At 50.6% G+C, this 288,358-nt stretch overlaps 1 protein-coding gene and 1 non-coding gene across 2 annotated transcripts; both read right to left on the bottom strand.

Annotated features, from left to right (window-relative positions):
- Positions 1-50,206: 50,206 nt before the first annotated feature.
- TRABD2B (TraB domain containing 2B) lies at positions 50,207-272,824 on the bottom strand. Its single transcript, XM_070368096.1, is given in 8 exon segments — positions 50,207-55,532; positions 64,540-64,808; positions 68,291-68,388; positions 81,517-81,691; positions 88,272-88,351; positions 88,354-88,417; positions 268,772-269,332; positions 271,373-272,824. Coding segments are annotated over 8 exon segments (2,343 nt in total). The 5' UTR covers positions 272,249-272,824; the 3' UTR covers positions 50,207-55,312.
- Positions 272,825-285,892: 13,068 nt separating this feature from the next.
- LOC138987379 (U6 spliceosomal RNA) lies at positions 285,893-285,999 on the bottom strand. Its single transcript, XR_011463854.1, has one exon. It is a non-coding gene; the product is annotated as a U6 spliceosomal RNA (small nuclear RNA).
- Between the last annotated feature and the right edge of the window lie 2,359 nt (positions 286,000-288,358).

Raw genomic sequence — 288,358 nt, 5'->3', positions numbered from 1 at the left:
GGTTAAGGAAGAGTTAGATCTGGGTTGGAATTTCATTCTTGTACTGGCTGTGAGATTGCAGTCAAACCACAGAACTTCTCTGGGCATCAGTTCTGAACCTGTACACTGGGATGAGGGTGAGCCTCAGACTGTTGGGGGAGGGGTGAGTTAATGAGACAGGGGTCAAAGCTTGCAGAGCATGGAGTCAGGCAGCTGGTTCTGGAACAGTAGGGAAGATGGCAGCTGCTGTGACTACCCCACTGGGAAGGAGGAGGGGTGGAGGACTGTGCCCCTCCTGGGGTGGACGGTAAGCCTGGCACCTCAGGGGTCTGACCACTTGCTGGGACTTGAGGAGCAGTGTTTGTGGCCTACTGCCCACGGCCTTGCAATCCACTGACCTTGTCCAGGACCTTAGGCAGGTTCTGGGAGGGCTTCTCCTCCTTATGAGAGGGCACACGCAAGCCCTGAGAAGGAAGAAGCCACTTCCCTAGAGCCACACAAGGAAAGATTTAGGGCTTGCCCCAGACACGTGGAGGGTGAGGAGGCCAGGTGAGTGAGGGCTGGGTCTTGGTGGGGAAGTGAGCAAAGGAAGAGGCGGCAGGTAGGGTCCCTGCTCTATCGAAGACCCAAGAGGCTTCCAGGGGGGCAGTCTCAAGGGCATCAAGGGGTGACACGGTAGAAAGGCAGGAGACATATTTGAGGCAGGTGATAGGACCTGAAAGGGCGGTAGAGCTGTTAGCCCCGCCCTCTCTGGGGAGATACTGAGTCTTGGGGGCAGGAACCCTCCTCAGGGTGAACCAAAGCCAGTGTGGGGAATGTGGGGCTTCCTGAGCTTGCTGGGGGACAGGTGTCTGAGTGTGGATGCGAGGAATTAGCATCGTTGAGCCCAGTGGTTCATGATCTTCTGAAGCATCAGGATCACAGGAGGATTGCTCCCGCTCCTCCAGAGTGTCTCATGCAGGTCTGGTGTTAGAGTTGACATTTCTAACAAGTTCCTGGGTGATGCTGCTGGTCTGGGGCCAATTCTGAGACTCAGAGAACTTACCCTGAGGCTCCAAAGCTCACCAGCTCCGCAGTCACAGCACATGAGTAACTCTTACTCTGATTGGTTTCAGAGAGCACATCCTGGTATGGGGTCTCACAGAGTTGGACACGACTGAAGCGACTTAGCAGCAGCAGCAGCAGCAGCAGAGGTACAATGTGGCTGGGCCTCCAAGCCCCTTCCTTCTCCCAGTTCCAACGCTGCAATGGCTCAACAAAGAATAACTTCTTCATCTGCCAGATAGGGCAGTCTGGCAGGCTTCCTGGAAGAAGTGGATTGAACTTGCAGGACTAATAGACGGGAATTAGGGCAACAGCTGGCTAGTGGCTGAAAGGTGGAGACTGAGACAGAGGAAGACCCTCCAGTGATTATGGGTGGTATGGCAGGGACTTGGGGGTCCTGCTCCAGTCTGCCCCTGAAACACACACAGCCCAGGACTGGGAATGGGGACCAGGGCGACTACAATAAACACTAAAATGAAGGAGCCATTGCCAGCTGGTCTGACTGGGACAGGCCAGGCTGGCTGTAGGGTCCTTCTGATGGTACTTCCAACAGAGTCCAGGCAGGACTGGCTTCAGCAGCTGCCCTTCCTGCCTTGGTTTCTCCATCTGAGGAATAAGAGTCATGTGTTTGCTGTTTCCCTGACCTTCCCAAGCTGCCAGCAGGATAATATATGGAAATTGCTTTGACCTCCTGAGAAAAGAGGGTCTCCAGGAATAGAAAGTTCAGCCACTAATCCTGTCCCCCCAGACTTCCCACTAATTCCTGCTTCCGATGTCAGCCTGGCAGGTTGAGTTTAGCAAAAGAAAGAACAACTTAGAGGGCTGATGGTTTTTCTAATGGCCCCAGTTCTCCAAGCACATCCACACGCAATCAACGTGCACACATAGCCTGGTCACAGGCCCACCCTCACCACATCCTTCCCCCATGCTCACTCACACACAGGCCTCCCGCGGAGCAGTCATAATTGTGGAGAATAATTAGAACTAACATTTGCACAGTGCCCTGCCGTTGACAGAGCAGTTCCACCCTGTACTTTTGTTTAATCCTCACAACAACCGGAGAGGCAGGGATCATTGCTATTATTAACTGAGGCTCAGAGAGGTTAAGTGACTTGCCCAAGGTTGCTCAGCTAGTAAATGATAGGCACGGCTCCAACTTGGGTCTGCTGACTCTAAACGCTCTCCTCTTTCCGCTGCGCCATGCTCCTTGCTCCATGCTTTCATGCACTTTCCCTTTGTTTGCTCATGGATTCACTCATTCACTCCACAAATATTTATCATCAGTCATGCACCAGACTCTGTACTGCATGCTATCTGCTTTCCTACATCTTCTCACTTAATCCCACAACAGACTACTCAGCTGGGCACTTACGCCGTCCTGGGTTTACGGTAGAGGAAATGAGTACAGAGAGACTGAGCAAGGAGCAGAGTTGAGATCTGAGCCCACAGTGTGACTCGAGAGCTTGGGCCCCTGTGCCCTGCTCCTGTGCTCCTGCTCACGCACACTCACACCCGGAACCACACACACCCACATACCCAGTCCCTATTCTCCTACGCAGGGGCTGGGGCAGCAAGCGATCTGTCCAGCCCCACATAGCAGAGCCTCCAGCCTGTCCCTGTCACCCAGACATTTCAACTAAACCAGCCCAGAAAATCAAGGATGGGATTTTCTCCAAAATGCCAGTGGCATCTCTGGGGACACAGTCACATTTTCCTACTGATTACACAACACCGTAGCATTTACAATAGTCACTTGGTCCGTCAATACCAGTCGGAGGCAGCAAGAAATGTCCCCCCACCCCCCTACTCTGTGCTGACCCAGGCTGAGTGCAGAGGCAGGATGCAGGGAAGAGGGGACGTGGCCCCTCTGCCCTTCACAGGCCCTGGGATGAAGGAGAGATGTACCCCCTCAGGGGGGGCCTGGGGTTACTGTCACTAATGCCTATGGATTTCAGAGTGACACAGACTTCGATTCTGATCTAGACCCTGCACTCTCTCGTCAGTGACCTTGGAAAGTTCAGTTACTTTCTTTCTAGGAGCCTCAGTTTCTTTGTGTGCAAAATGGGGACGAGGACACATCCATCCCAAGATGGTCTGTGCAAACTGGATGGGGACCCAGTTCTGAGCACTGGGTGAGCGGGCAGACTTGCAGGCTGGTCCAATTGAGCTGAGACAAAGTCTGAGACCTCTATCCTGTCCTCTCTTGGAAGGGCAAGGCGAACTGCCAAATGGAACTGCCCGGGGTCTCCTCTGCTCTGTACCAAAGAGAGTCTCAGTGAAGCCTGGTGATAAAGGAGGGGGTGACATGTGTCCATGCACTGGTCATGCCAGATCACGTGGGGCATTTTGGAGTTCTGAGTCCAGATGTTTCTCTTCCTGATCCAGTGGGTCAGGAAGTGCATGAATTTGTGACCTGATCCAGGCAACATCAGTGAGCAAAGATGGGATAAGACTTTAAAAACATGGGACAAAGGGCCCATGTCACAAAGACCATATGTGTGCATACCCAGGCGTGTGTGTGTTTGTCACTATGAAAACAACATGGGTTTCTGAGCCTTGAGTTTCTCATTTATTTAGTAATGTATGTGTATGCTGAGTAAGTATATATTGAACACCTACTATGTGCTAGGACTGTTCTAGATGCTGGGATTACAACCATGAGCAAGATGGGCAAAACTTCAAACCTCTTGGAGGCTGGAGTCTAGTCCAGGAGATAGACAATGTTCACATAAACACAAACGCATGAATCCTCACTTTGCTGTGTGTCTTTGAGCAGTCCGCTTAGGCTCTCTGAGCATGAATGTCTCCATCTGGGATATGACATAAGACTCCTGCCTCACAGAGCAATTCTGAGAGAAGGTACAGATACTGAAAGTGTGTTGCAAACCAGAAAGCCCTGTGCTCACACGCATGACTCTGGGTGTGTGTAACTGTGTGTGCTTGCCAGCACCCGTTTTCCTTGGCTCCGTGAACAGAGCACCTGTGGGACTCCGGAAATAGTCCCAGATTCCATAAAATCCACAACCCCTCCCCCCAGAAATGTAGGGAGGAAACCATATGGCTCTGATATCCTGATTTGGGGTTTGGTTTTGCCCCAAGACAACACATCCTGCAGGTTTCTCTGTTTGAAACTCATTCCTCAAGCCTCTTGCTCTAACTGGCTTCATTTTAAGGAGGGCAAAGGAGGTTGAACTGAACACTGGACATGTCTTAAGCCTGGGGATAGGGCCAATTTGCATGAAGTGGGGATAAGCCTGGTCCCAGGTAGTGGAGCGGATGCCCAGTGAGGATGCACTGATAGAGGTGTCATTCTCAGCAACACAGCCATCCTCCAAGTCCTTCTTTCCTACCTCCCAGTGAGCATAACTCTCACTCCACTGGATGCAAAGAGCTCGACACCAGTGTTCAAGTGTCAACCCCAGAGCTGCTCCCAGACCAAACCACCCATCACAATCCAACCGCTCCAGTACCTCCCAGCCCAGTTCCATTTGGCTCAGCCACACACATCGCACACCTTCCAATTCAACTCAGTCCAACTTGCCCCAATCAGGTAACCTGGTCCGTCCCCACTTATTCCAACCACTCCCCACTTAGCTCGGTGGTGGTAGATAGTATGGAGTAACTCATTCAGTCTCTATTCCTCTCTCCTTAGACTGTGCCTTTTTATCCTGCAGAAGCTGAAAAGCTAGAAACTACATTTTCCAGACTGCCCTAAAATTAGAGTTTAAGATGTGATGTAGTTTTCACCAGGTGTCATGAACTCCTGCAAGGCAGTTCATTCAGAAGTGTATCAAATGGACAGACAGGCAGGGCATGAGATACCCATCCATATTTGCAATAATACTAGCAATTTTCAAAAACATACAAAATTAGAAAAAGCAGTATGGTGTACAATTATGAACATTTCTTCTACTTTTGTGTTATCTAGCCAAAGAATTTCCTTGTCATACTTCTTTTTCCTCTGAAGATAGACCTTGTCCTGCTTTCATACTGAGCTGTACATTTCTGCTGGTGTAGACATACAGAGGAGCATGTTTCTGGAGCCAGAAGCTTGACTAGTGGCTTCCTGATTTGGCAGATGTCTTCCTGATGGTTGCAAAAGAAGCGACTGCCTTGGTGGTCCAAGCCTGCAGGGCAGTTTTGGGAGTTGGTCTTGAAGATACAGCCTAGAATCTGCTTCTTCAGCTCTTCAACCATTACTGTAAGCCATTAAAAACCCATTCACACATTTATTTTGGCTTAAGCAATCCAGGGCTTCCCTGGTGGCTCAGATAGCAAAGGATCCGCCTGCAATGTGGGAGACCTGGGTTTGATCCCTGGGTTACAAAGATCCCCTGGAGGAGGGCATGGCAACCTACTCCAGTATTCTTGCCTGGCGAATCCTCGTGGACAGAGGAGCCTGGCAGGCTACAGTCCATGGGGTCACAATGAGTTGGACATGACTGAGTGACTAAGCATACCACACAAGCTATCCAGAGTGGATTCTGTCTCTGCAACTAAATACCAATCCCCAGCTAACCCAACCCATAAGTAGGTCTGCTGCTGCTGCTAAGTCGCTTCAGTCGTGTCCAACTCTGTGCGACCCCATAGACAGCAGCCCACCAGGCTCCCCCGTCCCTGGGATTCTCCAGGCAAGAACACTGGAGTGGGTTGCCATTTCCTTCTCCAGTGCATGAAAGTGAAAAGTGAGTGAAGTCGCTCAGTCGTGTCTGACTCTTAGCAACCCCATGGACTGCAGCCTACCAGGCTCCTCCATCCATGGGATTTTCCAGGCAAGAGTACTGGAGTGGGTTGCCATTGCCTTCTCCCAAGTGGATCTAACCTGCTCCAAACCTTTCCAATCCATCCAAGCCTGTTTAGTCCAGCCTGACCCTAATCAACGTAGCCCGGCAAAACCCAGCCCCAACCAAGCTACCCCCTGCTCACGTCTTTCTATCTCGGTCGATCTAAACTCCATGCAACTCATTCCAATTGAGCCCACACCAACACTCTGTCTAAATAAGCTGCTTATTTCCAATTCGACCTGTATGATCCCATCCAACTCATTCCAACTCAGCTCTAATCCCAATCTACCCAATGACTCTCAACCCAGCCCATTCCATGTGAACTGAGCAGCACAGTCTGTTCACTACCACATATTTTATTTATCTGGAGACGGTAATGGCACCCCACTCCAGTACTCTGGCCTGGAAGATCCCATGGACAGAAGAGCCTGGTAGGCTGCAGTCCATGGGGTTGCTAAGAGTCGGACATGACTGAGCGACTTCACTTGGAAACCCACTCCAGTGTTCTTGCCTGGAGAATCCCAGGGAAGAGATTCTTGGACAGGGGAGCCTGGTGGGCTGCCGTCTATGGGGTTGCACAGAGTTGGACATGACCGGAACAACTTAGCAGCAGCAGGAGCAGCATTTTGTTTATCGGGCATCTTTTAGGAACCCTCACAAGGAAGCAGAGCCAACTTGAACTTCTCTATAGATGTAAAGCCTATTCATTTGTTAACACTTCTTTCTACCTCTCTCTTTCTTGTCATCCCCACCCTCACCCTAGAAACCCTGCCTCCTTGCCCAGGACCATTCCTGTTAGCCCCCACAGTAATTTCTTGGTGTTCAAGGCCCCCGAGGGGAAGCCCATCTCCATCACAGTCTGACCTTCCTAGAAGTTCCCCTTAGAACCTCCACTCTACAAAGCCTACCCATTGCAGTGGGCAGAACCTCTAAAACAGCTTCCCAGAGATGTCCTGTCTTAATCCTGGAACTTGTGAATGTAAGGCATCACTCCTGTGATTACACTATATTTTATGGTCCAGGTGACTTTAAGATGGGGCATACCTATCATTAGCCTACCCAATCACTACCCAGATTAGCTGGGTAGCCCCACTGTAATCACATGAGCACTTAAAAGCAGTGGACTTTCTCCAACTGGGGGAAAAGGGGGAGTTAGAGGTACTGGAAGCACAAGAAGGACTTGCCTCGCTGTTGCTGGCTTAGGAGATGGGGGTGACCACGTGAAAAAGAATGTGTGTGACCTTGAGAAGCTGAATTATTCCAGAGCCTCCCCTGCAAGACCTTCACTGGCTGACACCTTGATTTCAGCCTTATGAGACACTGAGCAGAGGACCCAGGTGAGCCCACCTGGATTCCTGGTTTACAGACTGTGAGATACTGAATGAGAGTTGCCTTTTTTTTTTTTTTAATTTATTTGGCTGCATTGGGTCTTACCTGTGGCATTACTACATGCAGCATCTTCACTGTGGCATGTGAACTCCTAGTTGCAGCATGCGGAATCTAGTTCCTGACCAGACAACAAACCTGGGCCCCCTGCATTGGGAATACGGAGTCTTAGCCACTGGATCACCAGGGAAGTCCCGGGTGTTGCTTTCAGTTGCTAAATTTGTGATGATTTATTACAAAGGAATAGGAAAGTAGTATGCCCCCCCGAGGTCCACTCTCTCAGAATTATCTTGATTTTTATTGTAATCAAGAGGAGCAATTAAATATTATAGAATATTGAACACAGATACACCTGGGTTCCAATCCTGGCTCAGTCACCCACTAGCCATGTCGCTTCACCCAGCTTATGCCACCTTTCTAAGCAGAACTCCATTCATCAGTAAATATGCAGACAATAACTTTTCTGGTCACTTTGCTTGGAAGATTATATATAATACACATTATTACATTCCTGACACACAGCAGGGTCTTAACTATTTCTTTTGTCTGGGATAGCACTGAGCTAATACTAAGTAATCTGTTCATAGATATTAGAGTAAATGAAACTCTTGTTTTTGACTACCATTGCTAATGGTAGGGTAATTTTAATAGAAGGCCCCAGGTTTAAGCCAGAGGAAGAGCTAACTGTGGAAGGTAGGGCTCTGATGAGGAGGGGCTCTGCAGGGATCGCTGGCTCCGCCTGTGTTTGAGTCCAGGTCTTGGACTGGTGAGCTGAGAGCACTACGGGACTAGGCCACGGGGGGAAGGAAACAAGCCATGAAAAGGAACCAGTGTTAGATATATAAATGAATAAATGCAGTGCTTACGAAATGAACCTACCTGGTGGTCTTGTCTGGATCAAGGGAGTAGGCGAGCCCAGCCAAGGCCATTTGTCCTTCAGTCCCTCAGAAATGCAAAGGAAGCAGATATTGTAGTATCTTACTGATCACCCAGGAGGCTCCCATCCCGCCTCCCGCCCCTCAAAGTCTGACCTTTACAAGTCATGGGACAGTACACAGAATGAGCAACTTGGGCTCCCAGAGAAGGATAGGTAGGCCGACGCCCAAGCCATGCTGTGCTGGAAAAAACTGTGATGACCTGAGCATGTGGAGCAGAAAGGCCTTTTTAACCTCAGAGGTCTCCCGGGTTCCACATTGTCTGGCCCTTGTTCCTTCCTGTGCCTCTGGGGCAGGGACCAGCTGGAGGTCTCCAGGCTGTCGTGGCTGTGCTGTAGTCGGCCATGTCCTAGAGCTGTCCATCACATCTCTGTCTAGCTCTGCTCTTCCGTGACCTGCCTGTAGTAGCTTGAAGTTGGCCATGAGGGGTCTTTACTCCACAAAGGTGGCAAAGGCTACAGTCCAGGCTTTATCCCCTCTGGCAGCTGGTGTTAGACAATCAACAACACCGAAGCTTCCTACTTGGGTGGACTGCGGGGAGGAGCTTCCTGCTCTTTTCTGGGCCTCACTTTCCTCCTTAGTCAAAGTGTGTGGGCTCTTTGGCTACTTCTAAAGGATTTTTTCTCTCATCCCGCCTTGATGGTTTTGTTTCTCTTTTTTTAGTTCATTAGATACCAAGGAAAAGAGAGGGGGTACTAATAACAAAATAACTATCTTCCTGGTCATACTTAAACAATAAAATTAGTGCTCATAATACTCCTCTTTGAATTTTCTCTTTGCCTAGCCCCATGCTACGTGCTTCATCTCAGTCTTCTGTCTTATTCTGACCATGCTGCTGCTAAGTCGCTTCAGTTGTGTCCGACTCTGTGCGACCCCATAGATGGCAGCCCACCAGGCTCCCCCATCCCTGGGATTCTCCAGGCAAGAACACTGGAGTGGGTTGCCATTTCCTTCTCCAATGCATGAAAGTGAAAAGTGAAAGTGAAGTTGCTCAGTCGTGTCTGACTCTTAGGGACCCCATGGACTGCAGCCCACCAGGCTCCCCCATCCATGGGATTTTCCAGGCAAGAGTACTGGATTCTGACCATGCACACCCCTTATTCAATCATTCAGTGAGTTCCTTGGTGCAAAACACATGTTCCCTCTTGGCTCTGAAATTTGTGCATTTGGTTATAAATCTGGGTGTTACCTGTTTCTAAGTTACTTTGACTAAGGAATTTAATTTCTATCTCTGTTTCCTGACCTTTAAAATGGGAATGATAATAATAGCTTCTACTTCTTGGAGCTATGTTAAGTGAGAAAATCATGTCAAATGCTTAGGATAGTGCTAGTCACATAGTAGCGCTCATTCAATATCACCATCCTTGCACCTGTCCGTGGTAGGCACCCAATAGATGTTTGTATAGGAAAAGAAGGAAGGACTGTAGATAAAAGATGATCAAGAGCATATTAATTATCTATGATTAATTACATTAATTGCTTATACTAATAACTAAATGAATCCTTCACATTTACTTTCCTCTGTCTTCCTGTTTATTTTTACTTATTTATCTTGCTATCTTGCACCCTTAGAGATGGATGTTTTAGAAAGAGTTGGGAATTCATTCATTTAGTCACTCAACAAACCTTCTGGTGCCAGGCTCTGGCTAGGAGCTTGGGAATGAGTTCTGGGTTCTGCTTGTGAGTCACTGAGCCCTCTGGACTTTCAGTGAGGGGCTCAGTGAGCTGCCAGGCCTGCCAGAGGCCAGGAGCTTTGCTGGTAGAAGGACTAGTGCCAGGGTGCCCAACTTCTGGAATAGGGCTATGTTCCCACTGGAACCTGCCACTGTGAACCCAAGGTCAGGTGGCCCTTGGTTTGAACCCTGGCTCTGCTACCTTTGAAGCCATGGTTTCCTCACAGGTAAAATGGGAGTAAAAATCTGCCATGCTGTGCTTAAAGTCTGAGTCTCTCTGTGGGAGGAAGCAAGGGTGCTGCAGGCTTCTGCAGGCGGGTGCAGCCAGTGCCCACTTTTCCTGCCCCTAGTCTGAGGACAGGGAAGGAAGCTGACACTTGTTAAGTTGTTAAGCACCTTCTATGAGCTATGTATTTTAATTACAGGCTTCCCTGATAGCTCAGTTGGTAAAGAATCTACCTGCAATGCAGGAGACCCTGGTTCGATTCCTGGGTCAGGAAGATCCCCTGGAGAAGGGATAGGCTAACCAGTCCAGTGTTCTCAGGCTTCCCTTGTGGCTCAGCTGGTAAAGAATCCAACTGCAATGTGGGAGACCTGGGTTTGATCCCTGGGTTGGGAAGATCCCCTGGAGAAGGCAAAGGCTACCCACTCCAGTATACTGGCCTGGAGAATTCCATGGACTGTATAGTCCATGGGGTCGCAAAGAGTTGGACACCACTGAGCGACTTTCACTTTCACTTTAATTACATGAGAATTTAATTCTTACAATGACCTACCTGATACGCCCCCCACTTTGTAGATAAAGCGAGACCCAGAGAGTGGAGAAACTTCCCAAGTTTCCCACACTTCCCCACTGTGTGTAGTGGGGAGCAACATTCCTACCCAGCTCTGGAGTCCAAGTTCTGCCCACAGTGTGGGGGCCCCTGCCCAGGTTGGAAGAGAAGCCTCCAGGGACCCGGGGCTGGAGGAAGCCACTAGCTCTGCTTGGCCCAGGCAGGCAAGGGGCAGGGAGGCCAGGCCTGGGGGGGGCGGGGCGGGCCTGGGGTTCACTGGGAACTGCTCTGACGCAGGTCTTGAGTTTCACTTTTCACCAACTCAGCCCCAGGGTTGGGGCTGCCTGAAATTCAGAGAGAATATGTGACTCAGAGGTTGAAATTCAGCTGAGAAGTTATCCCCAGGCCCCTCGGCTGGGAGAAACGTGTTCAAGCTGTTGCCTCCTCCCCGGGGCCCTCTCCCTCTCCCATCCCCTGGTCTTCCCACTGCATTGCTTTATAGTGGGGGTGGGGCGGGGGGGTGCTGGCTTCAGCCCCTCCTCCTGTAGGAAGTCTACCCTGAACACTTCTGTTCCCACCAAACGCCCTTCACTCTGATTACAATGAGTACAAGGTACATGCCAGGCTCTGGGCCAGACACTGGGGATGCTGAGATGGATACAACTCTATCAGGTAAAGAGAGCTTGTGGGCTGAGCTGGAGAAGAGACAAAAGCAGATGTCTGTACTACACGTGATAAGAACTAAGAAAACTGCAGCTTCTACTTACTGAGTCTTGTTAGGAAGTATAGGTTTTCTATACTTTCTATCATTTGATCTTCAGGATAAATAGAATCCCCGCAGAGCAGTAATTCCATTTGACAGTTGAGGAGACCGAGACGTCTGGAAAGCAGCTTGTCCAGCTCCAAAGCTCTGCTCTCTCCACCACCTGCTTCTGCCCAGGGGGTGTGGGAAGCCCAAGAACCTCATCTGGCTCCGGGGAGGTAGCAGTGCTGAGGAATGCCTCCTGGAGGACATTGGACCTGTGCTGTGCTTTGAAAGATCAGGAGTGGGCTGGTTGGAAAAGGATGGATTTCAGACAGAAAGAGGAGTTTGTGCAAAGGCCTGGAGAGTTAGCGCTCATCGCGTCTTGGAGTCAGGCTCTGTTGCTCTCAGCTGATTTCTCTCGGGTCTTTTGCTGGCTTGTCCTCTTGTCCTGGGCCTTTACCTTTATCCTGCTTCTCATCTCACCCCATCCTCCTTCCCTACACGACCTCATCACGCCCTTGACTTCAGCTCTCTTTGTGAATGACATGTCTCTCTCCTCTCAGCTAAGAACCACACAGGCTATTGCCTACTCGAGCTCTTCCCTTCTTAAAGGGACTTGAAACACAAACAGACCCCAAACAGAACACCCATGCCAGGGTCCTGTTGGTCTCTGTGCCTGGCACCACAGCCAGCAGTCCATCCTCAGCTCAATCAGCCTGATACTTCCTGCTCCCTCACCTCCCCAGTGGGACCATCACCAGGGTCTGTCCGCTCACCCTCCATCCATGCCACCCATGCATACCTCTGCCACATCTGAGCTGTCATCTGCGCTTGGATTGTACCATCAACCCCCGTCACTGGGCACCCCTTGTTACTCTCGCCTAACTGTGTTGCCAACGGGACCCTTTGAAAATACAGACCTTCTTGCTGCTTATGTCCACGGCTTGCTAATGATTTTTGGATAAGACTGCAACTCCTCCGTGGCTCCCAGGGGCTGCTGACTTGTCTGTAGTAGTACCATCAGGCTGCTGTAGTACCATCAGGCTTCCCTGGTGGCACTAGTGGTAAGCTCTGGGTTGGGAAGATCCCCCTCTCCAGGAGGGCATAGCAACCCACCCGCTCCAGTATTCTTGCCTGGAGGATCCCAAGGACATAGGGTCGAAAGAGTTGGACCCGACTGAAGTGACTTAGCACACACACAGGTAGTACCACCACACCACCCATAGTGGAAGCTTCCTAGTTCTCTGAATGTTCCAGGCTGCCTCCCACCCAAGGGCCTCCCAATGCAGATTCCACCCCTAGGAATGCCACTCTCACCCTCAGGCCAGCCCCAGTCTAGTTAATTCCTCTGTTGATGCTAGTTACCTCCTTAGGAAGCTTCCCGGGCCCTCAGAATAACCACCCTCGCCGGGGAGCTGGGGGCTGGGGAGAGTGGAAGGAAGGCATCCCACCCCCAAAGGCCACCCATTTCCCTGGCTCCTCAAAACCTCTGCTCAGGTCCTCCTGGGCTCAGCTGGCATTTCGGTAACAGCATCTAAGGGCCACCCACTGTGACAAAATGTCCCCACACATTCCCTAATGGCCCTGGGGGTAGATGCCAATCCCTCTGGCCCACTCCATCACCTCTTCTGCTGGGAGCCCATGAGTCCAACTGCTTTGGTGTGCTGACTGGGGGTGGGGCCATGAGAGGGCCAGAGTCTTGTCCCAGGAGAGAACAAGGCACACATATCCCAGTGGGGAGACTGCCTGGGTTTCCCCTCCAAACCCTCACGCGGGTCACATTCACGTTCTGATGGCTGCCATCCACAACCAGAGCCCCTCCCTCAGCAGAGTCACAGCAGGCAGCCAGGACCTAGGCAAGCAGCACACTAGCGGGGCCCAGCCGCCAGGGGTTTCGTCCCTGCTCCGATGCTGAACAAGCTTAGGCAACGGCCTTTCCCCCTCTGAGCCTGTTTGCTCAGCTAAACGTGGGAGATAAACCGATCTCGAAAGAGACCAGAGAACACTACCTAAGCACCCAGGTGGGTGCACACAGCATTTTGCTTACATCCTTCCTGCTGAGGACACCTGTCCCTGGGGTTGCCAGCAGAAGCAGCAGGGTGTGGAGGGAGAACACAGTTTGCATCCCTGCTCCTCCAGTTCCTGGCTTTGGTGGTTCTGGGAAAGTTGTTCTTTCCCCACTCTGTGCCTCAGTTTCCTTATTTGTGAAAAGTGGAGAAAAGAATAGGTGTGAGAATTGAAGGCACTGCCGTGCTGGGCCCTTCTGGGCATCAGTAGACATGAGCTCGGACAAGTGTCCTCATGCTCACAGGTGGAGCTGACAGAAGAAATAGCCAGGAGGTGCGGGTCTGCTGGGGGAGGGGGGAGGTGCGAGGCTGCCGCCCTGATGCAGAGCAACAGGCCCCAGTGGATTCCCAGCAAAGTAGGACAACCCTGACCTGCTCAGATCTGCTGTCGCCCCTGGTCCAGCATTGTAGTCACAGCAGGGGCACAGCCTCACCCATGTTCATGCACACAGCCCACCTGTGTCCATACACTGCCCAGCTCCCCTCAAACGCAACGTGAACACTTCCCTGGGGCTTCGGGAACAGGCTCCCCAGTCCCAGCTGTTTCTGGGTTGAGTCTGAGGCTGAGAAGGGAAAGGGCCTGGCCCAGGAAACAAGGTGATGGCAGACTCGGAACTGCACCAGGCTCCTGCTCCCCACACTGGCCGGCTCCTGGCTTACAGGAGTGAGTGAGGCAGTATCCAGGCACTCTGGCGCCCTCGCCAGCAGATCAAGCATTCAAGCGGGGACCCCGACATCACACACACACCACATCACCGGGCTCGGAGCACCTAGAAGCCTGGCAGGGGACACGGACCCAGACCAGGGCACTCAGGGGCCCAAAGACACCCCCCCCACACACACCTCCAGGGCCGCCCTACTTCTCCCCCGCGCGCCAGTGCGTCGGCCTCCGCTTAACCTGGGCGCACCGGGCAGGCTGGGCCGGGGCCATTATGCGAGCGCATGGCCGGCCGCGCCGGGGCGCAGAGCAAACTTAACCTTCATTTGGGAGCGCCCAGCGGCCGGAGCGCGCGGCGCGGCCATCGATCGCCGCTAATGGCCTCGTCTAAATGCGGAGCCGCTGCCTCCGCCCCCCGGGTCAGCGCGCCCCCGCCCTCGCCTCGCGCTCTGTGCAAAATGGTGTTTACCAAAGTCAATATTGGCCGCCCGCACCACCCAGGGCCCCCGGCAGGCAGCCCCCGCTGGCCTCCCCGAGCCCGGGCCGCATCCGGGCTGCCCAGGCCTCGTCCTTGCTGTCGCAACGGACCCCGCCCCGAGGAGATGCCTGCGAGCCTGACCCTTGGGCCTCACCCAAGGTCGCCCAGGGCCCCGAGTCTCTGGACCCTCCAGGCAGCGCCCACTGTGGAAAGAGGGAGCAGGTGGTTTGGCCCTGGGAGACTTCGGGTTGACTCCTGGCTGGTATGTCTGTATAATTTGGGCAGGTCCCTTCACCTCGAACACTCAGGGCTGGCATTTTTAAACGCCTCCCCCAAAGGGTTAGTGAAAGGATCACATTAGAGATAGTGCAGGGCAGGTGCCCAGACAGAATCCGACAGGCGGGGTGGGGGCGGGGCGGGGGCGGGGGTGGGGGTTGGGGTTGGGGTTGGGGTGGAGTGCGGGGAATGGGGTGTGTTTTGGCGAGTGGCGGCTGTAACTTCTGAAGTAAGGAGATGTCTGCATTCATTTGTGTCCTTGTCTCCACTCCCCACACACCCCCCACTCCCCACCTACGCCCCACACCCTAAGCCACACCCCGTGTCACACACCAGTGCCGGCCTCAGCTCGTGGACAGAGCACACTCTAGAAGGTTCTCTGTCTGACTCCTGGCCTCACCACGGAAGAATCTGAGGCAAAACCTTGACCCCTTAGACCCTCTGCTTTCTAATCTGTAAACATGGTGATGATTCCAGCCCTCCCAGAGGAATGGGTGTCTGAGCTGGGGGTGGGGGTGGGGCACAGAGGACCACGCGGCTCCCAGACACCGGGGCAAGCAGCAGATAACCTTCGTGAGAATCTCTGAGCCTGCTGAAGCCCTGGGGTATGGCTCCCCGCTCCAGTTACCTTTCCAGGCCGAGCCATGAAGTGTTTACGTGGCATCATGTTAAGCTCATTTGACAATAAAACCACCTCCCAGCTCGGGTCCCCTTTAATTCCTGCATTGTTGATCTTTGGATTGATAAGAAAAACATAGTAATTGCAGTTTCCCTCCCGCCTCCTTTACTCTGTTCCCATCAGAGAAAGGAACTTTTCAATGAGAGCCCCAGAGAAGACTTGGGGGCTGGCTCCATAACTGAGTTAGGGAAGGACCTGTAACCCGAGCCCGCCATCTGGTGGCCACGGCTATGCTGACATTCCTGCAGCTAGCATGGGATCGAGGCGTCCTGTGCTGCGCTGTTCAGTTGCTCAGTGGTCTCCGACGCTTTGCGGCCCCATGGACTGTAGCCCGTCAGGCATCTCTGTGCATGGCGATTCTCCAGGCAAGAATACTGGAGTGCATTGCCATGCCCCACTCCAGGGGATCTTCCCAAGGCAGGGATTGAACCCAGGTCTCCTGCATTGCAGGCAGATTCTTTACCGACTGAGCCACCAGACCCATGGGTGACATCGGAAGAGTTACAGATTCTTAGAATCACAAGGAAGTTTGCTCTTAAAATCGGGGAATTTTAGATGCTTGAGACACTGTGGGTATGGAACTCTAGAAGAGTAAAAATTACCAGAGGATGAGATGGCTGGATGGCTCACTGACTCCATGGACATACGTTTGAGCAAACTCTGGGAGATGGTGAAGGACTGGGAAGCCTGGAGTGCTGCAGTTCATGGGGTTGCAAAGAGTTGGACATGACTTAATGACTGAACAACAACAATAATAACTACAAGAGAGGTTTCTCAGTGCCAGGAACTATAGTAAGTATTTTGTAAAGGCAGTTTCTTTTCATCCTCTTCACATCATCAGTTTTAGCTCTATTGTATAGGTGAGAAAGCTGAGATTCTTGTTAAGCAATTCATCCAGAATTGCACTCTGATAAGCAGGGAGATTGAAATGTTAACCCCAAATCTCAGGACTCCAGACTTGTGCTATGAGCCACAATACCTTGCTATAGAATCTTAGGAGAGTACAATCTAAGACTTCAAAATGTTGGTATTATAGAATCGTAGAGTATTAGAATCTTAGAATCAGAGAATCTAAAGATTTTTAGAATCATGAAATACCAGAAAGAGAGTATCTTAGACCTGCAGCCTCAAGAACCCCACATGGTTAGGGCTGGGAGGCTCCTTGGGGGTCCCTGGTTTTGCACATGAGGTCAGACAGGACAAGCACCTGCCTAGATGGTGTGGGACAGGGTGGGAAGTCTGGGCTTCCTGTCTCCTGACCCAGAGTTCTTTCCGCTGTGGGTTTCTCAATCAAGGCTTTTCCAATCATGTTCTTTTATAGCCACTGCAATAAAGCTGTGGACTTTTGCTCCAGAGCAGCACATAAAATATCCCATTATTTGCCTCTTAACCTGAGCTTCTGTTTTACATCTTAAGTCTAAAGTGTAAGCCTCATAAAAGGTAATCATCTAAGGCCTGTTCAAAGCGAAGTCATAAATTGGCCATTTAGCCCAATCAGTCTTTATTGCGCTCCTACAGGCACCCAACCAGTACAAGCCTGTACCCGTGGAGAGGACGGGGGAGTGTACACCCCGAGGACTATGAGCTGCTTAACCCCGCTTTGGGAAGGACCACAGAGATGCTGAGTCATTCCAAGGAGCATAAATGACAGGGCATGTCACTCCATGGTTACATACAAAGACGGGAGAGGCCAGTGTGTGCTGGGAAAGAGTAAAAGCAGACGTGGGAATTTTTGTTTGTTTATTTTCCTTGCTACTAAATGGTAAGTAATTACTGTGCACTAGACACGGTGCCAAGTATGTGATATACATTATCACAGAGTCCTCACAATAATTGTATGAGGTGGATATATGGGCAAATCAAGGCTCAGAGAGGTTAAGTGGTTCACCCGAATTCGCTGGGCTTCCCTGGTGGCTCAGTGGTAAAGAATCCACCTGTTAAGCAGAAGGTGTGGGTTCCATCCCTGGGTCAGGAAGATCCCCTGGAGAAGGAAATGGCAGCCCACTCCAGTATTCTTGCCTGGGAAATCCTATGGACAGAGGAGACTGGTGGGCTGCAGTCTACAGGGTCACAAAGAGTCAGATACAACTTAGCGACTAAACAGCAACAACAATAATGACTTCTGGATTTAAGATTTGGACCTGGGTCTATCTGATTTCAAAGCCTTTGCTTTTCGTCACATTGTCACACTGCTTTGGAGTTGAGCCTTGAATGACCACAGTGGTCATTTGAAGAATGGAGGTCACATGGGATCTGTGGATGAGTGAGGCTGGTCAGTGGGATGAAGGCTGGCTTTTCTAGAAAACACCTCCTCCACACCAGCTGGCCCTGCTCACTCCAGTCTCATTCCTTGCTTCATTGCCTCTGAGTTGATCAAGAAAATAAGTCTTCTCCTAGGCCTGGGAACTCAGAATCCATTCTATCCTGAGGCTGTCTTGGCAGGGCGTGGGCAGCCAGGCTCCCGTGGGCCATCGCTCAGGGAGTACTCCAGTCCCTGTTCCAAACCCCCTCAGTAGAGGGGCCTCCTCGGCTGCCTCCTGTCTCTCCCCTCAACCCCCAGCTCTCTCCCTAAGGCCCATAAAGGTAGGGCCCACTGTCCCCCCAATAGGGGGGATGTGCACGGGGAGAGTTTTGTCAGCATTTCATCTCCCTGAAAGCATCTGCCATGGGCTCTGCTTGTGACTGGGGGGACTCTGGCCCCTGAGGCTGCCCCTGTCTCCACTCTCTCCCTCACACCCAAAGGGCACCAGATCCTGCCCACCTTCCTCCTGAGTTGCATGCCAGTCCTCTTCCCCCTTACCTATTCCGCTAAGTCTCAGCCTTGATTCAGGCCCCATCATTTCACACCTAGAATAGCGCAGGCATCTTCACTGTCACCTGTTTTATTGTCTGCACACAAATGTGCCTCCCCCATGGAGAGCCCTCCCACTGCCCTCAGGATGTCCTCCAGCTCCTCTGGGGTTCAGAGTCTCGTCACCATCTACATCTGTTGATCTCTGTATGCTTTCCTCTCTTTTGGCTCTTTTGTGTACAGGGTGTAGCCCTGGATTAGAATCTTAGCCTCACTAATAAGGGCAGAATGATGTGGATCAAGTTACCCAACCTGTAAGTCTATAAACTGGGGATAATAATAGAACCTTCTTCATAGGGTTGCTGCAAAGATTCAATAATACAAGAAAATGTAAAGTGCGTATAATGTTGCCTGGCACCTAGCAAGCACTCAATAATACTCAGGGTTATCCATCATCATGGACATCATCCTCATCAACTTACACTGTCGTCCTTCTATATCAAACTACCTGCTATTCTCTTAGCTCACTCAGCTATTTCACACTCTCCTGGCTATTTTATGGTCGAGGCAGATTCAGAATGGGCTCCTTGATCCTGTTTCCTTAAAGAGATGGAGTCAGTGTCCTCTCTTCTTAAATGTGGTCTGGCATGTGACTGCTTGGCCGATAGAATATGGCACAAGTAACACTATTCCAGTGCTGAGCCTGACTTTCAAAGGACAGACAAGTATTGCTTTGGTCTCTAGGAACCTCGACCTGCCATGTAATAAGTCTGACTTACCCTATAGGAGAAATCATGTAGAGAGAGACTCTGAGACTTCATAGACAGTGTCCAGTTAAGTCCAGCTCTCCAGCCACCCCCACTTAAGACACCAAGCATCTGAGTGGATGTGTCTTGAATCCTCCATCGCAGCCTAGTCACTAGGGGAAAACTGCATGACCCCAGTTGACCCACTGTGGAGCAAAGGAACTGCCCTGTTTCTGACATCTGAAATCAAAAGATATAATAAAATGTTGGTTTAAACCACTAAGCTTTGGGATAATCTGTACACTGTAGTAGGTAACCAAATCCATAACCAAGGGGCTTGCAAAGGAAGTCCCACCACTATTGGTATTAATGTTTTAAAAAAATACATCATTAAATACCTAATAATAAGATGTTAAAACAAAATTTTATTGAATATTTAAATATGTGATAAACTAAGCATATTTCTTAGTTAAGAACGTGCTTTTAGTTAACTAACTATATATCTTTTCTTAAACTGTAATTACAAATTTTGTAATATATTTTTGAATCCTCCAAACTCATGAAACAGATAAAATATACACAAAACAGAATTATTAAAACTTAATGACTATGTTGATATTTATCCTTATCCTAAAGCTTCTGTTCCATGGGTTAATATATTTCTTCATGATTTCTATACTCAATTTTATACCTACCTAGTTTCTAAGATAATTTATTTTGACAGGTAGCGAGGGTTACAATAACTTTATAAATTGAAAAGTAATACTGACTCAGACCAGAATCTGGGTTTCCAAACATTTTGGTTCCTGACTGGGCATGGAGTATGAGTACTTCTCCCAAAGGCTTTGAACAAGAGTCGCCAGTCAGCAGATTGGGCTGTTTCTTTCCTTTTGATTTAATCTTCACTTGTCATATCAGGAGGATTTGTACAATCAGGCCTTTCACATAGCCTTCAGTTTTCTTGTGATTCGGTGTCTCTCCTCTAAATTGTGTACGTTGCAAAACTTACTTGGTCAGCATCACATAACTCATTGTCCTGTTAATTGTGACCTGTGGCTCTGATCCATGAACGTTATTTAGGAATTCTTTATTATCTTATAGTTAGTGGGGTCATACAGAGATTTCACAGGCGGTGAGGGATTGGGTCTGCATGTTTTTTCTCCTCTATAAAAGGTTTAACTAATCCATCGCCGTGGACACCTGGCAGAATGCTCCCACTGCTCTGTTATGGGGTTCGCACACTGGGGGGCCAGCTCAGCTTGCAGTGTCTTCTATCTGGTTGTTAGTGAGGCCACTGTCTGGGTTCTCAACACAGTTCATACCTTTTCCATGGCTTCTTAACTTACTCATGACTCCCTGTGATTTTTCTATCTTGTTTGTGTAGAGCTAGAAATGGATACATGAGAAAGCTTTAAAAAGACATATGTTTACTAGAAAAATAAAATAGGTAAATATTCTCCAACTTATTGAAATAATAAAAATCTTATCACATTTGAATTACAGCCACCTTTTTATATTGCTTTTATATTGACTTTTTAAAAAGTGTCATGAATTCACAGGCTTTCATTAACTTACCTTGCTCTCTCTCTCTCTCTCTCTCTATATATATATGTTAGTCGCTTAGTTGTGTCCAACTCTTTGCTACCCCATGGTCTGTAGCCTGCCAGGCTTCTCTGTCCATGGAATTCTCCAGTCAAGAATATTGGAGTGGGTTGCCATTTCCTTCTCCAGGGGATCTTCTCAACTCAGGGACTGAACCCAGGTCTCCCACATTGCAGGCAGATTCTTTACCATCTGAGCCAACAGAGAAGTCCCTTACCTTGCTCTAATGAACTCTTTTTCTTCCTCTCCTCTTCCTTGTCTCCCTTGTCTTTGATGTTCAGATGATCAGTTTTGCCAGTGGAAGGATCTTGAAGCTGACCCCTTATCTTTTTAATACTCCACGGATGTCCTTTAAGGCAATCCTGCTTTCTGGCAACAGCAGGATGCTGCATATCCATCCGTACTGTTCCTCTTTTTCTCCAGGATATAGAACTATCTGTCCTCTAAAACACACTGATTCTTTCTAGTGGGCAGTAGTGTTAGCGACCAGGATGTGGGCACCACATGGACAGATGTAGTCTTGGTGCTGCTGTGACCCCAGCTCTTCTGTTTGGGACTCATGGGATGCTACCACATGGAGACCAGAGGCAATCATGCCTCAGACCCACAGTTCTCTGTTAGGATGTCCTGTTGGCTCTGGGAAGTGATGGACATGCTCTTCCCTTTACCATGTTGTCTTAACCTTCCCTAATCTCTTATGGAAATCCAAGATTGTCTATAACTTTTGATTGAAGGCTCAGGAGGGGCAGTCACTGGAGAATTACATAATCTCTACTACTTGTGGCTTCTCTTAGCGCCCTAAGACCTGTATCCATTCTAAGATCATTTTCAAAGCGTCCCTGCCTTGTCCCAGTCTGTCTCTGCAGAGGAGAGGCTCGCTCACACCCTGCCAGTCCCTGCTTCTAAGCAGGAATCCACTGACATGTCTTCGTTAGAATTTTGGACCAAGCATCAAAAGGCCTGATGAGTATAGGATGCCAGTATCAGATTCGATGGCTGCCTAGATGATTGGCAATAGGAATGTCCACTTCCTAGCCTTATTCACAAGGGTGAGTTCTGGTCCTAAGTGCTACAAAGACAATCACAGGAGAAAGCAACAACTGAACAGCAATCAGTACGTTTCTCAGATTCTGGATCATTTAGCTTAAGTAGCCTGTGGAGGAAGTTTCCCGGGTGGCTCAGATGGTAAAGAATCTGCCTGCAGTGCAGGAGACCCAGGTTCGATCCCTGGGTTGGGAAGATGCCCTGGAGGAGAATGGCTACCCACTCCAGTATTCTTGCCTGGAAAACTAGGTGGCGCTAGAGGTAAAAAACCCACCAGCCAATGAAGGAGACAGAAGAGACAGGGCTTGACCCACGGCTTGATCCCTGGGTCAAGAAGATCCCCTGAAGGGGGCAGGGGAACCTGCTCTAGTATTCTTGCCTGGAGAATCCCAAGAACAGAGGAACCTGGCAGGTTATGATTCATAGTGTTGCAAAGAGTCAGACACTACCGAAGCGACTTAGCATGTATGCAGCCTGTGGAGAAATCTGTAATTAGTTCAGTTTGAGCTCTAAGTCAGCCTGGCTAATTGTTACCACTGGTCCTGCAAATACCACATCTGGACATCTCTGTTTTCAGCTTAGACTGTCTGGTGAATTATTAAATAAGATTACACACACACACACACATACAGGCACAATGAAGTCTAATTCATAGAAAGCAAATAAATATTTATTTTTTCGATCTTTTTGTTTTGATAAAAGAACAATAAAATCTACAGAAACACAGCACTTACCATACCGCTTGTGACAACTGACATGACTACCTACTTCAAGCTAATTAATTAGACATTCCCTATGAAAGGATTTCAGGCAGATTCTTTACCGTCTGAGTCACCAGGGAAGCCCACAGAAGGAATTGGGATTATTTGCTTTATAAGATGCTACTAAATGGCCAGTTCTTGTGTTTTCCCCAAATAATTGAATATTTTGCCCCAGAATGATATAGAGAATTTAAAAATGTAATGCATGCCCATGATGCCAACTTCAGAAGTTACAAAGGATACACAGTGAAACATTTCCATCCCATCCGTGTCTCCAGCCACTCAGCCACCTCCACCCAGAGAATGTCACCAGTTTCTTATCCCTTTTCCCAGAGATATTTTATGCATTTTCGAACGTATAATTTTGCAACACACAAAATTTCTACACTATCTTCTGCATCTCACCCTTTTCACCTAACAATGTATCTTGCAGATGATTCCACGGTATCTCCTAACGAACATTCTTTATTCTTTTCCACGTCAAAGTGTAGCATTGATGAATATACCTCAGTGTATTTAACTATCTCCTGCTGCTGCTAAGCTGCTAAGTTACTTCAGTCGTGTCCTATTGATTAACATTTAGGGCTTCCCTGGTGGCTCAGTGGTAAAGAATCCACCTGCAATACAGGAGACTCGAGATGTGGGTTCGATCCCTGGATTAGGAAGATCCCCTGGAGAAGGAAATGGCAACCCACTCCAGTATTCTTGCCTGGGAAGTCCCATGGACAGAGGAGCCTGGGGGGCTACAGTCCATGGGGTTGCAAAGAGTTGGACATGACTTAGTGACGGAGTCCAGGACACACAATACTATTCCAGTCAAAGCGACAATGAATAATTTCTGTGCACACACACTTGTATATGATCTATCTGCAGAATAAACCCTAGAGGTGGAGTTGCTGGGACGTAGGATATATGCAGATGTACCTTGATGCTGCCAAACAGCCATCTAAGGGAACTGAATGAGTTAGCATTCCTTGCCACCCCGGCCCCAGCCCCCAGCAATGTGGGCTGTTGGGTTACCTATATCTTTTCGAACAGTGTATCTATCAAACTGTTTAATCATGACCGGTCTGATAGGTGAAAAAATCTTAGAGAAGTCTCAATTAGTATTAATTTAATTATTATCATGAATATCTTTTTACATGTTTAAAAGAAATCTATGTAGTATTTCCGTTTCTAGGAATTATTTGGTTTATCCTTTGCTCATTTTGGGGGTGGGGTGAGGTGTTGATCTCTATAATTGATTTTCTGTGCTTATATTTTAAAGGAAATTTCCTTTTGCCTAAGATCTGAGTTGAAAGTGTGTCCCCCAGCTCATTATTTGCCCTTCAATATTATATTATGAATATTTTTGCATACTTACTTTTCCACATGAACTTTAGAATTTGTGGAGTTAAAAAATATCCTATTGATATTTCTGGGGAGTCTTTTGGCCATGAATAAAATTTATATTTTTGTGTAGTCAAATTTATCAACCATCTTCATTGTGGCTTCTCAGTTTTATCGTATTTAGAAAAGTCATCCCTGTTCTGAGACTATAATAAAATCATTCTCCTTCTGTGCTTCTTATAGTACTTTTAGGTTTTACATTCAAGCTTTTGATCCTTCTGGAATTTTTCCTGGGGTAACAGCTTCCACACTATTGTCTCCTGGGTCTGCCTTGCTCCTCTCAGGCACCGTGGCTGAGATATGATGTCTGTTGCTAAGAGCCAACCATATTGCTAAACACCCAGGAGATGCTGGCTGAGTCCATGGCAGGAGGCAGATTGACCCAGGTTTCTTGACCTTAAATCTGGTAGATCTTAGAGAGTTCGGAGCCCTGTCTATTGAGAAGAAATAGTTCAGAGACTCCCAATCTCTGAAGAGAGCTTTTGTAAACTATTCAGAGACTATTTTAACCCACATTTATTCTTTTTTCCCACTTTTCTTTAAGATTAGTCTGGTAAATTGGGGGTGGGGAGGTTGTTCCAAATAGTAAGTAAATAAATAATAAACCAAACTCTTTACAAAAGTTTTAGGAAAGAAAAGGGGGAAAGGAATCTCCCAGAACAACCCACTAGGAATATTTCAGTCTTCTCTCATAATCTTTCCCCATATATATCTTTATTCTATATAATTCAATAATACTTCCTATACATCTCATCTGTTTTTTCTACCACAAAATGGCTTATAAGTATGTCCTCACATTATCCTAAAGCATTGATCTGCATTATTTTTCCTGCTGCATGCTATTCAGACAAAGGAATGTGCCATGGCTTACGTATCCAGTTTCCTATTGTTGGGGAGGTAGGGTGTTTTTACCTATTTGTCATTACACATAATGATGCGCAAAGAATCTTTGTGCCTAAAGTTCTGTACACATGATGAGATGTTGGAATGCTTTTTAAAGGACTTGGTCCAAACTTCCAAAACAAAGCTAGTATTTTTAGAGACAGAGAAATGGCAACTGAGTCAAGTGAAAGACTTGCTTCCATTCACATCATTTCCCCAGTAGCTCTACAAGTTCCCCTGGAGGAGGAACCCTGCATTGGTTCCTAAATATTGTTGTTGCTCATGAACTATTTACTGTATTTTAAACTGAAATTATAATGTTAAGTAGAGAGGACTAGAGCTAGAGAGGGGAAAGAAAAGATAGACTGAAGTTTAGAGGAAGATATCGCTTTGAACCACATCCCCTGCCCTCCTGTTTGCTGTGATTTTCTATCTTAAAGTCCCCACTTGGCACTTAGGGGGTTGGACAGATGACATTGTCTCAAAGCAAGGAAAATGATGTGTGAGAACTCAAAATGTCCCAGAATACTTGGGGAGCTGGCGGTGGCAGTACTGGGCTGGGCTGGACAGCGGTCAGCTCCCCTAGAATTGGCCCATCTCACAGATGGACTCTAGGTGGTGCTGTGGCTGCAAAAGTTTGGGGTGGAGGAATTTTTGGCAAAGCTGTTAGGACTCTGAGAGGAAGGCAAAGGAGAGAAGCAAAGGAAGAGGAACAGTGGACTAGAGAGAAGGAGGATGAGGGAGGGATAGAGAGAGAGAGTAATAGAGAGAGACACAGAGACACAGACATAGAGATGAACAGAGACAGAGAGAAGAGAACCAGTAGAGAACCAAAGAGACAGAGAAACCGGACAAAGATGCTCCAGCATGTGCTTGGTCTAGAAGAAATGAAATAAGCTGAGGGTACATTCCATTCATTCACTCAACAAGCATTCACCAAGGCTCGCCCTCTGCCTGTCACTGTGGTAGCCAACTGGGATAAAATGCTGGGCTGAAAGGCTCATCTCCGGGGTCACGTTGCATAGGAAAAGTGAGAGTGACCAACATTAATCAGCCCACACTAAAGCGAGTAGTGGACACCGTTGAGATGGGCTGTGAAGGAACGAATAAGGACCTATGAAGGCCATGACTAAGGAGATGAGCTGGTATGGGAGGAAGGGAAGGATTGTCAGAGGTGATAGCCCAGTGGAAAGTTCTCGAGGTGAGATCTGAAGGCAGTCAAGAGTGAAGGAGTGGGGAGGGGAAGAGGGCCATCCAGACAGGACAACAACGTGTGCAGAGCTGGTGGTGAGAGGTGACAGCAGTGAGAGGAGACGGGGTGTATCTGAGGAAGTGAAAGGAGATCTTGGCCGAACCAGAGACAGGGAAGGAGGAGAGAAGGCTGCAGGAAGGGTGAGTCCAGTCCTTACGGCAAGCACCTCATTCACACCAGAGGCTTTGATCTCTGTCCTAAGAGCATGGAAAGGGGTGGAGGGTGACATGTTCAGAGTTGCTTTTAGAGGTCACTCTGGTTAAAGTATGGAGACAGAGTGCAGGACTTGACTAGGCACAGGGAGACTGGTTGGGAGGCAATGCAGTAACCAAATGAGTTGCTTCAGCTAAACAGTGACTGTGGAAATAAAGGAGACTTGATGCGCCTGAAATACTGAGGGGTAAAGTTGGAAAAACACAGTCAGCAAATAAGATGATCCCACTGCTGACTCCTGGCATGGGCACCTGGAGGGTTACCTACGCCATGACTGATAGTGGATCTTGGAAAGATGGCCATATTTGGGGAAAAGATCATGAGTTGGACTATGGACACATTTGTAGGGACAACCAACCTCTCTTCCCAGTGTTCCTACATCATGGAGTGGGTGCCCCCATGCTTTTGGAAGAACCAGGAAGAAAATCTTCCTCCTTTTCTGCCTCCTCCTTCAGAAGGAAGTAAAAGTGAAAGTCGCTCAGTCATGTCTGACTCTTTGTGACCCCATGGACCAACTATACAGTTCATGGAATTCTCCAGGCCAGAATACAAGAGTGGGTAGCCTTTCCCTTCTCCAGGGGATCTTCCCAACCCAGGGATTGAACCCAGGTCTCCGGCACTGCCAGGTCTCCCGCATTGCAGGCAGATTCTTTACCAGCTGAGCCACCAGGAAAGCCCAAGAATACTGGAGTGGGTAGCCTATCCCTTCTAGGGATCCTGCATTGCAGGGAGATTCTTTACCAGCTGAGCCACCAGGAAAGCCCAAGAATACTGGAATGGGTAGCCTATCCCTTCTCTAGCGGATCTTCCCAATCCAGGAATTGAACCAGGGTCTCCTGCATTGCAGGCAGATTCTTTACCTACTGAGCTATCAGGGAAGCCCTTCAGAAGGCAGTAGATAGGGACTTACCTGTTGGTGAGATGACAACAGTCAGGCGTGACCCTGCCACCTCTCTTTCTCGTCAGGCTCCGCCTGCAGGATGGTTGAGCTCTGCTCTGCTCCCTCTTTCATGTGTACAGCACATGGGACAGAGGCCCACATGCTTCTAGAGGTTATCTGGAGGCCAGACCCACTTTGGCTCCATTTTCCTGGCTCAGTGTAAAGATGTGATTCTGCAGAATTGTGTTTGCTCAGCTGATCCAAATTCCCCCCAGGTGGGTCACCCTAAGGACTGGAGTTGAGGTAAGTTTTAGGGAGCAGGGTTGTGGCTACGTATTCAAGCATCACGTCCCATCCAGATTCACCGGCACTAGAGCTGCCATGTTTATCATCACCTCCATGATTCTGGTGTCTTTTTCTCAGTTGATTCAGAATGGAAGAGACGGTGTGCCTTATTGCCTGTGAGACATCCAAGTGCAGATGTCAAACAGGTCTGAAGCTCGGAGAAGAGGTCTGGGCCAGAGAGATAAATGTGAATCATCAGCAACAAGGTCAGAATGGAGGAGGGAAGAGGCCTTTAGGCTGAGTCTTGAGGAGCTCCAGCATTTCAAGTTTGGATAGAGGCGGGTGATCTTACAAAGCAGACAATACAGGAGCAGTAGAAGGAGAGTCAGGTGGCACTGAGGAGGGAGCCTTGTCCCTCCAAAAAGGAGGGAGTGGCCAACAAGGGATGTGTCTGTTAGATTGTGACAGGGTGGCCACCAGTGACCTTTGTAATCCATGTTTGGAGAATGATGGGGACCAAAAGGGGGTGGGAGGCTGGTGTAGTCCACTCTTTGGAGAAGATTGTATGAGCTGTAAATGTCGACACCTGTCAATCCTGTTGGTTGCCCAGTAGCCGTCTCACCTCCCATTATTTGGAGAATTCCCTACTTATGAATCTTGCTGAGAAACAGGGCCTTCCTCCCACTGGAGATTAGGAAGGTGCCATATACTTGTCTTTCCAACTGGCTTTGAGCTGGGTTGAGCCAAGGACTGGACTTCCAAAGGCCTTGCCAACCAGAAGCATAACTTGGAATCAGGAGTTAGTGAAACACAAGGGCAAAGACACAGAGGAGTGTTTTCTGAGAGCAGTGGTGGTTATGAAAGGAAGAGTTCCTGAGCTAGTGAACCAGCAGGACTGGTTGGTGACAAAGGAGTGAGTGCGGCTAGCCGTGGCACCAAAAGAAAGGGCTATGGTGGTGATGGTGGTTATAGAAGCAGACCCGAGCAAGTCTATCTTCCCTGCAATTCTGTAAGCTTCAACCAAATATCTACCTGCCTATTATCTATCTATTATCATCCAGCTATGTATCCGTGGTAAAGAATCCGCTTGCCACTGCCACAGGTTCGACCCCTGGGTGGGGAAGATCCCCTGGAGAAGGAAATGGCAACCCACTCCAGTATTCTTTCCTGGAGAATCACCATGGACAGAGGAACCTGGCAGGCTACAGTCCATGGGTTCGCAAAGAGTGGACATGACTGAGTATACACGTACCTCAACGTGTATCTATAACTTTTAAAATCAACTTTAGTTATGGCAGTTTATGTACTCAAAATCAACTTGAGGCATAGTTCAATGAGTTTTTAAAAATGTATATGCCTGTGTAACCACTACACTAATCAAGATTTAGAATGCTTCCATTAGCCCCCGAAAGTTTTCTGTGGCCCTTTATGGTCAACTGCTTTCCCCACCTCTGGTCCCAGAGATGTTTCTATATCTATATAGCTTTACCTGTGTTAGAATTGTACACAAATTCAAGCAGTGTTTTGTGTCTGGATTATTTTCTTAACCTTAATGTTTTTAAATATTTTTCTGTGTTGCTGTATGTTTGCCAGTAGTTCATTTCTTTTTGTTGCTGCGTAGTATGCTACTCATTAACACACCACACTCACATATTTGTGCACTCACCTGTTGGTGACTATTGAAGTTGTACCCAGTTTTTGACTACTATCAATAAGGCTGCTGTGAACATTTGTGTACTAGTCTTTTTGTGGACGTGTGTTTCAATATCCATTTAATCAGTTCCATTTTTTTTTGTTTGTTTAAATCAGCAACAGTTGGCTTCTGTTACTTGTAGCCAAGAAATATGACTGCAACAGAAGGAGAGATGAGAAATGAGCTGGTAGCTAGAAGGGGATGTTGAGTCAAGGAGAGGCTTTTATTTTCAAGATGCAAAAGACTTAAACATACTTAAACATTAACCCTCATGATCTGCTTGAGAGGGAACTATTGAGACAAAAGAAATTGGTCACATGAATCTATGAAGGTGGGAAGGGAGCAGCTCTGAAGTCCAGTAGCTGGAATGGCTTGGATGGGGGGAATAGAGCCTCAAATGGAGCAAGGGGTATACCCAGAAAATGGGGTAGGTGGGTTTGTAGGTAAGGTAGTTGGGAATTCAGGGAAGTTTCATCTGAGAGCTTCAACTTTTACCATAAACTAGGAGTCAAGGTTACATACCAAGAATAAGGGAAGAGTTAGGGTGTCAGAGGTTAAAGGATGGGGCGATAGGAAATGATCGTTGTAAGGAGAGTAAGAGGGCGGTGATCAGAGGAATGAAGGGACATACTGGACAGCACTGAGAGCCTGGCTAAGACTAGTGATGATGACCTCAGAGCAACACCAACCGGTCCCACTGATGACTCCCCCAGCCACCTCTACACAGGGGCCCAGAGGCAAGCCTATAGGGAAGGGGCTGAGTGCAAGGAAGACTTTTCAAGAAGTTAGGAGGCTGTGTTGAACATCCTAACCCTACACCCAGGATCTAACACGGCACCCTGCATGTGGCAAGTTAAATATTTGTTGAATGGATGGACGAGTTTAGAGGGCAGGAGAAATTAGAGCTTAGCACCGGTCTGGCCCAACTTCCTCACTGTATAGAGGAAAAACCTGAAGTACAGAGAAAGGAAGGGACTTGACCAAGGTCAAACAGCAAGCCTGTGGCAGAGACAGGAGTTTTCCCTCGGGTCTGTCTGATCTCAAGTCCAGTGTTCTTTCCACTTGTCTTTAGTCACTTTGATTGAATGGACAAAGGTCTGCTTTCAGTTCATGTCTCTGGCACTGGCTCGCTGTGTGACTTTTATAAGACACTAACAATAGGATTAAATAGCCATTCTCTTTGCCATGTACTTTTAAATTTTATTTATTTTTCTAATTGTGGTGAAATATACATAACATAAAATTAACCATCTTAACCACTGTTAAGTGTCCAATTCAGTGGCACAGTGTGCATTCACATCGTTATGTAGGTATTGTCACCCCCCTCCACCCCGAGAACTCTTTTCATCTTGCAAAATAAAAACTCTGTAATCATTAAATAATGACTCCCTATCTGCACCCGCCCTCCCCCCTACCCCGCCGCTTCCCTAGCTCCTGGTAACTATCATTCTGTTTTCTAAGAACGTGACTACTCTAGGTAACATAAAAATGAAACCATATAATCTTTGTCCCTTTATGACTGATGTATTTCACTTAACATATTGACCTCAAGCGTTATCCACGATGTCTTCTGTGTCGGGATTTTCTTCCTTGTTAATGCCGAGTAACATCCCACTGTATGTATGTACCGCGTTTGCTTATCCCTTCATCTGTTGATGCCCATGATGAACATTTGGGATGCTACCAGCTTTGGACTATTGTGAATATGTTACTATGAACATAGGTGTGCAAATATCCGTTTGAGTTCCTGTTTTCAATTCTTTTGGGCCCATACCCAGAAGTAGAATTGCTGGATCACGTGGTAGTTCTTAGTGTATAGAAATACAACTAATTTTTGCATATTGTTTTATATTCTACAACTTCATTTAATTTATTAGTTCTAACAGTTGTTGTTTTTGTTTTTCATTTTGGTTGAGTCTTCAGGATTTTCTATGTGTTGAGTGCTTTATCACAAATGGTGTTGATTTTTGTAAAATGTTTTTCTGCATCAATCAACATGATGTGTTTTTCTCCTTTTATTCTGTTAATGTGGCATATTACCTTGATTAATTTTCTTATGTTGAGCCATCCTTGCATTCCAGGAACATCCCATTTGGTCATGGCATGTAATCTGTTTGATATGCTGTTGATTCTGTTTGTTAGTATTTTTTTTGAGGATTTTTGCATCAACATTCCTCAAAGATATTGGTCTGTAATTTTTTTCAGTGTCTTTGTCTGGTTTTGGTATTGGAGTAGAATGAGTTTTGAAGGATTTCCTCCTCTTCAATTTTTGGGAAGAACTTTAGGGGGATTGGTGTTAATTTTTATTTATGCCATGTACTTTTGCAGTGAGGAGCATATACTTCTTTTCATTGACACTGGGTGTGGCTGTGTGACTTGATTTGGCCAATGGAAAGCTGGTGAATTGACATAGGCCAAAGACTTAAAGGAGCTTGGCTTCTGGTGATTGCCATGAGAAGAGCAGCTGTAGAAAGCCCTGTACCTTCAGCCTACCACACATAGATCAGACCTGAACCCAAGCTGCACCCTGAAACTCACCCCGATGACCTTCATCTTGAGCAGATCTACCCAGACTAAACAGTCAATCTGGAGTTCACCTGCAGTCTCATTAGCAGGGGAATAAATGCCTGCTATTTTAAACCACAAAATTTTGGGCAGTTTGTTTATATTATTATTGTGGTAATTACTAATTGATACAAGACCAGATCCTTTGCTAAGTGCAGACTTGGGTTCCAGAAATGAATCAGCTATCAGTTCTCTGGAGCTCACAATTTAGTGAAGATGAGGATGGGATAACTCAAAATAATTTTTAATATAATTCTAATTTCTAAAATTCATCTTTAAATCAAAGAAGCCTATACAAATTTTCTTAATACTTCTTTTATGGACAGCCTTTGAATATACTTGGAAGATACAGTCAACAAATTGTAAAAATACTATCCCGTGCACAAATGGCAGAATCTGGTTTGTGATCACAAGAGGCATCCAAGCTGGCAAGTACCTTTCTTGAATAGCACATTGAATAGCACGTTTAATGAGCCTGAAGGCAAACACCTGATTTAATGATTATGGTTAACTTGACTTTCACCCTTGAGTTGTATGAAAACATAGATGCTAATTGCTTGGCCATTTTTATTTGTTTTTGTTGTTTTATTTTTACTCAATGTTTAATGATGATGTATGTGAAATCATGTTAGTTTGCAAAATGCTTGTAGCAATTTCCAACAAAACATGAGTTTTGGGGTGAAGGTCGAGTCCACTGGGTGAATACATGGCTATATGTGAGCAGGGATAGGTGGGGAGGGAGGGCTTGCATTTAGGCCACTGCATGTGCTCATTTGCTGAGGATACCTTACCTCTGTGGGTCTGCCTCCCAGTATTAATGGTATCTTGCAAAGGAGCCCAAAGGATGGATTTTATTAAAATATGCGAGTAGTGATTTTAATGTTTATCTCTTAGAGTAAATTTTAATAAGATTAGAATTGATTCTGAAAGCACAGATGCTCTTTGGAAAACCTCATAAGAAGATGCTTGTTGATGTCTTTCATCTTAAGGTCAAGTTGTTTTATTTGTTATTCCCTTGATGGTTTGAAGAAGTGGTGTGCTAAGATGGAAGGCACTTGAGACCAATTTTACACAAAAGAGAGGAGTTGAAGAAGAGGGAGAGGCTGAGGATGGAGGAGAGGGAGAGATTGACGGGTCAAGGCCCTGAAGGAGATGAGGTGAGAGTGTTCAAGAGAAGGGACCAGCCTTGAAAAGGAAGATTGATTCCCCCATTAGTTGAGACTGAGGCTAATGACATGGAAGTAGTTAGTTTGACATATCTGGGTTGGGTTGGAGCAGGGAAGAAAGTTGAAGAATTCCAAACCAAAGGCCTCAGAGAATTAGGAGGCAAAGATCTCCCCTTGTGAGTGAAGGCCGTGGGAGAAGGGGAAAAAAGTAAAGGAAGTGGTAACAGAATGAGAGGATTGTCTAGGGACCAGGGGCTGACAGAGGTGCAGCGGGGGTGGTGGGTATCCTGATGAGGCTGCCTGAGTTTCTACCTTCTTGTCTGCTCAGCTGTGTAAATTTGTTTTTTTTCAGAAGTGCTTATTCTTAATGATTCAGGTCCTGCAGTGCCTCCTCCAGGAAGCCTTCCATAATGTCATTCCTGTGTATACACACACACACACACACACAAACACAAACGCACACACATACTGGGTAGGCTCCCTCTGGGATGCCCTGGAAGCCCCAAGGATTTCTTTCTATTAGTATCCTTCCCAAAGTTTGCAAGCTCCCTTCAGCTTTTTGTTCCAGCCTGTGGAGGACACAGATGTGAGCCAGTGCTGGGTGCTGCTAAGTCGCTTCAGTCGTGTCCGACTCTGTGCGACCCCATGGACGGCAGCCCACCAGGCTCCGCCGTCCCTGGGATTCTCCAGGCAAGAACACTGGAGTGGGTTGCCATTTCCTTCTCCAGTGCATGAGAGTGAAAAGTGAAAGTGAAGTTGCTCAGTCGTGTCCGACTCTTAGCGACCCCATGGACTGCAGCGCATCAGGCTCCTCCATCCATGGGATTTTCCGGCAAGAGTACTGGAGTGGGGTGCCATTGCCTTCTCCTGCTAGGCTGGAAGGGGAGGCCAATGCAGCACAATCCTGCCTTCCCTCAGTCAGACCCAGGCTGAATGGCTGATGCAGGGCGAGCCTGCTTTTCCTATCCTTCCCCGCCACCTTTCCCACCTCACCTTTCCCAGCCTCCTGCTTTCTCTTCTTACTTTGACTCTCCCCTTAGCCCTCGTATGAGGTGAGTCCCATCATTCCTGCGAGGAGCCCACATGCTTGTCCTCAGGGACTTAGTTTTCCCATCTATAAAATGGGGGGTAATAAATGCATCCTGTTTGGGGTTGTGGGGAGATGAAAATGAGACTTCAAGTGAAGCACAGAGCCTGGCACAGTGAAAGGGGGTCCCACTCCCCTCAGCTGCCCCTCACCCCCCTACCCCTTCTCTCTGGTACCGTCACTAACTTGCATGACCTTTCCCTTTCTGGGCCTCAGATTTTACGTGATGATAATCTGTAATCTGTAAATCACCACCCTCGATATGTTTATTTTTTTTTTAGAAGGAAATTTTTTTTGAATTTCAAATTATTTTAAAAATTATTTTTGGCTGTCCTGGGTCTTCATCGCTGCACACAGGCTTTTCTCCAGTTGTGGTGAGTGGGGGCTACTCTCCGGTTGCGATGCACAGGCTTCCCATTGCGGTGGCTTCTCTTGCTGTGGAGCATGGGCTCTAGGCACGCTGGTTCAGTAGCTGTTGCACAAGAGCTTAGTTACCTTTCAGAAGGTGGCATCTTCCTAGACCAGGGATCGAACCTGCATTGGCAGGTGGATTCTCAACCACTGGACCATGAGGGAAGTCCAACATATTTATTTATGCTTCAGTAGACTGGGAACCCCTTGAGGGCAGAAGAAACCCTGCTGTTAACTGGTGATCCCCTCACATGGGGCCAGAAGGAAAGTTCTTTACTTCAGAGTCCAGTCATCCTGTGGCGCGTGTATGGATTACCTGTGGGTCCTCAGGGTCTGGCCAAGGACTGACACAGGGCATGCATCTGAGAGCTGGCCAATGGGTCAGTTCCTGAATTAGGGCCAGGGAGCCAGGCCTTTGAATAGCCTATAATGACACACATCTCTTTAAAAACGTAGCCCTAGTTTTACTATAGACAGAACTTTCAAAACTCACACCATAAACACTTTTTGAGAGTGGGCTTTGAGCCAGACAGTGGACATAGAGCAGAGAATGTGCAGGGAAGGTGTGAAACCCGGGGGCTGACATTCTAGTTCTCATGGGGCTGGTGCATGGGGGCATTGGGCTCAGGAAGAAGTCTGTCATGTAAGGTCAGGGAATGAATGAGATATGAAGAAACACACATGGAGTTGGGCTGGGAGGCCAAGAGAGTGGCTTGAATTCTGGGCTCCAAAAGGCAGGGACTGAGGTTGGGCCAGGCTCTGACTTAGGGTAGTTGAAAAGGCATGGATTAGCATCTTAGGGACCTTAATGCTGGTTTTTGCAGCCACTCCCTATCTGTGAGGGCTTCCCAGATATCTCAGTTGGTAAACAATCCGCCTGCAATGCAGGAGACCCCGGGTCGATTTCTGGGTCAGGAAGATCCCCTGGAGAAGGGATAGGCTACCCAGTATTCTTGGGCTTCCCTTGTGGCTCAGCTGGTAAAGAATCCTCCTGCAATGCGAGAGACGTGGGTTTGATTCCTGGGTTGAGGCCCCCCTCAAAGTCCCTCATCTTTCCAAACCTCGGTGTCTGTGGTTATACAACAGGGCAGGTGGTGCTGATTCCTCAGGGCTGTTGGCAATGTGGGTGAGAGGATGACACCCAATGCCCTGCCTGAGAACTCCAGGAGAGCAAGGGCACTGGGAGTAGGTGTCGACTGGCAGTTGATATGGGTCTCTTTAATGCAAGACTTGAACTTGGGTGCTAAGTTTGTGATTCAAGGTCTTACTTTAAGACCAAGAAAGCCATTTTCAACGGTTTCATATGTAGAGTCCTTTGATTAAATGTTTTACCATGCCGGCTAGACGATGACTCTGTTCTCTCTGGACTCCAGAATCTGGACTTCTAATGGTTACCCCAGTTCAGATGTATCCACACAACAAAACTGCAGGTGTTTTTTGTTTTGGGTTTTTTTTTTTTAAACTTGGACTTTCATTTTGGGAATGAAAATCATACACAGCTTACTACATAGCACAATGCTAATTGGATTTAATGGTTCTGAAGTGCTACATCAGTGACTTTTGAGATGGGACTTCTGTGTGTCCTTACTAATGAACTGGTAAGAATAATTATCAGAGCAGCCAAAGGCAGAACCCCCGCCATGGTCTGGTTTGGTTTCTTTTTCACCTTGTCCTGCCTGACGCTGCTTGTGTGGCTGACTCCACTGGCCTGATTTCCTAATGTAAACTTCTGATTTATCTGGTTGGACCCAGTGGGGTGCAAAGAGGAAACAAATTTATTATTTTCCCCCAACCATTCCCTGCAACTGGCTCTGTGCTCCCTCTTCATCCTTGAATGAGTTTTTATGTAATGTTTTTTTTGACGGGGGCCATTTTTTTTTTAAGTTTTTATTGAATTTGTTCCAATATTGTTTCTGTTTTATGTTTTGCTTTTTGGCTATGAGGCATAGGGGATCTAAGCTCCCTGACCAGGGGTTGAACCCCCACTCCCTGCATTGGAAGGTGAAATCTTAACTGCTGGACAGCCAAGGAAGTCCCACCCCTGGATGACCTTTTGTGCAGACCCGTTCAATAACTTTCCTGTCACTATCAGCTATTAGAAGAGTCTTCTTTTCACATATTGAAGACTCCAACCTGATGAAAATCAATCTAAATTTCCCATCAAATTCATAGTGTTCATTTTTCCCCATTCCCCTGTCAGCACAGAGTAAGCCCCATAACTTCTTCCCTTCAGTGGAGGCTGCAATGGCTCCTGCAAGGCTGGACACAGAGGCGAGATGAAGGGAGGAGAGACACTCGTGCTCTCTGTGTGGCAGATGGCCAAGTGCTGGCTCTTTCTCTGGTTGGGGGCATATGAGTGGATTTCTTCAGAACCACGGAGCTCGTCCCTGATGTGGGCCAAGCCCTCCCTGGCTAGCATCTTCCAGTTCCTCTGAGGTTTCTGCTCTGAAAGTGCAGCTCACTGCCTCCATATCTCCCATCCCTGCTCCGAGGGTCCTCTGGCCTCAACGCTACCCATGAATAGGTTGGTGGGGCAGGGGTGGTCTATGAGTGCTGGGCTAGTTTTGTTTTCCCTCAGCAAGTCCTGCAGGAGCGGTCTGGCTTCTTTTTTCTGAATTGGAACACATCAGTCTTTAGCTCTGAGGCCTCAGCTTTGAGGCCTCAAACTTTTCCTAGGCACCAGGATAAGTTACAAGTGACAGTGTATTATATTTTAGTTTCTTTGTCTCAAATGCTCAACTTTTAAGTGTAGAAGAGTGGTTAACTGTGTGGGTTTTGGAGTCTGACATTGGCTAGGTGACCATGAGTAAATCACCTAACTTCTTGGAACCTCAGTTTCCTTATCTGTAAAGCAGGGACAATGGCCTTTACTCTCCGGGACAGTGTGAAGATTGAAGTGTACTTTGCCTGTCGGGTGGACCATAGCAAGCCCTCAATGTGTGCTGTGCTTAGTCACTCCAGTCGTGTCCATCTCTTTTTGACCCCATGGATCGCAGCCCTTCAGGCTCCTCTGTCCATGGGATTCTCCTGGCAAGAATACTGGAGTGGGTTCCACACCCTCCTCTAGGGGAGTCTTTCTGACCTGGGGATCAAACCTGCATCTCCTACATTGCAGGTAGATTCTTTACCACTGAGCCACTGGGGAAGCCCCATAAGCCCTCAATAAATAGAAGCAAGTATCTTTGCATTTCTGAGGTGTTCTCACTTCATCCAACCCAGACTGGATGTCAGTTCTTCTTGCTAATGCAGAGGTGGCTCCCTCCTGCCATCTGCCTGGTCTGCAGATCTCTCTTTGATAAAAAAACTTAGCATATCTTGAGCATCATTATCTCCTTTACATCTCATAGTAAAACTGCAGGATAGATATTACTATCATTCCCATTGACAAGTAACAAAACTCAGGCTCAGAGAGATCGAATCCCTTGCACAAAGTCAAATAGCTTGCAAATAGCAGAACCGGGATTCTGATTCTAAACCCTGCATGTGGTCTACTATTTATTTAACTTTCCTAACCTCCTCGTTCTTCATCTTGTCTTCTCATTCCCTCTGCCAAGAGCTCTCTTTTGCTCTATGGCAAATAGATGGGGAAAAATGGAAACAGTGACAGACCTGATTTTCTTGGGCTCCAAAATCACTGTGGACGGTGACTGCAGTTATGAAATTAAAAGGCACTTGGAAGAAAAGCTATGACAAACCTAGACAGCATATTAAAAAACAGAAACGTTACTTTGCCGACAAAGTTCCATCTAGTCAAACCTATGGTTGTTCCAGTAGTCGTGTATGGATATGAGAGTTGGATCATAAATAAGGCTGAATGCTGAAAATTTGATGCTTTTGAACTGTGGTGTTGGAGAAGACTCTTGAGAGTCCCTTGGACTGCAAGGAGACCAATCCAGTCCATCCTAAAGGAAATCAGTCCTGAATATTATTGTAAGGACTGATGCTGAAGCTCTAATACTTTGGCCACCTGAGGAAAAGAGTTGACTCATTGGAAAAGACCCTGATGCTGAGAAAGATTGAGGGCAGGAGGAGAAGGGGACGACAGAGGATGAGATGGTTGGATGGCATCATTGACTCAGTGGACATAAGTTTGAGCGAACTCTGGGAGATGGTGAACAGGGAAGCTTGGCATGCTGCAGTCCATGAGGTTGCAAAGAGTCCGACACAACTGAGCAACTGAAAAACAACAACAACAATGTAACAAGTCATCTTTCTCAGTGAGGACACTTCCTGCCTGGAGTGTACCCTGGAAATGGGTCCCTCACTGCTCAGTACAATGACACTTCCTGTGTTGCATCATAACAAATCCCTGTGGCAGCTGCTTAGAGGTGATATTGACATCATCCACTTCCTGTCCACTATTACTGAAGTTATATAAAGTTGCTTTTTCATGAAAAGCATCTATGTAGCATTGATTGTGAGAAGGCAACGGCACCCCACTCCAGTACTTTTGGCTGGAAAATCCCATGGACGGAGGAGCCTGGTGGGCTGCAGTCCATGGGGTTGCTAGAGTCAGACACGACTGAGCGACTTCACTTTCACGCATTGGAGAAGGAAATGGCAACCCACTCCAGTGTTCTTGCCTGGAGAATCCCAAGGACAGGGGAGCCTGGTGGGCTGCTGTCTATGGGGTCACACAGAGTCGGACACGACTGAAGCGACTTAGCAGCAGCAGCAGCAGCAGCATTGATTCAGCATCAATCTCTTGTCCAACACTGGATTAATCACAAAGGGGAAGGTGTTTTTGGATATTATGCCTAGAATATATTTTGAAAGATTATTTAATGTAAAAAAGCTGCCAGCCATGTAGGTGGTAGATCTCTGTGAAGGGGTGTGGGAAGTCATAACCCCAGGAGCTCAAAGGTAGAGTAGTCTGGTAGCCACGTGGGTGGGGAGGTATAAGGTCTGGGAAAGGAAGTCACAGAAGGCTGCCTGGGAACTCTGGGGCTGGTCTGAGCCTTGAAAACAAGTAGGATTTGGATGGGTGAGAAGGAGGCATGGTTGGTCTGTTTGCAGCAAAGAAAGAGCAGGGGCTCACAGAGGCAGGAACCCAGCATGGGCGCTGGTATCATACTTCCAAAGGAGCCTTCTTTTATAACCACGAGCCTCTTTGCTCCCTGCTTGGGGGATTTTTATGACCCCATCCATCTGTTTGCAGTCAGCCTCAGGTTTACTTTGAAATTCAAAAGCTGAAAGCGAAGAGCTGTGTCGAAGCCAGAGCAGCGGGCCGGGCAGCTGTCCTCTGAGAAGGGAGCGGCCTCATGGAGCATAAACCACAGCAGGCAAAGCACCTTTTCTGGTTGGCCTGAGTCCCCGGGAAGCTTGGGACCAAGTGCTTGGAGGAACGCTGGAAGATTCGTCCCCTGGAGGGACTTCTAACATGGGCCTGAGCTGGCAGCCCGTGTGCCCACCCATGAGGGTACTGAGGCCAAGTGTGGACACTGGTCAGGACTTTGCGTCTGACGGGGATCTGCCAGCCTGTGTTTGTTCCTCTGGCCAGCACAGGCAGATGGGCCCGGGCCCACTGTGAGAGTTGGCTCAGCTCTCTGTGCCTCCTGAATTCCCTGGCCCACTGCACCCTCTGCATTCCTCAGGAGCCTCAGTATCCCAGAGAGACACGACTTATTTTCCCATCTTCTCAAATAAAAGACTTTTAATTGCAGTCAGTGATCAAATCCAAAATCCACAGCAGGGACTTCCAAGTCATGCTCCAGACCCCTTACTTCCCTGAGCCCCACATCCCCTAAGACCACCTCCTAGCTCAAATCCTTTGCCTGGGACCCCACACCCCCAAACCATGTGTCTCTGTGCCCTCATTCCCTGTTATTTACACAGCCAACCACTGGGAGTTCATGCTCAGCTCTTGGGGAAAAATCCTTCCGAGTGGCTTCTCTTACCAGTCCAGTCCACATCCCACACTCCCATGGCTGCTCTGCCTGTCTCCCGTTCCAAAGGCTCCCTGAGCCTCCTCTCCACACCACAACCAACCATGGTTGCTGGATGTGCCTTTGGGCCTGTTTAAAGATGGGCTCTGCTGGAATGTGGTTGGAGCGCTTCTAACATGGAGCTGGAGCTTTTCACCAAGCTCTAAAGAAGTGCAACATCCCTTTAAAAGCCAGTCAAGCTGCTGGACTTGGAAATGCTAAAGGTGGCAGCAAGTTGGTGAACTTTAGCATTTGATGCAAACCAATGTTTTAGAGGGGGTGCTTCCAAAGCCTGGGAGCTGAGCTGAGAGGTTGGAGCTGAGCTGAGAAAGCTCCTGCCATAGCTAGAAGGCTTTCTAAGGCTCATCTGCTCTAATTCCTGCCGTCTTCAAGTAGGAAAACTGAACTTCAGAAAGGGGATGCCGCTGGCCTGGTGTTGTTTATGAAATCAGTGGCAAGGCAGGCCCGGAACCCAGTCTGGGGCTTGAGTTAACCATCATCTCCCACTTACACAGCTTGGGGTTCCTGATTGGAGGTTGGAGGGATGGTGAAAATTCAGCACACCTATTTCTTTTCTCTTCTGACAACTGTAATAAACTGCATTGATGTGGGCTTTACATATGAAGCAGTTCTCATCTGTTGTCTCAGTCACAATTCCAAGCTATAAAGTAAGTTATCTTTGTCCCCATTTCCCAGATGAGGCAAATAAGTCGAGGATTAAGTCACACTCTCAAGGCAAGATAACCAGTAACTAGCAGAAGAGTCTTCAGCCCAGGCCTGTTGCTCTTTGCCATAGATCATACCAGCTCCCTATCCTTTGAAAGGCACCAATGTCTTGGCAAATCATTCAGAAAAGTCTAGTGTAATTTAGGATAAAAGATCATTAGCTTCAGATTCTAGGGACTAGTCCAGCATCACAGTTCTTTTCACTTCTTAGACTTGAAAGACACATGTAGAACAGGGGTTTTCAACCAATGTCCTCTTTTATTACAAGTACTTTATAATGCTCCTTTCTATGCTAAAATCAAATATCTGGATAATACAAAACACCTACACATACAATTTTAAAATTTAATATGATGCCCTAACTATAGGGAAAAAGAGAAATAAAAGGAAAGTAGTTGATAATAAAACAATATGTAATTTGGTCTGTTAATGTTGGGCATAAGAATGCTAGCAGACATAATGCAGTGGTCAAAGTCTTGCACCTGTCGACTGGGAAAAAAAAAGCTGCACAACCTAAAAACTGAGAATTACACTTTATTTGGTAAACTGAGGACTTAAACCCAGAGACAGGCATCCAACAGCGTTGCTCTGATGCCTCAAATGCGCTAGCAGTGATGTCCTAAGGTGACCTTCAGGAGGTCTGAGGGACTGTTCTGAAGAGGGAAGTGGAGAGCCAGGATATATAGGAGTCTTTCAATTAAAAAAAGGTAGTTGGAACATCAAGAGATTACTGTTAATTAAAGAAAAACTAGACATCACAAGTTAATGAATTTAGCACTTCTCTCTGTATGGGAAGATACAAGAGTCTGGACACATTCCTTTGATGGGCACCTTAACATGATTTTGAGCAAGCTCTGGGAGTTGGTGATGGACAGGAAAGCTTGGCATGCTGCAGTCCTTGGGGTCTCAAAGAGTTGGACACGACTGAGCGACTGAACTGAACTGAACCATCTAGGGCTGGTATCCTGTTTTTCTCCAACCTGAATCCCCACAGGGTGCACTGTCGGATGGCTACAGTGACTGATGGCTTGAGGGCTGAAATATCCTGTTTACTGATATGGCACATTCATTACTGATATGCCTTATCAGTAATGAATGTGACTGCTAAAATACAGCGGGATTCAGGTGTGTTGTTCTGATGCTTCAAATGCACAAGCAGGGCTGTCCTTAAGGTGGCCTTCAGAAGTGGTGAGTAGCTCTTGGTCAGGTTTGGAACAAAACAATGTACATTTGTCTTTCAGTGTGCAGGGCAATTGCATTCCTGTAAGATGCAGTATATATATATATATGAAAACTTTGTGAAAACCCCCACAATTTTGTGTTTATGTAAAATGGTTTTAGGCTCAGATAATACAAATGGCTTTTTCTCTCCTGACGAATGTCTGGCAAGATGTGCAAACATTGTGCAGGATAGGGAATAATTCTCTTTGTGGAACTCCTTACAGGACACCAGGCATCTCTGACCCATGATCACAAAGCCCCTCCCAACAAATATATGAAAGCCCAAATCCCTCTGCAGAGTTTCAAAACACCCTGTGGGTGGTGATATTATCCCTATTGCTAAACACTGACTGGGAGGATTTCTCTTAGAAACCATGCATACAAGAGGGAAGACAGACCTGTGTGGTATCCAGAGGTTTGCATTGCTTTCTGTTTTGCTTCTGATAAAATAAATTCAGTACTAATCTTGAATGGTACTTAATCTTTAGCTATAAAGTTAATGAACTAGATATCAGTCACATGTCCTCTATTTTAAAGACTTCACTCAGGGAATACAAGGATGAGTAAGGTCTCTGCACCATGGGCTTTGCCTTTTTTTTTTTTTTTTAAGAGCAATAAGACATAAGAAAACCATAATCTAAGCTTGCTCATATGAAGCCCATGCTTCAGAAGAGGTGTAAATTGTGAGGCTGGTAGGCCAGGGAAATGTCTATGAGGAGGTAGAATGAAATGAGGTCTTGGAGAACAAGAGGGAAATTTCAGGTAAACATAGGGGGACTGGGAAATTATCTATGCAAGGGACAGTGAGGGCTGGTAACTGGAGCTCTGTTCAGGGAACCTTGAGGAGTTCTATGTGGCGGGAGTGTGGATTTGTTGGGGGAGGGAAGGGGACATGTGGCTGGAGAGATTGGGTGGGAGAACTGGGAAGCAGGATTAATGGGGATGGAGAAGGGAAGGAGGCTTGAGGTCAGTGTGCTTCCAGATCAACTCTAAGTCCTGAGGCTGGCCCTGCCCTCCGGGTAACCATCACCTGTTGTAGTGTTACTCCTGGCGCCTGCACAACCCGAAGCTGTGGACTCTGGGAGACAGGGAGGACCAGTTCTCTAGCTGGGAGCTCAATGCACAGCATAGTGCAGTCGCTCAATAATGCTTCACTGAGAGTGTTAGTTGCCCAGTCGTGTCCAACTCTTTAGGACCCCGTGGGCTGTAGCCTGTCAGCCTCCTCTGTCCATGGAATTCTCCAGGCAAGAACACTGGGGTGGGTTGCCATTTCCTCCTTCAGGGGATCTTCCCGACCCAAGGTTTGAACCCAGGTCTCCTGTGTTGCAGGCAGATTCTTTACTGTCTGAGCCACCATGGAAGCCCATTGCGTGCATGAATATTTCTGAACAAGTTCCAAACATAGGGCCTGCCCTCCCTGCAGATTCAAGCTCACTGGGGGGCAGGTGTTGGAAGCTGAGATGAACCGGATGCTGGCCCACTGCCCTACATCGAGGTGAGGCACAGTGTGCTGAGGCCGGGAGGGCACCTGGGAGTCTGGAAATCTAGACTCAGCTTCCACCTTGAATGTGCCAACAGGACTTGGGCAAGTCTGGTGGTCTTGGGCGAGTCTGCTCCTGGTGGTCTTCTTATCTGTTCCCCAAACCAAAGGCAAGCCTGATCCTTTCCAGGTCCCAAGCTGAAGCCTTGCTCCTCCAGGTCCCCTGTTTGGAGCCCGAGGTCACAGCCCAGGCAACACTGCCTCCTGGTGGCAGTCACCAGACGGCAGGCGAGCCTTCACCAACCAGCACGATCCAAGTTCAAATCCCAGCTGAGGTTGCCCTGGGAGGCTTCTGGTTCTGCACCTTTGGGTCTGGCCCAGGGGGCCTGCTCCTCAGAGAGTGGGGAAAGAGAGCTTCACAGTCAGTCGTTGTCAGGGTTCTTCCAATATAGAGCAGCCCATGCCCTCCCACCCTGCTCCGCCGTCATGGAGGAGAGTCCCTGGGACCATGAGACTTCCTATGTCATTGTGTCCCTGCGAGCTGTCATGGCCTGGGGGGAGGCGGGGCTCAGTAAATGCCCTCCTCCTTTGTCATCTTCACTACCTTCTTTCATCACCACCACAAAGCACTCAGAGCACTTGGGTTCTATAAGCACAGGCACATCCGCTTGACCCTGAGTCCTCATGGGAGCTCTTCTAGTTTGCTGATGGGAACAGAGACTCAGAGGGAGGAGAGATAGGGCCCAGGCCATCAGGCTTTTACACGACATTGCACTGCCTTGTTCTAAAGCTGCCTGTGGCTTCTGCTGCCCACAGGGCAAAGTCCCAGGGCCTTGCAGGTTGCAGCTGCTCACACCAGACCCCAGGCCTCACCCAAGCCCAGCCTCCTGCTGCAACCTTTCCTGCATCCTCCAGGTCCAAAGCAGTCAGGTGTCCTCAGCCCCACAAGGGCACAGGTCCCTGTGAGAGTGGGCACATCTCACTCACCCCACATCCGAGAGGGTGGGGTCAGAACCAGGCTCAGGCACAGATTCCTCGGGGGTGAAAATAAGGGCCAGCCTTATCCCTCCTCCAAACTCCCCCTTCCTGCCCTAAGCCAGGGTCCACCCACCCTAAAGCTCCTCCACAGGACAGAAGCTTAGTCGTTTTTAGTCGCTAAGTCATGTCTGACTCTTTGTGACCCCATAGACTACAGCACCCTAGCCCTCCCTGTCCTTCACTATCTCCTGGAGTTTGCTCAGACTCATGTCCACCGAATCAGTGATGCCATCCAACCATCTCATCCTCTGTCGTCCCCTTCTCATCCTGCCTTCAATCTTTCCCAGCACCATGGTCTTCTCCACTGAGTCAGTTCTTCGCATCAGGTGGCCAAAGTATTGGAGTTTCAGCTTTAGCATCAGTCCTTCCAAAGATTATTCAGGGTTGACTTCCTTTAAGATTGACTGGTTTGATCTCCTTGCAGTCCAAGGGACTCTCAAGAGTCTTCTCCAACATCACAGTTCAAAAGCATCAATTCTTCAGCATGCAGCCTTCTTTATGGTCCAACTCTCACATCCATACATGACTACTGGAAAAACCATAGCTTTGACTAGACGGACCTTTGTTGGCAAAATAATGTCTCTGCTTTATAATATGCTGTCTAGGTTTGTTATAGCTTTTCTTCCAAGAAGCCTTTTAATTTCATGGCTGCACTCACCATCTGCAGTGATTTTGGAGCCAGGGTGATTGCAGAATCAAATACCATAATGCCAGGGGAACAGAAAACTTGGATGACGTGCTCTGGCCACACAACTGACCCGTTGGCTCCAGTTACCTACCTGATAAAGCACCAGCTTCTAAATGTGTGCAGTGAAGTAGTCCAGGTCTGCACCTGCTCACCACTCAGGCCACTGCCGTTGGCTGTGCCTGGACCTCACCCTCCAGGGCTGAAACACTTGCGGGCCTCCAGGGGCAGCAGCCGCTTCCCGACCCTGCACCTGGCTGCTGGTCTCTGCAGCCTGCAGGGACAGCAATAACAACAAACCATGTATTGGGGCTTGGTTTCCATCCACTATCTCATTGCAACCTTATTGTAACCTGTACCAGAACTATGTTTATTATGCCCATTATAGAGATGAGGGAAATGAGGCTGAGAGAGGGACTCCTTGGGAGTGGGGGCAAGGTCAGGGCCAGGCCCCAGGACCCCTGAAGACCAACCCGTGACTGGTGCTGAGCCTGAAGATTCTTTGTTGGAGGATGAAGGGTGAGGGGGCTGCTCTACTGAACTGGGGGACTCAAGCAGGGAACTTGTGTTTTTCCAGTTTCCCTGTAGGGAGGAGGCTGCTTGCTCCCAGGAGTGTCTCTAGAGACCTGTGTGTCTTGGCCCCTCATCCTAGGCAGCAGTCTGTGCTGGCAACCCGTGCTGTGGCTACCTTGCTTTCACCGAGACCCTGCTGTGTTCCAACTCTAGATGGTCTGGTCCCTCCCCCTGGATTCTCCCTCGTCCGCGTTTTTCTTTCTCTCCACCCGAGCCTCTTCTGACTGCGTTTTCCTTCTCCTCTTCCTCTCTCTGCAGCATGGTCTGTCTGTCTCCCCCTCTTCTGTCTCTGTCTCTCTTCTGCTGACCCCTCACTCCTGGATCCTCACTCCATCTTCTGTCAGTTTTCTCTCTTGTCCGCCTGTCTCCTGTGTTCCTCTCCTCTCTCCCTATTACCATCCTGCTCCGTCCTCTTTCCATGCTTCCTGAGTCTCGGGGAATAGGAGGCAGGTGAAAACTAGGGAGGGATCATCTGGGAAGCCTGTGACTCTCCAATCCTTGTCTGGGGACTTGTGTCTCCAGGCTGGAAATTTTATCATTCTTTTTTTGTGACTGATCAGGGAGGAAGAAATGGAAACTACAAAGAGAGAAAGCATAGGAACTGGTTTGCAAGCCCAGAACTGACATAAAACAGGGTTTTATGAATATTTTCTGAAAAATAATTTCTTTTTATGGTGCCATTTAACAGTGGCTGGCCTGCCTTGCCTGGCTTCCTGGCTGCAGTGAGTTGCAGATGGAGGCCCCCAACTCTTCTCACACTTCCCAGCCCCACCCTGCCAGGAATCGGCCAGGCCAGGGTGCTGCCTCTGCTGCAGCAGTCCGGTGGGTGATGATGAGGTAGGGAGAGGGGAGACTAATTCCTGGACCATTCAGTGAGCCCTGGAGGTCCCCAAACCCTCAACTCATGGGAGCCCAAGGTGGGCAGATCTAAGCTTGTGATTTGTGTCCACTCATAATCCAGACATGGCCAGAACATTCTGGCTCCAACCTCCCTGATTAAGATCGTCCTGGACACAGCTCCACGGCTGACGTTGAGACCCTCCCAGAGTCAGTGGATTCCCTGGGGCTTATACTCAGGGAAGTGGCCCTCCTGGCTTCCAGTTCCCTGTTGTTTGACCGCACCACCTCTGCTTCACTCCATGCCAACTGTCAGCGAAAAGCCCCTCCCGTGGTCCCCTCATCCCAAATCTCAAGCCATGGAGACTATACTTAGGATCGGCAGAGCAGATGGAGTTGGGGTTCTTGCTGCATCCAGGAAATGACTGTTACCTGCACGTTTTCTCTCTGCCTAGGAGATGCTGTGCCTACTTCCCTCAGTTTCTCTGTCTTCCCAGCTCCTCATTCCTCTTCCCTCCTCTTGCCTCCCTTTCAGAAGCACCATGACAGGATTGCTCCCCTGGTCATAAAGATCATTTTCCCCTTTGCCTCCTTTGAGGTGGGGGATGGTGGTAGTTTTCCTTCCTACCTCAGGCACCCACAGAGGAATATCTCCACATGAAAATGGAGGTTGCTGTTTCTCAAAGGAATTTTATTGACTACAGTCGGCTCCACCTCCTTTCGTGTAAATAAGGAGACAGGTCCAGAGAGGGGCGGAGCTTGCCCGCGGCCACAGTGCTGGCCGCAGCAGAGATTGCAGCAGCGCAGGGCCTGCGGTCCCCAGTACAGGTTCCATTGCAGTGGACGCTGTGCCGCTGCAGGGTTGGCTACAGGGTCCCAGATGCTCAGGGCCAGGAAGGAAGGGCCTCGGGGGACACAGAAAGATGGAGGCGGAGCAAGGGCCCAGAGGGGAAGAGATCAAAAAGAAGAGTCAGAGTCAGAGGGAGCTAGAGATGGCCAACTAGCCCGCCTTTATCCTGGGGTAGGGATCACTTCTCCATGGAGACTTCCCGGCCCCTCGCACACACCTCCCAGAGTCAGAGAGCCCTCCTCTACCTCCTCAGCGTTGTGTCCTGGTTCTGAAGCTCTTCCCCACCCTCTGTAGTTTCCTCCCTGGACCCAGCTCTGATCTTTGTAGCTGAATGAAGAAAGCCTCATATCTGGGGCCACTCTACAGAGAGGTGGGGCTGAGATGGGGTTCTCCCGAATCTAATGATCTGTTATCAGGAGAATCTGGTTTCTCCCAGGAAAAGCATGTCAACAGGAGCCTGCCCAGAGCTCAGGGCAGGAGAGGTGGGCAAGGCTCCCAGGAAAGGAGGTGCAAACACGTGAGTGTACCAGGTATAAACACTGGGTCTCCCCTCTTGCCACCTGCTGCCATATGGAGAGCAAGGTGTCAGGGGCTCTGATGAGTCCCTGGTCCCCTTGGTCACTCAGTCCATAGTGTCTGAGACCCCATTCCTAGGCCATAGCTTCTTGAACTGAGGACTACATCCCCCAAGGAGGGACAAGGGCTCACTTTCCCACTGAGTGTCTAGGCAGGTAGATGATGGCTTCCTTTCCTGAGTACAACCAGAGCTCGAGGGGTAGAGAACACGGGGTCACAGGCTACAGCTGTGATATTTACACTATTGATGCCAACTCTAAAGACCATCACAGTGGGGCAGGGGGTGGGTGGGGAGCAGGAGGCTTCCTATCCGGAACTCTGTCCAGAGTCAGTGGGTGGGAGAGAGGTCTGGGCTGGCTCCAGGACACAGAAGAGGCATTGGGCCTTGGATGGGACCTAACCTCACCCACTGCCCTGTGAAATGGGGGAGGCAGAGGCCTCCTTGCTCACCTCACAGGCTGTAGCCAGCACAGCAGAGCTTGAGTAAAGGTTAAGAAAGCAGTCCGGGAGCTTAACTACTTGGGTTGCAATCCTGGCTGTAGCATTTATAAGCTGTGTGATTGTGAACAAGTTACTTAATCTCTCTCTCAGTTATTTCATCTATAAAATAGAGATAAGAGTTGTGAGAATAAAATAAGACAGAAATGCTTGGAACACTGTCTGATGCATAATAGATGTTCAATAAGCATTTGCTCACCGTTGCATTGTCAGCTTTGTCTTGCGGACGGGCCGCCCAAGTGCAGTCCACATTATTCTTCATAGGAGCCAGCAAGTACTCATTAACATGGTCAATGAATTGGCTCTGGTGAAGGCTCTGGGATTTCAAAACTAGAAACTTTGCCCACTCCAAACCTCTTGGTGACCTGCCCCCTTCTGCCACCGAGTCCCAGGGGCCACGCTTCTTTCCTGGTGGACCCTTACAGCATGGTCACCTTGTGCAGATCCTAGCCAGCTAACACTGTGATATCTGATATAAAAGCTCTATCATTTACCTGAAGTCTTGCCTCCCGTTCTTCTTCCTCCCCTCCTTCACTGACTGTGTCTTTCTTCCATGAGCACTCACTAGATGTCAAATCCTGGGCCTTGACAATATAGAGATGACCAACCACGGCGCCGGCCTCAGGAAGTCAAGGGGAAGGATAGCCACATGCAGGTCGTTTCTGCACAACCCAGGTGCATGGGAAATGGGGTGCTGTGGGGCCAGAGGGACAGAAGGGCTGATGTGGCTTGAGGATTAAGGGAAGCCTTGTGGAGCAGATCTTGCTGGAGCTGGGCTGTGCAGGATGTATAAGAGCAATGAATGAGGGGGAGAGATGCAGAAAGACAAGGAGCACCAGGGGAAAGTGTGTGCAAAGGCAGAGGATGGAGACAATTAGGGTGAGTTGAAAAAACACAGAGACAACCAGCAACCCTGCAGTGCTAGAAACCAGGAGGGGAATGGGTAAGATGTGAAGTTCATGCTGGGGACACGGGCAGGTTGAGGTTATCAGAGGCCTTGTGTGACCTTGACTTGTGTACTGGGAACAGTAAAGCCATGGATGAATTTGAAAAAGCCAGGGAGGTTTGTGGTCGTTGTTGTGGTTTATAGAGCTCAGTTGGGCTGCCGGGGTTGTAGGGGGTGGTGGGTGGAGAATGGGCCAGAGAGCACACAGCCCTAGTTGGCAGGGGAGAGTGAGGACACCTGGGCTAGGCTGGCGCCGGGGGAGGGAGAGAGGTGAGAGTGTGAATAAAGTTGAGTCAGTAGGTGCTGATGAGTGAGAAGTGAGCAAGGGGGCCCCACGGGTGAAGCCAGGTTCCAGGTTGATTGTTCAGATGAACAAAGCTGGAGAGGGCTCCGAGGACCCCACTTGGTGTGAAGTCTCTCAAGCCGCTGGGCCCCTGCCCAAACACCCTCCCAGAACCTGCCTGCATTTTTACATGGAAAATGGGCCCATGCCAGGCCCTCTGCACCACCGCCTCAGGTCCTGGCCCTCTGAGCAAAGGTGACTCCCCACACAGTCCCCCGCAGGAGGAGGGGGAGCCGTCGGCATGCAGAGACACCGTCACGTGGAAGTCATGATATCTTTTATTAATATATTATGCTACAAAAATATTCTTGGCAAAATAACATTAATAGCATCTTTCTTTGTCTTCTATTATATTCTTAAAGAACTCTTCAGGATAATTCACAGAGGTGAGAGGAAGAGGTGATTAAAAGCACAACATCAGGAATACCTTTCCAATACATTAAGATCTGAAGCTGTGTCACACAGTGAGAGTCGGGCCGGGATGTCCTGCAATCTCTCTGAGGCCCAGGAATGGGACAGGGGCTCTGGCTTCCCTTGCTCTGGGCTAGAACATCCCTTGACCAAGAGTCAGCCCCTGCCGCCCCAGCCACTAGGGGCCCAAGATGGCTGACAGCCCCGCCAGAAACTTCTTAGACTGAGAGTCTTATTCAAAAGTCCACTTTCCCGCAGTGGGACTTGGGATGGAGTGGCCCTTCAAGGCGCGCTACTCTGTCACCTTCCTTGCCTGCCACGTGCTCCTGATCCCACGGCAGCCCTCAGGTGCTGGGAGGAAAGCTGAGCACAGGGCTGCGGAGCGGGGAATGCCTCACCTTTGTGGAGCCCCAAGATTGCACATGGCATCTCCCAAGCAGGAAACAAAGTCTCCATTTGACAGATAAGGAGATGGAGGCTCAGAGAGGGGCGGGGACTTGCCCAAGGTCACTCAGCAAAGTGAAGGAGTATCTAGGCTATCTCTGGCAAGGAAAAGCCTACACTTGGAGAAAGAGCAGGGAGAGCTGAGAGGCTTCCTCAGTGGCTCATCAGTAAAGAGTCTGCCAGTAATGCAGGAGACTCAGGGGACGTGGGTTCGATCTCTGGGTCAGGAAGAGCCCCTGGAGGAGGAAATGGCAACCCACTCCAGTATTCCTGCCTGGAAAATCTCAGGGACAGACGAACCTGGCGGGCCACAGTCCAAAGGGTTGCAAAGAGCCAGACACGACTGAACACACACACACGAGGGAGAGCTTGGGGTGTGCTGATGCTCCTGGGAAAGGGCCAGGCAAGGCTCAGGCAGTTCTCAGGCCTCCCCTTTTCTCTCCCCCAGTGTTGGGGTGGGGGCAGGGAGGGAAGGAGTTCTGGGCTGGGAGCAGGGGCCTGGGTTCCGGTTCAGCCTTGCCCCACTGCCCAGAAGTCCCCCTGCCCCAGGGCAGCAGGCGAGCGTGCCAATTTGCGTCAGGCCTGGCTGGGCTGTTGAAGAATGGGGGTGGAGGGTTGGGGGAGTGAGGCTGGACTGATTTCTGAAACTTACTGGTTTAGAGAGCCAGCCCGGGTGATTGTTTTGGCTGCTTAGATGAATTTTTGGAAAAATAACAATGTTCAAAGAACCTGAGTATTAAAGAGCCAGGAGGGACCCTACCCCACTGCCTTGCCAAGACTTCCACTCTCCTACCACATCTCCAGCCAGTGGGCCCACTGCCCCTGCGCACACACCGCTCCTGACGGGACACTCACCGCTTCTAGGGACACCTGCCATCTCATGACAGCTTTGGCTTTGCGGAGACCCTTCCACCAGCACAACTCAGGTCTGCCTCTCTCCTTCCCTTCCTTCATTCACTCCTTTCTTCCTCCGTCCTTCTCTACACATCTCTTGGGTGGCATTTTTGTGTCCAGTGAGGACACAGGGATGAATTCACAAGACCTTGCCATTGAGGAGCTCACAGTATGATAGGGGAGCAGAGACACAGTCAGTGCAGAGGGCTTCCTGGAGGACGTGCTATCTGAGTTGCTCCTCAAAGGATGAGCAGTTAGGGGTAAAAGAAAGGCATTTCCAGGCCTGGGAAACAGCATGTGTGAAACAGCCTGTCCTGGGAAGGACAAATATGCTTCAGTCTGGCTACGCTTCATGGACTCCAGATCTTTGACTCTCAGAGCTGGTGGGGCCCTTGGTGGCCCTTTGCAGCTTCCTGCAGCTTCACTTGTACACACCTTCATGGTCCCTGCCTTCACAGGATTGCTGGTGCTCAGAACAGCCTGGAGGGAGATCAGGAGACAGGGCCATGCTGACCTGACCTAGAAAGCCCCTTGGTCATTCAGTCAGCTGTTCTGGCGGACAGGACCCAGGGCCACCAGGAACATGCTGGCTCTCAGTCCTTGATCTCCTCCACCTGCCTAAAAGTCAAAGTGAGAGTCCTAAGCCAAGGATTTAGGATCTTAACAATGCTCTCAGAGAAACAGGGGCATTTTGTGAGGAGAGGCACATATCATATGCCGGAAAAAAAATGTCAGCAGTGGTGGGTGGATTATTCTAAATCATGTGAGTGACTGCAGACGGAATGATGGTTCCCTGGCCTGGGAAGAGAGAATTCAAACGCTCCAGCTGTGCAGATTTCTGTCCATATGGCTCTGGTCTTTGGGGGTATAAGTCAGCAAGTTCTCTACTGCTTGCGGGGACTTGAGGGATGTAAGTTTCAAATCCTGGCCAGTGGGTGGTTCCTCAGGGACCAGTGGATGTGGGCTGCAGATGTCTAACTCACACTGGCTCCGGCTGTCCCGTCAGCATGTGTCTACCTGATCAGGCGGCCCATCCGTCTGCTGCCCATGTGGCTTTCTTTAAACACTTGAGTACTTGGTGGAGGGAGAGCTTGGGATCTCCCAACCTGCTCAGAGGAGGGATCTGGGGAAACTGCCTGTGGTCAGGGGCCTGGACAGAATGACCTGTAAAGTTCCTTCTAAGAACCTGGGATTGGGCTGCTTGTTGCCTCTTGACGATGAACTTCTCTAGGCCAAGAAAGGCAGCTAGATTTGGCCCCGGCGCAGAGCCTGGCACTGTGCGTGTTTGATAATCACACACTGCGTTAATTTACCTCTTTGGCCCCACGCCTGGCACAGATCTGGGCATGCGGTCAGGTGCTTGGACTATTTACCAAATGCTTCATCTTTAATTAACCTCGGGCTCCATCTCAATACATCTCATGCCACACTCTGCCCTGAACAGAGGGAAATCTGGCCTCTGTGTTTCTAATTCCTTTACACTTATCTCATCCAAATAGCACTCCGCGCCATCTATTTGATGTCCTACAGGCCTTCTGAGCCTGCTTAAAAGTCAGCTAAGCCCCTTCCGGCTCAGAAATAGGAAGTCACATTTCTGCCAAGGATAAATGGACTCCAGCCTTGGCCGGGGTCAAGTTCAGTTTACAGTGTGGTACCCACAGGGCTGGCTGGACCCTGTGAAGCAGAGCTCAGGGCTCCTGCCAGGTCTCAAGTTCAAACATATTCATTTGGGTCAGAACTGAAAAGAATTCAGCTGCCTGCCAAGACGCCCCTGGGACTTCTGACCATCCAATGAGTTGCCCAGAATTCTACTGTTTCAGACAGGAGGCAGCTGCCAAGCTGGGCACAATGGCACTGATGCTAATCAGGCCTGCTAGGGAAGCCCATGGTGTGGCGTCGCTGAGGAGCACTGAGCCAGCTAGGGGTCAGCAGACCTGCCCAGTTGTGCAGCCTTGGGAAAGTACCTCACCTCTCTGGGCCTATCTTCTCACTGTTCTTTTCTGTCAAATGAGGGCCCTTTACGCTCTTGCATTCCAGGACTCTGTAACTAATGAGCTGCCAGCCCAGTGAGGGTTCAGGGCTGGGATGTAGCCAACCTGGGCCCTCTGTCTTCTTGGCTGTCACCCTGGGGACAGAGGAGCTGGTCAGTTTCTCTGAGTCTCGGCGACCTGCCTTCCCCCGTTTGGCTGCTCTGTCTCTTCAGGCCTATCACAACTATCCTCCAGCCTCTCTGATTTGGCAGGAAAGCCTCTCATTGGCTCCAGGATAAGACAAGCTGGGGCATGGGACATGTGGCAGAGCCTGCTGCCAGAGCAGGCCAGGCTGGAGGGACCAATGATGACTGTAGCCAAGCGGTCTCTTTGGCTGCAGTAAGAAGCGTGTGCTGGCCCATTTGGGTGAGATCTGCCTCCCTTGGAACTTTCCTCTGCACAGAGAACCTGACAGACATGGTCTGAGAGACAAGCGTTGCTTCTGAGTCACCCTGATCTAGGGCCAGGTGCTGGCTGGGGCACACTGAACAAGTCTCTTTATCTCGAACAGGGGCTCAGTTTCCTCATCTGTGAAATGGGGACAATCACATCTCACAGAACTGGCGTGAGGATCCGTGATAAAGTGAGTGTGCAAAATGCCTGCCAGACTTTGAACTAATGGCAGCTCTCATTACGAGTATCATTACCATGGAATTCCTAGAGGCCCCGTCTCTAAAACTGCCCTTCTGTGCTCCTGTCCTTTGGCTCAGCTCACTCCATTTGGTCATGACTTCAGCAGCCTCTCCTGTAAGCCGAGATGGATTAATGATACCAGCCAGAACAGGGGGGTCTAGACTGACACCCCGGATCTCCCACTTGCTTTGTGACCTTGGGCAACCACCTTCTTCTCTTTGGTGAGTTTAACCATCTCAGTTTAACCATCTGTCACTTGGAGCTGGGGGGACCACCTCCCTCAGCACCAACAGCCCTTCCCCCACCCCAGTGCTTTGGTCGGAACACTTACCAAGAGTTCTGGAGGGCCAGTTCACAGACACTCAGGGTTTTCAAAATAGCAGCATTCTCTTTCCTAAAGTACCTTCCCAGCCCCAGGATGCATCCAGGGGAAGGAAGGACCGTCAGCATTCACATCTCTGGCTCCCAAGTCCAGTTTCACAAAAGCTAAGCCTGTCTGCCTGCCTCTCCCTCTGAGGACCCCACGGCGGGAGAAGCCAAACCAGCACGCTGGAGGACTCCACTGATCCAGAAGCTAGCCAGTTCAAAGCCACGGTCCCTGCAAGGTCGCAGTTGTCCTGGCAACCTGGGTTCACCTCCTGGGTTGGCGATGGGGCTAGTTATTAACATCGGCCACATAAAAATAGTTTTATCAGTAGAATAAATACATTTTTCTTTTTTAATATGGACACATATTTTACAAAAGAGCCCCATAGCACTATGGGAAATTAAGATCCTTCTACAAAAAAGAAGATGTAAGTCAGGTACAATAAAGCTCTAGTGTTTTAACGGATCCCATCTGGACTGCCCGAGAGGTGTTGAGCACCCCTGGAGGGTGGCAGGGGCAGTGGATGCGGCTGCAGACCTTCCCGTCGGTTTCTCTGGCTTCTTTTTCTGCTCCGGGCAGGCATGCGGCCGAGGTCAGGAGGGTCCGAGGGTGTGCAGCAGGAAGGAGGCTACTATGCTGGCAGCAATGGTGAGGAGTAGGCCCAGGGCAGCCGGGGAGCAGCTGGGCGCTGAGCTACTGGCGGGTGCTGGCTCTTCCTGCTGCTGGAGTGGGTCGGAGAGCTGGAAGAGGGGCTTGGCGGTCCCGGAGCTGTGCATGGTCTGGAAGGGCTGTGGGGGTGGCGAGGCTGTGGTGCTGGAGGGAGAAAGAGACATGGAATGTGGCACGGCCACTCAGTAGTCTTGTCCTGCGCTGTGATCTTAGAGTGCAGATCCAACATTTTGTTGAATCTGGGTTTTCTTCCCTCGTAAAATGGAGAAGGAAACAGAGGGCTCAGACGTGGAAAGTGAGCAGCCCAGAGCCACACAGCTAGCCTCCAGTGTGACCACTCAAGAGAACTGAGTCCCGGGCAGAAAGCAGTGAAGTGTTTTGGGGGAGATCCATCTGGAGTCACACTGTGGCAGGCAGTCCTCACACCTACGTACGCAGGGGGCCCCGGCTTCCTGCTGCCCTCCCCTCCCCAGTCTGAAGTAAACAGAAAAGAAATACACAAACAGCCGCCACGTACCACAGCCACTGCTAACTGAGCATCTACCGGGAGTCTGCACTTTACTACCAGCAGTATCTCTGGTCCTCAAAACAAATGTTCATCGGGTCTCACCGCCCCCCTTTCACCAGATGAGAAAACTGAGGCTCCACAAGGCCAGCTCAGAGGGAGTGGGGTGGCGCCTCTGGGGGCAGGAGCCCTGGTGACCTCACTCTGCATAGGTGATCCCTCATAAACTGATCAAAATAGAAGCCAGTTGGGGAGGTCACAGGTGAGGTTCCAGGCTCAAGAGAGCCCATGTGAAAGAGACATGGAAGGGCAGAGACAAGAGAGTGAGACAGAGAAATAAAAAGAGGTGAAGTACAGAAGGAATTGGCGGGCCAAGGCCAGCACTTGGTGGAATTGGGAAGTGGAGCGGAGGGCGGGGGGCCAGGACCAGGTTACTGGCTCAGGTCCTGGGGAGATAGGAAATTATGAAGAAAGAGAGGGGCAGAGAGCAAGGCAGGGACTTGGGAGGACACAGGACAAGGATGGAGGCATAACAAAGAGAGACCAAGAGGGAGAGGGTTCCGGATAAAGGAAAGGACTGGACCCCACAGGTGAGGGACCTACCCCTGCCCTGTGCAGCCCCAGGCAGCGGAAGGCAGATGGAGATGCAGGGGGAGGATCTGACAAGCTCCATCACCCCAGAAGGTCAAGGCTGGGAGGGAAAGGCCAGGGACATGCAGAGAGGCCCCAGCCTAGTGTGGAGCCAGGATGGCCTCGCAGAAGAGGTGACACTGTGAAGGCAGCGAGACCAGCTTGCTTATGGCTGAGGGCATCTCCAGTGGTGAGAAGAGTACTTACAAACTAAGGGCCCTGCTACAGTTGTGCCAGCATGCTGTTGTTATTTAGTCACCCAGTCGCATCCAGCTCTTTGCCACCCCATGGACTGTAGCACACCAGGCCTCCCTGTCCCTCACTATCTCCCAAAGTTTGCCCAAGTTCATGTCCATTGCATCAGTGATGCCATCCAGCCATCTCATCTTCTGACGCCCTCTTTTCCTTCTGCCCTCAATGTTTCCCAGCATCATTAGGACACTGCTAATCCTCAAGACAGCACTACGAAGCAGGCAAGACCATTATCCCGTTTTACTTGTGAAGAAACAGAGTCACAAAGAGGGTAAGCATTAATAACTCATTCCAGGACACACAGCAGGGACGGGATCTGAACTGGGCACCCAGTGGGTGCTCACTAGCAGCTGACAGCTCAGCAGGGAGCCTGCCCCTCTCTGGCTATCTGCAGAACAGGAAGCCTCCTCCCTGTAGAACACTGCCCACTCTCCAGTGCTTACCTGCTCTCCCTGATGGGCTGCTCATGCCCCAGATAAGCCAGGAGTCCCTGTGCCATCTTGGCTGTGTTCTCACATGCTGGGCATGAGACCCCAGCCACTGGCCACATCACTGTGGTGAGCCCTGTAACCATTACTGCTGCAGCCCAGCCTCATCTCTGTCCCAGCCTGACCCTCTCACCCACGCTGGCTTAGCCTCATTGGGGGGTGGGGGATGGGCAGAGGAGCCCAGGGGTTATAAGCACATCCTTGTCTGTACATGGATCGGGACTTCTGATCAGTGTGTGTACTCGGCAGTGAAGGGGCTTGTCACTCTCTGCCCTAACCCTCCATCTCAGCTCTACTCCCAGTCATGCTGTGGCTGCAGGAATCCACCACATCTTCTCACCCTGGACTCTACAGTTGTTACCTGTGTGCTCCTGTCTTTAGAAATTCCCAGAGACCTAATCAGGAGAGGAGGGTGCAAATGCTTGTTATGCACCATGGATGGCAGGAAGGTGTTTCTAGACAGAGACTCTGTGGGTGGCACAAGAAAGGGGGGGCAGATGGCTTCGAATGCCCCTTATGACCACCCCCCAAATCTGGCCTGTCCTGCCTCCCACCCCGTGCCAGCCTTCAGAGCACCTGAGACCTTTCGCATGATTTGGTGTGGGCTGACCTCACCTTCCCGGGCTCTCTCAGGAGTACTACCCTCCCCAGTCACATCTAACGTCACTGCCATTTTCTGACTCACCTTTGAAGGCCTGAGTCAATGTCCCCTCACCTGGAGACCTCTTTGATCTGTCCTCCAAGCCCCAAGACCCCTGGAAGAGTTGAAGCTCCTACGAAGCCTTTCATATTTCTCACTATTCACTGCCATTGGCACCTATTTCTGCACATGAGGCTTGAGTGGGTTTTGTACATGAGGCATTATGTACAAAGCAATGCCTGGTACCCTGGGACTGCCATATGGCATTGGCCGTTTTTAGCATGATTATGACGTTTGTGTCTTCATCTCTCTCACTGATAGCGTCCTCCACATATGGAGCACTTCCTGTATGCTGGCTGACCCTGTGCTCAATGCTGTACATGAATCATCTCATTATCCCCATTTCCAAGATGGGGAAACTGAGCCTGAAGATGTGCAATGGACTGTCTGCCTCCCCAGCCTCAGGTGGGCTGAGGTGCCATCCCTAAATGTGGAGATGGAGAGCCTGGGAGTAAGCATGGTGCTTCCTGTCGAGACCTCACATACCTGCGGATGGAGGCTTGCCAGGGTCAGAGAGGACGCCCCTGTGGTCTCAGCCCTGGGAGGGGATCTTGCCCATACCCAGGAGGGCCACTACCACAGCCCCTTCCCTCCCTTTCTTTTCTAGGGAAAAGTCCCTCCCAGCTGTTGCCCTATCTTTTCAGCTCAAGCAGCCAGGAAGGCTGGCCTCAGAAGGGAGGCTGAGCTGCTACCTGGGATGCCCAGAATGGGAACCAAGGCTGGCTGCAGCCAGCCCCAATGTAAGAAGGGAGACAAATAGAGATCTTGAAAACTATGTCTCACAAGGTGCCCAAAGGCATTTGCTTTCACACTTTGAAAACCAAAGATGCAAGCTCCCCCTTTGAGCCTGAGTAGGGGTTTTATATGTTTGGAAGGAGTCCCAGGGAAATGGAGTGAGGTTGCTGCGGGGGTCGCGGTGGACAGAAATCCTCTCCAGATGCCCCCACATCTTGGGCCCCCTCTAGAAAGCCCAGGCCCCAGTCCAGATCCCAGCCCTGCCCCAGGCTCATGCTGGGGAAAATCGTCTCATGGCAAAGCGGCCTCAAAGCCAAACCAAACACCCCGAGTGTTCCCAGGCTCTGCAGACGGCTGGCTCCAAGGCCTGGGTGTGCTCAGAGCTGACAGGGACCCCAGTGTGGGCAAGGACCCTCTGTCTGGGTTAAGAGCCCGAGGTCCCTGTCCCCTGCATGACTTTGGGCAAGTCCTGCCCTCGAGGCCTCAGTTTCCCTGTGTACAATGAAGGAGCAGAAACAGACCCTTGGCTTTAAAGTGTTTTCGAGCTGCAGAAGCCAGAAGTGGGATCACAGGCAGAAGCTGAAGGTATAATGCACAGGAACGCAGGGCTGGTGGCTGAGATGCGGCAGCTGGCTTCCCTGAGGCCCCACTGCGGGGCTTCCTGGAGTAGGGCCCCCATCCTGGCACTAGACGGTCCCTAAGAACCACCCAGGACTGGGTCTGGGGAGTCCTGGGGCTGTGGCTTTCTTGCAGTACAAGCAGATGGGCTCCTCAGAGGGCTCCAAGGAGACAAAATGGAGATGGAACTGGAGGCATGAGGGCCTGGCTGATGGGTGGCCCTGCTGGCTGGTGTGGCCCTCGCGATGTGGTCAGGCTGGAACCATCTGGGCAGACCGGGCAAATGCAGGCAGAGATCTAAAGTGACCGGTATGACCACAGCTCCCTGTCCTGATATCTAAGGCCCCTGCCAGCCTCCAGGCCCTTGGCCACAGGGCCTTCTCTGTCAGGACTGCCTTCACCTTCCTCTCAGCTTCCCTGGGTCACTTCACCCCTCAGCATCCCCGACCTTCCTCCCCTCACTGACTGGATTCCCTGCCAGGCACAGGCAGGCTGGCTGTGGCTGCAGGGCTCTTTCAGCTGCACCATAGCTGGGAGCAGCCCCTGCCTGGCTATGATCCAAGGCTCTTCCTGCTCTAGTTCCCACCAGCACTGGACGTGGGCTGGGCACCCTGCATGTGGCCATCACATTCTTGTTTAATTGTGTGCTGCTCACCCAGGGGCTCATTTAAGCCTGAGGTGCGCTGACGGCCCAGGAGCCATTTCCCACTGGGGGACAGGGCGGGTGGTGCCCTAGACCTGACTCTGAGAGTCAGCCACTGACCGGGGGACAGATGTTCCTGAGTGTCACCAGTGGCCTGATGCCAGCTCACCACTGTATAAGCACCATCTTTTTACTCTAAGCCTCAGAGCAAGGACGAGGAGGGTCTGGGGATGCTGCCCAAATTTATCTGTCCTCCCATCCACTGAGTGGTCTTGTTCTCTGATCAGATGGGGTCCTGGCATCATGAAGAGACGCTGAGCACCCCGTCTAGTCCCGGGAGACAGCCTGGCTATACTGTGAGAAAGCTGAGCTGGAGAACCTCAGGGCAGGCCGGCAGGCCAGTGGGAAGTGTGCAGAGCCCTCCCAGGGGCCCAGGGCAAGAGGACATAGTTCTCTCCTCCTCTGCGGGGCCTTGGGCCATCTGCTCAAACCTCGGGGGGAAACCGAGGCCCACGAGGCCAATGACCCCCTGCTTATGCGTGTCCTGCACCCCCACTCCTGTGTGGAGGCACCTGCAGGGCTCTGCGTCCACCACATACAGATGCCCACCTCTGTGCTTGGCTTCCGGCCATGCGCAGAGCTCGGGAAACGCTCTCTCCCCTGCACCTGCTCCCTCATGACTGTCCCAGCACCCTGCTCCTTCATTTATCCAACTCCCTGCCTCCCCCAACGCCCAAGCACACACACACACACCTGCGGCCCAGCGGTGGACTGGGGAACAGCAGAGCTGGTGTGACCTACAGAGGACAGCCAAGGCACTAACTGTGCAAAAGGAGAGACCTAGCACTGTCCCAGATCTGACCGACTGGGGCAGTGGCCTGCACAGAGCCTGCGTGGGAATCGACTCCGCCCTGACCTGCCCCCCTGCTGGTCATGCCACTGCCCTGCTGCCCCCGATCCGGCTGACAGACGCGGGGGGGTTCCCTGACAGCGCTCCACCATGGCTGCTCAACCATCTGCGGACATATGCCCCACCCCTTCCTCGGGTCCCCATAAATCATCCTGCCACGAGCCGCTGCTTCTCTAAACTTCCTTCATCGTGTTTACATCTGGGGTAATGAGGGGCGAGGGGAGGCCAGCCTGCTCCAGGTGGCGTCCTGGTCGGGCTCTTCAGCCCCCTCCTCACTCTTTCCCTGCTTCTCTGACTCATGCATGCGGTCAACAAACACTCCACGAGGCCTCTGGTGACCCGGAAAAGTCCAACCCAGCTCTGATCCCCAGGGCCTCCCAGCCTAGACGCAAGTGAGGAACTGCTGTCTGTGTGAGAGCATGCCAGGACAGGGGCACCCGAGGCACTCACGGTCGGTGCGGGTGGGGTGAGGAGGGGGGCTGTGAGAGCCAGGGCAGGGGGAAGCACAGGGAACACGATGTGGGGAGGAAGGGGAGGAAGAGGGAGACGCTTGCCAGGCAAGGACACAGGGGCGTCTGCGTGGTGCTGGACGACTGTGACTCTCAGCATCTGACAGACCTGGCTGCAGCTTCTGACTCCCTACCTGGCTTGAATCTTGAATATTCATTGGAAGGACTGAAGCTAAAACTCCAATACTTTGGCCACTTGATGTGAAGAGCCGACTTCATTAGAAAAGACCCTGATGCTGGGAAAGATTGAGGGCAGGAGGAGAAGGGGACGACAGAGGATGAGATGATTGGATGGCATCACTGACCCAATGGACATGAGTTTGAGCAATCTCCGGGAGATGGTGAAGTAGAGGGAAGCCTGGTGTTCTGCAGTCCATGGGATCACAAAGAGTCGGACATGATTGACCGACTTAACAACAACAACAGCAACGACAACCTGATTTGACACACGGTCTTGGGCAAGTTACCTGAGCTCACTGAGTCTCAGTTTCCTCCTTAGTCAAGTGAAGCTGACTTCTGGGACTCTTGACAGGACTGGGGGTCATGATGGATGTAAGCAGCTGGCACAGCAGGAGCTCAGCTCCACCTCAGAGGTCCACTCACACCCATCCCCCCTCAGAGAGCAAAGCAGGGACAAAGGTGGGGGTGGGCCATGCACAGTCTGCTGGGGGGCAGCACACAGCTCAGCCAGGACCGGGCCTCTGGGGTCCCACAGGAGGAGGGCAAAAGCTCTGCATCCAAGTGTACCCGGTGAGAGGTGGGGCGGCAAGGGAAAGCTCTGAGAATCTCAGACTGAGGAGGGCGCTGTGCTGGGGCGTGACTGGGGGCCAGAGACTCGGGAGGACCTCACTTCAGGATCATGGGTGGAAGATGAGGTCAGGGAGAGGGAACGGAGAGCAGAGGATGGAGCCAGTGGGGTTGACAACTGTTTTGTGCTCAGTCGTGTCTGACTGTGAGACCCCATGGACTGTAGCCCGCCAGGCTCCTCTATCCGTGGAATTCTCCAGGCAAGACTGGAGTGGGTTGCCATGCCCTCCTCCAGGGGATCTTCCCGACCCAGGAATCGAACCTGGGCCTCCTGCATTGCAGGCAGAGGGGGAAGCAAATTGAGAAAACCCTGAATGGAATGAACGCTCCAAGGAAAACAGTACTGTCAGAAGGGCTGCAATGGACTCCAGATCCCCTCCAGAAAGGTCTCCTCTGCTTCCTCCTGGAGAGTGGGAAATTTGGAAGCTCTACAAGGATGGGTAGGGTGAGACCTGGGCGTGGCGGGAGCTGGGCCCTTGCATCTAGGTCCTCGGGGACCTCAGCGCTGGCTTCCCTGTGATGCAGAGAAACTTGCAACACACAGGCTGCCGGTTGGTGGAACCCTCCTTCTCTAATCCAACCAGATGGAAGAAAGTTATCCAACCACAGTTTATCTATTGGGACTGAGAAGGGATCCCTCTAGTCAAAGAAAAGCTGTTTTCTTCTCCTGAAACCAGGCTCTGTATTCCAGAGAGACATTTTGTGGAAAGGAAACCGTTTGGAGTCATTTGCTGAAATTTACCTTTCAGACGTGTTTAGGAGCTGGGGGTCTGTGGCTGGAGTTGACAGTCCAGCCTCCCTGCTGTCACCCCAAGGGCCAGACCCACTGCTGGCCATGTCTGGTCACCTGGCAGGTTGATCGGGGCCCAGGGTGAATGGCCTGACTGGGGGGTTTCATGGGCTGCCAGCAGCTCCCTGGTGGCTTGCGAGCCCTCTCCAGGGCTGAGGAGCAGCTCTTGGTAACGCTGTGCTCTTGTTCCTGGTTTGAAGGAGGCAGGCCATGGCAGCACAGGAGCCAAATCTGTCGAGGCCAATATAGCTACAGCAGTGACCCCGCCTTGGGCAGGGCGGGCCTGTGGGACCCCTGAAGAAGCATGTTTCCCAGTAACCCAAGGCAGGCGCTCGGAAACCAATGTAGGCCCAAATGAGCAATGGACTCGACTCTTACTGGCTGGAAGGCTCTTTAAGACATTGCACAGGCTGCATATTAAGACTGTAGACTGGACTATGTCAGCTTTTTGTCTATGACTCAGAGACCTGGCTGAGGGAGGACCTTGAAGGGAATTCCTGTGCAACCCTGGACAAGCCCCCGCCCCAGGCCTTGGTTCACCATCGGTAAACTCAGAGTTGGATCCATGTTTCCCAAAGCTGCTCAGAAGACTCTGGTACATGTTCAACAAGCAGCTTTCCTGGTCCCTGTGCAGCATGTCCCCATAGATCAATCAGGTCCACAGTGGGGCCTGGGATATCATTTAACAAGTACCCAAGGAGATTCTATCTAGGGATGCTGAGGAAAACCCCAGGTAATGAACTTAGGGTCCGGGTGGAGACTCTGAGTCTCCAAGGGCCTGGTGCTGGGCACAACGTCCAGTGCTGGGCTACCACGGTGGGCAGGACTCTGCCCTCCCTGGCGGTCACTCCCTGGGACGTCCTGGCTGCTCTGGTGACACTGTTCACCAGATGTGGACATTTCTGCCCCCAAGTGGAATCTAGGGAGACCACTCAGTGCTGGGCCTGCTGGTGGAGGTTGGAAAGCAGTGCCTTGGTTACAGCAGGAGCTGTGAGCACAGACAGGCCAAGGGAGTGCTGCAGGGAGACACGGGCAGAGGACAGAGAAGGACGATTGCAGCACCCGCCAGCCCTGAACAAGGATATCACAAATCCCTCAGCCCCTCCTCAGAAGGAGCCTACGGCCATCACCTGCCATCTCTCTGACCTGCTGCAGAGGTGCTGGCCGCTCAGACCATTCAGAAGGCTCACAGCCTTCTGATGTTCCCAGCCTGTTCCATTTTCTCCTACTTTCACCTTCTGGCCCCTGGGACAAATGGAGTCTGCTGTGCACCCCAGGTGCCTCCAGGAAAGCTAAGGGCAAAGCAGAGTTTTGTCCACTGCACCTGAAGGGAGCTTCTATTCACTCACCTTTAACTGTGGGAAACTGACAAGTCAGGTGTGAGCATGCTCCACAAACCCTGCAGGATGAACAGGGGACGAGCCTATTCCGATCGAGCACCCACCCGCCACACTTCCTCAGAGCCGGCCTTGTGGATGACAGAGCGCGTCCGACCCTGGGTGGCTCTGAGGTAGGCTGGCCAGAGAGAGGCCCAGCTCCCGGCAGCCCCGCCCTCGAAGCTCACCTGTCCTCGATGCGCACCCAGAGGTCACTAAACTGCCGCGGCCGCTGGTGTTTGTTCTGCCGCTTGAGCCACTTTTTCTGCCGCCCAAACTCCTCCAGCTGGCTGAGGCTGTCGGGGAGCAGCAGGTGTGGGGACAGCGCTGGGTCCTCCTCCTCCGGTGGGGCGGTGGGGGGCGCCGAGGGGGCCGCGGGCACTGCAGCAGCTGGGGTCGCTGGGGCGGGGCTCGCCGAGGTCCCCGCGGGTGGAGGTGCAGGGCTCCGGCGACAGGGCTGGAAAGGGGCAATGGCAGGTGAGGCATGAGCGTTGGAGCCTGTCACTCACGTGTGACAGGGCACACAACTCAGTGGGCGGGTTGTCATGGCAGGAGAAGGTGCCAGGGTGCCCCGCTGAGAGGCACCCAGAAAACCATTGCCTGGTGTGAAGACAGAGAGCTTTGATTCCTTCTTTCATTTATTGACTCAATGTGTGAAAGTGAAAATTGCTCAGTCGTGTCCAACTCTTTGTGACCCCATGGACTATACAGTCCATGGAATTCTCCAGGCCAGAATCCTGGAGCGGGGTAGCTTTTTCCTTCTCCAGGGGATCTTCCCAACCTAGGGATCGAAGCCAGGTCTCCTGCATTGCAGGCAGATTCTTTACCAGCTGAGCCACAAGGGAAGCCCAATATTGATTCAACAAATGTTTATTAAGCATCTACTCTGCACCAGGAGCTTTCTAGGCAGTGTCAGTCTATTTACCAAAATAGGCAAAGGCTTTGCCTTCTTCGCGCTAATATTCCAAAGCAGGAGACAGAGAGGAAAACGTGCATGATGTCAGACAGTGACAATTGCTGAGGAGACAAATAAAGCAGTCACGAGGGACCGCGTGGGCCATGGGGAGGGGGCTGGCAGGGAGGACAGTTTGGTCCCCGTTGGTGACATTTGAGCCCAGACTAGTAGGAGTGAGCCCTGAGTGGGTATCTGGTTCCTTATCTGATCTTGGTCAAGGTCTTGTTCATTCAGCAGCTCTGGCTGAGGGGCCTGAGGCGAGCTGCCTAAATGTAATGTGCTGCACCTCAGTCTCCTGCTCTGAAAAATGGGGATATTACAGCCAGTGCCTCATAGCTGCATCACAATGATTTTGTGAGTTAATAAAGGCAAAGCACTCAGAAATGGTGCCTGGCAAATAGCGGCTGAAACATTCTAGTAATTAACATCCTTAAATATGAAATATTCACATTGCTGCTGTGTCATTTGTCTAACACGCGTCTCCTGAGCACCTTTTCAGGGTAGGCAGGACAGCTTGGAGCAGGTTAGAGCTCAAGCTGTCCTGGGCTCTAACGTGGGTTCACTCCCCGGCTCTGCACTGTCCAGACTCTGTGGCTAAGGGCAGGGACACAAGCGTCCAAGCAGCTGCTGGCTATAAGCGGAAGTTAGTACTACTCACTTCATAGGGTTGTCATGAGGATGAGAGAGATGAGGTCTTAACACAGTGCCCGGCACAGATCTGGCCTCTCTTTAATGTCACCCACAAGTGAATGGAGCTGGCTGCCGCAGGCACTGACGTGCAATTAAGCGTGTGGTGTGGAATCTATATTCCATACAGTGGAGCACAGATACCCTTTAGCCTGGAAACACCCTCCACTCCGCTCCCTTTTACTCTTTCCTCCCTGTGGTCTACATGGAATTCCTGCTGGGGACATCTGACCGTGGGGATGTCGGGCATGGTCCCAAGAATTGTAAAGGCGAGGTGGTGCCCAAGGGAGTCTGTCCCCCAACTCCATTCCCGCATGCATGAAAGGGGTGAGGGATTTCTCTCTCCTTGAAGGACAGAAGGCCATCAGCTCAGCCTGTCCTACCCCAGCCCCCACAGCAACCCCAGATTCCCAGGGTCCAGGAGATGCCGCAGCTGCTGGGGAGATAATTCAAAACAGGCAGACAAAAAGATGGATCCAGGAAGCACCTGTGGTCGATGATGGCTTTTATTGTTGGGGCCTCCTCGGCATCCCTGCCCCCTCACCCCACCCGCAGGATTTCAGCAGAGACTCAGGCTGAGAGCGGGCCAGGGTCCATGGGGGCATCCCCCCACTACTGCCTGGGCTCTGAGATGAATAAGAGCCGAGGCAGCATTGCTCAGCTGCCCTCACCCCTGCCCTGTTGGGACAGACACAATGAGCTTTGAGGTGAAGGTCCTTGGGGCCTGTGGGGAGGGGGAGCTTGAGGAGGGCCTTGTCCCTGAGGCTACCTTGGGTTCCTTACCCTTCAAGCACACGCCTACCCTTGACCCAGTACAGACTGATTTGTACTGGGCTCAAATAGTCAGGAAGAGCAATCTGGTCAGGCTGACTCAGAAGATAGAAAGGGGAGGAGTCCAAGGTTTGTAAGTTCCTCCAGAAGTGTCATGGAGACAGGAGGGCATTGGCCTGGAGCTGGGAGACCAGATGTTCCAGGCTCCAGGCCCATCTTTGCAGAGTGAAGAGCAAGGCTACAGTCATTTCCGAGCACCTCCCACCCCTGAGCCTCACCCCCAGCCCTTGAGGGAGTACAGGTTGTGGTGAAGACCTCAGGAAGTCCCTAGAGCCAGACTCCCATTGAAAGGAGCTCTGTGTCCTTCTGTAAGCGGCTTCACCTCTCTGGGCCTCAGGTGCCTCAATTTTAAGGTGGGGATGCTCATCGTTCCTGCCTCACGGGGTTGTCGTTAGGATTTGATAAGCTAAAAGCACTTAGAACCCAGTACACAGTGGGTAGTCAATAAATATTAGCAATGATTATTCAGGGTTTCCCAGATGGCACTAGTGGTAAAGAGCTGACCTGCCAATGCAGGAGACATAAGAGATGCGGGTTCGATCCCTGAGTCGGGAAGCTCCCCTGGAGGAGGGCATGGCAACCCACTCCAGTATTCTTGCCTGGAGAATCCCATGGACAGAGGAGCCTGGTTACAGTCCATTGGGTCTCAGAGAATCGGACACAACTGAAGCGACTTGGCACACACGCACACATGATTATTCAAGCTTCTTTTGGACTCTGGGTTCATCAGGCACAAGGGCCTAAATTGCTTGGTGAGGTGAGGAAGGCTCCTGCTCAGGTTGGCCTGGTTTGGGATTCTGTCATTGTCTTCCAGGGCCGCCCAGCATGCGCTGACACCTCTCCATGCCCAGCCTGTTGCTGGCACTGGGGACCACAGGTAAACCCAGCTGGCCTCTTCCCTTCGTTGGCTTCCAGCTTAGAGGGAGAAAGGAAACCCCACAGGAAGAGAGGATGGCCTCTATCTGGCTCTTTGGGCTGAGTGAGTGTGCCCTGGCAGGAAAGTCAGGGGTGAGAGACCTGGCCAAGAGACAGCAACAAGCAGGTATGTCAGAGGAGGTGATGAAGACAAGGTTTGGGTGGGGCTGAGACTCAGGGAAGAGGCCTGGCCACTGCCTGTTGTCACTACGGCCCCATCTCGATTCAAGGCCTGGGCATCCACCAGGTCTTCTATTCAAGAAGCCTGGGCATCCACTCAAGTCTTCTCAAGGCACCTCCACTCTTCCCTGCCATCCTGACCTCCTGCCAGATTAGACACCAGCCTCCTCCCGGTCTCCCCACCTCCAGCCTGGCCCCTACTCTTGGGTGCCTGGTGAAGGCTGGTCCCTAGGAGGCCCCAGAGGGAGACTCTGCCCTCCAGGCCTGAGCAGGAAGGCAGGGTATGGCCCTCCGTGCAGCACGTGGTCAGGCATGGCCTTCTGGACCAGCAGCAGTGGGCCAGCCAGTCCCCCGCCCCCAGAGGCCCTGGCTGCTTACCTATGGATGGTCTGCCCTGCGGGCGTGTGCTCCACCTCCAGCCCTGCCTGCCGAAGGACATCGATGACTGTGTTGTTCCCCAGAAAGTGACCTGGAACACAAGAGACAAAGTGGGCTCAGCCACATACCAGGTCACCGGTGATTGGAGAGAGCCCCAGGCCGACGGCCTAGGCCAAAGCCAAGGGCCAGACTCCCTGAAAGGCAGTGTGGTGTAGCTGGAAGATGGGCCAGTGCCACCCTGCCTGGATCCAAACCCCGGCTCTGTTGCTCATCCGTTGTACCGCCCTGTGCCTCAGTTTTCCCATCTGTAAAGTGGTAACGATTGTACTAGCAGCCTCGAGTGTTGTTGTAAGGACTCCAGGAACACTGGTTGGCATGCAGTAAAGGCTCACTGTGTTTCCTGTTTCATCACTGTCCCCCACACCATCGAGCTGACCCCAGCTGTGGACTGTCCAGGCAGGGACAGCTTCCAGGAGTCACACAGGGACCAGCTCTGAGAAAACATCCTCCAATAGGCCTCAAGGTCCAACAGGTTTACGGCTCATCTTTGTCAGGTCCACCAGCAACTCAAGTCTCCCTCCCTAGCAGGGAGATGGAGGCGGGGTTCTGTGTGTGCATGTCTGTCTCCTCACTAGACTCCAAGAGGCAAGGACCACGTGGCCACTGCCCCACACATGCTCAGCACGCGTTGTCTGGATCTAAGACTTTGAAGATTCGTTTGTTCACCATCTATCCAATATTTATGGATCACACACTGTGACCCAGGCCCTGGGGTGGTCCCTGAAGACTCACTGAGGTGTAAGATTCTGGGGAAGGAGAAAGTAGTAGGATTCTGTGTGTTGGGAGACAGGCTTCCCAGGTGGCAATAGTGGAAAGGAACCCACCTCCCGGTGCAGGAGACGGCAGAGAGATGGGTTCAATCCCTGGGTCAGGAAGACTCCCTTAAGGAGGGCATGGCAACCCACTCCAGTATTCTTGCCTGGAGAATTCCATGGACAGAGGAGCCTGGTGGGCTACGGTCCATAAGGTCTCAAAGAGTTGGACATGACTGAGGCGACTTAGCACTCACTCGTGTGTTGGAAGGGGAGGGGGCTGGTCTCCATCTCACCTGCACCCCCTAACCATTCATCCGACAGACTTTTATGACACCCTTGCTGTGACCAGCCCCGGAGCAGACCCTGAGAACACAGAAGTGAATCATTTGACCCACCGCCCCAGATGAGACCAGGTTTGGCCCTCGGGCGGGATGCAGGTTTGAGATCCGGGAATACGGTGGAGGCTCTCCCAGGTTCCAGTTAGGGAGGCCCCTCGAGAGGCCAGTCCCTGCTGGGAGTTGGCCCCTCCTCCGAGCTGGTCCTCAGTCTCCCCACTGTTCAATGTAGGCAGAGAGGTGGTGGCCCTGCAGCCTCCCAGCCCGAGTCCTGCCTGCAGCCCCTCACCCGTGGGTACTTCGCTCCTCTCCTGCTCATCATTCACCCCAGAACCTGAGGGGAAATTCTTGCACTCTCACTCTAATTGCCTGTGATGGATGGTGACAGGTGGGAAGCTGGGAGGTCAGCATGTTGACAGCCCCAGGGAGATCCAGGGAGCAAGCACAGGAGGTGGACAGGCTGCTGGGAAACGGAGGGAGGGAGGTTGGGACTGCATAGTAGCTGGATGGGGAAGTGGGGCGGTGAACCCAGAAGCACCCCCACCAGCCAGGCCTATACACCTCTGGGCTGGCTTCAAGATGCCCCAGCAAGCCCCCCACCTGACAGTCTCCCTCTCTGTGACCTGCCACAGTCCCTGACATCCCACCTCTGGGTCACTGTGAACCACAGGTCTGGGAATGACCTGTGTCTTTGATGGAACCCCCCACACTTACTCTGGGGCCCTGGGCAAGCCCCTTACACCTGGACACTCTCAGGGTCTCTGTGGACAGGGAGGGACTGGGCTGCACCACATGCTCCCCTGGCTGCCACGCTCACGGGGACTCCAGAGACCCTTATGAAATTGTGCTCTCCCTCCCTCCTCCTCTCCCTCCTCTTCTCTACTTATTCATTGCATTTATCTGACAAACACCGAGTGAGTGCATATCCAGAGCTGGATGGTGGTGAACAGGTAGGGACCTGTTCAAGGCACTCATGGTCTTGAGAATCAAGGTCTTTTGATCCAGGGTATGCATGATGCTAAGGGAAGCACAGGAGGTGGTGCGGGCACTCAGGAGGCCTCTAATTCAACCTGGGGGCAGGGCAGACTTCCTGGAGGAGGCATCGCTAGCTGAGGGATGGGATCAGAGTTAGCTAGGTGAGGATGAGAGTGGGGCAGCGGCAGGCAGGGGTAAGGGCATGTGCAAAGGCTAGGAGGTCAGTGAGGCTCATCTGACCCAGTGAGCCCTGACCCAGTGTTAGGGTGGAACACAGAGGATTCTGCCAAGGCTGTGAGTCTCCCCTATGTGATCCCAGGCAATCGGCTGCCACCTGCCTCAGTTTCCCTGTATGTCAGATGGGCCTGGGTCCCTGTGGCTGCCTTCTAAGGGAGGCTATAATAAAGTCCTAAGAGGCAGGAGGAGTGAACATCCTTTGGAAAAGCCCAGCGTGCACCTTTGAGCAAGGGACTGAGCCAGTCCTGGGCTGGGGCCACCGAGTTGACACCACCCTTGCCTGCCCCCACTCGTGATTGGGCTGGAGGGGCACCCGGTGCGGCAGCCTCCAGCGCATAGGCTGTAGGAACTCCCTACCCGCAGCTCTCGGAATCCACTCTTGGCAGCAAAGGCCATTCCTTCCCTGCGTCCATGGAGACCCATTAAAGACAGGGGCCTCTGGGCCCCGCAGTGGTCCACACAGAAGACGCCAAGAGCCACAGGGAAAACAGGGCACCCCAGGCTGCATCGGAGCAGGTGGCCGTGTGGCCGCTCTGAAAGGAGCATTCCTGGAGCTGATGGAGGGGGCATTCAGAGGGGCCCAAGCCTTGTGGGACACTGGCTGGGTCCTGAGCACTGCCTGGCAACATTTCAGTGTCTGGTCTGTGTCCTGTCTGCTCCCTCAGCCTCAGTAGCTCCAGACCCTTACTGTGCATGGTGAGACCCCAAACAGAAGACTTCAGATACTTTGAGAAGTAGGAAGCAATCAGCAATTTTTTTTTCGAATTCCTATAAGCCTTATGGGCCTTCATCTCCTTCCCTCCAGGGCGGGGGGTGTCTGCCCCCTGCAAGGGGCAGCTCCTGCAGGAGGCCCCCTCCTATGGGGTTCCTGCCCCAGGACTGTCCAGCGGAAGCCCTCACTTCTGACCCCGGGTTCCCATCGCCACTCCCTTCCTCGCCCTCTTTGAGGCTTGGTGTCGCAGGACACCACAGCACTGTTCTGTCCTGTTTTCTTCATAGCTCTCACTGCTTCCTCTCTGTCCCCTTAGTGGGTTCCTCTTTCCCTTGCCTGATAAATGTGGGTGCCCCTGTGAACGCCGTCCACGGCCTTCTTTTCTTCTCACTCTATTCACAATCCAGGGAATGTGAATCCATCCATTCATATGGTTTCAGTGACCACAGTGCTGTCACTGAGATGTCCCTGACCACAGCTGCTATTCAGGACCCGCTGTCCTAGCCCGGACCCATTTGTCCAGTGGCCTCCTGAGCATCTCCCACCCAACTTCCCCAGAGCCTCACCCTCCCCTCCTGGGTGTGTCTCAGCTGAGCTCTGCTACCCTTGTCAGATGGATGCATCTTTGCTCTTCCTTCTCTCTCCTCATCCTCATACCATCAGTCACCAGAGTTCCCCAAATCCCTCTGAACCGTGCTCAACCCTGGCCCAGGTCACCACCAAATTCTGCCAGAATCACTGCATGTAGCATCCTCCCCACTCTCTCCAGTTCACTCTCTTCACCGCGGCTGGAATGAGCTCCCCACACCTCAGAGCTGCCTCTGTCAGAACGAGTTCCCAACAAGCCCCTGGAGTGGAGACCAAGAGCTTTGAGAAGGCGAGGGACCGTGCCTGATCTATCTTTGTCCCCAAGGCTAAGATCAAATCTGGCACATGGTGGTGGCTTCATGAATGTCTGCTGAATGAATGAATAACAGGATCTGTTAGTCCATATCCTTTCCATGATCTCATCTTATCTCCAGGAGACCTGAGCTCGAGGATCCCCTCCCCTTGTAACCCTGCCCCGACCCCTTGGTGATGCTCCCCACAGAGCCTGGGAGCTTGGCTCAGAACAGCCCCAGCCAGGTCCTGGGGCATGCTGTCCCAGGGGTTGGCAGACAGGGTTTGGGCTTGCCTCCAAGGTCACAAATCCTGAAAAAGGCACCACACCCATTCTGGAACCTGTAGGGAAGGTGTGGAAAGTTTCCAAAAGGGCCCCTCGGTGTCGGAACTTAGCCTGCTCAGCTTGCCCAGGCTCCCGGGGTCTCCTGGCCACCGCTCAGCAGCTCCTTCCAGCACTGACAGCTGCTCTCTGGCCAGCTCTCTGCAGGAAGGCACATCCCATTTCATTTACTGAGGCTGCGTGAACCAGAAGAGGAGGGCGGAGAGGGAGTGGGACACACAGAGCCACTGAGGCAGAGTGAGGGAGAGGGACACACGGAGAGAGGCAGAGAAAGGAGAAACACTCAAGACAGACAGGGGAGGGGGAGAGCTCCAGAACACAAGGAGACAGAGAGGAGAAGAGATGAGGTGACAGGGGCTGGGATGCAGGCTACACCTGAGACCCAGAGACCACAGTAGGGAGAGAAGGAAAAGCAGAGATGCCATGACAGCAAGAAAGATATACAAAGAGGGAGAGAAGGGAGAAAGAGATGAGAAGCAAAGGAGAATCCAGCAATGAAAACAAAGGGCATGAAGGAGAGACTGACACTGAGGGCATCAGGGAAGGCTTCCTGGAGGAAGAGCCCTGGAAGGGGAGGATTCAAACAGATATACGGGCTTGGGCAGGAGGGACAGGCAAGAGAAGGAACAAGGGCCTGGAGGAGGATTATAGGTTTGACAAACGGTGGGCTGGCTTGGTGCGTATGTCCCCTGACCCCACAAGCCAGAGCATCACTTAAAAGACATCATATACAGTCAGGGAAGGGGTTTGGCTCTGAATAGGCAGAGCTCCACAACATTTTAGTGCAGAGACAGTTTCCCCTTCTTCCAGGCATAAGCAGGCCTACGCCAGGGCACAAAGCTCAGTGAACGGAGCATAGGCTGGGCTGAGTCCCTATCCCGGGTTTCCCTGGTGGCTCAGTGGCAAAGAACCCTCCTGCCAATGAGGGGGAGACTCGGGTTCGATCCCTGGGTCAGGAAGATCCCCTGGAGAAGGAACTGGCAACTCAGTCTAGCATTCTTGCCTGGAAGAGTCCCAGGGACAGAGGAGCCTGGTAGGCTACAGTCCATGGGGTTGCAAAGAGTGGGACAAGACTTAGTGACTAAACAACAAGTCCCTACCCATCAGCTGGGCAGTCTGACAGCTCCCATTAGTCCTCTGAGACAAAAGAAAGGGTAGGACAGAGCTAATAATCCTGTCCGGAGGTTAGGACAGACCACCTGGCTCAACGGTCAACCAGCTCTGTGATCTCAGACAGTTGCCTTCCCTTCTCTAAGTCTCAGTTTTCCTGCAAAGGAATCTCCCATGATAGAATCTTCATGATTCTATCTTGTGATTACTTGAACATAACCTCCTCCTCAGTGAGTCTCTTGGGCCACAATAATTTTCAAACATTAATTCATTTCACCTTTGCAGCAGCCTTTCCAGGTACCCCCAGTTTACAGATGAGGGAACTGGACCTCAGCGAGTAGACAAGGCCTGCTCAAGATCACACAGCCAGCAAAGGCAAAGCTTGGACTTCCATCCAGAGATGTCCTAGCTCGCTGCATGGGCTGTACACCCACTCTGAAGTGCCGGTGGCTACAAGGGATCCCGAGCTCATGTTTTGGGGGCAGGGCATCATCAGAAACATGTGTCCCTTGCTGGGATCACCAGATCGGAGAGGAAAGTGTGTGAGTGTTCAGTGCAAAGAATATTCCAATTAACAGGGTAATTTTAAGACAGTGTTGGGGGGCCCGGCGGAGGGGAAGAGGGGGAACCAGATGTTCCCACAAAGGCTCCAGAGTAACATGGGCTCCCCTCGGCCAGCACATGTTTTCTCTCCAGTGAGTCCAACGGGTTTCCAATTTTCTCTTCCTAGAAGAGGGAGTCCAAGCCCATATTTATGTTCTGTCTGAAATTAATGCAAGGGGAACTTTTAAGTGCTAATCTCGCTGCCAGGATCAGTTGCTGGGTATCAAGCAATGGCAGTGTTTGTTTTCCTGAGGAAGTGTGGCAGGAGGGCTAGACGGATGAACCTGGGGGTGGACGGACGATGAGGGATACCCTGGGGCTTCGAATCTCCGAAGGAGGGTCCACCTGAGAAACTGGCAGCGCTGAGCTTTCCTTCTCCAGCTCTACTGGCCAGGAAGGGCTGGACTGGGGCCTTGTCAGTTCTGTGAGGACGGAGATGATGTCTCCCTGCACCCAGTTTTGTGCCAGGAGCTGAGGCACACGGTCCCCACCCTGGAGGGCATCACAGTGCAGAGGGGAGACGGGCGCACAAACAATTGCAGGACAGAGTGAGCCAGGCGGCGGCGGAGGGGTGCCAGGGGCTACGGGGCTGAAGAGGAAGGGACAGGATGCAGCCTGGGGGAGGGGCCGGCCTCCTCCTTGGGCCCCCCTCTCGTCCCATGGTGAGGATGCAAGCCTGGGGTTTTCTGACGAACCTGTACCCTAAGGGCCTGAAGCCTCAGGGGTACCTAAAGGAAACCCTGTTCTCCTAGAATGCACCCCAGGAGAGCACCCTGTTGGCCAACACGTGGGCAGGGACACTTCCTGAGCTTCACTGTCTCTTGGAGCTGAGACTGGCCATGGGGGTCTCTCTCCAGGGTCCCTGCTGGGTCCTCAGGGGCCACCGAGCACTTCTGCCCTTGGATAGCCCTGCACTCCCCTGGAGGGAGTCCTGTTCCTGGGGGCTCTGGGCTTTGAAATAATACTGATGAGGCAAGAGCTCATGTGTGCTGAGTGATGGCACTGCACCATGTTTTGAGACACACACGTGCTGCCCAGTGATGCCAGGCTCCTCTTAGATGGACTCTGAGGGTCAAGAGAAGCCAAGTACCTGGTCTATCCAGGCTCCTTCCTGTGAGGAGAGGCACTGGGCTCCTCATGCAGGCAGTCTGAGTCTGAAGCCCAGACACTCTCTTCTCTTCCTGCCTTCCCCACATGTCCAGCAGGAGTGCTGAGCCCGAAGCTGACATCTGGGCCCCCTGGCTCACAGACAGAGCTCCAGCCTAGTCCAGAGTACAGGGTTGGCTCCAGTTAGGGACGAGCTAGCAGATGGGATGTTCGAACTGGCTGGATGCTCTGGGCTGAAACAGGAAGGGTGACTCTGGCCAAGGACTGCAGCCCAGAGCAAGCGTGCCAGCTGCCAGATGTGTATATGGTGGGGCGGCAGGGCCCTTTGAAACACCGTTGGAAATTCTGAAACACTTCTGGATGCTGTGTGGCCTCACGTTCCAAGGTGGAGTATGGCAGGTGATCGGCGTTTGCCCGGGAGAGGAGAAAAGTGGCTGGGCGTGTGCTGTTTGCTGGGCCCCTTGTTTCCAAGGTCTCCAGGGCCCCGCGTGAGCTGTGTGTGCTCTTCTGTGCTTGGCTATGAGCGCTGAGGGGTTTTGTTCTGGAGGCACCCAAGTGGACAACCAGTGGGGGAAGGAGGTGGGTATGGGCCTTGTCCTGAGGACTGTGGGGATGAACTGGAAGAGGAACTGGAAGGCAGCTGAACCTGCATCAGGGAAATTTCAACCAGCCAGTTCTCACCTCCTCCAGGAAGCCTTCTCTGACTTATCTTCCCTCCTAGAAGAGTAGATGACAAATGTGCTAAGCATGAACAGAGTTGTATTAGGAAATCCTGTGGGACTGGGGGAATCCCAAAGAGGAGGTCCAGGCAGGAGAAGGAAAGGGCATTCTCAGGTGAACAGAGTAGCAGCTAAATGACTTTTTGGTGGAGACTGCCTGTCAGGAAGAACGGCCTAGTCATTGTTGACCACTGTTTCACTCAGTTCTAAGATTCTTGCTCTACTTATCTGTACCTCAATTTATCCACCCACCAAAGGGAATAATCAATATCATTTTGTCTCCCTCCAAGAGGCACTGAGGACATGAGAGCCACATGAACTGATGGATATGGGTATTCTTCAAGCAGGATGGTGCCCACTCTCCAAGGAGCAATGGCTGCTGTTATTAATTTTTAAATGTTACTGGTGTTCAGTGTGTTGGGTTTCTGTCTCTCCCTTCCTCAAGCCCAAGTCTTCATCATGAATCAACTTCTGTGTCTTGGCCCCATCGGTGTGTTTCTGGTTATGGGTCTGCTTCAGCTGGGGTGTGAGAGAGGCTGGCCTGGTGCTCGGGGTAACAGGTACAGCACCTCTGTGTCTGGTGCTCCCACAACCTGGCTTTAGACTCTTCAAACCCTGCTTTAGATTTGAAGAAGCAGATTAGGTTTGAAGAAGCAGAAGCTTGGACTTCCGCTTCCTTGGTAGGGGGCAGGTGGCAACAGTCCCACGTGGAGGGATTTCCAGGCCCTGAGGGCTCTTAGCTCCATCCTCCTTCCAAAGAATTCAAGAGTGATTGACGAAAACTCTGTGAGAGGGTTAGAATGCTACGATGATGGAAGGCTGGGATATCAGAACCACATAATCTTGGAACAACAGGCTGTTAGGGTCCAAGGAATTTGGAAAGTCAGAAGTTAGAATTATATTCAGATTGTTGCATGCTAGGGTTACAGGATATATGATAACCACTGGCTGTCAGAATTCAAAATGAACAGGCCCTGCAGGTTAACTGGTCTACCCTTGATTTTGGCTCGTGTCTCCAGCCCAGCTCTGCCAGCCAGCCCCTACATTATGCACTCTGTTCCAGATTCTATCTTAAGAAATGGTGGGTGAGGGGGAAACAATACAGTTACCAACTTTCCACTTTCCCAAGGGCCTTTGAAAGCCCCATTTGTCTCATATCACCATCATTTTTTTTTTTTAAAGCAAAAGATGTTTATCTTCAAACACAGTAGAAAGAAGATGATTTCAGAATATAAGATAAGCTTATAGACTGAATGTTTCATTAATAAAAAATTCACCACCTTGTACTTATTTTTCTCAGTTATGTGGAGACCAGAGGAAATCCAGGGACACACTTGGCTCTTTGAGGACCCTCAGGCTCACTTGCCAAACTGCATGGGCCCGGCATTTGGGAATCAGCCCTTCTTTCTCCCAACCCCAGGCCAATATACCCTTCCAAGGCAGGGGCCTGGATCCTTTCAGAACATCTGAGGTTGCACCCTGGCCACAGCCACCTCACAGGGAGGCAGGACTTCCATCTGGGCCTGTTTAGAGTTGTCACACATGTGCACACCCTTACTGCCCCTGAACCTGCTGAATAACCTCCAGAAGAGGTCAAACAGCGCCTGGATACAGAAACATCACAGACACCAAGGACAGTACTCTTCTATGGGATGTGCCAGATAGAAAGACACTTTCCCACAATATTGTCAACCTTTCTGGAAGTACACAGCAAGGGCACCATGTCTGGAAGGTGGGGAATGGCCTGGAAGAAGACCCAAGAGGCCAGGATTCAGGTTGAAGGTCTGCCTGCCTGTGGCCTTGAGGAAGCCATTCATCCTCCCTGGGCCTTATTTCTACCTACAAAATGAGTATAATAGCTCCCATCTCCTGGGATTATTGCACAGAGCAGGGGTGATGCCATCTAAGAGCCTGTAATGGTGGGGCTGGCCCTCAGTAGAGCCTTTCGGATAAGGGTCCATCCACCGCAGTAGAGAGTTTAATGCTGCTACCTAAAGCACGTCTGGCACAGTCCAATGAGGCAGGTGTGTTATCCCCATTTTACAGATGAGAGACTGAGGTCTTGGAGGTGAAATGGCTTATAATTATGTTTCTGTATCCTAAGCTATTTCCTAGGGACATCCATGAAACTGGATTGAGAAAACTTTGCATGAGCAGACGCCTGTTGGGGGATAGAGAATCATATTTCCAGGGGTACAGACCCTCCCTCCCACAGCCTCAGGGGCCCTGTACCTCCTTTGAGGGCTGGACAGGGCATGGGCCGTGAGTGAGGCTGACTCAGGTCCCCAGTGCCTGGGGGTTGGGGAAGGCCTGAAATGGAACAGGCACCCGGGGGGTGCCGTGGAGCGGGGGAACCTGTAGTTTGCAGACCATCGACAAGCGCTTAGCCTGTCCCTGCATGTACATTCTCAGCCTGCCAAAGGACATGGGACTCAGGAGCTACATGGACATAAGGACACAGCGAGGCAGGCATGGATTTTTGTCACCACGAGTTACGTAGGATGGGTCCCATGCCATCACACTGACTGTCACAGGTCCACTCAGCTGGCTCCCTGCCTGCCTGTGAGAGCAGAGCCCCTGACCACAGCTCCAGAACCAGGCACTCGTCCTGGCTCTACCCCCAACTCGCCATGAGCTTCACCCATGTCCTGGCCTCTGTGGAACTCAGCCTGCCCATGGCTGCGATGAGGTGGGCAAGCTTGAGCTGGAGGCTGAGTCCAGCTTTGAAATTCTTAGGATAAGGGTAAAAGTGCAGCACTGAACAGGACTTCTGCTCCAGGTATGGCTGAGCCAGAACTGGCAAGATTGGCCCACAACCTGGGCCCGCTGCTACAGGGCAGAGGGTCTCTGAGAGCCAGGGTGGGGCTCCCACTGCCCTGGCTTTACTGCTGGCCTAGCCCAGGAGACCAGGACTGGAGGATCTGGTCAACATTCGTCCATCTATTCCTCCCTTCACTCATACATTCCTCCATATATTCATCGAGCTTAAAACTGTTAGGTGCTACTAAAAACACAGGGATGATTAAGTGGAGTCTGCCTTCCCGGAGTTCAGGGCACGGGTGGGAGACAGACCCAGCACCGCTCACCCACTCCACTGTGGGAAGCAGACTGGAAGCAGGGAGAGGACCAGGAGGCTGGAGCTGATGGAACTGACTGGGCCAGGACAGTGGTCGGGAGGATGGACACAGTAGACAGGTGTGAGGTCTTTTGGGTGGTCTGTCAAAAGAACTGATCATGAATCAGCGAGATTTCAGAGACAGGGAAGAACCTGAAGGCCGGCAGGAGGCGTGCATGCTGGCCTGTGCCTGAGTGGACACTTGTGCCCTTTGGGCTCGGGGTTTCAGTGTCAGGGGCTGCCCAGGCCATTGTGATTTTTCAGCTCTAGGCTCTCCTATTTCTACACTCACAGAAAGGAGCTGCTGTTAGCCACCTCCAGCCCATGGGTGCCTGGTCCTGAGCCTGGGGGAAGGTGGGGCAGCATTCGTGCAGGATGCTGGTCCCTAACTGGCCTCCCTCAATGACTGGGACCTCTAGGGGCTTCTCTTAGGCCAGGGGAGGAGCCTGGGGGCTAGCTGAGTTCCGAGTGGTTCCTCTTTCATGGTCAGCTGTGGGCCTTTCCAGCCCAGGGACTCTGCCTATATGCCCATGGGGGGAGGGCTGGGATGGTGAGTGAGGGAGGGGTGAGCTAGGGAGCTGGGCCAGGTCCCCAGCAGGTGCCCTGCAGTCAAAGTCCTGCTTCTCCTGCTTCCTTCAGGAAGCCTCTCCCACTGCTACAGGAATCCCTCCCGATCCTCAGAAGTCTGTTTTATAGCTCCTGGAATCACAGATGGCCCAAGTGAATCCTGGCTCTCTGTACTTAGATGAGTAAACTGTGGTTGCCCAAGTGGGGGGCAGAGGCCACATCAGGCCATGGAACAGCCTCAATGCGAGCCCAGAAGTCTCTGTCCAGTTGCAGGTGTGGCCCTAAAGAGGCCATCACAGAAGTCCTGTGTTTCTGAGGCCCTCCCGTGTGCCTCTCCTGTGCTGGGGGCTGCAGGGAGGGGAGACCACTGGAGATGCACGAACCCTGGCTCTTGCCCTTTAGCTATTCGGAGTTGAATGAGTGAGGATGGGGAAGACTTCCAGTAATGAATCAGGATGTCCATAAAAGCCCTTCTGTGTTAGATAGACTGCTTGGCTTGATCCAACTCAGCCTGATGTAGGCAGGCAGCGTGTGGGTATTCAGCCAGGGTAGGGAGGAGAGAGAGGGCAGCCAACCACCTTGTTTAATTCTCACAAAACAGGAGGTGAATTCATTCAGCCCAAACTGCCAGTAACATGAATAAGAAGAAATAACGTTTGTCTTGCAGCTCTGGAGCAAAAGCTGACAAGGAGGTAAATGCGGTATCCTGGTCCCAATGTGGACAGCGCTGTCCTCAGCAGACAGCCATGGAGAAGAAGGAAAGAAAGAGTGAGAGAAAAGAAGCAGGAGACAGAGAAGAGAGGAACAGGGAGAGCGAGGCTGAGCAGGTCCCGCAGCTGAGAATCCGGTGATGATAAAACTTGTATTTATCGTCATCATCATAATGATGCCGACAACTGTGGCTGCCCCTGAGTTACTCCGCCATGGTACTGATCTTTATGACTCTTCTACAAGGTGTTTGTGGGTGCTACGTTGCTTCAGTCACGTCTGAGTCTTTGTGATTCTAGGAACTGTAGCCCATCAGGCTACTCTGTTCATGGGATTTTCCAGGCAAGAATACTGCAGTGGGTTGCCATTCCCTTCTCCAGGGGGTCTTCCTGACCCAGGGATTGAACCTCTGTCTCCCTGTGTCTCCTGCATTGGCAGGCAGGTTCTTTACCACTAGAGTCATCTGGGAAGGTAGGTCTTTTCAACTCATCACATAATTATTGCCATCACTGCCCACTCATAGAAGAGAGACTTGAGCCTCTGAGAAGTCCTAGAGCCTGCTGAGGCCATGCCACCCAGAGGGGGCTGGGATCTGAAGCCAGGGCTGTGGGATGCCAGAGCTGCCCTCTCCCCGACTGGGCCACATGGCCCTCACCATCTTGGCCTTTGCTCCGCAGGGTGGGCCCAAGGCTGGGCTGGACACTGGGAGCTGGCATCAGTTCTGGCCTCTCAACATGGCCTCCGGGGTATAAAGCTGCCACAGAAGTCGCCCTGCTCTTGGCAGCAGTCACTGCCCTTGCCCATGGGGACTGTTACAACAGAACCCTAGACCAGAGTTAGAGGACTTGCTTTGGATCCCAGCTCTGCTGAACACTAGGTGGCTTTTCCTGCTCTTTCTGGGCCTCAACTTTTCCTTTTATAAAGTAGACAGCCCAGCAAATTTCTCAGCCCTGAAGGATTTTGCAGACAATCCCTTCCCCACTCCGGCCCAAACCTGCTCCGAAGGCAAAGAAGCAGATCTTGTCTTCGTTCTCCTGCAGAAGCGTCATGACCCTCTTCCCCATGCGCTCATTCCTCTTGTAGATGAGCTCCTGGCGGAAGTAGCTGTCAATCTCCTGGGCTGTGACCTGCTCGTGCGGCGGGAGGGTGGTGTTGATAAAGTTGGGCAGCTGTAAAGGCAAGACAGAGGCTGCCTTCAGTTCTTTCTGGAGCAAGGAGGGCTTCTAATAAGCACACACAGCCCAGTGTGGGGCCAGGTTGAAGTGAAAAGCAAAGTGTTAGTCTCTTTAACTCGTGTCTGACTCTTTGAGACCCCATGGACTGTAGCCCGCCAGGCTCCTCTGTTCATGGAATTCTCCAGGCAAGAATACTGGAGTGGGTTGCCATGCCCTTCTCCAGGAGATCTTCCTGACCCAGGGATCGAACCTGGGTCTCCTGCTTTGCAGGCAGATTCTTGACTGTCTGGGCTACTTACCTTTATTAAGGTAACTGATGTTTTTCATCAATTCCAAGATGCTTTGAGATGACTGTTGTTATCCCAGTTTTATGAACAAAGGAAGAAAAGCAAAAGGTCCAGAGACAGGTGGAGAGTCACACAGCTAACGGAATAACAGAGTCAGGCTGGGGGCCCCGGAGGCCGCCCTCACTCAGCGTATCACTCCTGCCTTGTTGAACTTCAGCCTCTAGACACTGAGGTCATGAGGCTCTCCCTGTGGCACTGAGCCTGTCACTGGCATGAACAGCGAATCTGGTTCAGCAGATTTTCAGGTGTAGCGGGTCAGCTGAGCTGCCTGCCTGGTATAACAGAAAGGCTGACCTGGGCTTTGGCCCTGTTCTGATGCTGTGGGACTTTGGCCAAGTTACTAAACTTTTCTGAGTCCCAGTTTCCTCATTTACAAGGTGGGACTGACGATACTGCAGCAGATTGCATGACATGATGGGTGCTGTCATGGACACCTTTTAGCCCATCCCCCTCCAGAGAGGTTAGAGGAGGGGTCATAGCCTTTGGTTTTCCCAGTGTATGAGCACTAGCTGACTACTTTCCGTTGCCACCACTATCTTCCCATCCCCAGCTCTGCCACTTCCCAGGGTGTAACCCAAACCCTCCATCCCTCCTTGAAAACTTCAGCTCCAGGACTAAGGCCTCCTCCCATAATGATGGCTTGTTCAACAATCTGGCTTGGAACTATCCATATTTCCTGGCTCTCAGTCCCATGTCCACACCCAGCCACGTGGTCCAAGGCCAGCATCTCTGACATGTTCTTGAACGAGGCACAGAGCTCCTTGAGTTCAGGGACAGCACGTGTGTCATTCCTAGGCCCTCAATGCCCGGCACAAAGTCGGTGACCAGCACAGGTTTCTGGAGCCTTGAATATACAGATGTGCCGTCCTTCCCCACTCCCACTGTGTTGCCTCTCTAACCTGGATGGTGGATCCAGTGCTCCAGGACTGTGTCCTTCAGCGTGTGGGTGGGGCAGGAGAGGAAGCCATGGACCGAGGAACCTGAGGCCATGAATCAGAATGAACTCTCTTTCCCCACAACCCACTGGTGCCACTCTAACCTTCAAGCCCTTGCTCACAGAATGTCTTCCACCTGGAGTCCCCCCTTTCATCACTCTGTCTCCACCAACCCAGGCCCAAAGCACAGCCCCAAGGCCTAGATGACTGGTGGACCAGCAGATGGAGCGTGTGGCATGGGAAGACTAATTTCCTGCAGGTTTCAGCCCAGTCACATGGCTTCTAGAGTCGCTGATGAGTTTTCAACCCTTTTTCTGAGGAAAATGGTGGTATCCATGGAGGCTGAACCCAGAAGGACTCAGGGGAGGCTGGGACCTCTGCCTCTGCTGTCTGCTGGCCAAGGATGAGTACATTCCCCAAGAGAGAGGGGAGGGTGTTCTCTGTCAGAAAGGCCTGGTATGCTGATCTAGGAGGAACAAGACAATGATGTGACAGGTGTTCCCTACACTTGAGCAGTGCGCAACCTGGTGAGCTGTATGCAGCAGCTCTCCGAGCGCCCATCAGGGCCAGCAAAGAGTCGGTGCTTGCAGACTGTTTGGTAAATGGATACATGAAGGAACAAAGTTCTTACTCCCTCCCCTAATCATGGAAGAGATGCTTGGCAGCCCTGACAAACTGGGCCACGCCTGGACTTCATGCTACTATAAGAAACTCTGCAGACTTCTGAGTGGGGCTGGAGCACAAGAGAGACTGACTCAGAGGGGTTATTTCTGGAAACATGGCTCTCACAGGCTCCTCTCCATTCCCTGTGTATGGAAGAGAATGTGGGACAATGTTGTACCAAACGATAACTATTTTTCAATGGGTGAATGTGTGGATGAATGACTAGGCTTGCAGGCAACAGCTCTGGAGATAGTGAATGCAAGTCCTGAGGTCAGACAGCCCAGTCAGCTCGGGCTGGAACCCCTCTTTTGCCATTTACCAGTTGGGTGGCTACTGTAACTTATAAGTTACTTGGCCTCTCCGAGACTCAGTTTCCAAACTGGTCACATGAGTGCTATTTACATTGTCATGGTAGAAAGGATATCTTGACTAGACATCAGTACAACTAGCTCAGGATGGAGCTGGCTCCCTCATCTTTCCCCTCTGATGGCAGAGGCTACAGCAAAGGGTGGCCTTGCACAGAGATGGAGATGACAGAAAGATGGCCTTCAGAATCATCGGAGAGCATGAAGGCAGCGTTCTGCTTCCCTTCCCTTCTTCCAAGGGTCCAGGCATATGCCTTCTTCCTGGGACCTGCGATGTGTCCAGCCCTCTCTCCTTGGCTCCCTAAACATGAGTGTGCATCTGTGAAAGCTGAATCTCCATCCATTCCTTATGGAGATTTACTTTTTAAAAAAGAACAAGAACCAGAAAGTCCAGTGTCAAAGTTGTGAAAAGGCTGGGTTAGCCATTTGGTTCCCTGAGCTGCCCAGCAGCTGGCTGATATTCTCTGCGTGTTTCATGCTGATGGGCCCTGGCTCCATGCCAAGGATGAGGCCTGGCTGGATGGAAGCAAATTAATGATGTCATTAGGTTTGTTGGGAGCCTTAAATCTCTTGCAACAAGTTCAAGTGCAGGACGTACGAAAAAATTTTAAAGAGGATGTGCCAGGTCCCCAGGGCCCTAGAATGATGGATCCAAGGTGGAGTGATGAGTAGATGGGCCTGGCAGAACTGGAACAGGGTTGTGAGACTCCCCTGACCCTCAGCCAGGACGGGGTGGTTTAGAGGTAAGTGCTCAGGTCTGCTAATGTCACAACCTCATCCCTTCTCTTTATCTTGTCCATCCATAGACACCTTCTAAGACCTTCCATGGGTCCAGTTCTCGGTCCACTTAGGAGGCCAGAGAAACCTCGGTCCAGAGAAACCTCAGACTGGGTCTGCTGCCCTGGATGAGTCTCATGGCCAGTGGGGGGATCAGAAGATTGGGGAATGTGTGCTTTCAGAGGACAGTGAGTGATGTGGGAGCATGGACGAGGCCCCTAATAGGGTGGCCATGTGTCTTGGTTTGCCCAGGACAGTCCTGGTTAATGGCGAGGGTAGATTGCTGCATGCTAATTAATTATTCTGACTCAATTATATTTGACCTTTCACTCTCAAAAGTATCTGAATATGAATTTTATATATATATATATATATATATATATATTTATTCTACACCTAATGCAAGCTAGGGGGCTCAGAGAAGGCTTCCCAGTGGATTGCCCTGCTGATCTGGGACACTGACAACGCTAATGATAGGAGAGCGGCGGGAGGCCAGGGCCTCAGCCATTTCTGAAGGTGGGATGTGGGGTTAGGGGGATGAGGTGAAGCAGATCAAGAAGCAGACCAAGCGTGAGGTGTGCCTGGTCCCTGTCTGCCAGAGTTACCATCCTGGGCCCTGCATCAGTCCAGCCCCGGCCTCCAGAGGCTGCTCCAGCAACCTCAGCACTGCAGCCAGAGGCAACTTTCTGACCACATTTCTGTCTGGCTTAAACACCCCAGGAAGTTGGCCCCTCAGTGAGCATTCTCACTCCTACATGGTCTGCCCTCTGCTTTCTGGTCATTCCTCAGGACCTCCCACCATCCTGAGCACTGGCCACGCAGCTGGCTCTGCTTGCCAGTCCCTGCCTTCATCTGCATCTGGCAGACTCTACTCTCAAGCCTGGTACTCAAGACTCTACTCTCACATCACCTTCTCCCTGAAGCCCTGCCCAACTGCAGGTGATGACCGCTCCCCTCCAGCCCCTGGGTCCTGCAAGGCCTCCATCTGCAGAGCCCTTCTCTGTTAGCACATGGGCCCTGGATTTAGTGTGGATACCCTGACGTCAGGCTTGTCTGTGTCTGGGGGCAGGGCTGCCTAGTCCCTTCCGTGAGGGCTAGACTCTGTCTGTGCACCCTGGGTTGCTGTTCTAATCTGGGTGGGCGAATCTACCTGTGCCCTCTCACCCACTTCAAGTATAGGCACTGCGAAGAGACCCTCCAAGGCAGTTCACCTGCCAGAGATGTGTCAGTGGTTCTGGGCACAGGCGCAAAGAAAATCTGAGCTTGTCAGGCCTGGGGGTCACCCCACTCTTCCCTGTCTCAGTTGAATGTTATGCTGTCTGTGGCCACAGCTCTGTCTTGCACATCCCTTGCCCCAGGTTCCCCTCAAGCATACAGCTCCCTGGCTGCCCAGGGCTCATCAGCCTCTGCCCAGCAGAGAATGCAGGGTCAGGCTCTATCATGGGGTGAGTGGCTGGTGATGCAACTGTGAGCCTTATGCTGCCAAGGTTCTCCTCCTTCTCTCCTCCAGGAGTGAGAGTCAGAGCACCCGGAATCCCAGCCTCCTGTGCAGGGCCTCCGGATCCTCCCTCCTGCACTCTGCACCAAGCACAGCACACACCTGCGTTTGCCCTTGTGGCATTGCTCACTAATATTTGCTCTGTGCCACACCCTGTGCAGGGCAGCCTGACGAGAGTGGGCCAGACGCCCTTGCTCTAGTGGGGTCCCTGGTTATGCCTCTAGCCTAAACTCTCACCTCTCCTCCCACTCTCTCTTGCCTCCAGCTCACCAGGATGGTTTCCTCCACTGGCACATTCTTCTGCCTCCTGTCTGTGGCCAAGGCAGGTTTCTTCTCTGACCTTTCATCTTGCAAGAATGTTTCCATCTCTGCCCAGCCCTGCTCCACCCCTACCTCCAAGCCCACCTAAATCCCTGCTCCTGCTATGGGCTCCAAGGTCATCCTCCACTCTCCCCTGTAGCAAGGGTCATGCTTTGTGCCATTGCTTGTTGAATCTCCCCTTTTCTCTTAAGAGACTCCCAGCCCTCTGAAGGCAGCTGTCTCTGGCTCCCTGCCACATCCCTTTCCATATCCCTGTGACTGGCATTTATAAATTATTTCTTTCATTCATCCAATATTTACTGAGTACTGTTCTGTGCCAGGCTTATTATCAGTGAATAAAACAGACCCCAATTCTTGCTCTCAGGGAGTTTATGCTGTAGTGGGAATGGACAGACAACAAATAATCACTGATCAATGAATCGAGATATGTAAGTGTGCGAGAAGATGATAAAAAGCCATGAAGGAAAAGTGGAGCAGGAGAAAGGCGACAGGTGGGGAGGTGGGAGGTAGGCTGCAATTCTAGACCAGGAAGTTGGGCTTCCTCACTGAGACGACAACATGTGAGTTTCTATCTTGAAGGTAGAGAGGTGGTGAGCCATGGTGATAGCTGGGGAAAGGCCTTTCCGGCACAGCAAATAGCCAGTACAAAGACGAAGTGTGCAAGTGGGCTCATGGGTCAGCGGGGAGGTCCATGTAGATGGGGGAGGCGGAGGACATGGGGTGAGAGACACCTGGTCCATCACGTGAAAGGTCACGGAGCCGTGCAGGTCCTCACAGAGATTCTAGCTTTACCCTGAGAAAAATGGGGAGCAATTGCAGTGTCCTGAGCAGAGAGATGGCCTGTTCTGACTACTACAGCTGCCTCTTGAATGAATGGATTACTGAGCACCAGATGCAGAAAGCACAGGGGACCTCGAGGTGCCCAGGAGAATATCTAAATCCTTCTGGGGCATCAGAGTGGTTTGGAAGAGATGACCCTAGACCACGGCCACGCGGGAGGAAACCCAGAGGGAGGAGGCTGAACAAAGGCACAGCAGTGGGCAAGGGCAAGGTGCGGGGAGGGCTACAAGTGGCAGAGACCCTCAGAATGAGGCCTGTGTGGCAGGGTCCTGGGCTGTGATGAGGTCCATGGCGGGTAGGGTACGGACGGGGGCCCTGACTGCCTACGAAGTATCTCAGAATTATCCCAAGGGAACAGACCTGGTGGAGCCATGCTCCGCTCCTTGACTCCCTCCTACCGTCTGGCCAGCCTGGGGTTAATCTTTGCTCTAGGACTCGAATCGAGGCAGAGCACCCTGGACTGGACTCAAGCCCAAGCTCTGAGCACCTGTGAGCTTTCCCTTCCCTGGACTTTAATCTCCCCAGGTGCTGCATGGAGCCTGGATGAGGGTTCCCTATCCTTAGGTAAGCTTCCAGGGTCTAGGTCCCAGAGCCACACACACCAGGCTCAAGTGGGGCTCTTGACAACATGACAACTAAGCGGTGTGGCCTTGAGCAAGTCTCTTCCCCTCCCTGAGCCTCAGTTTCCCCATCTGTAGCAGGGATGCCAACAGCTCCTGCTTACCAGCTGCATCTGGCACACAGTAGGTGTCTAATAAACGCCTTCCTAGAAGCCTTGGTTATACTGGCGCCCTGGAAGCTGCCTGGGCCCGGGGAGAGGAGCCTCACCTGGGAGGTGTCGTGGTTGAAGATGACGGCGTTGAGGTCCCCGCAGTTGTAGTGCTTGATGAGGTCTTCGGTGGTGTAGGCGCCTGCAGGCTCCCAGCCCGCACGCTCTCGTGCTGCAGCAGAGTCTGGTTCAGGGCGAACAGCACCTGAGCAGAGGAGGACAGGAGTCAGGGCTGCACTCAAGGCCCCTGGCTGAGTCCCCGACCCCTCAAGGGAGGGCCCTCCACCCGCTGGACTTTGGGGCCACAGGCCTGCAACAGGGTGTGTGAGAATGAGGGGAGCCTGACGTGAGCTGGTGCTGCTCGAATGCTCCACGGCCTTCGCTCTTCACTCCCTGGCCTCTCACCACACTCGGCCTGCTCCCGTCCCCAGCCCTTTGCCCTCACTGGTCCGACTCCTGCTCTGGGCATCAACTTAGCGAAGAAGGTGGCAAAGGGAATCCTAGTTGCATCAGGGTTTTGGAGTGATGGGTGAATTTTTTCCTGACTCTTTTCTTCTGTGCTTAGAAAAGTTCTAGAAGAAGCACAAACTCATTTTGGAATCAAAAAGCACCCCAAACACAGCAAAACAAACAAATGAACCAGAAACCAGAAAGCCCATTAGATATCAAGGCCCAACCCAAATGCTACCTCCTTCAGGAGCCATCCTTAAACCGGGCAGAGGGCTTAGGAGCCGGGGCCTGAGTCAGATCCGTGTTGCCACTCAGCACGTGTTTCCTCCAGCCCCTCTGTGCTCTGGGCCACCATGCCAGGCCCTGGGGCACAGCTGTGCCCAGCCAGACCGGATGGCATCAGGATCACTTGGAGGTATAGCCAGGCTGTGGATTTCTAACAGGCTTCCTGGGAACTTCTTTAGCAGTCTTATGGCTTCTGGCATTTGAGCCCCATGGCTCTAAAAGAACATGGTCTGCCCAAGGCGTAAGGCCCTGAGACATGATCTAAAATGTCTCATTTTAGGTGGGGAAATTGAGGCTCAGGAGGGGAAGGGGCATGCCCAGTTCTGTATGTCTGGGACTAGAGCCAGCTCCACATATCTGTGCACCCAGACTCCTTTGGTCAAAAAAGGGAGGAGCTTGACCATAAAGCGGGTTATTTAATACAATGAGAGGGAAAAACAAATTGCAAATCCTGTGTAAAGCATCAGGAGGTAATCTCAGGCTTCCTGTCTTTGTTGTTTTTCCAGCTCCAGTCTACCTGGCAGGGCTCAGGCCCAGCTCATCCTGTCTGGAAACAGGGTCCACCCCAGCCTCTTGGTCCACGTTGATTCAGGCCCAGGCATCTCTCACTGCAACCCATGCTTTTTTGCAGAACCCCCTCCCTTCCCATTGATACCATATTCTTCTGCCACAGCTATCTTTTAAAAACAAATCTGATTGACTTTAGTTTTCTCTTTTTTTGCTCAAAGTTTTCATGGATGCCTCCTGCCCTGAAGATAAAAGCCTAGCTCTTCACTGGAGCATGCACGGCAGTGACTTGGCCCCTGCTGTGGTCAATGACCTTATTTCCAGCCCTTGTGTCTCCCAATGCTCAGCTACTTAGCAATCTTCTGACTCTGTGCTTCGTACATGCTGTTCCCTGAGTATGAGAAACCTCCCACCTCTACTCTCCACTACTTACAGATCCAGACTTGATCTTTCAGGCTCTGCTTAGATGTCTCCTCCATGAAGATTCTCTGACCACCTGGGGGCTGGGTGAAGGCCTCCCCCTATAGCTCTCATAGTCTCCCTGCATGGTAGAATGACACAGTCATGGCCTCAAATCTTAACCTCTCCCTATATACATATAGTGGGCACGTTTGGTTGTGAGAGCTGGACTGTAAAGAAGGCAGAATGCCAAAGAATTGATGCCTTCCAACTGTGGTGCTGGAGAAGACTCCTGAAAGTCCCCTGGACAGCAAGGAGATCAAACCAGTCAATCTTAAGGGAAGTCAACCCTGAGTATTCACTGGGAGGACTGATGCTGAAGCTGAAGCTCTAGTATTTGGTCATCTGATGTGAACAGATGACTCATTGTTAAAGTACCTGATGCTGGGAAAGATTGAGGGTGTCAAGAAGGAGAAGAGGGTGTCAGAGGATGAGATGGCTGGATGGCATCACTGATGCAATGAACATGAAGTTGGGCAAACTCCAGGAGATGGTGAGGGACAGGGAAGCCTGGCGTGCTGCCGTCCATGGGGTCGCAGAGTCAGACATGACCAGGTGACTGAATAACAACAATATACATACACCTGGCCAGCGACCTCGGTAGCTCGCTCACATTCTGACTCTGGACTTGCTACGTGACAGGTGGAGGCCAGCATCACAAGCCTCCACAGACGAATGGAGAAAACATTACGCACGCCCTGCTGCCGCTGCCTCACACATGCCCACATTGTTTTGAGAACAGTCCACACTGGCCTGCTGGAGGGTGAGAGGCGTGCAGGGCAGAGCCCAACTGCTTCCATCATTGTCCCATCAAGGTCGTCTTGGTCTGGCCAGCCAGCTCCCAGGCAAGCAAGTGAGCCCAGCTGAGCCCACGTGCCTGCAGCTGGGCCCAGACATCTGAGCGAAGGCTTCACAGCACAGCTGTGCTGAGAGATGAGCGACCCACCCTGCTTCCTCCAGCAGGGTGTGAACATCGGATTGTAACTACTATTTCACTACCTCTCTCCCCACTGAGGTTATGAGCCGCTTGAAGATAGGAATTACATCTTATGTATTTTTGCATCGGCAGCACTCAGCACTGTGTCTGGTAAAGGGAGGGTGTCACCCATCCTTTCTTTAGCACTTTGACACCTGCTGTGGTCAATTCATCATTCAAGGTTGCTCCGTAAATCCTTCACACTAGCCCCTAGAACTCTGGCATTCCATCAGCACGGGGCACGCTGCCACCACGTGGTTCCAGAACACCTAATCTGAACAGAAAACTCAGGCCATAAGTACACAAAGTCTGGGGAAAATACTGTCTTGGGCAACGGGACCAAGCTTGTGCTTGTGAGATCACCTCCGCCCATCCCCTCCGGCTTTTGTTTCCAGCGGGGCAGGGGAGCTGGAGTGCATGGAGCTTGACAGCACAGGCTACTCCCTCTAATAAGCCAGCTGGAGATGAGGTCAGGCCCCACCAGCCTACCTCTGGGCCTTCTCCGGGCCGCCAGGTTCTGGCTGTTCCCCTTGAAATCTGATCTGCAGCCACCTGGTGTGGGGTGTCGATGGCGGCTGGGTGGCTGGGGATGGATCACAGGAGGCAGTGGCCCTGTTGGCCTGGACATCGCTAAAGCAACAGGCACTTCCTCCCGCCCAGCACATGCCTGGGACGAAAGCGTCCATGTCGTGCTGGAGCGTGCTGCTCCTCTGTGGGGCTGGGACACACAGACTTCCTGTGGCCACACCCTGTGCTGCGCACACCTGCCCCTGATTCTCAGTGCCGGCACCTCCTGGCCTGTGCTGAGGTCATTGGCTCAGGCGCTCAGAAGACCTGGCTGGGGGGCAAATGGTCTCCCTGGACCCTCTTCGACACATGGAGTCACTTCTGCAGACATGTGGCCTTCGTGGAGCTGGGAGGCGTTCTAGTGAATGAAGCACATCACAGTCTGTAGGGTACTGAGAACAGTCCTGGCATGCAGTAAGTGTGGAATAAATGCTTGTCAAATACAACTTGGAATAAAACAGTTAGGCCTAAATATTCTTGGATTGGAGCTGGAAGGTCCCTTAGGGTCCAGTGGTTTCTCAAACCTTTTGTAGCCATGGAATCCTTTCCTATAGTTCTTGTTTTCCAAAGAAACCTTGCCTGGAACTCAAAATGTGCAGTGGATAGGAATGAAAACTTCCCTGATTGATGTAAAGGAAGCAGACTAGTGGCTGCTTGAAGTCTCACTGGCTCAGTGACCCCTGTGACAAGCACCTAGTGCTTCTCTGTGGAACCCGCAGGTGCCCTGGAGCCTCGTTTGAGAACCACTGATCTCTTCCTATGCCCTCTTCATATGGAAGAGGAGAAAGGACAGGGGTGCAGAGCAGGCAGGGTGAAGCTTGCCCAAGGCCACACGGTGAGCTGGGGGCACAGTGGGCCCACTATTCCTCAACCCCCAACGGAGGACCCTTTGCTGTGCCCCAGACCATGTCCGGGGCTGGATTTCCAGCTGGCTACTGGCACAGTCCACATTCATCCCATGCACCTTGCCAGATCCATTTTCTTTCAGAGCCTTGAAAAATTACCAGAAACAGGCAGGGAGTGTTTGTTATTAACATATTAGAGATAAATCACTGCAATCAGACCATTCAAGAAGCACCCCTAGGGTGGCACAGTTGAGGAGTGATGAGACTGGGGCTGAAACCCAAGCCTGTCATTCCAGACTCCCCTCAACCCCCACCACAGACCCCCGAGCTCCCCTTGGTCTTGGCACTTATCCCACTGAAGTGTCCATTTCAGGTAATTCCCTGTTCCCTGTCTAGACTGAGAGCTTGGGGTGGGTGGGGACCCTGCCTCTTTGGTCACAGCTGAAGAGCAGACAGTCAAGAACTACTTCAGAGAGTAGGATGCTGACCCGAATCCCACGCATGACCTTCCCCACCATTCCCTGTCTTGTACCCATCCTCTGCAGTTTGAAACTCAGTCCTCATCTATTTATCACGGGATAAGTACATGTATTGAGCACTTATCATGTGTCAGGAACCCTCTAAGCCCATATTAACTTATCTAACCTTTACAACAACTCTGAGACAGGTCTAGTATTAACTCCATTTAATAGATTGGAAAAAAAAAATGAAGCAAAGAGATAGCGAGTAACTCAATGAAGGTGACAAAGCTGGAGAAGGCATGGCAGATGCACTGGGGCCCAGCCCTGGACCCCGTCACCTCAATGCACCACTGCCCTTGGGGCTTCCCCCTGTTCTCCCTGGGAAAGAGCTAGCAGGGGCAGTCCTTAATCACAGATGGGAAACCAAAGAAGCAGAGGGGAAGGGGACACAAGGCCACTTGTCTTGTAAAGGACAGATGTGGGCTATGAAATTTACTTTTGTCTGGCTCCCACAGGTTCCCACAACCAGGGCTTCAAAGTAATACGTGCTTCTTCATGAACAATCCTGGCACTTCCAACAGACATAGGGAAGCTACACTCATTCGGTCATTCAACAAGCATTTACTTTCTGATTTTCTGCAGGCATCTGGGATGGTTGGATTAATTGGACTTGGTTACCACCCACAGGGAGCTCCTTTTAGAGGCAGATAACACCCACTGGCCATTACCATGGAGCATAGCTGGTAAGTGGGGCCTACAAGGCCCAGCGCACGGGCATGAATCAGTGCCCTGCCCTGCTTCCTGCTTCCTTGTCATTCATCCCAAATCCCCAAGCCTGGCCCAGCTCAGACCCCCAGGCTTCGATGCCTTCTGCTCCCGGCCACTTTAGAATAACAAACCCTCCTCGCCTGTAGCCCTGGTGGCCAACTCTAGGATAATGTTTATGATAAGCCTTTGACATGAAATAACAAACATGGGGTGAAGGCAAGAGCCACCTCACTCCCTTGGATTGCCGGGTGTGGAGGCCTGGCCACCAAGAGCCCCGAGGGTCCCAGCACCCCCCTCAGTGGTGCCTGCAGGCCACGAGCTGGTCCACAGCGTCTGCTGAGCGTAGGCCTGGAATTTAAACACATCTTCAAACACGGGCTTCAGATGGAGGGAGGGAGGCAGGCGCCAGGAGGGTGGGGACAGGTTTATTGTTGCAGATTAGTCTAGTAAACAGTCCTAGAGGGGCTGGAAGGGTGAACACCACCACCTGTGTTCGCTTGTTGGCCCTGCAGCGTCATGGTGAAGAGAAGGAAGGACCCGCTTTGTTAGGAAGGTGTTTGAGACAGGCCTGGCTCTCAGGCTGCGGCTGCCACTTCTCACCCACCCCGAAGCACAGGGAAATCACAGCCAAGGCCCCAACCCGCTCAGTGGTGCTGACGGAGCAGCCAGCATGGGCCACACACTGTTCTAGGTCGGGGGATTTAGTCAGGGACAAAACAGACCTAAATCCTGCTCTCTCTGCTGGGGAGGAAAAGGAGAAAAATAAAATAACTGGCAAAATGTTAATATTTAGTGAGTTAAAGACACAACAATGGTTCCATTTAACTGAAAGTTCAGACCCACTGCCCCCTGTCATTTTGGGCTCCTCGTGTGTCTTAATCAACAGGCAAAGAAGGGAGTTACTGTGTGGGCTGGGGGACTGGTCCTGACGACCGGGGGAATCGGACTGCTTTTCCACAACAGAGGTGAGGATGAGCATGTCCCCAGGCAGGAGATCCCTTAGGGCATCCAGGCCCTGTGGGTAACTAATGTTGATGGGAAACGACAATGACCCAATGCAGGCAGGACGTCTAATGGCCCAGACCCTCCACGAATGAAGGTTTGGGTTATCCCACCAAGTAAAGAACCACGACCAGCTGAGAAGCTTGCAGAAGGCAAAGGGAATGGGTAGTGGTGGTGCTAACAGATGAAGGCAGTTATGAATGCCAGCTTCGACCACATGACCAGTTACAGAAACAAGGACTGTCCTGGAGTATTTCATTAATTTGTTAAGAATGTGTGTGTGTGTATAAAATCTTTGTTTTCTTCTCTCTCTTCTTTTTCTTTTCTTCTCTCCCATCATGGTAACAGAAGACGTTGACTTTGTGGTTAAATATTGTTAACTCAAGTACTTTAAGTATCAACTCAAGTTATGGTACATCAAGAAGAGTAAATAACTTCCACGCAAAGATTTTGCATCCTCTTTGGGGGAAGGCATGAGTGTGCTTTGGTTGTATGTAGAATTGTTGTATCATATTAGGATAAATGAGGCTTCGTTATTATTTATTTGGAGATTAGGAACCCTTTTAAGGAGATACTGTATGAATGCCAACTTGACAAGGGGGTACTTGTGATGGTTAATTTTGCCAACTTGATTTAAATTGATTGGCATGACGGGTTCCACGGGCCGTGATAAGGATGTTGAGAAACTATCCTACACCATAATCCTTCCAGAGAATGGATTGTTATTCCCATATGACACTTGAAGAAGCCAAGGCCTTGAGGCTGGTGAAAGCACTAGCCTGAGGTCTTGCACTGAAGAACTGGAGCTGGTATTCAAACTCAGCTCCGGCTGACAGGTCCTGGGCCTGACTCCCAGGCTGCTTCCAGCTAACCAGACAGACGAGTAGGGACCAGCCTGTGAAGCCCAAATTCTGAGCAGTCAGCTGGGAAGGAAGAGGTCTGCTAGGACCTCAGCCATGGGGCCCGCTCAGAGCTGGCACATGAGGAGAGGAAAGAGGTCACCTGGCCCAGGAACCCCACCTGGAACGTGGCCTCCTGTTCTGTTTCTGCTCTTTGCCCCGCCTGATGGAAACTTACTCGACTCCTCTCTCATACTGAACTCTTCTTCTCAGCCTCAGGGCCTGCCCCTTGCTCCCGCTTCTGCCTGGAACCCTCTTTCACCCAGCAGCTCCCAGTCCCCTTTCACTTGGTTGCAGAGGCTCCTGTCTCAGGAGGACTGTCCTGGGCAGGGCCAGGTGAGTTCCCTGCTTAGTGCCCCCGAAGCACTGGCACTTTCTGAACCATTGCACTCCCCCTGCTTCATTGCTTTGTTTTTTTAGTTTGTTTATTAATTTTTGGCTGCACTGGGTCTTCATTGCTGTGTGCGGGCTTTCTCTAGATGCAGAGAGTGGGGGCTACTCACTAGTTGCAGCGCATGGACTTCTCAGTGCGGTGGTCTCTGTGTAGAGAGCAGGCTCTAGGTACATGGGCTTCAGTATGCAGCATGGGCTCAGTAGTTGTGGCCTGCTCACTCTAGGGGGCACGGGTTTTAGTAGTTGCAGCGCAGGGGATCATTAGCTGTGGTTCGCAGGCCTTAGAGCGTGCAGGCTTCAGTAGTTGTGGCTCTTGGGCTCTAGAGCACAGGCTCAGCAGTTGTGCACACAGGCTCGGTGTGCACAGGCCTTGTGCAGTGTGCTCTGCGGCCTGTGGAATCTTTCCAGACCAGGGATTGAACCTGTGTCCCCTGCATTGGCAGGCGGATTCTTTGTGCTACCACGGAAGTCCTGTCATTGCTATTTAATGCTCGTTCTTCCTGCTCGGTGGTGAATGCTCCAAGGACAGGCAAATCGCCTTTCTTGGTCTTGGCTATTTCCCCAGCAAAGCGCACAGAGCCTGACGCTTACATAGTAGATGCTTGAGAAATACTTGTAGAAAGAGTGAATGGATGCGTGCATGAAAAGCTGGACCACTCATCCCAGGACCCCACCCTGAGCAGCTCCCTGCTGGGACCCCATACCCTCAGGGCACAGAGGTGGCACCGAGCCCCTGGACTCTGGGCCACGTGTCTGTCAGCACCGATGTGGGTTGGGGTGAAGGGCAGCTCTGCCTTGCAGGAAGGTTTCTCCAGCCTGGGGGAGATTTCCTCAAAGGTTAGAGCTTGCCCGACTCTGACTGAGATTTATTTATTTATTCTCCTTGCTCCATCGGCAGGACCAAAGCAGCGCTGACAACTTCCCTGCTTCCTTCTCAGTACATTGAGTCCCCTGGCCCCCGGCACAGAATCCTGTCTCCTGACACTGTGCCACTGAGCAGCAGGCCTCCAAATAAACACAGGGCTTTCTGGAGCCGGGGACTGGCTCTGGGCTGCCAGGTAGGACCAGAGCTCCCATCGTCATCTGAATCTCCACTATAAAGCCCTGAGTAAGTCATTTTCCTTCCCTGGGCCTTGGTTTACCCACCTGCAAAAAGGACCCATTCACACATTCACTGAATAAATATTTATTGCGCACTTAAGTACCAGATGCTGTTCCACACCCTGGAGGGAAAACAGTAAACAGCAAATAGAGATCCTTGTCCTAATGGAACTTTCATTCCAGTAGCAGGAAGCTGACAATATACAAAAACAACTAGTAAATATCTATGTTAGGGAGTGAATGTAGCTAACAAGAAAATAAGGCAAGGAAGATAGTGTGTGTGTATGTGTTTGTGTGTTGGGGGATGACATTTTACATGAGATGCCCAGGAAAGGCACAATGAGAAGTGACATTTGAGAAGAGGTCTGAAGGAGAGGAGGGGACTATCAGGTCATGGGAGTATCTGAGAGATGGAAGGGTTTTCTGGGCAGAGGGAAGAACAAGGACAAAGGCCCTGAGGCAGAAATGAGACTGATGGGTGTGAGGAACAGGAAGAGGCCAGCATGGCTGGACAGGAGGGGGCAAGGGGGAGCTAGTCGATGAGATCTGTCTCAGGCAGAGACCCCACAGAAAACAGATGGTGCACTGCCAGTGAAGTGAGCTCCAATGAAGTAAGTTCAACTGATTGGGTAACTGAAGAGCATTGCATGATGGGAATATCCACAGAGGTATGACTGGGGATGGTGGAGCACTGAGGAGCAGCAGCAATGGGAAGTTTTCCTGCCCTTGAGCCCTAATGGGAAAGGGGGGGTCAGAGACCTGAAACCAGCCAGAGCCACAGCTGTCAAAGGGGACGACAGCTGTTGTTCCATAGTCTGGACCATGGTGGCTGGTAGGAAGGAGGAAGTGGGTGGCGGCAAGAAATATCCCAACTTTCTTCCCCTCCTGCCAGTTCATCCTCTGCCTATGCTTCTTATTGAAACCAGGATAAGACAGGCCCAGTGTCAGCTCCGGGCTCAGAGCATGCAGAGCAGAGGGTTGATCTGGAGAGGCAAGGGGATTCCCAGCACATGGGCAGAAAGGTGGGGAGCACATCCTGTGGGGTCTGTGGGCCCTGAAGGCCTCTGGCTTTCCCCAAGGGGAATGGAAAGTCCCGGAGAGGCCGAGCAGAGGTAGCTGCATGGAATCTGGGGAGACGGTGTGAAGCAAGGAGATGAGGCTGAAGATGAAGGCGGAAGTGCTGAGCACGCTCCTTCCTCCCCTCCCCACACATACCCTGTCCCCAACCCCAGCCACAGCCCAAGAACTTGGACTTGTCTTCTAGTGCAGGCGTTCTCCGCTCTGTGGACGCCCACCGGTTAGACCTCGGTGGAGCGGCCACATCCTCTGTCTGCCCTGCAGTGTGGGCTGGCGGGCTCTCTGCGCTTTTCTGGGCCGGCCGCGGAGGCTGACTCACCCTCGCTTTCTTTCCTTCTTTTCTCTGAATGCCTCATTTCTCCACCCAAAGACCACCCTTCAAGATCCCAGCATTCCTCTTCTGTCCTTCAAGTCATGCCAGGAAATGCTCATAAATCCGGAGCCACCCACAGGAGGAGATTAGCATTCTGCTGGTAGGGAGGCTGATAGCTAGGCTGTGGATCAGGCTGAGGTGGGCGGTGGGGACAGGCCCGGAGGCTTGGGGTCTTCAGGAAGGGAGTTTGCATGGGAGTCTGCTCTGATGGACGGCAGAGGGGTCCCTTGGTTTCTGGTTTTAGGCACAAGTAAGCCCAAGGGAGGCTGAAGACCTAGATTCTGTTGCTGCAGGCTCTGAACCCAGAGTAGGCGTTGGCCCACTTTCTGGTCACAGGGTTTCCCTCTGAAACACGAGGGTGTGGGAGTATCCACCTCTGCCTGCCATGTTCTATGAAGCCAACATTTTAGGACAGTGACACTCCACTATCTTATGACTTAAACTGTCTATGGTTCTAGGCACTTGGCATAAGAAAGTTCATTTATTCTTTGTAACAGTCCTGTGAGGCCAACATTATTGACTCCATTTTACAGACGGGGAAACCAAGGCGCAGAGAAATAAGTAACATCACAGGCAACCCCACTGTTAGGGTTACATGACCCCAGTGACCCCAGCCTCAGCTGTGCCTAGGCTCAGCACTCCCTGACCCCAGCATTGACTGTCTGTCATGAACTATTTTTGCTCCCCAGTAACTACTTCAGATCTCCTAAGGTGAATACACACCATGACTGGAGGGAAAAAATAAAAATGTATCAGGATCCTCTAGGCCTGCCTATTTTCAGTTATAAACTTTTGAGGAACTTCAAGGTGGTGGAGGAGGTGGACAGAGAAACAGGTAATTATAAAACACAGGGATAAGTTAGTGATAAAAAGAAAACAGGGACCTTTGGGTCTCAGAGAGGGTTTGTGATACACCCTGGGAGTTGGTGAAGGAATCAGGCTTTACGCTGGACTGTCCAGGATAAGTAGGGTTTGGAGAAAAGTGTATTCAAGGTAGAGGGGCTGGGAAATGCATGACATGTTTTAAGACGTGTCAAGAGTTAGGCCAGGAGGGGACACAGTGGTGAAAAGCCTTTAGTCTCAGGCCAAGGGCTCTGAGCTCCACCCAGCCCTTCCCTGCTGGATGTTCAGACAGTGGGCTGGTCACCTGTGGAGGAAAAAATGGGTGGGGAACCACAGACGGGAAGATTGAGACCCTTAGAGGGACAACGGCCTATGCGGCAGGCAATCAGTTTGCGGTGGCCATGGTTACCACCATCATCATTATTATTGTGAAGCAGCTGCATCCATTGGTTGGCAGCATGTCATTTTTATTTTTCCTGCTGTCTCAGACCTGCCTGCTGACACAGCTGCCTAGACTTCAAAAGGCAAGTCTCCATTTTCATTTGCAAAATCAGTATGAAATTCCTAGAGGGCTTGTCTAATTCCTTCTGGTCTGACCACACAGCAATTACCAATTTGCAAGGAGGAGGGGGGGAGCCTCCGGGGCCCGCCAGCAGGGAGGGGACCTTTGTTCTGCCTTGGGCCTGGGCAGCGGCCAGGGAGGACGGGTTAGGGGTGGGCAGTTCCAGGTGGCCTGGGGTGGGAGGTGGGGGGCTGGCTCCGTGAGCACTCGGTGCTGATGAGTGAAATCGTTTCTCTGCTAAGTCACAGGCTACAAGTGTTCAGAGACCAACCACACAGAGCAGCAGAAGGGGCAGGGCTCTGACACTGACTCAAATCTGGGTCCTGGTGCATTCAGGCTGTGTGAAGTTGCCGTTCTTTGGGTGGTGTACTGCCATAAGAACATGGGCCAGACCCTTTTCCTCTCCAGGTCTCAGCTGACCCATCTGCCAAGTGGGGAGAATAATATTTGTTCTCCCTGCCTAGGGAGCTAGCACCCTAAAAACCTTGGAAAACATTACTGTTCTTTAGGGCATTTTAAGAAGCTTCTGCTCCCTTAGGAGCAGTGGGGTGGCTCTGGGTGCAGGGGGAAGGGAGGAGCCAATGTACATGGATTGATTCCTATTCAACCATCAGTGATCACTATGGATTTGTACCAGGCCTGGTGATGGGGCCATGGAACCATATCAGCACCATTTCTATCCTCAAGGAGCTCAGGGTCAAGGATGGGGTAGAGTAAGGCTGGAGGTACCCAAGGAAGGCTTGCAACCCTAATGTCACTCGTGAAGCTGGGCACAGGGATGGACACAATGCTGTGGGAGCCCAGCTGGAAGGTGGGGTGGGGGTGCTTATCCAGCCAGGGGAGGACTGCAAACGGGACTCATAAAAGAGGTGCTTCGTGGTAGGAGCACACATCTGCCACACAGAGGAGAAAGAAGAGGAATTCCAGGCAGTGTCAATGTCCATGCAAAGGCTGGGTGAGGCTGGCAAGTGCAGGGGAGTGCCGATGATCTCCTGGGCTGAGTATAGCATGTGTGGCTGGTGAAGGGCATGAGCTGGGACCAGAGCAGGAAGACAGGATGAGATCTGAAACTCAGACTTTATCTGAAGGACCACAGGAAGCCCTGGAAGTTATAAAGCAGGGAACGACCACTCAGATTTTTAATTTAGAAGCTGTTCTCTGGCTGCTTCACTGAGAAAGGATCCGAGGAGCCCAGGCCACATGCAGGAGACAGTCTTAGACCTCTTTGGGCTGGGAGAGGTGAGAAGGCCCCACCTGGGCTAGGGGGCTTTGGGGATGAACTGAGGAAATGAAGGCAGGCTAGAATTCCATGCTTTCCTGGCTTGGATGATCTAGAAGCCTACAACTTAGGGCCTGGAGTCTCTCCCCTTGCTTACCACTGGTACCTCTCCCCTGCCCCAAATTTGGGGCCGGGTCCTTACCTTCTCTTCCATTTCAGGAAGCCTTAGTCACACTTGGGGAAGCAGTTGGATGAAGAGGAGCAGGCTCAGAATGGCAAGAAGGAAAGAAGACAGCGTGGGACTGGCATGGGTCCTGCAGCCTTGATGGCCCAGGGGATTAACAATCTTGCTAGGATACATCAAAGGTGACAGCTACATAGGACTTGGCCTCACAGACAAAACTGAAATACTGTCCCCAATTCTCCTGCTTTTTGCTGGTTTAGTCACAGGGGACACTTCTTGGCAGCAAGACATCGGGGGACTCTAGCTCTACCAAGAGAATGGCAGGTGGGGGAGGATCCTTAGTTCCTCCATGGGATCTCATTGTCGAAAGAGGACGTTGTGGCCCAGAGATGGCAGGAAGGTGCCCAAGGCCACACAGCAATCAGAAGGATGAAAACTAAGACAGGAATGAGGCTTTACTTGGGCAGCTCGGGTCTCCTAGGCCCCCTTATCCTTTTCTTCTCCCCACCACAGAAAAGGAAAATGTTTTTTAGACCCAGGCAAAAGAATGTGAAGCTGAAATCCGAGCCTTGGGTTTTGGGAAAAGAATACAGAGAAGTCAGACATATTCTAAAGGAGCAGAGATCTGCTTACCCTGCAGACAGGAAATACTCAGGGCTGTCCAAGGCCTCCTTCTGTGCAGGTCAGACTTGGGAGGGCAGGCCGAGTGTGAGCTGATGGGAACAGGAAAGTGCTGGGTAAAGGGCTAGTCCACCATGGGCAGTTAAGTTACTAACTTAACTAGTTAGTACTAGTTAAGCTAGTACACCTTAGCTGTAACCTTCTCTTGGGGCCTCAGGCCCAGGCTGGCATAGTCCACTGTCTAGCCTGGATCTGTTGCCAGGGCCCTGCCAGATCAGGGGCAGCGGTTCTTGCTGGCTCCCACCTGTCCACACTCACACCCTTCCTGCCCCATCTGGAAGCTTACCACCTTTAAGAAGGAATCCCTTCAACTCCAGTCTTTGTTTGTCTTCTGTTTTGGGTGCTTCTGCAATTGAGAAGGGCAGCAAAGGACCAGAGTTTCTTTCTGCCTTGCAGGGTCTGGGGCTCTAAGAGTCTGTGGGTTCTGTAAGGATATGCGTGTGCACGTGTGTGTGAAAGAGATGGAGACAGAGATAGATAGACAGCTGAGAGATTCCGGACAGGAGCATGGACTGTCCTGTGTACTATCCACACCATTAAAAGCCTAACCACAGACTTACGTTCACCCATGTATCAAACAACAAACATCCCATCTAGGCCAGGTGCTGTGCAGGAGACCCAGAAAGACTCAAATAAAAAGACTGGCTCCTTGCTGACACCAAGGGGCCCCATCAACCATTCTCCGTGGTCAGTCTTAGGCTGGTGCGCCGAGGTTCTCTGTGGTCTGGCCCCTACCATGTTTGGGTCTGCGCCCTCATTCCCCTTCACTCTCTTCTTTTAGTTTTACTTCCATTTGCTGTCAGAGGGCACTGCACAGGAAGACCTTGAGCTCGAGCCTCAAGGTCTGGACTGTTCCTGGTACCCTGAGTATCCCTAACCTGATGCATGCCCACTGGGTCTAACAGGAAAGGGGATGCTATGTATGGTCATGATCTTTAAAAAACCTAAATGAGGCCAGGGCACTCCTGGGCTTAAATCCTCATGGCTCTCTTCTGCTCGAGGAATAACCATGGACTTATTCAACATGCCTCTCAGCTCTGCTTGGCAGGCCCTGCCTGCCTCCTCAGATTTACCATGCTTCCTGCCCTCCTTGCTCTGTGTTTTCAGCATGCTGCCTTGACAGGTTTTATTTGAATGTGTTCTTTTGTTCCCACCTCAGCCCCTTTGCACACGCTGGTCCTTCTGTCATGCGTGCCATTCCCATCTCTGCTCTCCTTTTTGCCCCATTAACTCCTATTTATATTTGTTAGTGGTTTAAGCATCACCTCCTGAAAACATCTTCCCTGATGCCCAGATCAGTTCAGGGTCCCCATTCAAGTCTTTGCTATACCCGGCATCTTTCTTCAGTATGCTCATAATAGTCTGCCTTCATATACTGACATATATAATCATTTAATGTCTGCTTGGAAGTGAACGTGTTAGTCACTCAGTCACATCCTACTCTGTTACCCCATGGACTGTAACCTCTGTCCATGAGATTCTCCAGGCAAGAGTATTGGAATGGGTGGCCAGTCCCTTCTCCAAGGGATCTTCCCAACCCAGGGATCAAACCCAGGTCTCCTGCATTACAAGTAGATTCTTTACCATCTGAGCCACCAGGGAAGCATAATTTTGACTTCCTTTGATTAACCATTTGTTCATTGCCTGACACTGTACAAAGTTCTTTCATTTAAGCTCCCAACAACCCTCTGAAGTAGTTACCATTTTTATCACATTTTACGGATGATACAAAGGAGGCACAGAGCTGCTAAGCGATTTGCCTGAGGTCATACAACCAGAAAGCAGTGGATGAATCAAGACAATCTGGCCATTTTAGCCACGGGCCAATCCTCTGCCTATTGCTGTGGAGACACAACGGGGGTGGGGACCGTGTCTGCTACACTCATCCTCACATCCTCATACCTAGTCTTGGGCCTACCGCTGGCAGCCACACCATTAAAGGGAAGGATGGAAGGACAGACTGGAATGCCCACCGTTGGAAAGATCTCCAGGAACAACCTTCAGAGGCCACATCTGCCCTGCCTCCTGGCTCCTGACTGGGGAGAGCAGTGTTCAAAACCAGTAAGTGTGAATGCTCTGTGGTGACTTAAATGGGAACAAGACCCAGGAGAGAGGGGATATATGTAAACATATAGCTGATTCACTTTGCTGTACAGCAGAAACTAAACCCAACATTGTAAAGCAACTATACGCCAATAAAAACTACTTAAAAAAAAAAAAAAAAAATCCTATTGATTGTTCAAAAGTTGATATTTTACAGGTTTCTATGTCTAGTCACAATCCAATAAAATTAGGAATAAATAATAAAAGTTGATCTAGAAAAAAAAAAAAACATAGTAAGTATACTTTTGTAAAAAAGATGGAGCATGCAGAGAATGCAGACATGGAGCCAGAGCTGGGCAAAAGCCCAAATGTGGACCAGAGCCTCAGGGTTTTCTGAGGGGCCTCAGAAATTGTGCAGTCCAGGGCTTCTCAGCTGCAGGGTTTCTTTTCAAAGTTGGTTCAGCCCAGGCGCCTGCCACATCTTCCCAGGGACACATTGCAGGTCCAGGCTTGTCTGTGTAGTGGCAGAGGCTTGTCTCTGCCTGCAGGCAAGGCTATTGCAGGGCTGAGATGTGGACCGTGGAAAGGGCACTCCTTCTGCAGTCCTGGTGTCTGCCTCCTGAAAGCTTTGCCTCCTGTTGGAGGAGCCAACCTGCTTCTGAGACTGGCATCTGTTCTGGAGATGAGGTTCCAATCCCTTTACTGGACACGAAGAGGGCCCCTCACCGCCCTCTCCCTCAGCCGCACCCAGGCTCCAACATCAGGAACAGGCCTGGGCGGTCAGTAAGCCTGGGAGGCTTCCCTTCAGCTCCCCGGCCCCCCTTTGAAGGGGATCAGGTTCCCCCACAAACATAATTGAACAAAAATATGAGAGAGAAAAGGTCTTTGTTCTCCCATTTACAGCGTCAGAAAATATGTAACAAATTAGCCGTTTATGAGGCAAGAGAACGGGGCCATGCGCTGCGGCCAGGAGGTGCGGCCGCCACACAAGGGGGCCTTTCAGCACGCCGAGCGCTGGGGGCAGCCAAACCAGGAAGGACGGCTCACTGGGTCTGGCACTGGAGGGGCAGATGGAGGCCCCACCTGACCCCTAGCTCGGACTGGGTGAAGCCTGGCGAGTGGACACAGGGCGCCAACCAGGCAATGAAGAATGGGGCCCTAGGAAGGACTGGGCAGTGGTGAGAGGAAGTGGGGACCTCAGGAAGCCTGGCTTCCTCACCCACCTCTGACTGGCTCCCCAGACTGACCCTGATGACCTCCTCGGTGCTGGGGACTTGCTTCTCCATCCCTAACAGGGGAGCCTGGGCTATGCTCTCGCGGCTCATGTCTACCTACAGAAAAGCCTGGTGATGGCTTCCCTGCTGGTTCCTCTGAACCTCAGAACTGGGGAGGTGGCTCTTGGCATTACGTAGGATTTTTCTCTCAACTATTTTTGATTTTTCTTTTAGGGTATGATCAAAAATTCCAGCTGAAACACCGACAGAGGATATCACTAAGGTCAAGAGGAACCAGTGAGGGGATGGTTGGCTGAGCAGGAAGCTGCCCCCTCAGAGGGAAGATGGGGAGAGCGTTTCTTCTTCTTTTTGAGTATTTATTTATTTTATTTGTCTGCTCTGGGTTTTAGTTGCAGCACGTGGGATATTTCAACTGCGGCACAAGAACTCACAGTTATGGTGTGTGGGATCTAAGTTTCCTGACCAGGGATTGAACTTGGATTCCCTGCATTGGGAGCATGGAGTCTTAGCCACTGGAGCACCACAGAAATCTTAAGAGAGCACATCTTTCTTCAACCTTGTCCTGGCCATTATTTGCTTTACCAGCATGTCCAGAGGAGCAAGGGGTGGGCTGAGAGCATTTGGAAGGGGCTCGTTGGGGCTATCCTGCTTGGTGATTCTCAGAGCTCAAGATTTCACACGGTCTACTTGTCCCTCTGTGGTCCCGAAGCCCTGCGACCTCAGCAGTTCACTTGTGTTCTATGGTGCTGGCAACTCATGGCTTGGTATTACTGATTCTGCAGTGACCGTGTGTTCCTGGGGCTTCTGTTTGCCCATGCCCTTCACGCTGCTGCAGGGCTAGCACGTGGCAGGCCAGTAAATGTCCTGCAGTCACTCAGGGCTGGGGTCTCCCCTGCGGCAGCCGGGTCATGGATTCATGGAGTCACGGTGTCTGTGCTCACACTGGCACGCACTTTCCTCTCGTCGCACAGGGGCAGGAGGCCCACGACAGCCCCAAGCCTCTGAGAGTACAAGCTAGTGAGATCATGGGTCCATGCCAGTCTGGGGTAAGGAATTCCCGCGGAAAGCAGGGTGCTGGGCTTCGGCATGAATATCCTGAGTGTTTCGTTTGCAGTCACAAACACATCGCTTTCCTGGACCTGATTTTATTTATTTTGATTGGATCTTAACAGTTCTTTACAAGGTTGAAACCGAAGCCGCCTGAGGTCCCTGGGAGACTTGCTAAAACTTCAACTGCACCCAGTTTAGCAGAGCAACTTGAAAGTCAATCAGCGGTGAGGGACAATTTGCCTCATTATTTCCAGCCCTGGAATTTGGCAGCAGACGGAATTCTAGGCCTGGCGTGGACGCGGCGCAGGGCGATGAACACAGCAGGGTCTGTCGCCCCTGGCTGTGTCTGAGTAGGGTCTGGGGCCAGTTGGGCTGATATTCCCTCTGAGGGTGGGTGGTGCCAGGAAGGATCTCCTACTTGGGGAAACAAGGGCAAGAAGCCCTTCAGACCCCAGGTTCAAGGTTGCTGCTCCAAACCTGTGTGGATCAGTCCTGTAGGTACAGGATTCTGAACACCCATGTGGGCTGAGCCCTGGCTGGGCTCTGAAGAAGCACAGATGGAACCGGACACAGTTGCTATTCTCCGTAAAGCAGCCAGGAGACACTGGGGCAAAATCTTACAGAAGAGAGCAAAGGGCCCTGGGAATTCCCAGGAAGGAACACCAGGGGCTGTTTCTCCATTAGGCCTCCCTTTCTCTGTGAGGTCCACGATGACCCCAACATCTGTGTGGTCCCCACCCCTCTCCCCACCCCTGCTTCGTAAGCACTATCATTTTCTTCATTCGCTACTTTCTAACACATGATGCTAGTCACTCACTTATCATATGTCCTCCCACTAGAAGGTAAAACTCTCAGTAAATGTTCGGCATGTGAATGAATGAGTAAACCTGGTGGCTTTTTAATACCAGTGACCATTCCCGGGACCTCCATTGCAAGTCCAGTGCCCCAAGCCTCCATCCCTTCAGCAGCAGGGTGCCAGTGCCGGGGAGAAGGGAAAGTGGGGCTCACATACCATCACACCCAACTGCTCAGAGAGGAGCAGGGGTCTGTCCAGGGTCACACAGTGCAGGAGACCTCAGGATGTGCTGGTGGATCCTTCTGCTCCCTGGTCGACCAGGGAGGGCCTGGCCCACTACAAGCTCACCAGGAAAGAGCCTGTGTAAGAAAGGACCAGAAGCCCTTGGCAAGGCCAGCAGCAGTGGACCCCACCTTGCTTCCAGCCATCCTGCCCTCCCTCCTGGCATGAGAATAACAGCAGTCAATGGATACCATTTATCAGGTACTGAGAAATTTGTACATGTACACACTTTATAAAATCTCAAGTCTCTTGTCAATCCTAGAATAATGAATATTTCACTTTGAAAAAACAACAAAACTAAGGCTCAGGGAGGGCGAACACCTTGTCAAGGTCACACAGGGTATGCTCTTTCCTTGCTCTGGGTGCTTATGGTGCCTCGTCTGGCCTCTCTTCCCCATCTCTCCTCTTCTCCTGCAGGAGGTCCCCAGATGAGCCCAGGTTCTCCCCCTCCGCTGACAGGGGTCAGTGTGTGAGAAGATCCAGGGCAGCCCTTTCACACGACGGTGCTAATTGCTAATCGCAGGCAGTAAGGGAGTCGGGAGGCTCCCGGCAAGTGCCGTTCTGTGTAAGGCTGTGCTGCGGAGCCTCCAGAGGCTGGCAGGGGAGGAGGCTCTGCGTTTGAGTTACGGCAAATCAGGTCACCTCTCTGAGTCATCATCCCTGTCCTCCTCTGGAAAGGCGAAAGAAGAAAGCCCAGGGCTGTTGGAGGAGTCGTGGGGGACCCGTGGGAACCTGATTGTGCAGAGGACTCAGCTCTGGGAGCAGGAACCATGGCCCTGACTCTCAGAACTGGAAGGACCCCGCCTGTCTCCCCGGCCTGGGGATCCTTGCAGTGTCACTGTCTGGCAGGCACAAGGTGGGGTGGGTGGGGTGGGTACCATGCCTCTGCGTAAGACTGGGGGTTCTGGAGCAGCTGTACCCCATCCCAGGCCACTACAACTTCTAGAAAGTGCTTTTCCCACTGAACCAGACCCTGCCCACCATCTCAGTCCAGCCTGCCGGCCCCCAGAACCAGTCTGTGCTCTGTGACCTGGGGAAGGCCGCAGAGGTTTGAGGCAGCAAACACCCCACATGCATGCAACCCGCATTCTCCATGGAGACGCCCAGCTCGAGAGCCCGTCTCCTCTGGGCCAGCATGAACTCCAGACCCCCAACCCAGGCACTTGCTCTGTACACCCTCCAGGCTGTCAGCATCTCATCCAGAAGCAGACATTTGAGGAAGAAGACATTCTACATAGGTTGGAACAGTGAGGTGCCTCGATTAACTCTCAGCCTACCAGAAAATGTCATTAACCTCACTGCCCAACCCCAGTGTGGGGCAATCTGGTCTCTCTCAGACCATCACACAGAGACGTGCTCAGGCGAGCACATACACACACATGTGCGTGTGTACATTCCCACTCACATACATACTCCACAACACACCAGGAAATCCTGCACAAATTCTCCCGTAGACACACACCTACATGTACACAGCTCCCCAGACATAGATACAGACACACACACAGTCACACTTAATTATACACACACTCACTGTCACAGTCTCACACACATGGTCACAACACACACCTACACACTTAAACACAATCATACACACATTCATACTCACTGTCTCACACATACACACAGTCAGACACATATTCATACTGTCTCTCACAGACACAGTTACACACACACACACACACACGGTCAGGCACACACACTCCTCAGGGGAGATCCTGCTTGACCCTAGGCCCGACTCACCTGCTATACTCTTCCTGCCCCCCACACACCTGTGGGCTTGCCCTGGGATAAAATCTCTCTGCTCTGGGGATCTATGATCCCAGAATAAGACCACTGCTCAGGCAAAGTGAAACATGTGGACCTCAGCTCAGCTATCTCCAGCTCTAATAGACCCCTTCCGGTACACCCCCCCACTGACATCCTCATCGCAGTCAAGGATGCAGGGAGGGAACATTCACCCTACTGTAGAAGTAGGACAAACTCCTACTCACTCAGTGACCTTGGGCAGGTGCCTGGATCTCTCCAGGGCATTTCCTCATCTGTAAAATGGGGACATCTTTCTTGCAGGGTTGCTGTGAAAGTTAGAGACAATGTACATACCACACTTTTTGTTTAATTCTTTTAATTTCCTTAACAACCTTATGAGATGGGTGCTATTATTACCCCCATTTTAAGATAAGGAAATTGAGGCACATGGAATTTAAATAGCAGGCATACTTGTGATCATTGGGCTTCCCAGGTGGCTCAGTGGTAAGGAATCCACCTGCAATGCAGGAGATGTGAGTTCCATCCCTGGTTTAGGAAGATCCCTTGAAGAAGGAAATGGCAACCCACTCCAGTATTCTTGCCCAGGAAATCCCATGGACAGAGGAGCTTGGCGGGTTACAGTCCATGGAGTTGCAAAAGAATCGGACATGACTCTTTCTTGGACTAAAGGCACTGAAAATCTCATCTCTGACTTCAATTCCAAGTGGGAATGTTTGCTGCCTCCGTAGGGTAAGGTCAGGGTCACTGCCTGGGGCAGGAGATTTTGGACTATAGGGAGAGGCCTCAGATGCCCTGCCTGACCGCCCTGACCCGGAGCATGGGCCTCTGCTTGCATTCCCCTTGTGACAGGGGGCTCACTAAAGCCTAGGGCTTCAGGGAGGACGGGTCTCTGGTGGGCATGCTTGGTCCTAGGGTGTGTGTTTGCTGGTACAGGGGAGCAGGGGTGCTGCTGGTCTGGGAGGAGAGAACAGTGTGACAGGTGAGGCCTCCAGCCCAGGTGAAGCAGCATCAAAGCTGCAGAGACCAGTGAAGGTCTTCCCTCTAGCTGAATCCTCTGGGTTTTCACTGGGTTGAATGGAGGCCTAGAACCAAAGCCGCTGAGTTCCTGTTCAGAATTTCTTCTGGGAAGCCATGTAAAGGGTGAGATCGGAGGGGCTCCAGGAGTCACCCCACTTGCAGGAGGGCTCCCCAGAGCTGAACGAAACAGCACGCTGCTCCCTCTTGGGACGGTGGCTAGTGTCATGTGGGCAGCTCCCTGGGTGGCCCCCGGGTGGGTAAGTCCTGTCCTGGGGCCTGGTTCCTGCTGCTGGCCCTGGGAAGGTTACTGGCAACTCTCTCGTCCTTCCTGTGCCTGCATTTCCTCATCTGTAAAGTGGAGGCTGTTAAACTGACTCCCAGAGTCACTATGAGGGTCAGTGACACACAGGAAATCAGCCGGCACAGGGCTTAGGAGAGGACCCTGGTCAAGGACCGTGAGGAAGAGGCTTGCCCACAGGGTCTGCTGTAACTGGGAGAAACAGGGTTCCGGGACTGGTCATTCTTGGTCCTCTTCCCTCACTCCTTCTGTCCATCTGCCCAGGCAGGCAGCCTCCTTAGGCAACACAGATCTGTTAGGTCTAAATCCTGCCAACACCACAGAGGCAGGGCTGGTGGGGGGCCTCTAGTGATAAGGGTTATCAGCTCCCCCTCAACATTCTGCAAATTCAGTCCTAGACTGAACCTACTGACCATCCCCATTGGTGGGGGCTGGGGGGCAATGTGCTCTCTAGTCCATGATCTCAGTCATTACAGGATCCTATGTGTGGACAGGGTTGTCTCCCCATTTCACAGGTGAGGAAACTGAGGCCCAAAGAAATGCAGCCACTCACCCAGGCATACAGCTCACCTAGTAGGTGGGGGAAGTGGCACTTAAACTCTTATCCAAAACTCAAGTCCAAAGTCCATGTCCTATCTGCTCCACCCTCAAACTTGCTGGAAACAAGGATGACAGCAAAGGGCTGTGTGGCAGAGGGGTCCCTGACACTAAGAGGGCTGGAACAACATTTGAGACTCCCGAACCTTTAATAATTTCTCCCCTTCTACTCTGTTCCATCGTCCCCAGGCCCCGGCGTTGCCTGCAGAGTGGCTAATCGTGGGCAGTTACCGCAACAGCACGTCATAAACAGTCTGTAAAAGGCCCGGTAGCTCAGCTCACACCACACAAATCCAGAGAGCACCCCACCCCCACACGCATACACATGGTTGCCCATGGGAGGGGGCCAGCCTGGCCAGCTCAGGCCCCGGACCTGCTGGGTACTCACCTCAGAACAAGGTGCCATGACGGAGACAGAGAGCCAGCCCAATTTTTCCAGCAGCGGGTCTAGGGCTCAGAGAAAAGGGCACCTTTTCCAAGGTCACAGAGTGGGCTATGGGCAGAGCAGGACTAGGCGTCTTGGTTTCAAAAACACATGAGCAAGAATAAAGGTTGACGCCACTGGTAATTTCCAAAGTACTTCCAAACCTGGGTTCTCACAAGTTCCCACAATAGCTGTCTTGGAAAGGTAGAAAGTGAGTCTCAGAGAAGGAAAGCCATAGTCCATTCCTAGCCCAGGCCCTGGAGTGACCTTCCCACAGCACGAGTCCAACCACACCGCCTCACTCCCAAGCCCCTGTGGCTCCCCACGGCCCCTGATGCACATACCCAACATCGCCTTCCTTAGACGCACCTCCCACTCACCCGAATTACGGTTCTGAAGGGGGGACTAACTACTCATGAGTCGCCAAGACACCAGTCTCTTTTAGTCATCCACACTTTTGCTTAAGTTCTGACCTTTGCAGGGACAGTTCTCCTGCCATGCCTCTACCTGGCTGACCCCACCTGGACTGAGCATCTATTCCTTATGGGTTTCCACTGAAGAATCCCCGGCTCTCTGGGGCTGGATGCTGAGCTGTACAAGGGCGGGAACACACAGCCTGGTATGGAGTAGGTGCCTAGGAAGGCTCTCATTTCTGGGAGTGCTGTCTCTCCTCCCAGGAAGCACCTAGCCCCTTAGCCACTACTAAAGGACTCCCTACGGGCTCAGGGAACCCTCTAGGGGAATGGAATGGGAAGAAGCTGCTGAGTTCCCGGCATGTAGTGCCACCCCTTCAAGGGAAGCCCACTCTCTGAAGTGGGCCCTTGGGCTGGGAGTCAGGAACCTAGTTCACGTTCTGCCTCCAGCACTGACTTGCTGTGTGGCAATGGGCCTTGTTTTCTTGTCTGTTCCATGGGGAGAGGTCTGAGGCTCCAAGAGAACAGAGAGGATATCTGTGTGCCCCTTAGACTATGCTCAGTGCCCTGCAGGTGGCAGAACGCGGCGAACAACCTCATAACCCACCAGCTGGGATTCTCAGTGGGCTGGCTGCAGTGTCAGACTCTTGCTGGGGGTTGGGTGAAAGCTCGCACATACTTAGAGAGTCACGCAGCCCACCTGGCTTCAGGTGGCCTCCAGTGGGCTCCATCTCTCACACCTGGGTCAGAGCAGAAGGGTGGCCAGCGCTGAGCCCACAGACATAACTATGGTTGATGGAGAAATGTCTGTCTTCCCATATGAAAAGCCATTCTTAATTTTACCACTGCTTTTGGTTTGTGGTTGAACTCATGATATATAATTTAAAATCTATTTAACTTATGATATAGAATGTATTTTACATCTGACATTTATTTCAAAAGATATATTTATTTTGAATAAGTAAAAGAGGGTCTGAGATGTTCATGTTGAGTGAGAAGGGACCATGTTGTTAAAACACAAAGAGTGGGGAGACACTGTCTTGGTTAAAGGGATGCTTCATGGGTCCAAGCTTCATGCAAAACCAGGCAGGATGGGTGGGTGACTGTTGGGTGGGGAGGAAGGGGGTGGGGCTGTCCAGGGTGCCACCCAGGCTTCTTATTCCCCTTTAACACCATGTATTGCAGCAGGCTCCCCAAAGTCAGCTGCTGACATCTGAGAACTGGAAGGCATGTGATGCGGGTAGGTAGCCAGTGAATTCCTCAGCCTACTAGCTAGGGACTCTGGAAATATGAATGGATCAGGGAAGTCTGCAAGCGGGTTGCCTGATTCCTCAAATCAGCAGGCGTAGTTAGAGCATCCACACATGCTCTGCAGCGAAAGCCTTGGCTTCAAATGCCCATGTCACCTCCTCTGTGTGGCCTGTGGTGAGTCCCTTGGCCTCCCTGCTCTGCACACATCACCCTTAAATTGTCACAACAAGAAACACAGCGAGGTGGAAATGGCTGAGGGCACTCCTGGAGGGTTCGGAGCCCGGAAGAAGCATTTCCCTCCCGCAGATTCCTGTGATGGGGAGGTCAAGGCCTCTCAGGGCCCAGAGGAGACACAGGGTGGATGCAGAAGGGGCCTTTGAGGGAGGAATCATCCCAACAGCGCAGAACGGGAGTGAGGCCCCAGTAGGTGGGCAGCCATCAGCACTTTGGCCCATAGAGTTGTCCCTCCTTTTTTAATAGGAGGAATTTAAATAAACAATTTACTCAAGCTGGGGCCATCGCTACCTTGGGTCAGCCACCTCAAAGGTGCCACTTGGGGGCTTGGTCAGGAGAGCTGGGGCACTTGGGCTTCAGGAGGTGGAGTCCCAGGAGCTCAGATAGGCTGGGACCTCAGGCCAGGGACTCGGCTAGGAGCCTCGGTTTTTGCGTGTTAACTCAGGGAGGGTGAGCCCTTCCTCACAGGCTTGTGTCTCACAGCAGGTGCCCCAAAGGGCAGATGCTCCCTCCGAGGCTCAGCTCCCATCCGCTGTGTTCCTACCCCAATGGGGTGGCACTTTCCCTCTTGCTGGCTGGTCCCCTGGAACTCTGAAGGCTTCCAAACTTTATCTGCCAAACAGGCCCCTGAGTTGAAAATCCCTCCCCCAGGCCAGATGGGGGTCTCTTATTCTCTGATTTGGCCCCCACAGCGAGGGAGGGAGGGGCTGGGCACACAGGAGGAGTTTGTCACGCCCCTTTCACCCAGCTTCTGTTCGGAAGAGGGTGGTTGTGAGTGGAAGGTGCACTCAGGCCACTTGGCCAGCAGCAGCTGCAGCCTTTGAGGGGACACACGGGCTCAATTCAGAGGAGCAACAAAGAAGAAAGAATAGTTGGCGAATGGTGCCCTTTAGTGGCTGAGCTCACAGAGGCCGGAGGCGTGAGCCTGCTTCACCAGGGCCTCTGTCTGAGCCGCTCCTTGCCAGGGTGTGGGCTTCCAGAGGAGCTCCCTGTGCTCAGGCTGCTCGCCAAAGCCGCCTGTGGTCTGTAGATGAATTGAATATAACCCAATGACAAAGTGAGCCCCAATGCCAAGAACCTACATTGAGAAAGGAGGGTCTTTGAAGGTCAGGGGGCTGCAGCCGCTCAGGGCACAGGTGCCCCCTATAGGGGCATGTCAACAAGTGAGGTGGGGCAGCAGAGGTGGGGTCAGAACCCAGCCCCTTTCCTCCCTGGGCCCTCAGTGACAAGAGGCTGCTCCTGTCCCACACCTGCCTGCCGAGGTCTTGTCAGGTGACAGGCATTAGGCAAGACAGCAGTCCTGGCGGGGACTGTGATGGGAATACCACGCTTTCATCTGATCCAATGCCACCCTGAGTCTGCGACATGGGCAGGGCAGGGAGGGTCATTACTGCCAAGGAAGCTGGGGCCTGGAGAGAGAATGACCAGCCCAACGTGACCCAGAGAGTCCCTGTGCCGGCCTGTTCCCTTTTGCTCAGACATCAGGACTGGCCTGGCCTCGATTTTCCAAATTCTTACAAGAAGCTAATTTTAAATATCCCCCCCGCCGGGTGACAGGACACAAGGAATGTGCTGGCTTCTCAGATCTCGAGGCTGCCCACAGCCCTCTTTGGCCTCAACAAGAAGTGTCCAGTTCCTGGGGGAGCCCTAGGCGTCACTCACGCCCTCCCCATTAGAGGTGCTCAGCTTGGGCAGGGTGGGAGAAGAGTGGGAGGAACCTGGGTTGCAGCTCCAGGGACTGGGGGCTGCAGCTCAGCTCCTGCCCTGGCTCACAGGGGCATGCTGATGTGCAGCTCCCCTGTGCCCCAGTGTCTTCAGTGGTCATATGGGGCTCACAGCCCAAATCCACCTGCAGGGGTAGATACCTGGCCTAGGGGTCACCCGGGTCACCATTCCCCGCTGGATCCTCAAGTCCACCTTCCAACTCTTCACCCCACCACTCCTGTTCGCCCCTGCTCCCACGTTCAGGCCACCTCTTGGGCCCTCCCTCCCTCATCCCTGTCCCCTCCACCTCTTTCTCCATCAGTTCTAAGATCCGAATCAGAACACAAACACAAGCATACAGTCAATGAACCTTGCATGAATGAATCCCTACAGGACACTTAAGATCCTCCTAAAACACACTGACAATTTTTTTGCTGTACCCCATCCTTCTTAGGACTGGAGAAGGAAATGACAACCCACTTCAGTATTCTTGCCTGAAAAACCCATGGAAGGGGAGCCTGGTGGGCCACAGTCCATGGGATCGCAAAAGTCAGACACGACTTAGTGACTGAACCACCACCGTCCTTCTTAGCACAAGGTCAAGTCATCATCTACCATCAGGGACCCGGCCTCTCCCTCCTCCTCGCTCACTACTGCATACCCCACGTTATGCTTCACTGCTTTTTTAAAACCTCAGGCCTGCTCCAGCCTCTGGCTCATGAACCTGCTTTTCTCTTCTATGCCTTCTGCCAAACATCTGACCATCCTTAGAAAGCCCAGCTGAGGCCCTTTCTCAAGGCCCTTTCTCACCAGGTTGGAAGTCCTCCTACATGCTCAGCACTTCAGCTGATCTTTTCAGGGTCTCACTGCCCTGCCCCAGGCAGGACCTCTTCTTGGACTGGACCTCTTGAGAACAACCCAACATGACCCAGAGAGTCCCTGTGCCGGCCTGTTCCCTTATCCTCGGACATCAGGACTGGCCTGGCTTTGACTTTCCAAATTCTTACAAGAAGCTAATTTTAAATATCTACCCCCACCCGGGGGGGCAGGACTCATGCCTCCCTTATTCACCCCTGGTCTAGTTCCCAGACCCAGGGACAGACCTGGCCCACAGGATGCCCTCAGTGCATCTTAGAGGAACAAACGAAAGACTGATCTCTTGCAATGACATCAAATACAACAATCCTGATGGGCAGTCGGGCAAGGGAGTGCAGGGGTTCACACAAACCAGGCATTTGCTTTGCTACTGAGAAATGAAGTGACTTAATACACTCTTTCGGATGGGAAAACCCTCCAGGCTGGTGATCAGAAGGAACTGGGTTCAAGCCCCAGATCTGCCTCAAAGCCAAATTGCCTCCCTTCTCCAGGGCCTCAGTTTCCCCTCCTAACAAAAAGGACATGACCCCACTTTGCACTTTTTAAAGGATCAGACAAGATAATGGTGGTGAAAGGCGCTTTGACAAGTACAAAGCTCTAGTTAGACGTATAGGGTGACGGATATTATTCAGGCACAAAGAGAGGTTTCTCTAAAGCCTGTTATCTCGTCTTTATTTTCTTTCAAGGAAATCAGACCAGCCCGCCTGCATTATTGTTGGCACTGTGCACCAGGGGGAGAGGGAGGCAGAGAAGGAATCTTTAAGAGAGACTCTCTGGGGGACACTAATATTTTTAATAGTTTGTGGGTTATGAAGCAAATCTCTGTTCTCCGTATTATATATCTCGGCCGAGCCTGAAGAATGTTTCCAGAGTCTTTAATGAAACTGAAGCAGTAACCCAGCAGAGAGAGAGAAAGGAAGAAAGAGGAGATTTATTTGCAGAGATGTTTGCTCAGAGAGAGGAGAAAGCAGTCAGAAGCAGGGGTTCTGACTCGGCCACATTCCCCTGCCACCGAGAGCCCTGATCCTGGCTCTGGTCACTGCCAGACCACCTGTCCTCACCTTTGAAGAGCATAGGTGGTGGCCGCGTCCACGGCCTCTTCTCTCCAGGGCCGGGGTTGGTGTGTGTGGGGGGGTTGCTGCTTTCCCATCTAATGGTCTGGAGAGGAGGGTGAGCTCGCCAGCAGCGGGGAGACTGGCTTTTACGGCACGTAAGAGAGCCGGCTGCAGCCCAGGGCCTCGGTGGGAGAGCGGAATTATTAATAGATCCTACCGAGGCCTCGGGAAAAATGCAGGACTACGTGGAGTTTAAAAGGTCAGCGTGAATAACAAAAACAGACTTTCTGGGGAGTCAGAATGGGTTTAAAATACACTCAGAGGGGCCTGGGGCTCCTTTGCCACGGCGGGCGCAGCAGGACTGGCTTTGTGTGTTTGCGGGCGTGCGTACACACCTCTGGGTTCTGGAGACGTTTGTCAGCTCCCAGGGCGCCGGCTGGAGACTTCAGCCTCACAGGGTGTGTGCTCTGGGCAACTTTTGAGTGCCAAGAATGGCAGCTCAGGGGCTCAGCTGCTGTGCGCTGGGGGGACCACTCATCTCTCTCTCTCTATAAAGCGGGGAGAGTGGATTAGCTGGGCCTAAGATCATTCCCCACGTGGATAGTTGAAGTGCTGGAGGATGGGAAGACCTGGCCCTGGCACTGCACGGACCTGGGTTCATGTCCTCAGCCATCACTCAACTGGTGAGGGGACTCTGGGCAAGTTAGGTTTTTGCTTTCAGCCTCTCTGTGTCCTTCCCACCTACAGGGTTACTGTAGGGATGAAGCAAGCAGAACGTTCAAGACACGTGGTTCTGTGGTTCTTTCTCCTCATGCCAGGCTTCTTCTTTCAGTCCATCATCTCCTCTCCTCTCTCTGCATTTTAGAAGGTTCATTCATTTGATTAGACCAATATTTACTGAACACCTACTATGCTCTCGGTGCTGTCTGAGGCCCTGGGATATGGTTAAAACCTCTTGTCCTCTGGAGCTCACATTTTATGCTCACTGGTATCCCCCTGTTCTGGGCTGACAGAATCAGACTCTTAAAGAGGGGGCTGGAGGTCAGAACAGAGACTGGGAGCCCCGGGGCTCTGGTCCAGTCAGATTTACATCACCATGATCCCAGGTTAGCAGGAAAAAGGATACATCACAAATGAGAAGATGGTGTCAGTCTTAAGATAAAGTCTCAGGTACTACCTGGCTGAGCAAGTCAAGAGATACAGCCTAAAAGAGAGACTGAAAATTTAAAGCTAAAAACAGCTTCCCCAGATGGAGTAGTGGCATTTGGTTGAGTTCAAATAACCAAGACCCCAGCCAAAGGTCCAGCCAGTCAACGAGCATGGCAAAAGAGGTTTGTCAGGTGACAGAAGATGCTGGGATGGGTTAAAATACCTTCCCTCTTGGTAGTTGTAACAACTTAGCATCCCAGCTCCACTTGTAACATTTACTTGTAATTCATTCTACCTTGATCATACCTTTCTGAGGACTCCTATGACATTCATTATAACCATGCATTTTGGCACCTGGTAGACCTTGAGGACACCCCACTTTCCCCTTCATGCCCATGGATACTTCCTCCAGCAAACATGCAAGGAATTAGACGTCACCAAACTGTACAGTCGAGTAAGGATATCTCAAAATTCTCTCCTCAATGAAAGCAACAAGAATATTGGGGGAAAAAGATCAGAATCAATTTTTAGAGAAGTATGGAAATTAGCCAAAGGATTGTAGGAATCCAGGGAGCATGTATTCAAGAAAAAGGAGGTTAATTTTGGTAAGTATAGCAAATTTTTTGGTATTTTAACTTTCCCTGTTCTCTACCCCTACACTCCCTTGAAACAACTGCAAATACAGTGAAAATTAGCAGTTTGGCCGTCACTGGAGAGTACAAAATAGTATTGAGGGAGCTCTTTTATAAGCCTCATTTCTAGAGAACTGCCATTGTACAACCTGCTGGTAATGACTTAGAAGTCCCAACTCTCAAGGTTGTCTGTATGTGATCTGACTTTGAGTGCCCCTCATGCTTACAGCCTTTTCCCCAGGGATGTTTACTGGAAAAAAAAAAAAAAAATCAGAGCAATTGTTTAACATCAATGCAGTCTGAGGTAGTGGATAACAGTTGAGGCAAACAGGACTTCCCTGGTGGCTCAGTCGGTAAAGAATCTGCCTGCAATGCAGGAGACTTGGGTTTGATCCCTGGATCAGGAAGATCCCCTGGAGAAGGAAAGGGCAACCCACTCCAGTATTGCTGGGAAATCCCATGGACAGAGGAGCCTGGTGAGCTATATATATAGTCCATGGGGTCGAAAAGAGTTGGACACTACTAAACCACCACCACCACCACCACCACCAATAAGCTAATTTGAGCAAAGATTTCAGGTGACCACACATGACAAAGAATACACATTTAATACAACTGTCTCAGAAAAACCAGGAGGGAAATGGTGATAACAACAAACAGCCTGAGGAGAGGGAGAGTCTGATTTCCAGACTTGTCATCTTGCATTATTTTAAATGCCTCATTTTCAACAAAATATATAAGAAATTCATAGAAACAATTTTTCCTATAAATAGGGGGAAAAAGTGATCAACAGAAAGTATCTCTGAGGAAGTGCAGTAGTTGTACTTACTAAAAAAAAAAATAGACTTTAAATTATCTATTTTAAATATGTCTAAAGAATTTAAAATGTATAAAGAACTAAAGGAAAGTATGAAAATGATGTCTCACCAAACAGAAACTATCAATAAAGAGACAGAAATCATTTTTATAAAAGAAGCAAATAGATATTCACATACTGTATAGCTGAAAATCACAATAAGTGAAACGAAAAGTTCACTAGAGAGACTCAACAGTAAATGTGAGCAAGCAGAAAAAAATGTGCTACCTTGAAGATTTGTCAATTGAGATTATTCAGCCTGAGGAACAGAAAGAAATAAGAATTAACAATGAACAGAGATCCATGGACACCATCACAGGACCAAGACAGGCATAATGGGGGAGTGTCCGAAGAAGAGGGGACAGAAAACACAGGCAGAAAGAATATCAGAGAAGTAATAGCTGACAACTTCCTATATCTTATGGAAAACATTAATCTACACATTGAAGAAGCTCAAAGAACTTCAAGTAGTATAAATTCAAAAAGATTGACACTACACATATCATAATCAAATTGTTTAAAGCCAAAAATAGAGAACCTTGAAGGCAGCAAGAGAGAAATGTCATTACATATCTAAATAAAATTAATTGTTGGTTTATCATCAGAAATCGTGAAGGCCAGAAGGCAGCTGGATGATGTATTCAAAGTCCTGAAAGGTAAAGAATGTCAACGAAGAATTCTGTATCCAGCAAAACTATACTTCAAAAATGAAGGAGAAATTAAGATATTTGTAACAAGATAAAAACAAAGAATTTGTTGCCAGAATGGCCCTATAAGAAATCCTAAAAGGAGTCTTTCAGGCCGAAATGAAAAGACACTAGGCAGTAAGTTGAATCTACATGAAGAAATAGAGCAATGGTAGGGCTTCCCAGATGGTGCTAGTGGTAAAGAACGTGCCTGTCAGTTCAGGAGATGAAGGAGACTCAGGTTCGATCCCTGGGTTGGGAAGATCCCCTGGAGCAGGTAATGACAACCCACTCCAGTATTCTTGCCTGGAGAATTCCATGGACAGAGAAGCCTAGTGGGCTACAGTCCATGGGGTCGCAATGAGTCGGATACGACTGAAGCGACTTAGCAGTAGCAGCAGGTAGCTTTAAAAGATGGTATGCATTAGTTTTTTGTAACTTTCCCCCTACCATCTCATTTAAAAGGCAAATGCATAAAACAATAATTATAAACCTATGTTGATGAGCTTTATTATACCTAAGGATATAATTGGTGAAACAAAAACAAAAGAGGGGAAGGAGGGAAAGAAGCTATGTAAGAAAAAAGCTTAGTATACTATTGCAATATAAGATTATATTAATCTGAACTAGGTTGTTATAAATTAAGACGCTAATTATAATCCCCAGGGAAAACACTAAGAAACTAACATGTGAGTAGTCTTAGACCTAGGGTGTATACCAGGCCACCCAAGATGGCTGTTCTCTTGCTCTCTGTACATCCCTGCTCAACCAGCCCTGCTTCAGCTGCACCCTACTCACATGCCTGACCTTCCCTCTTAATGATAGAGCCTAATCAGTAAATGCCTATACACTTGCCCCAGGCCCCAGCTAGTGACTGTTCCAATTATGAGATCAGAACTATCTCCACTATAATACTTTATCAAAGGGGTGATTGAGTGATGGGCCCCTCTGCCATGGGTTCCGTGGTAACCAGTGAGCCAAACTAACATCAATTCCCTCTATAACTGGTAATCTCCCTCTCTTTCCCCAAACCTGCTTCCCTGGAAGTGAAGACTGCTATTGTGTTCTGCCCGCTCTTTGCTGCACAGGCTGAAGTATCATTCCAGGACCTCGCTTCTGATGTGTGAGATCCCTCATCTATTAAACACCAATGTCTATGTCATTGCCTCCAGGCTCTTTCTTTGGTCAGAGAAAGACCAAAGCTGTATTTGCCCAGCTCTTTGAGGCTTACAGGCCTGTGGGGTACAGTCCCATGTGGGCTCACACAATAGGGCTGTCATTTCACTGCTAGATGACCTTTGGCAAGCTACTTCCCATTTTAGAGTCTTAGTTTCCTCATTGGCTGTCGTTAATCCACATGTTTATCCATTCCCCCAACAAGGCAATGGATATGCTATGAATATAGAAGAGAAGATCCCTTCCACTGGACGGTGGGGGCCACACTGGTAACCTGGTGAACTTGTTCATCATCCTTCTTAGTTGTATGACTTTGGACAAGTTATTCAACTTCTCAGAGTCTCAGTTTCTTCTGTGTACCGTGGGGACACAACAGTCTATATGGAGTTAACTGTGGCCACGTGTACTATCCTTGTCTGGCAGAGTGCCTGGCATGTAGTTGTTGTTGCTGGTTCAGTCGCTAAGTCGTGTCCGACTCTTTGTGACCCCGTGGACTGCAGCATGCCAGGCTCCCCTGTTGCTATTTCCCGGAGGTTATTCAAATTCATGTCCATTGAATTGGTGATGCTATCTAACTATCTCATCCTTATGTAGTAGATATCCAATAAATGTTGGTGATTACTCTGAACTGTGAGCGACCAAAGGGCAGAGATGTTCTTTAATCATCTCTGGGTCCCCAAAGCCTAGCACAGAGTAGCTGTCCAGTAGATGGAGTGTTCACTCAACTGAACTGAAATTCACTGTCCCTTTTTTGTCATTCAAACAGAAGCCTAAGATCCTGTGAAAGTTCACACCACAGGGAAGGGGCTTGGGGCTCACAAGGCCAGGGTTGGAATTAGGAGAGAAAAGTCATTGATGGGATCCATCTCTGTTCCCTGCTGGGCTCTGAGAGTCCAGGGCCAGGCCCGGCAGGACCTTAGCAGGAAATGTCATAACCTTGGCATCAAGAAGGGGTGGATTCGCGTTTTTCCCACATTAGGACATCTTGCTAAGAATGGGTTCCTGGCTCTGAAAGATATTTGGGTTTCAAGGGTAACTAGGCCTCATTTAACATTTCTTAAAGGGACCACGTACTCCCTCCATCACAGCCACTCTTTCTGACAGTCTCCACCTGCCACCTCTCCCTGTCCTTCCCATGTCCTTCATCTCCCTTCCATGGTCTCCAAGAGCCTCCTCATGATTGATTCCAAGCTGAGCACCTTCGGCCCACCTCCTGCCCTACTGTGTCACCTGTACCATCAGGCCTCTGTAGGGCTTGGAGAGGGGCTAATCGGGCTTCTGGGGTAACTCGACTTCCATGAGTGGAAAGTCCTCCTGGGAGCTCCAAGAGTGATGAGTTGAAAAGCATCCCACAGGGCAACAGTGCCCAAGTCTCACGCACTGGGCCAAGGAGCAGGAAAGCAGGAATCACATTGCTTGTTATGAGCCTCTTCCAGGCCCTTCCCATGGGTGTCCTCACTTAATACTCAGCAGCACTAGAAGGCTCAGCATCCCTTGAGGAAACTGAAGCCCAGAGAGGTTCAATACCATGCTCAAGTCATAGAGGGAGGGAGTGGATCCAGGACTGGCATCCACACTGTCTTAGGGCAGAGGTCACACTCTCAACCAGAACCCAGGTAGCATCTCAAGGTAGGACATCTGCCTGGGAGGCAAGGGAGGGCAGCAGGGCCCCTGCAGTGGCTTAATTTAGGGTTAATTCACAACTTGAGGGGTCGAGTTTCAGGAAAACAGCTTCAAAGAAAGCAGCAGCAAGAGAAGCAGAATGAGAGAGGAGGAGAGGGTGCAATTTGTTTGCAACCAGAACTGGCCTTGTTCATTCCTTCCCTACTAGGGACACTGGCTTCCCTCCTGAGACACCCACAGCTGGGCCCTGGACCAGGCTCACTTTTCTGGGAGGCACTCGCCCAGGGATCTGGAGACGTCTTAGCAAGAAAGAATGTAAACTGTCCTACTCAGACGATGGGGCATGAGCAGGGAAGGCTAAGGCCTGGGAGGGAATCACCCTGCATCTCTGAAGGGGGATCAGCAGCATCTGCACCCACAAGCAGTGAGACCGCAGATCATCTCTGAGGCTCCCAGTGCCTGCAGCTTACTGGGTGTCCTCGGACACTTCATTCACCTCTCTGTATCTCCTGTTTCCTGCTTAGAAATAGGTGTTGAAAGATGCTTTCTGTAGTCAGTGACTGCTCACAGGGTTAGATATTCACACCCAAGTCATTCCTTGGAGAAGACTAGATCCCTTGGTAGCACTTTTAAAGAGAGGAGAAGGCAATGGCACCCCACTTCAGTACTCTTGCCTGGAAAATCCCATGGACAGAGGAGCCTGGTAGGCTGCAGTCCATGGGGTCGCGAAGAGTTGGACACGACTGAGCGACTTCACTTTCACTTTTCTGCATTGGAGAAAGAAATGGCAACCCACTCCAGTGTTCTTGCCTGGAGAATCCCAGGGACGGGGGAGCCTGGTGGGCTGCCATCTATGGGGTCGCACAGAGTCAGACACGACTGAAGCAACTTAGCAGCAGCAGCAGCAGCAGCAGCAGCAGCAGCGTAACACACAAGCCAGCAGCAGCAGAAGGGACTTGACTATCCCCTGGGGCAACCCCACCACCAACAGATGGCAACAAAGGCCCAGAGGAACAGGGACTAACAGAGGGCTACCCGGCACACTCAGCACACTGGGACGTTGATCAAGTGTGGAGGAAGTAGATGGAGGAATGAGCTGCTTAATCAGAGAGTCAAGGCTGACCCCCAAGTGCTTCCAAAAGGGATCATGAAGGAGAGCAAACAGGGGCTCCAATGGGAAGGGCATGTGGCCTGTTGCCCAGGGTGGATCTCTGCCGGCCCTGGATACCCTCAGAGAACCTTGTGGCATGAGGGCACTGGCTAGGTGTGGTGACCATCTATCAGTCCTGCTTCATCCTCTGCCTTGCGTGGGCCATGCCGGGCTTCAGGCTCTGGGAACAGGCTGGACATCCACTCACAGCTGCAGGATCACAGATATGAAACGCTCTCGTGACAGGACGTGTCACAACGCGTGGTAGGTGTTACTCAAGAGGTCTCAACTCCACCAGAGTCTGTCCTCAAAGAAGAGCCCACTGAGCAAAGGGCCGGGCTCTGACAGGCACACCGTGCCAACTGCAGGGGCACCAGAGCCCACTGAGTAAAGGGCCCAGCTCTGACAGGCACACCGTGCCAACTGCAGGGGCACCAGAGCCCACTGAGTAAAGGGCCGGGCTCTGACAGGCACACTGTGCCAACTGCAGGGGCACCAGAGCCCACTGAGTAAAGGGCCGGGCTCTGACAGGCACACCGTGCCAACTGCAGGGGCACCAGAGCCCACTGAGCAAAGGGCCGGGCTCTGACAGGCACACCGTGCCAACTGCAGGGGCACCAGAACCCACTGAGTAAAGGGCCGGGCTCTGACAGGCACACCGTGCCAACTGCAGGGGCACCAGAGCCCACTGAGCAAAGGGCCGGGCTCTGACAGGCACACCGTGCCAACTGCAGGGGCACCAGAGCCCACTGAGCAAAGGGCCGGGCTCTGACAGGCACACCGTGCCAACTGCAGGGGCACCAGAGCCCACTGAGCAAAGGGCCGGGCTCTGACAGGCACACCGTGCCAACTGCAGGGGCACCAGAGCCCACTGAGCAAAGGGCCGGGCTCTGACAGGCACACCGTGCCAACTGCAGGGGCACCAGAGCCCACTGAGTAAAGGGCCGGGCTGGACAGGCACACCGTCTGAGGGGCACCAGGCCCACTGAGCAAAGGGCGGGCTCTGACAGGCAACTGCAGGGGCCCCAGGGGGGCATGGGGCACCCCCAACTGCAGGGGCACCAGGGGACATGGGGCACCCCCATACTCAGACCATCCCCCACTTCACGTGCAAGGAGCCTTGAAGTTGAAGGTGTTAGTTGCTCAGTTGTGTCCAACTCTTCGAGACCCCATGGACTGTAGACTTTGTTCATAGAGTTCTCCAGGCAGGAATACTGGAATGGGCTGCCATTCTCCAGGGGATCTTCCCAACCCAGGGATCAAACTCAGGTCTCCTGCATTGCAGGCAGATTCTTTACCATCGGAGCCACCAGGTCTCTCCTTTAATCCTACCCCACTCCAAACACACACACACACACACACACACACACACACTACAGAGCACTGACATGCACATGCTCAGGCACTCACTCACACATGAATACACATGTGCACACACACTCACTCATCTAAGCAGTCTCCTAGTCAGGCTGAGCTGGCCTCTTAACTGTCTGGATGCTAAACGTCTTAAATGTCTGGACGCCACTGCCTCCAGACCGCCTCATTCTCCACCAGAAAAGCTGATCGACCTCCTCACCAGGTCCGGGCAGTCCGTGTTCCATCCAGCCTGCAGCCAGAGAGAACTTTAGGAAATGCAAATCACACCTCTGAGGGGAGGGGAACAGAAAGAAAGAACTAAGGACATTCAAACTCTGGAGCAAGCCCAGCTCCTGTGTGAAGTGCTGGGTGACTTGACGAGGCTGGCAGCGTTCCTCCACCCCCATGATCCCGACTGCTAGCAACTCAACTACTTACTGAGCACAGTCAAAGGGCCATGTGCTTAGCATCTGTGGCACTGCTGAACCTCTCCCAGACTCTACACAGCTGTGGAGAGGAGACTCTGTCCACCTGGTGGGATAAAGGGGAGGAAGATGAGCCAACAGGTGGACGGCGTGGAGTGAGGTATCTGGCCCTCTCTCCATGGCCAAGCCTATTGCTGTCACTACCATCACTCTTCCTGTAAATCTCGGTTGCTGTGGGTTTCCCCATGTGGACTGCAAGTCCCAGGCAGGGGGGGTTTACCTCCTTAGATTCAGTTCTGGGCCCTGGGCTGCAGATCGAGCCTGGCCACAGATCAAGTTTGCTGAATGAGTGAATCTTTGTCAGCTCATCAGAGCTCAAAGGGGCAGGAAGAGACCAGAATGCAAAGCTGGCAAGTTCATTTCACAGATGAGCAAAGTGAGGCTCAGAGATATTTCAGGATGGGCGTGTGCTTCCCCTAGCAGGTTATGCTTAATGGCGGGGTAGGCTTATCCTTTTACATATGGGTGCTCTCATGCTGGGAATAAGGAGGTTAGGCGGGCCTGTTCCAGGGCTGTCCTGTCATTCCCCATGGACATCCACTGCATGTTGAGCCCTTTCATGAACATTGTCTCGATTAGCCCTAAACACATCCTTTCCATTTTCAGAAGCAGAGACTCAGAAACTCTGAGGGTTTCAGGAACGTGTTCAAGATCACATCCATTAGGCTGGAAATGATAAGAGCCATGATTCAAACCCAGATCCCCCTGAGCCTAGCATTCTTTTCTTTGCTCACAGACCCTACAGCCCAGCTCCTTGGCCCTCATCGAAACAAGACAGGGTATAAAGCCAGCCCCAGACTTGGTCCTCAGCATCCCCCAGAGCACTCATGTTTGAAACAGAATTTGGCAGGCCCACTGGGATTAATTAATTACAGGCCTATCTCCCGGGTGGCCCTGTCGGCTATCGAGGCTGCTGCATACCTGTTGATTACATAATCCATAAATACATTTGACATCTTTAATTGGAATCAGGCCCCCCAGGCCCTGCCCACAGTTGAGTTACGAGCTCCAAACTCCCTGCTGGCAGCCTTGAGCTTCTGCCTGAACCAGGGCCCAGGGAGGAGGAATCAGTTAGGGGCTTGATGACATTTCTCCAGGATTAGGAAGCAGAGGGAAAAAAAGTAATTTCTCTAGTGTAAGGAAGGGGATCTTCCTCAAGTTCTGTGGCTGTGGGTCACCTCCAATCCCATCTCTCCACATGCAGAAAGCGTCCTGTGGCCTTCTGCATCCTGAGCTGCTGGGACCATGTGACAGCAAAACAACCATATTGGGTTTGACATGTGGGGATTTGGGGCTTTCTTGCTGGAATCCCACAGTGGTCTGCCTTACCCCTCTCATCTCCCAAGGTAAGCCCAGCACCTCCCCAGCCTAACAAGTAGATCCTCCAGGCATAAGGTAAGATGCTCAACTTGCCTGGACACTGCAGGGGTGCCTGGGTTTGTCTGATCCCGGAACTGTCGCCCACCAGGGGGGTAGCTTTGCACAAGTGACACAACTCACCCATGGGTTTCGTGCCCTCGTTTACTCCCTCCTTCATTCAGTGTCCCTGAGTGCCTTCCACCCGCCAGGCTGTCTGAGGGGTGTGATGCAGGGGTGGAGGGGAGCTGTACGTGCTGAGCACAGTCCTGTCTGAAGGAGCCCACAGCCTAGAGGGCAGAATACGGGCACAGTATGGACAGAGGGGTGGGGTGATGCAGGGCTGGGGTCACACCTCAACTGGGGGAGGGCTGGGAGGAGGGAAGAGAGGTTCCCTAGAACTGAGCTGGTCTTTCTGGACAGATCCTGCAGGGCCCTACCCCACTGTCTCTTCTGCCTTGCTATCCTTTTTCTTTTTTTAACTTTTTTTTTTGCATGTGGACCGTATTTTTTAAAATCTTCATTGAATGTTTTATGTTTTAGTTTTTTTGACCGTGAGGCATGTGGGATCTTTGCTCCCCGACCAGGGATCCAGCCCCACACTCTCTGCACTGGATGGTGAAGCCTTAACCACTGGACCACCAGGGAAATCCCTGCCTTGCTATCTTGACAAAAGAAAAAAGTTGCTGTGAAAGTTTACACAAAAAGCTTGTGCAAAGTGCTTGGTATGATACAGTTGTATTGACACTAGGTTCTAATTGGAGAAGGAAATGGCAACCCACTCCAGTATTCTTGCCTGGAGAATCCCATGGTCGGAGGAGTATGGTAGGCTACAGTCCACGGGGTCACAAAGAATTTGACACAACTGAGCAACTTCACTTTCACTTTCTTTCTAGGTTCTAAACTTTTTTTCCATGTCACATGGAAAATGACAATATTGGGCACACTGGGATAAAAGCCGGGGACTCTAGTTACCCTAATCCTTGAAGGAACACCCAGAAGGCTCATCTTTTGGGAAGCTCTGCCTCACTGGGGGACTCACACCCCCCAGTCTGCCTCTAAGAGTTTACCACCCAAGCCAGAGCATCGCCCAACCTCCTGCCTTGCCTTTTCACTCTACCTGGTCCCCCATCGGGGCTGGGATCTCTCAGAGGGAGCGGTCTGGTCCCACTGTCTCTTCTTCTCCCCCAGCACCAGATGCTGCAGAAGCTTCCATGGTGTGGAAGCCCAAACACCAGGAAAGAGAAGCCGTGTTCCATGACAGGGCATGGGAGCAGCCAGGGCTGAATTTAGCTCCCACCATGGCTGTGTGCTGGCTGTTCCCAACTGGGAAAGTGGTTTACTTCTCTGAGCCTCCTTTTCTCCTCACAATGCTTCCTAATTGGTTGACTGGGTGATTCATTCATAGGAATGTGTCTACTCCATTCAAAAATTGTTTTAGATCCCGGGGTTATGGCAGGGAACAAAACAAACCCTCTAACATGTTGAAATTACTTTCTAGTGGAAAGGCAGGAATTAACAAAACAAGTACAGAAAACCACTGGGGGAACACGAGGCAGGGGATGGGAGACCAGAGGGTGTGTGTGGGGCTAGTTTAATCAGTGTGGTCAGGGGAGGCTTCGCCAAGAAGGGGCTATATGGGTTTTGTGCCCTCATTCATTCCCTCTCTCACCCAGCGTCCCTGAGTGCCTTCCACCTGTCAGGTTGTCTGAGGGGTGTGACGCAGGGGTGGAGGGGAGCTGTATGTGCTGAGCACAGCCATGTCTGGAGCAGAGGTCTGAAGAGGGTGCGAGAGTGGAGGACACCTGAAGAACATTCTAGACAGAGGAAGTCTCCCAAACGTGAGGCTGGAGCACCGCAGGCCTGTCTGAGGAGCAGTAAGGAGGTGTCACTGAAGTGCAGTGACAGGGGTGGGGTGAGGACAGGCATTAGGTGGTAAGCGTGCAAACATGGGGTGATCATAAGCAGGACCTTGGGCCATCATGAGGGCCTTGGCTCTTCCTCAGGGTGAGGCAGGAGGCACTGGATGGCTTTAAGTCAGGGGTGGTGAGACTTGCATTTTAGAAGCTGACGGACCACTGTGTGTGACTGGCTGCTGACTGACCCCTTGAACAAAATTCAAGGGGGCAAGGCAGAAGCAGAGAGCCCAGGAAAGTGGCTACTTCGGGGGTTAGGGGTGGGGTGGGTTCGGGGCCAGGGAGGTGGAGGAGAGATGGTGAGCAGTGGGGGGTCTGGACTCACCATGGAGGTAAAGGTAATGGGATGTGCTGACCAAATGGACATAGGATGTGAGGGGAAGGGGGGTGGAGAATGAGGCCAGCTGTGTGGGCCTGGGCACCCATTGGAAAAAGTGAAAGTGTTAGTCACTCAGTTGTCTCCGATTCTTGGTGACCCCCATGGACTGTCACCCACCAGAATTCTCTGACCATGGAATTCTCCAGGCAAGAATACCGGGAAGGGTAGCCATGGAGTTGGTAGCCATTCTCTTTTCCAGGGGATCTTCCCAACCCAGGGATTGAACTCAGGTCTCCTGCATTGCAGGAAGATTCTTTACCATCTGAGCCACCAGGGAAGCCCATTGGAAGTGTGACTCCATTTCCCAGGATAGAAGAGAATGTGGGAGAAGGTGTGCAAGGGAGGGGAAGACTGAGAGTTTGGTGTCCAGTGGCTAATTCTGGGGCAGCTGCCAGACAGCCAGATGCAGGGATCACAGAGCACAGTGCACACCAAGCTCTGGGGTTGAGGAGGGAAGTCTAGGACAGAGAGAGACGTTCGGGAGATGACTTCAAAAGCGAGTGGAGGTGGAAAGGAGCTTTGAGGATGGGCCTGGAGCCCTGGATGCGTGGATGTCAGAGCTGTGAGGAGCCAGGCCACTGCGAAGGAGCGCCAGGCAGGCAGGAGGCAAAGACAGGGGCAGCTCAAAATTCAAGTATTGTAGAAATAGCTTCAGAAAGAAGTTCTCCAGAGTCAAGGCTGCTGACAATCAGATGCCCTTGTAGGAGAAGATGGCTGAGGCAGGTGTGGAGCCTGAGGAGCAGAGGGACCCATACACCAGGTCATTCACCTCCCTCCCGGGATGCACACTCAGAATGGGTCTTTTGGGAAATGGAATGGCAGGGCCGTGGTATCTCTCTAGATGGGCTCCTGGCCCCAGGCCCACAGCCGTGGAAGAGAGCCCCAGCAGAGGCTGAGCGGAGCCCTAACTCTTGGAATGTCTTTGAACCCCACAAGGAAATGTGGGAGCTTGGGAAGCAGGTAATTTTAGCCAAGTGCACAGTGTTTGCTTAGAGTTCGGGTGCAGCAACCAGTTAATTACACAAGTAAATCATGTCATGTCCCTGCAGCCGCTGTGCAATAACACCAAGCTGACCACACTTTTAAGGGTGATAGAAGCCTCTGAGTGCGAGCTAAGAGGTTTTATAGGCCACCCTTGAATGGGCCTCTTTCTCCCCGAGCCCACAGGAGTCATGTGTGTCTACGCCTGCTCAGCAGTGGGGCTGGAGGGTGCCTCTTGAGGGCCACCTTCTTAGACAAGGTCCGTATGACCTGGGGCCAGTCCAGGGCTTGCTGGTAGCCCAGTTGGGAGGTGGAGAAGTCCATCTTGTGTAACCTTGCACACGTCATCATCATCATGACATTGCTCAGACACCACCCGACTCTTCAACTCAAATTCAGTTCAAGTCAACAAACATCCATGGGGCCTGGCCCTGTGTGTTGCACTTAGAACCCAGGGGCTGATGTATGTCCTTCCCTCCAGGCAAATGCAAGAGATGGGCAGAGACTCTGTTCCTAGGGGATGGCAGAATGAAGTCAGTGCTTCATAAGAGGCAACAGTGTAATGCGATGTGAAAGCCCAGAGTGAGCAACGGATTCTGGGATGGCTGTTCCTACAAGGACAACTGGGATAAGATTGCAACATGGGATTTGGGGATAAAGGGCTTGCAGACAGGGAAGCAGCATGAACACAGGCCCAGGGACAAGCTTAGAACTCTTGACTCAGACACTCGGAATCCAAGAGTCTCAGGCTGCTCCATGAGTCACAGACTAATGGGTCCATAGAAATGCAAGGATTTCAGCTCTTTAAGGAAGACAGAGGTTTCCCTGGTCAGATCTCTTCCCTCCCCCCAGAGCAGGAGATCCTTCCACCAGTCACCAACAGGTGACACCTTCCAAGATGGGTGGACACATGGGTCAGGGTTCCATCCTGCATAGGCATTCAATCAGCATCTTTGTCACCATCCATCAATCTCTAGACACTGACCAGGTGTGTTCGTGTCACCAGCTTTGTCCCATGGTGTTCCAACATCTCTGCAGTGACCCTTCCTTCCAAATGTGAAGTTCCCCTTGCCACCAGGGCTGGTGTTTCTGTTGCGGGTCAGGGAAGGGGCTGAATCTATTAGCATGTTAATAACTGACAAGAGTCTAGGACCTCAGTTAGGAGCTTGGTCTCTGGTCTAACCGTACCTGGACATATTTGATCTCTCCTTCCTTAATATTAGGATAACACTGGGCACCACGATGGCATGTCACTTACCTAGAGTCAGACATCCTGGAATGTGAAGTGGGCCTTAAGAAGCATTACTATGAACAAAGCTAGTAGAGGTGATGGAATTCCAGCTGAGCTATTTCAAATCCTAAAAGATGATGCTGTTAAAGTGATGCACTCAGTATGCCTGCAAATTTGGAAAACTCAGCAGGGGCCATACGACTGGCAAAGGTCAGCTTTCATTCCAATCCCAAAGAAAGGCAATGCCAAAGAATGTTCAAACTGCTATACAATTGCAATTATTTCACATGCTAGCAAGGCAATGCTCAACATCCTTCAAGTTAGTCTTCAATAGTTCATGAACTGAGAACTTCCAGATACACAAGTTGGATTTAGAAAAGGCAGAGGAACCAGAGATCAAATTGCCAAGATCCATTGGATTATAGAAAAAGCAAGAGAACTCCAGAAAACGTCTACTTCTGCTTCATTGACTACGCTAAAGCCTTTGACTGTGTGAGTCACAACAAGCTGTGGAAAATTCGTAAAGAGATGGGAATACCAGACCACCTGACCTGCCTCCTGAGAAACCTGTATGCAGGTCAAGAAGCAACAGTTAGAACCAGACATGGAACAATGGACTGGTTCAAAATTGGGAAAGGTGTTTGTCAAGGCTGTATATTGCCACCCTCCTTATTTAACTTGTATGTAGAGCACATCATGCGAAATACTGGACTGGGTAAATCACAAGCTAGAATTAGGACTGCTGGGAGAAATAGCAATAACCTCAGATATGAAGATGATACCACTCTAATAGCAGAAAGCAAAGAGGAACTAAAGAGCCTCTTGATGAAGGTGAAAGAGGAGAGTGAAAAAGCTGACTTGAAACTCAACATTCAAAAAAGTAAGATCATGCAACTGGTCCCATCACTTCATGGCAAATAGATGAGGAAAAAATGGAAATAGTGACAGACTTTATTTTCTTGGACTCCAAAATCACTGCAGACACTGACTGTATCCATGAAATTAAAAGACACTTGCTCCTTCAAGGAAAAGCTATGACAAACCTAGACTGCATATATTAAAAAGCAGAGGCATCTTTTTGCTGACAAAGGTCCATAGGGTCAAAACTATGGTTTTTCCAGTAGTCATGTATGGATATAAGAGCTGGGCCATAAAGACGGCCGAGGGCCAAATAATGGATGCTTTCGAATTGTGCTGGAGTAGATTCTTGAGAGTCCCATGGACTGCAAGGAGATCACATGAGTCAATCCTAAAGGAAATCAACCCTGAATATTCATTGGAAGGACTGATGCTGAAGTTGAAGCTCCAATACCTTGGCCACTTGATGCAAAGAGTCAACTCATTGGAAAAGGCCCTGATGCTGGGAAAGATTGAGGGCAGGAGGAGAAGGGGGCGACAGAAGATGAAACAGTTGGATGGTATCATTGATTCAATGGACATGAATTTGAGCCAACTCCAGGAGAGAAGGGAGGACAGGGAATCCTGGGGTGCTGCAGTCCATGGGGTTGCAAAGAGTCAGACATGACCAAGAGACTGAATGAAAACAATACCAGGCAATTATTTTGCTGTTACTAAGTGTTTGGTATTGGGTTAAGAGATTTAAAGGCATGATATCTTCTAGACAATCTGTGAGATGGGCACTATTACTCTCTTCTTTTATACGGAGAGACTGAGACAGAGAGGTAATGTAACTTGCCCATGGTCACCCAGCTAGTAAATGGTGGAGGTGGGATATGGACCATGCAAGTCTGACTCTAAATATGCTAGTAATGGCAATAATAATAATAACAACACATCCTTTTCCAGGAGTACATGCAGCAAATTCATTGAACAGGTGGTGTTTGAAATCTGTCTTTAGGACTTTTGGGTATAAAGAATATGAGTATATGGCCCAAGGCAGTGTGACTACTGAGAAATTGTTACTTTTTTGTAGTGAGAAATACATTTTTTATAATCTGAGTAATTTCCTTCTAATGTGTTTAGTCCCCATTAAACTGTGCACTTCTTTTGGGAAACAAACATGCTGTAGTCAACTTGAAATCTCCAGAACAAAGCCCAGCACACAGTAGGTGCTTAGTATGTGTATGTGTGCATGCCCAGTCACTAAGTCATGAAGTCTCTTTGTGACCCTAGGGACTATAGCCCACTAGGCGCCTCTGTCCTTGGAATTTCCCAGGCAAGAATACTAGAGTAGGTTCTTCTCTGGGGATATTCCCAACCCAGGGATCGAACCTGTGTCTCCTGCATTGGCAGACAGATTCTTTACCATTGAGCCCCCTAGGAAGCTCAGGTGTCTAGAAGATGCTTGCCAAATGAACTGGGCTTCCTCCCAGACTCACACAGTGGGTTTCTTTTCTCTGGGGTTGACACGCATGTTTGGCATGTCAAGGGCTGGAGGGAATGCATCTGTTCTTACATATTTGCACTGCGGGTCTGGTGTGTGACCAGGCATATGAACCTCCCAAGTCTGGCTTTATGGCAATACTTTAACAGCTTCTGTGCAAAGACTTCTATGCCTCTCAATGCAAGGCTTAAAAAAAAAAAGACCCAATATAGTATATAGCTAAGATGTGGTTAATAACACTCAGCATGCCTCCCCCTCCAGTTAATTAGAAAACTTTATTACAGGAAAGTTGAAGTGGCTTTTTTCTTTTTCCCAAGGGAAATGTACCAACTTCTGAGAAGTGGGAAAGAGGGATGCCAAGGGCTGCTCCATCATCATTTCCATCCCATACTCCTCTGGGACTGCTGACACTCACCCAGCCACCCAGCCAGTCTGGCTCATCTGCAAAACGGTCGCAGCTCACACCTGGACCGTGAAATGGAGCAACCTGATAGAAATGGTGTGTGCCCATCCAGGAGTCAGAATCCTGTTTCTTCAATTTGCTGCATGGCCCCGGCAGGTGATGCAACTGTTCTGGGCTTGGTTTCCTCGCCTGTTGAAAGGACTGGCAGCTGCCCCTACCTTTGAGGAGCCTGGGTGGTTGGGTAAGACAGTCAGTGAGGTGCATGAAATATGGAGTCTGGATCTCTGGGAGGTCAGTACATCCGGTTATTTTGGGGAACAGAAGGAAAAAGTTCCTTGCAGGAGCTCGCTAGGACTACAGACTAAGCATCTGGGGGACTCTCTGGGTTTTTCCGCTTCAGTCCACTGTTGAGCTGGTACACGGACAATGGGTGACCAAACGGAGCTGTAACACCCACCTAGACTGGGAGTGATTCCCATCCCATAAGACATTCCAGCTTAACATAACACAGGCTAGGTTAGGTTAAAGCACACACACTCACTCAAAAATGAAGGCTGGGTGCCCTCTGACCCTCAGTTCAATAGCTACCTCCCGGGCAGTGATGCTCGAGAGACAAGAGAGTCCACATCAAAGGAGGGAGATGGGAAGATTTATGGGTGTGCAGGGGCTTCTCGCAGGTGTTTCTGCTCCAAACCCCTCCCCACTGGGGCATCTGGAGGGGAGGTATTGGCCTTGGAACGGGAGGCCAAAAAGGGCTTTCCCTGGAGCCAGCTACTCCTCTGGGGTGTTGCAGGGGATCCTGAAGGGGGTCTTGCAATCATGGAAGCTGGGTCCACAGCCAAGGGGACATAACCCTAACTGACAAAGCCTGAAATGGGTCCTTTCTGGCCAGACAAAACGCTTCCCCTTCATGCTGGTCTTCGCAAGCGCCTCCCCCATGAAGCCCTCCGTGGTTCCCACAGGAAGGAAGGATCAATCACCTCTGTGTCCTCAGCGCGTGTAACTCCTTTCATAGAGCTCCTCTTGGAGGGAGGCCTGTATTTAATTCACCCTTGTGTCTGCAACACCCAGCACAGTGCCTGACTTGGGCAATTATGTACCAAGTAAATGTGGGTATGATGATTGCAAATGTTCTTGACGGAGTTATGGAGACTGATCTAAATAGCGCGCTCTTCACTGGAAAGGTGCGGAAATTAAGGCCCCGGGGTGGGGGTTGGTGGGTGGGAATCACTGCCCAGTGTGGCTGCCGACAGTCAGCCACGGATGCATGACGGAGCTTAGGACTCCTTCACGCCGGCCATAGAGCTGGTGGGCAGCTCCGGCAGGATCTGGGCTTAAGAAGCGAGTTCTCCCACCTTACCCTGCCTGCATCCATTTGACTAGGCTGTGCATAGCCCAGCCAGGAGAGGGAAATGTCCACATTAGAAAAATCATACGAAAGAAATTATGGATGGAAAAATCATTACCTTATAAATCGGCTGAGCTGTTCAGAACTTGTAGGAAACAGGGCATATAAAATTCATATGGCACATTGGGGCTTTGCTAGAGCCTCATTACAGCCCTCAGACTCCAGTGAAATATGTCCTGACCCAGAGAGGCTAATTTTCCTTTATTAATGACATGGGGCGGGGCTGACACCATAAATTCCAGCTACCTGAGGGCCTTGGAGCTTGGGACAAACTCTTTTGAGCGATGAGTCTCTTAAGGCTATACTGGTCCCACCACACCCCTGGACTCTGTTGCACCCCCAGGAAGCAAGGCAGCCTCCCTCTGCCCCAGGTCCCCAGTCCGAGAACCACAAAATACAATGGAGAAGGCGGAGGTTGGGGGCTCTCTTTTCTCTGATGAGGGCCTGACCTGAAATGTTACATAAATCAGCCCCTTAATGGGAGATGGAGTCCTAAGAAGGGGATCCACACATTACTCCCAATTCTTGGTGTGATTCCTGTAATAGAAGTGTCATGAACAATGCCATCTGCATTCCTCAAGCCTGGTCTATGACCAGGGTAAGTCTCAGGCTGTGACCAGTCTCAGGGCTCAGGCTGTTCCAAGTGGGCAGAATGAGACTCTGGTCACAGGCTCATAGAGGATCCAAGAATACAGAGTCCTAGTCATAATATCAGAGAACAGTCAGCCAAACCTGGTCCCTGGAAGCACACTTGGCCCCTAGCCTGTGTTTTTGCCTTTGTTACAGCTGTGGTCAGCACCCAGGGTTACACAACTGAGTAATCTTCGAGGTTAAGTTATCTCCTTGCTCATGATACAAATGAGGAAATGAAGGGCTCACCAATATCCCTGGATGCAGGGAGAGTGAGCCCAAGCCACCTGCCCCCACCCATTGTGGTTTCTCCACCACCCACACTCCCTTTGCAACAGAGGATGAGGGTAAATGTGCAGTCACAGCCTGGCCCACGGTCCTGGCTCCGGCTCTTCTTGACCCTGTGTCCCTGGGACAGAAGGAAAGGGAGAGCTTGTCTGTCTTCCCGGATAATCCATCACACGTCCCCAAATGTCTCCCCTAGGGCCATGGCTTTCTGAAATGCCCCGGCTGCCTCTGTCCCTTTGGGTCCACAATCAGCAGCCTTCACACATAGATGTGGTGCTCACAGGTTGCCTAGTCTTTGACCTGGGTTAGAGGCAGGAAGTCTGAGAAGCAGAGTAGTTGGGTGGCTGCTATGGGCTGAACTGTATCCCTGTTCCCAACTTCATGTTGAAGCTGACCCCAGGACCTCAGAAAGTGACTGTACTCGGAGATGGAGTATTGAAAAGTAAAGATATAAGTTCGCCAACAGAGATCCATATAGACAAAAATACGGTTTTTCCAGTAGTCGTGTACCGTTGTGAGAGTTGGACCATGAAGAAGGCTGAGTACCGAAGAACTGATGCTTTCAAATTATAGTGCTGGAGATCAAACCAGTCAGTTCTATAGGAAATCAACCCTGAATAGTTATTGGAAGAACTGGTACTGAAGTTGAAGCTTCAAAACTTTGGCTACCTGATGCGAAGAACTGACTCATTGGAAAAGGCCCTGATGATGGGAAAGAGTGAAGGAAGGAGGAGAAGGGAACGATAGAGGATGAGATGGTTGGATGGCATCACCAACTGGATGGACACGAGTTTGAGCAAGCTCCGGGAGTTGTTGATGGACAGGGAAGCCTGGTGTGCTGCAGTCCATGGGATCGCAAAGAGTCGGAGATGACTGAGTAACTGAACAACAACAGTAGCTAGTTAAAATGGGGTCTTCAAGGTGGGTCCTAGTTCAGACTGACTAGTGCCCTAGTAAGAAGAGATGAGGACACATGAGAGGCTGCACACGTGCGTGCAACATGGCAAACACGTGTGTATCGAGGGATAGCCCTGTGCAGAGGCAGGAAGAGGGTGGCTGCCTGCAAGTGCAGCAGAGGGGCTTCAGAGGACGCCAACCCCGCCAGCACCCTGTGATCCCTGACTCCATGGGAAAGCAGCCATCTGCTGAAGTCCTCAGTCTGTGATATCTGTTACGGCAGCCCACACTGACTGAGAGAGGTTTACCTGAGATTTGCCTAGACCCGAACCCAAGTCTTCTGACTCTTAGTTCTGATTCTTCCCTACTGACCAAGCAGGCACCTCTTGATGCCCCAAGCAGCTAGAACGTGAGTTCTTAGACAAGAGAAGATGCATCTTTGCTTCGCTATATCCATCATCTGGCAGACCATCATGAAGTGGGGGCTTCATGAGTCTCTGCTGCTTTGTTGAACCGTGAGCCTGAAAGGTTTGTTTGCTGGATGAGGAGATGGATGGGGCTGCCCTTGGAACTGGAGGAGGGGAGGAAGGACAGGGCACACTTGGCCCCTCAAGGCTAACTTGGTCCCTGCCTGGTGCTTTTGCCTTTGTTACAGTTGCGGTTGACACCCGGAGTTACACAACTGCCTTCTCACTCAGTCCCCATCCGCTTGCAGCTGAAAGTGGAATCCCCTGATGGGACATTTGGCACAATGTAGGGTTCATAGGCCTGTTCCTTCCAGAAGGAGATGCAGACCCGGCCAACGCTGGCCCACAGACTCACAGGAGAATTGCAAAACCCAGGCGTTCACCCCAGATCAAATTCCCTGGCCTTGGGTCTCTGAGCTACTTGTTTATACAGACGAAAACCTACTTCCCACCCTCAGCAGGGAGGCGGCTGGACACACACACAAATGTGTCATTGGGCCATGGCAGAGGAGGGACGGCTTCTTAGGGAAACTTCTGCCATTGCAAGTCCTCAGAGGATGCTGCAAGCTTTGCTCCAGAGCTAGTCCAGGCCCTTTGGCTGGGGCACGGAGCAAAGGCCTGGACACAGAGTCAGTGGACACAGAAGACAGTGATGAAGGACTGTCTTGCAGTCTGAGCTATCTTATCACAGAGCAGGCTGCCCCTGGCCGTGCTGAGTTTGCCAAATATCACACAGTATGTTGGCAAATGACCCCAAAGACCTCTTCCGGCCTGGAGAGAGTAGGAGTCCAGGAATCTAGATTCATCCGTTCGATGAACATTCATCCAGTGCTGAAGCCATGCACTGTGACATATGAGACTCTGCCCTAAGGAGCTGGTGGGAGAGAGGGAAGTGGACGATTATAGTCCAGAATCATGTGTGCAGTGGCACACGTCCAAGACACTTCCGTGGGTTGGGTTCCCTGCCCACGTCCCACCATATCTCCACTCCTGGCCAACTTCCAACTTCCAGCCCCTGCGTGTTTTTGCCTGAGGCTTTCTCTGACCACTCAGGTCTACCCCACCCTGAGCCAGCCAGTGCAGGGGAAAGAATGCTATCCTCTGGACCAATGATGGACAAGAGCCAGGGTATTAATACCTCAACTCCCCTGCCTTGTGGGTGTATAATTGTGAGGTGCATTGCCATTGTGAAGTGTTAATGTGATTCTCAGGGTATCCCAGCAGATTGGGCTTCCTCTGCCAAGCTCACTTCCCCAACGCCCTGGGTCCAATCTCAAAAACATGACTTGTACTCAAATCCTTCACTCAGGGTCTGCTCAGACTTGAGAGTCACAGACTGGAGGGAAGGGACAGGAAGGGAAGTAAAGAGAGAGAAGGGGAGAAGTTGCTTTTTGACATTACACTCAGTAAGAAATGTAAGTCTTCTTTTGAGTGACATGTAAGCTGAAGAAATGCCAGATAGTTTTCTAGAGTCAGAGACTTCTGGTGGAGCCCTTCTCTGTGACTTGCCAGGTGCGTGACCTTAGGTGATCATGCTCAACCATAAGCAGAGTGATACTTCCAACTCCATAGGGACATGGAGAGAATTAAATGAGAAGAACATGTGTGTGTGGATCTCACAGACGCTGACTTACTAAGTATCAATACTGCTACTGCCGGTGTTAGTCTCTTGGTTGTGTCTGACTGTTTGCAACCCTATGGACTATAGCCTGCCAGGCTCCTCTGTCCATGGAATTCTCCAGGCAAGAATACTGGAGTGGGTTGCCATGACCTCCTCCAGAAGATCTTCCTGACTCAGGGATTGAACCCAGGTCTCCTGCATTGTAGGCAGATCCTTTACCATCTGAGCTACTAGGGAAGCCATGTATCAATACTAGATGTGAGCAAATTACTCCACAAGTATCACTCTCTTGACTCTTCCCATCAACCCTAAGAGGCGGGGACTATTACTATCATCATTTTATTGATGAGGAAACCGAGGCTCAGAGAAATAAGTGAACATCCCAAGATAACTCAGCTAATATGTGCTGGAGCTGGTGGCTCTAGAATCTGTGCTCTTAATCAACGTGATGAACACAGCAGGTCCTTGAAATAACAGTGGAGCAACCAGAAGCCCACCTGAGCCAATGCAGGGGAAGCTGTCAAGAGCTATTTCAGAGCTCTGTGCTAAGGGCTAAACTAAAAAAGCTAAACAGAAAGACAGAAACTGTCCAAAAAATAACCCTGAATCCAAACACCCACAAGCCACAATGGTGGTCCCTGGCACGGCTGGGCTCCCAGGGAACCTCATGGGCTCTGGAAGCAGAGCTGGGCCCAGACTGTGGCCCGAGGAAGGAGGGTGGGGCTCAGGGCACAGCTGCCCAAGGAAGCCTGAGGGGCTCTTTGACCCAAGGAGCCCATCTCATTAGGGCTGGAAGGCCACCTTTGCTGCTGTCGAAGACCAGGAATTCCAGGCCAAAGCAGTCTAACAGACTATGACTAGAAATGAGTTTGGGTCTCCCCGCACCAGCTCCCAACCCACCATGGGACCCATTTTCATGATCCCCTTGGAATGGTGTGAGCTGGAGAGAGCTAGAAAGGGGCCCCTTGGGGCATGTAGCACAAGGAATCGTAACTGTCCCTGCAGCCCCCGTGGGCCACTGCCGGACAAGACTGGCCAGACTCCCTGGGAACCTGGTCTCTTGGTGGAAGCAGCAAACCCTCCAAGTGTGCTGTGGCTGCCTGTGGCTCCCTGGTGCAATCCATTTCTGCTTAAAAGCGCCAGCTGTATTCTGGACACTTATTAAATGTTATTTCACTTAATCTCAGAGGAGGGGCTACTACTGCTGTCTCCACTTTGCAGATGAGGAGATGAGGTGGGAGGCGATGGTGTTAAAGTTGAGTAATTTATCCAATTTCACTTTCCAAAGTGTCTTTGACTCAAAGGCTCTTAACAGCCATAATAGTTGCCCCCAAGCCGAGTGACTCAAAGTGTACTGGCTGGTCATCTTTAAAGTGGGGGTGATGGGATGATGGTGCCTCTCAGCGGGCCCGCCTGACTTGCCATATTCTCTTTGATGTTTTAGGGCTTTACTTCCATGACTTCGCAGAGGCAGCCAGAACCGGGTGGGATAGGTAAAGGGAGGGGTCGGGTGGGAAAGCCCCCCGCACATCCTGGAAACCCGCCAGACAGAGAAAAACCTTTTCTAATGAATACAGACTAAGCAGAGTGGCCCCTGTGCAAATATCCTGAACAGGGAACTGCTTGGTGATCGGGCCGAGGGCCACTCCTGGGTGCTGTCAAGCCAGGGATGTCAAGCTCTGGGAAATGAGCAAACAGATTCCTGCAGAGTCCACATTCCTCGGCCTGCAGCCTAGGGCCCAGACCCAACAATGCACCCTGGCATTGTCTGGCAGTGGTCCGGTTTGGGAAGAGAGGCAGGATCAATATTTGCTGGTATATATTGGGCCATACTTTCAGCAGCATCTGTGTTTGGACAGCCCTGCCTCCCACTGCCCAGCATCTCTTTCTGTATATACTCTGGGCCCAGAAGGTTCCCACAGGAGGGTGGAGGGTAGGCATTAGACTTGTTGGTTGTGGGTTGGGAAAACTCTGGTGGGATTTCCTATAGTATCTGACTTCTAAAATTTCACGTATTTCAGAACAAGGAAAGTCATGCAAGCAAGAGTCTAAAAAGATCTTGGGAAGCCTGCCTCAGGGCCTGCTTGAAGACCACGTTATTTAATATGACTTCTTCTCTTCTTTCAAATCCTACAATCTGTCCATCCATTCATCCATCCATAAATCCATCCATCCATTTATCCATTTATCTATCCTTCCAATATTTATAATGCTCTAAATACCTTTGAAAGTTTATTTCTTCTCAACCATCACTGGTTCTGCCCAAGTCCAAGCCCTTCTTGCCTGGATAACTGTAACCATCTCTTACCTGGACTCCCTGCTTCTCGCCTCCCTCCCTGCAATTTAGTCTCCAGGTGCACCCAGAGAGGACTTCTGAATCACCAGAATGATCATGTCTCTCCCTGCCTAAACCTTGCAACAGCCCCCATGCCTGCAGGACCCAGCCCAGCTCCTCAGGTGGCTTACAGTGGCCTTCATGTTTTCATTACTGCATCTTTCTCCCTCTGGCCTCATTCTGGTCTCCTCTCCACAATAATATAATGTAACGGTTATGAGCAGGACTTTAGAATCACAAAGACGTGGCTTTCAACTCTACCACCTAGCCATGTCCCAGGTCACTTAAATTCCTGACCCCTGTAAAATGGGATGGGCTCTTGGTATTTCAAATTCTTAGCACAACGCCTACCACCTACAGAGCTGGCCGCCAGCCAGAGAACAGGGAAAGGGGCCACACGATGATGTTTGAGCACCTCACCTTCTCCACTCAGAGATTCTGGTTCGGTTTTGATCAGGAAGGAAATTATAGGAATGATGCTTGGGCGTCTGAACTAAGATTTCCTTCCTTTGAGGTTGTATAATCAATATGCAACCAGAGCAGAAATGTTTTATCTGGCCAGCAAAATGGAATCACTTTGCCAATTGTTTAGAATACGCCACAGTCCTCTACAAACTGATGGTGAGGGTCTCAGCTGTGAGTGGCAGGAACCACAGGCAAGTACCTTTATACATATTAACAACATGGACAAGGGCAGTTATCCTGTTAGGGAAGCCACCATGGTGCCATCTGCATTTTGCCCTGAGGGCACGTGAAGCTCCAGGGGATAGTAGTTCTCGAAGGTCAGAATCAGTATGGAACAGAGGCAAGGTTCGTGTCAGACTCTGAGTTGGTTTTCATTTTGTTTGGTGTTTGTTTGTTTCCATTGGTTATATTTCATCAAAGAAATGCAGCTTGTATATAGGTGGTGAGATGTGGAGGAGAGACCACAGCTTTGGGGGTTATATCACCAGAGTTCGAAGCTCAGATTTTCCACCTAAAGCTGTGTGACCCTGGGCAAGTTACTTGCCCGCTCTGAGCCTATTTCCTCATTTGTGAAATGAAGATAATAAGCCCCCTTCTTGGAATGCGGCAGATTAAATGTGAAAGGGTTTAAGAGAGCACCTTCTACAAGTCTGGTACTTCAGAGGCCCTTAGACTGCGGTTCATGTGGGTTTTTGAGTCAGACTGTCTGGGTTTTGTTTAAACATCTTATTTTTTTAATGAAATATTTCAAACCAACAGAAAAGTACAGAGAACCTAGCAAATGCTTGTATTTACCACTGAGATTTAACACACATTGATCTTCTATCATCTTTGCTTCACATATGTTTTAAAATAAATACAATTATCGCATCAGAAGTCCCCTTGCCCCCTCCTTGATCCCATTCACCTCTCCCCCCACCCCCCACCCCCCACCCCAGAGGTAACCACTTCTGAGTTTGGGCTGTATCTTTTTTGTCTGTATTCTTATTCTTTTATTACATGCATATGTGTGCATAAACAATATGCAACATTGTTCCTTCTTTAGATTTGCATAAGTGGTAGAAGACTGCACGTATTGTTCTCTGATTTGCCTTTTTAACCCAATATTATGTAAGTGAGATTTACCCATGTTGACACATGTAGGTCATTCATTCTAACCGCCACGTCGTGCTCTATCACAGGGACAGAGTATGCTTTATTTATTTACTTGATGGACAGCTCCCAGGCCCCGGTCCATGCTGTTTTCACGAGACTATCACGAGGAAGAGAGACAGGAGAAGGGAAGCCACTTTCCCTGGAGAACAGACAAGCCACTTTCCAAGTGTGTGGCTGGACACAAAGAAAGTCCCCTTAAATGCTGATCAGCCTGGGTGAGGTTTACCAAGGCAGCCCAATATCTCCTTCCCCTGTTAACACAGGCTTGGTGTTCTCTGCTGGGGGGAGAGGGAAGAATGGAAAGGACCTCTGTCCCCTTCTGCTCATGCCCCCCTCACACAGTGCGCGTGCTCCCTGCCCCTGCTCTGAGGTCCTCCCCTGCTCCGATGGGCCCAGGTGCACCTTCTGCCGCCCTGCTGCAGGCTCTGTGCTGGGCACATAGTAGGTGCACAGTAAACATTAGTGACAGATGCAGAAGAGAGTGACACAAAAATGAGCGAGCACATGTGAATGATGAAGGGGCTAAGTGGATGAGTGTCATTAGTTCTCATATATAATTCTGGGCTCAGGGAGCTGTCTCCATTGACCTTGGGAACACAGACGGGAGCGGGGCTGAAATTCCGTCCTCGGTTCTAGACCCAGTCCTGCCACTGATGGCCTGTGCTCCCCCACACAGCCAGGTGCCCAGCTGTGAAGCCCAGGACTCTGAGCTGTGTCCCTGCTCCCACATACCCAACCCCATGCCCGGTTGCACTGTCCTGTCGGCAGTCTCTGCTTTCAAAGAGCACAGTCTGGGATGAATTCCGCCGATGGTAAAGGAGATTTATTGCCCCGCAAACTCTTTTTATGCTCCTCCCTCCCAGCGACTTTGATGGATTTTATCTTGATAAATGAGGAGGCCTGCACCCAGTGGGCGGGGACAGAGGTGGGCGGGGAGCGGTGAGCCTGGAAAGGAGAAGGAAAAGTAAAAAGTACCAGAGGCTCTCTGCTGTTGCCCTGCAGGAGGGGCTGGCACTCAGAGCTCCTGCAGGGCTCAGAGATGGTGTCTGAATAGACTTTTGGACCACTTTGGCAAAGTTCCAGTTTTCTGGGCTTTGGATTTGAATGTCATAAAGGTACCCTCTGCATCTAAGTGGTCAGTCTTGGTGGAAGGCAAGGATTTTCTTCAAGTGCTCTCTCCTTCTCTCACACCTGGGCCTAAGGAGGCACTCCCTTATCAGGGACCTATTTGAGTCCCGGGCCTGACCCCTTCTTGAAGCCCCAAGGCTGTTGCTTTTGTATTCAGACTTTGCTGGTACCTGACTCAGATACTGGAGCTGGAGGCCGGACCACAGTTGTAGATTCGGCCTTGCCCACTGTGCATACCCGCCTGGCATCCTCCTACTCACGCTTGCGGGCATAGGGCCACAGACCCCTCCTCAGTACCTTCCTGGGTATCCCTCCAGCTCCCTCCTGACCCCTGTGCCTGAGGCCTGAAGGTACATCTGTCTCTCCAGGTGACCCCCTAGGGCATCTGGGCTGATCCCATGTCCAGGAGAGGCAAGGCACAGAGAAGGCCCCCGACAATGCACAGAAGAGCTGAGGACGCAGGCGAACTCTCCCTGGGTCCCTGTGCCTTCCTCTAGGGGGTTGGCTCCCTGGACGTGGGGACCGTCCTGTGCTTCTTTCAGCATCATTTATGTCACGTATTGCTGCTCAGCCAATGGTAACTGCTGCTACCAGTGTCTATGTGTGACACTGCGGCAAGAACTTTATTTCTCATTGAACACTCTAACAGCCTGCAAATTAAGAACCCTCCTCCCCTGTGTCAGTCAACGTAGGTGAGCCCGAAATGGGGAAACAACTTCCAAAATTCACCCAGCTCTGAAATGCAGGGTCAGATTCTAACATGACCTCCCAGCCCCGAACCCCCGGGGTCTTCACTCTGCCTTATCCTGCACTGGTGGGCAGTGAGCGGCCACAGACCTTCCAGGAACCTGCCAGAAACCAAAGACTCGCCTTTGCCTTCCAGGAGGGGCTGAGCTTGCAGGTAGCCTGGGGAAGGGCCTCAGACTGGTGGCCAGGAAGGGACTGGAGAGGTAGGGACTGGAGGGCACAGCGGGGAGCCCCAGACTGGGACGGGGACCGAGGTGACTTGGTCAGGGCAGTGGCCTTGTCTGCTCCCTAAACCAAAAGCAGCCACAACTACCTCCCGCCCCCAATCCACACACATACACTGTCCCCTCAACCCCCAACACACAGGCTCCTCGAGCCTGCTAGGAGGTGGTCTCTGCAGCCAGGCAAGCTCAGTGAGGCGCCGTGGGGCTCCTGATGGGAGTTCATCATTTTCTCAGACACAAGGCTGTCCATCCCTTCATTCCAGCAGACCCAGCTTTGCGGGCCTGATCCTTCCTTTCTTTCTTCTCTTCCTGCCATTTGGTCTGCCCCCCACTCCACCTTAAGATGCCCTCCCACTGCCAGCGCTGTGGGCCTGGTGGTTACCCAGAGCCAGCCACACCTGACTGGGAAGTGAATATAGTGACCAAGGGCCCGCCCAGCCTAGCTGGTCTAGGCGAGCTTGAGTTGGGCCCCAGGCCCTGCATCCAGAATCAGCCTCCCAACCCCATTTATAATACCTCCTCTCAACAACTGTGCCTGAGAATAGATTCATGGGCCCCCGGGCATTGCTGGCCTTGGTTTTGACTTGTAAAGCTCTGGCCGTGGAATTCAGCGGTCTTCCTGTAGCAGCCCCTTTCTGGCCTGGCCCTGGGGTCACGGAGGCTTCTGCATGCACCAGCAGGCGCTCGGGCAGAGCCAGGCAGGGTGGGAGAGTGGTCCACATAGGTGGAGAAGAGGGGATCACGTTCCCTGGCCCAGGGTGGCTGGTTCCCCCCCACCCCAACCCGCCCAAATGGCAAGAGGCTCTGCCCGGCTGCTCCCTGGGGAGTCAAGTTCTCAGCCCCTTCCAGTCCTGACGCTTCTGTTTCAGTGCTGATCTCACCCCACTTGGTATGATAACCATCATTCCTCATGCTGGGCAACTTTTTGAGGTTAACCAAACTCTCAGGACTCCTGATCTCATTCAGCCCTCACACAACCCTGGGGTGCCCTGCTGACAGGTGGAAACGCAGCTCAGGGAGGCACGGCCCAACTGGGGATGCAGTGGGATGAAGACATGAATCGCCTGGTCAGACGGCCTTTCCAGGAGCCCTTGCAGCATCCTGGCTCAGGTGTTGGGGACGTGATGCTGCAGAAAGCAGGCCCTGGGGAGTCCTGTGGCTCCCACTCTCCTGGAGATTTGAGCTGACTCACATCACTGCCCTCCTCCTTCAACTCTCCTTCCTCTTTGCAAAGGTTCCTTTCTTTAAGAATTCTTTCCCAACACGACCTGCAGCCCCTCCAGCCCTGCACAGACAGCTGCACAAGCTCTTCTGGTCATGTGCAGCCAGCCTGTGACCCGCACTGGGCGGAACTGTCTGGAGCAGTCCTGTCTCTTCCTCCCTCTGTCTCTTAACCTGCACCTCCTGGCACCTGGCACGGGGCTAGGCACCCCTGATAGGCTAGCCAGGGACTTGAGCTTGGAAGGAAACAGTTCCAGCCTCTGAGGCCTTGTTACAGGTGATGTGAAGAAGTGATGAGTTCCAGACTCCTGAGTGACAGCAGGCACCCTCCTCTCCTCTGGTCCCAGCATCTTCCTAGTAAACCGAGGGTCTCATAGACCGACGGAATGCTAGCTTTGGGGAGTACCTTTCAACCCTTCCATGCAACAGCTGGTCTGACCCAGGTGACCCCAATATTCCCTTTCAGGTTGAAATTCTTTGATTATCTACAACTATGATTCTCAATCTGGGGGCAATTTTCTCCTTCCAGCTCCGTAGGAAACATTGTCTGAGGGCATTTTTAGCTGTCATAAGTGCGGGGGAAATACTCCACTAAGAGTATCTCCTATACCTGGTAGAAGAATTGGGCAGCTTCTATTCCTGGCAGAGGCCAGGGATGCTGTACAATATCCTATAGGGCACGGGACAGTGTCCACAGTGAAGAATGAGTCCACCTAAAACACCGATAGTGCTGAAGAAGCTGGTCTAGGCTACGGAAAATGATATGATTTTCTCAAAATTTCCTTCCTCCTGTATCTGTGTTTTTTTCCCCAGAGTGGTTTAGAAGCAATCTCTGTTTATTTGTTAGGAACAGATGGTGCCACACTGGATTTTTTTCCTCCTAGGAGCTGCATTCAAAATTCACATGGCAGCATCTCCTGGAGACATGGTGAGGTGGCTCAGACAGAGACCTGGCGGTGGGGAGAGGCCCCGCTTTCAGCTGAGAGGGGGCAAGGCTGGAGGTACTGATGGGGGTACCTCACGAAGGCAGTGAGCAGCCAGACCTGTGTTGAAATCTTAGCTTTCCCACTTGCAGCTGTGTGTTCTTGAGCAAATCATCAACCTCTCTGGGCCTCAGTTTCCTCATCTGCATGTTGGGCATGAAATCTTCCACTTGGGGTTATTGTAAAGGTCAAGCGTGATACCGCTGTGTGTGCTGGGGGTGGGGAGGCCTGTGCTAAGCACCAAGCTGGCACTCAGCAGCTGTTCGTGTGGTCACTCCATCTCCCGTCCTCACCCCGCTCAACACTCCCAGCTTAGTCCTGCCTGGGTTTCCACATTTCCTACCAAGTAAAGAATTTGCAAAAAGGTAGGAACCAAGGCATCACCTTCCCCCCTTCTCTCCCTTCTCCATCTCTGACCAGCTCACTGGCAAGTTCTGAGGGTTTGTTTTTTTCAGAAAGGCTGTACGGGACTGGTCTCTCCTCTCCTGTCCCATCACCACCATCCTGTGCAGGCTCGTGTCGCTCTGCTTCCGGCTGTGATTCCCTGACTCTCCCTCCCAATTAACTCGAAGGCCTCCCTCCTCACTTCCGCTGTCAGGCTGCCCTCTGAAGGCCCATTTGTCTTCCCTGAGAAGAGCTCCCATCTTGTTCAGGAGCCTCTGCTGGCCAGCCCCGAGGTGCGGAAGAAAGTCCAAGAGTTCCACTCAGACCGGAGGCTCTGCCCTTCCCCTTCAGGTCTCATCAGTCCAGTCCCAAGACTTACGTGAACGTGGCCTCCCTGTGTGTGCTAGCAACCACCCAACACCTTTCCTATCTCCCAGCACTTTAAGCGGGCAGCACCCTGCCTGGCGTGCCCACCCCTACTGCCCATGGTCAGACTCCGGTTCACCCTGCAGCATCCACTTCAATGCCAAGGACGCCATCAGCCCCCAGTCCCCCAGGCCCACCAGGGACACCACTGTCACAATGAGCACTGTATGTTCTGATGGGCCCAGAACGTGAGCTTTCCCAGGGTACGGGCTGTACCTTTGGGTGTGTCCAGGAACCGTGGAGAACATGGCACTGTGCAGGCTGGACAAATGCCTGCAAGTGGTGAGAGCTGAGGACATGAACCGTGAGTTACACACTCCACCATGTAGCAAAACCACCTTCCGTCCACTCTCTTTGACCCTCACGAGAGTCCAGAGCTGCGTGTTTACTACAGAAACGACGTACCAAGGGGAAGAATCAGAAACTTCCCAGTGATTGGAAGTGGCACTTCTTTTTTGTATCAAAAATAGCTCTCTAACAAAGCCGTCCAGGAGGCCAAGGTGGCACTAAAGCTTGGCGCCATCTGGCCAATCACAATAATAGCAGCTGGCAGAATCCTGCTTCCTGAACCAGGCATCCCACATCATGGCATTGACTGGCACAATGGCCGTAGCAGGTGGGTAGCGCTGTCTCCATTTCACAAATAAAGAACCTGAGACTCAGAGAGGGAAAGAGGCGTGCCTGGGGTAACACAGCAAGTGGAACTGAGGGTCAAGGGGAGCTGCCCTTCCCGCTTGGTACCCTGCTCCCGGAGGGGCAAGTCTGCCAACTCCAGGCAGAGGCTGGCACAGACCTGTCCCGAGTGACCTTTGCCAGAGTCAAGTGTGCTGCTGTGGAGGAACCTGTCCATGCCATCTGCCCAGAATGAAAGCCTGCCCTTCTCTTCCCTCTTCATGGATTGGGCACAGGTACCCCAGCGGCCTCTGGTCCTCCCCTTTCCTGTTCAACAGTCATTCCTGAATTTCACCCCCATGCCCCATGCACACCACCTGGGGCCAGATGCCTGGCCTTGGCCTTATTGCTCGCAGATCATGGTGGGGCAGGCCAGATCTGCAGGAAGGCCTGACTGTTGTGGGAGAGGAGGCTACAGGGGTTCCTGGGCACAATGCCTAGCAATCTGCCCCTTTCCTGGGAAGCGCCTCTCTTTAAACAACACCTCTGTGATATGCCAGCCTCCTTCAGCATCACACTCTGTCCCAGCCCTCCCTTCTGACAGGCCATCCCCTTGGCTTGCAGCAGGAATCAGGAAACCAGGAGGTGTTTGGGAAAGGAGGCCTGACCTCTCCTCTCTGGTGGGCTTCCCACCACCGCCAGGCCTCCTTTCTTCACTCTCTCTCTTTCTGCAAACCAACCTCAGGGCCTCCCTCTCCAAAGTTCAGGTTTATGGAGACTGAAGTCCACCCCATCATAGGTACTCAGACCTGCTGGCGGACTCTTTATTCACTCACGTTCCCAACAAACTTCACCCAAGGTTTAATGATTAAATGGAATTTCGTTAGACATTTGACGGTTCACCTTTATGGGAAAGAATAAAATTTTATGGCCTGGGCAGTGTCCCAGAGTCCAGGAAACAGGCTTGTGGGAATTCAGAAGAGAAGTCAGGACGCTGGTTCCTGCTCTGGTCCCCACCCCCTCTCTGAGACTTATTTTCTCACTGGTCAAGGAACAAGTTTGCACCAGTCGGTGTCTAATGGCCTTTCAGCATCCTGGGCCCCTGTCACTTCCTGCCCATGGCGGTGATAATTCTGGCCAGACCACGGCCAGAATAAACATGCAGACTAGTGAGAGAGGCAGATGCTCTTGGGAGGTGGAAGGCTGCTACTGTGCGCTGTGGGTTAGGAAGCTGTCAGGTCTGGGGCTCAAATCTCAACTTTCCACATACTGATGGTTACTTTCACTCCTTCAGTCTCCTCAAATTTGATGGGAGATGCTAAGGACTGTGTAAGAACTAAAAGTGAAATGAGGTCTGGACCTAAACAGCCTGGCACACTGCATGACTTATGATCACTAAAGTGAATGCTTAGTTGTTCAGTCTTCTCTGGCTCTTTGCGACTCCCTGGACTGTAGCCCCCCAGGCTCCCTTGTCCATGGAATTCTCTAGGCAAGAACACCAGAGTGGGTTGCCTCTCTTCTCCAAGGGATCTTCCCAACTCAGGGATGGAACTCAGGTCTCCTATATTATAGGCAGATTTCTTTACCGTTTGAGCTCCCTGGGAAGCTATGACAATTGTTAAGCCTCATCACAGCTCGAGGAACTCATTCACTTAACCCCTGTGAGTGGGAAGGTGAACCCTGCTTGCATGCTTGCAAGATTCTCATCTGGCAGGCGATCAGCCTTGACATAGAAAACATCAGACATCAGGCAGAACTGTGCAAACCCAAGTTCTAAATTCAGCATCTGAACTCATGCTCTGAGGGAGGCAGACACAGGCTAGTTAGCTCAGCTCAGGGCTAGCTAAGACTGTCAAGAGCAAAGAGAATGAATTACTATGTAAGCCTCAAAAGGGAGCATTACTTCCGGGAGATCAGAGAAGGCTCAAGAGACATAAATTGACTCTGGAAGTCTTGGCTGTTTTTCTACACCTTCCTTCCTCCAAGGATACTGTGAGGCAAGGGGGCCCATCATGCCTACTTCCCAGAGATGAGGCTCTTGCCCTGGGAGAGGGATGCTGGTCCCGTGAGGCTTCTGAGCCAGCAAGTGGCCCAGATGATCCCACTATCACCAGCACAGACCTCCCAACCCTGCCTAGTCCAGGAGAATCCTGGAAAATTCCCAAGGCACGTGCTGGGATGAGGGTGAAGGATACGCCAGAGGAGGCCCCTTGGCTGTGTTCCTCCTGTGCTTGAGAACTTGGCTAGGCCTGTGATGCAATTCAGTGGACCCCTCTCCACCCACCCTTCCCGTCCAAGCCTGTTATCCCCTGACTTTCTAACAAGCGCCCAAATGAAGGCAGGCTGAAAGGCCCTGGGGGCCTCAACGTCCAGGAATGGGCTATTAGTGGATTTCAAAGGCCCAGATCTGACTGCTAGGCTGCAGCCAGCTAGACCTTCACTCTCAGGCCCTGTCACAGCCAATCGGCCCCTCACCAGCTGGTAAGAGATTTCCCTACACTCAGTTCTACCGTCAGACTTCAGAGCCACCTGCCTGTCTCCTGCAAGGAAGTAGAATGTGTAATGACAACTGCATTTACAGAGCTGCCCTGGATCATGGACCCAGATGCTCTGAAATCATTCTTGGCTGTAATGTTTGCAGTGGCACATCCGCTTACAAATGAGAAAACATGGTCTTTAGCTGAGAGAGAAGGAGAAAACATTGGTCCTTTTCTGGCTTACACCAACATCCTTTTCTACAAAATAGAAAAAAAAAAAAAATGGCGGGGCATCAGAGTGTAAACTATAAGTCACTGGTGGAGTAAGGGACCATGTAACTAAAGATGCAGCAAGATGAAGGCTGCATCTGGTGTTTCCTTGTGGACAACCTGGGTCAAGTTCATGAGCTTTTCTTAGCTTTGGGGTTGCTGTTGGGAGGATTAAATAAGATAACGTTTGCAAAGCACTTAGCATTACATATGTTGGCTTCCTTCCATCTTTCTGAAAGGAAGAGGGAAGGATGGAGGGAGTGAAGAAAGAAAATGGTGATTCCTTCCAAGGACAGGCAAACATGCCCAGTGGACATCAGAAGTGTAAAATTGTGTTTTTGCAGGCTCCAGAATAACTTTCCTGTGACATTTTGGGTTTTAATGGATTCCAGAAACTTGAAATTTTCTTCACAGTCAGAACAGGATGTTTAACTTTCGTCCTTCAGGAAAAAAACCCGATGCACTCTCTAATCTCTTCATTCACTGGAAATATGTGGGAAATAACAAGAAATCAGGCTAAAAAAAAAAAGCCAACATGAAATGTTCTGTTTTTAAATATGAGCAAACAAGAGTGTTGCAAAACATGGCTGGAATCAATAACAAAACTTTTGGAGATGAACCACTGAGAGTGACGCTTTATTAGGGGCAAAATGCTTGGGAGGTTCCAATTCTGGAGGCCTTAAATAGAGTTTGACTTCCCTTAGTACCTCAAGGGCAGAGAAAGGAAATGCTTTTATCAGAAGTAGATCGGAGGTGAACTAGCTCAACACGAAAACACCACCTCCTTGCTTCTTTTTCTTGAATTCTTTCCTCATGTGAAATGGGGAAAGGAAACTATTTCACAGAAAACACCAACATGGAGAAACTCAGCTGTCCCCAAGCACCATTGACATTTGGTACCTGGAGGCACAGTATCATTCTTTGGTTTTAAAGTGATGTGAATCCTGAATTAGACACTTTATGAAGCTGAGATCCTTTGACCTGGCCCATCACTGTTCCCAGAGTCTAACAGCACCAGACACAGGGCTCGTGCTAAGGAAACACTTTTGAATGAAGAGAGGAGGGACAGAGGGAAGAAGAACTCACTGAGATCACGAGTGGGACGCTGCTTTGTAAACTCGAGAGAAGAACAGTGCGTGCGTGTTCAGTTGTGTCTGAGTCACTGTGACCATATGGACTGTAGCCGGCCAGGCTCCTCTGTCCATGGCATTTTTCAGGCAAGAATACTGGAGTGGGTTGCCATTTTCTCCTCAGGGGATCTTCCCGCCCCAGAGATCGAACTCAAGTCTCCTGCATTGGCAAGTGGATTCTTCACCACTAAGCCAGAAAGCATGATCCTAATTGGGGGATATTACTGTGCTCAGTTGCAATCAGCCTGGAAACAGACGGGGATTTAGAACTGTGGGGCCTCACCTTTCCCAGCTTGGCTGATATCCTCAGTTACTTTTATAAAAATCCTAATGCTTGGTCTCATTCATTAGTAACCAGGTGATTCTTGATCCCAATCGTTCCCTGTCCCCTGGGGTCTTACTCTGACTCTGCCTGTGTGCATCTCACAGTAGTCATGGACAGGTTCCATGCCTCTGGGAAGACTCCTGATTGGTCTCTCTTCCTCTTCCTTCATTCTCTCCTTCCCCCGAAGAAACCTCTATCTGTGCCTCCCCCAAAGAATTCTATGCATAGAATGGCCTCCTGAAGCATTTGTTTCTCCTGCCTTGAGGACAGGAGCTGTTTTATATAGACTCATATCTCCACTGCCCAGAATTTAGTTGGTTCTCAATAAAAGTTTACTAAATAGATAGATACTGCTATGTTCAGCAAGAGAAAGAAAAAGAAAACTCTTAAGACTTGTCAAACATGAAACACATCAAACTATTTTCTGATTTTGAGCTATAGAACCACCGAGCTCTGGAAAGTGAACTGAACCACCAGGATAGTCAGCCAAGGTAGGCAGGCGTGTCTCCAAGAGAAAGTGGTGTTGCCCTGGTGTCACTCTGGCCTCCATCCTGGATGTCCACAGTCTCCTAGGCTCAAAGATTCAGCTGGGGGCAGTTTTGCCAAGGGTTGGGACTGTGGAGACCAATTCTCGGCCAAGAGGACTGCTTCTGTCAAGGCAGGGAGAGGGGCAGGAAAAGAAGGCTGGGAGAACATATTTCTGAGGCTCAAAAGCCATCAGATATCGCTCCAGATTACACTGCCTTTGAGCACAGGGGAGCTGAATCAGAAACACATGCCACACGTTCCCTCTAAGTCACACAGGGCTTGAGAAATCAAGGCAAGCAAAGAGCACTTTGAGGCCACGGAGGCAACTGGAGCCAGTCCCAGCGGCTGTTCTAGGGAAGCAGGGTAGGCTGGGGAGGTGGATGTTCTCTTTAGACCTGACCCATCGGACCAACGAGAAGTGGGGTCCCAGTATATAAGTTAGGATCCAACCCAGAGACAGATACCGTAGAGACTGAATGATTATGACCCTCACTCAAGTTCATACTTGAAAACCTAATCCCCAGTGTGGTGGTGTTTGGAGGTGGGGCTTTGGGTGGTTAAGTCATTAGGCAGAGCCTTCAGGAATGGGACTGGTCCCCAGAGAGCCCCCTTAGCCCTTTACTCATGTGAGGGCACAATAAGATGGCAGCTGTCTCCGAACCAGGGAGCAGGCCCTCACTAGATGCTGAATTTGCCGGCGCCTTACTCTTGGACTTCCAAAACTGTGAGAAATGCATTTTTCTTATTTGAAAGCCCCCTAGTCTATGGCAGTTTCTTGTAGTAGCCTGAACTGAACAAGAGAAACCACAAAGAAATATGATCAGGTGTAATGAGCACATGGATGAAAAGTCTGTACTAGTATCTGTAAAAAACTCACACCTTTAAAGCACTTTCGTAAATAGCTGACAGCCCACAACTTTACCTCATCTTCCCAATTTCCTACCTCCATCCTCCCCAACCTCAATCAGGATCCGTCCCTCTCGTGAGTCCCCAGCTCTGTCCCTCACTCGGCTCATCGTCACCATGTGTTACAATCACCACTGCACATACACCCTCCTCTCCTCCAGTGAACACTTAAGAAAAGAAATAAACATTGCTCACATCCCCTGCCCCAGTGCTTGTGCTGTGTTAGAGACACAGAGGTAGATTAATCACTATGGAGACAGACAGGCGAGGGGGTAAAGTACCAGTCTGCTCGATAGACCCCCAGTGCCATCCAGGCACAGCAAGTGTTACAGTCAGGATGTAGTCAACTCGTCCACTAAGGACGTAGGAGAGGATGGACCAGACTGAGCTGAATCTTCAAGGATGAGTAGGGGTTTTCCAGACAGATCAGACAAGGAAGGGCATTTAGGCAGAGAAAATAGCATATGAAAGGCAGACACGGAGTGACGGAATTTCACGAAATATCAGAACAGCAGGGGGATGGTCTCTGGGATTAGAGCACACTGCATATGATAAGCATAATCACAGTAGTAATGATAGCTACCCTCAGATATTTTGTATACTGTTTTCTATACACCAGCCAGGATTCTAAGTGCCTTACATTTGATAACTCTTAATCTTCACAAACAAGCCTAGGAGGTAGGCACTATTGTTTCCATTTTCCAGTTGAGGAGACTGAGGCAGAGCTACTCCTCTAAGGGTACACCAGTAGTAAGGGGCCAAAGTTACCAGGGTGGGAGCTAGAGAGGTGGGCAGGGACAGGGGCAGGTGGGGTGGGGGTGAAACTCGAAGGACCCAGGAAGCTCCCTCTGCACCTGCCGATCAGAGGGGCTGAAGAGAATGACCTGGATCCTGGAACAAACTCACTGGCTCCCAGGTAAGGCCCTTTCACCCGAGGTGGGCTGCTTCCTGCAAGCCTCATACAAGCTGCTCCCACACTGGGGCAGGGAGGTGGGCAGGGCAGCTGGGAAGATGCGTCAGGCGGGCTGGGCATACACCCTTGTTGCTGGGCTTCACAGAGATGGGGAAGTGAGGTCTAGAGAAGGCGGCGGTCCCCATGTACCCGAGAGGGTTCCTCGTAGAGTCTGCTCCGGGTGCCTGGTCCTTGGAGCTGCATTCCAGGCTCTGTCTTTACCTCATTTGTCCAATCCCTCCTGCCTGCTGGAAGTCAGCGCTCAGCACTGCTAATCCTGGCTCTTGGAACGAACAAAGGCAAAATGGCATCTGTAGTGGTCAGGGCTTCTCTTAGGAGGGGGAGGCTGGCAGGTGGTGGGGGGCAGGCAACAGATGCCAGTGTCTTGGGCACTACTTACAGGTACTACTTATCTGCCTATCTTACAGGTTTTTTATATGAAGTTCAATATGCTGATGAAATTTTAAAGAACTGAGACAGAGCCTGGCACCTGCGTCCGACGAGCACGCACTCTCATGATCAGCGAGGAAGCACAGAGCATCAGTGCTGAATCTCCGAGAGGCACCAGAGGGTGAGTATGGAGCTCTCGGCCCACACCTGTGATCCCCACGTGCTGAGCAGGTCCCACTGACACGCCAGGACCACTCTTGGAGGGCCACACTGGCTCTGGGACCATCCCCAGCACGCCTCCTCGAGACTGGGACAGGCTGCATGGATCTAGGCCGCCCACTCTGTCTGTCCCCTGACATCACTGGTACCCGCAGGTGTTCACACTTTTGCCTCCGCTGGCTTCCCAATGGCCTCGTGAGGCAGGCAGGCCACAGTGGTATTTACACAAGAAGAAAGTGAGGCTCCAGAAGGTCAGACAACTGGCTCAAGGGCAGCAGAGCTGTAAAAGTCCCGTGGAGAGTGGAGGAGTTTCAGTGCTGTTTTGAAGTACCAGGAAGGCACCATAGAAGAACTCTCATATGAACCGAGTCCTAGAAGTTATCTTCCTGACCTCAAAGGAAAAAAGAGGCTTGGAGAGAATCTGGCTCCCTCATGGGACAGAAATTCTTGACCAGCCTGAAGACTGGAGGAAGGAAGGTCAAGGGCAGTGTGTGTAAGGCTGAGGGGTGCTTAGGTCTCCTGTGCCTGCCAGACCACAGTGCTACTCATGTTTGAGTCCAGGCCCAAGACAAGAAGGGGCTTCCATGGTGGTTCAGACGGTAAAGAACCTGCCTGCAATGCAGGAGACCCGGGTTTGATCCCTGGGTCAGGAAGATCCCATGGAGAAGGGAATGGCTACCTATTCCAGTGTTCCTGCCTGGAGAATCCCACAGACAGAGGAGCCTGGTGGGCCACAGTCCATGGGGTCGCAAAGAGTTGGACACGACTAACTGACTAATGTTTCACTTCACTTCCAGGACAGGGAAGGGGGCAGCAGGCGGCTTGTCCAAACTCATGAAGGAAGCTTTCCAGATGCTGATGCCAGACACACAGTTCATGTGCCACTCTTCCCTGATCCACTGAGTGGAATTCATCCACTTCTGGCTCCCTGTCTAAAGAGCTCGAAACACACAGCCTTTACAACCCACAGGCGCAGGGGCAGCAGCGGGCACGTGGCCGGGGAGAGGGGACCGTGTTGCAGGAGCATACACACAGGGAAGTGGGACGTCAATTGTGATTCAAAACACAGCATCGTCTTCCAGATGTGTCTACACCGCCAGGTTTTCCTGTCTAGACCATGCGACTGCTTTCCCTCTCCCCACGGAAAACTACGAGAAGGTCTGAACACATTCTGAACAGCACAGGGCCTCCAGTGGCTCCTGAGAACGTCCCACACAAACCCCGACTGTGTGCCAGGGCCCTGGAACTCGAAGGTTGCCGCGCACATGATATCACTAGGTCAGACCCTGCAGGAAGGAAGGCAAAGGCCAGAACCCTGGCGCTGTGTTTGGGAGCCATTCTGACACTAACTAAGGTTTATCTTTGCTTTTCTTCCCTTTTTAAGATAAAAGCCTGGATTTCTACCTGAGAACGCGGGCTATGAGAGGATGCTGACGCCGGGGAAAGGGTGATGGGAGAACGTGTTGTCACATGTCTCAGAGCAGGCCATGGCCAGGCTGTGACCTTGTCTTAGAAAAAGAAGGCTGCCTGCCTAGCAGAGGTCAAGACGGAGGTCACAACTTGTGAAACTGGAAACTTGCCAGGACGGAGCCTTGTCTAGCACGGGGCAGGGGGTGCGGGGAGGGGAGAGAATTTGCAACAGGCAAAGTGGATAATGAGTGAGCAACTCAGCAAGTTACTGGGCAGAAGAGGTCAGAGGAAATGGACCTGTGAAATGGACTTTACAAGACAAAGCAGTGTCTCAGCAGATAATGAGGTGGATGGAGGACTAGGCCATTTATAAATCAGAGTGCACTTGAACGAGAACCCTTACAGGTTTGATGCTTGGCTGGACTGAAACAAAACCACAGATTCTCTCAGCTGGGCTTTTGCCTTCTGGATGCTTCAGATGGGTACCCACGTAGTCTGGCAGAGTACGGAGGGTGGAGACAGTCAGGAGGCCTGGTGCCAAGCCTAGCTGCTGTTCAAGGAGCTGTGGGATCCAGTGCAGAACCTCAGTTTTCCCAACCACACAATGGGAACACAAGTTCTATGCTTCAAACCTCATCACCCGTATAGCATAAACACAGCTCATTAGGGTCTTCTGCAGAAAAAAATAAAAGGATAGACATAAACACCACAATGGGAGGTCTTTGTAACACACTTGCTATTCAGAGTCTAGGGAGACATGGAATAGTTGAAAGCCAGAGTTGAGAGGAGTCTCAGAGATAAAAGTGTTCAATCCTCCTTGCCCTTCCACTTCAGAGATGAGAAGACTGAGAACTGAGGTCCAGAGAGGTAAGTGGTTCCTCTTGTCTCATCGCTGCTTCTGAATCCAGGAGCTCCTCAGCTCTGTACCTGTTCACACAGCTGCTCACAGTGACTGTACCGAGGGGAGGTCAGTGCTGAGGGCTCAGGGCTCAGATGGAGAGGTTTGGAATGTGGCTCTAGGGTGGGCTGAGCCTTAGGTGTTAAAAGGAGATCAGTACCTCCCAGATAGGAAACAGTCTCTGCTCCAAGCTGCGAAAAGCCTGTTAGCACTCCACCGAGACCTCTTCCTGCGTCCAGGGACGCCTGACATTTTCCTACTACGAAAAGGCGAGTGCTCTTTACTTCTCTCTCTCTCTACACATGTGCGCATGCACACACACACACACACACACAACCCCTGAATACATTACCCATAGAGCCTAAAGCTTTCAGCTTAGATGCCACCAAGCTTTCTTTTCAGCCAGGAGCACAGTGTGACTGATGAGTCTGTCCCTGGGGAGGAACCCACACCTCCTCAAGGTCCCAAGCCCCTTGAAAGTTCTGATCCTGGCCCCCCAGCCAAGACATGCACCCAGTCAGAGACCAGCAGCAATGCTGGCCACCATCTTGGCCTTTACATACATTCACACCTATTCCTGTTTTTGTTTCCCACGGAACCTTCTACCATGCTATGCATTATGTGGGCACTCAATATATATATATTTACAAAATTACATGTTGAAAGAATAATGTTGCAAATCAAATCCAAGACAGTTGGACATGCTCTTCCACAGATGTATGGAACACCCAAAGGAAGTGGTGTTCCCTCCAGCCCAGGAGGACTGCAGGAACTGAGTTCATCCATTCACTGCCCCTACAGTAACAGTAACAGCCTGGATACCTGGGAGGCTGAGTGGTAAAGAATCCGCCTGTCAATGCAGGAGATGTGGGTTCGATCCCTGGATTGGGAAGATTCTCTGGGGAAGGAAATGGCAACCCACTCCAGTATTCTTGCCTGGAAAATCCCACGGACAGAGGAGCCTGGCGGGCTACAGTCCATGGGGTTACAAGGAGTAGGACATGACTGAGCAGTAACAGTAACAGTCATGAAGAGAAGAGCCATCGGACAAGCCATGTTTCGTCATAGCTGTGTAACCCTGAACGAGTCAGCCACCCTCTCTGAGGCTCAGGGTTCAAGAGGAGCCCTGAGATCTTGGGACTGCTGGAAAAACTCAAATAAAATGACCCACAGGGAGCCGTTGGAACCCTGACTTACAACAATGTAATGTTATTATTGCCATAGCATGAGCACACAAAGCAGAGAGCCAGCGAGGGGGACACCAGCCCAGGCGACCTTGGAGCCACAAGCATTTCCTGTCCCTTGGAGACCTGGGGACGGAGGTTGATAACTGCGGATGGAGAGCCACAGGGAGGCACCCCTCCTCCAGGCTGAACTCTGCTCTTGAACTTCTTATCTTCTATTTCAGGTACTGGCTTCTGTTCCTTGTCCGACTGTCTCACACCTTTCACTCCCTTCAGCCTCTACAGAAAGGGAAGCTCCTTCAAGGTGTGAATAAAGAAATGAATAGATTCACCAACCCATCTGTCAATCACAATACTCCTTTGGGGAGAAAGCTTTTATTTTTAAATTGGGAAATAATACAGACATGCCTCGTTTTACTGAATTTCATTTTACTGTTTTTCACAGATATTGCTTTTTAATTCTCTTTTACAAACTGAAGGTTTGCAGCAAGCTGGTGTTGAACAAATCTACCAGCACGACTTCTCCAACACCTTTGCTCATTGGATGTCTGTATGTCACATTCTGATAATTCTTACAAATACATTTGTTATGGTGATCTGTGATCAGTGGTCTTTGGTGTTACTACCGTAATTGTTTTGGGGCACCACCAGCTGTACCCATATAAGACAACGAACTAAACAATAAATGTCGTGAGTATTTTGACTGCTCCACTGACAACTGTTCCCCCATCGCTCTCTTTCTTCTTGGGCCTCCTTATTCCCTGAGACACCATAATACTGAAAGTTAGGCCAATTAATAATCCAATAACGGCCTCCAGGTGTTCAAGTGACAGGAATAGCTGCATGTCTCTCACTTTAAAACCAAAGCTAGAAATGATTAAACTTAGCAAGGAAACCATGGAGATAGCCAAGACAGGCCGAAATCAAGGTCTCTTGCACCTAACAATTAGCCAAATTGTGAACGCAAAGGAAAAGTTCCTGAAGGAAATTAAAAGTGCTGCTCCAGTGAACACATGAATGACAAGAAAGCAAAACTGCTTATTGCAGATATGGAGAAAGTGGTAGTGGCCTGGATAGAAGATCAAATCTCCTACAACATTCCCTTAAGCCAAAGCCCGATCCAGAGCAAGGCCCTGATGACTCTTGCTAAGTCGTGTCTGACTCTTTGGCTGAGAGACTGTAAGCCCAAGCTGTCTAGAAGAAACTGGCAGTTTGAAATCATCAGATCGGTTTGTGAGATTTAGGCAATGAAGTCGTCTCCATAACACCAAGATGCAAGAGGAAGCAAGTGCTGATGCAGAAGCTGCAACAAGTAATCCAGAAGATCAAGCTGAGATAATTAATGAAAGCAGCTACACTAAACAACAGGGTCTCACGTAGATGAAACAGCTTTATACTGGAAGACGATGCCATCTAGGACTTGTCTTAGCTAGAGAGGAGTGAGTGCCTGGTTTCAGAGCTTCAGAGGACAGGTTGACTCTTGTGAGGGGCTGATGCAGTTGGTGACTTTAAGTTGAAGCCAGTGCTCATTTACCATTCTGAAAATTCTAGGACCCTTAAAATTATGCTAAGTCTACTCTGCCTGTGCCCTATAAAGGAAAAAGCCTGGATGACAGTACACCATGGTTTACTGATTATTTTAAGCCCACTGTTGATATCTTCTGCACAGAAGAAAAGCTTCCTTTCAAAGTATTACTACTCGTTGACAAAACACTGGTCATTCTGGAACCCTGATGGAGATACACAATGAGATTAATGTTTTTTTCATGCTTGCTAGCACAGCATCCATTCTGCAGTCCATGGATCAAGGAGTCATTTAGACCTTCAAGTTTTCTTATTTAAGAAATAAGCTGCCATAAATAGAGATTCTTCTGATGGATCTGAGCAAAGTAAATTGGAAACTTCTGGAAAAGAGTTCACCGATTGTAGATGCCATTAAGATCATTTGTGATTTATAGTGAGAGGTCAAAATATCAACATTAACATGAGTTTGGAAGAAGTTGATTACAACCTTCATGAGGAGTTCAAGACTTCAGTGGAGGAAGTAACTGCAGATGTGGAAACACCAAGAGAAACTAGAATTAGAAATAGAGCCTGAAGATGTGACTGAATTGCTGCAATCTCATGATAAAACTTTGAACAGATGAAGAGTTGCCATCACCTTGATCTCTCAGCAGCCATCAACCTGGAAATAAGTCCCTAAGTCAGCAAAAAGATTACAGGTTGCTGAAGGTCCAGCTGATGGTTAGCATTTTTTTTTTTTGAACAATACAGTGTTTTTTTTTTTTTTTTTTAAAGGCATGTACATTATTTTTTCAGGCAAAATGCTATTTCACACTTAATGTAGTGTAGTGTAAACTTAGCTTTTATAGGTACTGGGCAACCAAAAAATTTTATGTGACTATAAATTCATTTATTGCAATAGTTATTTTATTGTGATGGGTGTTTTAGAACTGAACGCACATCTCCAAGTTATGTCTGTACTGATATAGACACTGTGAGAGAATCAGTTTGGATTCCGTCGCTAAGTGTAGTACATGCCTAGGACACTGATGCAAGGTCAGAATTGAGGCCAAGAAAGGACAGAGCAGGAATGATGCACGGGGAAGGGTGTGGGCAAACAGTGTGTACAGAGGTTCTCTGCCTCTCCATGCCCTCCACATGGGGTGCCTGTCCCCTCCAGAACTATAAATTCATTTATTGCAATAGTCGCTTTATTGTGATTTTTTGTCTAGAACTGTGTGGGATGGCCCACCCCATTCTGGGACTCAGTAGGAGGCTTCTTTGCCTTTCACAATAAGCTGTGCGCTTCAACTCACGGCAATCAAGAACTTTCTCAGCAATCAAGAGTCTATTCAGCCCCCATCTGCCATCCTTTCTCAGCTGTTCAGAAGTGGAGGGGCACTGCTCATCGGGAGCCCCCACGGGGCAGTACCGGGTTGTGATGCGAGGAGAGGGAGGCAGAGGCAGAGCATGGAAGTCTGTGAATTTCAGGCTCAGGAAGGGAGATTGGCTCTTGGCCAGAAGGTCATGGGGAGCCACAGAAGAGTCTGTGTTTTAGTGGCTGGAAACCACACCCGCAGCATGTGGCTCCTCAGCCAAGAAGGCCTTTGGTTGGCCTCAGCTCTGCATGGCGTGGCCATGTGCTGCCATCAGCCTGGGCTGGGCTGGTGATGGGGGGAGAAGACAGCAGGTGTGAGCACAGGTCTGCACAGGTCAGGTCCAGGCAGACTTATTTGTGAGCCCCAGGGGATGCCTCTGTGGTCTTTCTGTGTTCTCATGTGTTACTTGGCCCATCTGTGTCTTTGTGTGTCTGAATGTCTACATGCCCACATTCCCATGTGAGCCCACGCCTGGGATAGGGTTAAGAGTGACTGCTTTTATCTAAGGTTCATGTGGGGCTTAGTGAGCACCAAGGGCTCTGCTAAGAGCGACTGTTCATTTTCTCATTTTTATCCTCATAATGACACCACGAGATTAGTATTGTTGTTATCTCATTTGATAATGGAGGAAACAGAGGCACAAACAGGTTAAAAAACAAGCTTCAGGTCACACTTCTAGCAAAAGGTAGATCTAGGAGCAGATTAAGGCTTTCTGATTTGGAAGCCACGCGCGCATCTCCATGACTGGGTGTAGGACCACGAGCTATGAGTTCCGAGTGGCACATGTGCCAGGTTTATCTGAACGTCTTTGCCAGGCTGTGCTTGCCTCACCGTGCACCCAGGAGCAGCTACGGCTCTGTGTGTATTTAACTGGGTGAGGCTCGGTGGGCTGATGCTTCGTCCTGTGAATCAGCGTGTTTCTATGTGCCTCCGGCTGCTGGGATGTGCCCCTGTTCTGCACACATCTGGCTCCGACACGCTGCCTGTGGGGAGAGTGGCAGCAGCTCTAATCCTGCCGTGTGTGCCTGCAAAGCTGGGAGAAACCCGACAGACGCAGGCAGGCGGCGCACTGCTGGGGGCCTGGCTGGGTTTATTTTCAGCAACCGAGAAGGCCCCTCGGCATTTAATTAATTCCACTCTCTATGTAAACATCAGCAAACACAGGGTTCCAAAGGCAGAAGCAAGTCCCGCCTCACACCCCCTGTGGCTGCCACTGCTCAGGGACATCGCTGTGGGGCCCGCACGTGTGTGCCTGAGCGCCTGCCAAGAGGGGCTTGGAGGTTCTGCTGTAGCAGCTCCCCGGGATCTGCTCCCAAAGTCTGTCTCCTCACCCCATCTTCCCACCCTGGCTCCAGCCTCACAGTGCTGGCCCAGATCTCTGCAAAGTCTAGGTTTGGTGATCTCTGTTCCCAGCTCCTTCCAGTGGTCTACCCTTCTCAAAGGATGCAAGAAAGGACCTTGCATCTTTTTAATGCACATTTAATCTTTTTAAATGCACATTCATGGGACGTTTGGTTCGGATGGAACAGTTATTGACCTTAACATGCACGCGGGGTGTCTGCACATGTGATAGTCACCTTGTGTGTATGTAACACAGGGCACCTACAGCAGGAGAAGCAGAGAGGACCCCGCCACAGTCTCAAAGCCCCAGGGCCCAGTGCTGGCTTCACTAGGATAAGCTCTGTGAGTGCTGAAATACTGTGCAATGTAGGAGAGAGGGGTTGCACGGGTCTCTAAACCTTAAGGAAATAGCGATCAGTGAGTGGTTGTGGGGAAATTTTTCTTCTGAGGAATGAGGAAGGTGGGAGTGAAGTAAGAGGTACCCGGGAGCCAAAGCACGGATAGATATCAGAAGGAGGCAGGTAAGAGGTCTCTCCAGGGAATCGGGGACCAAGGGATGCAGAGGAGTCTAGGGAAGAAGCTGCTCCTTCTCAGAACACGTGGCAGATCCTACCCCACTGCAAACACTAACAGTACGACTTTGGGCAAATCACTTAGTAACCGGCATCTTTCCCCAAGTGCGACTGTGCCTTACAAACATAGATGACGTATGTTTGATGACATATACAAACCTCTAGTAGCATTCACTTCCTAAGACACAGAACCAGTACTTTCAACATCTTATCTCACTCACTTTTTTGATGATCACAAAATATGTATCTGACACAGGTTTTATTTCTAAAATACATGAACTCCTACAAATCAGTAATAAAGAACAACCCAATAAAAAAGCTCTGACGTAAGTACTTGCCAGTGTTAGTGATTGGGTTAAAAAAGAAATCAGCAAATTAAAAAATGCACTGAGATACTTCAACAGTCACCAGAGTGCTTTTTCCCTCTTTACTCTTACTGTTTTTTTTGAAGTATAATTGCTTTAAAACATTGTGTTAGATTCTTGAGTCTGTCATAAAGATTGAAGTAAGTCACTCAGTCTTCACAGCACCCCTACCTGGTCTCTGCCTCCATCCCTCAGGTTGCAGATGGGGACACAGAGGTTTAGGGATGTCAACTCTCTTATCCAAGGCCACACCCCAGTTAGGCAACAGAGCTAATCCCAAGCTAGGCTTCTCCCAGAGCTCCGGCTCTCGCACTGCCTCGGTTTTCTTAGCTCAAAACATGAGTATTCTAGCTTGAGGTTCATGTTCATGTTCAGTCACCTTGGGAGCTTTAACTCTACTGAAATGCAGACCTATTGGCAACAAGACAGAGACATGACTAGTGGGTAGGGAGGAGAGAAGGAAGACCAAAAGAGGACAGAGCTGGGAGCAAGCCTGGCCCAAGAAGGGGGTGTCTTGGAGCTGCTCCTCTGAGATCCTGGAGGGACCAGGAGCCTGAACCCATGAACTGTGTCACAAAGGCAGGACATCTTGTTGATCAGCCAGACCCAGAATAAATAATATGCCCAGGAGCATGCATAGTATCTACACCAAAGCAAAACACTTCAACAGTCATTTTGTTCCAACTACAGGGAGGCCGAATGTTCCAACAGCTCTGACAGAGGAACGCAAACCAAAACCCATCCTATCTCCCCAGCGTCTCGCTTAGTGCCATGGGCTTACTCTTTATTTAGCACATTGCTTTTACTGCTCATTTTAGGCAAAGTAAAAAATATGCATGAAGCATTTGGGAGGTCCACACCCACCCCACCAACTGTCCCAGGAGCTCTGAAGTTCCCAAACCATTCATTCTCTCTCTGTGGGGACTTCTGGGAGCTGAGCCTGGTGGCTTGGAAGGGATGACTCTGTGTGCCTCCCAGGCCTGATGGGGGCAATGTGACCAGCTACAGGGAAATAAATTCTAGAAGCAGTGGACCAGTGCTTGTGATGGTTATGTAAAGGGCAAGCTGCAGAGCCAGCAGCCTCATGGTGCTGGTCGTTAGGGCTACACCCGTAAATTGTCTGGTTTTCCGGTCTTCCCAGAGTGGGTAGCACTTCCCTACCTTCTTTGAAAACAGAAGCGGCCATTGCTTTGGCCAATGAAATGTGAGTGGATATGGTGTGTGTCACCCGTGGGCGGCAGCTTCAAAACCAAGTGAAACCTGCCTGCTCTCGTTGTCTCTCCGCATTCTGCAGAGTGGCTGCTCTGAGGCCTCTGGTGGGTTTGTGACAGTCACGTGGTCACATGGGTGAGAGATAAGCATCTGCTGTTTGAAGCCACTCAGAGTTTCAGGGCTGCTCCTTGCCTTAGCAAAACCTAATTATCCTGACCCTGACCTCCCACAGCCCACACATCTGCTGGGGGTCCCCAAGTACAGCGCGAAAGGCATCCTGCTCACCCCAGTCCCTCTGATGGTGTCCATCTCAGTCCTACTATCTGTTAGCCACACGGCAGCCAGCGTCACCCTTACTCTCCAGCCCACTCAAAACCCCTCAACAGGATAAGGTTCTAGACCTTCACGGCAGTAGCTCCAGTTCACCTTTCCAGCCTCAGCTCCTGCCACTGCTGGCTTCATACCCTCAGTCCCATTCAGCCCAGAGTTATCCCCGTCATCCAAAGGTGCCACGCTTTCTCTCCCTTCCACAACTCTGCAGGTGCTACTCCCAACACCCAGAGTACTCTTGTCTTCACTTAACCAATTTCTATACCTCCTTTGGGCCTCAACTTAACTCCCACCTCCTCCAAGAAGCCCTCTCTGACTTCCAAGCCAGACTAAAGGCCTCCTCGGTGTCTCCACTCTTATAGTGTCGGTCATTGCACACTGTCTACTTACTAGCAGTTCCCTATCTCAGGCTGTGGATTCAATGAAGGCAAGGACTGTATATGTTTTTTCCCCATGGTATCCCCAGCACCTGTCACAGCACTGGCCACTTCGTAACTATCAAGCAATATTAAATGTATGGATGATGAATTCCCCCCACCCCATGCGTAGGTCCTCTGACTGTGGGAGGGGGCAACCGTCTAATGATGCAGGAGAAGTGTCCACGTGCACCCTGCCTCCCCCACCACTCCTGCCAACTTGAAGGGGAAGGCAAGGAGTCCTTGTGATAAATGGAGGCCTTCTAAGTGGCTCAGTGGCTGGGACACAGGGAGGGCAGCAGCCTGTGGAGTAATAGTTTTAGGAGCAGTTTACCAAAGAGTCCCACAAACAGCCAAAACAAAACATAACCCCTGCAGACCCCCTCTGTCCCAAGTGCTCATCTCAGAGAGTGCTCAAAGGGGCTTACTGAATTATTGTGTCCACATTTCTTGCTGATAAATGACAGTTTCATGCTCCATTGCCAATTGCTGGTTGTAATATTTAATCAAAGTCTAGTTTCATGCATCAGTTGGTTTTGGAAATAATATTTATGGGTCTGGAATGCCTTCAACCTTCAGGCATATGGCCAAAAAGAGTCATTGTGTGGCAACTACTGGTCAAGAATATAAGAAGTGAGATAAAGAATTTCCAAAGGTCATTGTTGCCTGTTGAATGCCAGCTCCTCTACTGGATGTTGGAGATGCCAGGATGGAGACAAACTGTTTCCTTCACACCCAGGACCCATCCTCAGATCCAAGCCTTAGCCCTTAGGTGCTTCCATCCTCTGCCAAACCCGATTCTTCATCTAACCCATTAGTTCAAGTCCCCCCTCCTCCAGAGAGCCCTCCATGACTGGCCTGCCCTCCAGAGAGCTCTTGTTCTCTGAGCTCTGCTTGCTCTCTGCTGGGCACACAGGCCTACTCACTGTTCTGCACCCTGGATGACCTTTACCCCTGGGAGTTCTGCCATCCCACTGGACTGCAGGCTCCCCTGAGGCAGGCAGGTTTGCTTCTTGTTTCACTTCTCCTCTCCCCACGCTAGACACCTACTGGTGTTAGTGAAAGTCCACTTGATTGGAATGAATGAATTTACAGCCTCTGGACCTTGTACACAAAGGAAGTTTAAAAGTTTTGATTATATTATAAATCACTCTCTACATTTTTCTCTTCTCCCTGTGCTCCCTATTTCGGTGACTATGCCAAGCCAGACACCTGAAAGTCATCTGGGAGTCATCCTTCCGCTGCTTTTAACCATTCACTCATTCATTCATTCATCCATTCATCTGTTCACTCAGTCTTCTGTTCCTTCTGTAATTACAAAACAAAAAATGTAATATCTGCTTACGTGGCTGTTAGGCCATGTGGTAGGGGCTGGGCACCAGAAATGATGAATTAATCAGAAATGGTCTAGTGGGATTTTACCCTCTGAAGAGCTATTCACATTGGTTTTTCTCCTCTACACCCCCAAGGCCACTGCCTTGGTCTTGTTCTCTTCATCCCTAATGGGCTTCTATCTGGTCCTCTGCCTCCTGCCTCCAGCCTTCTCCATTATCATACCCGATCAGAGTTTCCAGAATGGAGAGGGGGAAGTAGGGTAGGGGAAAGAGAGGACTGAATGAGGGCTCAGAGGGCTGGCTTCTAGCTCTCTATGTGAACCTGGGTAAGTCATTCTCTAAGCTTCAGTATTTTCAAGCGTAAAGTGAACCAATAATCTCCACTTTAGTGTGAATCTACCTTGGAGACAGACCTGGAATCAGAGGAACTCTGTGCTGAACAAGCCAAGCACTCAATCCCCTCAACAATCATGGGTGGGCAGCAATGCCTATTACCGTTTTGCAACACGGAAACTGAGGCTCAGAGAGGTGAAGTGGCTTACCCCGTGTCACACAGAACTGAGATTCCACACACAGGACTGAGCCAGAGCCCCAGATCTTAACCTGGATATTTTACTAGCTCTTTCAGACTGCGTGGGTGTACTTACTATGGCTAAAGGCTTTATATTGAGTAGAGTGTGGGGTTTTGGAATCATGACTCAGTTTCCCCTAAATAGAGAACTAGAAATATTCTATCTTGGGGAGGTAATCACACTTAAATCTGTGACTTGTCAAAATATTTTCAGATTCTTCACCATTAAGTGAAAGGTAGGAAAGCCCCAGGGGGTGATTATGTGATAAAGCCAATAAGACAGCTTTAACCTGAAGAAAGCATGTGGATCTTACCAAGGTCACAAACTGCCCAATGGTATCACTGCAGATGGAGGCTGGAGAGCAGCGCAGAAAGGGTCAGTCTGGAGGGGGAGGGGGCCAGGTTCCCCTCTCCCAGAACTGCCTTTAGATTCCCCCCAGCAAACCAGTCCAGGGTGCTCCCCATCACCCCACCCGGCAGCTTCCCCTCTCATTAGGATTTCTCTGACAACCCCCAGGATTTACAACGTGAAATGTTTCCATTTCCCTGACATGATGTCTCCGCTTCAAAGCACCCGCGCCTGCCCTCTGGAGCCCAGGATGGAGGTGATTTTGAGAGGGAGACAAATGAATCAAGGGGTTGACACCCATCCCTTTCTTTTCCCCCCATAATACATCTGTTTATTATTGAACGGGGGCTTGCATGGTCCGTGATGAATCGTCTTCTCCTCCATAGCCGTGTCCCCAGACGGCTGGGCAGGCTGAAGTGTCTTCCAGGAGCATCTGCTTTTGATCTCTGGTCCTTTTAAATCTCGGGTTAAAATCTTTAGCTTGACGGGTCTGAAAGGCAGCTTCTAGCGGCAAAGGAGCCTTTAAAACCCTCAGAGAGGATGGTCTGTGTTCTCTCTGGAGAGAGCCCCTGCAGGATTCCCGCAGACAGGTTGAAAATAGAGTGAGGGGCCTTTCTGCTAGGAGGGACGCCCCCGCTTTGGTCTCGAAGATGCAGCTTTTATCTGCAGGCGCCGTGCCTCCTGGGGCCCCAGGAGGAGTGGAGGGGTTCAGACTGTTCTCCTACCCAGGTTGGGTGCTGCCTGGAGAGAGGCTGAGCCTGGTCCCCTGGACACCTCTGAAATCCCACCTCTTTAGGGAAATCACTCTTGACCACCTCCAACTGGCCACCTGCCCACCAAATCATGCCCCCTCTGCCGGGTGCCATTCCTGCCTCCCCTGCAGGTAGGCGGCGCCACACACCTGGCACTGGTCAATGGAACGCAGGCCACTTGCAGGCCAGACCCTAAAACATCCCTGTGTCATCCCATTCTTCCTTCCCACAAACACTGCCGGGGTGAACCCAGCCAGGGTAGAGCCTCTGTCCACCAGGGTCCCCTCACTGTTCCTTCAGTCCACTGCAGATACCCACAATGGGGCTGTGAAGGCACTGAAATTTGGGGCTTGTCATCACAGTGGTTAGTGTTGCCCCAAGTTTGGTCCCTGCGGGAACCAGCACCCCACCCACCACCCCCTCCACACAGCCTCTTGTCCTTCCTGGTTGTGCTGACATTCTTGAGACCATTTCATTCTCTGGAGGCGCCTCTGTGATATCTGCCTTTCTCACTAAATCGTCCTCTCCCAGGTGGAGACTGTCCCTCCCTCTCCGCTGCAGACGAGGGCCTATCGCAGCACGAGGCACACAGCAAGAACCCGAGGCTGCGGCAGGATGACAAGTGGCTGGGAGATGGTAATCCTTCCAAGACCCTCGATACTCGGCGTCGAAGTAGAGGTATTAGTGGGAGCTGCCTGGAAGATGAAACCAGGGGCCCTGGTTTAGACCCCAGCCTTGACTGGCAGGAGTGAGTTTCCTTTTTCATGTCACTTCCCTAAGCCTCAGTTTTCCTTTTCTGTTCACTGGAACAGGCAATATTCCCACCTCCCGAGGTTTGGGGTTTGGGGGAGAATAAAGAATGAGGAGCGTGTGCTTCAAGTCACATCAATGCAGGTACCTGAATCTTAGAAAGCCAAGGGTAGATGGGACCTTGGGGTGGCCTGGTGCAGTGTTCATTCTCCCATAACTAATAGTACAGAAGGCAAGGCAGGTGTTATCAAGAGACGGTCAGCTACTAGGTCAAAGGTCCACAGCTGCTGAGACTCAGTGACCAAGTTCAGTGGGAGAATTGCGATCGAGGTCTCTGGAATTCTGGACCAGGGCAAAGCCACCACATTAACACACCTTCCCTGAGCTCTGAGGCATAGGCTCTGGAGCCTGGCAGTGCCCTACCTCTGACCATCTGGGCAATCTCAGGCATGACCTCTATGCTCTCTGAGCCTCAGCTTCCCTGGGTTAGAAATAAGGGAGATTAAATCACCATCTTAAAGTCATCATGTAGATCAGATGAGTTAAAATTCATGAATGCACCCAGCACAGTATCTGATCTAGAGGAAGCACTCCGTAAATTTCAGTTATTCCTTCACTTTGATCTCTGAGTTTTTTATGGCCCGGATGGCGTTGTCTGAGTTGCTCAACATCTCTGCCTGAGTCTCCTTTCCCTCTTCACTACAAGATGCCTTGCCTACCTCACCAACTTGCCGTGACTGTCAGAGCAAGCATGGTGTCACCCTGTGATGAATTGCATGGTATTCTACATGCATTAAAAGTTAAGATCATTAAGAACAATAACTACAAGTGGTAGTGATAATAATACCAGAGGCTGGGGCTAGAATGGCAGAAGGAATTGAACTGGAGTTGGGTTACAGCATCAGAGGTCAGGGTGGGCCCAGCAGCGGTGGCTGTGATGGAAGGCACAGCACATGCTGGGGGCAGGAGAACCCTGGAAGGAAGTGGCAGTGGCAGTGGTGGGTGTGCTGTGGGCGGTGGAGGTGGAAATTCCAGTAGAAGTGGCAGCAGTGACAGACAGGCTGGTGGCAGAGGTGGTCACTCTGCTCAGACCACACTGTCCTGCTTCCTGTTAGCAAGCCCTGGCTGGCTGCTCTCCTGGGAGACGCCTGTGTCCCGGCAGCCCATCCCTAGTCATTGCTCTACAAGGTGACCAGGTGGGGAGAGAGCATTCCTTCAGGCTCCGGCTGCTGGGGAAGCCTAGGTGACCACAGACGACGGAGCACCGACAGGTGGGCCCACAGGTCCACAGACCTGATGTCTCAGGCCTCTGGTCTGCCAAATGCCTCCTCAAATGCTCAGCCACAGGGACCTCCTCCAGGAAGCTTTGAGAATCCCCCGAACAAATTTACAGGTTTTCTTTTCCACTTAACACACATCCGTCCCTTAACACACACGGATTCATTCAATAATTATTCTCTGTGGACCCTGGAGAAGAACAAAACGGTGGCAGGCAGTTTTAAACAGGCCACAGTCTAGGCAGGATCTCCGGTGTCCTGGCAGCGGGCTGCTGCGTTTGGGATGCTTGCTGGGCTGTCCTCGATATTCATAGAGTCTGGTACACAGCAGCCACTCGGTGGCTGGATTTATATCACCCAACAGATACTTTTGGAGCAGCTACCACGAAAAGGCACAGGGTGCAGTGGTTAAGAGCCAGGTCCCTATCTTGGCTCTGTATGACCTCAGGTAAGTTTTTCAATCTCTGCTTCAGTTCTTCAACTGCAGATATTGAGGACCTAGTCCACAGGTTTGCTGTGACGACTAAGTTATTCTTACAAGTAAAGTATTCAGAATAGTGCTCAATGCACATAGCGACATTGTAGGGAGTGTAAGCTGTAAAAAGGTGCCAGGGATCAGGCTGGGCACTGGTCATAGAGCAATGAGCAAAAACCCAGTCCAAGCTCTCATGGAGTTTACATTTTAGTGGGGGAACAGATGATATGTGCACGTATATATACATATGTGTACTCGGGTGGTAAAAGGTGCTAGGAACAACACAGCAGGGTATAGAGATGGAAAGGAGTGGGGGCTACTGTGGAGGTAGGGACAGCTTCTCTGAGGGTGTGACATTTGAGCAGAGGCTTCGGTAAAATGAGGTACAAGCCATGTGACCACCTGGGGAGAAAGGGTTCAGGGCAGAGGCCATGGCAAGTGCAAAGGTCCTGAGGTAGGAATGTGCTTTGTATGTTCAAGGAAGAGCAGGAACCAGTGTGGCTAGAGTGAGCGGGGAGGTAGGAGGTGAGATCACTGGGGTAGCTGGGGCCAGGTGAGGCAGAAGCTTTCAGGCCACACTAAGGACTTGGATTTTACTAGGAGTGAAGTTGGGAGCCAGTGGAGGATTTGAAACAAAGGAGTGAGAATTGATCAGACAAGTTTTTGAATGATTGCTTTAGCTGCTGTGTGAACTACAAACTCCCAGATGGGAGAAAGGCAATGCAGGGACCAGTTAGGGGACTGTAATCAGGCTTGGTGATTTGGCTGTGGGTCTACTAGAGCAGAGGATGAGACACTTAGGCGGCATCACTGACTCAATGGACATGAATCTGAGCAGACTCTGGGAGATAGTGGAGGACAGCGAAGCCTGGCGTGCTGCAGTCCATGGGGTCGCAAAGAGTCAGACACAACTTATCAACTGAACAACAGCTAGGCAGGAGAGGCTGTGGGAAGCAGTAGGATCCTGGACGTATTTAGAACATGGAGACTACAGAACCTGCTGACTGATGTAGGATATGAAAGAAAGGGAACATTCAAGGATGACCCTAAGTCTTTCAGCCTGAACACCGGGCAGAAGGGAGCTGCCCTCTGCTGAGCTGAGAAGCCAGGACGAGAATCAGGCCTGGGATCTAGTGTCAGGGAGAACCCACTGGTTTTGAAGTTGTTAAGTCTGAGACATGCGTTCACCATCCAAATGGAGATTAAACCAGATATCTGAGATCAGGAGTTCACATGAAGGGAGAATTCAGGCTGAAGATATAAAGGCAAACCTCCACCACACAGAAATAAGAACAGTAACACTCAGATAAAGAAAAGAAGATTTGGGACTTCCCTAGCGGTCCAGTGGCTAAGACTCCATGCTTCCACTGCTAGGAGCTTGGGTTTGATTCCTGGTCAGGGAACGAAGATCTCACATGCCAAGTGGCAGGAACAAAAAAAAAAAAAAAATTCTTGAATTGAGTAAAAATGAAAATGCAACATATAAAGAAAAAAAATAAGAGAGAAAAGGGCTGAGGATTAAGACTTGTGTGTGTGAGCATGCTCAATCGTGTCTGACTCTTTGCAACCCCCTGGACTGCAGCCCTCCAGGCTCCTCTGTCCAGGGAAATTTCCAGGCAAGGATACTGGATTAGGTTGCCATTTCTTCCTTCAAGGAGTCTTCCCAGCCTCTGCTGCTGCTAAGTTGCTTCAATCGTGTCCGACTCTATGCGACCCCATAGACTGGACTATGCAGCCCACCAGGCTCCCCTGTCCCTGAGATTCTCCAGGCAAGAACACTGGAGTGGGTTGCTATTTCCTTTTCCAATGCATGAAGGTGAAAAGTGAAATTGAAGTCGCTCAGTCGTGTCCAACTCTTAGCGACTCCATGGACTGCAATGCACTAGGCTCCTCTGTCCATGGATTTTCCAGGCAAGAGCACTGGAGTGGGGTGCCATTGCCTGTCTGGGACCCTGCAAAATTCAGAGGTCAAGGAGAGGAGGAGGAAGTAGCAGAGGAGAAGAGATGGTGTGTCCAGTGAAGAAGGAGGAGGGCCAAAAGAGGGTGATGTTCTGGAAAGTAAGAGAAGGAAGTGTTTCCGGAAGGCAGGCGTGCTGATAGGTTGAGTAAGATAAGGACTGAAAAACGACCACCGAATCTATCAATGTGGATGAATGGCCAGGAGGTGATAACAGCTGGAGGGGGAATCACATAATCTGGAGGAAACTGAAGCCGAGATCTGAATACAGGCCATCTCCGGGGCTCCTGGAAGTTCACTGAAGCAGCAGGCATGAGCTGTGTCTCCAGCTTAGTGCCCTGGGAAGCACAGTCTGACGTGCAAAGCTCTTCAAAGTTTATGAGGGCTTCCAGAGGCATAGGGAGTGGGGAAGAGGTCAGCAGGCGGGGCCTGATTTACGCTTACTTCGGGACAATATAAAAAGTGCTGGGGTCATGAGCACCCTGCACAAGCCACCATGAGGTCAGCGGTGGAGGTCTGGTAGAGCCCATGAGGAATGGTTTCTGGCCAGATGGTTCCTTGGACAGAGGACGGTCTCATCTCCCCAGGATTCCCAGGAGGAGGGGATAAATTTACTGATTTCTTTATTATTTTCTGTTTCATGATTTAATTCAGTTGATAGTATTACTGCTGATCTGACCAGTCCATCCTAAAGGAGATCAGTCCCGAGTGTTCATTGGAAGGACTGATGTTGAAGCTGAAACTAATACTGTAGCCACCGGATGTGAAGAGCTGACTCATTTGAAAAGACCCTGATGCTGGGAAAGATTGAAGGCAGGAGGAGAAGGGGACAACAGAGGATGAGATGGTTGGCTGGCATCACTGACTCAATGGAGATGACTTTGAGCAGACTGCGGGAGTTGGTTATGGACAGGGAGGCCTGGAGTGCTGTGGTCCATGGGGTCGTGAAGAGTCGGACATGACTGAGCGACTGAACTGAACTGATACTATTTTCAAATACCTAAGAAAACTTGTTTTCTAGGAACTGTCCTCCTCATGCCAGTTACTGGCTTTACACAGGACAGGGGTGCTTCCACATATCTGGCCAGAGGGAGCGGCCAGTGACAGATATTTTCTGAGCATCTGACAGATGCCAGGGCGGGTGGGGCATCAGAGGAGCAGGACAACAGGGGTCTCTGCTACGTCTCCAGCAGAGAAGGCAGGACTCGAGAGTCTTGAGTTTGAATCCCAGCTCCGCCGCTTCCTCAGTGTGAGCCCCTGTGTGTGACATTTTCCTTCTTTGGGCCTCAGTGTTCCCATCTGGAAAATGGGAGCAATGATAATTCCTGCTGCGAGGCGTGGAGGGCTGACCAACAGTAATGATAAGAGTGACACTGCCTGTGTATATCCACTGCAAATGTGACAGCCTTGTGTAAACTTTCCATGCCATCAGACCAGATGTGTATTACTGCATAAAATGACTCTGGGGACAGAGACCTCAGTTCCGGATCCAGTCCTAACCGTCTGCTAGCTGTGTGCTCTTGATTGGTCACATCTCATCTCTGAGTCTGAATTTTAGCATCTGTAATGCGGGCTCTTGGGGCTGCTGGAAAGACTGAGAACTGAGTAGGAAGTGCTTCTTCCTGAGTGGTGAAGAGCCTCCATGTCTTAGCAGCTACTATTACTGTAGTGGATCATTTGACACAATCGATAAGAGCAGGTAACAGGGCTGCTCCCTCTGTCAGGGGACGGATGCTGGCACACTAAGGAGTCGCCAACACAGCACAGTGCCTGGGGGTGTAGGCACTCCCTTCATTTAAGAATTCGGCTCCAGGGTGGGAGGGCACCCGGCAGGAGGAGTATTCGAAGTTCTGTGTCAGGCTGGTTTTGCACAAAACACGTGACCAATTCTGCCCCTGCAGAACAAGAAGCACCGAGGGCATGCTGAAGGAGATTCTGCAGAAAGGGAAGGTATGACGCAGAGAATTAGAAAAGGAAGTGTGTCTTTCTAGTCAGTCAATAGAAATTTCATGGTACCTGCTTGGAGGAGACCCCGTGAATAGTGTAGCCGGATGTCTAGTCTCCCTGACTCTGGGTTTCCCCAAAACTGACCCTGAGATAAGTACTCAAGGAGCTAAAATTTGCAACATGAAGCCAGGAAAGCTGGCGGAAAAGCAAAGAACTGAGACAGGGGAGGGAAGAGCCAAGAGAGGATCTGTAATGAAGCACTTTAGTCCCACTGGGAACTTGGGGAGCCCATGGAGAACGTGAACCTCCAAGTTATGCTCCTCTTGGGCCCAGGGAGCGGGAGTCCTCACTGGTCAATCCCCCGTAGTCACTTCATGAGGGCATTCCCGGGCCCCTTGCCCCTGGTATCCCCAGCCTGCAGCAGCATGTGGCAAAGTAGACTCCAGGGACAGAAAAAGTTCTTGAGGAAAGAAATGCAGGAGGAATGGCTGGACATCAGGTCGGAATGCACGGATGAGGTGAGGACAGGGCGGCTCCACTATCTTCAAGGCACGTACAGCTTTCAAAAATTACAGAATACAGTGACAGGAAGCCTTGACAGAAGACTACAGGCAGTGACCACAGAATCAACGGTACCGCAGTAATCCCGCCTAGTTCCAGGCTAAGGGCAAACTCAGATGCTATGCATTTATTATTTGTGGTTTCTTTCTTAAATCTATCACTTTTAAAATCCTGTATTGACATAGAATGTACATGAGAAATATGCAGAAATCATCAGTTATAGCTGGATGATGACACCAAACCAGTACCATGATCAAGAGGCAAAACATTAGATCCCCAGAAGCAAGTTTCCCAAAGCATAACCACTATCCTAACTTCTAAAGCCAGTGATTAATTTTTCCTGTCTTTAAACTTTATATGGTTAGAACTGAGAGTGCGTATTCTTCTGTACTGAGCTTCTTTTAAAAAAAATTCAATATTCTGTTTGTGATTCATTCACATTATTTCATGTAACTCTGGTTCACTTGCTCTTGTTGCTGCATCATATCCATTGTGAGAATCCACTCTACTGTGGATGGGTACTTGGGTAGCTTTAGCTATTAAGAACAGGGGTGTTAATAACATTGCTATACCATCTTTTGGTGAATATAAAAGTTTTTTTTTTTTTTTTTTTTGCTCTGAAGAGTGGACATCCTTAGCTTGCCTTTGATAAATCGTGCCAGCTTTCCAAAGTGGTTGTATAAATTTTGCACCCAGCTGCAGTATGTGAGAGTTCCGGTTGTAAAGGAGGACACCACCAGTAGGAGAAAGAACAAAATGGACACAAGGTATGTGGATGTGGAAGTGAGCACCTAATATCACTCATTCAGCAAAGAGGTGGCACAGACGCGGTTCAGATGAGACTCCTGAGATCAGGGCGATGGCCAGACATGACCACAAAGAAGCAGAACAGCAGGTAGGGAGATCTCAGGGCAAAGGGCTGGGCCAAGGAAGGACAGGAATGAGGCTCTTGATCTCCTGCCTGATTATCCACCAGCCAGGTCTAGTCCAGGTTCTACTTGTCTTAGGAGTTCTCTAAAAGTGCACCTTAAAGAGGCTGGCAGAAACTCAAAGAGCCCTCGGGCAAAAATCAGCTCTTGTAACTCCTGCCCCATCCAAAGCTGACAATCTGACCTTCTCCAGGGAATTCCTAGGAGAAAAGAGAGACTTGAGTTTCAGTGGATAATCCTCATTACAGCTTGGGACCCCCGCTTGGACACAGAGGATGAGCCCAGGAGAGCGGACAGACTCATGTGGTCTGCCCAGCCCAACACCAGCTTCTTCCTGGAGTTACCATAAAGCCCCGCCTGCATCCGGTCACTCCACGTGAGCACTGCCGGGAGCTGTGGGTTGCCCTGTTGAGCTGAGGGAAGCGCATACACTTCCAAGTTCAACAACCTGGCTGCCTGGCAGTGGGTGCCTTGGGACTGCCCGGCCCTGGACCCCACTGGCCCCTCCCGCCACAGTCAGAGAAAGGATCCTTGTTGCAGAGAGGAGCTGTAAGGCTGCCTCCGTGTCTCACTCCCCGCCAAGGACCAGGTGTTTTGCTCGGCAGCAAACCAGACCTGTCCTGGAACCAACCTTGTCCAGACTTTGTCACCCCGTCCATCACCTTGGCTTGGCTGCAGGGCTCAAGGTGGCAGGAGATGAAATTCACTCCTCATTTATTTTCAGAATTCCCCTCTGGGGGTGGGGGGCACTGGAGTAAAAGTCTCTTGTGGTGACAGTGCCTGAAAGCCCTTGGGTAATCCTCTCTGCTGATGGGAATCTCTCAGAGATTCCCACAGGTCCTGTGACTGGGGAGGGGGTAAGGATGGAGCTGGAGAAGAACCCATGCTCTCCCTACCTGCCAGCCCTGCCCCCTCATACTCAGCTTTGCCTTTCTCCAGAGCCTGCCCAGATTTGCCATTGCCGGGCCTTGCCACACCAGTGGTGGGAGAATAGTTACCTGGTGCCTGGGCCCCAGGCGGCAGGACTTATTCCAGCCACGGCTCTCAGGGCACAGTGCCTGGCACAGGGCTGCAGAGGCCACACCGTGATCTCCAGCCCCAAACCGCAGGCCGTCCCTGCATCTGTCAAATGCGATCTCTCCCGGGCTGCCGCTGGCCCCTCCAAACAAGCTATCTTTATGAAATGAAATGACTGCCCTCCATATATTAAAATAACACCTCCCCAGGAAGGACCTCACGTCAGGGCTGCGCACAAAGGGACATTCACAGGCTGGCAGAGGGGAGCCAGGGGAGGCTTGGCTCGGGGCCCAGAGGGAAGAGAGGATGGGGAGCTCGGGGCTCTGGGGTTACAGACAGGAGGGCGGGTTGAGGAGAGGCAGGGCTGGGGACTGTGGAGACTCAAGGCTAACAAAGAAACTCTGGGTTCAGCCAGGCGGTGCAGCCCACTCTGGGCTGATGGGCATGCCAGGGCTCCCTCTGAGTGTGACCTCGGGTTTGGCCCTTTCCACGCTTGTCCATAAAGCTATGGTCTACACTGCCTACACTGCCCCCAGGAATGCATGCAGGGACCCTGGCAGAGAGATGGGGGTGGACAAGGTCTCAGAGGCCAGGACTTGCTTACCAAAGATGCTGTATCAAGAGTGGGCACAGAGGCCAGCCTGGGGGTCCACAGAACTCAGGAGGGTTTACCTGCATCCTGCCCACAGGCTGCACTGTGCCCTCTCTGAGGAGCCTCCACCTCTCAGCTTGGGAATGCAGCCCCAGATTCAGACTGACCTGGGTTTTGGTCCTGCTAATGCCATTTCTGGGGCAAGAAATTCCATCTTCCTTGACATCAGTTTCCTCATCTGAAAACTAGGAGTCATGGCAACTAATTGAAAAGATCCATCATGAAGGCTGAGTAAGAGAGTGCAGTCAGAGTACTGCACACAGTAGGCACTCAATACTGGTTTTCTTTTCTTACACTCCCCCATGGATCAGGATTTTTAAATAAGCTGAGATATTTAGTTCAGCTCCCAGAGTTCCCAGCCTAGAGTGAGTTAGCAAGGTTGGCAGGAAATTTGAAGACCTACACACATACACACAAAGCACTGAAAATGCAGAGGTTAGGCACTAAGTGAAATTTATGGGACATCGGAAGGGCATCACATATGAATTCAACAAATACTGAGTCCCTATCGAGCCCAACTCTAGTATTGGGATGTTCAATGTACAACAGACTCCAATCCTTGCTCTCCTGGATCTTACAGTCTATTGTGTGTCAGGGGTTGAGACAATGAACAAAAGACACGGCATAAGTTGAGGGCAGCTGAGTATTTTGGGCCTCCTAGACCCTAGAGTATTATGGGCTTCCTCAGTGGCTCAGTGGTAAAGAACCCGCTGCAATGCAGGAGACGCAGGAGACTCGGGTTCAATCCCTGGGTCTGGAAGGTCCATGGGAGGAGGGCATGGCAACCCTCTCCAGTACTTTTGCCAAGAGAATTCCACGGACAGAGGATACTGGAGGCTGAGGTCCACAAAGTCCAACACAACTGAAATGACGAAGCACAGCACAGCACAGACGACTCTACAGCTTCTAACATCCCCGAAGAAGGACACAGAAGGCCTTTGATGGCTGAGGAGGAGTTCACTGGGCCAGGAAGTAGGAAAGCTCAGAAATGTATCCTGAGAATAGATAGAAGATAGATAGAAGACCCAGGAGGGAGGCTGGCAAGATGGAAGCCTCCACTTAATAAATGTCACTTTTTTAAAATAAATGTAATTTTGCATGTGAGGAAGAAACAGCTTAGATGCAGTGGCCCACCACTCTCAAGATGCTGCATTCACCACTTTGCTTCCCAAGAACTCCCCTGCCATCACCTCCTTCATGGGCTTGTTGGTAAGGATTAAAGTAACACTTGCAAAGCACAGCATCCTGTACAAAACAAAAGTATTATATTGACCTGATACAATAAATATATAACTGAAATTTACTTTTCTCTTAAAAGGGTTTTTCTTTAGTAGCTACACTGCCCCAGTTCACTGAATAATCACAACACTCAGTCATGTGGGTACATAGTAAGTGCTCAGACATTTTTGTTGAATAAATGAATGAGTAGATGAAGGAAGGAAAGAATCCTTGTACAGAATCACGTAGTCTCCTACCCTGGGCAGGTATTGGTGAGAGATGTGGAGGAGGCAATCTGCCCATCAGGGGCTATGATCATGCTGAACATGGTCTTCTTTGAGCCCTGACGATGGCTCAAAGACAGGCACGGTGGTCCCCAACCTCTGCACCCAGGCTGCTCTGGCTTGCCCTATGATAAAAGTCACTGCCCTCCCACTTAGCAGGTGCCATTAGAATGCTAATAATACGTGATTAGAAATGGTCTGAGACTCCCATTTCACTGACTCCAGGATGGCAGAGATCTGCCCTGAAGGAAGAGGAAAGACACAGAAAAAAGAAAGACACAAGGAACCGGGGCCCAGCTCAGGGTCTGAGGGGAGCCAGGGAGGCACAGGGCAGTACAGTCAGGGGTGAGGTTGGTGCTCTGCATCTTCAGGAGGACTTTTTGAAGCTAGGAAGAACCTGCTGGTCATATTACAGCCCTCACTCTCTTACTGGCATTTTAGAATCCAAGAAGCTCTGAAGAACCACAGGTGTTTGGTAACCTGGCCTGAATTTGCATGAGGCTTCCCTAATAGCTCAGTTGGTAAAGGATCTGCCTGCAATGCAGGAGACCCCAGTTCAATTCCTGGGTTGGGAAGATCCTCTGGAGAAGGGATAGGTGACCCACTCCAATATGTTTGGGCTTCTCTGGTGGCTCAGCTGGTAAAGAATCTGCCCGCAATGTGGGAGACCTGGGTTCGATCCCTGGGTTGGAAAGATCCCCTGGAGAAGGGAAAGGCTATCCACTCCAATATTCTGGCCTAGAGAAATCCACGGACTGTATAGTCTGGTCCATGGGCTCTTAAAGAGTTGGACACAACTGAGCAACTTTCACTTTACAGAGTCTTGATAGAACCCACTGTTCATGGATATTCATGTTTCACTGCACAACTATTGTGTTTGATCATGGGTGCTGTTTCAGACCCCAGTGAGGTATTAATTAATACATGGATGTTCACCTTTGTTTGCCCTCTAAAATCCAAAAAAAGTACGGACTTCTGAAACAAATGCAGCTTCTAGGGTTTTGGATAAGAGGTTGGGAATCTACTCAGTGGCTCTCCTTCTTTAATCGCTTGTCATTCATTCACTTAACCTATTCATTCTTACGTTCAGCACATCTTCACTGTCTTTACCATGTATGTCTATCCCTTTGCTGCTGGAGACAGAGGCCCTGGCCATCCACTCACTCAAGTGCACACTGAACCAGCTGGGGGTAAGCCCCTGAGACAGGCCCTGAGGGGTTCATCTCTCACTTCTCCCTGTTGTTGAACTTGCCCCACAGAGCTATGGTTCTTTTTCCATCTGGCCTCCACTCCAGGCCAGAGTTCTTATGCCCCCAGCACTGAATCTTCTGCTTTGCTCACTAGAGCGTGGCATGTACTTGGATTTCAGCAAATCAAGTGCCCACAAGGATCCTTGCATAGGAACAGAGAAGGCCCAGGCTCTGCTCTACTGTGAGGTTCATGCACAGCTGGGAAAGCAGGTGACCCAGAATGAGGCCTAGAGGAATCACAGACTAGCAGGGCAGGGAGGACCAGCCACGGTCACTTGGACACTGATTGCTAAGGCTCACTCCACTCCACACGAGGCCAGTTACAAAATGCTCTGCTATTCAGTAGAAGGAAACCCACCTTCCTGGCATTCTCCCCATGAATCTTAGAAGTACTGAGAGAAGCAATTTGTTCCAATAGGTGGGTGAAGGAGAGAAACCAAGGAAGGCTTTCAGGAGGAGGTAATAATGGAGCATTTTCAAGACAGGGTTTTGAGAAGCCTAACATGTTTGTGTAATGGTGGTCCTGAGTGTGTGCTCATGTGCCGATATGTGCTGAGTAGACAGAGCATTCTAAGGGAAGCACTTGGGGACAACCACGAATCCTGGTCATGGAGGATGAGAGTGATGTGGACCCCACTTCGGTGAAGGACTTGCTTCCCAGCTGCTAGCACTGCAGCTGGAACTGTCAGCCCTTTCAGGGCTCGCCTCAGCTGCAAAGTCACCTCACTCAAGGTCCTGCCCTTCTAGCAGCACTCACATTCAATGATGGATCAAGACAGGTGTATAAAGCCCCAGGCAGTTATTTCAGATCCAAGCTTCCCCATGGAAAGGCTTTAACCTGCATCTCCTCTGCCGATGCTTCCTCCCCCACTCCTTTCCCAAAGGTTGATCCCAAGGGCTTCCTTCATAAACATGGGGCACACAAAACTGTCTCAGAGTCTGCTTCCTGGTGACCTCAACCTGTGACACTGAGGGGCTCAAAAGAGGGTGCATGAGAGGACTGTCAGAACCTAAGGCTGCAGAGGTGGGCAAAAGGCACCCTGCCCTTCCAATGACAGGACCCACTCATAATGCCCACATCTCCAAGCAAGTTTGGGGTTCTTAGCACAGAGCCAACCAGCTCTCACAGGAATTCAAGGGGCCAGTCTCACCCTGTGTATTGGCACTGGCTGAGCACATGCTCTTTGCACACTTGTTATTTAACAGGATCTTCACAATGGCTTGGCTAGTAGGTTTTATAACTCCTTATTCTTAATAGATAAAAGAACCTGAACACCAGACATATTCAGTAAATCAAACAGCTAGAAAGTGGCAGAGCCTGGATTTAAATGCAAGTCTGATTCCAAATCTGTGTATTCCTCCAAAGGTGGCCCCCACCCCTCTGCAGAGAAAAAGAACCGTGGTCTCTAAGGTCCAAACCTGATCTAACAGTTTGTGTTCTCTAAATGGAGGGAGTGAAAACCTAGCTTTTTTCTGCTGGTTCCAAGAGTGCAGACTATGGCCAGGGTCAAGGCTGAGGCTGTGGCTGGTCAGGGCTCAGTGCCTGACTAAGGGCTGAGCCCAGGTATGTGGGGGAGTTCAGGTTCAGTCTGAGACCACAGGACAATGTTTGTGTCTGTAAAATTAACAAACCGTGACTTTACTGGAGCCATCCTTCCTTCTCATCCCAAACACCATCTTTTAAGCGTTAAAAAAAAGCAGAAAGGGGCGGGAGGGGACACCGAAGAGTAAGGAGACAGATTTGAAGGGGTTCCATTCAACCTTTTATCCATCATCAAAACCCTCCATCATTAGAATAGCTGTGCCCGTCTGTCCCATAACATTTACGGACAATCATAAAAGGGAGGGTAATGACTGCAATTACAACTGAAGGGTTGGCTTAATGAATATTAAACAGCTTTGAACATCAAAGTATTGACTGAAGTGGAAACCTAATCTCTCTCCTCGCAGCCCCTTCCGCCCTGCGAAAGGGCAAGGCAGATGGCCTGGCCTTCTGCGGGGCTGTCAGGAACAATTTGCGAGAGTCACCAAGTGGCACTTTGAACAAGGATTTCTACCTCAAGGCCGGCCCAAGAAATAAAGGAATCTACCATGATCTTCTCGGGCAGCAGTCAAGCAGCGGGGGAGGAGTGGGTCCATCTCACGGAGGAAACCTGGAGCCCGGGAAGCAGACAGGATGCCCCTCCCAACAGAGGCCACTCAGGTCGGAGCAGAGGGGCTCAGCAGCAGGAGGGGGGTGCTGTGCGGCTAGCCTGCCTCCTCTCACCTCCCCCTGCCCGCCTGGGCCCCTTTCTGGCTCCATCTGCCCACAGGTCCTCTGCTTCCAGGCAGGGTTGACACAGAACCACCCCCACCTCCTGCCTTCACTCAACCGTTCAGGCAATTAGGGAGCTGAACAAGACGGCCCCTGAGCTGAAAGGAGCTCATAGTCTAATGGTGGATCCAGAGATGATTGCTGCTGTTTAGTCGCTAAGTTGTGTCTGACTGACTCTGCGACCTCATGGACATGTAGCCTGCCTGGCTCCTCTGTCCATGGAATTCCCCAGGCGAGAATACTGGAGTGGGTTGCCATTTCCTTCTCCGGGGGATCTTCCCAACTCCTGCTTGGCCGGTAGATTCTTTACCGCTGAGCCAGCAGGGAAGCCCGGATACAGAGACACAAACAGGTAATTCTGATGCAGAGGGGGAGCAGTGGGGGCTGATTCATGGAGAAGCACAATCAGGCCAGGGAATGACCACAGTTAAGGCAGGTCTGGGTCCTCAAAGCATCCAAGGGTGAGTTAAGGAGAATGACATGGCAGCAGACAAGTGCCAAAATCCAGGAGACGGGCAGTTGGGGCTCTTCAACGAATCAGGGAAGGCTACTTAGAGGAGGTGATGTTGGAGCTGAGTGAGATAGAGGGAGAAACTTTTTTGTGGGGCAACGAGGCATAGGGCAGCCCAGGAACAGACAGACACTTTCCCATGCTACGTCCTCCTCCTGATCACTTCCACCCACTCCCATTCCCCCAGCACACAGCGCACTTGACCGGCTCCCCAGGGCTGCTCTGTTCCCTGCGGCTCTTGAATTGTCATGAACTTTGACCAACTTTCCCACAAGCTGCATCTTCTGGTGCTGGCCCTGCCCAGCCTCCAACGAGAGCTTTCTGGCAGGGTGCTGTGAGGGACAGGTGCTGTGTTTGCTGCTTGCCCACAAACCCTGGCGATCTCAGAGCCCTGACATCTCTGAGGAAGCATCTGATCCTTCTCCAGAGGCCAGGCTCCTAGGCATATGCCTTTCTTGTAAACCAGAGACAAAGGGCACAGAGCAAAACTTCATGCAAGGCTGTGGAATGTAGGAGCAACCTCTGTGCTCCAGCAGATGGAGGTCCAGGGAAGAACTGACTCTTTCCCTCCCCTAGGAAGGAGCCCAGAGTCCTTCACAGATCACTCAAGGCTCCTTGCAGTCTGACCCCAGTGACCTTGTGGGCTCTTCTCTGGGGATCTGCGCTACTCTACACTCTAGTGCCAGTGCTGGACAATCCAGCTTCCTCTAATGATAGAAATTCTTTAATCCATCAGCACTACTAGCCACACCTGGCTGCTGAGCACTTGAAAGGTAGCTGGTGTGACTTGAAGATTGAATTTTAATTTTGTTTAATTTTAATGAATTTAAATGGCCACATGCTGCTAGTGGCTACTCTACTGAAAAGCACCACCCTAGCCACAAATCGGAGAAGGCAATGGCACCCCACTCCAGTACTCCTGCCTGGAAAATCCCAAGGACGGAGGAGCCTGGTGGGCTGCAGTCCATGGGATCGTGAAGCGACTTTACGATCTGAGCGACTTCACTTTCACTTTTCACTTTCATGCACTGGAGAAGGAAATGGCAACCCACTCCAGTGTTCTTGCCTGGAGAATCCCAGGGACGGGGGAGCCTGGTGGGCTGCCATCTCTGGGGTCGCACAGAATTGGACACGACTGAAGCGACTTAGCAGCAGCCACAAATACATCATGGTCTCTCAGATTTTTTTCTGTGCCTCTGGGTCTTGGCATACATCATTCATTCTGCCTAAAATGTCAATTCCCTCTTCTCTGTCTGGTTTCACATTGCAGCTCAAGACTGCTTTCTTGGAGAAGCCTCCCCAGGCTGAGTGAGGTGACCCTTCCATTCCCCACAGCCCCTGGGCTTCCTCTGGTCATAGCACACACATACCCATCTCCTCTGTGTGTAGCATTTGTCCATTTCAGCTTCCAGCCTTGTGATGTCTGTGAAAGGGTGCCCTCTGACAGTGTGCAACAAATTTCTTGCAGGCTCTGCACTCCTAAACCTGGGGGCTTCTGCACCCCTACACCTGCAGAGTTCTGCACACCCCTATACCTGGGGACTTCTGCACACCTACACCTGGGGGATTCTAAACCCTTACACTTGGGGACTTTTGCACCCCTACACCTGCAGGGTTCTGCACCCCTACACCTGGAGGGTTCTGCACCCCTACACCTGCAGGGTTCTGCACCCCTATACCTGCAGGGTTCTGCACCCCTACACCTGGAGGATTCTGCACCCCTACACCTGCAGGGTTCTGCACCCCTACACCTGGAGGGTTCTGCACACCCTTACACCTGGAGGATTCTGCACCCCTACACCTGCAGGGTTCTGCACCCCTACACCTGGAGGATTCTGCACCCTCACACCTGGAGGGTTCTGCACCCTCACACCTGGAGGGTTCTGCACCCCTACACCTGCAGGGTTCTGCACCCCTACACCTGGAGGGTTCTGCACCCCTACACCTGGAGGGTTCTGCACCCCTACACCTGCAGGGTTCTGTACCCCTACACCTGGATGGTTCTGCACACCCCTGTGCCCTGCCTTCTGCAAAGACCTGGCTGTGCCTTTCCTCCTCCCCAGCTGATTCCCCAGGGTTTTGATGACTAGTTGTGAAGTGCTGGGCAAGAACAAGGTCTGGGAATCATTTCTCAGGGAAGATATGAAAAATGAGGAGATTCCTTTGGAAGAAGAAGCTGCATCTGCTCAGGTGTACCCCTAGTGCCCAGCACAGAAGCAGGCACAGTGAGGGAGTGAGAATTTGGTGAGGAGGGAGTGGAGGGGGTGCTGGGAGCTGCCTGGGGTACAGGCTATACTGGAGAGCCCAGGAAAATCAATAGAAAGCCAAGCTCCACCTGCAGGAGGTTTCTGGGGCTTCCTGGTTGGGGCAGTTGAGTCTGGTGGGGGGTGGGGCTCTGAGGCAGGTGGAGTGAGCTCCCTCCCCTAATTCCCCAAGGGTAGCACATGCCTCCCATTACCATAAATGAGAATGGCTGCTAAATCCTGCATTAGGCTAAAAACTTAACACCCAGTAAATATTTATTAGTCACATGGACCCCTGATTAACCCCTGCTGCACCAGAGGCTGCAGCAGGCCAGGCTGCAGGTCGCCCACTTCCTGGGGCTGTTCTCCCTCCCCCACACTCACTGCGCACACTCTCTGGGCCAGGCCCGCCACAACGAACCCATGACTCAGAGCTCCCTCAAGGAGCTCACTCTGGGAAAGGAAGGAGATGAGTTCAATCCCTAAACCTAACTTAAGCATAAAACAGCATGAGACACACAGAAGAAGCTACAATAGGGCACTGAAGGGGGTGGGGGGTCGGGGGGAGGATACTGGCCATGGAGAAATGAGAGAAGGCTTCCTGGAGGAGGAGGGATCTGAGTCTAACCTAGAAGGATGGGGTGAAAGGATATGGTAATGGGTCAGAGTCAGGGAGGCCACTGAAAGAGATGGGAATAGGGTGACTCAAGGCTGGGATGGGGGCAGTGGAACATGGGGGCAGGAGGAAATAAGGGTGCAGTGCTTGGCAGAGTGCAGGTCTGGGGACACAGGCTTCATTCTGTAGGCGAAGACATCATTAGGTTGAGTTCATTCCCATTCAGGGCAAACTCACGGGGCAAATCCCCACCCCCCGCAGGAAGCCTTGTTACTGTGGTCACAGCAGTGGAGCAGGAAACTCCAGCTGCACAAAGTTCCCCAACCAAGTGCCTAGGATGCGTCATCACTTCTTCCTTCTCCAGGTCAGCCTGGCCCAGGGTGGAGGGTCCCAGAGCCATGTTGGTCCACTCACACCCTTGTGGACGATTCTCTTCCAACATGCATCCCTGTCCTTCCCTCCAACAAAATGCTCCGGTCCATATCCCCATCACACCTGCCTCCTGCCGGAACCCTACCATTAGTGCCAATCTTCCACTTGAGTAAGCACTGCCCTCCATATATTATATACTCTGCTTTCAAAATATAATTTCCTCCCTCCTCCCTCCCAACAGAGCTAACTCTTTAACTCTGCAAATCACATAAATTAAATTCAGTAAGCCTCCCTCCAGATTAATCAGATTTGACTCAATTTAATTCAACAGAAACCAGTCAACACACTGAGGCTGGAGCCTGGGGCTGCAAAGACATAAGGGGGACCAGGGGCTAAGCCTGTCCTCGAGCAGCTCACAGTCAGTGGGGAAGAGAGGGCATGGGGCTCAAAGAACCATGGATGGGGGGTGAAATCGTGAGAACCAGATGAAGATCATGGGATAAGGCAGCTTAAAAGATCAAATTAAGTGAGACAAGCCACGTTGAAGTACCCAGCTCATGCCTGGAGAGTGTGAGGCTCTATGTAAATGGTTGCTAAGTTTAACATTTTCTTTCTTTTTTGTCCACACAGCATGCAGGATCTTAGCTGTCAGACCAGAGATTGAACCCCTGTCCCCTGCAGTGGAAGCTTGGAGTCTTAACCATTGAACTGCCAGGGAAGTTTCCGGTTGCTGTGTTGAAACTGTACTCTTTGATTTCTCAAAGGGTCCAACTCTTGGGGGAATATGGTGGGAGGAGCAATGAGAACCAGCTTCCCAGAGGAGCAGGCCTGGCCAAGTAGCAGCTGGGCATGAAAAGCGGCACTAGCCCCACAAACCGGGAAGATGTCTGAAGATCCCCCCAGCTCAGCCTCCCTCTTCGAGCCTGTTCCTGGTCAGAGTTTCCTGGGGAGTAAGTGCCATCACCTCCCCATTCCCGGCAGAAATGAATCAGTGCCCTGCATCTACATGGTTCCCCGGGCCTCCCGTGGCTCTCTCTGCTGTGTGTGTGTGAGTGTGAGAGAGAGAGAGAGAGAGAGAAAAGCATCAGACAGTCATACTGGGAGGCATACATCACATGTCTTCAACACTGAGCCATTTTTAGGGGTTAACAGCAGGTGTAAGGAAAAGCTTTAATTCTGAGGATGGCTTCCCTAGTGGGAGGTCCAATCCTACCTGGAATTCTGCCAGCCCCAACCCCTGCACCTGCCATTCTTAGACCCAGGCACTCCCAGTTACTCCTGGGCCTAGAGGTCATCACAGCACTACCACCATCTCTCAATTTTCTATCACCAGGAGAAAGTTAACAAGGGCTCAGAAAGTGGCTTGGACTTGCCTGAGGTCATACCAGGGATGGCAGCAGAGCCAGGATCAGAAACCAGGTGTCCTGACTCCCAGCTCTGAGTACTCCTTCCCCTCAAGGGCCCACCTACGGCACTAAGACCCCCATGAAGGAAACATCTGAGTGGAGTTCAGTTGCCATGGACCAGGCCCTGGACTCACTGCTTTGCATCAAAGAAGATCGTGATTCAGTTCATCTTGAAAATGACCCTAGGAGGTGGATACTGTATCAGTATCTCCCTCATCTCACAGAGGAGGAACCTCAGGCTCAGCAAGGTGAAGGAACTGGTAAGGTCAACAGCAAGTATGTGGTGGATGGTGCAGCTGGACCTAGCATGGGCCACCTAGCACCAAGCTCCATGTCCTTGGTCATGGTGTGCTAACACCTTTCTTTTTATAAAAAATATTTTTACTTATTTATTTGGCTGCATCAGGTCTTAGTTGCAGCATATGGGATCTTTGTTGCTTCATGTGAGATCTTTTGTTGTGGCCCATACACTCTCCAGTTGGGATGTGTGGGCTCAGTTACTCCACAGCATATGGGATCTTAGCTCCCCAATCAGGGATCGAACCTGTGTCTCCTGCTTTGCAAGGTGAATTCTTAACCACTAGACCACCAGGGCAGAGACGGCAGTGGCAACCCACTCCAGTGTTCTTGCCTGGAGAATCCCAGGGATGGGGGAGCCTGGTGGGCTGCCGTCTGTGGGATCGCACGGAGTTGGACACGGCTGAAGCGACTTAGCAGCAGCAGCAGCAGCAGCAGACCACCAGGGAAGTCCTTGCTAGTACCTCTCTGATCAAGGCCTTGTGCTGCCCTTCTCCTCCAGTTCTCAGCTCTATTGCCCCGTGATGGGGTCTGAGTGCGACAGGGCTCCATCCAACTTCCCTGTGGGGACAGGACCGATTCCTCAAGTCTGGACTCGCTTTGTTGCAACCCCACTTGGTAGCAGCCTGGCTGGGGGCTGTCAGCCAGCTGTCAACCACCCTGCAGGGAAAGCGGCATTTCTCCACAGCTGCTCTTGCAGTTCAAAGGAACAGAGGCCCAGAATCTTGGCGAGGATGGCCTGTATTATGACAGGTCCCAGAACCCTAAAAGCAAAAGACAGCTTAATAACGCAGCAAAGAAAACACGTCTCTTAGCCTGGCTCTCGCGGGCAGTCAGGAGCTTAGTGGGGGGTGGGGGAGCTGCCAGTGCCAATCCCTTGCTCTGTCGGTCCCCCTCTGGCAACAGGCACGATCGCCCTAGAAACACAACACCTCGTGCCTGCCTCGTTTCAGCCCCTTCCACGGACAGTTAGGAACTGTCCCCTGGAACTGGCCTATGAATCTTGGGCATGCACAGGACAGGTAGCCCATGTGAGCACTGGCCGGCGCTGCTGTGGGGAGGAGATGGGCAGAGTCTGGCTCCAAAAACACACAGGTTCCAGACACAAAAGTGGGGCTCTTCAGGCAGGAATACCATCACCTCCAGCAGCTGAGGCTGCCGTGGCAAACACGCTTTCGTGCTCATTGGAAACTCTTTCATGATGGGGAATTTGTTCATCAGTTGGCTGGGCTTCCCAGGTGGCTCCGTGGTAAAGAACCTGCCTGCCAAAGCAGAAGCCTCTGGTTTGATCCCTGGTCTGGGAAGATCCCCTGGAGAGGGAAAGGGCAATCCTTCCCAGTATTCTTGCTGGGAAATCCCATGAACAGAGGAGCCTGGTGACCTGGAGTCCATGGGGTTGCAAAGAGTCAGACATGACTTAGTAACTAAACAACAATGGGCTGGGCCACGAACACAGCTTCCTACGAGGGAGTCTATGGTCCCTGGGTTCTGACTTCCAAGCTCTCCTCAGCCACTGAATAGAGGGGACATTTAACCAAGAACAGGTGGGCCCACTTCTCTTAGAGAAAATTCTCTGAGGATAGAAACATATATGTAATTTCAAAAGTTATCTGTTGAGTGTCATTCCATTTGGTGCCATATGGCTCACCAACCATCCTTCAGAGTCCCTGTTTCTCACCCACTTAACAGATGAGGAAACTGAGGCTCAGGCATGAATCAGGACCCTATGAATGAGGAGGGAAGGAATTTGAACCTGGTTCCTCTGACTCTGGGGCCATTGCACTATGTCAGGGTGGACAGTGGTTGGTTCCCCAGTGCACTCATGTTCGTTCTCCTTATCCATCTGAAGGGGGAAGATCACAGGCCCCAGAGGCCGTGAGAAAAGCAGAGGAAGGAGTCCTTATCACAGAAAGCAAGATAGTAGGAGAAAACTCACAATGTTTCATTTGAACTTGTTTGCCTTCTGTGCAATAACCGAATGAAAGAAATGAGCGGTGAGAGTCCTTCCAGCAATAAAGTTAAGTAATTGCAGGATTCACTGGAGACACACTGCCGGCTTAGAACTCAGCCGGTAAGCAAGGTCAGGTGAAAGGTAGCTGGGTGTGTGCAGGAAAAGGGAAGAGGGACTAGTTAGAGCTTCAGCCTCTTCTTCCACTTCAAATTTTCTTGATTTCTTTTCCTTTCTTACTAAAAAGTCACCTTGATAAGTGTTCTCCCCTAGGTGATTGTGGAAGGTTGGGAACAATCTAAATATGTCCTGTGGCCACTTTTTGACTGGAGTAGAAAGATGTTTTTGATATATGATGAACTGAATAAAGGAGGTTTCTGAACAGTATGCACAGTAATAATTCTGCTTTTATAGTTAAGTATTCATCTACATGCACATACATAGAGATGCAAATGGGCATGGGGAAAAGTCTGGAAGGATACTCATTAAATGTTAATAACAGATTGAAGGCAGGAGGAGAAGGGGACGACAGAGGATGAGATGGTTGGATGGCATCACAGACTCGATGGACATGAGTTTGAGCAAGCTCCGGGAGATGGTGATGGACAAAGAATCCTGGCAGGCGGCAGGCAGTACATGGGGTCGCAAAGAGTCAGGCACAACTGAGCGACTGAACTAAACAGCGGTTATCTCACTAGATGGTAGAATTTTATAATTTTTTGGTTTTGCCTTTTATAAAGATTACATATTCTCTAGTAAAACATACTAATATCATTTTTTTAAGAGCAGAAAAACAAAAACCTTTGGAATCACATCACTGATTGTGTGAACTTAGGCAAGTCACAGTCCCATGGCCTCAGCTCCCTCGTCTTTAGTGGGGCTCATACCCCCACCTCCACGGCTGCTCCATCCTGATGGTCTGAGGAGCGCTCACAGTGTCCCATCCAGCTCCTGTTCTCGGGCCCCACCTCGTGTCTCTCTTCCGCTTCTGGTCTCTTCCTGCCTCGGCCCTGGTTTCCCGCTTCATGCAGTCTCCTCTCCTCCGAGCTGCTCTGGCCTTCACTCCAATTGCTGCCATCCTCCCTCTGAGACAGTCCTGGGGACGACAGTCCCCATATTCTGGAACTCTGCCCCTTGCTGCCCTTTTCCATGCCTGCTCTGCAAGGAGGCCATCCCCTGGCCAGTTCCACCCTAAACTGCAGCTTCCAGACAGGAGGAGCAGACTCACTCTACAAGGTTGAGGGCACAAGCAGAAGCTGGCAGAGAGGGGCTGGAAGTGTGGGAAGTCTTCCTGAACCTCTCTGCCTCCTCAGCCCCATCTTCCAGTCCAGCCTCCTGAGGGGACAGTAGGTGGATCACTACTCTGGCTTTGCTCTAGCCATTTCTTCTGCTAAGCTAAGCTAAGCTAAGCTAAGCTAAGCTAAGTCACTTCAGTCATGTCCAATTCTGTGCGACCCCACAGACGGCAGCCTACCAGGCTTCCCCGTCCCTGGGATTCTCCAGGCAAGAACACTGGAGTGGGTTGCCATTTCCTTCTCCAATGCATGAAAGTGAAAAGTGAAAGTGAAGTCGCTCAGTCATGTCGGACTCTAGTGACCCCATGGACTGGAGCCTACCAGGCTCCTCCATCCACGGGATTTTCTAGGCAAAAGTACTGGAGTGGGGTGCCATTGCCTTCTCCTTCTTCTGCTAGGTATGCTTTAAATAATAATTAACATTATTAAATACTTACAGATACTTGCTATAATCCTCACGTTAATGTGTGAGGTGGGTACTCTTAACAGCCCCATTTTACAGATGAGGAAACCGAGGTTGACACAAGTGAGCACACATGCACTGTTTCCATCTCCGGGTCCCTTTAGGATAGAAGGGGGCAAATGTCTTATTTCCAGGTGGGAAAAAAGGCCAAAGAATCCTCTGGAATCACACATGACAATAATACACCATCACTCCTCTATGACAAACATCCATTTGACAAACACCAGCCACACGTGGGCAAAGCCCTGGTCTTGGGTCCAACCTGGACCCTGCCTCAGAAAGAGATGAGGCGTTCTTGTGAGTGCCATGTGTCCCCAGCAAGGTCACATGCTCTCAGAGGGCAGGCCCTCACCTCCTCCATCCCTTGTCTCTCCTCCAGGACCAGCTGCCCCATGCGCAGCACCCAGTGCAAAATGAACATATAGGGCCCCTTATTAATAAACTCTTAAGAATTTCAAAACAGTGACAGCAAAGCCCTGAAACAAGCATGCAGGCTGGGGGTGGTCTCGTGCCTGTGAAGCGGGCCTGCCCCACTCTGTGCCAGCCCCGTGCCCAGCACAGAGTAGGCAGACAGCAAGCAAACCACCATAAAAATGAATGGAATCTGTGTGGCTCATGCCAATGCAGAGCATTCTGGCCTCCTCAAGGCAGCTGGGCTGGAGGTGGTTTGGATTTTCTTTTTCCCAGTTGCAGTCCTTTCCATCTCTTGGAGGAGGGGGCTGACGGAGGCACAGGGTTCAGGGGCTACAGTTCACATAGAAAACACATTTGCCTGGACGAGCGAGGGGACAGCAGGGAGCAAGAGGCATTTCTGAGCCGTTCTCCTTGTTTCTTGCCACAAGATATAAACTAATCTAGTTAGTTAGAAAAACATGGTTTATTGCAATCTAAGTAATTTGTATTTCTTTTTCTACCACAAGATGTAAACTAATCTAGTTAGCTACAGCAAGTTGGTTTAACTGAATTCAGAGTAATTACACTGCAAAGTAAAGCGATGTGTGTGTTTTTTGGTTTGCCCGGGCTTTTTTTTTTTTCCCCCTTGCCAGTATTCAAAGGTTGAGACATATATGCATTTATGATTAAATAAAACCCAGCCGTCTTTTGGTTTGCCGGGGCCTTGGCTTCTCTGGAGGGTCTCAGCCCCCATCACCACCACCTGGGATTTCCCGAAAATGTGCTGGAGGTGGCATGGAAAATCTAGTATGTGCTCTGGTGGAAAAACAATTTGTAACAACATTTCCTGGAGCAGTCCAGCTCCAACTCATTGGGAGGGTATTTACCAAATGCTAGGAGGGCTGAAGGGGCAGCTCAGGGCTGGGGAGAAGGGACACTGGGCTTCGTCCTGGTCACTTTGGGGAGGTAGGGGGGCTCCAAGGCAGCCTCTCTGTGTGCTGGGCCCTGAACTCCCTCTACCCAGGCCTGTCATGTCCTGGGGCTGGCCAGGGCACATTACCCGCTCCCTAACCATTACCGCCCCACCACAGGTCAGGGAGAGGATGGATGGTCATGGCCAGGAAATGACCAGCCTGAGGCCACAAAGCAGGAATGAGCTCAGGACAACCAGGCAGCATGGCTAACCCCAGAACCCCCCACCTTTCTACAGGGCCAGGCGACTGATGCCCACTGGCACGCCCTCTGTGGCAGGTTGATGATCAATGCTCCCAGGGGCTGGGCAGCTTGACCCTGAGAAGTTCTTCCTTGCTTCTACTCTGCTTCTCCACCAGGCCCGGCTCTGGCTTCTGTGACCTGGTCTTTCCCTTCTGCTGCAGGACAGCCCTGCAGATATCTGGAGAAAGTGACCTCGTCCTCCTCAAGCCTCTCTTCCCGGGTCCGACTCCAGGTTCTTGCACTTCCAGTAGCTCCCCTGCTCCACGCCCACTGCCTCTTCTAGACACAGACCCCCTCTCTCCTCACCACCCATGAGCACTGAGGAGCACACAGCCTTTTCTCCAAACTGCCCTGTGGGCTGGAAACAGGGTTTGGTCAGGCTAAGCCAGTAAGGTATCCAATGGTGATCCCATGGAAATAGGGACACTTTGAAGGGACAAATAGGAAAAGGAGCACGTCAAGGCTGTATACTGTCACCCTGCTTATTTAACTTCTATGCAGAGTACATCATGAGAAACATTGGGCTGGAGGAAGCACAAGCTGGAATCAAGATTGCCGGGAGAAATATCAATAACCTCAGATATGCAGATGACACCACCCTTATGGCAGAAAGTGAAGAAGAGCTAAAGAGCCTCTTGATGAAAGTGAAAGAGGAGAGTGAAAAAGTTGGCTTAAAGCTCAACATTCAGAAAATGAAGATCATGGCATCCGGTCGCATCACTTCATGGCAGATAGATGGGGAAACAGTGGAAACAGTGTCAGACTTTATTTTTCTGGGCTCCAAAATCACTGCAGATGGTGACTGCAGCCATGAAATTAAAAGACACTTACTCCTTGGAAGGAAAGTTATGATCAACCTAGACAGCATATTAAAAAGCAGAGACATTCCTTTGTCAACAAAAGTCCGTCTAGTCAAGGCTATGGTTTTTCCAGTGGTCATGTATGGATCTGAGAGTTGGACTGTGAAGAAAGCTGAGCACCAAAGAATTGATGCTTTTGAACTGTGGTGTTGGAGAAGACTCTTGAGACTCCCTTGGACTGCAAGGAGATCCAACCAGTCCATCCTAAAGGAGATCAGTCCTGGGTGTTCATTGGAAGGACTGATGTTGAAGCTGAAACTCCAATACTTTGGCCACTTGATGTGAAGAGCTGACTCACTGGAAAAGACCCTGACGCTGGGAAAGATTGAGGGCAGGAGGAGAAGGGGGCGACAGAGGATAAGATGGTTGGATGGCATCATCAACTCGATGGACATGGGTTTGGGTGGACTCCGGCAGTTGGTGATGGACAGGGAGGCCTGGCATGCTGCGCTTCATGGGGTCACAAAAAGTCGGACACGACTGAGCGACTGAGCTGAACTGAACTAAAGTGACACTGTTAAAGGTAGAGAGACGCCCAATAGGATCCCTTTGGTCTGGCAGATCCAGCTGGTGGCTGACCTGGCATTACCGTGCCCATCATATTCAGATCAGGTGTCCCCCTTTCCCTCCTGACCTTAACGGATGAATTTTTTTTCTTTTTTGCCACACCCTGCAGCATGTGGGATATTTGTTCTCAACTGGAGATTGAACCCGTGCCCTCTGCAGTGGGAATGTGCAGTCTTAACCACCAGACTGCCAGGGAAGTCTCGACAGGTGAAATTCTAAGTGGCTGCTTTTTTGTCCCTTGAGATCCCAGCACAGACCCAGGTGGGAACACACAGGGTGGCCAGCACCCCATGGATGTGAGCTCCTATCAAAGCAAGAGACACACTGCAGAGTTACCACTTCCCTCTCCCTTTCCTCTCTCCCATCACGCTGCCCCACCGCCTGGCTCCAGGAGCAGAGTGGACATGTCCTTTCTGGTTGAAAACATCTGGAGAATAGCAGAATAGAAGTAAAGAAACTCAGGGGGAGAAGGAGACAGAGCCTCCTCTGTGCCTACACAGCCAAATGTTACCTTTTAATCATCATATCATCCTCGCTGCCATTTTACAGACGAGGACACTGAGGCATAGTCTATCAATCTGCTCAAGTTCAGCAAATGACTGAATGGCAAGGCCAGGCTGGAACCCAGCCCTCCCTCCCTGTCTATCCTGTGTCACCTCCACCACCCCACATGGCCTCCTGCCTCAGCAAAGTGCTAAAACTCCTGTTTCCAGGCTTCTAGACTCTGTATATTTCCAACGTTCCCAACAAACCCTACCTATGGCAGGACCTGGATAACTGAAAATGGGGGGAAGTCACTCACTTTTGGAAAAACTTTGGGACCTGGCAGGTGAAGCTGGGAGCCCCGACCCCAGGCTGTGTCCCTGAAGCCAGCCAGTGACCACAAAAGCCTTCCTTCACGGTCACCTTACCAAAGTGACTCCTGGCCCAGGCCTCTGAAGGCCAGAACTAGCCCCAAGGATGCAGGCATAAGGCCAACACCAGAGAATCAGGAAGGGGAGGGATCTGACCCGAGACGGCTCACAATCAGAGAGGTGTTTCTTAGGGCATTTCCTGCTCTCAGCTCTTCTCTCGGGTTCCCGTCCTGGTGACCCGGACAGAGTCTGCTGGGCCAGCCGTGGGAGAGGAGCAGGCCTCATCGCGGATGGCGAGGGTGCTGGGCGCTGTGTGATGGACGGTTGGAATTAATGAAGGAAGGGACTCGGAGCCAGCGTGCTTGCCCGGCGGCAATCTTAGCAGCAGTGTGCAATTGGATAATTGAAATCAGGGGTGAGCACCGGTATGCAAGGCACCAGCTTCCAATACAAATATCAACGACCACTCCGGCACCCACCCACCCTCTCCCTCCACAGCCAAATCTTCCAGGGTGTCTGGCTCGGCCCCCACTGTGGAGAGAAGGAGTGTTGGCGTTGATGAGGAGGCCGAGTCAGCAGAACCTCAAAGTGGCCCTGCAGGGAGGATGGAGATGGAGTTACCCCTTCCATAGGGGCCAGTGGGGAGCTGAGTCAGCTGGGAGTGTACCAAGCCCTCGGCTGGATGCTAGCGGGTCGGTGGTGAACAGACAGACGTGGCCCTCTCTGTACCATGCTGAGGGTACAGACCTGGTTAGATGTGGTCCCTGCCCCCCAGGGTCGTGGGGAGAACAGGCTCACGTGCAGCACCCCCAATACAGTCAGATAAACCACAGGGCAGGGGTGGCCAGAACAGGGGTGCCTGGGGCAGGCAGGGTCTGTGTGGCCGTGTACTCAGAGTCCTCGGAACATCCCCCGGTGCATAGCAGCTGCTCAGGAAGTACGTCTTGGGAGTGAAAGGAGTGAGATACAGGGAAAGGCTTCCAAGCTGAGGAGTATCGCACACAGAGGTTGGGAGGTGCCAGAGACCGACTGACCTGTGCAGGAGACCAGGCCTCAGGGGGTCAGGCAAGGGGTCGGAGGCTGTAGACTCTTCCTAAAGGCCCCAGAAAGTTGAAAATGCCTGCCTGAGTTCAGACAGTCCCTCAGGGATTGATTCAGAGCCAGAGGCACGGGGCGTCCTTTTAATAATCCCTGTGTTTTGTACTCCAGGCCCTGCACTGGGTCACTTGCACAAGCGCTCACACAAGCGGCTTCCCCCAGTCTCCTTCCACGACCCACTGAGAGACTCTTTACTGACCCATTTTACAGGTGAGTCAAATAAGACTCTAAAGGAAAAATTAGGTCCCTAGACCCACACAGCTTGGATTAAGCAATGATGAAGGCCAGGTGATTGGGACATCCATGCTTTCACTCCCTGGAGCAGAACTCCAGGTAAGGCAGGGCAGAGGGAACAAGGGCCAGGCCTGCATTCATGCTCAGCTGTCTCCTCAGGGCCGGATTATCTGGACCCAGAGCTCCCTGGCTCTGCTGGCTTGGGAGGGGGCGGTCCTGGGAGTCACAGCCTCCTGGGACAAGGGCATGAAGTGGCCGCTGCGCCCCGTGCCAGGCTCTGGGAGCCAAACACTCGGGGGAACCCTGCAGTGCCACCGCCCCTCCCCTGCTCCACATCGGTGACCCTGAGCTGCAGCACAGCCACAGCTGACAGGTCTCTGGGAGACACCTGTTTTTCATTGCAAGCCCCTTTGGCTCTCTGGCAACGACTGTGTTTGTTTTGGGGGTTGGGGGGCGGTCAGGGTGGGAGCGGAGAGTTTCTGCAGGTCTGCAAGGCCCTGGGGTTGCTGGGGAGGCCACAGCCGGCCCTGAGGAAAATGAACGTTGGGAGGGCGGCTGGTGCAGCACAGATCCTGGCCTCGCTCCTGCCCTCACCAGCAGAGGGGCTGCAGACAGTGGGGAGCGGCTGTGAGCAGTCACAGGCAGGGTGGGAGGGAGACGAGACTGTGGAGGCCAGGCCCGTACAGCAGCCTCTCCTGACTCCCCGTCTCCCCTCAGAGTTATCTACTTGTCCACTCATTCAACATGGGAACATCCACTGAGCTGCCACAAGGACCCACTACTGTTCGGAGGTCTCAGTCACAGGCCCCTGGCCTCAAGGGGCTCACAGTCTGTCTGGCTGGGGGGACAGCTGAGCAAGCAGACTAGACATGTGATGAGTGCTGTGAAAAGGGCAGCAGCTCAGGGAGCTGGGAGAGGCATGCAGGGCGGAGGGGCTCAGGAACAAGGTCAGTCAAGGAGGACTTTCAGGAGGAGGGGGCACTGTACAGCCTCTGCAAAATGACGTCTCAAACAGGGTGAGAAGCAATGGCTGAGGGAATGGATGTGGAAGAAAACTGCATTCATGGCAACAAATTCCATACGGCTGGAGAAGAGCCAGGACTCAGGGCTGGAAGGAGAAAGGGGCAGGCTGGGGGGCTTTTTATCCCCTCCTTTAATGCCCTCACATTTGTCCCCTTCTCTCCCCCTAGTCAAACCCACTTCCCTTTCTTCTTTGCCCTCCTTTCCATTCTCTCTTTTCAATCCTCTCCTCTCCCCAGCCCAGTGGTGATAACGAGTCACATCTTAAGAGCACCCTCTGTGTCTCAGGTGCTGGCTACAGCTCTTGACACAGTTTAATGTTTGCATTAAAACTTTTACAGATGATGACACAGGCTGTAAGAGGCTAAGTCACTCGATCAAGATCACCCCAGAGCTTCTGCAGAGCAGAATCAGGATCACAGTCAGAAGCCCCAGCTTTGGTGTCACAGACTGAGTCCAGTCCCCAAAGGGCCAACCCCAAGACTCCCCTGGACGATTGTGGACCAAGATGCTGAGAAGAAACAGTTCCACAGGCCCTGGATCTGATCCCGTGATGAGCACACCGGCCACACAGGAGGTGATCCAGGGCCAAAGCTCCCGAAGTGCGGTCCTAGTAAGGAGCAGCGGCCCTGAAATGCTGCCTGGTTAGGGCGAGGCAGCCTGGGAGAAGCAGGCTGGGGTCTGAGCCTTCATGTAGGATCTCTAAGGAGGGCCTGGGGGAGGTCAGGAAGGGCTTCCGGGAGGCAGGGGCATGGATGCTGGACTCCAGAGGGCACACACGGTGAGCCGGAGACGCTGATGCCTACATCCAAGATGCCCCAGGGCATGGATGCTGGACTCCAGAGGGCACACACGGTGAGCCGGAGACGCTGATGCCTACATCCAAGATGCCCCAGGGCATGGATGCTGGACTCCAGAGGGCATACACGGTGAGCCGGAGATGCTGATGCCTACATCCAAGATGCCCCAGGGCATGGATGCTGGACTCCAGAGGGCACACACGGTGAGCCGGAGACGCTGATGCCTACATCCAAGATGCCCCGGGGCATGGATGCTGGACTCCAGAGGGCACACACGGTGAGCCGGAGACGCTGAATGCCTACATCCAAGATGCCCCTCTGGGCCTATCTTTCCTGCCACAATCAGGATCCTTTCCCTCCCGTTGGAGAGTGGGAAGTTGTACAGCAAGGAGAGAAGCCATTGCCTCAGGGCTCATGAAATATTCTTCCCAAGCTCCAATGACTGAAAAACCAGTGTTACCGCTTCCCTCTGGCCTTTCCTGGGCAAATCCTCCTGAATTCCTGTTATGATCTATGACACGTGTGTTGGCATGTAGCGTGTGCTACGGGGAAGAACTTTAGGGTCAGGATGAGCAGGTTTGGTTTTGCTTATTTGTGATAAGTAGCTTTCCCACTACCGCCTATTAACATGCATTGTCCTGCCTTGTTCTCACGATAGTTATCCCCATTCAGTTGAGTCAGAATAAGATAATTTAGCAGTCTGAGGTGCTGTTTGGATGCAGAAAAAAGAAAACCTCCTACTTAACTCAGCTTTCAAGTTCAAGTTAGAATGTCACCTTCTCTCTAGAGCCTTCTAGGGACTTTAGACCCAGGCTCAATCACCCTGTATAGAAAGCACAGGGCCAGGTGTCTCCCAGTGGCTGGGCTGTGAAAGCTTTCTTTATCTGGACCCTGAGCACCTTTCAGGCAATGTAACACACAGGAAAGGCTCGACAATTATGCAGCAAGTGCATCTTAAGACATTAGCCACCGTATTTTGAGTACCTACAGTGAGTCAGAATGGACATACAAATACCTTCACCAATCCCGCAAGTTAGATGCTATTACATTTTACAGAGAAGGAAATGGGCTCAGAGGAACCCATCTGAGGTCACGTGATAAGTAAGTCCAGAAGAATTTGAATCCAGGTCTATCTGATGCCAAGCACAGTGGCCCAGTGGCCTTGACTGCCATCCTCCTGCATGCTACTGCTGCTGCTAAGTCGCTTCAGTCATGTCCGACTCTGTGTGACCTCATAGACGTCAGCCCACCAGGCTCTCCGGCCCCTGGGATTCTCCAGGGAAGAACACTGGAGTGGGTTGCCATTTCCTTCTTCAATCCTCCTGCATGAGGACACTGCTATTGATTCTACTAATCCCCCTCTCTCTCCTTCTTCCTTTCCAGTAGTAGAGGAGGCTGTGTGGAAGTATGTGCCCCAGGTAATCAGCTGGATGACAGGACATAATATCCAAGATGGGGCTGGAGAGAGAGAGGATTCAGCTCTTTACACTCAACCAGACTCACCACCTCCTGCATCCCCACAGCCCAGGGAGAACCAGTGACCATGGCCACAGAGTCGGGGCCAAAGGCGAGCAGATCCGGGAGCTCAAGTTCCATGTACTCAGGCTGCCTGGGACGGAGGGATTTGGGCAGCTCAAGATCTAAGTGGCTCCTCAGCAGGAGCTAAGGGACAGTCCTCCCTTCTCTCTCATCAACAGTTCTCCTGCTCACCCTCAGGGGCCACTTGGAGGCCCTCCACTGGGGGGTCTCCTTGAAGCCCACTTTCCCTGAGTCAGTTGCTCCCTCTGGGCTGCCCACTGTCTAAAACAATCATTTTGTGTTTGGTTACAGTTTTAGTATCAGTTTGATTATCAGTCTCTCCTTTGAGCACACGCTTAAATGCTCTGTGTTTGCTGGTTAAGGAATGAATGGGTCAGTAAGTGAATAAGTGGGCCGGTGAGTAAGTGGATGAATAAATGATTACGTGAACAAGTGAAAAATAAAGTAAATAAGAGATGAATGAGAGATGAAAGGGGGATGAGGAGTAAGCGGCTGGCTGGGTAGTGAATGAATAGCCTGTGCTTAGCCTTACTGAGCGACTTCACTTTCACTTTTCACTTTCATGCACTAGAGAAGGAAATGGCAACCCACTCCAGTGTTCTTGCCTGGAGAATCCCAGGGATGGGGGAGCCTGGTGGGCTGCCGTCTATGGGGTCGCACAGAGTCGGACATGACTGAAGCGACTTAGCAGCAGCAGCAGCCTTACCCATGGTAAGCTCTCCAAGGTGATGAGAAAATCTCTCCATCGTAAGGAATCTATGTCAAGCCACACAGTAACGTCTTTCCTGAGGCTGTCTGAGGCTGCAGTCCTGTCCACGGGAGGCAGTGAGAGGGAGAGGTGCGTTCTAAAGACCCTTCCAGGGCAACTGGGGAAAGGAGCTCGAATGCTTGTCAGGGTCTGGTCTTCCCTGTCAGGTGACCTGGGGGAAATCAGTGCCTGTCTCTGGGTTTCAGACTCCCCACCTGTAAGATGAGAAGACTGGACTAGATGGTTCCTAAGGGCCTGTGCACATGGGAAAAACCCTAGGGAGGATGTCACCCACATCTTGATGTCAGCCCCTGTGCCCAAGCCATGTCACTGGTCCAATCGGCTCGTATAATCTGTCCTTCCAACATAGCATATTTAATGCACAGCCTGTGTTACCACGTACAACTGACTCAACAATTGGGGGAGCTCAGAAGGTGGGATATCAAGGAGGGCCTCCTGGAGGAGGGGGTGCCAGTGCTGGGCCAGGAAGATTGGGAGGAGTTAAATGGGTGGAGAGGTGTTGCAAAGGCTCTTAGGTATGGAGCACAAGCAATGCCTGAGGTCAAGGGAGATAGAAAGGGAGCTAAGAACAGACAAGACTCAGCCTCCTGAAAAGCCCTTTCACAGAAAACTCAAGTACCTTTGAGACCCTGGTCTGCAACTTCCAGTTGTGTGTGTGTGTTAGTCGCCTCAGTCATGTTTGACTCTTGGAGACCTTATGGACTGTAGCCCACCAGTACCAGTAGCATAGGATTCCCCAGGCAAGAATACTGGAGTGGATTGCCATTTCCTTCTCCAGGAGATCTTCCCAACCCAGGGATCAAACTCGGGTCTCCTAAATTGCAGGTGGGTTCTTTACCATCTAGGCCACCAGGGAAGCCCTAAGTTGTGTGTGAGACTTTGGTATTTTTATAGCAAAATGGGAATAATCATGATGCCAAATGTAAGGGTTTTCCTGAGGACTGGGTGAGGTTATGTGGACCTAGTAGCAGGCACAGTAAGAGCTCAGCCTCCCTGGAAGGCAGGGAAGGCAGTGTCACCACCTCTCTTGCACAGTGAGGGCAGTGAGATTCAGAGGGGAGGCAGTATCCCCAGGGTCACACAACTACCCTAGGTCTCTGGATTTCCTGCCTTCAGACCTAATCCCCAGAAAACACAAAGGTCAAGGTGCCATAGGTTTAAGACCCTAGCCTTCCCTGTCAAAATGATGCATGACCTACACCTTATGACTCTGAGTCTGAGCATTTTCCTCCCCAAAGAGATCTGCCCATTCAAGGTGGCCCTGGGGGAAGCAAGGTACTTCTCTTAGGAGGCTGCCACCCACCTGCTGGGGGAGCTGTGGCCTCTTCGGAAGCCACTCTGGAAGCAGGAAAGCATCCTCAGGATGGCTCTGAAGAGGGGTTTGGGCCTGAGTCTGGTGTCTGGAAGTAGCCGAGACTCTTGCAGTCAACAGCTTAGAGAGAAATAGGACTCAGTCACACTGTGACCTGTGCGGAGTTCCCAGCAGCTCCCTTGTCCTGGGCTGTCATTCCCTGGGGAACAGGACCCTGTATTCTACAGTGCTCAGCACAGAGCTGTGCCTAATGGGCTTCGGGAATGAAAGAATTAATGAACAAATGACACAGGGGGAGGTCTGAAGGGGCTTGAGAGACACCACGAGGTCTACCTCTCTTATACGGATGGCCCAGGAAGGAGAAGGGGCTTCCCTTAGGGTCACAGAGTCAGTGCTGTATTCAGAACCCCAATCCACCCTCCCAGACTCCAAGTGCAGTGCTTCTCCCACCATCCAACCTGCGCTGACCATGGACACTCCTGGTTTTATTTCAGAAATCTAGTGATGCCGCTGAGGTCTGCATCCCCAGCACCGCACATGGCCAGCCACATACTTGCTGCGTGCTTATTGAACTGGACCTCAGCATATCATCTGTGCTCGGAGCTTGTGAAACCCCTCCGTATCTCCCATCTCTGGACTCCCCAAGCATGAAAGATCAGCCAGGACCAATAGCTGGGTCAGTCTGACCTATGACGGACTTCAAGAAGTGGAGGCATTTCCAGGCTGCAGACGATGACCTCTAAAGATACGAAAACACAAGCTTCCTCTGCCTCCAGGGCTGGCGGTCCAGGAAGACAAACCCATGGGAGGGCTGGCAGGCCAAGAAGAAGCTTGCTAATTCCTTCCTGGACTCCTCTCAGCACACGCCAGCCTGACAGCACAGGGTTCATCACAAGAGAGAAAACACAGAGTCACTGTCTTCCTCCTGGTGTCCCAGATGGAGTCTGTGTGATGGGGGCTTTCTCCCCACTCACCCACACTGTGCTGTGTCCACTCCATTTTAAAGCTGATTGGATGTTACGTGTTGGCTATATCCCCTTGATGTTAAAGCTGATTGGATGATGTAAGCGGGACGGCGCAAAGATGCTTCTGACAACCTGACAGTGTGGCAGTCAGTGAAGCCGACCATCTCCGACACCTTCCCTGGCTCCATGACCTTCATCTGCAAAGCGCCGACTTTGTACAAGGGAGTGTGCTGGAAATACTGACTCAATGCCAGGAGATGCTGGCTGTCACCTCAAATATCCCCCAAATCTATTATAGTAAAGATATCATATCTATAGTGGGCTTTCCTGGTGGCTCAGCTGGTAAAGAATCTGCCTGCAATGCAGGAGACCCCAGTTTGATCCCTGGGTCGGGTAGATCCCCCTCTGGAGATGGGCCTGGCAACCCACTCCAGTATTCTTGCCTGGAGAATCCAAGTGGACAGAGGAGTCTGATGGGCTACAGTCCATGGGGTCGTAGTGGGTCTGACATGACTGAGAATGCAACATACCCTATACAAACAATATTTCTAATCCACACCTCAATTAGAAAAGTATGGCCTGGGATTCCCAGTTGACAGTGAGGAAACATGTTCAGAGAGGCAAGGTAAGCTGCCAATGGCCACACAGCTAATAGGGCTGGGTTCAGATCCAGGGCAAAATCACGCCTTATCTGCTGTCTGTAGTGCAGCCACCAGCTCTCCATTTAGCCGGTAGGGTTGTTGGCATCTCCACTCTCTTCTAGCTCCCTGGATAGACAGCAGTGTGAACTGACCACAGGGCAGGGGCTGGAGGGTCACTAGCCCAATGCTGGGCACAGAGCAGCTGCTCGCTGTCTGTCTGGAGGATGACAGAATCAAGGGGTCCTGAGCAGGACTCCACCAGAGGCCAAGACCGGGACTGAGTGGGTGGCCAGGGTCAGGGCCTGCTCTGGAGCCAGATGGGGATTGCTTAGTCTACGGCAGAGGCCACAGCTTAATCCCAGGGTTAGGGCTGAAGCCTGTGGTCAAGAACTTGGAATGGACAAGACGGATCACAAATGGAACCTAAGCCTCGGCTTTATTAGCACCAGGGAGAACTCAGCTGCATGGAGGAGAGCCAGCTAGAAGTGAGACAGAGGTGGAGCACAACAGGCCTGGGCTGCAAAGCTTCGAAGGTGTTGGTCCACAAGCTTGGGCAAATCGCTGGTCCCTGATCCTCAGTTGCCCTTTCATAAAATGGGGATCCGGGCATGCATCTTTGATCACTCCCTGCCCTTCCCAGATCTACAAAAACATGACGTTTTGTGGATTTGACCTCCTAAATGTTCCTCAAATCTATCCTCTTCTGTCCATCTGCACAGTGCTTCTTTGGCTCAAGTCCCTACGGTCTCCCTGCTGGGAGTCTAGAGGCATTTCCCAGGGTCTCCCTGTGTCCACTCTGACCCCCCTCCAGTCTGTTCCCTGCAGTCTAGTGATGGTCACTTTTTCAAAAGGACCAATCTGCTCATGTGACTCCTTTGCTTCAAACATTTCAGGGGCTCCCTCGTGCCCTTCAGCTGAAGGTAGAGATCCTGGAAGGGCCTAGAAAGCTCAAGGATCAGTCTCTGCCTTCCTCTGCAGCCTCAAACAGGACCTCCCTCCCTTGTACAACCTGTGCTCACTGACAGCTTCTCTCTGAGTCTCAAATGCTCCAAACCCTTTCATACCTCACCGGCTTCATACACGTGGCTCCTTGGCCTGATACCTTCTCCTCCACCATGGTCCCCGCCCATCCTTCAGGTCTCAGCTTGGACCTTGAAGTCCCCTCCTCAGAGAAGGCCCCTCCAATCCTGACCCTGGACCGGGTCCTATGCCAACTGTCCCCATATGCTCTGTCTTACTTCCTTATGTGATTCACCACCTGGAAACACAATGATAGATTTGGGTAGCTATTCATTCAATGTCTGTATTCACCACTGAATTCTCAGGAGGGCAAGGATTACAGGTGACTTGTTAGACTAACCTAGGGCCTCGTGCAAAGTCAAAATTCAATGCAGCATGTTTGGAGGATGAAACAATGAATCCTGGCCATTCTGACTATTCCTCAAGGCTGCCAGAGAATCATGTTGACAGGACAGCTGAGAGAGGGGTTTTTCATTGTCACTGATTCTTCAGATGGGAAGCAATGTGATGCTAATTTGTTGTGTTACTTTTGGCTGGATACTCAGATTATTTGGTCAAACATTATTTTAGATATTACTGCGAAGGTAATAAGTTGAGAGGCTCTGACTCTCCCCGTGCCCTCTGAGATCTAACCTAAACCCAACCAGGCCCTGAGGCTCCAGCCTCATCTGCAGTGTGGACAGCGGGGGTAACTACGTCTCTGGACTGTGTTCAGTGACGACTAAATGAAAGAATTCCCAGAAGACAGAACTTAGGAGGCTATTAGCTCTCAGTAAGTGTTAGTCGCTGCTGCTGCTGCTGCTACCATGCAGGGATTTTCCCCTTTCACTCTGAGATCAGTGCTTGACTCTCATAAAGTGAAATAGTGACCAGGATTATACTCAATATAAAGTACAAAAAGTCCTCCTTCAAACCCCTGTTCTTTCTCATTCCTTTTTCAATTTATTAATAATTCCCTAATGCTTTTTCAATTCTTTTTAAAGAGGAAAGATGGCTCTGTGAAGTGCCGATATGGCTTTGAAGTCTGTTTTCATGCTGTTGTCATGGAATGTGTGAGAAAACCAGAAGACGGCACAGGGATGTTTTGAGGGAAAGTAAGAAGAAACTGGAGGTGGGGGCCAATAAAAACTGGAATCAAGAGAGGTTTCTGTCCTATTTTATGATGTAGGGAGGCTGACATTTCAAAAGGGCCAGGTTGGATTGCTGGAAATATTAAGGGAATAACTCAGTTACTTTTTGGGCTAGATGACTTCTCTGGAATCAAGGCCATCTGGGGTCACAACCTGACACTCGACCCTGGCCCCAGGCTGAGCCCGAGTCCTGCCTCTGTCGCAGGGAGAGCCTTGCCCTTTTTACCACCACAGGTTCTTAGTCACCAAAGGACCAGCACTAACAGCGGGGGACGGGGGGAGCGGCGGGGGGGGGGCTCCCCGCGTCCTTCCCACCTCCAGGCAGGGGAGCACCAGCCCTCTGCTGAGACCCAGAAGAACCTTCTTTCATTGAAAGAAACAGCTGTGCAAGTGGAAGAGTGGGAGGAGGCTTTGAGTTGACCTATTCTGTACTTGGTTACTTTTTCCTCTTTCGGGAAAAGTGCAGGCAAATTACTGCTCTGAAGGCACCATTTGTCCGGCAGTTCATCTGGGGTTCCAAGACCACCCACCCCAGCTAGGGGTCAAGGAGGAGATGATGGGAACTGGACAGAGAATGGAAGGGCCCTGGGTGCCTATCTGGGTGGCATCAGATGCTGCTTCCCCAGGGTCCTCAGGACCTGGACGATACCCAGCCACTTAGCACCGAGAGGGCCTGAGCTCTCCTTCTCTGTGATTTTGCCCCATAGCCAAGGCACAGCCCCTTCCTTGGCTACAGGAGCCAGGAAGAGGTGTGCCCACCTCTGGAGAAGAGCACAGGGCGCCCCCGCTCGGCAGCACTGCGGCCAGAGCAGACCGAGGCCAGCCTGTCCTTCTGTGACCTCGCCCCTGCACACCACCCACGCCGCATCTGAGCCTGCCAGGGCACTGAGAAGCTGCCAGCTGCTCCCAGAGCAGGATGGCAGGTCCCTCCCAGTGGAGAGGTACAGCCATTGCTACCCCACAGCCCCGTGTACAGGGGGACTGGGAGCGTGAAGCGGGTGAAGGGTGGGCCACAGCTTCCAAGCATATTTATAGAGGAAGGAGGCCAAGGTGACTTCCCCGGGGCATGCTGCACCACAGGCTGCAGGCGCAGACCTCTCTGCCCTGTTCCCACCCTCCTCCAGCTCCTTGTGCTTCAGCGATCCCATCCTAACAGCCTTTTCTAAGTGATGATTGTATGCTCGACCGAGAGAGGCAGAGGCAGTATGAACATGAGTCCCCAGGTTCAGGAAGTGGAAGGAAACCAAGATCCACCCACCAGCAAGTCCATGAAGTTCCTATACACACAAGGTACAACGGCAGGCAGACGCTGGACTGTTGGACGGAGGCCGAGTTCACAGAGAAGGCAGGCGGAGGTGGGAGCCCCCTGGAAGGATGTTGGAGAGCCTGGAAGGACAAAGGCTCTGGAAGGAACAGCTATCCAGGAAGGAGACTAGCTTGGGCTATGGTGGGGGCAGGGGCTGAGTTGGCCTTAGTGGAGGCCAGGCGCAGGTGAAAGGTGGCCCTGAGGCTGGGTGGGCTCAGACCACCAGAGGTGCCAGGTGCAGCCTTCCTGCCCTGGGTGACTCAGTCCTGCAACCCCGTCTCCCTGACAATGCAGGTAAATACGAGGCCTGCAAATCCATTCTCAAACATCCACTCTTCCGGTGCCTTCTACCTTCCAAGTCAACAAACTCGAAGCCAAGGCTGGGAGTGTGATCGTGGCAGTGCCTGGCTGGCCTAAGAACAAGATTCCCAGCAGGGAGGCTTACTCTTCTCCATGAGCGCCTCCCTCCAGAGAGCCACACCCTTTTCAGGCCCCACAGGCAGCAGGGGAGGAGTAGGCTGAAGACCCAGCATGCATTTAGGGTGCTGCTTCTTCGTCAGGAGGGCCCTCCCAAGAGGGGAAACGTGGGGCCGTCCACATTGGGAGGTACCTAGAAGAAAAGGCTGCAGACGGGAGAAAGCCCCCCGAGAGTTAGAAAGTGTGGGGAAAAGCACTGGCCAGGCATTGCCAGGAGTGGACAAGCCCTGAGCCCTCTCTGAGTCTCTGGTTCTTCTAAAGCAGGAGATGTTCTACTTATCCTGACCTCTGCCCAGAAGCTGAATGGAATGGAAAGGATTTGCAGGAATGATCTGGGTTTGAGAAGCGCTTCTGCTCCTCTCCCCAGCAGGAGTCAGTCTTTGTGGACAGGTGGGCCCTGGTGATGGTCCAGAGCTTGGCACTCCAGGGGTGGTGCATGGACCAGAAGCATTGGCAACGCCTGGGAGCCTGTCAGAAAGGCTGCCTCTTGGACCCCACCTCAGTTCTTCTGATGAGCATACAGAGTTTACTGAAGTCCCCAGGGATTCCCATGCAGAGCGAAGTTTGAGAAGTCTTGTTCTTGTCCATCGAGTCTAGCCCCTTCATGCTACCAGTGAGGAAACTGAGGCTTACTCAGAAAAAGCCACTTGCAGAAGGTTATACAGTTACTAAGTGAAATTAAAAGACGCTTACTTCTTTGAAGGAAAGTTATGACCAACCTAGACAGCATATTAAAAAGCAGAGACATTCCTTTGTCAACAAAGGTCCATCTAGTCAAGGCTATGGTTTTTCCAGTAGTCATGTATGGATGTGAGAGTTGGACTATAAAGAAAACGGATCGCCAAAGAATTGATGCTTTTGAACTGTGGTGTTGGAGAAGACTCTTGAGAGTCCCTTGGACTGCAAGGAGATCCAACCAGTCCATCCTAAAGGAGATCAGTCCTGAGTGTTCATTGGAAGGACAGATGTTGAAGCTGAAACTCCAATACTTTGGCCACCTGATGCGAAGAGCTGACTCATTTGAAAAGATTCTGATGCTGAGAAAGATTGAGGGAAGGAGGAGAAGGGGATGACAGAGGATGAGATGGTTGGATAGCATCACTGACTCAATGGACATGGGTTTGGGTAGACTCTGGGAGTTGGTGATGGACAGGGAAGCCTGGCGTGCTGTGGTTCATGGGGTTGCAAAGAGTCAGACACGACTGAGCAACTGAACTGAACTCAACTGAAGTGTAGACATAGGCTCTGGCTGCAGTGTGGTGCGAGGAAAGGCTTATTGTAGCTGAAATCAGGACAACCTGAGTTCAAATCCTGCCTCTGCCATAATATGATCTATGACCTGGGAGAAAGCTAGCAAATTTCTCTGAGCTTTAGTTTTCCCATCTTTAAAGTGGGTATGACAATGGCTACCTTTAATGAATACACTGAGGATTAAAATGAAATGACGTATCAGATACCTTACACCTGGCATCCGCAATTTTGCCCTCCCTACCTCTGCTATCTCCAAATCCCATACCCTGTGACCATGAGTCTGTGAAAAGACTGCCTCTACCTCCAACAACACAGACACAGTTGCTGAACTAATAGGAGGGGGGAGGACAGGAGACAGGGTAAGCAAGGCTCTTAAAATTTAGATTCCTTTATCCTTTAAATTCCGGGATGTTCCCAATCAAATCCTCCAGCAAAAAGCCAATGTGAAGACAGGTGCCCACAGCTTGGTAAGAGCACCCAACACCCAGCTGGGTCAGTTTGATGACTCTGTGGCTGAGCGGTCCCTCAGGCCCTCACTCGGAGCTCAGTAAGGCTCACTTCTCCCACTCTCATCTGCCTGGGTTCTGCTCACCCAAACACCTTCAGCCTCAGGAACTTCATGCGGACTCCCTTATAATGTATAAGGACCCGGCTACCTCTCAGCCTCTCTTTCTGACCCTTTGGCTAGTAGACCAGATGACTGACGGGTCCCTGAGCAGGCATCTCTTGCCTCGGGTCTTTGCATAGAACTATTCCCCTTACCAATTATGCTCTTTCCATAAAACCTCCCCTTCATCGAATTCCTGCTCAACCTGATGTCTCAGCCTGCATGTTAGTTTAGACACAAATTTTCCCCTGCTGGGCCAGGACTAAGGTGAGGCAAATGAAGCACCGAGAGCACAAAATTTACAGAGGCCCCAGCTCTCAGGGGCGCAGCCCGCTCTTGCATGATCCTGAGAGAGTGAATCTCCTTACCCTGTGAGTCCCAGGTGTCCCCACACCCCACTCACTCTAGTCCCCTCACTGTTTCCCTGAATTCCTGGCTATTTCCACACCCCATTCTATGCTGTCCCCTCATCACACCCTTTCCCAAAGAGTACTGCAATTGCCTGGGTGTTTATCCGTCCCCGCACACCCCTACCCCCCACTGAACTGTAAGCTCAAGAGCCAAGACTCCTGCAACTTGCTCAGCTTTTTATTCCAAGTGCAGCACATGGAGCAGGCACTGACCCTGTGCTTGCTGAATGGACAGAAAACTCTAGTCTCCCTCCTGTCCTCTTGAACCCCTCTGAAGCACCAGTATCACAGCGTCTGGGACCACCACCTGCCTTCTGCTCCATAAAGCTGCCCTCGTCTCCCTGGATGCATGCCTGGGGGCCAGCCCTCACCTGCCCCTGCCGGGGACCAGCACAGGGCCTGCCTCAGCAGGGGTGCTCATGAGTGGGCTAGACAGGGCTATGCCACACGAAGGATGCTTCAGTGCTGGCACTCTGGGTGTTGTGAGCAGCTGGAGCTGAGCAACACTAACAACAGCTTATCTATTTCCTCACCTCCAGCCTCTCCTTGTCCAGCTCCTTTTCAATTAGAGGAGCCCATTGGAAATACAGATCTGTCTATAGCTCCCTATTGCTTAAATTTTTGCAACAAACTTCCAGGTCTTTGAGTAGAACTCAAGAGCGGCATGCCAGACTTTCCATGAGAACTACCTTCCCCACTGGCTTGCCAATCCCAAACTGCTGGCCTTTTCTGCTCCTACCCTGCCACACACACATGCTCACACACCTGTAGCATTTCACACACCTATGCCCTTGCCCACAACCCTTCTATCTGGAATGCCCTCTCCCCAGGCCTCCCATTCAGACTCCAAGGGGGTACCTTCTCTTCCAGGGAGCCTTCCCTGGCTCTCCGCTTTTGCCTCTGGGTTTGGCACATGTTATTCCCTGGTACACTCTTCCTGCTGTTTTTCATCTGTCTAGATGCTTCTCGTCCTTCAGCTTCCTTGAGCCAAAATCCCATCTTACTGCACGAACTCCAGTATGAAAATAGCAGATTACTGTGCAGACCTCACTTCCCACTCCCTCGGTCTCCTCCCTTTCACATACTCACCGCCTCTACGGCAGTGCTCGGGGGTGATGGGGGACCAATCCTCCCCCATCTCTGATTCCCCAGGATCCAGCCAGGTGGGCACTCAGGTGTGGAGTGCAGGCTGTTTGAGCCACAGACCCTCCCAGTTCCTGGAGATCACACCACGACCTTCCCCTCCTCCCTCCCGGAAGGTGGATCCTGAGCCACGGTCAGCCGAGGTTGAGGGTCCAATTTCCTGAGTGCCTTTTGGTCTCTGACAGAAGACGCCAAAGAAGAAAAAGACCAGGAGGCCAGTGATTTATGAGGGAAGTGTTGGCTCTGACAATGTTTGAGCCCCTGAGATTAGGACAAGCAGGAGCAAAGTGCGCGGTCCCTTCCTGGGGGGCGGGGGTGGGATTTTTCTGGGTATCTGCACCTTGATCCCTCTGGATCAACGCTATGTTCTTCGCTGCCTCCAGCACCGCCCCAGCTCCACGTCCTGAGTCAGAACAAGGACCCTGGCCGTTTGGGAGGTTGGAGGGAAGGGAACTGCTGTCTCAGTGATGGTTAACCAGGCCTACTCTCCACCCCTCACCCCCCCATCCCCACTCACCACTCTGCCCTCAGAGGCGGCTGGTGGACAAAGGAGACTCCCAGCTCACAGTGTGACGGGAGGGAGATGCACACGAATCTTTGTTCGAAAGCTGGTGACATACGGATGGAGGTTAATGTTTGTCCCCTGGTCCCCCAACTCCCCACAGCATCCCTTATGCTAAGAAAAAACACCTTGAGGCTTCAGTCCCAGGTCTTTCTCCTTCCTGGCAGCCCTCCTCTCCAAGGCCCAAGACACTTAGAATGGGATCTAGGGCCAAGTCTCTCACTTGACTAATAGGAGGACTGAGGCCCAGAGAGGGAAAGAAACTGACCCAGGGTCGCACAGCAACTTGTGAGCACAGGTGGGACCAGATCCTACATCTGATGACTCCGGGGCTCCCACAGACCGCACCCCACAGGTCTTCTTGGCACACCTGTCCAGGTGGAGGAAAGGAGTGTGGCCACCGGTGAGGGGAAGAGAAAGGTCTGGCCTTGAGTAGGGCTGAGTTGGAGGCCCTCTAAAGTTTGCCCTGTTCTTGAACACTCCAGGACTCCACAAGAGAGGGCATCTCCATTTTTTTCAAATAAGGAATTAAAACTTAAGTTGCTTGTTCTGCACGTAACTATCCTTCATTCATTCACTCCCTTATCCACTGTTCAGATCCTTCTATGTACCAGGCACTGTTTTAAATGCTGGAGATAAAGCCGTGAGTAAAAGAGAAAACGTCTCAGCCCTCATGAGGCCTGCCGTGTGGTGACGACACAGGACAGATAAGAGTAACAGTTGACATGCTGGGATGTCAATGCAGCCAGTCAAGGGTGGCCCCAAAGCCTTCGTCATCCCTCCCACTAACAGGCGGGTCTGCATCCCTGCTCCGTGGATCCTGGCGGGTCTGTGGCTTCCCTTTAGACCCAGTGTGGAAGTGCTGCTGTGCCCCTGCCGCTCCACCCAGAATGTCACTCTCCACCGTACGGCCCTGACCTGTCAGCTCAGGCCTTCTCTGGTGAACCGTCTCCCTTGAGGCCCATTTAGACGCCCTTCCTCTGGCCCAGTCTCTTGGCATTTCTCACACTGCGCATCTCTGCTGGTGGAAGGTGTGCTTCTGGAGGGCCAGGGCAGAGTTTCTGTCATCTTTGTAACCCCAGAGCCGGGTCCAATGAGTGGCTCCTGGACAGGAGTAGATCGGGGGCAGGTAGTAGATCGGGGGCAGCCCTGGCCCACAGAACTTTCTGCAATGATGGGGATGCTCTGTACCCACGCTGTGGCCACTGCAGTGACCACCTGGCACATGTTGGCTTACTGAGCACTTGAAATGAGCTAGGACAATGGAGAAACGAAATGTTTTAATTCAACCGAGTTTAAATTTAAACAGTCACAGATGGCTAATGGCTGCTATATGGATTGCACAGAAAGAGGGCGGAAGGAAGGAGCTGGAGGAGGGCTGACATCATGAAGCACTTAGTATGTGTCAGGCTTTTGACTCTGTTTAACATGTTAATCTTCACTGTTATCCAGTTGAAGATGGGGAATACTATTATTCCCATTTTACAGACAAGGAAATCGAGCCTCACAGAAAAGGAGGTACTTGCCGTGATCCCTCAGCAGGTCTTCTGATTCCCAAATCTCTGGTTCTTCTGACTCCTCACTTCCCCAGGCAGACCACACACCTCTCCAGGGCCTGACTCGGAAGGTGCTTTAGTGGGAGACCCCTCCCACCCTGCTGCCCCCACCCACCCTGCTGCCCCCACCCACCCCCACACCCCCCGCCGCCATGGTCCCTGCAGCGCACACGTGTGAGGCACAACCACGGCACCCGCTCGCTAGCAGACGTCTGGGGACGCAGCCTGTGTGCGGTGGGGCAGGCGGCCCTGGGCCTGCCAGAATTCTGCTCCTTGGACTCCCACTCGCGGAGCAGCGCTGGGGAGTTCTCTCGGTGCTGTTGTAATTTATTGTTTCTGCTCTAATGATTGCTCCATGTCTGATTATAAATGCCTTCTGGCCAGGGGCCCAGATTCAGAAAATTCCCATGATCTGCTTCCAGAGTTGATGGAGCCACAAACGGGACCCAAGTCTCAGTTTCGTCATCGGCCGCATTTCCAAGGTGGGTGGGGGTGGGGGGAGATCAGGGCCAGACACAGGGCTCAGAGTGGAGCTGCAAAACGGGGCCTCTGGTGGCCTGGAATTCCAGTAAGAGTCCCAACATGGTATCACCTGCATCCTAAAGAACCTTCGAGGTGGCTCTCAGATAAGCCCACTGTTCTCCTCTCAAAATAGAAGGCAGAGCTGAGTCAAAAGCAGAAATGACAGAGCTCATAGAGAAGGGGGCCACTGCCAACACCCTTCTCCTTAGCCAGCTGGCAAATCCCCACTGACCCTTCAGGAGGCAGCTTTGGTTTCGCCTCCCGTAAGAGGCCTCCTCGGACAGCCCTCCCCCTGCCCCTAAGCACGGCACACACACAGGCATCATCACACCTGCTATTTACTGAAGCTCTTCTCTTTGCCCAAGGCTGTGCTAAGTGCAGTATGTACCTTATCTCATCTAATCCTCACCCCATTCCTGTGCGAGGCATTCGCTTTACCCACACTTGATAGATGAGGGAACAAAAGCTCAGTGAGGTTAAGGGACTTGCCTAAGGTTCAAACAGCCATCAATTAATGGAGTTGGACTTGAAGTCGGAAGAGTCCAGCTCCAAACTTTAAATTCACAGTGTTTGCTTCTGTACTTGTCATCACTACACTGCAATGAGCTATTTCATCTCCCTTTGCTGGAACAGAGCTTCTGGGGGTGGGGGGAAGGTCTAACCCCACACAAGGTGGGGCTCTGGAATTGACCGCTGAGTGTACTTCATGTGACTAGAGTCCTGCTGTACAAAGTAGGTAATAAAACTAGGGTAGGCATCTATTTTGGAGGGACATTTAAGTAGGCTTCAAAAGAAAGGGACCAATGCTTAATGAGGATGCAGGACATGACTGCAGGGACAAATGCTCCATCTCAATGGGGACTGAAGGGCCTGAGTGTTCTGGGTTAGTCCTTGTTTCAAATTTCATATCCCATGAGCTGCTTATGTCACTGGTATGGCCTAGAAATCCCAATATCTAGGAATCTAAACTGTACTTTTTAAACACTTTCTCATGTCCAGAAGAGGCATCCCAAAGGGCCCACCACATCTTGTAATTTTCGATTTGGGACATAAAGTCACAGGAAGAAAGACACTGATGTTAAAGGCAGGCAGACTCACGCTCAAGTTCCACTCGTGCCACTTGTTAGCTACTTTGGACAAAGTACTTCCCTTCTCCGAGGCTCAAACGCAAAAATGGGGCTAAGAGGTGCTGCCTTGCAGGGCTGTTGGGAACAGAAACAGGAGAGCATATGGCAAAGCACTCAGCAGGGACTTGAGATTTACAAGGTCTCTCCCTCTCTCTCAGAGGAGGTCAGGGAAGAGTCATTCTCAGCAACAGACTTGGCTGAGCACAGAGGGTGCAATGCTTTTGTAGATCAAGCAGCACAGGGAGAAGACGGGCTCACCTGGGGCTGAGATTGTGAATTGGACGCTTTATCATTTATAGATGCACAAAGAATGTGGGTCAAATGATAGTCCACCTTAACACCAGCCCAAACCAGGGTAGAGGGAGAAAGAGATGGGCAAAATCCTGCCTCCCTCCCAGCTACGAGCTTACGTGCCCTGGCATGGAAAGGAGAACAGAGGAGCTGGCAGGTGTGAGGATAAAGGACAGACAGTGTGGGGACCCAGATGCTGATATGGACTCTACCAGAGCTGGAGAAGTCAGGGGAGGCTCATGGAAGAGCTGAGTCTTAAAGAATGGGTGGAACTTACATGAAAGGGTGTCTTCAGTTACAGAGGAACAACATATAGACAGAAGAGAAAACATGAAAAAGCATCAGAAATTTAAAAAATTAGATTGCCATTGTATTTTCAGACTTGGAAGGAAGTTTAAAAAATCCATTGCACTATCCTTGTTGTCAAAGGTATTCTGCTTTTCTCATGTAGGAGCTCCGTGATCTTGCCAAGTTAATCACCCAATGCCTCAGCTTTCTCATCTGGAGAAAGGGGGTATTAATGGTATTCACCACACTGGAATGCTGATCAATAAACAAGGATCGTCATCTTCATTATTATCACCACCATTCTTACTATCAGCATCATTTTCCTTACAGATGAAGAAACTGAGGCCCAGAATTTGTTCAGGGTGACTCAGAGGGTTAGAAGCAGGCCCCAACACTTTAATTCTTCTAGCAAGAACAGGAATTAAAAAAAAAAAAACAAGCTTCCTGTAACCAGTGGAAGCCCAGAGGTCTCTGACGAGGGAGCAGGCGTCACGGAGACTGGGCCAGCACTCGTGCAAAGGCATCTTCTCTCAAGGTCCATCTCTCTGCCTCCTGTCCTGCTGGTGCCAACTGTCCTTCAGCCAAGCTCTCGCCATCTCCAGTTGATGGCAGAGGGCGACATCCTAAACCCAGATGCCAGGGAGAGGAAGCACATGCCCCAGACTCAGGGAAAGGCTGTTGCGGGGGCGGGGCACACACATCTGTCGTGACTTCCTTGTTCCAAGAGGAAACAGGAAAAACCCCCGGCTCCTACCCCAATCCCACAGCGGTCTCCAACAATATCATCATTCTCCGCTTCTACCGCTCATTATATATTTTGCCAGCCGCAAATGGGGCCTAAATTACATACCATAGCCACCAAACCTCGGGTGCGGGCATGCAGAGCAAGGCTGGAGGGAAATTCGGGGAGGCCAAAGGGAACTCGGGCCTGGAAGAGGCCAGAAGCCCACAGAAAGGGATGAACAGTCCATTCCCAGAATCCTTCTCTCCTTGGGGTGTTACACATGTGATGGGGTTCTGGCTACAGGTGTGGAAGGAGCAGGGCAGGTGAGGGAGGAAGCAGAGGGGAGGACAAGAGAGGAAGAACTCAGAATTACACAGTCACAAAACCTCTGGGCTACCCACAGCTTTACCCCTCCTTGGAGTACAGCTTTCTGCAAACTTTTCCCCCTTCCCATTGTTTATCTGAAAACGATGGTCTCTTCTGTCCTGAATCCTGGGTAAACACAAACGGCAGGTGGGTGGGGAGCAGGGGGTGGTATGCATGAAGACACGCGGTTCAGTCTGTCTTTCTGGCACCACTGCTCTCTGGGACGGGGGAAAGGGAATGGCGGGGTCTCCCACCTTCCTTTCAGTGGAACCCTGGGTCCTTATCTGTAAAACAATGGAGTTGGGCCGGATTCAACTCAAGTCAAGCATGAAGCACACAGCACTGGGTGGAGACGATGTGCACAGCTGCAGAGAAGCTAGGCCACACAGCAGTCCCTGTAATAGACAAGCAGAGCTCTGTGAGAGTGCCCGGGGTGAGAGTCACTCCTGGGAGCCGAGATCTGAGAAGGCTACTTGGAAGAAACAGGCTAAGAGGCTGACACGGATGGAGTCAGAATCGCACAGAGAGAAAAGTCAGAGTGTGTGCCTCTGTGTGTGCGCATGTGTGATAGAAACAGGGAACGAGGCAGACAGACACAGGGTGTTGGGGAAAACCACGCAGGGAAAGCTTGGGAGGCGGGAAGAGCTTCCCAACCCCAGTGTCCTCGGTGTCACTGAGGAAGAGAACCAGGACTGAGACCCAGGAGATCAAATAGCGAGCATCTTGAATTCCTAGTGCCCTGCCAAGATTCTCTAACAACTGTTAAGCATTTCTATTTTGAAATAATTGGGAAGATGGGACAGAAAGAGCAGGCAGAGACTTTTTTTTAAAGTTTTTCAAGTCCAACAAAAGCCAATGTGACAATGAAGAGGAGATACTCCAGGAGCAGCTTAGAGCACAGGGGACGAGGATGGATATTGTGATCTAACTTAGAGAAGTTCTATTTAAATGCTTGATTATCATGGAATGGAAGGAGAAGATTCTAAATTATAATCATAGTAATCAATAAATTAGCCATAAGCAACAATAATGAGAGTGGCCAGTTATGTAGGTTTGCTATCTGCCAGGCGCTAAGCTGTGTTTTGTCTGGATTCTCTTTTAATTTGCTCAACAACGCATTGAGACTGGTTCTACTGTTGACCTCTTTTGTGGATAAAAGTCACAGTGGCTTTGAGAAGTTAAGTAACTCACCTTGTAAGAAACCAGGCTGGGAGTCTAACTCTGATATTAATCACGAGACTATCTCAGTGGCTTTGCTTCAGATGGAAAAACTGAAGCCCCCAGAGGATGATTGACTTATTTAAGTGACCTATTAAGTCACTTATGATGAGTGACTTATTCAAGGTCACACACAGTCTGTCTCCTCTTTTCCAAGTCATTCGTCCAAACCTCTCTTCAGAGGAGCTTATCTATCAAGGCCTGCCTAGCTCAGGCATCTGGGACCCCTCTTCTGGACTATTCCACAGCCTCCTCCCTGCCTCGAGCCTCTCCTTTCTGCTCCGTCCTTCTATACTGTACCCAGAGTGGTCCTTCCAAGATCCAAGCACAGTTTAAAATCTTGCAGGGTTTATGCCCCAGGAAAAACTCTGTCATTGAAGGCCCATCACAACCTGGTCCTTGTTTTCCAGTCTGTTCTCCCACACCAGCCCCGATACTCCCTCCATCCTAGCAACACCACGCTTCCCCCCACCCCGCCCCAAGCACTCCCCCAGGTGACTGGGCTCATGCTCTCCGCGCCTCTGTTTACAATGTCCTCAGGTCTCTTCTCTGTTCCATCAACTCTGACTCTTCAAAGAGCAGCCCCAGAAAAGCTCCCTTGGCTCCCAGGAGGAATGAGTGTTGCTTGCCAGCCCCTGGTTCCCTACAGGACTCTGTACAGCAGGATTCCACTTGCCTTGTCGCACACCTAGCAGGGGGTTCCCTGCAGCACCATCAGGCTATGGGCATCTCAAAAACAATGAGCAGGCTGCTGGGCTATGCTTAGAGTTAGTGTGCACAGGTACTATTATCTCATTAGTATCTCATTGCTGTTCTCAGTATTACTTTCATTACTCTTATCATCTCACTTCTCGTTCATAAGAAAGGAGGCACAGAGAGGTAGAGGAGCCTGTCCATGTTTGTATACTTGGAAAGGAAGACGTGAGCTGAAATTGATGGCGTCTCTTTGAAGCCCAGGCCACATGCCACCAGTGTGTCACTGCTGACCGTCACGACACGTTTCCTCTAGAGAACTGGGGAGCAGCAGTGCCAGCCCCGGAAGCCTCCTGGGCCCACTCGTGTACCCTGCCCCCATCTGCCACAGGCTGGCTCCCCGGGCCACTGCCCAGCTGTGAGTGGAGTCACATTGCCCTGGTCACGTGTCCCCAACACAGACAGACAGCAGCAAGACCTGAGCTGGCTCGTCCGTGTGCAGTCCAGGGATGGAGGTGGCATGCAGGAATAAAAATAGGCTTCGTCAGAGAGAAATAAAGTGAGCAGTGTGGGAGGGGAGCTTCGGGGGGCATGGCGGTCCAGGAATTTGGAGGAGAAAAATGCCCATAATGGCATATTTTCCAGCAGTGAAAACCATTAAGACCCACTTTAAAAATGTAGTTCTCACCACAGCTATTCCTGGACTCCAGCCCAGGAGAGCAGTCGGGTGGATGAATGACACTCCCCGCCCACACTTCCCCATCCCGGCCAACTGTCTTGGTCCCAGGATCTTGTTCTTGGGGCACCTCCTCGGTGCAGCCTCCCTGGGCCCACCCGCTCCCTGTTTACTACAGCCTGTCAGCAGTGGAGAGTGCCACAGAAGGGCAGAACCTTTGAGACCCTCCTTGCCCATCACTCACCCTGACTGAGGCTGGGGAGAGGGGAAGGAAACGGGTACGGTCCCAGGACCCTGGTGGTGGAGCCAGGATGCATGCTGAGGTCTTCAGGTGAGACCCCACCCACCCTCAGGGCTACCAGCAGCCACCCACCCCCTCCTAACACACACACACACACCTGCATGCACATACACCCATGCATCCACATGCAAGCACAGACATGCACACAGAGAAACATGTGTGCCTCTGAGCACACACAAACGTGCATGTGCACAACCACAGTCCCCTGTGATCACACACAACACCCAGGTATTAACACATGTACAGGCAGCCCAGTGCAAAAATAAATCACCTTAAGAGCCAGGAGATCTGAGTTCCAATTTAATCTGACTATGAACTAGATGTGTAAACCTGGCCACGTATGTCATTTCACAGCTCTGGTCCCCCTCATTTATAAGCTAGGCCAGTGAGCCTTGCCTGTATCTCAGGGCTATTGGGAGGCTGAAAAAGGGCATGAGAAGGGACGATGAACTGATCTGCCTTCATGTCCTGTGAGGCCGATGGCACAGCCGCTCTGAAGCCCAGATACTTGGACTTAAGTCCCTTCTCTGCCACCCAACATCTATGTGACCCTGAGTGAGTTATTTCATCTCTGTTTCCTCATCTGCAAAATAGAGATAATCCTAGAATTTATCCACTGGGTTTTAATGTGAGGATTAAATGAAATAACAATTAGGAAGTTTTTAGAACAGCGCCTGGAATGTTTTGTGTTCAACATTAGTCAATGGTATATAATTGTCAAAGTCATATTATGTATTAACTTTGTTTGGCCCAGTGCAAACCAGGAGTTCAGGAAATGTTTGTCCAAAGAATGAAGGAACACGATCAGGGGAGGGAGTGATGCAACCAGTCCCACCTGTGCTGGAGTTGTTGTTGTTGTGTAGTTGCTAAGTCATGCCCGACTCCCTGGGACCCCATGGACTGTAGAATGCCAGCTCCCCTGTCCTTCAGTATTTCCTGGAGTCTGCTCAAACTCATGTCCATTGAGTCAGTGCCCCCTTCTCCTCCTGCCCTCAATTTTCCCAAAACAGGGTCTTTTCCAATGAGCTGGCTCTTCACATCAGGTGACCAAAGTACTGGAAAAAGTATAGTGCTGGAGAACTGGTCTGAAATGATCTCTTCTGGCCCCTCTTGTCCTCAGACTTCCCGGTTCACTGGGGACGCCAAGATCTCCTGCTCTGCCGTTCACACGTCACCCTCTCCACCTCCGGCTGAGCAAAGCCCTTCCTCTCCTGGAGAATAAGCAGGGCACTTCCTGGGCTCAGCCGCACAGAGCACTTAAGCACTTAAGACAGAACAGGACCAGGGTTGGGAGGGGATGGATTGGGGTGAAGGGGCCAGAGCAGGGGAGGCAGTGTCTCCACAGCTGAGGTGTTTATACATTTTCAGGGTCCCGCTCCAGCAACCATCAAGCATTACTCCAGGAAAAGCTCTCAAGCCAAGCAGGACTCAGGCGCCTCATTGCTCCTCTTCATGAGTCACATGAGTTGGACCGCAGCCTAGCAGCTATGATGACAGTTTCCAGAAGGACATCCCCTGCCACCCACCTAGTGCCCTCCAGAGCAGAGAGGCCAACAGAAACCCGCCAGATCCCAGGCTTGGATTGAAATAACTCTGACAACAACAATAACAATGATAATAATTCCCAATGCTTACTGCATATTTAACCAGGGTGCCAAGGAGACACTCCCATAAGATCTCTATGCAAATTAACTTATTTAATACTTAACAACAGCCTAGGAGGTAGTGACTACTGTTCTACCCATTTTACAGATGAAGAGATGGAAACCAAGGAGGCTGAGGAACTTGCCCAAGACAGGAAGGCTAGTAAGGGGTACAGGGAGCATTTAAACTAGACAGGCTATTTGAGAGTTCATGCTTCTTACTTTCTATGCCCAAGTATTCAGTGACTGATTGTTTCTAAGTATTTTAGACTTTTTATTGGGTTTTTGTTTTATTTTGAAAACCTCAAAAGAAGAGCACAATTGTTGGAGCCAGGAAGCAGTGGGTTCAAACACTCAATCACTTGGCTGTTCCAACTTTTGGAAAAGCTTCTTCCTCTTTCTTGGTCTTGCTTTCCAAGTCAAAAACATGACGATAACACTGGCCACCTCAGAATGGGGTTCTAGAGGTTCGATGTGGACAGGCACACAAGGTCTCCACTGGGACACTGGCACACAGCCAGCAATTAATACATGTTTGTTTTCTTCCCCCACTTTTGGCAAGAAATTTCAAAAGTGGGTGAAACATACCTAAGTTCCACCACAGGTACATTGTAAAATGTAGTTAATATCAAGTTCTAAGGGATTTGTTGAACATCTGCTCTCTGTTATTATAAGTCAATCTGATGAACCCTCAGCTTTCCTAGAGAAAGGATGTAGGAAGTAGAAAAAGCAAAGATAATCTCAAAACAAAAAGCAAACCCAAGTTTATCTCTATTGGCTCTGGACCTTATTGCAAAAGCATAGCTCTATAAGGGTTGTGGAAACCAGAGTCTGAGTTTCTACTACAGATGGTGAAACTGAGGCCCAGAGAAGGCCAGGATCACACATCATGCTATCGGCAGAGTCCCCGGCTGGCACCAAGGTCTCCTGACTCCAGACCCACATGTTACGAGGCAATGAGGCCAGGACATCTGTGTCCTGTGTCTTAGGAAAAACAACACAATGCAGTTTGCACTCTCTCTCTCTTTCCCAGCTATATGTGTGATGCATCAAGGGGAAACAAAAAGCCACAGAATACAACAGAAGGAAACATCAGCTGTAATTTGTAAGATGTGCCATCACATGGAATTTACTGGAAATCAACCATGTACATTTACCATGCACCTACTGCCTGCCGGGCTGCATGCTTATTGCTTTACACACATTACCACTTCTCATCAATCTTGACAAGTCATGTGAAAGTCACTCAGACACTCAACTAGTAATTTCTGCACCCCAGCATATGCTATGCGCTGTCGTGAGCTGTCACCAGAGCCAGGTGCCATCAACATGAGACTTGTAGAAGTCCCACATGGAAGGAGCTACCTAAGGAATAAGAGGTGGCATTGCAAGACCCATTGCAAGACACGCAATACAGGCATTGAGTGAACTGGGAATGGAGGGGTCACGGGATACGGAATGGCCATGCATGGTTGTCAGGGGGCATGGTGAAGGAAGACGCAGCTAGGTGCAGCATAAGGAGAGCAGCCCAGGCACTGAGCTGCGGATGCAGGGGGGCACTGTGGACTGGGGGCCTTGAGAAATATCTGTGGAATGAATGAATAAATGCATGAATTAAGAGCCAGTGGAGAAAGAAGGAAAGGCTAACAGGAGAAAAGGGAATAACCAAGGAGAGGTCCTCTAGGAAAGAGCAGCCGGGACAGAGGTAGACGTCCTGCTGGAGCACAAACACTGTGCTCTGCTGGCTGGCCTCCTGGGAAGAGTGCGGACTTGGTTCTGCAAGGCGGACAGACCCCCAAGGCCCTGCTGCCTCTGGAGGCCTTCAGGGCTCTGTGCTCACTGGCAGCAGGGACCCTACACTGTCAGAGAAATGATAAGGAGCACACTGAGGAGGAAGCGTGCAGCCCTATCTCAGGAGGGCTCCTCTGGATGGAGGTCTCAGGGGAACCTCGGAGGTTGAGAAGATAGAGAAAAAAGGGGGCTGGAATTCCTGGAACAGAGAACAGACCACACCCCAAAGGCACCAAGGTGGAACCAGGTCTGACTTGGGCAGCAGATACAAAGTAGTTCAGTGTCCCTGGAGCTTAGGAAGGGCCGGGGGAGTGAGGGGTTGGGGGAGCCAGTCGTGAGGACCCTTTGGGCCATGGGATGGATTCAGACCTCACAGCAAGGCCAAGGGGCGCCCTTGAAAGGAGCGGGTGTGTGTGCATTTCCATCTTAGATCCTGGGGCAGCACGTGCAACAGTGGAAGGCGAGGAGGATACAAAAGGAGGCTGCCACCCTGCTCCAGGGAGGTGATGTGACTCCACAGCAAATCCTGGATTGGACAGGGATGCAGTCTGAGAGAAAGACAGGTCACAGAAAAACCTGGGAAAGGCAGGATTTCCCAGGTCCAGCACATATTTGCATGCTATTCACCTACTCTGGAGATCTTAAAGCTTTACTAATCGGCTCTTGGGGCTTTAATTTTTTTCATTATTAAGACAGTTTACATACAGGAAAATAACTGTACAGTGTATATGTTTTAACAAACACATACAGCCTCATCAGCCCCTAAATGGAGATACAAAGAAGTTCCAACACTCTAAAGAATTCTTCTGCGTCATATGTAGTAAACCCACCCCACCCCCAACCCCATAGCACCTGCTGTTTTCTGTCCCCCTGGTTTTTCGCTTCCTGGAATGTCATAGAAATGCACCCCACGGTCTGCAGCCTTTCGAGTCTGACTTCCCTCACTCAGCCTAACACATCCGAGCTCACCTGTGCCACCTGCATCAGGAGTCCTCTCCTTTCATTACAGAGCAGTATTCCATTTACGGACATACCACAGTTTGAGTATCAGGTCCTCAGTGTAGGGAGATCTGGGTTGTTTCCACCTTGGGGTTATTCTAGATAAAGCCACTATAAACATCTGTGTACAGATTCTGTGTGAACAGAGATTTTTTATTTCATTTGGATAAATGCTTAGCAGTGGGATTTTTCCGGTGTGGCAAGCATTTAACTGGATGGTGGTTTAGTCGCTAAATCATGTCCAACTCTTGCGACCCCATTGTCTGTAGCCCACCAGGCTCCTCTGTCAATGGGACTCTCCAGGCAAGAATATTGGAGTGGGTTGCCATTTCCTTCTCTAGGGGATCTTCCTGACCCAGAGATCGAACCTGGGTCTCCTGCATTGCAGGCAGATTCTTTACCGACTGAGCTACAAGGGAAATGCCCTCGAAATTTAACGGTATAAGAAACTGAAGAACTGTTTTGCAGAGTACCATTCTGCATTCCCGGCAGCAATGTATGAGGGTTATAGTTGCTCCACAAACTTGACAACATGTGGTATTGCCAGTTTTCATTTTAGCCATTCTAATCAGCATGTACTAGTACCTCATTGTAGTTTTAATTAGCATTTTCCTAATAAATACAGCCATTAAACATTTTCTTCATGTGCTTATTTGCCACCCATGTATCTCAGTATTCAAATATTTTGCTCATTACTAAACTGTATTTATTTTCTTCTTATTGAGTTTTAAAAGTTCTTTTATATTCTGGATACAAGCCCTTTTTCAGATACATGATTTGACCAGTTCCTGATCTTAGGGAAAAGTATTCGGTTTTCACCATTATGTTTAATGTTAGTTATATGTGTTCTGCAGATGTCCTTTATCAGATCAAGAGAGCTCCCTTCTAATCCTAGTTTACTTAGAGTTTTTTTCATGAACAGTGCTGAATTTTGACAATGGCTTTTTCTGAATCCATTGAGATGATAAGAATTTTTGCATCTCTCCGCATTAACAACACAAGGAGGACTGCTCTATGCTTTTCTTATACTATCTTTGTCTGGAGTTGGTTATCAGCATAATGCTGGTCTCATAAGGTTAGGAAGTGAGTTAGGAAGAGGAGTCCTTCTTCCTCTCAAAGCTTTATCTTTTTCCTTTCATTTCTCTTTGTCATCTTTTCCATCTGAGTTATCAGTTTTGCTAATTTTATTCACTTCAGGGACTACACTGTGCTATACACAGCGGCCGAAGGGGTGCAGAAACAAATAAGACTAGGTTTCTTCCCTAGGGAGGTAAATGGAAGTAATAATAAAAGATACCATTTACTATGTGCCTGCTCTTTTCTGTGCATTTTCCTATATTAGCATGAGAAAATTGCTGTAATCCCATGATACCAGTTTGCAGGATTTTAAGGATGAAAAGGTTGAGACTCGGGAGAGTTAAGTAGCCTGCCTGAAATCACACAGCACTCAAGGGGTACAGCTGTGGTTTGAACCCACATTCAAAGTTTATGTTCCTCTCACCTTAACTTACTAACTCTCCTAGTATTTATGAGCACTTATCACTCAAAGCTATGGTTTTTCCAGTAGTCATGTATGGATGTGAGAGTTGGACTATAAAGAAAGCCGAGCATCGAAGAATTGATGCTTTTGAACTGTGATGTTGGAGAAGACTCTTGAGAGTCCCTTACACAGCAAGGAGATCCAACCAGTCCATCCTAAAGGAAATCAGTCCTGAATATTCACTGGAAGGACAGATGCTGAAGTTGAAACTCCAATACTTTGTTTGGCCACCTGATACAAAGAACTGACTCACTGGAAAAGACCCTGATGCTGGGAAAGATTGAAGGTGGGAGGAGAAGGGGATGACAGAGGATGAGAGAGTTGGATGTCATCACTGACGTGATGGACATGAGTTTGAGTAGGCTCGGGAGTTGGTGATGGACAGGGAAGCCTGGCGTGCTGCAGTCCATGGGGTCGCAAAGAGTCAGACACGACTGAGCAACTGAACTGAACTGAACTGAACTAAGCACCAGCTACTTTAAATGCTTTAAGCCTAGTATTTTGCTCATTGCTAATCACAGCAACTCTATGAGGTATGTGTTCCTTTCCCCATGTTCACAGTGAGGAATTAAGATTCAGAAAGGCCGGTACCCTGTTCAGAGGTCAGTCAATGCTATTAGACTCCACAGACTCATGAGTGACAGGGGACAGGAGGTATCAGCATAACACAGCTAACATGCAGATGTACAGAGCCACTGCGGCAAGTACTAGGGTAGAGGCATGAATGGAGGGGGAGAAACAGGGAGGGGTGATCCTGATTTGGGCTCTCATGAAAAACGCATTGGAAAGCAGGAAGACAGTGAAACCAGGCGAGAGGGGTGGAGGAATTGGAGAGTGGATTGAGTTAAAATTCTGAATAAACAGCAAGGGTAGGCACGGCCCACGGAGTAAATGGAAGGAAGACAAGCAGGGCACGTAGCTGGATTTTCCAATGTCACGATGCTGACGCTGAGCAGGGCTGACAGGCACTGAAACCGGAATAGCTCACATCTGCGAAGCACTTTCCATTCCAACACGTTATCTTCCAAGCCCTGGCCAGCGTCCTCTGAGGCTGTTTGTTCCTCAGATTTTGAGGGTGAGGAAACCGAGCCTTATCCAGGTGAACCGCTTGTTGGTGACGAAGCCCTGCTGACCATGAGCCCCGGGACCAGACCTGATCTTGGTCCAGGATTCTGTCAGGGCCAGGATGACAGGGACGGGGCAGACTAGACAATAGGGATGTGAAGTCAAGGAGGCACCTGAAAGGCTCCCAGACTAGTGATATGGACCCTGAAAACCAAAGCACCCAAAGTTATGGAATTTGAGGGCTGTGGACTTTGGAATCTTGAGGTCAAAACTTCTGAAATTCTAATGAAACAGGCTCTAGGTCAAAGACGATGAATGTCGGGAGTGGGCTCTGAGATTGTGGGGACAAGGATGCAGGCACCTGTGTGCATGCTGAGTCGCTCAGTCCTGTCTGCCTCTTTTTAAACCTATGGACTATAGCCCACCAGCTTCCTCTGTCCATGGGATATTCCAGGCAAGAATAACGGAGTGGGTTGCTGTGCCCTCCTCCAGGGGATCTTCCTAACCCAGGGAGTTGAACCTGTGTCTTGAACCTGCACTGGCAGGTGGGTTCTATACCATTAGTGCCACCTGGGAAACCTGCAGACACGTGGGGCAAAGGTTACCCTAAAAGCCTTTCCTGTCCATGGTAAGCTGTCTTTCAGTGGGGAGCAGAGAGGCCGGCTAAAGACCTATAAGCAAATGGAGTCATGAAAAGTAAAAGGGGTTGAGTTCAACATTAAGCTTTCAAATCTGTCACCCCAGCCAACTTGCAGTCCCTGGAGCATCAAGCAGTGAATTCACTTCTTTCAGGTCATCACCCTTTCACTTCTTGATGTCCTGGACCAAAGGCGTAAGGGACAGCCTTCAGACTTGAACGCCAAGTGTGGAGACTTCCCTGCCTCTCTCTACTCCCTGGATTTGAAAACAAATGGAATCATATTTGGATTTTCAGGAGGGAAACAGAGAGGAAGCCCAGCTCAAAGACCTCACCCCAACTTCTTGGCACTTAGTTTGTTGGGAAGAGGAATATAAAATTCCTATCCCTCTATAAGGTTCCAAAAGCCCCACAAAGACAGAGAAGAAGACAGGCTCTCTCCCTTCCCCCTTTTCTGGCACCTTACTCTCTATTCTTTTCCTGAAATTTCATGATGCTCCCCTTCCTCCCGTTTCTCTGCCCCTGAATCACCCCCTCTTGTTGGCCCCACCCCACCTCTGGCCAAGCCTGCTCACCCTCTCATTCACCCCTTGAGTCTCCCTTCTTCTGGCCATTAAGGCTCCAACGCCCATGACCTTACCAAGCATTTGATGTGTGTTTTTTCATTATATCCTCATGACAAATCTATGAGGCTAATATTTTATCATTAACTTTATTTTGTAAGTAAGAAAATTGAGGCTTATGGAGGTTAGGTGACTAATATAAGGATACAAAGGTTGTAAACGTCAGAGCTGAATTCAAATAATAACTGTATTCTGCTAAGTCACTTCAGTCGTGTCCGACTCTGTGTGACCACATAGACGGCAGCCCACCAGGCTCCCCCGTCCCTGGGATTCTCCAGGCAAGAACACTGGAGTGGGTTGCCATTTCCTTCTCCAATGCATGAAAGTGAAAAGTGAAAGTGAAGTCGCTCAGTCGTGTCCGACTCTTAGCGACCCCATGGACTGCAACCTACCAGGCTCCTCTGCCCATGGGATTTTCCAGGCAAGAGTACTGGAGTGGGTTGCCATTGCCTTCTCCAATAACTGTATTACCACTAAGCATAGTAATAGTAGGGACATCTCTGGTGATCCAGTGGTTAATGCTGCGGGTGCGGGTTCAATCCCTGGTTGGGGAACTAAGATCCTACATACCGTGTGGCCAAAAAAAGAAATTAAAATAAAAAAATACTAAATGTCTTTAAAAAGTAATTGTAAGAATAGCTAATAAATAATAATAAGAGTAATAGTTTATAATACTTGCATAATGCTTGCTATGGCACCAGCATCGTTCCAAGTGTTTTTAATATATTGACCCATTTACTTCTCAAGACAGTCCTTGAGGGCAGTGCCATCGGGAGTCCTATTTTACAGATGAGGAAACGGAAGCAGAGAGCCTACAGTGCCACAGTCTATTTGACTCTGAAGCCTGGTTGCCTAACTGCTCTGCCTGCCTCTGCCACTTCTCCCAGCAATCTCTCTATACCTTCCCAGACCACAGTTCAGATCTGTGTTCCCAAGGACCCAGAAACACGCTAGAGGAAACAATAAAATATTCTGAGAAGTCCCTGAAAATCAAGACACAGCATTTTGGATTTCACTCATTCATTCAAAAAAGACATGTATTTACTAAGTTCCAGGAATGCACCAGGCATGGAGCTTACATCCTGGTGGGGGAGACAAAGCTCCAACAAGCACATCAACATTTGACTTCAGCAAGGGACAAATGATACAAAGGAGAGTAAGGTAAGGCTTTAAAGAGTGTGGGTGAGGGGAGACCGCAGAAACCCAGAGGCCCCCTTGCATGTCAAGTACCACCAGTCACCAGAGGAGAGAGCTGCAGGCAGAGGAGCCGCGAGTGCAAAGGCCCTGAGGCAGAAATGAGTCTGGGGGGCTGAAGACACAACAAACACAGAGTGAGACTGGAGAGGGGAAGGAAGGGAGCAGCATTCGGTGAAGCTGGGGAGGCAGACAGGAGCCAATCACACAGGGGCCACAAACACAGATGAGACCAGGGAGGGGAAGAAGGGGAGCAGCATTCGGTGAAGCTGGGGAGGCAGACAGGAGCCAGTTACACAGGGGCCAGGCTGGACTCTGGTTTTGTTCTCGTGTGTGATGAGAGGCTTCACCCAGTTACAAGCAGAGTGAGAAGAGAAGACTGTAGACAAGCAGGCAGGGGCCTGAGGGCACCGGCGGAGGCTGCCTTGGTCACCCTCAGCCTCTACTGACCCACCCGGAGCAGCAGAAAGGCACCCCCTCCTCCAAATCTCAGTCAATAAGACCTCGACGTGTGCACTTGGCAGGTTGGCTACCCTCTTAGAGCCTCCATTTTCCCATCTGTGAACTGGCAGAGGTGCGGGGCCACCAGGGCTCATCCGAGACCTGAACCTTGGATCTCAATCCAGCAGGGAGAAGGGCTTCACTTCTGTGGGTACAGTGCCTGGCACAGAGCATGCCCTCAACACACACCAAGGGACTAGGGCTCCAGAGAGACCGGAGGACCACAGGGGCATGGTGGCCCCTGAGAGCCTGCTAGGCTGGGCTGGGCTGATCAGCTAGGGCCCCAGGCGTCTCCTTTCCTTCCTTCCCAGCAGCCAAGTCAAGCGGGCAGCAGCAGGCCCACTGGACCAAGGGCAGACAGGCGGGCGGGCAGGCGGGGGCGAGCTGTCGGGCACAGGGAGAAAGGAGGGCATTGTCTGCTGAAACCCAACTAAGGGGCCAGGGCCACAATGCGAGGGATTCTTTCAGGAGAAACAGACATGCCTTTCTTTCTACCAACTGCAGCTAAAACAGCCCGCTGGATTTGATTCTCTCCCATTTCGCCCCAAACAAATGATAAATAAATAAACCTCCGTGAGCTCAGAGCCAGGACCCTGGGCCCAGAGCAGGCTGGCCGCTGTCCTCCCAGGGCGAACATCTCTGGTGCCAGGTGGCCCGCCTGTGCTCCCGCTGCCAGGCACGTGGACCAGTCTGCAGGGGCAGGCTCCAGGCAGCGGCCTGAGGAAGTCCCTCCGGATGTACGGCGGGGCTGGCGGTCTGTGTGGTCCTCGAGCCCGAGGGGACCAGTGGTAGAGAGGGCGGGAAGCACATCACAGGCTGCGGGGCCCTGGTGGGAGGTTTGCTCGGGCATGGTTTCACCGGCGCCGTGTGCGCTGTCCTCCCAGATGCTCAGCGAGGTGACAGAGCCACGGTGCTCCACCCTCCCCAGTCGACAAACGTCCCCAGCCTGAATCCCAGAAGTGATGTGTCCCGCTCAAGGTCATGAGACAAGGTAATCACAGGATGCCAGCATCCTTGTTTCCCAGGTGGTCAGACTGCGGCGTGGAGTGGTCACCCTGACCCAAGCACTCAGCACAGCAGGAGCTTCTCTTGACCCTGGGATTCCTCCCCTGTACTCACTCCCGGGAGGAGTGGGCTCCAGCCCCTTCTGAAAGTGCCAGACACTGTGTCACGTGACGCCATGAGGCCCCTCCCCGTCTGAGGCCCTGCCACGTCATGCTCCCGTCCGGTCCTGGTTCTATGCTCCTATTAGCTGTCCTCTCGCTTTCCTTCCTACTTGTCCAGCTCTCTCCTCCACTGAAGCCTCAGGTATGCCGCCTCCTCCAGGAAGCCTCCCAGGTTACTCCCAGCTCCACACACCTCACCGTCCTTATAGCATCTGCTGCCTATCCTGACAGCTGGGCTCCACTGAGACCCTGGGCAAAGACAGGAGTCGGCCCTCAGGTTGGGTGTAGAGGGCAGCCACACCCATACCCTCCCCTCAGGCAGCTCCAGGTCTTGGTCCTGCCACTGACTGTTGTTTGTATTTAAGACATTTTCCCCTTCTTTTCCTTAAGTCAAATTCCTTCTCCTCCTCTGGAACTCCTTCCTGACACCCAAGACCTTTGGGCACACCCTCTACCTTTACACCCATCACCCGTGCCGGGACTCCTGAGCTTGCCTGTCTCTCCCCTTACATGGTGAGCCCCTCCAGGGTAGGATGCCCAGTACAGAGCCATCCGGGGCTTCTACAACCCATACCTGGCTCTGCTCACCTAGGATTTGCTGAGACCCTGATGACTCGTTGTTTAGTTGCCAAGTTGTCTCCAACTCTTTTGCGACCCCATGGACTGTTGCCCACCAGGTTCCTCATCCATGGGATTTCCCAGGCAAGAATACTGGAGCGGGTTGCCATTCCCTTCTCCAGGGGATCTTCCTGACCTAGGGATCGAATCAGCATCTTTTGCACTGCAGGCAGATTCTTTACTGCTGAGCCACTGGGGAAGCCCAGAAGGACCCTTCTCTTATATTTATGTAATTGCTCTTCCATACGACCTGTCTCCTCCCCAGAGGACACTGTGACCTCCCCACTGCAGATCCACTTTTTGTTTTCTGGACCTTTTCTACTGTCAGCTCCAAGAGGGGAGGCCTGGGCATTCTCTACTTCCTCAGTGACAGCAAAGGGACGTTGGGTCCTCATTCCTTACCCCAGGTTCCTGCTCAATCCACAGGCCACCCGGCAATCCCCTGCTGTTGCTGAGGGTTGGGGGCAAGGTTTACTCTGCTCTCATCTTCTTAGCTCCTGACCATGCGTGATTCAAAAACACCCCTGAGGACAGCCCAAGCAGCCCAGAAAAATATGGGACAAAGGAGCTGGGCACACAGGACTTGTCCCAGTGCAGTCAAAGCACAGAGGGGCCTGGACCAAGCCCAAGGAAGAACCAGCGGCTCTCTGAGAGAAATCAGGACAGCTGGAAATTGAACACATACGTACGTGCAAAAGCCTAATTCCTCCCTTGGAGTTTTGGAGAGACATTTTCATAGCTTTTCATGACATCATGTCAGATGTTTCCAGACACCCAAGACTGAGTTTGGCCCTAATACTCTGTGTTCAAGTCACACGGTCCTTTGCTGTTGGAATCCTAGGGCTCAACACGACATCCCTTCCCACTCCAGACTTTCCTGAAGGCTCACTCCTGCCTCTTCTCAGACAAAAGCAAACCTCTTCTATTTTCAGAGGCCTCCCGGGCTGTGGGATGGCCAGATATATAACATGCTTAGTGGAGAATCAGTGTCGGTGACATTTAAGAAATACACAATCAGGCAACCTGTGACCTACCAGCTTGAGCTAGTTACTTCACCCCTCTGAGTTCCCTGATATTATTAAATAAGATGAAGCTGATGAATCAGTGTATGAGTCAGTATCCCAAGGTTGCTCTGTGGATTGATGAAACAAGATGCTGTTTGTGAAGGTGCCAAGTCTTATGCTTGGCTTCAGAAGATACTCAGGAAACTAAGTTTCGACTGGGGTCGGTGGCTGAATAGCGCTACAACCCTGACTCCAGCGCTCTTTCTAGTAAATGGTTCAGCCTCCTTTAGGCGTTCAAATGATTTCAGAGGCTCGAGCAATCTGAGTTCCCTTGGAAGGAGCTCTAAGCGGCAGTCAGTTTCTCCTCTTTCAACAGTCCTCGTTTGGCAAATGGTCACAATCCATTTAAACAAGCATTTTCTGAGGACCTAGCAGTTACAGGAGGCGCTCAGGTCACAGCTTCAAAAGACTGCAGAAACTGAATTAGAGGGAAAGTCAGGTGAGGGGCACAGCCCAGGTACAGGCAGACAGTAGGTGATGGGCAATCTGGAGAGGTGGGGGCAGTTTCAGCAGCTGGAGTCATGGGGAGGTATCCTTCCATCACACTTCCTCTCCTTCCACTTCCCACACGGGCTGCAGCCTGCAAGGCCACAGCCGAACACTCGGATACCTGTTTAGGCCTCCATTTGCCCTAGCTCCCTTCTCAAAGGAACTCTCCTCAACCAGCTGACACCAGTTCAGGGGCCCCGTGTGCTGTCCAAGGCTGTGGCCCCATGGAGGAAGCAGCCTGCAAAGCTCACATCTGGTGTGGAGATCCTCCATTAAGCAGGTCATTGCCACGTCATCTGATAGGTGCCTGGAGAGGTCAGGGAAGGGCTGTGGGGATGTAGAGGAGGAGGAACCGGTGCTTGGGGCAGGAAGCTGCCCAGAGTTTTCCAGAGGAGAAATTACCTGAGCTGGCACCTGATGAGTCTTGGGGATGAGCTATGGTGTGTGTCTATGTGTCTTGTGTGTCTATGAACAAAGGTGTGTGTGTGCAAACAAGCATGTGTGAGTGTGAACATGTGTGTGTGTGTGTGTATGTGTATGTGTTGGGGACAAGGACTATGGCAGAGGGTCCAGCCTGAGACTGGGCATGGGGGGAGCTGGGCTCTCCTGTTTGCCTCTGATGACATCTCTGGACACCAGGAACCCGCACTTTGAGGTCCTGCATCCCCTCTCTGCCCTCTTGGCCCTGAGGACAGCTGCTGTCCAACACTTCCGTCGCTAGTCTCCTCTCTTCCTCTCTGTGCTCCATCTCTTCCCCATCTGTAGCTCCAGCTCTGCTGAGGCCTCCGGAATTCTACTCTCCAGCCCAGGCCCCACTCCCTAGGGCCCCTTCCTGATGGCCTATCCACTGGGGCCTTTGATACTCACCTTGAGTCCTACGAGATGGAAACACAACTCACTTTGGTCCACAGCCGGCCTCCCCCACCCCCCTACTCCTTCCGTATCTCATAGCCACCAGGAGCTAGAGCTTGTTGCTTCACGGCATTTCTCCCATCTCTCCTTCCCTCACTGTTCCTGCTGCCTCCACCCAGGCCTCTGCACTGTCCAGGCTTTCCACCACAATGGCTCAGTTAAGAAAGCTCCTCTGTCAATCTCTTGCTCCTTCCACCACTTTATCATCAGTCACTAAGTCATGTCTGACTCTTTGCAACACCATGAACTACACGAAAGCATCAATTCTTCAGCACTCAGCCTTCTTTACAGTCCAACGTTCACATCCATACACGACTACTGGAAAAACCATAGCTCTGACTATAGGGATCATTGTCAGCAAGGTGATGTCTCTGCTTTCTAATATGCTGTCTAGGTTTGTCAATGATGCTTTCGAACTGTAGTGCTGGAGAAGACTCTTGAGAGTCCCTTGGACTACAAGGAGATCAAACCAGTCAATCCTAAAAGAAATCAACACTGAATATTCATTGGAAGCACTGAGGCTGAAGCTGAAGCTTCAATACTTCAGCCACCTGATGTGAAGAACTGACTCCTTGGAAAAGACCCTGATGCTGGGAAAGATTGAAGGCAGGAGAAGGGGATGACAGAGGATGAGATGGTTGGATGGCATCACCGACTCGATGGACATGAGTTTGAGCGAGCTCCAAGAGTTGGTGATGGACAGGGAAGCCTAGCGTGCTACAGGCCAAGGGGTCGCAAAGATCGGACACAACTGAGACACTGAACAATAAAGGTTTGTCATAGCTTTTCTTCCAAGGAGCAAGCGTGTTTTAATTTCATGGCTGCACAGTCACTGTCGTCAGTGATTTTTGGACCCCAAGAAAATAAAATCTGCCACTGTTTCCACAGTATAGACATACAGAAACTCTAATTGCATCGGATGCACTGTGACAGTGCTCACAAAATGGCCAGTTGCTCTTCGTTACCAGCTCAGTTCCAGGGTTCCCCTCCCCTGGCCTTGGCTCCTGAGTCTTGTCCCGGGCGTCTCCCCTCCACACACAGCCTTCACTCTGTTCCATCCTCACAAGTGTGCTCAGATTCCTGGACCTCATTATGCATCACCCCACCTGCATCTTCATTCCATTCTCCCCCTCTGCCCGGAATGCCTCAACTCTGGTCATCCAAGTCATCCTCCAGGGCCCCATCTTAACTCCAGGTCTTCATCAAGCCCCTCTTCACTTCTCTCCTTTCTGGGATGTGGGTCACTGCTGACTCTGCTCCCGTGGTTCTCAGACTAAGCCCTGCCAGGCCAGGAGTCTTCTGTTTAGCAATGCCAGTAGCAGAGGCTTATGGTCTGGCTGCCAGAGACCTGATTTCAGGTATGCCTGTCAGGAACTCTGGGAAATCTACTAGGCTTCTGCCTCAGTTTCCCCACTAAGCACTCAAATATATCCCTTAGCTCTGGCCTACCTAGCTGGCTCTGAACCACTCTACCTGAGCTTGCCTGTTGCCTGGATGTTATTTGCTAAACTCTTATCCATTCAGTAAGTGTGTGTGTGTGTGTGTGTGTGTGTGTGTGTGTGTTGGGGAGGTAGATGTTAGTTGCTTAAAACCAGAACCAGGAGGAAGCTGCTGCTATCCGCTTTCACCTATGACCTCCTGCCTCCACTACTGTAGAAACCTGCCCACCAGACAGGGCCTGAGGGCTAGAGAGCCACGCTTCAGAAACTCACTCAAACTGACCACAGCCTCTGAACAATCTACTTCCAATTGCAGCAGTCTTCCCTCCCACCCTTCACCCCTCTAAAAACTGAGCTGCCTAGAGGTCCTGACACCCCCGCCTCTCCTCCAAATAATAACATTAGAAAGAGCTAAATAATCAGTACTTATTCTGTGCCAGGTCCGGTTCTAAACACTTCACATGTATTGATTCAGTGAGGCCTCATAGCAACCTTTGAAGTAGGTACTGTTCTTCCTCTACCTTATAGATGAGCAGACGAAGAGGGGACATTAGCACAGGAGCCTCAGCACTCCAGCTTCAGAGTGTGTGCTCTTAACTCTCTGTTTCCTATCTCACCCAGCAGGACCACTGCACATACTGGTACAATCTGACCTTTGCCCAAAATCTCCCAGCCAGAATGGGCCATGCATCCCACAAGGGGCCCGGTGCATGCAGGGAAAGGCTGTCTGCTTCTATGTCACATAGAGACATCGTGCAGGTGAGCCTGCTGCTTGGCCATGAAACAAGGTAAGTCTGGTTGCTGCTTTACCTCTGAGTTAGAAATGAACTTCTGTAATTCCAGAATCCATTCATTTGTTCATTCAGTAACTACTGATTATATGCCTGCCACTGCTTGGTACTAGCTGCACTGGTCTCAGTGAGCATAGACTGACTTAAACATCCGCTTGCGTTTACCTGCTGGATTCTCTCCAAACAGGGATTGACAGGTTCCTGAGAGCAGGAGCCACCTCACAGACAGGTGCCTGGCTACATGCATTCACTGGGGTTCAAGATGTGTTTACTGAGGATCCTTCCAATAACAAACACATGGATGAGGCTTGGGTGGCCTCTACTGCCTCTGCCCCCACGTGACAGGTGGTAAACAGAGAGACCAGAAGCCTGGGGACCAGAACTCTCCTCCTGACTCCCCACTGCCTGGAGCTTCCCTTTGGGGAATAGAAAAGTTATCGCCCCACCAAAGCAAATCAGAGAAAAAGAGCAGGCTGGTCCTTTAAACAAGGGCCGGAAGAGCCGGGGCCCGAAGAGCCGTGAGAGCAACTTCAATTAATCCCGAATGTCGGAAGAATTGTGAAGGTCAGAGGAATGCAAAAGGTAAGTCGAGAAAAAAAGTTGGCATTTAGCAGTGGAGATAAACTGAGCTGATAAACGGCCTTTGAACACTCGGGTTATTTATTTATTTGCTTCCAGTTCTTATGCAGTTGTTAATTCCAGCGAAAATTCCCCAGCGCTCTGCTCACATGTGTGGTACATTATATACCCATCTGGCAGCAAAACAGACACCTCCCCTGGCAGCTGCACTCTGAAGTTTAAAACACACTTACATGTTTGTGTCACAACAACGCAGGAAAGCACATCCTGGAGTTTACTGCACCGGTTCTCTGGCAGGGCTGCTAGTTCACCGTGTCTTGTCTACGGTAGGAGTTCAATAAATGGAAGCAAACTGCGGCCAGGCCCAAAGCTGGGCTCACCGAGACACTGTGTGAAGTGAAGGGTACAAGGCAGACTCAGCGAGAGATGTTGCCGGGGTACCCGTGAGGCTAGTGAGGCTGCCGTCTGAGTTCCCCTTTGCAAGATGAAGGTAATGGGTTCTGGAGGGTTTTTTTTTTTTTTTCCTCTCTTTTTCTCACATTCCCTCTGCTTGAACAAACCCTGCTGAAAAGAACTCCTGCTCTGATTGTCCATGGAAGGGTTCCCTGGAATGTTGGACCAAGTCTCTGGAATGTATAGATTTAACGAGCCAATCTGGAAATTAACAGAAATGGAAAGGGAGCGTTCTGGTTACATTACACATGGAATTACTACCTGAGTGAGTGCAGGGGGGGAGGCAAAGGCACCTTGGAGCTTCCTGTGAGAGGGCTCAGCACTTTCCAGACCTGAATCTCGACCGTTCTAAAAATTTAGGCCTGGAAGAGTCCGCAAAGATCATACACATTGTTGCTGAGGGAAGGAACCAAACTTTATTAAGAATTCTGAAATGCTGGAAACATGGTTTCCAAACTTTTTACTAAGACGTCCCCTTTCCACTCATAGCCTGTTGAGTTTCGTGTTTTGAAATATTTTCCCTATTGAACACAGGACATCCCTGTCCCTAATGATGTTGTCAAAAATGCAAGTCCTATCTTCTGATCAGGAAAGAGATAACAGTTTAAGCCAAGGATGCCCATGTACTTGGGGGTTAAAGACTTGCTGTTTGAGTAATCTCTGCAGTTGGCTTCCAATTACTATCATATTCCTATAGTTGTTTGTTTAACATTGAACAGCCTTGGAATTTCAACCAGCACCTTCTACACAGCTGGGGAATTCGGGGCTTGGTCACTTTATCAAGAATCTCTCATGTTGCAGATGAAGTGATGGAAGTCCTGGGAAGAAGACAACACACCCACTGGGCACGGCACAGGAGGGACCCCTCAGAAGCTCTGCCCAGGCTGGGGCAGGGTGCTGCCCCTGACTGCAGGCAGACACCACCTCTCCTCATCTCAGGGCTCTACCTAACTCTCTGGAGCTTTTCCCTTTAGAGCAAGCAGGGCACTGAGCCAACTGACTCAGTCTTCAAAGAATACGTCTCTTTGTGTAGAGATGTATTCAGGACTACAAGCACCTCACATGATTCTCCCTTCATAGCCTTTGATTTTTCTTCCAGGACTTGATCAAGTGGGTTCAACTCAAGCATCAAGGCCAGGTTGAGGTTTCAACCCAAAGTCCCTCTGGGAAGGATGCCCCTATCAGATGAGGCTGGGGGATGGTTAAAGGGGTTCCAGTGAGGACACAGTCTGACTTTCCTGAGGACTTGGGGGTTACACCTCTGCATTCCAAAGTGATGGGGAATATCTATCTGGCAGGGCCCACGACCAGGTTACAGATCCAGACTTGCAGTTAAGCATCCCCTTCTTGCAAAAGATCGCCTTCCTGACCAGAAGGTCTAATGAATGGCTGTGCGGGATGTTGGGGCAGAGGGAGGCCGGCCTTGGTGGCATCTGACATCTGACGTCACCCTCCCTCCCATGTCCCGAGGATGGCTCTTCGACTGACACTGGTCCTTCCCCAACCCAGACCCAACAGACCTCTGGGGGAGTCTGTTTCAGCAGGGCTTCTGACAAGGTGCCTGAGACCTAAATGTGGCATCACACATCCTTTCTACTTCAGTATGTAGAAAAATGGGATCCCACCTTCTTTCTTGACACCATGTGATCTGGGGTTGGCTTGAGTCAGCCTGAATCCCTCCCACCTCTAAACACTCAGGACTCGAGGTTACCAAGAGCCGGGTTCTCCAAAACGGCTTTTGGAGACGTGGACCCCGAGCCACAAACAGAGCAGGGAAGGAAGAATTCTCCTCTCTCTACCCTTCCCATCCTGCCAAGAAGACAATTTTGCAGGCAGACACTCCTCTCTGTTTATAAAGAGGGGAAGAGCCCAAACAAATAAAAAGGGCCAAGCTGCACTCGGCACCATGGCCACGCAGAGCTCTGCGTGTCGCTAGAACGACTGTTTGGTGCTCTTTACAAATAGGCCTATTAAATCCTTTTGAACACCAGCACAGGGTCCTAGGGTCTGAGTCCTCCACGGTGACTTGGCCGTAAACAGTAGAGAGGTGGCAGGTCTGTCCATGTGACATCTGCAAGCGCTAGCCAGGCCATGGGAACCCAGGCGGCTGCTCCCAGCACAGACACATGAAGCCCAGCGCCGTGCACATGCCTTCTCGAAGGCACTGGGCTATACTCATCAGTATTTACAGCCTTACAGCTGGGCTCTTGACCTGCCCCGCTGTCATCTGACATCAAAGGAAGCATCACCCATCTCTAGTTATTTAAGACGAAGGTCTCACCTTGGGAGCCAAGGAGGGCGGGACACAAGGACACTCAGCTGTCAGTGTGAATGACAGAAGGCAGTGCTCCCCAGACTGGTTGATAAACTTCCTGGCAGAACCTCAATAATTCAGACCCACCTGGGACCAGAGCAGCTTTCCTAATCAGTTTGGGCTCCCACAACAAAACACCATAGACTGAGTAGTTCAGACAACAGAAATGTGTTTCCTCACAGTTTTAGAGACTGGAAGTCCAAGATCAAGGGGCCAGAATGGCCGAGTTCCAGAGAGGCCTCTCTCCCTGGGTTGCAGATGGCTACCTTCTGGCTGTGTCCTCACCGAGAGGAGAGAGAGCAAGCTCTCTAGTGTTTCTTCTTAAAACGACACTCATCCCATCACAAGTGCTCTGCCGTCACAAACTCATCTAAACCTAATTACCCCCCAAACGCCCCATCTCCAAACACCATCAAATTGGGGTTTAGGATTCAACGTACAATTTTGGGGCTTCCCAGATGGGACTACGGGTAAAGAACCCGCCTGCCAATGCAGGAGACATAAGACACGTGGGTTCGATCCTTGGGTGGGGAAGGCCCCCTGGAGGAGGGCATGCAACCCACTCCAGTATCCTTGCCTGGAGAATCCCATGGACAGAGGAGCCTGGTGGGCTGCAATCCATAAAGCTGCAGAGTCGGACATGACTAAAGTGACTTAGCATGCATGCATATACATTTTGGGAGGATACATTTAGTTTGCAACAGTCGCTAAGCTGAACTGCAGATTCCAGTGATGTGTATACTTACATTTGGATAACATAGCTTTGTCTAATCTTAAAAACAGATTTTAAAAGTCAACTATGTCAACCCTTAAAATATATACATTCAGTATACATCGATTATACCTCAATAAAGTTGAAAAGAAATTCTAAATTTAAGAATCAGGTCAATCACTTGAGGGATGTTTAAATCCCCTCAACCATGTCCTTAGATGTGTAGTTACCTGGCCTTCATTAGAACAGTTCCACCAGCCCCCAAGGCAGGCATCCCACAACTGAACTTCTCTACTAGCCAATTCTTCCTTTACTGAGCTGAAATCAGCCCCCTAAAAGCTTTCATCCAATAATCAGGGTCATAAAGAACATACTGGATCCCTGTATCGAAAGAGAGCCCTTCAGAAACTAAATTAACCACCCCACCCCACCCCATGGGTCTTGAGTATATGTGAATGAACACAAACGCACGCACACACCACAGAGTAATACTTCATGAATTTATAAGTTCCATATCTGGTAACTTCCCGCGTCTAGAACACGTGTTCAAACAACAGAATTGGCACCACATCGCATTTATGCACTTGACTCCTTGAAGAATAACTCAGCATCTTCATCTGAAATTAGTTTAGCTTTGGACTCATTTTTAATAAATGTGGTCCTCTGGCTTCCTAGCCCATGAAATATTTAAAGCAGCCAAAAAGTTGCAAAGGATATTGGCTCCAGGAAGCAAGTCAAAACCTTCAGTCTGACTCTAATGGGAGAGAGAGAGAAATGGTTAGCAGGACTCCCAGAAAATACAGAAAGACAGCAGCCGCCAGGGGTCATTCAGAGAAAAGGCAGCCACTGGCATGTACCGTCCAGGCCACCGGGGATGACCCTGAGTCTCCAAGCAAAAGGTAGACCGATGGAAGCGCCTGCCCTCATGTGTGACAAACATGCTTTTAAAGAGCTTCCCATCCCAAGTGGGTATGTCAGCTAACATCGTGAGATCCAAGGGTTATGATTCTATTATCTAGACAATTATCTACCTGAACTTAAGGACCTAGATAATTCAATTCTGGTGGAAGAGCTCACAAAACTGACGTTGCCTAAATGAAGTGTCATTGTATGTTATCTCACAGTATACAATGTGGTTTTCAGAGACAACAGTACTGATGATTATAACCCAGCATCAGTGATGGGCACGTGGTGGGACCCACCCTGGTTGACTGATTCCCATGGTAACTTGAACTAAGCAAGAAAGCACTGCCTAATAGAGATGCTTACACTACCTGCTTTCACAGAGATAAGAACTGTTGAAATGTAGCTTATTAATATTTGATTCAAAAGAAGTAACATTCCTGCCTTGTGATAACTGCATGTCATGACACCTATGCATATTTCCTCATGAATATCTATTTTTAATTCTAATGTGTTCAGTAAATCAAGCCAAAGAAGGTAAACTACAAGCTGCTCCTACGACAAAAATTGTGATCTTACTTTGTCCTCAGGCCCCAATTCCTAGACCAACTGCCAGAGGCCAAGACTCTGGGCATGAATGGCCATGAAGGGACAGCAACTCTTAGTTGTCTGGGCAGCTGGAGGAAGTACAGCTGAGCAACTGAGGCAATTCCAATGGAGTCTGGTTGTCTTAATGTGTGTGTGTGGGTGTGTGCACACCTGGGCATGACCCCAGGATGTGATCCTGTGTACCTGACCTCAAGATGTATGACTTTGGATTAACCATTGTTTTGGCATTAGCTGGTCCTGTTTTCCTGGAGGAGGGCATGACAACCCACCCCAGTATTCTTGCCTGGAGAATCCCAAGGACAGAGAAGCCTGGTGGACTACAGTCCATGGGGTCGCAAAGAGTCAGACACAACTGAAGCGCCTTAGCACGCATGCACACATGGTCCTATTTTCACAGCACACATTACTCTCCAGCTTACCAGTATATTTACTTAGGATATTTGCCATTTGCTGCCTTCCTGTCCCCTCTATAATGTAATGTGCACAGGGATCTTTCACGCTGCTTGGTTTTGGAGCCACAGCACCCAGGACACCCCCCAACACCAAGCAGGGGCTCAGTAAGAATCTGTCGAATGAATGATAAGCGAATGGGTGATCCTGCAGCCCGAGGAAAGAGCTCAGCCCTCATAAGCACTTGGCACGTGTGCCCCCCACAACTCCTAATTCATCAGAGCCCAGTGTCCTAGCAAGTCCAATGGAGCCTCAGAGTCATTCTCAGCCCAAGATTTCAGGAGACCACTACCATTAGCGCCTCTTTAACACCAGAAACAGGTTCTGGTACCCTTCCTGGCCCAGGCTGCTCTCACTGAAGCCTAGGGGTTCTGTGTGCTTACTTCTCTTTCTCTAGTGAATCCACCGGTAGGAGCTGATGTCTCCTGACTCAGAGCAGGTGAGTCTGCTCACACAAGCAAGGTGCAGCCCTGCATGGGGGCTGATCTTCATCTCAACCAGCATCAGGCACTTTTTAAAAAGCCCTGTTCTCCGAGAGTTCACCTCAGCTTCTCTACCACGTGCCACCCTGAGGGACCCTCCCATCTTGCAGGAAAGGAACGAGACCACCTTTCAGAGCCTTGGTCAAGTATCGACTCAGTTAAGACAACACAGCCAGAAAGGTGCAGACTTGGGATTTGAATCCAGGCCTCTCAGTGGCCATTTTACAGATGAGGAAACAGACAGGGAGAAGGCCAGGATGTGCCAAAAGTCACCTGTTAGAGATTTATGAACCACTGAACTTTGTGTTCCTCTAAGCAAGGGGCTTCCCGGGTGGTGCTAGTGGTACAGAACTTGCCTGCCAATGCAGGAGATGTAAGAGACGCAGGTTCGATCCCTGGGTTGGGAAGATCCCCTGGAGGTGGAAATGACAACCCATTCCAATATTCTTGCCTGGAGAATTCCATAGATATAGGGTCCACAGGGTTCCAAAGAACTGGACACGAGTGAAGTGACTTAGCACTAGCAAGGGGCTGGCCCAGAGCAGATGAGTGAATGAAGTGTGGACACGAAGCCTTAAAAGAACAGGCAGCCTGGTGTAAAAAAAGAGGAAGTCCAACATAATGGAAATTCCCAAACCTAGTAACCCCTGCAGAACCAGTCCTGTGAGGTTTCAGCGAGTGGACAAGGGGACCTGTCCTGGTCCCAGGTAAAGCCAGAAGAGAGGACGCTTGAACCTGCTGTGTCCTTGTGACTAGGAGCCAGGCACAACCCCTCCCTCGAGGGCACCACCGCCCCGTTCCCACACCGGAATGCCGCAACCCCTAACCTCTTCACTCTCCTGTTCTAGCCCTGCCTCCTGGTTGGCTTGAACCCTTTTCCAAAAGCTATGGGAAGGGTCCCTCCCCAAATTCCACCCAGCTCTTCCCTGGATTCAAGTACTTATTCATTTCAAGGGCTCAGCAAACAAATGTGAATAAATAAATGGGTAAATAAGTGAATAATCAGGGACTTCTATTTAAGTCTTCATTATCAGTCCCCCTTAGGACAATATGTTATACATTTATTCATTCAACAAATATTTATTAAGTACCTTCTGTATACAGGGTACAGTGCTGGGCTCTGGGACAGAGTGGAGAGTAAGTAATAGCAGCTTTCCAAGTCCTCTGACCTTTACTTCCTCCCCTCTCCATTTTAACTATTCTGCACTTATTTTCAAGTGTACTTTCTTCAGTGGGTTTGGGTCTCACCCTTCTAAGCTCAACAACTTTCCACGTCTCCCACTGCCTATTGGAAAATGATCAAATTCCTTCCACTGACATTCAAGACCTGAGATTTAGCTGGATCCTCTACTCCCAGTCTCATCTCCTGCCTCTCACTCCCTCTTTCCCTCCACTACATATGCTGAGGGCCAGCCCTTGCCTGGGATGCCCTGCCTGGAATGTCAGCTACTACTGTGTTACAAACCACCCCAAGGCTCTGTGGTTGAAAGCAACAATCCCTTCTTTTCACTGTGGGCCAGCAAGCGGTTGACTGGTCTGGGTTAAAGCCAAGCCGTGTGTCCATCTGGGCTTGGTTCTTCACTGCAGGCTGGGTTTCAGGTCTACTGTGTTCATCGAGGCTGAGCAGCCAGCAGCCACATGGGGAATCTCTTTCCATGGTGGTGGCAGACACGTGAGAGTATGAGCCCAACTAAGCAAGCACCTCAAGGTTCTGCTTGCTTCAAGTCTGCTAATGTCAAAGCTAAGTCCCATGACAGAGCCTAAAATCAAGGAGCCAGTAAGTACACTCTGCCCAACAGGAAGCCAAGGCAAGGTGCGTGGCCAAACCTGGCATCACTGGAGAGCGGCAGAAGGGGGATGCTCTGAGTATTTCTGAACAATAGTCTAACACATCCCATGGACTGTAGCCTGTCAAGCCCACTAGGCTCCTCTGTTCATGGGATTTTTCAAGCAAGAATACTGGAGTGGGTTGCCATTTCCTTCTCCGGGGGATCTTCCCAACCCAGGGATCGAACCTGCAGGCAAATTCTTTACCACGTGAGCCACCAGGGAAGCCATCTAACACACTAACTCTGCCTAATGAAACTGGGCAGTATGGTGAAGGAAAGCAAGCTTTGGAAACAGGAGGCCTGGGTTTGTATCATGCACATATTACTTTCTGAAGCCCTCCAACACAGTGTGTTCCCAGAAGACTTCACTAATTCAATGCTGCCGCCGCCGCCAAGTCACTTCAGTCGTGTCCGACTCTGTGCGACCCCGTAAACGGCAGCCCACCAGGCTCCCCCGTCCCTGGGATTCTCCAGGCAAGAACACTGGAGTGGCTTGCCATTTCCTTCTCCAATGTGTGAAAGTGAAAAGTAAAAAAGAAGTCGCTCAGTCGTGTCTGACTCCTAGCGACCCCATGGACTGAAGCCTCCCAGGCTCCTCCGTCCATGGGATTTTCCAGGCAAGAGTACTGGAGTGGGGTGCCATTGCCTTCTCCGCTAATTCAATGCACATGCCCCCAAACCCTACTGTGTGTAAGCATACCACCTGGACCCTGAGCCAGGCTGGTGAGTAAAGAGGCCCGCCCCGATCTCCTGGTGATATGAACGAAGCTCTGAGCCCCCAGAGTGTTGCTCCCTCATCCACAAAGTGGAAAAAAACAACCTTGAAATACGTGAGAAAACTGGGAAGCTGGCTGGCTTTGAATGCAGTCACAAGTGGGCCAAGTCCTATATCAAACACCACTTTCTTCTGTGACACCCAGGCTAGCGAGTCCTGTTGGAAGCGATTGCTCATCAGTCTGAATCCTTAAAACAATTAACTACTGTGTGGTTGAAGGCTCATCCAATCAATGGGAATTTATTGAGGTCCACCAGCCAGTTAGGCCTGCCCAGTCAAAACCCCCTGCCCTCCCCACAGACACATCTCCTGATGGGAAGACAGGGGCCTTCTTCCTGCGTTCTGACAGCACCCGTCCAGCACCAGGCCCAATTCGGTGTTCCATCCCTTTTGCTGTCCAAGACTCCAGAATCTTCTCAATTACTTTTCTCACTCCTTTCTGGAAATAGCCTCCAAGACTGAGATCTGCACCAAAGCCTTCCCATTCACCCAGAAAGAAAAATGCAGTTAATCAAAGCAATCTGGACTTCTCTTTCCATTCCCACCACCCCTCCACCCCTACCCCAGGACGAAACCTCCCTAAGTGATTAAATGTTATAAGAAGGATTTGGCATATTTACCTTGTCAAAGATTGTGCTTTTGTGGTGCCTCATGGAACACAGGCAGATTAAAGAGCCAACAGTGAGATGGACGATCAGCAGAGACCAATGAGGAAAGAAAACAGCAAAACCTCAAGATAAAAAGTCCGTCTTGGTCTCAGCCAATAAACTCTAATCACACACAGACAGGGCCAAGCATATAACTAACAGTTCCTTTCCGGCAAAAATAATGCTAATTAAGTAGTTATAAAAATTATTGTTATTATGAGCTATATCATTATTATTATTATAAAAAATTAAATACTGGCTAGAAATTCAAAAGTCTTTCTTCAGGATCTAGTTCCCTCCAGTTTTCTTAGGCAGTGGTTCCCTGTGGCCCTTAGGAGACAATGGACTCCTTCACTCCAGCATCAGAGGCCCTCCAGGCAGTGGTATCAACCTAGTGTCCAGTCACTCACCCATCCAACAGTTTTTAGTTTTTAGCACCTGTTCTGATCCATACGCTGGTGCATGGGTGCTTAGTCCCTTCAGTCGTGTCCAACTCTTTGCAACCCTATGGACTGTAGCCTGCCAGGTTCCTCTGTTCATGAGATTCTCCAGGCAAGAATACTGGAGTGGGGTGCCAGGCCCTCTTCCTGATCCAGGGATCAAACCTGCGTCTCCTGCACTGCAGGCAGATTCTTTACCCACTGAGCCATCTGCAAAGCCCCCGTATGCTGGTAGATGGGCCATAATTGTGCCCCTCCAACACTATCTACTTCCAATTCAATAACAAAGACCCTGGCCACATGGCCCAGTCCCCTCAATGCCCTTCCAATTCCTAGCTCTATTTCCATCTCCTCCAGGAAGCCTTCCCTGATACCTCCAGGCATCCCTGGAGACTTGTGCTTTCTTTCCCTCCCGTACATGGATGGCGGTACACTCTTTGCTAAATATGCTACTCACACTCAGTCCCTTCACCGTGCTTATGTCTTAATTTCCACAGAGGCAGGGACCATGACACCACACAGTAATCAGTGCTGAATTAACACTTGTTGACTGACTTTACTGTGGACATAATTCAGCACAAACTAACACGTGCTTACTTAATGGAAGCAGGGATAGGAAAAAACAACTTCCCATGGGCTAGGCATGGGGAGAGGCAGGAAGGCGTCCTGCTCAGTGCCTGGCACATACCCAGCAGGGCGTGGCAGGTGGCCAGGCCAGCTCCACCCTGCACATCCGGATCGCCTGCCAAGGACATCTGCCCTTTGCACTCACCCCTCAATTGTGTGGACTGCCGAGGAGAAAGGTGGCAACTGAGTCAGCAAACAATGCTGTCCCCGTCCCTCCAAATGTGTGGTGGAACCCAGAGGTGCCACTAACAGCAGTGTTAGCAAGTGGGATTCTGTGGGAGCCACTTTAATGCCCCGGAGTATTTGCATGTTAACCTCCTTAACACGCTCCTCTGCCTCCTCTACTTTCAGTTAATGGCACCACCAGGGGCCAAAGCACACAAGCATGTTTCAGTTTCCTGATCTCTCCACAAGCAACTCATCAGATGCACTGTTGACTCTCCCTCCAAAACGGAGCCAAACTGACCTCTACCTGCTTTCCCCAGGTCCAAACCACCATCATGCATACTGGTGTCCCAGTTTCCTTCTCTTTCAACTCCAGGAGGGCCCATTCTGCACACCACACCCAAAGCCATCACTTATGTATAAAAAAGAAAATCCGATCTCCCCTGCTCTGAACCAATGGCTTCAAAATCTAAATGCCTTCTTGTGATCTGTAGGTCTCATGAGATCTCACGCCACCTCCTTTCTGCTCCATCTCCGGACACTGTCCAGTACACAAAGGGATCATGACATCCTTTCCGTTCCCTAAGCAGGCCTCAGTGCCTGGCATCCGCTGCTCCTTCTGCCCAAAATGTGCTTCCCAGGTTCTCATGGCTGGCCCCTTCTCATCCCTCCAGACTCAGCTTGAAAAGCACCTTCTCCTGAAAACCCCAGAAAACCAGCAGCTGCTCCTCCCCTTCCTTTATCCCCCTAGCACCCAGGTCCCTCTCTGGCCCATTGCCGTTTCCTTATACAACTTACCATGCTCTAAAATGATCTCCTCATTCATTGTTAAACCCTCACTTCCATGCAGGAAAACAATTTCTGTCTCATTCACAGCTATATTTTTAGCATCTGTGACAGTGCCCAGCACAAAGCAAGTATTTGACAAACACAGAGCATGTGTCTGAGCAGTGCCCAAACACACTGACTGGATGCCTTAGGTACGGCCTGCTCATAGTGACTCCTTGCCAAAGTGGATAGTATGGACAGATGGGGTAAGACGAGTAACTTTCAGCCGAGGAACCTGACAAAGAGTGCCTGAGCCGGGTGATCAAGGTTAGTATCTGCAGTGATAAGTCAGGTTGGCAGTATGTGCCCTCAACAGAATGTGATAAACATGGCTCTTTATCTCTAGTCTTTTACTCCTCAGAGCATAACCCCAGACTAATCATAAGAAAAACAGCAAAACAAACCCCAATCGAGGGCCAAATATCTGGTTATTACTCAATGTCAAGGTCATCAAAAACAAGGCAAGTTTGAGAAACTGTCCCAGCCAGGAAGAATTGGAGGAGAGATGATAAGTAAATGTAATATGGGATCCTGGGACAGAAGAAGGACATTAGGGGAAAACTGAGGAAATCTGAGTGAAGAGTGGACTTCAGTTAATAGTAAGATGTCAGTATTGATGTGTTCATTGTCAGAAAGTACCATATACTAATGTGAGATGTCAACAATGAGGGGAAGTGGATACAGAACTCTGTATTATCTTCTCAATACTTCTGTAAATCAGAAACTGTTTTAAATTTAAATATTTATTTAAAAAACACATTTGTTATGTGAATGAATGCACGGCAATAAATATATTTTCATGTCTTTTGTAAGAATACACTGAGCACAGGCTCCCGTATGATGCCAGGAAAGAGACAAATTCTTGAGTCTGTGAAGCACCAGGGCTGCTCTGCTTACAGCACTGGTTTGTTAACAACATACTCAGGAACACTGTCAAGGAAGACTGCAGCCCTCTCCTAAGTGGACTTCCAGTGGTTCAAGATTAGAAGCACTTAGGTCAACAACAAAAATAACAAATCCTGCTCTCTTTGAAGATGAATCACATTTTTCCAGTGCTCTCAATTCCATCCAGCCACAAGCACTGCTGAGGGCCTGTTGTGCACCCAAGCCCAAGACCAGCTTAGTAGCCAGCTCCTGCACCAGAGGACCAAGTCCCACCTCCAGTGAAGCTGCTCCCCTCACTTTCAAAGGGTCAAATACAGACTATAAATGGCACAGATGTTCAGAAATAACAGATCATGGGAACTACAGCAATCAAGGAAGCCTTCCTACAGGAAGGGCCAGAGTGGATCTGGAAAAGGAAATAGGATTTCGAGAGCAGAGTGAAGGAGAGAGGTAGCCAGGGATCACAGCACCAGTAGAGTCAGGGCATCCAAAACCAGCTGCAAGGAGTAGTCTGAATAGACTTGCCAGGTCTCCTAGGGAAGCCATGGAAGAGGAAGTTGGTTTGCTGAGTAGAGGCTGGAGATCCTCCCAGACTTTTCAGGCCAGGAATCAGCACCTCCTCCAGGGCACCTTTCCCAAGCACCAGGTGAGCCTTCCCTCTTCAGCCCCCTTGCCTAGCATTCTTTCACTGCTCACACCAGCTTCATCCTCCCTTGTCACATGCTGTGTGCATTCCCGTGCACTCTTTCCTGCCCACCTGTAGGCCTCCTAGGGGCAGGATCCTTCTCTGCCTCCTCTCAGCCTGCTCTAGAGAGCCCTGCATGTCGTAATGGCTCAGAGAGACATCTGGTGAATGAATAAAAAGAACAGTGAATTAATGTGTAGATCACAATCTAAGAAGCCAGGACTTTACCCCTCACACAACAGGGAAGCCTACAAAATTTGCAGGGAAAAAACACGATCAAAACAACATTTCCTTCCCCATCTCACCAGCCCCTTCTCTGCTTTCTTTGCCTTTAATACTTAGCCTATCCTGACTTGTTTCTTATCTGTCACCTCTCAGTCATTCAACAAACTTTAGCTCAGTGCCTACTACATGCATGGCCTGTTCTAGGTGCCAAGGATACAGATAACACAGACAATTCTCTACTCTCACAGAGCTGACATTCTAGTGAGAGACTGAAGGGCAATAAACAAAATAAGGAAGTAAATTATACAGAATGCCAATTGATGACACCTTCTATGGAGCAAAACAGCAGGAAAGGACAGAGAGTTCAAGGGAGTGATCTGCCATCTTAAACAGGTGTCACGGGGAGACAGACTACCTTTGAACAAAGACCTGAAGGATGTGGGAGAGAGGATTTTTTCCTTTCACATCCACTGACACATGCCTAGTACCTGCAGCAGTACCTGACTGGCAGCAGGCACAGAACAATGTGTTGAAACAGTTAATTCATTTTTTTTTCATTAAACTTTTTATTTTCAGATAATTATAGATTGATAAGCAGTTGTTAGAAATAATACCCTTCACTCAGCTTCCCCCAATGGTAACATCTCATGTAGCTGGAATTCAATATCAAAACCAGGACTGCAACATTAACACAATCCTCTGATGTGATTCAGACTTCAGAGTTTTATGTGTTCTTGCTTGTGTATATATACGCAGTATACTCAGTGGTGTGCAATTTATGCTCCCTTGCTTGTGTATATGTGTACGGTATATTCAGTGGTATGCAATTTTAAGGCCCAATCTCTTTCTGATAATTAGGAGGCCAGTTGAAGAGTTGAAGGAAAGTGGGATGGAACAGGCTGGGCACTTTCACACATGAGAGTTCTGTTTAATCCTCACAGCTCTCCAAAAGAGTAGGTGTTCTTATCCCCATTCTACAGACGTGAAGACTGACAACTGCAGGGCTCGGAGAAAGGAACTTGTTGAAAGCCACACAGCTGACAGGTGGAGAAACCAGAACCCCCAACCTGTGACTGTCTGGTTCCTTCACTGGGGCACATTCCTGCACATAAGAATGGCCTGAATTTAAAGAAAAAAAAGAGAGAGAGAGAAGCAGCAGGGACCCAGAGGAAGGCCTGGCTCTAGGAAGGGAGAGGAAAGAAGGGAGGAGTTGATGAGGATGTCACTGGGATTCTGCGTGAGGGAGAACAGAAGTACCATTCATGAGAAAGGATGGAGAGCTGGAGAGTCCTCAGTGAGGGGCAAAGGGGCGTCCTGGCTCAGCCGGACCCGGTGTGCAATCTTGGGCAAGTGGATTTACATCTCCAGACTTTGTGTTCCTCAACGAGACCAGGCTGAGAATGGCCACCCAACCCATTTGCTCCAAGTCCAAGGAGAGTTGAAAAGGTAGCCCTCTGGCAAAGCCAAAGTGCCAGACCAACTGCCAAAGCCAGGAAGAAGGCGACCCAACCCGACAGCCCAGACTGCCTGCGGTCTCCCCACTAGAACGATTGGCTGATTTTCCCAAAGATGAAAATGCAGAATTTAGGTCAGCAGGCAGAGAGAAGCTCGCTTTGTTTACAAGAGACAGAGAGCGTGTGTTCCTATTAAATGCCTTTGAAACGCAGCGATGATGAGAGACCCAGGGCTGTTTACCACTGGGGATATTTACTTTTCTCATATACAAATCAGCTCGGGTGCCGTCAGAGCTGACGCCACCTCACACTGCGGCCCTCTGACGTCCCTGTGCTTCCCCGGTGCCCACACATGGTTTGAATTTATCGGTTTTAGCAGCTTTCATTTATACTGTGTGAGGATCATGGAATGACCAGCAAACAGAAGCTCTGATCCGTGTCCTGGAAAAAACACAGAAGCGTGAGGAAGGGGGGCAGGGGGAGGGCTGGGAAGATGCCTCCAATCCCACGAGAAGCACCGAGGGCCCCCGTGGGAATGAAGCATCAGCGGGAAAGCATCGCGGGTGAGAAGGGGCTCAGTGGGCAGAGATGCCAAAGCTGAACACCTGGGTGCCACAGTGGGACACACGGGCGCCTCCCTAGATGTTTGACCTCCTAGAACTGAACATCTGGAAATCTGGGAACAGAGTGGGGGTAGCTGGGGACTTTCTGTTTCCATCCAGATACTCAGGCAGTGATGTGAGGGTACAGCTGGTAATTTTACAGCTGACCCCAGGATCCCTGGGTGTGTACTGGGAGCCAGGCCCCAGGCAAACTCAGGTCATCAGATGAGGGTCCTGCCCTCAGAGAACTTCAGTCTACGGAGGAGACAGACATGTAAACACATCAAAGACAGTAAAATTAACAAATGTCCTTTGCCAGTGAGGTCAGAGACAGCAGAGATAGCAGCTTTGCAGCAGCGGGATGCCCTGTGTGTCTACCAAGTGCTCACATCCATGGAGCAGGCACAGCCAGGGAGGAACCTGCCCAGGCTCATGCTGCTGGACTCCTGATCCAGTGCTCCCACGATGGACAGGCAATTTACGAACTGCAGATCCTCCCATCCCCCAACCTCCCAGAACCACCTGCCTCATCCCACTTCCACACTGAACAGCTGGAATCCCTCCCCCCAGTTCTGCCATCAAATGGGCCATACAAAATGCAAGGCCATGTTATGCTATGGTAACTATTTTAGAAATGGTGATCAGGGTCTCAGGCTCCTCACAAAGAGCTGATCTTTACACACTAGTCTCACTCGCAGCCAGACCACTTTTACGGTCCCGTTTCTAAGAGACAACACACCCATGTTCCTAGAAAGCTGAGAGTCCTTCTCCTCTGGCTCAGCACTGAGATGAACTTGGAATTATTGAGGGAAAAGACCTTCACCCGGGAGCTCCTCCCTCAAGCCAAGGGGCTTGGGAATTTCCAAGCAAGCCTGAGTAAGGCGCTCCAGTATGATGAAAGAGTGAATTACAGAACAGAGGAGTGCGGAACAGTGCCCCCCAGCGCACCTGGGATGGAGTCTAAGTTTCTTAATATGGCTTAAGAGCACCCCAACATGTGGCCCGTGAGCCTCCCTGGGTGGTCCCCTGAATCTCCTATTCCACCAGTAAGCACTCTCCATGAGTAAATAGGACAGGTAGTGAGTAAAGACAGTCCCTCAGTCTGAATCAATATCACCATCAGCTCCCAACCCCATACTGGTGCTCCTCCTGAACCCTGGGAACACCTGTTTTTCTATACTGATCTAAGGTGGCACTGTACTGCCAAGTATAGTATGAGCATAGGTGTTACGGGAAGCACACTGATTGAAACCGCCTACCCTGGCCAGGCACCATAATAACCATTTGCATGAGTTGTTTTATGACAGGAGATCCTGATAAGGAATACGGAACTAATAAGCCACCACCAACCGGAAGAGTTCGGGAAAGGTCTAAAGGAGACACCGAGTGTCCGTCCACTTCCCAGAATCCCTCTCGCTAGCATCCATCTTGGCTGAGCGATGCGTGTGCCACCAGGAAAGACTCTGAATTAGAATGATTGGTCAAAGACGACCCGGAAACTAATCCTATCACCATAAAACCCGAGACCGCAAGCCACGTGGCAGAGCAGTTCTCCTGGGTTCCCTTATCCTACTGCTCTCCAGCCGGGTGCCCTTTCCCAATAAAATCTCTTGCTTTGTCAGCACAAGTGTCTCCTTAGACAATTCATTTCCGAGTGTTAGACAAGAGCCCAGTTTTGGGCCCTGGAAGGGGTCCGCCCTCCTGCAACATAGGTACGAGTTCCTAGCCCAGCCAGGTACTCATAAGGAGGGGAGGTCGTCTCTATCGTATACAATGAGCATCTTCACCGCAAAGAAAACTCCTGGATAGCAAGGATGCTGTCTCATTCATCCTGACAGCATCTGTAAGGCCTCCCACGGCCCTGCAAAGCCATAGTTGCAGGTGGGGCTGGGAGCTCAGGGTCAGCATTCAACCACGACAGGCAGATGGGAACTGTTACGCTACTCAGCTCGGGCTCCTGAGGCTGGGTTTTGGGAGTGGCCCTTTGTCACACTTCCTCGTCCTGCTCCCGCCCTAGAGAGCTACACAAAGAAGGATCCCAGTTGTCCAGCCTGTGCCATTATAAATTCACAGCCTCCACTCCTGTCGGGCCCTCAGTCTGCCCCACTATTCCTTCACCTGCCAAGGTCAGCTTCTGCTCTCAACCCCTGCCTCCCTCCTCACCTTAGGTCTTGGCCAACAGACCACCTCCCTCTCTCCTTCCCAATGTGGCACTCTTTCTTAGGAAGGAACATCAGTTGTCTACCAACTCCCTACTGCTCCTAATCTTTCTTACTTCTAGTCCCAGAAGAAGAGCTATGCCTCCCCCATCCACTCCTGACCCCTCCTACTGTCAGATTTCAGTCCCTTTTCATAGATGCAGAGAGTGTGAGTGCCCAGACTCTGCAGCCAGATTTCCTCAGTCTGAATTCTAGGTCCTCCCCTCACCGACTGTGTGACCTCAGGTAAATGAAATCACCTATTGGTGTCTCAGTTTTCTCACCTGTAAAATGGGGTTGAATAATACTATGTCCCTGAGAGACTGTGGTGAGGATTCAGCAGGGCAGTGCATATATAAGACTCAGATGCATTCCTGGCACTCAGCTGTGAAGCACTTCTCTCTGGGGTCTCTTCAATCCCTCCCTTTCTCACCAGCCCCAGACTTGTGACCTCGAAGTAAGCCTGGCACAGTGTGGTTCCCAGCAGGGTTTGGTAAACAACTGAAGGAAGGAATAGATGGGTGAAGAGTTCCGCAGTAACTAATTCAAGCCACTGAGTAGATACAGGGTACTTCTCTTTGGGAGAAAGAGAAGGGGAGAAATACATACTGAGCAGCACAAAGCGCACAGCCCACTAAAGAGCTAATAAAGTCCGGCCCAGGCTTTAACCCCAGTTCTCCCTATCACTCTGAGTCACTGCTATTAACATACCAACCCCTGTGCAAAAGACAAAAAGGACCCTCAGAGAGGGAATGGCCTCAAGTCATGCATGAGGCGTGCAACCAGTGGCAGAGCTAGGCCCGTAGCAGTCTTCAGCCTAAACTTTTTTTCCTTTTTGACATGTCCACACCCCAGGGAGTGGTGGGAAATCATAGGCAAGCTGAACTAGAACAAGTATGGCTAGATGGTCAGAAGAAAATAACCACGCTCTGGGTGATCAGGTTGCACGGTCCCAATCAGACCAACCCCTCACCCTGCTCTGGATGACGCTCAGTATAGAGGAGACTGAAGGATTGAGAACCACCTTCTCGATGGGATGGGCTTCACCTCCAGACACAGTGTGAAAATGGGCCAGTAACAATAATTAAACTGACCATGACTTAAACCACCACAATTAACATCCATTACCTCTGAGTGTGTGCCAGGCAGTCAGCTCTGTGGTGGATATGCATTACCTCATTCACTCCTAAACACACCAGGAGGTGGATGCTATTATGAGCCCCAACTTTTCAGATATGGAAACAGGACCTCAGTCATCCAGTCTGAGTTGGTGGAGCTGGAATTCTAACTCCAGCTCAGTCCAGTCCCTTTCTTAAAGTATCAAAAGATCTAAATCCTGGCTCCATCATTCTGCACAAAGTACTTAGTCTCAGCTCCTAAAATGGGGGAAATGATACTTACCTTTCAGGAGTATTTTAGAAATTTACTGTAATAAACCCAAGGTCTAGCACATAATAGGCACTAAATAACAATGGCTGTCTTGGGAGCTGGAGAGGAAAAGCAGAGTACAGTCATTGGAAGGAGGGGTAGAAAGACCTTCCTTGCAAACCTTCTGCATTTCCTTCTGGCACTTCTGCCTAACAGTTTCTTTCCCCCAGGCAAGACCTCTCTCACTCCTATCTCCATGGGCCCTGGTCCTGTTGAAACTACAAGTTCTCCATCAAAAATCCTGCATCCCTTTCTCATCACCCTCTCCATAAAACTACACTGATGGAAGCAGAATAATAGAAAAGTCACCCGCAAGACCAGCAGAAGGCCTTGGCATGGGGGCTATATAGTGCAGGGTCAACTAAACAATCAAGCTCAAACACAGAGACCGTACCAATCATGCCACTGAGGTCCCAAAGTGACTCAGTTCACCCATCCATGGCCCATACATTCAGACTGCATCTCATCCCCAGCAGAGGGTCTGGAGCTCAAAAATATCCCATAATCCTGGAGAATTTATAGCCACCCAACTAGTTCTCTTGGGGAGCCCCTGGGAGTCAGAATAGGGGAGGTGGGGGGTTAGGGACAGGAAATTGGTCCAGCCCCCTTCAAGGTGTTTGTCTGGGGGGTCAGGAGGAATTGCGAGCTAGAGTTATTGCATGTGAAAGACTGTGGAAACTGCAAACCTCGATGCAAATGGTTGGAATTATCATTGCCAATTAGGCTTTTGTCTCTCCTCAAACTCAAAGCAGAGAAGTTCAAGGAGAGGAAACCGTGAGAACTAGGGCAAAAAGATGAGACAGGGAGGTATCCGAAAGGCTTTCTCTGCCCACATCTTCTTTTCTCAAAAGCAGTTTCAAATGGGGCTGGAGGCTTAAATTACAAACTGCCTAGAAGGCGCACTAAGTCGCCAGGAGGTAAAACTGGTTAGGAAACTTTACAGAACCATAACGGGGAGGAAGCAGGCAAGTCCTTTAAACAGAAGAGGAACTGGAAAAGGGCTGGCCTTTTATCTGTGCACTTTGGCTTCTGAGGGCAGGGCTGGCCAGAGGACGTGGGCGCAGCTTGCCGTGTCTCCTGTACAGTCGCTAGGGCTGACCGAGGGGCAGGCGGGGCCATGTGCAGAGCTTCTAGGAAAAGTGCATCTTCTCGTCTGGGCAAAGCCGACTGCACTCTGACCTTGACTGGAGGTGGACAGGAGTGGGAAGCCGGCTCCCAGAGCACATCACATTACCTGCCAAGACCAACCCCCCTCTCTTTGCCTACTGCTCCCCCCTCCACCATCCCCCACAGCGTAAGGTGCTTCTGCTCCCTTCCCTCCCCACCCTGGAAGGCATCACCAGGGAACAGCCTCATCCTGCTTGCTCACTTTCGTATCTCAGCACAAATCCCAGTATCTGGCACACAGTGGGAACTAAAAACATTTCTGGAAAAATTATATGATGATGCTAATTTAAAGATGCAATAACCATGGGTGTCTGGTACTTCATAATCAGTCAATCCTCATAGCAATCAGATGAAACTGAGAGATAGGAAACTAAGACCCAAGAAGGTTAGGTAACTAGCCTTAGGTGACCTATATTCCTGATGAGGGCAATGGTTCTGGGCCCTGCCTGAAAGAGCACTGGCCTGTCCTGGGCCCTGCCTGGAGGCATCCTAGGGGGCTTCTGAGCTGAGTCTGTGCTGTGCTGGGTGAATACCGACTAATTCTTGGTTCTGAAGGTTGAGTCAGGCCAGGATGTTCTGTGGAATGAGGAAGCTAGAGAGGAAGCTTTATGCAAAGAAACAGGCTCACAAGGTAAGAGCCATGGAGAAGTAAAATTGAGTGCTTTCCCCTGCTCTTCCTGACCTGATCGGGAGAAAAGGAATATATATATACACACACACAGACACACATGGACATGCCCTATAAAGGGCATGGCAACCCACTCCAGTATTCTTGCTTGGAGAATTCCCACAGACCGGGAGCCTGGTGGGCTAGAGTCCATGGGGTCCTAAAGAGACATGACTGAAGTGACTTGGCATGCACAGGGGAGGTGGATGGTGGTTAGGGACTGATCTGAAAAAAACCTGCAGGTCCCCGCCCCGCCCAGAGTCCCCGCCCCTGCCTAGTCAAGAGGGGAACACAGGCCAGCAGCAGGGGCCACTGAAGAGACTGGATAGGACCTAGGCCACCACCAGAGACAGCTCCAGGGCTGTGACTTGTGTGGGCCAAGTCTGATGACCTTCTGGCTTTTTTTAAGGGTAGTCAAGCATGCAGAGTGGCCCTGGTACAACTCACTCGCTATTAGGGACTGCAGATTTGTGCTACTCCATCCATATGCTAAAGCCCTAACCTCCACTATGATAGTATTTGAAGATGGAGACTTTACAAGGGAATTAGGTTTAGAAGAGGTCATGAGGGTGGGGTCCTCATGATGGGACAGGTGCCCATCACCAGAGCAGTAACTCTCGATCTCTAATATAAATGTCGTCAAACTGAAACTGAAGTCGCTCAGTTGTGTCCGACTCTGCGACCCCATGGACTGTAGCCTACCACGCTTTTCCATCTGGATATGGGATTTTCCAGGCAAGATATACTGGAGTGGGTTGCCATGTCATCAAATAAGCCTCAAAAAAAAAAAAAAAAAAATCAGAAACGAAAAAAAAAAAAAAACTTACAACGCTGAAAGCCAATCACATCATTGCACCTAAACTCAGACTGCTTGAGTTATGATCAGGCAGTATCAGCCAAGAGGGGACAGTCCAGTCTGGTGACTTTCATCTTCTCGGATGAAAAGTCTGGCTAGAAGGAATCATTTGCTTGAAGGGTCCAGGCTTTTCAAATGACTGCCCTCAGGGACCTTTAAAGCCAGACCATAAAAACCAGCAAGGGCTCTCAGGTAGAGGAACAGCATAAGCAAAGGCATGGAGGCCTGATCAGGGACTGTGTGAGAGAGAGGAAAGGAGAGAGGCCTAGAACAGGTCGGCAGCACGGGAGACCAACCAAAGCAGCAAGTATGGGTGAAATTAAACATTTTTAAGTGACCCTGGAGAAGCTCACATGAACTCTGAGTAGAGAAAGGAAAAGAAAGAGGCCTTTGTTTACAAGGAACAGACAAGGAAGAGAAGACACCAAAGCATTCCAGGATGGAGAGATAGAGAAATTCAACAGTGACCTGTGGTGTCATGGAGTCCTCACTAATGGACTAGCGATAGCACTGAACTGCTTCCGTGTCTCAGGTGGGCAGTCAGAGGCTTTCTATGAATCTAGAGGCCAAGATGCAGCATCCTGTTAGCATCCAGAGCTGCCAACACCTCAACCACAGGATACAACACAGGGCCCCAACTTCAGAACTGGAAAACATCCAGTCTCATTTTGTAATCAACTTTGAGCATATTTTGAGCTAGGTTTTGAAGCTGGGTTGATTAGGAAAGAAAAGACAGCCGCAGTAATAATTACAATAGAATGTAAAATATCTAAGCGGTGAAAGAATAGCATAAAATGCCATCACACATTTCACGGAGGGAAAGAATAGATGTGGCTGCGTCATCAAAGAAAGGCTTGCACCAAGTCCTCCCAAGCAGATGAGATTTAGAAGCATTCTGGGAAGACTCCCTGGAGGAGGTACAGCATGGAGCTGAACCTTAGAGATCTCAGAGGATTCAGGAGTAGAAGAGAAAAGAAGGAAATTCCTGCAGAGGGAGGGGGCCCAGCATATGCAACAGCATTTCCAAGCTTGGGGCAACGTTCTGTGTTCCAGAGGATATTCTGCGCAGATTTAAAAGCCTGTGGATCCTGGAGGAGCTGCTAGGCCAGACAGCTTGGCAGCCGCTGAGCAGAGCTGAAGGCTGGGCCACCGGCTGCCTGTGGATTAAGTGGGCGGACAGAGAGCCAGTGATGGGAGATAAAAGGGAGTGAAGTGGATAATATTTAGAAGCAAACTCGAGGGGGAAAGAAACACGGCCGCCTGGCTGGCTGGCTGCAGGCTCGTCCTATTCTTCAGCTTCCTCCCTCGGAAAGCTGCATTACCAGGCGACCTCTTCCTGGCTTTGAGAGATGTCCAAATGGGAACTATTAACAAAGGCACGCTCCCATTTTTATCTCCGTCACAAAGTCAGGCTTTTCTTTGGCCTGGGGAGGGCGGGAGGCTGAGTTGTGGGGAGGAGATCACTGTGTTTGAGGATGGGACGTCTTGGAATTCTTGAGAACTGGTCCCTTCCAACTCTAAGATGTTAGAAGTCTGTGTGTATGAGCTGAAAAGTCTTCAAAGCTAAGGGGCTAGGATTTCACGATGTGAAGATTCTTCGAGTCCAAAAATGCCTCTGAGGCTAATGTTCTAAGATTTCACCATTCTTAGATTCCCTGAGTCTCCAAGTCCCAGCTCAGAGATTCTGTAAATCAGGAAGACTTCATGCTGTGAACTTCTGATTCAGAGACAAGAATATTTCATGACATCTTGGTCACACCTCCGGCTTTATGGCCTCACTCTCCTTTGATGGAAGGACGTGAGCCATCCTGTGAGTCTGCTTCTGAGCTTAATAACATTAAATGTTTAAGTCTGAAATTAACCAAGTCAGGGGAAAAAAGAAAAAAGGACGGAGCCTGCTGTGCTAGCAGGGGCTCTTTGCAAGCAGCTCTCTGGGCACACAAAGAAATTGAGAGTACACATGTCTAGGGGTCGGGCCTTGGGGGTCCTCCAGGTGACTTCCACACCATGTGACAGATATTTGCTGAACAGCTCCTGACCACAGGGCTGGGATGGGAGCCACAGCGGGTGCTGCAGGCTGCAGAAGCAGCCGGCTCCCAGGCCAGGATCTGGAGTTACAAGTGTGGACTAGGCCAGCCTGTGCTTGGAGCCAACACTGACCCCGAGGCTCTCACTCTGTAGGTGACACTGGGGAGAAGATGGCTTAGCATGGTTGCAGGTCCTTAGGGGTGCCCAGCTGGTCTTAAGAGAGGTGTCTTTTTTTGGGGAGGGCAGACAGATCTGATAGGAAGCCACAAATAGGGATGAGTGCTGTGGACGTGAGAGGCCAAAGGTCAGTGCTATAGCAATAGCTGCCATGGAGGCCCAGCAGGTCGGGGCGGGGGGTAGGAACAGCCATTCTTGGAGGATGGGAAGTGAGGGGTGGGTTCCATGAGATGGGAATGTATGAGAGCAAGAGAAAGGTGATGTGCAGGCAGGACTCAGGGGAGACTAACACACAGGCTTTTCATGCCTCGGTTTCCACGGCATGTTAAGAAGAAAGCACTGATAACGCCCCTGGCTTGGCAGTAAACTCCCCAGGGGAAAAATCCAGGCTGCTCCCCAGTGTCTGCTCCCCGTACTATCCTGGCTGACACTAAGATGCTCTGGCTGAATGAATGGGGAAGCCAGTGAGGGGGGAGTCCTGGGGAAGGGCAGGCTGCAAGGCTGGGCAGCTGTATACCAGACTGCGCCACGACGGGCTGGGGCTCCATCCTCTTGACAGGCTGGAAGCAAGAAGCAGCAGGTCACCCACTGGAACCAGCAGGCTTCAGGACGAGTACATTAGGTATAGGCAGCAGCCCGCCATAGACAAGCTGGCCAGCCCCTCCCAACCGCGGAGAACTCAGCCTGGAAATCTCAGGGTACCTCCAAAGTACCAGGACTGCAGAAGAGCACACGGAAGTCAGAACTGGGCGGGTCCTGGCAACTGCGGGACAGAGCGGGCAATCCAGGCCCGGAGAGGGATAGGACAAGCCGAAAGTCATGGCCAAGGTAGAAACAGGCTAGGCCCAGAGCCTGTTTTGTACTCCACTGCCCGCTTTATTATTTCCACATTTTGTGTCCTTGTAGGATGGTGAGGAGCTATTAAAGTTCAAGGAGGGAGCTCTTCACTGTGGCTTGTGCCATCTTTCTTCATTCATTCATTCCATAGTGCTGGACGAAGGAAGGGAAGCAGGGATGGTCATATCATTGTTTCTGACCATTCATTCTCTCTCTAAATCCTAATTAAGCACCCTATAATATGTGCTGTTCCCTCAGATGTATTAATAGACCTAGGGCCTATGACTATAACCAAGGAGACCCTTTATTCAGTTGTGCTGCCGAGCCTGTGTTAGGGCGCTGTCTTCACCTTGGTCCCTTGGAAAGCTGGGCAAGCCTTCAGAAGAAAGAAAGTGCGCTAAATCGTGTCCAACTCTTGCGATCCCATGAACTGTAGCCTTCCAGGCTCCAGGCAAGAACTCCTATTTTAGAATCAGATCCAATTTCTAAGCCAGGGAGAAAACCAGTTTCAGCACTTTTCAATGATCTCTTTCAATACATTTTTAAAGTATTTTTTATTTTTTAGCAAGATACGATGATCTCCCTGCACTATAATACACACACACACACACATCACCAGATCATGCCATCTGACTGTTCAAAACAAAATTACGTCAGCTCTCGGAATCTTGAAAAACATACTCTGGCATCAGACACACTTACGCTTGAATCCTGAGTCCACCTGACCTGGCTGTATAATCACAACCGAATGACTTAACCTATTAAGCCTTAATTTATTGTCTGTAAAAGAGATACAATGACAGGCCTTGTCACATCTCTGGGAGGATTAGAGATGATGTAATTACGATGTCTAATAGAGTGCCCTATATGGAGACACAGCTCAATAAATGATGACTTTGGGCTTTCTAACTCCTTTGAGAGGAGGCTGTAGAAGTTTACAAACATCTTGGTCACCCTTGGCAGCCACGCCCAAGCCACACACACTGGATGAACAGCGTCGGCGTCTGAGTTAAATCACAGCCAAGTTCAGAATGGCAGCGTCCTCGTATTTTCATCTTGCCTCGGAGAACCACGTAACTTAGAGGGCTCCTCATCCAGCGCCTCCACCGTACTGAGTGGGGGCCACTGAGGCCCCCTAGAGGGAGAAGGAGGTCCCCTAATCAGTCCACTGCGTTCGGGGCAGCTGGTACCAATCCCCAGAGGCAGCCAGCAGAGCTGATTGAAATGGGCAGGTCTCAAGATTGTCACAAGATCTAGACTCGAGACTCAGGCATCCCCAGGCCCCTGAGCACAGGGGCTGCCACCTCCTGTTACTCCAGCTTTACTTTGTTCAGCAAAGCACAGGCAGTGGACATGGCTGCTGGAAGAAGGTGCCAACAGGTGAAGGCGATGCTTCCCACGCAGCCTTCTTTCCTTGTCCTGAAGCCTCCCAGACTCTTTTCCAAGCACGGGCCCTACGGCTAGGTAGTCCTTTTACCCTCCTGACCACCCCCCACAGGTCACATCGGTTCACATCCTCACAAAACCAGCTCAGTTGTAAAAAAAAAAAAAAAAGTCTAGTCACTACTGCTCCATTCAATAATAAACAAGAACGCCAGAGTTATACACGAGTCATTGGCTTTGGAGCCAGAGCTGGGAAAACCTAGAAGCTAGACTCCCATCCCTCAGCCCACTATCCTGAGCTGCCTATAAACACATCAGAGAAATCCTTAGAGGACCTGCCTTTACCATCCCTGCTCCAGCCACAGAGCCAAAGGAAATAATTTCTCTACAAGGATAAATTCTCCAGGAAGTAAACTGTTAAGCCCTTTGCTATGCTAATGTGCTAAGTCACTTCAGTCCGACTCTGTGCGACCCCATAGACGGCAGCCCACCAGGCTCCCCCGTCCCTGGGATTCTCCAGGCAAGAACACTGGAGTGGGTTGCCATTTCCTTCTCCAGTGCATGAAAGTGAAAAATGAAAGTGAAGTTGCTCAGTAGGGTCCGACTCTTAGCGACCCCATGGATTGCAGCCTAACAGGCTCCTCCGTCCATGGGATTTTCCAAGCAAGAGTACTGGAGTGGGGTACCATTGCCTTACCCTAAAGGAAAGAAGGGTACAAAAGAAAGTACTGAAGGAAGAACTGCAAGACACGAACCACCTAGACGCAGGATGTCCAGGGACTCCACCTAGGGCAGCACGGGGATTGCGTCCTTCCTTTAAGTCAGGCAGACTGGCTCTGTTCCTTATTAGCCATGTGGCCTTGGCCAAGTCATCCAGGCTTTTGGAGTGCCCACCTAAGAAAGTCATAGGGTTGTGAGACTCCGACAGATGAAAAAGCATGCAGAGCCTCCTGCGGGGTGCCTGGCACATGGAGTTGATTATAATCGTCCCATGGAATGTCGGGGTTGAGTGGCTTGAATGATGACCTAATCCCGGTGTCTCATTTCACAGATGGGAAAAACAAGGGCCAGAGAGGGGAAGTGACTTGCTCAAGGTCACATAGCAAACACATGGTGATACTGGGTTCAGTGCGCTCAGTTCATATTAAAATTAGAGACCAGGGCCACGAAGCTTGATCTTTCATGCTGTGCAAAGATGGAAGAAACTTTTACATAAGTCCTACCTTTAGCCGGTATAGCTTTCTTTCTCCATTTAGCTAGGGAAAATGTGGTATATTCTGACTAGAAGAAAATATAAGACTTTTGAGAAATACTAAAATCAAAACTAAAATCCCAGATCTTAACAAAACGCACTCTCTTTTCAAGCTTTTTTTTCCCCTCACCATCTTCTCTCATTGCTCCCCCCTCCCCAAATATTTTGCAATAACAGTAATGCTGGGAGGAAAGAAAAAATAAAAATCTGATGCACTTAACAGATATTTCAGTACAATAATGCATCACAGATGTTCATATCAAACTGTGCACGCGTGCATACAATTTTACTGAGAAGGCTGTTGTTGCATTTCTGACTTTGGGGTTGGGGATCCCTAACAACTCCATCTGCCCAGGCTCTGGAATCGCTCCCTTCCCAGTTAGCCCATGTCTGCCCACGAGTATGGAGGAGAGATTTCATCACCTTGCTCCAAAATGATAACAGGACAAATTGGCGGGGTCAGGCACTCTGGCAGGTGGTGAAGGGTGTGCAGATTAGGGAACCGAGAGGAGTCCTGTTTTCTTTTGTTCAGGACTTGCTTCCTGCAGCCCTCTCAGGGAGCTGGACCCAAGAACAATTTTAAGAGAGGGCCCAGGCTGGTGATGGGGTGGGTGCATTTTTGAAACCAGAGATTTGAGTCTGTTTGATCTTCAAACATGGGCTTTGGAGACTGTCAGCGGGCTTCTTGCTGGCCGATGAATGGCTCTCAGGAACTTTTCCTAAAATATAACCTCGCATGCTTTCCAGCAAATGTTTTCCACCTACCAGAGCCATCCTTTGGTTGCACAGCAGTGTTTCCAGACCTCGAAGAAGGATAGTTTTGTTGTTTTAAGAGAGACAGATTAAAGCCAGGGGCTGTTTAACCAGAGTCTGTGTGCTCCCTTGGGCTTTGGTCGGATTCCTCTGTGGTTGGTACAAAGAGGGTGTTGAGAGGGACAGTGGGTCGCCCACCTTCACAGCCTAAAAAAAGACATCGAGGCCAGACATGAGGCCTCTGAACAGAGAGGCCTCCCACAAACCTGTCTCCAAAATGAGATGGGCGGTGAGCACTAGGGAGCCTAACACAGATAATATCAGCTCCTGAGGCTGGCAAGGGAAAAGTCACTTCAGAGGGAGCGAGCCGGTACGTTCAGAGGAATCAGTGCTGGGCCAGAGAATGCACAGGATTTTTCCCTGCGGAGAAGGAGTCAGGCGTAGTCAGAACCCTGCGGGGCGTGACTAACTGCCCCAATATTCCTGCCACCGGGCCCTCTGGGTAAGGACTCCACAATTATGGGAGAGCCAGCAGGAGAACCGACAAACCCGCCTTTCATTTGGCCGGCAAATCAATCTGGCTTCTTACCTCCCTGGGGACAATATTGCATTTCCCCTGGAAAAACAAAAGCCAGAGATCTCTGAAGGGGGATCAGTTTCTGCTCCTGTTTCCCTGGTGAAGAGCTTGCAGCATCTCAGGAACACAAGCAGGTCTGGTTCCAGCAGTAGAGCTTCTAGTCCAGCCAATTTACCGGGCTGGCTCCTTCCTGGAAAAGCATGTCTTGGGGACCACGCCTCACTTGGGGCATGGGCCCATGCTCCTTGCAGGAGCCACCAACCCCTGACTCGGAGCGCCTGTTCTGGGATTGACAGCCCGTCTCAAGGCGCAGATGTGAACTCATTGTTCCCAGGGCCTCAGAGTTGAGTTTGGGGCCAGTGAGTTGTGAGTGACCTCTGCCCATGGAGACAAGGCTTTTAACAACACTTTGCTGGATAAGCTCCGCCCTCCTCCCTGCCCCCATGCCTGAGGTTCAGAAATCAGAACTGTCAACCTTGAAGTGAACACATCTCTCTGAAATTATGAACCCCCAAACTATACTTGCTGACTTTCTCTCAGCCTAGGGAGGCGGTCCAAGGGGCACATGGAGTTCTGTAGAGGCTCCGGGAAATTTGGCAGCTCTTAACCTCAACCTGCAAGCCAGGGCCACCAGACACCAGGTCTATTGCACCTCTCCTGCCTCCCAACCCCAGGAAGCATATCTCCCTCTGTGCGTCCTCCTTACAGGTACACACACACACTCACACACACACATACACACACAACGGCTACCCAGATGCAGCCTCCCAATGGCCTCAGGACAGCCTCCTGCTCTTGAGACCCCGGGGCCTCAGGGAAAGTCAGACGCAAAGTGGCAACTCTCTCTGTTTCTCATCACTGTGATGCTCCGAGGGAAATTCTTTCTTCTCGGGCAGGCACAGCAGGTGGGGAGTGTATATATCCCCGCCAGGGAGCACACTGAGACAGAAGCACACCTGAACTCTCACCCCCAAGCCCAGCATACACCAGTCTGTCCTCATACCACCACAAAGGCAGCCCAAGAGCTGCCCCACAGCTCGAAAGATCCTCTCCCTTTAAGGCAAGGACAGGATCTGGCCACAGGAGGAAGACAGTCTGAGAAGAGGAGAAAGCCACATGGGAACGGCTGGGCTCTGGGACCCAGGCGCCCCGTGCTTACCTGGGAGAAGTTGAGCCCATTGAGCGGGTGGCATTGCTCCTCCACGCGCTCCACGGCCCCGGTGCTCTTCTTCATCTTCTCAGCCTGCTGGGCTAGGTAAAGGTCAAGCACTGGCACGCCACGGGAGCGAACGTCGGTCTCCGTCAGCGAGTTCACCATAAGCATCACCCACACCGGCCTCTTGCGCTCCCAGTTGCCCGCGATGGCATTGAATAGGTAGTCAGCGTAGAGCCCCTTGCCCCGTTGCGCGGGTGTCATCCATGACGGCATCATCAGTTTCACGTAGTCCAGGTGGCGCTTCAGACGCCAGTAGAGTTCGCGGGGCAGCACATCCTGCAGGTTCTCCCCGTGCGGCAGCAGCTGGCAGCTGGCCAGTGCGGAGATCGTGTAGGGGTCGGTCAGGTCCAGCTCGAAGTAGACGCGGGCGCTGGCCTGGAAGGCTGCCTTGGAGTTGTCCGGGATGAAGTCCCAGACGCGGGTGTAGGGGACATGGATGGTGCCAAACAGATAGGCTGGGGGGTCACGCCGAATAGTCCACAGGAAGGAGTTCAGGTCCCTCTGCTGCAGAAGGAGAGGTGAAGGAAGGCAGTCAGGCTGAAGCCAGCAGAAGGTTAGAACAGAGGGGGCAGGTGGAGGTGGGGATAGAAGACAGAGACCGACCGAGGGCCATGGGAAGGAGCAAGGGCTTTGGAAACTAAGACCCACATTCAAATCCTGGCTTTGGCCTGTCTTGGCTGTATGATCTTAAGCACACTTTTTCACTTTCCACAGACTCAGTTTCCCCATCTGTAAAATGGGAGCTGAGAGCAGCCACCTCAAAGATTGTTGGGAGAATGAAAAGACACAATCTATGTAAATAAGCCCGGAGAGCAGTGCCAGGCTCAGAGGGAGTGAAGGTAGTGAAGGAAGCTCTCGTTATGATTGGCTCTAGCTATGAGTGCCAAGGACTGCCACACCACCTGAGAATATTTAATCTTGGCCAAGCCAAACCTTCACCGGCGGTGTTTCGTGTGGAGGGTGGGGAGAGGGGGACCAAGAGTCCTGCTCTGGCAAGAAGGGAGGAAGTCATATAACTTTTAAATCCAACCATTAGAAGATACACGCCAAGAGCACTTTGAAAGCAGAACACCTATTAAAAATAGCCTATTTAAACAGCTACTTCCCCATTCAGCAGGGCGGATGCAGTTTTCTTTTTGGAGGGCAGGTCTGGGGTGTCAGCTACTCTGCTTCACCAGCTGAAACCACAGATGAGAAAGTGCTTTAAAACCTGCAGGCTAAGTAAAGTCTCAGGCCCTGGTTTGGGACGGAAAGATTCCACAGAATTAGTCCCAAGAAATGTACAGGCTTTCCAGGCTCCTCCCCTTAAAAGGTGTACCTGGACTCCAAGTCCAATTGTCTGCCATCACCTAGGCTCTGAAGAGGAATGTATGTGTGTGTGTGTGTGTGTGTGTATGTGTATAGAGATGAAGGAGGGTCATGAAGACGTGGGTCATTTCTCCAATCCAGTTTAGGTCCAGGGGTCAAGGGACATGAGAAAGGGTCTCTGGTGTCTCTCAGGCAGTCATTTTCCACCCTGGAACACCCCCTGGACTGTCCACTGCCCGCCACCACCTGCAAGCTTTCCGTCAACTCATAACATTTTTCTGCCTGATTCTAGTACAAAAGAAAAGTATCTGTTGGGGTGGGAAAAGGGAATAGTACCTTACTTTACCAACAGCCAACAAATGTAAATCTCAGCATCCTGGTGAGAGGCTAGCACTGAGGACTCTGCCTGTCGCCAAGCTCCCTGTTTCCATACAAGTCAGGTCGCTGGAGGTGCACCTTGCCCAAGGTCAACTAACTGGGCTGCCAGTGAGGACCCTACAGACGGTTTCCTGCTCCCTGGTCTCCAATCCAGGGCTATTTTCAAGGCACTAATTTACACTTTGAGGGAGAAAGACTGAGGGAAATCAAGGGATTCCTTAGTTTGGAAGGAAAATTAGGAAACCTAGTAATTACTCAATCCCCAAAGAAATATTAGGCCAGCATGTCCTGGCACTTTCTTTTCCTCTCCTCTGGAATCTTCATCCTTTTTGTGAAACCAGGGGCACTTGGGAGCGTGGGTGCTGGGGTCTGGGCTAGAGATGCAGAAAGTTTGCCTGAGGTCACCGGCGGGGATCAAGAGAAAGAGGGGAGCTTGCGAGGAGTCTGGGCGTGTGTGAACGAGAGGAAGGCGCAGAGAAGAGAAAGGCAAGGAACTGCAGAAACAGTGTCATAAGTGGGAAGAGAGGAACCAGAGGGTAAAGACGGATCAAAGTAAGACGGGAGTCCAAAAGGGCACAGAGAGGAAAGGTCCAAGCAGGACCGAAAGTCCGAGGAGAGCCCGAGAGCGTCAGCGGGTGGGGAAGGAGCTGGAGAGGGAGCGCCCCAACTCGGTTCCCCGCACGGGGCAGGAGCTCGGGAGGCAGAAGCCAGGGCAGGGCGCCCGAGGCACTGCCCGGAGCGCAGAGGTGGAACGGGTGGGCCGAAGTGGGTGCGGAAGGCAGGACCCCCAAACCATCGTCCCCGAGGGGCTGGAGTGGCCGGGCGGCCGGGAGAGTGGCCGGGCGGGCGCTCGCTCACCGATCCGGGCGGCCGGCACTGTCCTCCGTCCGGGGGCTGCGGGCGGGCGCGGGCGGTGGCCAGGAGGGCGGCGAGCAGCGGCCCTGCCAGGGCGGCGTGCATCCTGCCGGGCCTGCGGGGCGCGGGGGACCGTCCTGGGAGGCGCCCCCTCAGCGGGGCAGGCAGCCCCCGGCTGGGCACAGAGGTTCCTCCGCAGCGCGGGGCTCCGGACGCGGGATGCCGGGAGCCCTTTGGGGCGTGGCCGTATGTCCCTGCCGGACCCGGGGGTCCCTTTGGGGCGGGGCTCCGTCTGCGGTAAGAGGGGGATCCTCTGGGGCGGGGCCCCCTCACCGCGGCGCGCCGCCCGCTTGGACGAGCCCCGGGGCTGTGAGAGCGCGCCGGGGTCCCGGGACGCGCGGAGGTCCCGGAGCTGCGTCGCGGTCCAGGGGTGCGCGGTGTTCCCGGAGCAGTACCGGGACGGCGGGCGCGCGAGGACCCGGGGTTATGCTGGGGACCCGGGGCGCGCAAGGGTCCCAGGGGTGCGCGGTGCTCCAGGGGGCGCGCGGTGGGACAAGTGCGGAGGCGGGCGCGGCGGGGGCGGGGGGCGGGTCTGGGGCGCCCGGTGGCCCCCGAGCGGGGCTCAGAGGGGCGGCGGGCGGCCGCGCGGCCGCTGCCCGGGCTCCGCCATGCTGCTCCGCGGCCGGGAGGGAAGGAGAGAGGAGGGCGGGAGAGCGGCGCGGAGCCGGGCCGGGCGGGGGGCTGGGGCCGCCGGGGCGGGGGGAGGGGAGGACCCGGCGCGGGGGGCGGGGGGCCGGGGCCGCGCCGGGCCGGGCCGGGCCGCAGGGAGTCCGGGCGAGCTCTGCGCCCGGGCGCGGCGAGGCGGGGTCTGATGGGCATGGCAGGCGCTCGCTCGCTCCTCTCCTGTTCCCTCGCTCGCTACCTCATACACACGCGCGGAGGGAGGCGAAGCCCGCAGCAGCCACTTCCCAACTTTCCAAACTTCCCAGCGCAACTTTTTCCTCTCCTCCCCTGCCCGCGCCTCCTCCTCGATCTCCCTCCCTCCTCCCTTCGCCAGCTCCCCTCCGGGCCGCAGCTTCCGCGCGCGGCCACCAGAGGGCGCCTGGGCCGATATCCGAAAGGCCAACTTCAATCCGCTCCGCTCTGGACTCCACTGGCCCGGGCAGAGGCAAACGTGGGGACATGGACCAGACAAGTCCTGGAGCCGTGAACAGCGAGAGAGGAGAGGGACAGGAGTGGGTCGGCGCTCCCAGACTGGCTGGAAGGCAGCACTCAAAGGAAATCCCCGGAAGCTGGTATCTACAACTTTGTATCAAACCCCTGTTCCCAATGCTGGCACGTGATTAGTAGGTGTTCTGCAGACACTAGCTGCGTTAAAACCGAACAACAAAATGATCTTCCTCAAAATTTCTTCATACTTAAACCATTTAAACAGCTTTATCCATCTATATCTTTGTACCACACAGGATCCTGGTGAGGGGTCCTGCAAGGGTGAGTATCAATATCCCAGTTCCTTAGACTTTAAAAGTTGAAAGAGCCCTTAAAACCAGCCTCCTTCAGTTCTGGAGAGGCAAATGAAACTTAGAGAAGGCCAAGAGGCAAGACCCAAGCCTCTGGATGGTTTCCAGCCAAGAGGGAAACTGAGTCATGGGCACTACTGCTTACTTATGTTGAGAAGAGTTCACTGACTCTTTCTAGCCTGAGGATAGAGACTGGAGGAAGAATGAGGTGAAGTTGTCAGAGCCCTCAGCCTACGCAGGAGGGTAGATAGGGACAAACATGCAAATAGGTAATTAAAATATGGACGGTAAGTACCGGAAGAGACAGAAGCACGGAGAAATGGGAACAAAGAGAAAAGTGTCCTCATTCAGCCCCAGGGCTCAGGGAAGACTCCTGGGAGTGGTCTTGAAGGAGAAGTCAGGGGTAGCTGAGTAAAGGAGCAGGGGCCAAGCTGAGTAAGGAGCAGGTGGGAGAGCACGGGTACCTGCAGGGGACTGCTAGCAGTTAGGCATGGCTGGAGCAAAAACCCAGTGGTAAGAATTTAAGTTGTGTCCTTTGGCCAGGCATTGTACTTGGTACGTACTAGGCGATGGGGAATCATTGCAAGACTTGAAGTAGAAGGTGGCTGGGACCAATATGCTTTTAGGAGGCCTGGAGTGGAGGGGTCAGACTGAAGGTAGACGGATCATCGAATAGACGGGCAGTGAGTGGAGAGGGCCCCGGACTCCTGACTCTCCCATGCCTCCCACTGCTTCAGGCAGCAGGGAGAGCAGCTGGAGCATGGCCACTCTAGACGCTGAGCAGGATCACTGGGCTGCAGGGGCTGAAAAGTTTCTGGAGCTCAGGACCTAGATCTTTGGTGGGAAACCGAGAAGGTAAGGAGGGGCCGCCAGAGACTTCCAGGCTGACTCACCTGAGATCGTCATTTCTGAAGGTCAGAAATAATGTCTGTGGGCAGTTTCATCTGGTTCCACCTGCTGGGTGTCAAAGCCGCGTCAACTCTTTGCTATGCACACATCTGGTGACAGATGCAGATCAGGCCAAAGGGTCCGGATGGTGTGAGAGAACAGCCTGGCTCCGTGCTTCCCACACACCGAGCTCTGAGAACTGCAGCTGCGACAAAAGAGTCCTTTAAAGAGCCTCCACTCCTCAAGGCTCCAAAACTCCCTGCAAAGTCAGCACTCCCTGTGGCGAGGATGAGGTGAAAAGCCTGGGGAGTGGGAGGAGGATTTAATTCCACTGAGAGTGCGTGTGACGGTCTTCACGGGGACCTAGAGCACAAGGCAAATCGTAGTAACAAAGGACATGATGAAACTAAACGGAACCCAGTAGTTAGAGTGATGGTGCACATGACTATGTGCACGAGTTTTTAAAACGTTCCAGGGCTTTTTCCCTAAAATTATAAACGTTTCATTGGGTAATTATCATGAGAGCCAGTTATGACTTTCTCCTCCGTGGTCCTTTACTATGGCTGGGTGACCAGGTCAAAACAATTAACTTCTCTGTGCCTCTCTTGCTTCACCCCATTTCTTGCCCTCGCTATTTGTCTGAGTCAGCGTGTACAATAACACTTTGGGATCCTCACTGGTATGTATGGTTACTGATACTATTACTGAGATGCCAGAACAAACAAGCTTTCCCACTCCTAGGTACATAGCCGAGAAAACTGAAAGCACCCGTTCTCACAAAAACTTGTACACAGATGTTGATAGTAGCGCTGTTCAAAGTAGCTAAAAGGGAGAACTAACCCAAATGTCCATTGACTGATGAGTGGCTATGCCAGATGTGGTCGGGTCATTCAATGGAGTACTATTTGGCCATAAAAAAGAATGAAGTGGTGATGCATGCTACAGTATGGCTCAATCTTGAAAAGATTATGCTAAATAAAAGAAGCCAGTCACAAAAAGGCATATATAATATGATTCCACGATATGAAATGTCCAGAATAGGCGCATATATAGAGGCAGAGAGTCTACTGGTGGTTGCTTCAGCCAAGGAGGAATGCAGAGATGGGGGTCGGTGGGGAGGAAGGACCGTGGTTAAAGGAAGCTGTATTTCTTTGGAAAATAATGAAACTATTCTAAAATTGACTGTTGTGATGGTTGCACAACTCTGTGACTATACTAAAAAACCCAGTATATTTTATAGTTTAAATGGGTGAATTGTATGGTATGTGAGTTTTATTCCCATAAACTTGTTACTCCCAAAGAAGAACAAACTACTTTGAGGCCCCAGGAGAGGGTGGTCCCCAAGAATAGGGGTTTCTGTGTTTTCAAACAATTTTTTCCCCCACCTTGTATATGGTGAGCAGCCCCAGATGAGCTATCTTAAAGTCCTAGAAATTCCACAGGCTTCTGCTAACCTCTCCCTGAGTGGCTTCAGGTGGTGGAGCTGTCCTGGCTAGACCTTAGTTGCCTGGTCATCAAGATGGACAGCGCAGGGAACAGAGACCATTAAAGGTCTTCTGTGCCCAACACTCGAGTCCAGAAGTCCATGCCACTGCCTGCCCAGGGACCGGTAGGCAGGATGGGAAGGGGCACAGGGCTCAGGAGGCAGGCAGTGGACTCAGATGCCTGCCTTCTCTCCCCGGTCATATCCGGCCCACTTGCCTTTGATTGCATTTTAATTGAGTTGTTCAATCAGGTGGGTACCAGGAATCTGAAGGCTTTAATAGCCGAGGCAGAAACAGAAGCCTTGTAGCAGAACTAAACCAACAAAGTCTGCCTCTTGAGCAGATCCAGGAGCCCCCATCCTGTCAAAGGGCGTCTCTCAGGCAGGGAGGTCAGGGGCTCCCCTGCTGGGCTGGACCAAAGGAGAAGCTTTGCTCTGAGCCCGAGGGCTGCCCTCTCGTCCAGCCATAGCCTTGGTCGTGGGCCACACTGGTATTTTCCAGTGGACCTGGTGTGGCCTAACTCCCAGCTCCAGCTCTATCTCAGATGTACCCTACTTCTACCCACCCCCAAGCTCTGTCTTCCCCAGTCTTTTAAAAAATATTTTTATTTATTTGGGTGAACCAAGTCTTAGTTGCAGCATGTGCAGTATGTGGGATCTAGTTCCCCGACCAGGGGTAGAACCCGGGCCTCAGACACAGGGAGCACGGAGTCTTAGCCACTGGACCAGCAGGAAAGTGCCCTTACCCTAGTCTCAGTGGGTTGGAAGTTAATCTTTGAAGGTTGAAGGTCATGATGTCCTTGGGAGATGGGAAAGACGGGAAGAGGATTCTGAGACCGTGCAGGGATCAGTAGTGCTTAATACACTAGAGTGGTAGAAAGAACCAGGAAAAAAGGCAGAGGCTGAGATGATTCCAAAAGGGTATCCATTCTCTCACAGGAGTGGGGAAATACACACCACAGAAGTGCAACCAAGGAGCAGACTTGCCAGATTAGATGGTGTTCGTTAAAAACAGAAAGTTCTACTAGATCTGGCCCAGTGGGGGAGCAGGACACAGAGGAATCAGCCCAGAGTTCTGTCCTCAGGGAGCTTGCCACCCAGGGAGGGAGACAGAGGTACCCACAAATAGCACTTTGGGAAACAGATGGGGGCTGAGGGAGAGCAGCAACCTTAGGAGAGAAGAAAGTCAGGCTTAGGAGAAAGGAGGCCAGCAAAGGTCTTGCTGAGAAGGTGATGTTTGAGTTGATCTCTAAGGATGAGCAGTATTTGGACAGGGGGTGTGAGGAATGGAAGGTCATTTCAGACAGTGGGAACAGTGTGTGCAAAGGCAGGGAGCTATAAGTGTTTGGCTTACTGGGAATGCCATAAGCTAGAACTTGAGAACCATTGAGGAGGATCAGAAATAAGACTGCGCCTGGAAGGGTCATGTATGACCTTGGAAAGCCGTTCATCTTGCCCTTCAGAGGATGCGATCGTCTTGGGTTATTCTCCATAAATTGTGCTAACTGAGGGTAGCGAACATGTCAGGTTCCTGAAGAGATGCATTCACAGCCCTGTGTGTGCAGCCATCAGTGATGGAAGAAAAATGATCTGCATTGACTCTGTTAACTTACAAATAGTTATGGGCCCTCATGTCTGCAGGCATGAAGGAACACAATCCTGACCTCTGGCTACCTGCAATTATTGAACAACACAAAAAGTATTCAGGTGACTAGTTACAATGCATCTCAGTGCCAAGTGAATCATGTAGTAATCGTAAAAGTTCAGGAAAAGCCAGTGAAAACTGGAAGGTCAGGGGCATTAAACCAGGAGGCATGGGATTTGTATTTGGCTATAGAGGAAAATGGGATTTAAAGAGGTGGAAAGAGCCTTGTTTGCAACCCAGTTAAAGGGAATGATGAAAGCAAAGAGGCAGAGGAGGGTCAGGGCCTAGGACATTCTGCCTGAAGAAGAGGGGTGATGTTGAGAATGGGTTGTGGTGGGGATGGGGTGATATGGACCAGGTCTCTGCAAATGAAGGAGGAGTAAGAGCTGGGGATTATCATAGACCAGTTCTGTGCCAGATTCTTTATCTAAAGCAGGGGACCCCAGCCTCCAGGATCTGATAATCTGAGGTGGAGCTGAGTAATAGTAATAGAAGTAAAGTGCATAATGCATGTAGTGTGCTTGAATCATCTCAAAGCCATCCCTCTGACCCAGGTCCATGGAAAAATTGTCTTCCATGAAACTGGTCCCTGGTGCCAAAAAAGTTGGGGCCCACTGATCTAAAGGATCTCAGCAACACTGTGGGACAGGTATTTTTACCCCCATTTTAAAGACGATGAAACTGAGTCTCAGAGGGGACATATGACATATTCAAGTAACACAGCTGGTAATTTGAAGTTCTAGACTACCTGGTTCTTTCTGCTGAACCACTCACTTCCTTTAAGACACCAGTGGGAAGGTAGTGAAAGGTGTTGAGCCAGACTGGGTGCATCTGGTGAACACACACACACGGTCACTGGGGGACACATTCACACCACATGTGGCACATCCTGGGCTGTCTCCTGATCTCATTAGGACAGTGGGACATTTGTCATTTAGGAAACTTTTGCCTTTCTCTTTAGCCCGAGCCATCTGAGGCTCTAGTCCTCTATTTAGGCATTAGTAGAAGTATGGAAAGGGAAAAAAGAAATGCGATGCTTGAAACAAAATACCCCATCGAGCTGACCACTAAATAGCACTTAGACCCCAAGTATACACACAGCTGCTTTATGTAATGAAGGCTGTGGACCATGTTCCTGGATATAAAATAACAAACCACATATAACGTTTTACATAGCTGTGTAATTAGCACGGATCTGTGAGTGTGTGAGCTGACCGGGGTGAGGGAAGGGGGGCTCAAGCCTCTAGTGAAGTGAGCTGGAAGGAAGAGCATGTGCTGTTGGACCAAGAAGATGGGGGTTTGAATCCTTGCTGCCCACGTTGCAGTACTAAGACCTTGGGCAATTTATTTAAACTCTGCGAACTTCCAGTTTCATATCCGTCAATAGGTGTAAAAGTATATGCCTTATTGCAAATGGTTTGACCCTTCTTGCCCCTAGAGGAACGTTTGGCAATATCTGAAGATATTTTTGGTTATCATAATTGGGAAGGTGCCACTGGCATCTAGTAGGCAGAGCCTGGGGTGCTGTTAAACATCCTACAACGCACAGGATGGTCTTCCCAGGTGGCTCAGTGGTTAAGAACCCACCTGTCAATCCCTGAGTCGGGAAGATCCCCTGTAGAAGGAAATGGCAACCCACACCAATATTCTTGCCTGGGAAATCCCATGGATAGAGGAGCCGGATGGGCTATAGTCCGTAGGGGGTTACAAAGAGCTGGACGCTACTAAGCAACTGCTGCTGCTACTGCTGCTGCTGCTGCTAAGTCGCTTCAGTCGTGTCCGACTCTGTGCAACCCCGGAGATGGCAGCCCACCAGGCTTCCCATCCCTGGGATTCTCCAGGCGAGAACACTGGAGTGGCTTGCCATTTCCTTCTCCAATGCATGAAAGTGAAAAGTGAAAGTGAAGTCGCTCAGGTTGTCTACTTGAAAGTTACACAGTCGTGTCCGACTCCTAGTGACCCCATGGACTGCAGCCTACCAGGCTCCTCCGTCCATGGGGTTTTCCAGGCAAGAGTACTGGAGTGGGGTGCCATTGCCTTCTCCGACTAAGCAACTAAACAACAACAAAAAGTGATATCTAAATATTTCAATTAATAATTCCTGGCAAAGGCTGAATCACAACAGTTTGAGGAAATGCTGATTGTCTGAACCCTGATGATTCGATCAGTGTAACTCAGACATTAGCTCCTGAGTGTGTATTGCTGATTTGACCACGATTGCATTTTTTTATTGTGCTTAAATACATATAACATAAAATTTACCATCTTTAAGTACATGGTTCTATAGCAGTAAGTACAGATGACCCTTAAACAATGTAGAGGTTAGGGGTGCCACCCCTCTATGCAGTTGAAAATCTGAGTATAATATCGGTCCTTTATCCATGGCTCCACATTCAAGGATCCAGCCAGCCACAGATCATGTTGTATTGCAGTATTTGCTACAGAAAAAGTCCTGCATATAGGTGGATCTGAGCAGTTCAAATCCTCATTGTTCGGTGGTCAACTGTATATTCATAGTGTTATGCAACCAGTCTCCAGAACTCTTTTCCTCTTGGCAAAACAGAAACTCTGTATCCATTAAACAGCAACTCCAATCTTCCCTCCCTCCAGCCTTTGTCAGCTGTCATTCTAATTTGTCTCTCTGAATTTGATTATTCTAGATACCTAGGGCTTCCCTGGTTACTCAGCTTGTAAAGAATCCGCCTACAATGCAAGAGACTCCAGTTTGATTCCTGGGTCGGGAAGATCCCCTGGAGAAGGGATAGGCTACCTACTCCAGTGTTCTTGGGCTTTCCTGGTGGCTCAGACAGTAAAGAATCCACCTGCAATGCAAGAGATCTAGGTTTGATCCCTGGGTTGGGAAGATCCCCTGGAGGAGGGCATGGGAACCACTCAAGTATTCTTGCCTGGAGAATCCCTCATGGACAGAGGTACCTGGCGGGCTACCAAGGTGTCCATGGGGTTGCAAAGAGTCCCACACGACTGAGCGACTAAGCACAGCAATACAGATTAGGAAATTGGAGCCCCAAACTTGATCAAAATCCCCCAGCCAGTCCATGGCAGAGCCAGATTTGAACCATGGCAGGGTGACCCCAGAGGCTGACACAAGCTGAACAAAATTCATGTACCGGCTCCAGCATCTGGACCTTGGCAAGGATGACGACTTCTATAAAGAGGGAAAGAGGATTTGGTCATTCATTAATGCGACACATATGTGTTGAGAGTCGAATCAGTGCTAAGGCATTGGTGAACAAGATAGGCAGAGATCTACCCACAATGGCCTTACTTTCTAGGTCATGAAGAAAAACAAGAAAGGAGTAACCCAGACCAGTGGGAGAGAGTGTGACTGGTGGATGCTGAGGAGTCTGAGGGACCAACCTTCACAAAGCCCAGAGGGAGGGACCACTTCAGTGTGTTCAGGAAACATAAGATTCCAGCGAAGCTTGCCTGCACGAGGGGGGAAATTCTAAGAGATCACATTAGAGAGATGGGAGGGGCCAGATGAAGTAAGGGTTTGAAGGTCAAAGTAAGGAGTTGGAATTCCAGCTTTACTAAGAAACTGTGTGTGTGTTTGTGTGTGTGTGAATTGATCAGTCATGTCTGAGTGTGTCAGTTGCAACCCTGTGGACTGTAGCCCACCAGGCTCCTCCATCCATGGGTTTTTCCAGGTAAGAATACAAAAGTGGGTTGCCCTTCTCTTCACCAGGGGATCTTCCTGACCCAGGGGTTGAACCCAGGTCTCCTGCATTGCAGGCATTCCCACCAGGGAAGACCAAGAAACCATAGGAGGCCTTTAAAGAAAGCAACACAATCTGATTCACATTTTTAAAAGCTGGTTTAGACTTTGGTGGCTCAGAGGGTAAAGCGTCTGCCTGCAGTGCAGGAGACCTGGGTTCGATCCTTGGGTCAGGAAGATCCCCTGGAGAAGGAAATGGCAACCCACTCAAGTACTCTTGCCTGGAAAATCCCATGGATGGAGGATCCTGGTAGACTACAGTCCATGGGATCGCAAAGAGTTGGGGACACGACTGAGCGACTTCACTTTCATGGAGGTTGGTGAAGTGGCAAGTGAAGATTTCCAGGAGTCCAGTAAAAGCAGGAGGTGAGGTTGGTGGCGGTTCGGTCCAAGATGCGTGTAGTGAAACCGGAGGAAAGTGAGCAGGTTTGGGTTGAGGAAAGAGAGGGAAGTGAGGAGGTGGACATGGCCCATTCAGGCAGCTCTTGCTTAGACTGTTGTGGGAAAGAAATAGACTGGAGAAAGAACGCGGATCAGTGGAGAGACTTAAAATCACGACCCTATGGTGTTTGTGTGCCAGTGTGAAGAATCCAGCAGACAGGAAAGAGTTTGTGATCCCAGAGCGAGAAGGCCTCCGTGGAGGAGTCCTTGAGAAGCACTAGAGCAGGTAAGAGGCTTGAGATCCAGAGATAATGGAGGATCCCATCCTTGTTAAGATGTTTCGTCTGTTATTACCGGAGCGCAGGCAGCAAGCATGTGAATGTTGTAAGTAGTTCAGAAAGCTGTTCTGAAATACTTCTTCCTCAGAAATATCAGTGCCATGTCGTGGGCCACTGGTCAGCCCCTAGCCCTGAACACTGATCCAGACTGAGTTCTGGCCCCTAGACTGGATATCTAATCCTTTGTTCATGAGGGAGACCCTGGGAATGACCACGGATGACTCAATGTAACCCATCTCTACAGCCAAAAAGACCACTTGAAGCAAAGTAGTTGATATTCCGCAACCAGGAAGGATCAATAGATGAAGCCTGCCTTAAGACAGTGTCCAGAAGTGGCATCCCCAGGACTTGAGAGGGTTAAGAGTAGAACTATTTTTGAGGAGTGTCTTAATAGGAAGATAGCTAAGAGACTGGGGCTTCGTAGGTGGTTCAGCAGTAAAGTGGTTCAGCCTGCAATGCAAGAGATGGAGGTTCGATCCCTGGGTGGGGAGGATCCCCTAGAGAAGGAAATGACAACTCACTCCAGGGTTCTTGCCTGGGAAATCCCATGGACAGAGGAGCCACAGTCCATGAGGTCGAAAAGAGTTGGATATGACTTAACAACTAAGCAACAAAAACAACAAGCCAAGAGGCCTTTCAAAATGGGTCAAAGGTTGGACTTCATTAGAATGAGAGGCCCAGACTGACATAAGATGTTACTGAGATTGTTAACAAGGACTCAAGCAGAGTGAAGAGTGGGGTAAGTGGGGTTACTGATGGTCAAGTAAATCTAGGAACGAGTGACTTGCAGCTTTTCCCTTTTTTGTGGGTCCTTGTAGGACTAATGTTGCTTGTGCAATTAGGCTTATACATTTATGTGGTAATTAAGAGTTTATAACTCTTAATTATATGCTGTATAAGAAGAGGCTTCACAACTCCTAGCCTAATCCCTGAGACCTCAATTTCCTCATCTGTGAAGTAAGAACAGTAGTAACACAGCACACAGGTGTGTTGTGGGGATCAAGCTGTTGGATGTGAAGGTGCTTTGTGTACTGTCAAGGGCATGAATGTTACTTTTATGATGATTATTAATTATATTGATAGCAAGAGGCTTCTAAAATATCTCCTCTCCTTTGATAAACACTTTCATGGTCTTCTAAGAAGTTACGAAAGAGCATGAGTCATCTGAGACACAGATGCCTTTTGGAAGAGGTCATGAGTGTCCACAGAAGAGTGGCACCCAGAGTCACTGCACCGAGCATTTGAGTGGGTGGTGCCTTGCACAAGGGCACTCTTAGTGGGCAGTGAAATCCAGGGCAAGGGGCTGCATCTATATTTGATTCCAAAAGGCACAATTCAGGCTGGCAGTGGCTCTGATAACACCGGCCTGCAAACTTCCTCAAATATTTAATGCTTGCTTGACCTTTGTTGTTCAGTCGCTAAGTTGTGTCCAGCTCTTTGCAAGCCCATGGACTTCAGCACACCAGGCTCCCTGTCCTCCACTGTCTCCCAGAGTTTGCTCAAATCAATGTCCACTGAGTTGGTTATGCTATTTAACCGTCTCATCCTGTGCTGCCCCCTTCCCTTTATGCCCTTAGTCTTTCCCAGCATCAGGGTCTTTTCCAATGAATCAGCATCAGGTGATTTGCATCAGGTGGCTAAAGTGTTGGAGCTTTAGCTTCAGCATCATTCCTTCCAATGAATATTCAGGGTTGATTTCCTTCAGGATTGACTGGTTTGATCTCCTTGTAGTCCAAGGAGACTCTCACGAGTCTTCTCCAGCACCACGATTTAAAAGCATCAATTCTTTGGCTCTCAGCGTTCTTTATGGTCCAACCCTCACATATGTACATGACTACTGGAAAAACCATAGCTTTGACTATATGGACCTTTGTCAGCAAAGTGAGGCCTCTGTTTTTTAATATGCTGTCTAGGTTGGTCATAGCTTTCCTTCCAAGGAGCAAGTGTCTTTTAATTTCATGGCTGCAGTCCCCATCTGCAGTGATTTTGTGAAAGTGAAACTCTCTCAGTTGTGTCTGACTTTTTGCAACCCCATGGACTATACAGTCCAGGGAATTCTCCAGGCCAGATTACTGGAGTGGCTAGCGGTTCCCTTTTCCAGGGGATCTTGCCAACTCAGGGGTAGAACCCAGGTCTCCTGCATTTCAGGTGGATTTTTTACCAGCTGAGCCACCAGGGAAACCCAAGAATACTGGAGTGGGTAGCTTATCGCTTCTCCAGTGAATCTTCCTGACCCAGGAATTGAACCAGGGTCTCCTGCATTACAGGTGGATTCTTTAGCAGCTGAGCTACTCGGGAAACCCACAGTGATTTTGGAGCCCAAGAAAATAAAGTCTGTCACTGTTTCTATTGTTTCCTCATCTATTTGCTATGAAGTGATAAGACCAGATGCCATGATCTTAGTTTTCTGAATGTTGAGTTTTAAGCCAGCTTTTTCACTCTCCTCTTTCAGTTTCATCAAGAGGCCCTTTAGTTCATCTTTGCTTTCTGCCATAAGGGTGGTGTCATCTGCATATCTGAGGTTATTGATATTTCTCCCAGCAATCTTGATTGCAGCTTGTGCTTCATCCAGCCTGGCATTTTGCATGATGTACTCTGCATATGAGTTAAATAAGTAGTGTGACAATATACAGCCTTGACGTACTCCTTTCCCAATTAGGAACTGGTCTGTTTTTCTAACTGTTAGAACTGTCTAACTGCCTGTTAGAACTGTCTGGTTCTAACTGTTGTTTCTTGATCTGCATATAGGTTTTGCAGGAGGCAGGTAAGGTGGCCTGGTATTACAATGTCTTGAAGAATTTTCCACAGCTTGTTGTGACCCACACAGTCAAAGGCTTTAGCATAGTCAATGAAGCAGAAGTAGATGTTTTTCTGAAATTCTCTTACTTTTTCTTTGATCCAACGGATGTTGGCAATTTGATCTCTGGTTCCTCTGCCTTTTCGAAATCCAACTTGAACGTGAAGTCCTCGGTTCATGTACTATTGAAGCCTAGCTTGGAGGATTCTGAGCATTACTTTGCTAGTGTGTGAGATGAGTGCAATTGTGCGGTAGTTTGAACATTTTTTGGCATTGTCTTTCTTTGGGATTGGAATGAAAACTGACCTCTTCCAGTCCTGTGGCCACTGCTGAGTTTTCCAAATTTGTTGGCATATTGAGTACAGCACTTTCACAGCATCATCTTTTAGGATTTGAAATATCTCAGCTGTAATTCCATCACTTCCACTAGCTTTGTTCGTAGTGAGGATTCCTAAAGCCCACCTGACTTCACACTCCAAGATGTCTGGCTCTAGGTGAGTTATCATGCCATCATGGTTATCTGGGTCATGAAGATCTTTTCTGTGTAGTTCTTATGTGTATTCTTGCCACCTCTTCTTAATATCTTTTACTTCTGTTAGGTCCATACCATTTCTGTCCTTTATTGTGCCCATCTTTGCATGAAATGTTCCCTTGGTATTTCTAATTTTCTTGAAGTGATCTCTAGTCTTTCCCATTCTATTGTTTTCCTCTATTTCTTTACATTGATCACTTAGGAAGAGTTTCTTATCTCTCCTTGCTATTCTATGGACCTCTACATTCAAATGGGTATCTTTCTTTTCTTCTTTGCCTTTAGCTTTCTTCTTTTCTCAGCTATTTTTAAGGCCTCCTCAGATAACCGTTTTGCCTTTTTGCATTTCATTTTCTTGGGGATGGTTTTGACCACCGCCTCCTGTACAGTGTCACAAACCTTAATCCATAGTTCTTCAGGCACTCTGTCTATCAAATCTAATCCCTTGAATCTATTTGTCACATCCACTATATAATCATAAGGGATTTGATTTAGGTCATACCTGAATGGTCTAGTGGTTTTTTCCTTCAATTTAAGTCTGAATTTTGTGATAAGGAGTTCATGATCTGAGCTGCAGTCAGCTCCTGGTCTTATTTTTTCCCTGTCATTCTACCTCCTCACCAATTCTTGGCCTTGTCCATATTTGTAATTATAGTCATGCTAGTGGGTGTGAAGTGGTATCCCACTGTGGTTTCAGTCTGCATGACTAATGATGTTAAGCATATTTTCCTGTGTTTATTTGACATTGTTATACCTTCTTTAGTGAGTCACTTGTTGAAATGTTTTGCTCGTTTGTATCAGGCTGTTTGTTTGGCTTTTTACTGAGGTGTGTTAGTTCTTTTTTTTTAAATTTTTTATTATTATGATTATTCTTTTTACTTTATAATATTGTATTGGTTTTGCCATACATCAACATGCATCCACCACGGGTGTACACACGTGTTCCCCATCCTGAACCCCGCTCCCACCTCCCTCCCCATACCATCCCTCTGGGTCATCCCAGTGCACCAGCCCCAAGCTTCCTGTATCCTGCATCGAACCTGGACTGGCGATTCGTTTCTTATATGATATTATACACATTTTAATGCCATTCTCCTAAATCATCCCCCCGCCCCCCCCGGCCCCGACAGAGTCCAAAAGACTGTTCTATACATCTGGGTCTCTTTTGCTGTCTCTCATACAGGGTTGTCATTACCATCTTTCTAAAAAAATATGGAATGCTTCACGAATTTGCATGTCATCCTTGCGCAGGGGCCATGCTAATCTTCTCTGTATCGTTCCAATTTTAGTATATGTGCTGCTGAAGCGAGCACGATGCGTTAGTTCTTTAGGTATTCTGTTTGCAAGTCTTTTGTTAAACATAGTTTTGCAAATATTTTCTCCCAGTGCATGGCTTGTATTTTCATTTTCTTAATAGGGACTTATGAAGAGCAAATTTTGAAGAAATCTAAGCTATCAATTTTTTCATTTTATAATTTGTGTTTTGGGTATCTTATTTAAGAAATCTCGCCTAACCCATGGTCATTAAGATTTTCTCTCCTCTGTTTTCTTCTAGAAGCTTTATAGTTTTAGGTTTTGTACTTAGGTCAGTGATCCATTTTTAGTTGAATTTGTATGAAGTGTGCGAGGTGAGAATCGAGGTCTTCTTTTTCTTCTTTTTTCCTTCTTTTTGGAAATGGATATCCATTGTTCCAGCATCACTTGTTGAAAAGATCGTCCTTTCTATATTGAATCATCTTGGCACCCTTATCAAAAATCATTGGTTATTTATGCATGGCACATATTTGGACTCTTCTTTGAATTTAGATATCTGTATTTATAGGAACTCCACACTTTTAAAAAATTGCTATAGCCTTATACTTAGTCGGAGAAGGCAATGGCACCCCACTCCAGTACTTTTGCCTAGAAAATCCCATGGATGGAGGAGCCTGGTAGGCTGCAGTCCATGGGGTCGCTAGAATTGGAAACGACTGAGCGACTTCACTTTCACTTTTCACTTTCATGCATTGGAGAAGGAAATGGCAAGCCACTCCAGTGTTCTTGCCTGGAGAATCCCAGGGATGGGAAGCCTGGTTGGCTGCCGTCTATGGGGCTGCACAGAGTCGGACATGACTAAAGTGACACAGCAGCAGCAATATACTTAGTCAAAAAACTGGGCAGTATAAATTTTCCAACCTTGTTCTTCATTTATGTATTTGTATGGCTACCTTGAATCATTTGAATTTTCATACAGATTTTTGAATCAGTTTGTCTATTTTTGGACACAAGCTTGCTGAGACTTTGATTTAAATTGCAATGATGATTGCAATGATTCTCCAGATTTACACCTTAAAAACACTGTCTTCTGATACATAAGTATGGCTAATCTCTCTGTAGTTTTTTTTTTTTTTTTTTTACTTCCCCTCAGTGATCTTTTGAGGTTTTTAGTGTATACAACCTGCCATCCTTTGTAAAACCATTCCGTAAGTATTTCATCATTTCTGATGCTCTTAAAAATAGCCTTTAAAAATCTTCAGTTTATGATTGTACTTTCCAAGTATATAAAATACAACTGTATTTCGTTTATTTTTCTTATCTCCCATAATATTGCATATTCTGAATCTATTGCAATGATCATGTGGATCTCTGATGATGTCCCCTCTCCATGGCCAAACTTCTCTCGGAAAGGGGTATGGTTACTACCATGCAGAAAGGCCAGCCTCTCAGAGCAAGAGTAGAGTAGAGAACAGTGGAGAAGGGATTGGAGGGGAAAGTAGAATCTAGCACAACACATGTGTGTGAGAATGGCTGTGTCTGAGCTCTCTGTTCTGTACCAGCGGCGTATTTGCCCACGTGTTCTTGTATCAGTACCACAGTGCGTTTATACTGTGGTTTTGTATCATGTCAGTATCTGGGAAGGTGAGTTTTCCTCCCTTCATTTTTCTTTTTTCAATGTTTAAAGCGTTTAGCTTAAATCCATTTGTATTCCTCCCTGTATATTTTCGAATAAGTAGATTGAGTTCTCAAAAAAATCAATTGGAATTCTGATTGACCTTGTGTTAAATGTTTATACTGATTTCAGAGAAGAGACATGATTTTTTTAATGCTAAGTCCGCCCTGTCCAAGAACAGGAATGTGTCTGCTTATTCAGATAATCTGTGTCCTACGCTAGTGTTACAGTCTTTTTCACAGTGGTATGCTGTATTCTGGGTTAAATGAATTCCTGGATACTTTCTATGTTGTTGCAACAACGAATGGTGCGAATATTTAGGAAGCACAGGTCCCGCGTTGGATGCTAGGAACATAGTAGTGAACATGACCTTGTCCCTGGTCTCATGGAGCTGACTCTGCAAAGACAGACATCGCCCATGTAAACAGACAAATGGACGGCCACACACTGTGAAGAGTGTGCTGAAGCGAAGGCCCAGCTTTCCACCCTGGCCCTCTGCCTCCTCAGTGTCATTTCTCAGGGCTCCGTGTCGCTGCTCTTACAAAGATCCCAGCCAGATGTCAGGGAAGCAGGGTTTCCAGTTCCAGATCTGATTCTATCTAGCCAGCTTTTTCGTCTTCAGAATGAAGAGTTGGACTACACAACCTTTGCAGACTCTTCCAGCTCCATCCACCATCTTTTGTTTCTTCCTTCTCTCTGTTTTTCTTCCTTCTTTTTTTGTCTCTCTCTCCTTCCCTTCTTCC

Source organism: Bos mutus, chromosome 3 (genome assembly GCF_027580195.1).
Source record: "Bos mutus isolate GX-2022 chromosome 3, NWIPB_WYAK_1.1, whole genome shotgun sequence".
NCBI lineage: Eukaryota > Metazoa > Chordata > Mammalia > Artiodactyla > Bovidae > Bos > Bos mutus.
The sequence above is the reverse complement of the archived record's forward strand: the minus strand, read 5'-3'. Positions and strand labels throughout refer to the sequence as shown.